Source organism: Staurois parvus, unplaced genomic scaffold (genome assembly GCF_062004578.1).
Source record: "Staurois parvus isolate SC_StPar_1 unplaced genomic scaffold, SC_StPar_1.0 ptg000303l, whole genome shotgun sequence".
Taxonomy (NCBI): Eukaryota; Metazoa; Chordata; class Amphibia; order Anura; family Ranidae; genus Staurois; species Staurois parvus.
In genome coordinates, this window is record NW_028318099.1 from 13223669 (window position 1) to 13482287 (window position 258619).

Here is a 258619-nt window from a genome sequence, read left to right on the forward strand (position 1 = left end):
AGTGCCAGTCAGTGCCGCCTATCAGTGCCACCTACCAGTGTCATGTATCAGTGCTGCCTTTTAGTGCCCATCAGTGATGCCTGTCAATGCCCATCAGTGCACTCTACCAGTGCCTCATCAGTGCCACCTATCAGTTTCCATCAGTGCAGCCTATCAGTGCCCATCACTGCAGCCTCATTAGCGCACATCAGTGAAGGAGAAAAATCACTTATTTACAAAATTGTATAAAAAAAACTAAGAAAAAACTTTTTTTTTTTTCAAAATTTTCAGTGGTTTTTGGTTTAAGAAAAAATAAAAATCCCAGAGGTGATTAAATACCACCAAAAGAAAGCTCTGTCTCAAAAAAATTATAAAAATTTCATATGGGTACAGTGTTGCATGACCGCACAATTGTCATTCAAAGTGTGACAGCGCTGAAAGCTGGAAATTGGCCTGGGTGGGAAGGGGGTATAAGTGCCCTGTAGGCTAGTGGTTAAAGTGTGGTAGGATTTACTGGGATTAAAATCAAAATGAATGCAACTGCAATGCACCGCCCTGTTAATTTTGCAGTACCGTACATAGCTGTAACACATTACCCCAACACATAGCTGCAAAGCCATGAGCCTGTGCCAAGCAGCTGCCCCACTGTATACTGACAACAGAGCACTGCACCCTCAACAGTTGCCATTCACAGACTATCTTATATTTTTTTCAATAAATTAAAGCAGTTCTCTGGTTGGATGCAGTGTAAATAAGTGCAGTAACATCACAATCTCCACCTTGTCTAATTAGGAAACATCTTCATTCATTGAAAAAAATACAAAGCATTCTGTGAATGGCAGCCATGCCGAGTGAGCAAGCCCCTGTACTCAATGAGCAGAGAGGAAGACACTCGGCACAGGACCTGAAAGATTATTGTGATCACTGTAGTAGCACTGACTACTACAGTGCTAGCCAGCTTCTCCAGCGGTCCCTCAGGCTTGAAATATGCATACGGTACTTACATTGGTCAAAGCTGGACCCATTTAAATATGCAATTAAGATTATACCTGTGGTACAGCTTTAAAGTATAGCCAGAACTTGTTTGTTTTAAATAGAATGGGGAAGTGTTTTTTTTTTTGCAGTGTCTTCACTGGAAGAATCCCTCTCTATTTGCTCTGCTGGCTTTTGTCACCTGGATTGAAAGTAATGGGAAAGTCAAAATTGTACAGTTGTCACTGGACCAAGAACAGAGGGAACATTTTCCAATGGGGACACCTTTTCCATTGATTTAGCCATGCTTTGGAATGATAAACTCTTGTATTCTATTGTATTGTATTCTTGTATTGTCTTGGGACAGAAACAAAGGAGATAAAAAACTGAACAGCTTTTAAATATTTCCTGCCTTATTCAAAATGAAAGAAAAAAAAAAAGTTTTGGCTTTAGATATACTTTAGTTGTATGTACAGGCATTATAGGGACCAAGAAGCAGGTTAGAAATTATATTTACCATAATTTGAATCTTTTCCCTAAAAACAAAGTTCTGTTATAGACAAAGATTTTTTTCCATTATTTATTTATTTTTAGCAATAAAAAAAAAAAAAAAAAAAAGGAAATCCTTCATACCCATGTGGTAAAAGCATACATGTCTGACTCACTAAGGTTGATTTACTAAAGCCAATTAGGCTGTTCACATTGCAAGATAATTTTCCCCAGAGCTTAGTGAATGATGCAAAAATTCAGTCCACAAAGAATACCCAGTCATGTGCAAAGAAAATAAAAACACAAACAGTATTTAGGCTTGCACGACTGGATGGAAGGTTAGCAGAGCTTCACCTCATTCACTAAGCTCTGGGGAAAATCCCTTGCAAAGTGAGCAGCCTATTTTCTTTTAGTAAATCAACCCCCCTGCAGCTATTGGGCCCGATGAGCAATCAAGAATATTAATACGAACCCAGTGCAGATTAAAAGGAATGTTGAGTTATTTATGGATTGCTGGGTGTTCATGAATAGGGCTGGTCCAATGGAGGTGCATACACATATGAAATAGCGACTTTCTGTCATCATTATCACACCTAACAATATTTCTGGAAACGGATGTTGGTAAGGCTTTATTCACTCTGTTAAACACAGTTTCTTACTACTCTGGTCTGGTAAGGCTATGATCAAGAACACTTGTTTCTGGCTACACTGCTCTGGCTTAGTGGTAATCACTAACACTAGACTTTGGGCATACTACAGCGCATGCCCGTTTATCTGCACAGGGATGCAGAGGTGTTCCATGAATCCCCATGCAGGCAGTCCTACTCATGTCAGCTGGACCACAGCCACTGCTCCCAATTTACAATCCGTGTAGGTGCACAGTCCCAATAGCACATTGTCTACACTTGGGGCCGTGCATCCGCACAGATTTAAAATTGGGAACAGTGACTGTGTCCATGTAGCTGCTGCGTCCCAATTGACATGAATGGGACTGCCTGCAGACGGATGCACAGAACACCTGGGTTTCCCATGTGGGTAAACATGGCCCTTGCAGGGTCGCACACTGTACCAACACCTGTTTGAACAGGGCCTAACTGACACAGAGTGGACCCTTTACACCACTAGTGGTAACACTGGGCTCATACCAAAGTGCAGAGTCTAAGCCCTGGTTCACATATGTGCGTTCCTGCGGGCCGCGTTTTGTGTGGGCACGATAGCCCATTCATTTTAATGCACTCCCGTGCCCCGGGACACACAGGGAATAAGTCACTGCACTTCTTTGCAAACTGCAGACTGCATGGGAACCTCGGTTACAGTGCGGGCGGTCTGCCATTAGAATAGCACCAGCCCGCGGGTCTGCATTCTTCTGTGTGGGTGGTGCAGCTGCATGAATTTTTGTGCGGATCCGCAGTGGCACCACCCGCACATATGTGAACCTAGCCTAAAGAGGGACAGCTCTACTATGTTTGAACTAGGTAGAGATCAGAGTAGGCATCACTCATTAAAGGCTGCATTACAAGAAGGATTGAGGCTAGCAGGAAACAGAAAAACACAGCAAATAAGAGATCAGGTTAATGTAATTTCTGGGGGAGCAGACATGTTCACAGCAGCCCGGGAACTTTTCTTAGTATGTTGCTCTTATGCACTGAATAAAGTTTGTGTTTGTTACAGTAACTTTGAAATGTGTCCAGAATGTAGTTTCCTCTTCAGATTTGCAGGTGGCATAGGTGCACACTTATATTAATTACCCCAAAGAAAAAATATCACTGGGATGACTAGGGACATCAAAGCCAGATGAAGAAGGATGTTTCCACCACTGACCAAGGCATGAGCACCTGGGAGGGATTCATTATTGCAGCATAAAATATCAAACGAATGTCAATATTTTATCCGTTAATACTGATAAAACTTTTTCATGTACAATTCCAACATTACTGTACAAGACATGGAGGTAAAGGACACATCTGTGCCACACTCTCTTTATGCAGAACATGAAAAGTTAAAGCGGTAGCAATCCACAAAAAAACAAATCCCCTGAAAGGTAATGTCATAATAATGCATTGCATACTAGCACATTATGAAGGACTTACCTTAAAACGAAGCCCTCCAGCGGCGTGCTGTCACCGCTGACAGGGCTTCCATCTTCATCCGCGATGATATCACTCCCATGCATGCGCACGCAAGTCCCAGAGCACGATCCAGTGCTCTGAAGGAATGGCACAGGTATGCAGTTCCTTCAGAGTGCATGTGCCGGCTCTCAAAAAGAGCAAATATCTCATAAACTGTACACGTTTAGAAGATATTCATTTTACCTACGGGTAAGCTTTATTATACGCTTACCCAAAGGTAAAAGTATAAAAAAAAAAAAAGAAGGGTTAACTACCACTTTAAACTGGTATTAAATCCAAAAACAAAACTGTAATATATTAAAGCTAACCAGTCTTAGATGTGGTGGATTCATTACATTTTCTTTTTAGACTTATTACTTTACTTTCACCTAGTGCTCCAGTCAGTAAGTCTGTTATTTTATAGTTTCCTTTGACAGTACAAGGTGCTGTCCAAAGGTGTCTCCACTGCTCCTCCATCCAGTATGAAGACAACCTATGCCTCCATGCACACTATATGCATTTGCAGTTTAGTGGGGGGGGGGGGGGGTTCTGCCTCTAAAGTCATGTTTAGGAGAGAAGCTTTTGAGCATACAAAACCCCAAAAAGCACCTGAGCACGTGTTTTTTCACTTTGTGTGCATGGTGTCTCCGGGTCTTTTGAGCGTTTTTTCATTTCAATAGCCAGAAAAAAAAAAAACAAACGCTTTACCCACTAAATGTGTTTGCAAAAACGCAGCTCATGTGAGTTTTTGAAGCTTCTTGTCTTCTCTCAGGAGAACAGCACTTATGAAAGCCCCAGTGTGCAGAAAGTCTAAGATAGGAAGTGTGTTACTGGCCAGATCACCAGGTGAAAATAAAGGAAAGAATCCTAAAGAAAGAAAAAATGCAGCCACCTCATGAAGAATGGTCAACTGCAATATAATAAATGTTTGCTTTTGGGGTTAATACTGCTTTAAACTGTATATAAACCCAAGAATCATGATCATTGCCTATTGATATCAGCAGAATTGTGAAATTAGTTTGAAATGTCTGTGGGCACCATCGCATAAGATGCCCCTGTGCTGGTGATCTTGAGGGGAACTCTACTGGTTGGGTTGCACAGCTCTGCTCCAGTTCGGTATTGTTGTTCCTCAAATATAGAAGATATATCTACTGAGCATGTACCCACATGTGCTCCAATATCATACCAGGATCTGTAGAGATCATTAGTTGGGTCACTTACAAATGTCACTGTGCTGCCTAATGCCTTTTGCCAGTTTTAAACCTTTCCATACGGAGGCAATGTCAGCTTATTAAAAATGTCAAAAGCACAGACCGATTGCTTCTCTTGTTACCCATTGTCATATGAAGCTCACATTTAACAAAATGATCATGTCTGACATTCTTATTTCTGTGTTTTGTCCTTTCCAGTTACCTAGGGATCGCTTTTCTCTCTACCACTTAGGATTAATGTTACAGATCAGTAAAATGGAATACTGCATGTCAAGCGTGAAGCATATGCCTTTTGTGTTAATCGTGCTGTAAATTTTACTGTTGTAAAAAGTAAACCAGTAAAAAATAATAATGTGTAATAATCATCATGGTCTTCTATTGACTTAGACAGCCAAATGCAACCCTGTTGTGTTTTATGGAACCTTTGGAGGGTATTCATTTTATAATTTAGGACTGTATTCAGTGACAGGAGTAGCACACAAGGACATGTAGATCATAACAAAGGAATGCAGACTATAAAACATGCAAATTCCAATGGCTGTGATATTTCTTAAGGGACTGAACACTGTACTTTTTGTCTATTTATGTTTAGGGAGCAGTTTATTAAAAGTGTGCATGCTGTAAATATTATATTATAACAGTAAAATATATGAAAAGTTAACATTGCTGTCATTTTAATTATTTTAGTTTGAAATATTATTTTCATACAAACATTGTAGTTGAAAAGTGAAACTCTATTAAATCTACTAAGTCTCCCTAACGTAGACCTATCACAATACAAAACAGTTCGTATGAATGGTAAGGACACCTAAGAATTGCCAAAAAATTTGCTTTTGGTAAAAATGTACCTTTTTTTTGTTACTGCTTTGAGTTCAATCATAGAATGACTGGAAGTGAAGATGACAGGCTTATTCTGGATATATGGCATATTTAATTTATTTCTTAGTCACTGACCTGGGATATGTATGAAGATCAGGAAAGTCATAAGCCTTTATATACATTATTAAATCTGAGAGACCTGATCAGTTTGATTAAAGAATCAGTAGGAAGCAAAGCCTGCCTATGTAATAAGTACATACAGCATGGCTGTTTATAGGCACATATTTTTTTTATGAATCACGTAGCTCCCAATTTTCTCTCGTCTGGAGGCACTGCCCCTATTTTGGAACCAAGTTCTTCTTTCCCTCATTCTTTTCTCAGAAAATCTCTTTTTGGTCTGATGTATAAAAGCCTATAAAAATGTATCCTTGAACTTGTCAAAAGTGTTTTATGCACGACGCCTTTAGGGCTTGTTCACACTGCCCGCACACTAAAGCACTTCAACAGCTGTGAGTTTTGGTGAAGATTCTGCATATTAATGTGTTCACCTTTATATGGCCTGCACATTAAAACGTATTTATAGTGCCTTAAAATTTTCCACATTTTGTCATGTTACAACCAAAAACGTAAATTTATTTTATTGGTATTTTATGTGATGGACCAACACAAAGTGGCACATAATTGTGAAAGGAAAGTGGAAGAAAATTTTTTTACAAATAAATATCTGAAAATTTTGCATGCATTTGTATTCAGCCCCCTTTACTCTGATACCCCTAACTAAAATCTAGTGGAACCAATTGCCTTCAGAAGTCAGCTAATTAGTAAATAGAGTCCACTTGTGTGTAATTTAATGTCAGTTTAAATACAGCTGTTCTGTGAAGCCCTCAGAGGTTTGTTAGAGAACATTAGTGAACAAACAGCATCATGAAGGCCAAAGAACACACCAGACAGATCAGGGATAAAGTTGTGGAGAACTTTAAAGTAGGGTTAGGTTATAAACAAATATCCCAAGCTTTGAACATTTCATGGAACACTGTTCAATCTATCATCCAAAAATGGAGAGTCACCTAAACTGACAGGCCAAGGAGAGCATTAATCAGAGAAGCAGCCAAGAGGTCCATGGTAACTCTGGAGGAGCTACAGAGATCCACAGCTCAGGTGGGAGAATCTGTCCACAGCTCAACTATTAGTCGTGCACTCCACAAATCTGGCCTTTATGGAAGAGTGGCAAGAAGAAAGCCATTGTTGAAATAAAGCCATAGGAAGTCCCATTTGCAGTTTGCGAGAAGCCATGTGGGGACACAGCAAACATGTGGAAGAAGGTGCTCGGATAAGAGGAGACCCAAATTGAACTTTTTGGCCTAACAGCAAAACGCTATGTGTGGCAGAAAACTAACACTGCACATCCCCACTGTGAAACATGGTAATGGCAGCATCATGCTGTGGGGATGCTTTTCTTCTGCGGGGACAGGGAAGCTGGTCAGAGTTGATGGGAAGACGGATGGAGCCAATTACAGGGAAATCTCAAAAAGAAAACCTTGAGACTGGGGTGGAGGTTCACCTTCCAGCAAGACAACGACCCTAAACATACAGCCAGAGCTACAATAGAATGGTTTACATCAAAACATATTCATGTGTTAGAATGACCCAGTCAAAGTCCAGACCTAAATTCAATTGAGAATCTGTGGCATAACTTGAAAATTGCTGTTCACTGACGCTCTGCAACCAATCTGCCAGAGCTTGAGCTATTTTGCAAAGAAGAATGGCAAACATTTTACTCTCCAGATGTGCAAAGATGGTAGAGACATCCCCAAAAAGACTTGCAGCTGTAATTGCAGCCAAAGGTGGTTCTACAAAGTATTGACTGGGGCTGAATACAAAAGCACCCAACATTTTTCAGATATTTGAAAAACTTTTTGAAAACCATTTATCATTTTCCTTCCACTTCACAATTATGTGCCACTTTGTGTTGGTCTATCACATAAAATCCCAATAAAATACATTTAAGTTTTTGGTTGTAACATGACAAAATGTGGAAACTTTTAACGGATATGAATACTTTTTCAAGGCATTGTATTTCCACGTTGTATTTCAATTATTTCTAGTCTACTCCCATTAATCTGAAAAACCTTGAAGTCTGTAAACTTACTTTGTGAACATCCCTATTTATTACTTCTTTGATTTCTGTTATATGTATTCACTATGCACTGAGAGAGGGCACTGCTGTGTCAAACATTTCACAGAGCCTGCCTTCTGTACTACAGAAGAGCTGAGAGGAGGAGTTTCAAGAGGCGGAAGTCAGTACAGGAATAACAGAGCAAAAGCTGCAAAGCGTGCTGGAAATACAGGAAGTTGTGGAAAAAGATAACTAGCAGACAGGTAGAACTCATAACATGGAAGGAGACTTTTCTCAAGTAAGCTTATATTGGATTGTCATAAGCTATTGTTTGTATTGCTATTTCAATACAGATGTTATAAAATGAAAGTGTCTGCTGTGACCTTAGACTTCCTTTAATACACTGTATCTAGTGCACCATTACCAACCTCCATATTTTAAGCACAGTTGCTCATAATTCCTGAATGCTTTCAATTTGTTGCCTAGAATCGCGCTTAGTTGTACTTTGGCTAACACAGTCTTTTCTGATGGGGTCTTTTTTTTTTCTGTTCCTGCAGTTCAGCTGTAATACAAATGAGTTCCTGTTCAACCACTTATTTTCTCATATCAACCCTCTTACCTTTAGTTATTCTTTGTTGACTCATTTATTTTTGTATATAAACTTTTTGGTTTTTGGCCCCTTTCAAATGGGGATTATCTGTCAGTGTCATCCACCGCTCAGCAGGGGATATCTCCGCTGATCCCCGCTGAGCAGGCGGATGACGGGTCTCTGTCCGCTCTGCTACTACAGAGCTGACACAGACACTGCCCACGGATTTCAATGGGACAGTCAGATGGAAATGGACTGCTTAACGGATTGTCTTCCGTTCCGATCGACGGATGGGGAACAGATCCCCATCCGTCTGTTTTTGGCATACAGGATTGGTTCAGATATCCGCTGACACTTGTTTGCCGACACCCGTCAGTCCATAAAAGTCTATGGATGGACTGATCGGGTCCATCTGAAAAAAAAAACCAGACAGGCGGACCCCATTGGTCCGCTTGTGTAAAAGGGGCCTTTGTATGTCTTGTTTGCTTTTCTATTGCAAAAAAAATAAAAAAACTCATAAGATTTAAAACGCCTTTTTTTGTAAATAACTACTATTTAGATAGAAATCTTCATTAATCTGACATGGAGGAGAGTTCTATCAGATTATGGCTGCAACTTACCTTAGGATGGCCTTCAAAATAGGCAGAATTAAAACTGACCTGATGAGTGTGTAATGCCTGAAGCAGTCCTATGCGCCAATACTGGCCTTCATGGAGGAGCCTATATGGTGAAACTAAGATATGAACTCTACTCTCTAATGATCAGATGCTATCTGGAGCAACAGATAAAACAGTGTCTGGGAACCATGGGAAAAATCAGCCAAAAAGCAGTAAACAAAACTGAAGCACTGAATAAGGATGCAAAAATAATCACAGCAATTTGCCTGCTTCTGTCACTTCCTACTGCTGGCGGCTTGCTGCCTGACAGCAAAAACAGAACAGCACCTAGGCCTGAAACCCCACTTTACACCATGATAGAAAGGGTTAAACATGTCTTCTAGTTCTTTCCTGTGAGGTCTAGTTCACACTAGTGTGGGCACAGCAGCCCATTAATTTGAATGGGCTGCTGTGTCTGCATTTTATGCAAGAAAAAGTTGCATGCACCTTTTTAAAAACGCATCGGCAGGGAAATCGCATAGTCTTTTTGACCATGTAGTTTCCCTGCGGTGTGCTGCAGGCTGAGATGCATTGGAACCACCTCACGTGTCTCACAGGTGGTTGCAGGTGTGGGAACAGATACCACTCCTGGACCCACAACCAGACTGCAGATTGTGCAGCTGAAAATTACCATCTGAGCATTCTGGTTCCATTCACACTTGTGATTAGGGTTGTCATCTGATTCCTATGGCATCTCAGCCTGTGAAAAGAAATGACAGTCTTACAGGAGCCTCAGCTGTCCACATGCACGGGGCCCGTTACTATGGGCCCTGTGTGAATGGACCCTAAATATGCAGATACAGGTGAAACGTGGCAGATCCTGTCAGCCTATCATTGTGCAACAGTTGTGCAAATATGGTGTGAAAACGAAAAAAAAAATTGCAACTTCCACCATTTTATTCTACAGGGCCTCTGTGTTCAGAAAATATAAAATTGTTCGGGGGGTTTTGAGTAATTTCATTAAAGTATTTGTGAACGCACGAATAGAGAAGCCAATTGTATTATAGGAAATAGCAATATCTGACAGTAATCACATACACTTTGTTAATGATACTTATGTACCTGGTTTTCATGAATCATTTGGCAGTTTCTACCCCTCATATTGGGGTTGCAGGGGGAGAGGGGGGGGGAGTCTGTGTAGCTGCTGCCAGTTATAGTTGGGAGGACGTAGCACCTATACAGAAGGTGTGATGGCACTTTAGTACATCACACTGTTTATTCTCTAGGGAGCACCTGTAAATCAGGGGCAGGGGGCGTGGTGACTATTAGGGGGCGGGCAGTGTATTACAACACACATCTGGGAAGTACATTTTCTGATTCTGTACTCCTGCAGTAAAGAAAGGTGCTTTCTTGCAATGCTGCGACCTGCTGTCAATCATAGGTGGGTGGCGTGGTTGCTAAAAAGACTACAGACGTTAATGCCAAAAAGAAATAAGTGGTATGCAGACTGACTACACTAGCATGGATCTGCTTCCTTGCCTGGCAGGTCAATTGGCAAAACAGAAGGAAAGGGACTGGCAGGATCACCAGGTATTTGACAGTGAACTAAGGAAAAAAAAGACAACAAACTACAGTTACAAAAATCTACGCACAGACACATATATGAAATAGTACATTTTAGGGTAACACACTTTAAATCAACTGGGGAATACTTAGCAAATGTTTGAACAATGAATACCTTGATCAGCAGTATGTAATGAACAGCACAGCTTACAGTACAACAGTCAGGAGTATGTAACATACAGCATAGTCCACGAGAGGCAAGAGTCAGGAAGGTGGAAGGATGAAGATCCATGTCCATGGAAGGAAGAACACTCCAGCATTTGTATGTGTGAGAAAAAAACTGCCCATAAGGCCATGTCCGTGGAGGAGATAGGTCTCCTGTGTTGGTGATGGCAGGAGGAAAGAAGGAAAGAAGGAAAGCTCTGAATCTGTGTTCAAGAACACACAGCTTTGTCTATGGGAAGAACACTCCAGCATCAAAGGAGACAATGCCCTTGTGTCCCTGTCCACAGGAGGGAAAAAAAGCAAGCACCCATGTCCATGGAAAGAAGAATGTCCCGGCATCTATGAGGAAATATATCCTTACATTCATGGAAGGAAAAACCCCTCTGTGCCCGTCTCCTCTCTGTTCCTGGAAATCAGGCCCATGTGTCAGACATGTCTACGCTCTGTCCTGTCAGTGGAAATGGGGCCTATATATCAGACACACCTCCTCACTATCCTTGGAAATCAGGACCACGTGTCAGATACCTCTCTTCTCTGTCCTTGGAAATAAGGCCCATGTGTCAAGTGTGTCTCCTTTTTGTCCCTGGAAATCAAGCCCATGGGTCAGACACACACCAATCAGCCATAACATTATGACCACCCCACCATAACTCGCCTGGGCATGGACTCCGCTAGAAAGTATGCAGTGGTATTTGAACCGAGCTGTCAGAAGCAGATCCTTTAAGTCCTGTAAGGTGCGAGGTGGGGCTTCCATGGATCAGAATTGTTTCTCCAGCACATCCTACAGATGCTCGATTGGATTGGGATCTGGGAGAATGTTGGAGTTCAGGCCAGCACATCAAACCATTCCTGAATTCATCAGACCAGACCACCTTCTTCCATTGCTCCATGGTCCAGTTCTGATACTCACCTGCCCATTGTAGATGTGGACAGAGGTCAGCATGGGCACCCTGACCGATCTGCAGCTACACAGTTCCATATTTCACAGACCGAGATATACTGAGTGTTGACACCTTTCACCTTTACCGCCATGAACTTTTCCAGCAATTTCAGTTGCGGTAAGTCTTCTATTGAATCGGACTATACAAGCCAGTCCTCACTCCCCACAAACATCAATGAGCCCTGGCTGCCCATGACCCTGTAGCCACTTCACCGGTTTTCCTTCCCTGTATCACCTTTGGTCGGTCCTGACCACTGCACACCGGGAACATCGCTCTGACCAGTCATTACAATTTGGCTCTTGTCAAAGTCCCTCAAATCCTTACTCTTGCCCATTATTTTCCTGTTTTCAACACAACTTCAGGGACAACATGTTCACTTGCTGCCTAATATATCCCACCCATTTTCAGATGCCATTGTAACAGTGTTATGTACTGTACCTGTCTGTGGTCATAATGTTATAGCTGATGGGAGTATCTCCTCTCTGTCCTTGGAAATTACAGTCCTACCACTTCTCTATCGCTACCAACCAAGCCCCTGTGTCACACATACCTCCTCTGTCCCTGGAAGCATCAGCGGTGTCTCCTCTCTGTCCCCGGAAGGGTCAGTGGTGTCTCCTCTCTGTCCCCGGAAGGGTCAGTGGTGTCTCCTCTCTGTCCCCGGAAGGGTCAGTGGTGTCTCTCCTCTGTCCCTGGAAGTGTCAGTGGTGTGTCAACTCTGTCCCTGGAAGGGTCAGTGGTGTCCCCTCTCCCTGGAAGGGTCAGTGGTGTCTTCTCTCTGTCTCGGGAAGTCTGAGTGGTGTATCCTCTCTGTCCCTGGAAGGGTCAGTGGTGTCTCCACTCTGTCCCCGGAAGTCTCAGTGGTGTCACCTCTGTCCCGGGAAGTCTCAGTGGTGTCCCCTCTGTCCCTGGAAGTCTCAGTGGTGTCTCCTCCCTGTCCCTGGAAGTTTCTCCTCCCTGTCCCTGGAAGTCTCAGTGGTGTCCCCTCTGTCCCTGGAAGTCTCAGTGGTGTCCTCTCTGTCCCTGGAAGTCTCAGTGGTGTCCTCTCTGTCCCTGGAAGTCTCAGTGGTGTCCTCTCTGTCCCTGGAAGTCTCAGTGGTGTCCTCTCTGTCCCTGGAAGTCTCAGTGGTGTCCCCACTGTCCCTGGAAGTCTCATTGGTGTCTCCTCCCTGTCCCTGGAAGTCTCAGTGGTGCCCCCTCTGTCCCTGGAAGTCTCAGTGGTGTCTCCTCCCTGTCCATGGATGTTTCTCCTCCCTGTCCCTGGAAGTCTTAGTGGTGTCCCCACTGTCCCTGGAAGTCTCATTGGTGTCTCCTTTCTGTCCCTGGAAGTCTCAGTGGTGTCCTCTCTGTCCTTGGAAGTCTCATTGGTGTCTCCTCCCTGTCCCTGGAAGTCTCAGTGGTGTCCCCTCTGTCCCTGGAAGTCTCATTGGTGTCTCCTCCCTGTCCCTGGAAGTCTCATTGGTGTCTCCTCCCTGTCCCTGGAAGTCTCATTGGTGTCTCCTCCCTGTCCCTGGAAGTCTCATTGGTGTCTCCTCCCTGTCCCTGGAAGGGTCAGTGGTGTCACCTCTGTCCCTGGAAGTCTCAGTGGTGTCTCCTCCCTGTCCCTGGAAGTGTCTGTAGTTTCTCCTCCCTGTCCCTGGAAGTCTCAGTGGTGTCTCCTTTCTGTCCCTGGAAGTCTCATTGGTGTCCCCTCTGTCCCTGGAAGTCTCAGTGGTGTCTCCTCCCTGTCCCTGGAAGCCTCAGTGGTGTCCCATCTGTCCCTGGAAGTCTCATTGGTGTCCCCTCTGTCCCTGGAAGTCTCAATGGTGTCTCCTGTGCACAGACTGGCTCTCCCCGGTCACATGACTCCGGCCCTGCCATGGCTCCTAGTCTCAGCTCCTAGCAGTGACCCGGGCAGCAGCCATGGGAGAGCGGCCAGTGCAGAGCTCACCTCACCTCCAGAGCCGCCCATGGGTCCCGTCCTTCTCCTCTCCCTGCCCGAGGAGGTCCTTCTCCTCCTCCTCTCCTACCTAGACCGCCAGGCCTTGGGGCGGCTCGGGCAGGTGTGCAGGAAGCTCCGTCACTTCACCGGCCGGGACTCGGTGTGGAGGAGGATAGCCCGGCGCAGCCTGAACACCGGCTTCCTACAGCACGGCGCAGACACGTAAGTCCCCCCACTTCCCTCTTCACCCGCCCCGCACTCACCGTACAGGCTTCGGCCTACCCAGCCGATACATTTACGTCAGTTGCGTTGTTGCTAAGGCGGAGCGGTAGCCGCATTCTGAGAGGTTTACGTACGTAATGAGCGTAAGGGGGCTATTCTCGAAGGCGTCTCTTCTCAATGTGCCCAGGAAGTGTTGTGGAACCACAGATGGCTACCCTGACCTTATTTATTATTATTATTTGTTTACGTTCCCCCTGAACCTTACTGTGTATAACAAACATAGAGAAACATTTAACAAAGTTACAGTCTAAAGAGTCTGTGAAGGCAAAACATTTCATTCTAGGTAGTATGAGAAACATTGAGGCCCCAGTCCCACCTTCGCCAGTTATAGGACAGCCAATTCCCTGCAATGGACTCCCCTACACACCACAAACTCAGCAAAGTAGCTCATGAGCCTTTTTTTTTTTTTTAGTGAACCTCGCGTGTTTTTACACGGTGCCCTTCCTAATTAATGGCGCTGCCAGCACAAAGCATATTTTTTTCAAGTTTCCAGGAACACCAAGGTGTAACTAGGGCTTTAAAGTTGATCTAAAAGCAAAACTTTTTCATTTTGGATAGAATAAGGGAGATTTATAACCCCTCTCATCATCTGTGTTCCATTGGAGAAATTTCCCTTCACTTCCTGTCCAACAGCCAAAACAGGAAATGGGTGGGAATTCCTTCAACGTACGGGGATCCCTAGTTGTCGCCAGAACTGGTGTCCCCCATTGGAAGAATTTCCCTTCGTTCCTGTTCTGGTGACAACCCGATATTTGGGATTTTCTTTCACTTTCATTTTCAATGATAACAGTAAACAGTAGGGATGCACCGAAATTTCAGTGGCCAAAATGCTTTGGCCAAAAGCACCCCTATCGGCCTTTGGCCAATGTGAAAATAAGCACCAATACAGGTGCAAAAAAAAAAACCCCGCCACCTTTCGGAGGTTCTCAGGCTTAGCTGACAAACCACCGAATGATCCTGGTGCTGGGCATAGAGATAGGTAAAGGAAAGATGGCCTCCACTCATCTCTATGTCCATGGAGGACCGGAGTGACCTCACTTCCAGTTCCTGCGCCTTTTAAACAAGGCCATTTTATTTAAAGCACTAGATCATAGTGACCCAATATCTCTCCATAAAGAAGACCTATCACTACTTATTTCTATTGCATGCATTCCTTGTGATAGGAATAAAAGTGATAACATTTTTTTTTTAAAAGGACAGTGTAAAAAATATTAAATAAATTTTAAAATGTTTACAGTGCTCTGTCTCCCCCGTGCTTGCACGTAGTGGTGAACGCATACGTAGGCCACGCCCACATATGTAAACAGTGTTCTATCCACACATGTGAGGTATCGCCACGAACATCGGATCAAGAGCAATAATTCTAGCACTAGACCTCCTCTGTAACTGTACACTGGTAACCTGTAGAAATTTTTGCATCATCACCCATGGAGATTTTAGAGTACCGTAGTTTGACGCCATTCCACGAGTGTGCGCTATTTTAAAGCATGACATGTTGGGAATCTAGTTACTTTGTGTAACATTGTCTGTCATATTTTACAAACAAATTTAGTGTATAGTGTTTTTTTTAATAATTAAAGTATATTTGTTTCCCAAAAAAATGCATTTGAAAAATATATTGATTTTTAAAAACTGTCCATTTCGGTTTTTGGCCAAGTGCATCCTGAATTTTCTGTTTCGGCACCAGAATTTTGATTTCGGTACACCACTAGTAGACAGGACAAATAGAGAGGGTGAATCTCCCTAACTGGTATAGACAGCAATAAAAATCTGACCGGTGTCCTAATCCCTCTCCACTCTGTCCAAAACTAATAAAGAAAAGGTTTGCCTATAGTCATACTTTAAGCACTTCTTGCCTGTAGGACGTCATATAAGGTGCTCAGGTTGATGCACCTGCAGGCATCATCACGTTATGAACATTTTCTGCTAACTATTCTCTTTCCAACAGAAGTGAACAGTCACTCCATCACTTTTGCATAAGGCACTATGTAGAACGCCCCTTTGCCACCGACTTTCCCAGACTCTTCCATCCGATTGCAGAGCCCAGGACTGCAGCAACGGTGGCAGCCCTGACGTCATTCCTCCCTCTCTGACCCCTGAAACCGGAAGCCACATAAATTTTGTCACTTACATTAGCAGCCATGTAAACAGCTGATCAGACCGATCTGTGTCTGATAGCTGCATTGGAGATCTATTAGACCCCAGATATCTTCATAAAGAGGACCTGTCACAGCCCATGGTTTCACAAGGGATGTTGTTTGTCCCTTGTGAAAGCAATAAAGTTTATAAAAAAAAGACAGTGTAAAAAAAAGTTTCAAAGTAAATAATAGTAATAAAAAACGCCAATAACAGTGTTTTTGTGCCAGCTTGTAGCAACATTTAAGAGCATTAGCGTTTTTACAGTACAGATAGAAAAAAAACCTAGGAAAAAGCTGTTAGGAATGTTTTAGGAGCATTCAGCGTTTTTTTCTTCCGAAAAAACTCTTCTAAGAACTCTACAAAAACAATATTTTTTTCTGCTTCTAAACTCTGAAGCTTGAAAAACGCTATTGGCTTAAAATAGTGTGTGTGGACACATAGGATAACACTATTTAGCTTCCAGGGGCAGAAAGAAATGCTGATAACAGCCTCTAGGAGCTTAACAAAATGCTAGTGTGCATGGAGCCTTGCAGAGAGGGAGAGGAAGGTGTGTTTGTAGTCCAAATCACGTGAGCATGCTATGGTGAGAACCTGGCCTTCATACATAGAGTGAAGTGAATGTAGCCACCCTAGGACAGCAAGTCTGGTATTTACATAATGGCCAGGTGGAAACTGAAAAAAAAAAAAGCCTGGGGAAAAAAAAAAAAAAACCTAATGCAGGCACCACATCTATGGACTGTTGAGCTGTAATGAATTGTGTTTTTATTTTGACGTTTAGATACACTTTAAAAGTGAATGGAATTCCCACGTGCAGTTTAGAAAGAATGGAGAATTTTCCCTCACTTGTTCCTCTGATGACCTCAAAACGTTTGGCTTTCCCCACACTTTCTGTCCTGGTGACAGTGGTTCCCAGGATAAGTTAGAATGGGTGCATCTCTATACACAGCTTAACCCTTTGAGGACCAAGGGACATATTTGTCCCATCTTTTTAATTGCCCTTATCATGAACTTAAAATACTTATTTTTTTTTTTGGTTTGAGTCAAAATATTAGTTCTTATCAACAAATGGATCTAGAATTTTGCCAATTATTTCATGAAATGGCTTAGTTACAGCAACTGAAGTGTACGAACTTTAAAAACAAAAAATTGATTCTTTTGGCGTTCCGTAATCTTATGGTCCTCAAAGGGTTATAACATTTGGCAACGAATCCAACCTTTTTCTATGCCACCTTTGGTCTCCTTCACACCACATCCATTGACCTGCGCTGATCTGCATAGATTAAGGGCTCGCTCACACTTGACTGTTTTACCAGCGCTTGCCAAACGCCCCTATAGCGTTTGGCAAGCGTTGGTCCGGCGTTTGCGGAGCGTTTTTTAACGCTCGGTAAATGCTCCACAAACGGTTTCTAGGCATTTGCTGAGCGTTAACAACGCCCCACAAATGCCTATAATGAAGTTTAAATGGTGTTACCGCTCCGCAAACGCCACTCAACCGCCGGTCAGGCGCTTGCGGAGCGGCACCATAGACTAGAATAGGAGGCTTCATTGCCTCCTGACTCGACCAGAGGCGTCTGTTTTGCCACGACGCTGATGACACCACCCTCTTGCCCCAGCAAATATGGATGAAAGCAATTATTGAAACATCAATGCACCTCTCTATAAAAATAACTAAAATATGGACTACCTCTTTACTCTTCCCAGATGTTGTAGCAGTAAGCTACATATTGCAGTGTACTTCTTGGCAGCAGGAAGATCTAACAATGTCCACCTTGCTGGGATTGGTTCAGTTCTTCTAGTTCTGTGCTCTTTTATCACATTACTGTCTGGTACATGCACTGAGCCAAGGATTAGGCCTGACTATAGATCGTCATGGAAGTCTGTCTGCGGTGTATGCCAAGGTGAAGATGGTGGTGGGACATTCTTATGCAATGGCAAAGCCTTCAGCTTGTTGCATAGGCCAAACTGGAGCACGGAGAAGGACCACTGAACTAGTAGATACCGTAGTAGCAAAAGAGTAGTTACCGTAGTAGCAAAAGACAGGCAGGTAGTATGTTATCATATTTATATTATTGCTATAGGGCAAGGGGGGAAGATACTTTATTGTGAATTGGAATTATACTTTAAATGTAGGGCATAGCAACAGGTTCACTTGATAACTCGATTCTTTGCCAATATTTATCCACTTTGTGCTCCTCTACTTACCCCATTCATCTGCTAGAGCCCAGTGAAATACCCTTAATTTTTAGTGTGGGGGAACATATGACCTTTCTCCCCTCCTTCGTCCCATCATGATTCTTTGCTGGATGGCTGAGCAGCCAATTACCTAGCTTAAGTAATGTCACATGTAGGTTTGTCTTTAGGCCTGTGTAAGCTTCAACCAAGCTGACTTGGATTTTACACAGGACGTCTTTACTTGGCTCCAGCAGGTATGGGGAGAAGATTAGTATCAGAAATAGAAGGGATGAGGGTAGGCTATCAAGTGGGCCTGTCACTTTTCCCTGAATAGGCCTGCTACTCCCCCAACCCTTCTGACCACCAATATATATAATAAGTTATAACCTTCATCTCATATCAGATGCTGAAAGGGGACAAAAGCTGCAGCCCTAAGCTGGCCCTACTTTTGTGTTTCAGAGCCCCTATGCTGGGTACATGTGGCTTTTTATCATTGACTTCACAGGGTCTCCACAGGTCCTATAATTACGTTGTATGTAGAATGAAAACATTTTTTGTTTTGGATAGAGTAGGGAAGGGTTACAAACAATGTCAGGTTATTTTATTCTTGTTCTGTCGACAATTTTAAAATATTGGATTTTCTCTCACGTTCTGTTTTGGTGACATTGGTCACCAGGACAAATGAAGAGGGTGAAGCTCACCAGTTAGGACAGCAATGAAAATCTGACAAAGGACTAACCCTTCCGCCATTCATTCCAAAACTAAAACTGAGTTTTGCCTTTATATACACTTTAACTCCTAGTTACAAATCTTTGGTTTGCAGCACAAATAAATTATTGGGTTTTAAGGGGTAGAAACTATTCACTTCGCAAATGTTAACTTTGCAAAGTGAATGTTAGTGAATAAGGCTGCTTTCACACTGATCAGTTTTACTTTTACTTTTGCAGTAAAAAAGCGGAAGAAAACCGTGACTATGTATTCCTGTGGAACTCTTCACACTGATCTGTTGCAGGTCCGGTGCGTTTTTAAAACCCTGCTTGCTGCATTTTTGGTGCAGTAAAAAATGCACCAAGAACACAGTTCCCCACTGAAATTAATGGAATCACGTAAAAACACACCCACACTGTGTTTTCAGTGCGGTGTTTGAGTCACATGCATATGTGTTTTTGCCGCGTTTTAGCTATGGATCACTGTGAAAGTAGCCTAAGGTAAATCTATGTCCACTTTGATTGCGTAAAGTTTTTGTAAAGCTAAGGGAATGGAGACCCCTGTCATATTTTCTTTTTTTTTTGCCTACTGAGTCCCATGGTGGAGATGGCCCTTCCTGGCATAGAGACACAGCCAGACCTAAGAAGTGATTTTGCCAAAGTGAAGAGCTAGTTGTCATCAGAACAGATTTCCATATTGAAACATTTTCCCTCACCTCCTGTTCATACAGTGACTTGAAAGTGTATTCATACCCCTTGAAATTTTCCACATTTTGTCTTGTTACAACCAAAAGCGTAAATGTATTTTATTTGGATTTTATGTGATAGACCAACACAAAGTGGCACATAATTGTGAAGTGGAAGGAAAATGATAAATAGTTTTCAAATGTTTTTACAATAAATATCTGAAAAGTGTGCGTGCATTTGTATTCAGCCCCCTTTACTCTGATACCCCTAACTAAAATCTAGTGGAACTAATTGCCTTTAGGAGTCACCTAATTAGTAAATGAAACATGGTGGTGGCAGCATCATGTTGTGGGGATGCTTTTCTTCAGCAGGGACAGGGAAGCTGGCCAGAGTTTCTGGGAAGATGGATGGAGACAAATGCAGGGCAATCTTAGAAGAAAACCTGTTAGAATCTGCAAAAGACTTGAGACTGGGGCAGAGGTTCACCTTCCAGCAGGATGACCCTAAACATATAGCCAGAGCTACAATGGAATGGTTTAGATCAAAGCATATTCATGTTGTGGAATGGCCCAGTCAAAGTCCAGACCTAAATCCAATTGAGAATCTGTGGCAAAACTTGAAAATTGCTGTTCACAGACACTGTCCATCCAATCTGACAAAGCTTGAGCTATTTTGCAAAGAAGAATGGGCAAACATTTCACTCTCTAGATGTGCAAAGCTGGTAGAGACATATCCAACAAGACTTGCAGCTTTAATTGCAGTGAAAGGTGGTTCTACAAAGTATTGACTCAGGGGGGGCTGAATACAAATGCACGCCACACTTTTCACATATTTATTTGTAAAGAATGTTGAAAACCATTTCTCATTTTCCTTCTATTTTACAATTATGTTCCACTTTGTGTTGGTCGATCACATAAAATCCTAATAAAATAAATTTATGTTTTTGGATGTAACATGACAAATCTGAAAAATTTCAAGGGGTATACTTTTTCAAGGCACTGTATATCAACTCAAAAAAATCGGGATTTTCCATTACTTTCTTCAGCAGTGATTGTGGTCACCTGGACCAATAGCTCTTTAGTGAGATCTCATTTAGAATACTGTGTCCAGTTCTGGACACCTCACTTACAAAAAGATACTGATGAGATAGAACAAGTCCAAAGATAGGTAACAAAAATGGTGAAAGGTTTAGTGGATAAAACATAACAAGAGCAACTTCAGGAACGTAAAGCTCTTTTGGCTGTACTTTTGTGGATTACGGGAGTTCAGTTCGTTCTGCACTCTTGTGACCCATTTTCAGCTGACAGCAGGCTGACATCACTCAGCCGGTCCAGGCCAGAGTAAGATCCCGACTCTAAAGTGGGAGCCACCCCAGAGTCTGGAGCGGCACCTGGCTTAGCTTCTCATCTAGCCGCTGAGAGCTTGAGCCAGCCGCTACCTCCCCCTCCACAGCCCAGCGCTCCAGTGAGTGCGGAATGGGGGGACAGAGCAGACAACGGTGACTGACAGTCATAACTCTCTGCTCTTAGCGGCTGTGAGAAGTCAGCGATCAGCAGTCATGTGCTCGCTGAGTTCTCACACTTAGAGCCGGCGGGGGACAGATGCAGCAGTAGTCCACCTAGGTAAGTATATTTTGGGGGGGAAAAAAGGCCATACTTTTCTTCTAATATGTATAGTCTGGAGGAAAGAAGGAAAAGGGGAGACATGGATGAAACCTTTGAACACATCAAGGGCGTGAATTAGGTTTAGGAGGACAGTATTTTCAATACGAACAATACATACATAAATAGTGCAGCGCTATATAATAAATAAACTTATATATAAATAAAATAAAAAATATTCAAATCAATAAATGTCTGTGCAACAGTGCAAAAAGTATAATTCGTGTGTTCCACCAGGAACCATCAAAAGTGACCATGTGACAAATAAATAAATTAATATACTAATCAATATATATCATACACATGTGCAAAATTGCAAATAAAGTGTAACACGTGTATTACACCAAAATATAAAGTGATAATGTGACAAAATATTGCTTAATAAAGTGCAATCAATGTGTTCCCTATACGGGAATATTCAAAGTGACCAAGTGACCTAATAACCTATATACCACAAATGATCTAAAAACCAACACTCTGTGTAAACATGTCCATACATATATATATATATATATATATATATATAGTGTCTTCCATACACAATCTTCATGCAGGGGCCATTCAGTGTCCACACTGTGTATTTCCAATACTAGCTGCAATGGCCCCTCACCTCCTTACATTGACCCCACAGGGCCAGCTCGCTTTGGGACACAAACCCCACTCCGGTTTATTACAGGATCCTCCTCAGCGATGAATGCTCTATACCCAGCTGCTCCTCCGGTTCCTCTTTATATAGAACTTAAAGGGTACTTTGCCTCAAGGATCAACCACCACTATGTTGTATTTCCAGATCTCTCCAACCGCTGTACACTCTAAACTCCTCTCCGGTACATACATAAACAGAAGACTCCCATAGTGTAAAACCGCATTTAATAATTGGTTTATACAGAAAGAAAATTACTCACATTTTATTTCCTCTTTCTTACAACATATATATGGCTCCTTCACCTCATGCTATGCCTGCCTTGCATGGGTTTGATATAGGGTTGGTTTTTAGATCATTTGTGGTATATAGGTTATTAGGTCACTTGGTCACTTTGAATATTCCCGTATAGGGAACACATTGATTGCACTTTATTAAGCAATATTTTGTCACGTTATCACTTTATATTTTGGTGTAATACACGTGTTACACTTTATTTGCAATTTTGCACATGTGTATGATATATATTGATTAGTATATTAATTTATTTATTTGTCACATGGTCACTTTTGATGGTTCCTGGTGGAACACACGAATTATACTTTTTGCACTGTTGCACAGACATTTATTGATTTGAATATTTTTTATTTTATTTATATATATGTTTATTTATTATATAGCGCTGCACTATTTATGTATGTATTGATTTAACTCACATTGGTAGGAGGGCAAGTGTCAGCAGCTATAGAGAGAGGGCCCATTCTGAGCGCAGGAAATTGTCAATTTTAAATTTTCAATACGAAGCCAAGATCAAGAACACAGGGACATGACCTCAAAATAACTGGAGCGAAGTTCAAAACTAATTTTAGAAAGTATTATTTCACTGAAAGGGTAGTTGATGCTTGGAATACAGTAGACTTCCAGCAGAGGTATAGAGCCAGTCAACAGTATGTGGCTTCAAACATGCTTGGGATAAGCATAGACCTATACTCAGACAAAAAGTTAAGGAAAAAAAAATACAAAACATGTAAAAAAAAAACAACCACACACACACCCGGCAGACTCAATGGACCACTCTGTCTTTTTTCTGCCATCACTTTTCTATGTTTTCTGTGTTTCTAATTGTAAAGTTGATTCTCCCCAGCACCCACACAGACAGCAGTAAATACCTGACAGTGGTCCGGACCATAATCCATTCCAGCCAAAACAAAAAAGTACTTACTTCCACTTTTATCATATGGTGGAAAAATCCTGTTTTTACATGGGGCCCATAACAGCAAGAGCTTATGTAAAATCATTTTCATTCACTGTACAGATATTATTATTATACATGATTTATATAGCGCCAACAGTTTCCAGAGCACTTTACAAAATGAAGGTAGAGATTACAATTACAATACAATTTGGTACAAGAGGAAACAGAGGGCCCTGCTCGTTAGAACTTACAATCTAGGAGGAAGAGTTGAGTGATACAAAAGGTAATAGCTGTGGGGGGGGTGAGCTAATGGAGGAAATAAATGGCGGTTTACTAGGTAGAAGCAGACTTCTTTAAAGAGAAAGGTTTTCAGGGATCATCTAAAGGTGGATAGATTAGGAGACAGCCAGACAGATTGGGGTAGGGAGTTCCATAGGATGGGAGAAGCTTGGGAGAAGTCCTGGAGGCGAGCATGGGAGGAGGTAACATGGGAACTAGAGAGCAGAAGGTCTTAGGAGGATCGAAGAGAGCAGTTTGCTTGATATTTTGAGACCAGGTTGGTGATGTAGCTGGTGGCAGAGTTGTGGATGGCTTTGTAAATTGTTAGTATTTTGAAGTTTATTCGTTGAGCGAATAAGGTTTGTGTAGATTTTTACATGCATACATATAATTGTTAGGATGCAGGCAGCTTCTGCCGCCTAGCTTTCTTGGTTGCTAGGACATAGGTGGCCATTCAGGACCGACCTGTAAACATCTATAGTGTGATATCAGCAGCACAGGTGTCGCTGATTACATTTTGTTGATATTTACATGGTGGCCCTGGGCAGCGACAGTGGCCAGTAGAAAATATCTGCACTGCACATATTTAAATGTTAGCACAAACATACATATAAAATGTGCTTCATACGCAGGTCCCCGAATGCAAATTTATCCATTTTTGGTTTCCACAGCTAATTACGTTGAACCAGTATGGACCAGTGTATGTGGGCCCATAGAATACAGTTCTGCTGCATTCAGATCTATATAAATTCTGAATCTCAGTGCAGAGTATTGTACACCTGTGTGCATGACCCTTAAATAAGGTATTCAAAGTAAACCCAGATTAACCTTTTATACTAACATTCACTTTGCTGGGTGAACAACCTCTATTTCTTTAGTAAAGCAACCCTTTTGTGTTGAAAATGAGGGCACTCTCTCCAAGTTTTTATCTCATGATTTGAAGTGATCAAAAGTCATGTGATCTACATTGGCACATATGGTAGTCCTAAAAGAAAATTCAACGTGCATTATAAAAAGAAAACTGGATGAAATACTCAGAGTGCAAAAAATTGCCTTTAGGTAGACTTGAAATTGTCTTGGATAGTGTCGTTTTACTCTTCTGTTATATATATATATTTATTTATTTTTCAAGCTTTTACCTATATTTGCGGAATCTATTTATAGTGACATTATTAATGTCTGCCAGTGGAGTTGAGTTCAATAAACTATTAAAAAAAGTTCTTTCAACAAGTGATAGCGACCTAGGGTGGGATTAGTGTATAGAAAACAGTTTGTGACACCCGTTAAAATGCGTCATTGTTTTGACAAGAGGGTCACAAGGTCACGATATGTATGTTGATGGCGTCTCTGAAAGAGCGGGTGAAGTAAATCTTTTTCCTAACAATTATCTTGAATTTTTTGCAGCCATAATAACATTGTTATAGTACAAATGTACACAGTAACAATATTCTGCTCTAAAAATATATGGATGATGTGTGTCTGCTAAAAATTATGTGTTAGATCGTCTAAACATGTAATTGTTATACATAATAACAAATGATTCTAATATGTAAAAGAGAACATTGGGTCATTTTAGCGATTTGAGAACCATTTAAAAAGGGCTGTTGCATACTAAGCTTTTTTTGGGGGTGGAGGCAACTGTTCATTTTTGTATGGTAGTGACAGTAAATAATACTTTGTAATGTTATTTTATGCAATATATAATACTGTTGTAAAAGAAAACTAAGCTCACTCCTCTGAAAAGAAATACAATTCTTATATGTAGAAAAACCAAAAGTAAACACCAAGGGTGGCCATAGATAACCAAATAATTAGTGCTGCTCTAATTTAACACATCACTTGTATTAATGGGCCATTTCTGAACCCCTAGGGGGTGATGAGAAGCTACTCAGGGGGTTGGAGGTGCTCGTTATCACACAGGGAGATTTTCTAATTTGTTGTGAAATACTCTTACCACCATCAACATCAGGCAAGAATCACACTGGGCCCCAAAGCTGAAACGACTTGTTGAATTATGCGCAGATATTTACCCACCATTCTCAAAAAGATACCTGCCTGCCTGGGTCTATTCACAGCAAAATACAAATGCATCTGTGCTATATAGCATACTATATTGGACAGAGATGAGTGCTCTGTGCATTGCAGTTGTGCAGGTGTGTTCAGGGCCTATTCAGATTTTATGGGCTGCCCTAATGCAACACATGCCAATTTTAGTACAGTGATGTGAACAAGCCCATTTGGCCAGCTCAGCTGCATTAAAAATTTGGGTCCATTCACACCATATGTATTAGGAAATATTTCCCAAAGCAAGTCCTAGTGCATAGAGAAGGCAGTCTGATTTATGTTCTAATGTTTTAATTCATTCCAAAGTGCTGCAGTGGTGTATGCTGAAAAAATGTAGGACAGGATGCATTTTTTTACACAGTGCAGCCCATTGTGAAACTCTACTTCATATTGTAATGTGCTTCTGTGCATACAATTGACATTTTATGACATTCCAATGATACATTTTTTTTGCATGAGGTACTGGTTAAAATGAATACTAGACTCAAGGGGCTGGTATGCATTTGGGGGGACTCTATGGGAAAAAAAATAATTTTTGCTGTACGTTTTTTTACAGCAAAAATGAAATTACCAAAGAAAAACAGCACACAGACACTTTTCTGAGTTTCTCCACAATACATAACTGTTCCTAAGGGGTCTGCTATGGCTTTGGGGGACTTTTGGGCTTGGGCTTCAGTTTTTATAAGAGCAGTGTGAAAGCAAGCTTTTAGAAAGCATTTGCAGAGCTTTGAGCAAGCTTTGTTTTAAAGTGCCATTCAACTCCAGTTTATAAATGTTTAATAAAGATCCTAATAGCAGTGCTGATTGCCACTTTAAACAAGCTGCTAGCAGGCTTCAGCACTACTTGAAACTTGTCAAATGCTTTCTAAAACCTCCATACAAACATTTAAATTCGACTGTATGTGGCCAGCTTAACAATACACAGATCTTTCTCTTCAAATGCAATGGGGGAGCGAAAGGAAGGTAAGTATGTAGGTCTATGAAGGGCTGCTTGGACAAAGTACAGATTGACTTTAAAGCTGAGTTAAAAATAAGTTTGGTGTTTTTGCCTAGTGCAATTTTCTTTGCCGACAGATGAAATATGAATGTTAGAGTTTTTTCTCAGTCTGCAAAGGGTGTCTGATTTGTCAGTCAATAGTCATTGTGACCAATGCAGTCAGTTTCAGTGACATAGCATTTATTTTACCATACGTACTACCAGCACAGAATTAGTTGTTAGTTCAGTCCATATTTCTGCGATGTTTTTGTTACCTTGCACAGGACAAAAAACAGTATTATAATTTTGCATCATTTGTGGCCCAGTCTAGATAACTGTTATAATGCTTTCCACATGAGTTAATAAAAAGAGGTTTATTTTATATTTAAAATAGTCTTGCACAGCAGGAAATATCCCATCTTAGCAAGCACTTAAAACAGTTTACAGGGGGAAACTTATCTACATCCCACCTTCTCCAGTATGGTAAGTGCAAATCCTCCTTTTCTCTCCTTAAAACTTGTAAAGCAGAAATCTCCTGTTTTTCATATCAAAATTAACCAGACTCCAAAAGTTGTTATTTAAATTCCATAATGTGACCTCCAGTAGATTTAGAACAGGCGCACCAATAACTAGGACTGTTTATGAACTTGTTTCAGGAAACGTCTGCACGCATTCATATAGGTTTGAATATATGGCCTTCATTGAAGCTGACATATAGTTTGCAGAAAAAAAGAACTTTGTGCATTATAAACATGTACACAGGTATGCTACCATTTAAAGGGGTTGTCATTCTTCTAGTTGCTTTACTACCTACTGAACAAGCATGTGCGTGTTAGTTGTTGGGTTACCTCATATTCACATACTTCTTACAAGACCAGTGACCAGGGGCGGACTGACCATTTTGAAACTCAGGCACTGCCCGAGTGCCTGGTGTCAGTAGGGGGCCCCATGAGATGCCCCTGGTACCTTTTTCATAGGCTTTTTTGAGTTTGGGCAAGGACACAGGGGCCCCATGATCCCCTATTGCCCGGGGGCCCCATGAGTTGTCAGTCCACCCCTGCCAGTGACTTTCTGTGTATTATAGCCAGGATAAGGATGATGGCCTTGGAAACTACACCTCTAAATCCCAAATCTAGGTTGGGGTACACTCCTCTATCGGTTTCAAGAAAATTTCCTTAGACATTCCTTTCTCTTATGTTCATTGACAAACACAGCGTCTCCTATTCTCGACCATTGGAAGCGTCACCCTCTATTCACGCTGGATTGGTAAGTAGTAATGTCCTCCCCTCCTTTGATGTGGGGTAGGGTGCCAATGCAGGTGCTCCCTGGGGTGGTTGGCCCTATGAGGCTTTCCTCCTCCCCTACTGGCCTGGGCTTCCTGTTTCCTCCCCCCCTTTTGTGGGTGATGGGCTTCAAGTGTAATATGGGGATAAGGATAAGGCCTTGGAAACTACACCTTTAAATCCCAACTCTGGGTTAGAGTACACCCTTCTCAGTCCGTTTCAAGAAAATTTCCTTATACATTCCTTTTGTATGTCTTCTATCAGGTCAAGTGAGTATGATCCTCTTTTTCTGTCTTATGGTGGTGGTTGATCCTGAATGCTGCAGAGAACATTGCTGATGTAGGGACATAGGTGGTGTCATGTGCAGCAATCTCTTGTGGATCTTGACCAGTGTGCCCATGACTCCTGAGCTGCTTAGGTGGTCAAATTGAAAACAGACCCTCCAATAATGTAGCAAGGTTTACATAAGTTTCTTAACTGCTTGAGGTGGTAACAACCAACAATAACATTTGCAAAAATGCTTTCAGTGTATGTTTGTCATTGGGGGTGGGGCAAAATAGGAGCTTCTGTTAGAACTATAGAAGGTAGATTCATTTTTCTCCAAAGTGGGTTTGAGTCTTTGAATGACTAATGTTTAAGTGCATGACCCTTTTACTATGCATGATTATTGGAATATTATGTAAGTGGAAACCCTCCTGATATGCAAAAACAGAATCACCATTTCACCGCAGATGGCACCCAATAAAAATGTTAGGGAGTTATGACTTGCAGAGAAATATCGCTAACTGTATGCCAGAATAGATTGTCTACAGGGTTTTTTTTGCGACTTCCTACCAGCATGCAATCAGTTTAATCAGTTTTTTACTCTTACAAAAGATTTGGGAAGGGACAGATTTTGAATTCTGTACTTACAACCAATATACCACTTAAAGAAATAGTGTTATCAAGAAACACTTTTAAGACTGCTTATATAAATACAAAAAATGATGGTGCCCTTGCTATAACAATTTATCATATCTTCTGTTGGTAACTGCAACATAGTTTCAACCTTGACACTTCTTTAAAGCTGCCCTCCCGCTCTACGTTCCTGCTTCTTGCCCATCAGAGTGTCTGCTTACTGCTTGTAAAACCTCCAGTGCTTTTTGAGTGGTAAGTGGGGACAGGCTAAGTTTTTCTACCTATCCCATGCATTAGAACTGATTGCCATCACTGATAATGTGTAAGCACTCTCCCACACACAGCTCCAGGCATTAGAAGCTTCATAAAGTTGTAGACCGGCACACGCTGGTGGAATCACGATACTCCTTTATTTAAAAAAAAATGTGTCCTTCCTTGCTTACATGTTTCAGCCCTGTGAGGACCTTAGTCATAGCCAGCCACAGAGGGCTGAAATGGAAGCAAAGAAGGACACTTGGTCTTTAATCCTGTGCTAAATAAAGGAGTGTTGTGATTCAACCAGCGTGTGACGGTCTACAACTTTATATTGCCATTGTGGTTGTCAGGAACCTCCCGAGCACTTGCACTGGACCTACATGGACTTTCAGGTTTAACAGCTGCTGCTATTTGGTTGTATTGAATGCTTCATAGGAAACAGCCAGTCGCCTTGGTGACATCAGGGCCAGTATAGGGTCTGTAAAGCCTCTGACAATCTTAAAAGTATCAGAATGTGAAGAAAAATACAGGGCTATAACTGACAAATGCATAATAAATTGCTGTAGCAAGATCAGCTAATTTCAATGTGTATGAGCAGCCTGAAAGGTATTACCTGATGATGGTGGATCTTTAAGATCACAGTTGCATAGGTTGCAGTGTTAACATACATTTTGAAATCTGCTATGAATCATATATTGAGTTTATCCTTACGTCAAAAACAAATGCATGGCATCAGTTCTGTATGATTTTCCTTGGTGACTTTCAAAACCTCATTTGACATTTCTGAATTAAAAGATATACAATAGAACTTAGAGTTAGCATCCACCCATTTCCTAGTTTCCTCTTTTTGGTTCCAACAGCCTTTCCTTTTATATAATTTCTATCTGTAAATTAGTTTTTTTTGTACAGCCTTCTTTAAAGCAGTAGTAAACCACAGCAAAAAAAAAAAAAAAAAAAGGGCCACGGACAGTTTAAGTCATAATGTGCTAGTATACATTGCATACTAGCACAATATGACAGACATACCTCGGCAGCGCACTGTCACCCGTGTAGGCGTCTCCATCTTCACCCGGTCTTCCTTCTGGGTTTTGTGGACTTCAGCAGTATGAATGGAATGTGCGCAGGAGCCACTCTTTACGGCACAGGGCTCTAAAGCAGGAGTCCCATCATGTCTCTGCCTCTGGGAGTCTTGCCTGTGGCTATCAGAGTCTTGCAAGGCCTCATGGGACTTGCAGTTCCTCAACACCTGAAGGGCCATAGTTTGGAGACCCCTGCTCTAAAGGAACAGCATGGGTATGCCGTTCCTTCAGAGCACATGCGCCGGTGACGTCAGAGTAAATATCTCCTAAACAGTGCACGTATATGAGATATTTACCGCACCTATAGGTAAGCCTTATTATAGGCTTACCTATTGGCAAAATTCAACCAAGAGAGTTTACTTTTGTTAATTATTAATTAATATATTCTGTTATATAGGCACTTAAATAATTCCAAGGGCAGGAAATACATATCAAGGAGCAGTTTTGGCTGACTCTTTTTATGCTGATGGTCATGCATATTGTTGATAGCAGCGTCGACAAACAAAGTACCGTAATAAAATAAATGGAAAGTTTGTAAATTTTTGGGAATGCAAAATCTTCACAGGGATGTAATAGTGGTCATGATTTAAGCATTCTTCTTGACTGAGGTCAGTGCACCCAGGGGCGTATTATGAAAACACTGGGCCTGTGTGCAAGATAATAAGTTGGATCTCATTGCTTGATTAAAAAAAAAAACAAAAACAAAACATGTAGTGTGCTGTGAAAAAGAGTGAAAATGTGAGGTGAGGGGGAGCGGACGCCGGTTTAAACCAGCCCCGGGAGTCAAGGGTGTTAAGGATATGGCGTGCCCTCAGTAATGCGCTAGCCATGCTCTCTGATGCGTTACGTCCCACCCATCAGGGCTTGGTAGGTTTCCTTTCTCCTGAGCTCCTAATCGTTCAGGTTACATCTGCAGCCCCCCACCCCACCTGGTAATGCCAAAACAGACATCCAGCAACAGCTGTGACAGGCCGCAGCAGCTCAGACTTGTCTCCTCCATGGGTGCAGTGTGGGTAAAAGCGCAGTGGGCCGCACCCCCTTAGGGCCCATGTGCACCGCACACATTTCACCCATGGATGATACACCACTGAGAGCACCTGGTCCAGTCAGACTCACTGATCTTGTCCTCTCATGTGAACTATTAGTCGGGACAGCAGTCATTGTAATTCAAGATATAATTCTAAGCATTTTATTTCTGTGGTGCCCCATTTACAGAAATTACATAGGTATACAGTTTTAGCCTACATCAGGGAAAGGCAACCTTGGAACTCTGGTAGCTGTGGTGAAACTACAAATCCCATCGTATCTTTGCCTCTATAAGTCATGACTTTTCAAGGGAATCTTCCCCAGAGCTTAGTGAATGTGGTGCACTTTCACTTTGCAAGGCATAGCCAATCATGTGCAAGGAAAATTTAAAAAAAACAGCATTTTTACTTGCACATGATTGGATGTTGGAAGTTAGCAGAGCTTCACCATTATCAATAAGCTCTGGGGAAAAGCCCCTCACAAAGTGCAACCTCCCTTCTAAAGTGAACAACCCATTTGTCTTTAGTAAATAAACCCCAATGCCCCTTGGGATTTGTAGTTTCACCAAGGCTAGGGTGCCGAGGTTGCCTATCCCTGCCTTACATGATTGCGCCGACCATCATGAACCCATTTATCAAGCGGAGAACCTCAAATTAGTTTGGAAAATCTCTGCTATGCCAGTCAAATTGTTCTAAATTTTGAAAATTGAAGTGTTCGTGTCCAAACACATAGTCGAGCCTGGGCAAATTGCAGCTGATAGGTAGCCAGTGGGCTTAAAGGAACATATGTCTATAATTGCCAAAGTTATAATATACTCCTTGGCTTCTTAAAAGTGAACCTGTTTGGATAGCTGTTAACTTCAATCTAGTTCTGAGGTTGCAGTCTCATGACTCCTGAAAGTAGTGATATTTTTGGACAGCTGGCCCCAGGATTAGTGCTTCTACTGGGAGTTGGACTGCAGTGATGGTGGCCATTCATATGGGAATGCTGTCTACAAGACTGGACTTGAGGTCTACTATCCATGTTGGTTTTTTTTTAATTAGCTGCCTTAGCAGTGAATTGGAAAATGAAACTCCTCTTTTTTTCTTATCAAGAGATAAACTGTTTTAACAGCTTTCTCTTTGTTCTGTTGACAGCTAGGTAGAGCTGGTAAAGTTGATCTCTGTCAACAGACTTTGGTTCTGTGATTACCATACCAAAAACATTTTACAAATTCCATATTGTGCTACAAAATCTTGTCTACTTTTTAAAATGGCGTATATCAATGTTGAACAGCAGCTGGAATATTCCTTTTCTTTGAACTTACTGCAAGAGAACTGCTTTAGCAGAGAAATGCAGATGATAATGACAAGGTGTTTCCAGTTTTATGAAATTAAATATATATCATACTCCTTAGCCCCTCCAAGTTATTTTCAACTATTTTTGTGCTCTGCAGATCCCATTCATCATGGATTTTTTCTGTTATATTGTACCTGAGTTTCTTTATTTTTATCAACTCTCTTCTCCCAGCTGCACTTGACAAGCTTTGGGACCAGCCAAATTCCATTATTAATGATGCGATCTTCTTCTTAATACAGAGGAAAAGTTTCCTTTTTTTAATTTGTATTTCCTTTTGGAAGATGAGATGTATGATGAAGAGGTCTCTTGTTTGCTGGGGCCAAGTCTTCCTGGAAAGTGTTTTCTTCAGTTAGACAGTAAGCAGGACATATCATAGATAAAAACAATAGTTTCCCAACAACAATGGATGTATTGTCTCTGAAATTTACTGCTAATACAGATGGCGTCTGCGGTTTTGCACCCCAAGTGCTCTACAGAGTTTTGGCGCACCTTACTCCCAGGATGAGCACTGTAGTGTAGGTTCCAAATGAACTCATTTCGCTTATCTTTGCCAAATTTTATACCAGTCTGGACTGACAAAGCAACTTCACATATAATGTTCTGGCAGCAGGAAGGGCTAAAGAATTAATGGGGCAAAAGAGGGGAAGGGGTGGTTACTGCAAAATTTATAGCTGAATTCACACTCAAGGGTTTTGCTTGCCGACATAGCATTAGTCTCATAATTCAAAAAGTGTTAACGATGACTCTGTACTGTCTGCCATCTCTCAAAGCAGTTTTGCTGACAGACATGTACTTGCTATTTGGTTGGCTTCTTTTCTGCTGCAAAATGTTGTGCCTAATACAAAATTTTAAAGCAACTCCAGGCAATTGCATTAAAATAGATGAAATATTAATATTAACTAGGATACATTGTCAGTGTGCTTATTTTCCTATTCTTAGTATTGACTTTCTCTGAACAATATGTGTAGCCTCGCCTACCACTTTTGCCAAGTACACCGCCAGGGCTGGATATATGCTAACACTAGAACTGGACAATTTGTGGTCACCCTATCATCTGAAAAATGCTCTCTGGTGACTGAGCCATTGAGAACTATACTAGTGGGGAGACAGACACTGAAGTGCCATGGTTATTTTTAAGTAAAGCTGGCACTGCATGTGAACTTAGCAACTATTGTGACTCTTTTGACAGCCAGTATTGCACTAGTTAGACTCAGCTAAGTGCTGCTGGCGCATACAAAAGAAAAACTTAGCTCAGTCTCCCATGCAATGCCGGCTGTCAACAAATTTACACACTAGTTGCTATAGTATATTCTCATGCAGTCCAGGCTTTACCCAGCAATAACCCCAGCATTTCAGCAGTTGCTTCCCCATTGACAATAGATATATCAGAATGTTGGGGAAAATCTAATGGCCAAATGTTCCCTTCTTCTACAGAACTGTGACTTGTCTGTGCTTTGAGAGATAGACAGAGCTACCACAATGCAGGCAAGCCATGCTATGTGTGTATGGAGGAGCAAAGGCTCCCCCTCCCGCTGACTGTCTTTCTGTAAGTAACCCCATTTATTTTCTTCAGGGTTCAGCGCTAGATTCATTCTTTTAGGCAGAATAAAGCAAATGTTGAGTACTGTTATTGCTGTTCTTGATGCCAGAACAACAAATTGACAAATCTGGCACTAAGAGTAGCAAGCATTTTTTTAGTAATTATTTTGTGGCATGACTACAGGGGCACAGTATAATGTATTGTGGTCCTGTTTTAACTTTAACTGTTGCTTAACTATATATCTTTCAGCTACCTGTATAGTCATATACAGGTTGCTTTGTGATGGCTCCTAGGTCTTTAAAGCTAGCTCACAGTTCCAGGTCAGATTTGTCCAAACAGTCATATATAATATATTACCTCGGTTTTCAGATGGATACAATTTGACATATGGAAACAGTGCTGCCGAATCAGGCTACATGCTGGCTCTTGTCTGTGTACTGTAAGTGGAAGGTGGTAAGGCTTTGCATATTGCATAGCACTTGTGTACTCCCATTTCCCATTGCCAACATTTCCAACCCCAGTACAATGTCTCTGACATCTTTTTTCTGATGGACATGTGTTCAAACACATTAATATTTTGCTTGTCTGTTGGAAATTCATGCAGAAAAAGTATGCTTCATCATAGTTGTGTTCATGTATCAATAAATTGTTAGTGAACCATCCACCATATAGAACAACAGTCACAGTTGTAAGGGTACCATCAAATTTGTCCATGTGTGTATGTGTGTCTTAGACTGAATCATGCTTAGTTTCTCTAGATCTATCTGTCTACAGTCCTAGCCAAAAATATTGGCACCCCTGCATTTCTGTCAAATAATGCACCACTTTGCCCAGAAAATTGTTGCAATTACAAATGTTTAGGCATTCTCATGTTTATTTCTTTTGTTTGTATTGGCATGACACAAAAAAGTGGAGAAACAAAAAGCCAAATCTGACACATTCCACGCAAAACTCCAGAAATGGACTGGACAAAATTATTGGCACCCTCAATTTAACATTTGGTAGCACGCCCCTTGGAGAAAATAAGTGAAATCAATTGATTCCTGTAACCATCAATTACACCTCTCTACTGGCATTTTGGGCCACTCTTCTTTCGCCAACTGCTCCAGGTCTCTCAGATTGGAAGGGTTTCTTTTCCCAACTGCTGTTTTGAGATCTCTCCACAGGTGCTCTATGGGATTGAGATTTGAACTAATTGCTGGCCAGTTCAATACTCTCCAGTGCTTTGTCTGAAACCATTTCTGGGTGCTTTTGACATGTGCCTCAGTCTCCTGCTGTAAGACCCATGACCTCCGACAGAGACCCTGCTTTCTGACACTGGGCTTTACATTGCACCCCAGAATTCTTTAGTAGTCTTCAGATTTCATAGTAAAAAATGAGGAAGTGCTAACAATACAGTACAAAACACAGGAAATATAAAATGAGCATACACATGACAAGTAAAATGAAATAAAAAAAAGTGACAAAGCAAAGTGATTGCAAAAAATATCTATCTATCTATCTATCTATCTATCTATCTATCTATCTATCTATCTATCTATCTATCTATCCATTAATACTTTAGGAAGTCTGCTTCCAAAATATGTTTATTGTTCTGTTGTGAGCCCAGGTTTGAATGTTTAGAAGGAAGAATGATGCAGATGCGTATGTACAGTGTATCAACAAATATGATTTCCTTCCCGTGGTCCACACACTTTCCGTAATATTCATTCAGAGCCTGCATTGCCTAAATGCAAAAAGCTAACAAATTACATATGAGTGGTGCTTCTGGTTTAAACAGCTTAACTACTCAAGCAGATTACTTCTGAAACAATTTGTAAGTCCCCTAGGGCTTTTCTTTTTTAAATGGATCAATTAGACATGTTCTAAGTAGTGCTACAGTGAAAGAGAGATCAGTGTAGAACTTAATCTTTTTTTTCACTTTAAAATGGGGCCATTACCTACACAACAGTGGAAACTTCAAGTAATAGAGATCAAGGATATTTCCCCTTTATCACATAGCTCACTTCTTCCTAGAGTTGGGGACTCCAAGGCTGATTTCACATGTTTTTGACTGTGAGTCTGAAATACTGTATTTTGAGGTATCTCATGTAAAGTGTATGTATAGCCAAAACTTTTTTTTTTTTTTTTTAAAGCGTGGGTAAGGGTGAAAACCCCTATTAGTTGATTTTTTGCTGTCTGTGTCCCATTGGGGAGATTTACTTTCATCGTTGGCCCCAAAGATGCAAAATCTTTGCGGATGTGAAAGGAATTCTGTACAATGTCAGGAGAATTTCAACATTAGACAATTGTCATTGGAACAGATATACCCTTTAGGATATTTACCCTTACTTCTTGTTTTGGTGACAACTGTATCCTTTTGGATGCTGGTGGGTGGGGCTAAAGATGTAGCCTTAGAAATTAGGCCAATTCCAGTCTCTAACAAAATGGCAGCTTCCTATACTAGGGACACCCTCTCATATGGAACTTCCTGTTTGTATGCTGCATAACATCCTGTTTGTGTATCCTCTTTTCTATTCTCCTCCAGTTGTACTTCAAAGTCAGGGAGGGAGAAACATGCTACAGTATGGCCAAAAATGCCAGGGCTGTGTGACTCTCCTTTAAAGGGTCACCAACCAGGGCTTCAGATGCTGCAAACTTTTACCAGGATTATTTCTTGTATTTAGACATACTCTACGTGGGAAAATCTGATCTGTTCATCAGTAAATAAGTCTCAAAGAGCTTATTTCCCAACATGTACATATATTGTTATTTGCATATTGGGTGATCTCCCATTTCTGCTTATGAGATGGTATTCAGAAATGCCATGCACACCATTCCATCTATTTGGGACCACTGAAAAATAATTATATTGTGTGATGATGTCTGTCTTTTTATGGCTGACTTTAAAGTATCTATGGGCATGTGATGATTCTCTCCCAACCCAGGGTTTGTTGGCCTGATGAGAGAACAATCCTTGTCTGTGGCTAGGGAAAAGATCCTCAATCAATCGTTCTGGGGAGCTAATCTTTTTTTTAAGCTGAACATTGTTGTTTTCTCCCATATAAGGCCAATATAGGGGGGTGTCAGGCTGCACTCCCTCATCTGTAGGTATATTATAGTATGTACATAAATACATAGGTATGTACATTAGTACAGTATATGATTTAACATTACCTTGGTTTTCAGAATGCTGTCATCTGATATCTATGGAAAAAGTGCATGAATTAAAAAATCTCATTTTTTTTCTTTCTGTAAAGAGAAATACACACAGCTCTAAATTGGAGGGAAAAGGACTATGACTGTGAGTTTGAGTTTCCACCAGGGGGAGTGCTCACTGTTGTTCCCAAGATGTGCTTGCTCTTTTTGTTTTAGGCCACTAGAGGGAGTGCGACCGGAGATGGAAGTTGGCCATATTTTGTTCATCTGGAGGCCAGGACACACGTGGCTGATTTGTATGGCTCCTCCTGTCAGGTTGCCTTTGTGTCATTTGGACCTGAGCTTGGTTTAGGAGGTTTTACAAAAGCCACCATTTGAACCTGTTGGAGAGATTCCACTGGTTCTGTTGACTCGTAAGGTGTTGTTTCTAGTTCTGCCTTGATTCTTTCTTAGGCCTACCTTCATTCTTTCCTAGGCCTCAGTCAGCAAGAGAAAGATCTCTGCATACCTTGGATGTGGTTCGTGCTGTAAGGGTCTTCTTGAAGGCGACAGCACAGGTCAGATGCTCTATTTGTGCTGCCAGAGGGGCCTAGGAAGGGGCAGACGGCATCTAAGGTGACTATTTCTCATTGGATCCGCCAATTGATCATTCAAGCCTATGCTTTGAAAGGTAAAGTCTTACCCTTTCGGGTGAAGGCACATTCTACCAGGAGTGCGTAGGCATCTTGGGCAGTCTGCCATCAGGCATCAGTGGCTCAGGTTTGCAAGGCGACTACCAGGGGTGGACTGACCATTTGGAAACTCGGGCACTGCCCGAGGGCCTGGGGTCAGTAGGGGGCCCCATGAGATGCCCCTGATACCTTTTTTCATAGAGTATTTTGAATTTGGGCAAGGACACATGATCCCCGATTGCTCGGGGGCCCCATGAGTTGTCAGTCCGCCCCTGGCCACTACATGGTCTTCGGTTCACACATTCACAAGGTTCTATCAGGAGGATGTCAGAGCCACAGAGGATTCTGTCTTTGGCCGCCGTGTTTTATGGACAGCTGAATAGGTCCTGTGGGATTATTGACGGTGGCTATCATGGTGTCACCCTCCTCTCAAATTTCTTATTGCTTTGGAACATCCCACATAGTCATGAATAACCTGCTCTGTGTCCCGTGATGTAGGATAAAGAAAACTGGATTTTTTCTACATACAGTACTTACCTATGAAGTTAATTTCTTGGAGTACATCACGGGACACAGAGGTCCCACCCCTCTTTCTAGCATGTCATTGCGTGCTATAAAAACTGAGGTACTTCCTGTATCGGAGGGGTTATATAGGGGAGGACCTCCTCTCTGGTCAGCCAGTGTCCATTCACCTATAGGTGTCCTATAACCCACATAGTCATGAATAGCCTGCTCTGTGTCCCGTGATGTACTTCAAGAAATGGATTTTACAAGTAGGTATGTAGGAATACAAATTTCTAAAACACCCAAATCCTTGCTTCCATTTTCTACACTGCTCCCACGAAGACAGAAAAGTAATGTTGGTTGCTTGTTATGGGCTCTGCTTTCTTTTTTCCAACAATGCTACAAAAAGGAGATGGGCCTCATGTATTAAAGTGAAAGGTATGTTGGTTCATACAGCAGCCAATCTGTTTTGAGCAGTTATGTTTCTGAAATTAAAAGGTAGGCTTAGCTTCACAATGTATATATAAGATGGTTGACAGGAAACTGTGGTTTTGTGTTTTTTTTTTTCCAAAGCCACCAAAAATTGAATGTCTGTTTTTGTTAGGTTTTTTATACATGCCTTATTTACTGCTCATCTTATGCTGGCAGTCACTGTTGTGTTAAATCATTTGTAAATATTGGGCATTTAGGCTGACATCCATCCTTTCAAGAAATTTGTGATTTTGAAAACTATGGGGGTGATTTACTAAAACTGGAGAGTGCAAAATCTGGTGCACCTCTGCATAGAAACCAATCATATTTTATTCTAGGTTTTATTGCCAAAACCTAAAGTGGAGTTCCACTCACCCTGTCAAAAACTAAAAGCAGCTACAAAAACTGTAGCTGCTGGCTTTTAAAAAACAGCCACTTACCTGTCCCTCGGTCCTGTGGTGTGTCCCCCGCAGTCCATTTCACCAGCCGTCCTGTATTCCAGGAGGCTGGCATCTTCAGTGTGGGCATCCGGCTGTGACTGCTGGCGGCTTCAGAGCCGGGTACCCACTGCTCATGTGCGAGAACCGCTGTGCCTTGTGAATGGTCCTGTAGTCTTCTGGGACCTGTCATGTGTCCCAAAAGACTACAGGGAGGGAGGGAAGCTCTATAATAAATTGTTGAAACATATCATACAGGTAACCACAGACTTTTTTTCTGCAGATATACCTCTTCAAAAATGTGTTGTTCATAGCACACAAGACACAATAAAAATAAAAGCTTTGACCTACATGACTGCTTTTACTAGATAGTAGAAAATAATAATATGTATGGCTTTTCTTGTATGCAGTATTGGTGACTAGTGAAATCTTCCAGCTCAGGTGCAACAGTTCAGTATTAATGGCAGCATATGGTGTTCATCAAAGTTTAGAACAAATCACTTTAAAATTGATACAGGTAGAATTTTCTTCCTTTTGATTGTTGTATTTTTTTTTCCACAAAGTTATTTCAGTTTGGTCATGATCAACAGATGCCATAGCAATTTTCAGCAAGTCCAAGCAGATTATTAAAGAATTACCTAATTGTGTTTCTGTTGGAGGGCTCTACAGCAGATTGCAGCAGGGTAACTTTATTAGGCAGTGCATGCTAGATGAATGGATATGTTGGCCTGTTATTTCGCAAGCCACAAAACTTTATTTTTCTCCTGAGAGTATGTTGCCTGTGACGGACTTTGTTGATAATCCCCCTAGAGACTCATTCACTAAACAACACCAGCGGTCTAGTGTATGTTATTACCATTCAGTTGATAATGCAGTGCTTGGAAGATGTATTAAAGGTAAACCGACCCTAGTTCTATTCTCTGTTTTAATGCAGTGAAAATTGTAAGAGATGTATAATTTGCATTTAGCCTCTACAAGTGTTACAAGCTGGGCACAAGAAAAAGCTAACCATTCAAATTAAAATTGCTGTACAATTCAGGCAAAATCATTCACCAACCTCATGATATATGGGGCACAGGAGCATCGCCTTAAAGCTAAACCAAATAATTAGCCTTTAACACAAACTATAGACAAAAAAACTGCCATTTGGATATATTCCTCAAGATATAAATCCTTTTCGAATGCAGAAAATGCATTCACAAACTTAGATATTACCCTGAAAAGGTAGTGTTGACATCATCCCTGTGCTGTACATATCCTGTGTACAGAACAGAGCTGTGGGTGGGATCCAGCAGGTTCCACCTGCTGCAAGCTGCTTGAAAAAATGACAGGAAGGGGAGGATACAAGACCAGTCACCCTGCACATGGAGAGAGAGCAGCAGTGACTTGTCTTAATACAGGAAGCTCCTACCGGGAAGCAAATGTAATATTGTGTCAGTTTTCTATGGTATTGAGCCCTTGTAGAAACCCAACTTGGGGTTCCTCAGCCCAAGCCTGCTTCTTCACCAGGGCCCCTGTTGGTGCAGCAAACTGAAACCAGGTGACAGCCCCAGGTACACCCGGCAGACAATGTTGCAACCACTCGTGTGTGCAGAGCACAGATGGCAGGAGACAGAAGAAGATTCAGGAAACAAGCCGAAGTCAGGGCGGGCAGCAGGAGAAGCTGGGATTGTTACATGGGTAGTCAAACACAGAATACAAGTAATACAAAACCAAACAGGAGCACAGAGAAACTAGGAAGTTGCTCAGGCAACACCAAATGCGCTACGCATGTCTATACATAGGAAATTGCACTGCAAAGAATTGCATATTATTTGAAGAGGAATGCAGAGCGATTCCGGCCTGAATCACATGAGGTTTCCCTTACCACTCCTGTGTGAACCCAGGCTTGTCATAGTGACTTCAGGCTGGGTTCACACAGGAATGGTGTGGGAAACCGCATGTGATTCACACAGGAATCGCACTGCATTCCTATTCAAATCACATGCAATTCTTTGCGGTGGAGAGAGGGAGGGGGGAGAAAGAGGCGCCAAGCTGCCAATACTACAGTGGAGTTTTTATTGTAAAAATAAAAAAAGAAACAGATAATATGCACTCACAAACATCTCAGTGACTGAGACATGAAGACAGATGGTCAGATGAAAACCAAACCACGCTTTCTTCATCAACCTGAATGATGCAGCAGTAGTAGCTTGGCTTTTCTCTTTCTCCCCCCTCTCTCTTCTCCATTGCAAAGAATCGCATGTGATCCACAAATGCGGTCCACACTACACGCAAAGGTGTGAACATAGGCTAAGAAGCATATATATAAATTACGGTGTCACCTACAAAAAAAATAAATAATATATAAAACCCTTCACATACTAGAGAAATCACTCTCATCCTTGAAAGTGCAAATTATTATATCACAAAACTAATATGTAAAAAACCCACTATAACAGTAATTCTAAACCTCAATTCCCAAACCTAAATGCACAACCCAATCCAAAAATTAAACATTATCCTCAAGTTAACATGTAAAGTCACTCAAAATTTTCAGTCAAATAATAAAGTCACTTCAATCAATAAAGTGTCCAAAAATCCAGCTTGTTACTTTATTTGGTGCTGAGCCCCTCCACTGGCTCGTAAGTGACAAAAATTACCTCAAAAGGAAAAAGAAACACTACATAGTGTATTACCTTAAAACACCAAAATATATCAAAAACTTTTGAACAAATTTGTAAAACTTCCAAAAGGGTGCTCATATAATAAATGTATAAATATATGCATATAGTGTGATTCTGTTTTTATAATATAACAAATTTATTACATCTGCTTACATTAAAACATAGAAAATCGCCTATTCCCATGCCACAGAACCCTCCTGGGTTGCCGAGCAGCTTATTATTCACTTGCCATGGACCAGGCCAGTCAAGTTTCTCCACCCCAAATTCGCTCATCTATGTCTTTATGGACCTTGCTTTGTGCACTGGTGCGCAGTCATGTTGGAACAGGAAGGGGTCATCCCCAAACTGTTCCCACAAAGTTGGGAGCATGAAATTGTCCAAAATGTCTTGGTATGCTGACGCGTTAAGAGTTCTTTCACTGGAACTAAGGGGCCAAGCCCAACCCCTGAAAAACAACCCCACACCATAATCCCCCCCTCCACCAAACTTTACACTTGGCACAATGCTGTCAGGCAGGTACTGTTCTCCTGGTATCCGCAAAACCCAGACACGTCCATCGGATTGTCAGACAGAGAATCATGATTCCTCACTCCAGAGAACATGTCTCCACTGCTCTAGAGTCCAGTGGCGGCATGCTTTACACCACTGCATCTTAGTGATATAAGGCTTGGATGCAGCTTCTTGGCCATGGAAACCCATTCCATGAAGCGCTCTGTCATTGTGCTAATCTGAAGGCCACACAAAGTTTGAAGGTCTTTAGCTATTGACTGCAGACAGTTGGCGACTTCTGTGCATTGTGCGCTTCAGCATGCTCTGACCCCTCTGTCATTTTTCGTGGCAGAGTTGCTGTTGTTCCAAGTTGCTTCCACTTTGTTATATTACCACTAACAGTTGACCGTGGAATATTTAGTAGCAAGGAAATGTCACGGATGGACTTATTGCACAGGTGGCAACCTATCACGGTACCACGCTTGAATTCACTGAGCTCCTGAGAGCGACCCATTCTTTTACAAATGTTTGTACAAGCGGTCTGCATGCCTAGGTGCTTGATTTTATACACCTGTGGCCATGGAGGTGATTGGAACACCTGAATCCAATGATTTGGAGGGGTGTTCCATTACTTTTGGCAATATAGTGTAGAATTATAAATCCTTTGAAATATAAACCTTACTTATTCTAACGTTAATTGTATGGTAAGGTTGTACCTAGTATGGTGAGCCTAAAAAAGATCACAAATATGCATGTATTGAGGACATTTGGAGTTCATCCAGTCAATGTTGCAGTCCTTTAGCAAGGTAAGGTCTTGGTTACCCAGCATGAAACCCTTCCAGCACTTGCTTTGTGGAAGAGCATCTGATGGGGACAAGACAAGGGGGGCAAGTAACATTTAGGATAGTACACAGCATGTGCTTTTGCATAGGAAGCCATTCATCTTAGTATACCTTTTTACCTCCAGTGTCTATTGGTATTCATAAATATTGTGTGCTGGGTGCCCTCCTTTTAATGCCTCTGTCAACTTAGCATAAGATGGTTTTGCATAAGATTCTTGTCATTGCGACACTCAGTCAGTTGCTTTCTGAAGCTGTGAGCCTTCATTACAATTCCTTCCTGCAGCTGGAACCTTGATCTCGCAAGGGATATTGCATTTCTTCATCTACAGCGGCCAAGTTGCACAGGAAATCCTAAATTTGAAGACTCCCCTCACCTCTTGTTTAGTTCAATATTTGTTTAATATAAGGAAGTTGCCTACCTAGGGAGAAAAGTATACCACTTGTCGTCTAGCTATCAGAAACAAAACAAAAATACAAGCATAAACCATCTTTAACAGCTTTAGCTAGTGCTATTTAGCTTTACAGCAAGTAACCACTTATTAATTAGAGGGCATAACTCCCATCATGTGCCAGCCATCAAAAACATATAGTATAATTTTACCCAGATTTTACTTTGCTGACGATTTTTTGTTAAGGGGATGTCACTCAGAATTGATGTATCAGCTATGCTGGAAAAGAGTTTAGGTCTTTGAGTGACTGCAAAAAAAATAAATAAATAAAATCACTCTGTTAAAAAAGGAATAATTTTTTTAACAGTCCTACAGTATGTGCTAGTGATTCCAGTCTTTGTTCTCTTGTAGAGCTACAGTTGCAAGAAAAAGTATGTGAACCCCTTGGGATTACGTGGAGTTTTGCATGAATTGGGCATAAAATGTGCTCTGAATGTCATCTAAGTCACAACAATAGAAGAACACAGTCTGCTGAACATAATACTACACAAATGTTAGATGTTGCCATGGTTTAATTGCACATAACATGTAAACATTCACAGTGCAGGGAGGAAAAAGTATGTGAGGCCCTAGCTTAATGTCTTCTCCCAGAGCTAATTGGAGCCAGGAGTGAGCCAACCTTGACTCCAATCAGTGTGATGATATTGGATTTGTTGCTGACAGCTGTCCTGCCCTTAAAAAACACACACCTGTTTTGGGTTTACTGGTTTCAAGAAGCACTGTCTGATGTGAACCATGCCTCGCAGAAAAGAGCTCTCAGAAGACCTACGATCAAGAATTGTTGACTTGCATGAAGCTGGAAAGGGTTACAAAAGTATCTCCAAAAGCCTTGATGTTCATGTGTCCACGATAAGACAGACTGTCTACAAATGGAGAAAGTTTAGCACTGTTGCTCAGGGCCTAGACGGATTGTTGTCATTGATGGGAAAATTAATTATAGAGTTTATCAAGACATTTTGCAGGAAAACATATGACCATCTGTCTGCCAACTGAAGCTCCGCATTGGATGGGTGATGCAACAGGACAATGACCCAAAGCATACAAGTAATTCAACAAAACAATGGCTGCAACAGCACAGAATACGCCTTCTGGAGTGGCCCAGTCAGAGTCCTGACCTCAACCCGATTGAAATGCTGTGGCATGACCTTAAGAGAGTGATTCACACCAGACATCCCAAGAATATTGCTACACTGAAACAGTTTTGTGAAGAGGAGTGGTCCAAAATGACTCCAGATCGTTGTGCAGGTCTGATCTGCAACTACAGGAAATGTTTGGTTGAGGTTATTGCTGCCAAAGGAGGGTCAACCAGTTATTAAGTTCAAAGGTTCACATACTTTTTCCTCCCTGCACTGTGAATTTTTACATGTTATGTGCAATTAAACCATGACAACATCTAATGTTTGTGTAGTATTATGTTCAGCAGACTGTGTTCTTCTATTGTTGTGACTTAGATGACGTTCAGAGCACATTTTATGCCCAATTCATGCAAAACTCCACGTAATCCCAAGGGGTTCACATACTTTTTCTTGCAACTGTACACTGGCCAAATAATATACAGCACTATGACAGTAATGTTAATCTGTGTGCTTATTTTGGGTCCGTAAAAAATTGGAGCCACAAACAACCAAGCAGCTAATATTTTAGGTAGCAGGTCATCAGTGGAAGACTTCCTATTTCACTTGTTACAGGTTTTCATTAAAGTAAGCCTGTGATGCAGTCTGATTTGTTTTTACTAATAAAAAAGCACCTTTTTTCCCATGACTGTCTATTGGTCAAAGTTTGTCAAAGTAATGGACATCTTCATTAGAGAGGGAAGAAGGAGCACGCTCTTGACTTTCCCAGAAAGTCAATTTTGGCATAAGTGGAGAAAAAAAATCACAAGGTATGAATGACATCTCTAGTTGCCTGTCTTTAACTTATATTTTCTGAGTAGACCACATTGACTGATGGCAGGTTTGTTGTAAAACGTCTGTGCACTTGCAGGTCTGGCTACTTGGGGGTCAGATTTAGTTTGTCCTTCAATTTATACTGCTAAATCTGAAACTTTTCCATACATCATACACATACAGTATCCATCAACAGGTGTAGATTCACCCTCCCCCCCTTCCCGACTACACACACTTTGATCAGATTAAGATTTCAGTGTATTTATCTAGCAAATGAATTGCCTCTATGTGGACTACTGACGCTTTAAAAAAAAAAAAAAAAAGGCAAATTAACTGATGAGCTTTGGGCTTATCTTGATGTCTGTTTCAGATGCTTCTAAGATCATTTGCAGTTTATTGATGGGTACATTTGACCTGCAGTTGATCCCTTTCAGACCTACATTTGACCTGCTTCAGGGAAGTTTTATATTCCCATAGGCTCATACTGGGATTGTAGATCCTGTTTGAAGCAAACAAAAACCCACTGGTACAGACACTTAAAAAAGCACAGCAGTGCTTGAAACGTCAATAATTCATTTCAAAAAGTGTCAGGAATAGGAAGAGCTCTCCTTTAATCATGCAGTGTTCTACAAATCATTTTGCATAGAACACTCCATAAGCCACTCCTGACTCCATACCATGGACCGTGTGCTTCCATTGCATAGAGACCATCACTGCACTGGTGACACTCACCCAATACTGTCACTTGCCTGAAACAGGTAAGCAGATGGGAAAATTATAGTCAGACATCCTTACCTACATACTTGTTCTGGTTTAGTAACTCCAAGGCCGGCCACAGACGAGTCAAAAACCAAACATAAATTCTCGGTAGTTTGTCTTTCACATCACTAGTGTGCCAGCTGCAATATGTGATTTCGTGTTGCAATCAAAAGCACCTGATCCAACATGCTGGATTTTGTTTAGAAAAAAAAAACAAATGATGGCAACATCTTACACAACATTTGTTTTTTCTGATCAACAGAACGTTCAGTTTTGGAATTGTCTGTGGTCTACCTAATGCAGGCCATAGATGGGTCGAACATCGGCCGATTTTTTAAAACAAAAAAGAAAAATCGGTCGTTCGATCGGCCGACGTTGCCACCAACGTTAAAAAAATCAGCCGATTTTCGTCCCGTCTATGGCCGGCATTAGCCCCATAACTTCTGTTCCTTGCAGAGACAGCGGAGCACACCATACAATGTGACAGCAATACAAATACATTATTTGGATTACAATGTTTTTATTTGGATACAGATGTTTTATTTGGATACAAATGGATACATTTGTTGCAACCGCAAGACTTTTGCATATAAAATATAATAGCGGACTTCTCCTCCTCCTCCTCTTCCTTTCTCCTCCTCCCTCCTTCCTCCTCCTCCAGCCTTCCTCCCTCTTTCCTCCCTCCTTCCTCCTTCCTTCCTCCCTTCCTCCCTCCTCCTTCTCCTCCTTCCTTCTTTCTTCTTCTTCTCCTCCCGTCTATGGCCGGCATTAGTATTAAAGCTGAAGATTAGGGTTTTTGAGGGAAGCAGCACACCTACACACAATGCTGAAGTTTAAAGTGGAACTATACTCACCTTCTCTCTAGCACTGTGATGTCCCGGACTTCTTCTGGGTATCAATCCTTGGCTGTTATCATTGGCCAGGTTGAGATGACATTGCTCCTGTGCATGTGCTCAGCTCAGTGTACAATGTAGATTGGCAGGTAAGTAACTTTAATGCAGAGGAGACATAGTGGGGTTTATTTACCAAAGCTATAGAGTGCAAAATCAGGTTCACTTCTACATAGAAACCAACCAGGTTCCAAGTTTTATTGCCAGGGCTTAATTGAACAAGCTGAAGTTAGAAGCTGATTGGTTTGTATGCAGAAGTGAGCCTTATTTTTCACTTTCCAGCTTTAGTAAATAAACCCCAGTATGTCTCTCCTGCATTAAAAAGGCATCCTGTTCACATTTTTGTTATGTCTAAGTTCCACTTTAACAGTAGCTGCTACTGAGAAAAGTTGTGCCACTCACCCCCCCCCTTTCCATATCCACCAATCACAGAACTTCTATTCTCCCACAAAACGTAGCATTCTGTGAATGGGTAGGGGGATTCCTGTTATTCAAGTGCTCCTCCTCCATTCACAGAATGCAGTGCATTATGGGACAATAGTATGTGTTCTGTGGGTGGTGGACAGGGCAGAAGGCAAGAGGCACAACTTTACTCAGTAGCAGCAGCAGCTGTTAATCTTTACAGTGCTGGAAGACAGTTTAGGACAGTATCTGACGGCTGTGAAGGAGGTACAACAGGGAAGATTTGTTGATGAAGCAGTAGCCTACAAGTAATGGGATATACTGTATGCAATTACACACAAATAACATGTTTGGTGCCATACTAAATTCAGCTTTAACACCAGAGGGTCATCATAACAGCCAGTCAGCTTGCATTTGCAGAATGAAATCAGCAACCTCAGGGCTCGTTCACACTTGGCTGTTTTACCAACGCTTGCCAAACACCCCTATAGCGTTTGACAAGTGTTGGTCAGGCATTTGCGGAGCGTTTTTTAACGCTCAGCAAACGCCGCATGCGCGGTTTAGCGGCGATTGCTAGGTGTTTGCCGAGCGTTAAAAACGCCCCACAAATGGCTATAATGCAGTTTGAATGGTGTTACCGCTCCGCAAACGCCCCGCAACCTTGTCGCAACCGCACCAATGGACGGAATGGCACCATAGACTAGAATAGGAGGCTTCAACGCCTCCTGGCTCGACCAGAGGCATCCGTTTTGCCGTGACGCAGTGCAACGTGATGCAAACGCTCCTGTTAGAACAGCACCATGTGCTGTAATGTGCAGAATTGGCAGAGGCGTTTGGGAAGCGGTAAAAAGGCTTCCCAAATGCCTCTCTGCCGCCTGCACACAACGCTAGTGTGAACGTAGCCTCAATCTCCATATTTCTTTCATGAAACGTTTACTTAAAGTGCCTACTCTTTCATCCACTTATTGGTATTTCACTTTTGGATATAGAGGCTACATTAGATTGCAGCAAGAAGACTGAAACTCTATGGCAGGTACTCTAAATTGTGTAGGAAACTGATTCTTCAACAGTCTATGTACTGTAAGTAAAAAAAAAAAAAGAATCATCTCCTTTTGGCATGTGTACTGTGCAAGAAATGGGCAATAAGTGATCTGCTCCTGTATGGCAAAAATAAGTTCACTCTGGGTTTGTGTCATTCGGATATTGCTATAAAAAGGAAGAATAAGCATAAATGTTGCAGTGCTCCATGGCTGGGCTGTGAAGAGGAGATTAGCATGATGTGTGGTCTGTTTCTGTGCTATGGCATGTTCTGTTTGGGTAACCAATTTGCATGAATGCTGAAAGCATTTTTTCCCCAATTACTTCTTCAGCCTGCAATTGTTACTTTCTGATACATTTTGGCATTGATATGCCATTGGGGACATTACGCTCCATTGACTTTGTTTTTTCGCTGTGTTTCCAGAGTACTAGCCATAAAGTTCAGCACAAGTGTAGTTATTGATATATAGGTGGGGAACATATTGCACATATATTGTATTTAATGTCACAAGGGAACTGAACTATTCTTTGGGACAACATGTCTGTCTGTTTCTGCTGGGAACCAGCACAATTATTACTTTTTTTTTCTTCTTTTTAATTTCTGGAATCCTTTCTCAGTAGAGCAGTTGCAAGACCTCTAAATTATTCTCTGGTCTAGCTTTGCTGATCATAGGCCAACTGCCGACGAAGATTTAAATGATCGAAAAGCTCGCTTTTTTGTTTTGTTTAAAACAGGTCAGATGCCCAGGAATGCAGTCAAATTATAATGGTCTCCAAGTGCCGGAAGATGTAAAGAGAGAGAGAGAGGAGAGAAAAATGAGCCCTGAGCTTTGAAAGAGGGCTGGGAAAATGGAGATTTAGGCAGGCCCTGAGGCCAGGTTAGAGATTCCTACATGTATTAACAGCTAGGTGTGATGTTTATATACACGAGACTAATCATTTCTTGCGTGGCCTCTCCTTTTAAAACAATAACTAATGGGCTGGGAGCCAGTCTTACCCAAGGATCTACCATTTTCTCATTTTTTCCCACATCAGATTCTTCGTATTGTAATAATTTATTGATATTCTAACTGATTCTTCGTTTTATTACGTATATGATTGGATCTAGAACCAGCTAGGTTATTGTTTGGTTGTAATATAGATTTACCATTCTCAAATGTATAAATTAGGGTGCAGTGAACCACACAGCTGCTACGGAATAAGGGATAAAGAATGTAAGAAGACCCATTTTTGATGAAAAAAAATCAGATAGTAGCAAGTGTTGTGCACTGCATGGCACCGATAGTGATCGCTATTATACCTTCTGATAGGTGCTTGCAGGACCCTTCTTACTTTGCTTTTCCCATGACATATACCTGTATGCTCAGTGGACGTGCTCAGTTGAGGTTTTAGCCTAATGGAAGTCATATCTCACCTGCACATTTTCACCAATGACCTCTCTCAGCGTTACACTATGCAGTCTGTTTTTTCTTTTTTGTAGCCAGTAGTTTTTGGCTTTGGTCCTCATTAGAACTGTACACAATTGCTCTGTCTGCTGGAGAATTAGGAAGTATAGAGGACCCTGGCTATGGGGAAATATTACCTGCACTGGATTTATTGAGAAGGGCCAATTAAGAGGAAATATGATAAATTTGTATAAATACTTAAATTGTCCATATAATGAACTTGATACAAAGTTTTTCACTTGAACGCTAACTCCAGCTTTAGCAGCATGTTCTATGTTACACCTGTATTTAAGGTGTAATATGTAACATGTTGCTAAACAACCCTGTCTTCTACCCCCCATGTGACAGCTGGAAGGGATTCTTCTCCCCCAAAGCAGCTGTCACTTTTGAAATGGGCAAGACAGAGATCTGTGAATGAATGAACTACAATTCCCATCTACTACCATGGCCAATGAACTTGGGTAGTTTTCAATGGAACACTAGTGCATTGATCACCACACTCGTAGTCCACTGACACTTGCTCCAGCCCTATAGCTGAAAGCACGTACAGAGATATGGACAGTGAGTTGGTGGAAAAACTTGCAGGATCCTGGCATTGCACCCATGATCCACTGATCATGGTTGCAATGCTTTACAGTGGGGGTCTGCAAGCAGTAGATCTTGGCCAGGTGACTGGTAGATCACGGTCTGGGCTTGCTGACCCGCCACCCCAGAGCATCAAACAGAGGGCAATGCAGAGGGACTACTTGGAAAGTTGGAGCTGTAGTAGGAAGCAAGAGCCACATAAGCCAATGCCTCCTCTGTAGGGCTGGCTCCTGTCCCATGCGTAGTGATACCATCTGTACTCCACCTCTTATCCTGGCTAGTGGTCCCCAGAGTGGTGCCAGCAGCAGGAAAGAAGAGATCTTCAGGTCAGTGTGAAGCAATACACTGGGCATAGTAGTATAGGGCTGCTTTCACACTGATGCGTTGTGATTTATCAACACCGCGGGTGCAGTGCAGTGTACCTGCACTGGTTTGCTGTGCTTAGCCATAGACTTCTGTTATATCCTGTGGGTTTGGTGTACTTTCTGAAAGCACACCAAAAACTGAATGCAGGAGTTTTGGTGTTCTTTTAGAAAGTGCACCACACATGCAGGATATAAAAGAAGTCTATGGTAAAACTAACCCAGGAAAGTTACAGGTGCACTGTGCTGCACCCCCAGTGCATGTAAACCGCAGCACATCAGTGTAAAAGCAGCCTTATAGGGGGCTCAGAACAGTTTCATTTACATTTGCAGTTTGGGGGTGGTAAAACCCCATATTTAAGACATGTTTTTACCACCCTTGCCCCAACCACACCCTTTTAGTTGCAGTGGCCACTGGTGTACACATGTTGCAGCCGCAGCAGGAGTTATACACCCTGTCATGGTTGGTTATTCAAGTGAATAAGGCCACCCTGCAAGTGCCCTGCAACTTTGTGCAGTACAGCAAACAAGGGGTTAAAGCAGACAGTGATGTGTTGCTTTTTCACCACCTGCTTTAACCCCTTGGACCCCGTAGAAGCATGCAGTTGTGGGGTACTTGCAGAGTGGCCCTGATTACTTGAATGGGTCTCGATTGGCAAGCAGCTTGGGGTTTAATTCCATCTGTGGCATATTTAAACCTTTGGTTGCTAAAGGGGGGGGGGGGTAGGGATTGGGGGCGGTAAAACCATGACTCAACCACAGAGTTTTACATCCCCCCAATTTTATGTGTGAACGAACCCTAAGGGTGCCACTGCCAAATGCAACAAACGGCTCATTCATATGCAGAGCAGGCACTGCTGCTCCTCTAAAAAGCGATCCAAGTGTGTTTGACAAGTGGTGAGGAGGCAATATGTTGCCTCCTCCCCATCTGATTTAAACCCATTATTGTCGTACTAATGCATGCGATTGCTACATGATTGTGACATGAAAGTAGGACAATTAGAGGTTTAAATCAGGTGTGAGGAGACAACACTGTGCCCGGTGATCTTTGACTTCTCTCATGTTCAGGTAGATCTCCACCTCTTTAAGGTTACCTACCCCTGCTTTACAGGCTCCTGTGAAAAGCATAATAATGCATATATTTTTCCTGCAAAAATGTGTACATTTATTATTTTTTAAAAAGTGGACTTTGCCTTTAAAAGTAATTGGACACAAAAAAGGGGCAATCTTTGGGCCTGGAGAAAAAGAAGAAAAAAAGGTTTAATGCTTGGTTCATACCTGTGCATGTTGCGATTGATACATTTTTCTGGCTGGTTTTCCAGTGTGTATTGCGTTTTTTGAACATGCATTTTTGATGCTTTTTGCCAATAGGAAATTATTGGGTGTGACTTCGATGCGACTTTACACTTTCTGGCACCTAAAATTGCATCAAAGTCAGATCAAAGTAGGTCAGGACCCATTTCAAAGTCACTGCAACTTACGACAAGTGCCAGAGAGTGTAAAGCCGCATCAAAGTTATACTCTGGGTGGCACAGTGGCTTAGTTGTTAGCACATCTGCCTTGCAGTAAATGGGTCATGGGTTCGACTCCCGACCATGGTGCCTCCTGCATGGAGTTTGCATGTTCTCCCTGTGCTTGCATGGGTTTCCTCCGGGTGCTCCGGTTTCCTCCCACACTCCAAAGACATGCTGGTAGGTTAATAGGATCCTGTCTAAATTGGCCCTAATATGTGTATGTATGAATGTGAGTTAGGGACCTTAGATTGTAAGCCCCTTGAGGGTTAGGGACTGATGTGAATGTTCAATATATATATGTGTAAAGCGCTGCGTAAATTGACAGCGCTATATAAGTACCTGAAATAAATACTCAATACTTTCCTATTGGCAAAAAAATACAAAGCTCATGAAAAACGCTTAAAAAATGCATCAACATTTTTGTTTTTGGTGCGGTTCCATTGAAGTCTGATGCACAAAAAATGCAATCTGGGAAAAAAAAGTCCCTGACCCTTTAGATGTGAGTGTGTCCCATGGCAAACCTGTAAAGCGTTGTGCAAAACACAAAATGCACTAAAAAACCCATAGGTGTGAACCAGGCCTCATTTCTGCAACCTGAAAGGCACCTTACAGTAAGAGCAGTCCTGTCCAACCCTGTAGTTTGAGTCAAAAACAAGTGCTTATGTTTCTAAATCCACAGAATATAAGCGGCTCTCAACTAGCTCTGGACACTGGGTGTTCTACACATCCCCCCCAAAAAAACAATGGAAGTACACAGGGTGTACTGTAGTATGTCCTGTCCTTCAGCTCCGCAGCACTGCTAGCCCCCCCTCACATGCTAGCAATTCCAAACTGTCAAAATGATAGCTGGAATTCGCTGTATAAATACACCAGGTGTAGAAGCTGCTGCTGTCAAAAAGGGACTGTCTGAGTCAGTGTTTGTGAACACTGTTTAGATAGAAGTAGGATAGAGAGATACAAAGTAACAACAGCAAGTTACTTTTGTATTTACTGTTTCATTCATCTACAGATCAAAGGGATGAGGTTCAGCCTACAAAAGATATCCATTGAAGCAACAGGTAATAAAAAAACTGTTTAATTTATCAACCCTTATTTTACCCTATTTAGCCCTAATGGACTCCTCCTTCTCCTCCTTAACAGTTATTTTCTTGTTTTTTTTTCTGTTTTACATTTTTATTCTGTTTTCCTAACCATCAATACTACTCATTTTGTTCATTACTTTATTTAGTATTGCAATTATAAAAAAGTGCAAAAAACCCCAAAATAAAACATTTATCTCACTTGTAAATGCTTTGTACCAGAATCATCATTTTAGTATAATTTTAAAGGGGACAAATTTAAAACATTTTCTACAATAACAGTACTTTCAAGCTAACTGATCAAAATATGTTTTTTTTTTCATTTTGGTACATAATTTGTCTATATTGTAGAATGCATAAAATCTAAAATCATTCCTACAAGGCTACAGTATATCACAGAAAGAAAGCCCCGTTTTCTGTAAAAAAAGATATTATCTTAAAGTGTTTGTAAAGATTTAAGGTTTTTTTTATCTTCAGGTATTCTACACTCACCGGCCACTTTATTAGGTACACCTTGCTAGTGCCAAGAAAATATCCCCCACACCATTACACCACCACCACGAACCATTGATCCATGCTTTCATGTTGTTTAAGTCAAATTCTGACCCTATCATTTGAATGTCAGAGCAACCAGTCTGCCTATTCTCCTCTGACCTCTGACATGAATAAGGCATTTTTGTGCACACAACTGACGTTCACTGGATATTTGATCTTTTTCAGACCATTCTCTGTAAATCCTAGAGATGGTGGTGCATGAAAATTCCAGTAGAGCAACAGTTTTTGAAATACTCAGACCAGCCATCTGACACCAACAACCATGCCACATTCAAATTTACCTAAATCCTCTTTCTTCCCCAGTCTGATGCTCGGTTTGAACTTCAGCAAGTTGTCTTCACCATGTCTAAATGCCTAAATGCATTGAATTGCTGCCATGTAATTGGCTGATTAGCAATTCGTGTTACCAAGCAATTGAACAGGTGTACCTAATAAAGTGAATGTATGCATGAAGGTAAAAAAACCTGTGTGCAGCGGCACCCCCAGCCCCCCTCCAATCCTTTCCTGAGCCCTCTCCAATCCAGTGACATTCTTGACAGCCTCTGCTGTCCGGAGACTCTTCCTTTTTATTGGCTGAGACAACAGTGGGAGCCCATTGGCTCCCGTTGCAGTCAATCACAGTCAGTGAGCCAATGAGGAGAGAGCGGGGGGGGCTAGGCAAGCCATGGCTCTATGTATTTTATGGACGCATAGAGCAGTGCTCAGGGACGAGCACGCAGAGGTGCCCCCAGGATGAGCATCTTTCCTTGGGTTCTCTGCTTGAGGGGGAGGAGCCAGGAGTGACAGGGGGGACCCAGAAAGAAGAGGATCAGGGCTTCTCTGTGCAAAATCACTGCACAGAGCAGGTAAGTATAGACATGTTTGTTATTAAAAAAAATCCCCAAAAAACAAAGCTTTAATGTCACTTTAAGTTATTGCCATATGATTTGGCCCATAACCAAAATGTAAAAATCACTCTGATCCCTTTGGTCTCTAAGGGGTATACAGGTACGAAAGCTTAAGTGGTTAATATTTATTAGAAATAACATTGTAAGTTGTTTGTCTGGAAAGTATCCAATTACTCTTGGGGACAAGCAAGAATTATTGAACTTTTAGAGCTAGCTTTAAAAGGGTTTTTTTGTCTTCTTCTGGATTAACTGTGAGTTTAGGTTTCTGCTCATGTTGGTTTTTAAATTCATTATTTTTGTCTTTTGGTTGAATTCAATGTATTTTTTAACCTGATCAACTTTGTAAGAATTACAAACGGCACATTTGTTTTAATGAATTTCTGCTGAAACTAAAAACGTGGAAGGAATGTTTTACTCTTGTTCCTTTAGTATTTACCTCAGGTGTGCATAGTTTACAATAACAAGTGTGCAGTTATTGCAAATTATGTGCATAAATTTCATGTTTTACATGGCATAATGCAAATGTCTCTGTAAATCTCAAAACCTGCTTCCTGTATCAATGGCATATCTTGTTCTTCTTTTCTTGAAAAAGCACAGAGGTAATATGTAACATTTAAAAAAATATATTAATTCTGTGAAGAGATCTGGAGAACATGCTTAATAATTTGCAAACAGCACAGCCTAAAATATAAAACTATTGAATTTATTGCAGAATCCCATCAGTAAAAACTGTACACTTCTGTATTGATTAGTACATTGTGCAATCATTATCTGCTATTTATTGTGAATGTTCATGCACAGTATTGACATCGTCTCTGATGCATTATTTATTACAGGTATTATATAGCACCATCAATTTACGCAGTGCTTTACATATATTAAATACATTAACATCAGTCCCTAACCCTCAAGGTGTGTACAATTTATGGTACCTAACTCACATTCATACATACACATACAGGGCCAATTTGTCTATCAGCATGACTTTGGAGTGTGGGAGGAAACTCACGCAGGCACATAGAGAACATACAAACTCCATGCAGGTAGTGCGGTGGTTGGGATTCAAACCAATGACTAGTGCTGCTAGGCAGAAGTGCTAACCACTTAGCCACTGTGCTACACCATTATGCTATTATCTAGTGATCACTGAGCTTTAGCCAGTGATCCTAAGAAGCCACATAATTGTATTTACTCAATTGTATTTCAGCCTAGTTAACTGGGATGTGTAGGTAGAAATGTAATCCAAAGTTCTAGTACAATTTGTACAGTCTGTAAGGTAGCCATATGTGAAACATCTTCCATGATCCTAGTGAAACCATGTGAGATGTTGCATGTGATCTACAGCATTACCATCGATAACCAAAAAAATGGTAACGCATAAAATAATGAAGGTTGTAATGTGTGTCCATTTGTCATTGATTTACCAGATTATATTTCAGTTACTTCTGTTTTCTGATTGGCCTTTTTTTCAATAATGGACCTCTGTATAAAAAGTTACTAGTGCAAGAATACTATTTATAACCGTTGACCTCCATGCAACAATAAATATATGAGCTTGTAACGTAAGACAGGGCAAAGTATAACTGTATGTAGCGCTAATAGAACTTGGATGCTTTCATTCCTAATGCAAATCAGCACTCTTGTTGTTGGAATTGGTGAACTGATAAGGGGGATGTTAGGTATGAATAAGCAATATTCTATACTTTTTGTGACGTGTATTATGCCTGAATATTTTTTGCTATAATTTGAGGATTAATTCAGCTTTTTTGTCTGCAGGATTTCTGGAATCCCTGTGAAGGAAAGAGTACGCGTTTCTCAAAACTGGAAATATGGATGTTGCCAGTGCCATACAATACTCAAATGGAAACGCAAGCAAGTGTTTCTACTTTTTTTATCTTAACATTTAAAGCCATATTTAATAAAGTGTTCTTAATGTGATACTAAACAAACATGTTATTCTTACCTGCTCTATGGAATCGTTTTGCACAGAACAGCCTGGAACCTACTCTTCTCGGGTCCCCCTCTGGCGCTCCTTGATCTCCCCCCCCTGCTGAATGCCCCCAGAGCAAGTGTAAGACACTTTGGTTCTATAGACTTCAATGGAAGCTCTGCAGAAAAGCATGAATTGCGTTTTTGCTGCTTTTTTGATGCGTTTTGCATTTTAAATCTGCCTAGCAACAAGAAAAAGAAAGAAAATGCATCAAAAACAGATAAAAAAGTGTCAAAAACGCAGGTGCAATAAACACAAAACGCGACACAAAATTCAATGCAGAAATGGCTCAAACACAACCTGCATAGGTGTAAACCTAGCCTTATGGTGTAACATACAGAAATAAGACCCTTAAGAAATTTTATATTTTTACTGCTTTAAGAACTTTCCTGGACTTGGACTTTAATTTTAACCCCAAACATTATTAAGCCCCCGGTCACATCAGAGCTGATTTTGAAATCGTGTCACTTACAGTGAAGTGACCAATTTCAGTTGCGATTTGCAAGACATCTGACAGAGATGTTGTCACGGTCCCCCCTCTCACTCCCTCGCTTCCCCCCTCCCTTCCTCATTACATGTCCCTGCACCCACACATAGCCCACACAAAGTGGTGTGCCGGATGCCAGGGATCTGCCCCCTGCGGTGCGGTTCGCACCTCTCCTCAGTCAGACTCTGAGGAGTCTGACACCCTGTTGTGCCTGCACCTGGATTTTCCACATGGTGGCCACCTGGGTGTCTCTGCGCGCCCCCTCCCCTTGTCTCGGCGAGCACAGCGTGGCCCTGAGGTTCCCGCGCTCTGCGCCCGCTGGAGACAAAGGCCGCGCTCCCTGTGCACAGCCGGAGTGAGGGGGCGGGGCTTGTTGCCCCGGAAACCTGACGCCGGCTGGCCGTTGCCGGGGCAACCAGGATGTGTCCTGCTCGGGCGATAAAAAGACTGGAGCAGGAACCGAGGAGATAGTTCGTCCCCTGCTCGGGGCAGAGTGCTGTGAGGGGTCTGAGTTGAGGTCAGACCCCACAGCCAAGACCCTGCCAGACCCTGCAAGCCTGTCCACTGAGCACCCCTGCACCCTGCCTGCTGCTGAGTGTCCCTGGAAGCTGCTGAGTGTCCCTGCATGCTGTCCGCTGCTGAGTGCCCCTTAAATCTGCCGCTGAGTGTCCCTGCAAGCTGCCTGCTGCCGAGTGTCCCTGGAAGCCACCTGCCGCTGAGTGTCTGCAAGCCACCTACCGTGAGTGTCCCTGGAAGCTGCTTGCTGCTGAGTGTCCTCGCACGCTGCCCGCTGTGAGGGTCCCTGGAAGCCGCCTGCTACTGAGTATCCCTGCAAGCCGCCTGCCATGAGTGTCCCTGCAAACCATCTGCTGCTGAATGTCTGCAAGCCACCTACTGTGAGTGTCCCTGGAAGCTGCCTGCTGCTGAGTGTCTCTGGAAGCTGCCTGCTGCTGAATGTCTGCAAGCTGCCTACCGTGAGTGTCTGCAAGCCACCTACCGTGAGTGTCCCTGGAAGCTGCTTGCTGCTGAGTGTCCTCGCACGCTGCCTGCTGTGAGGGTCCCTGGAAGCCGCCTGCTACTGAGTATCCCTGCAAGCCGCCTGCCATGAGTGTCCCTGCAAACCATCTGCTGCTGAATGTCTGCAAGCCACCTACTGTGAGTGTCCCTGGAAGCTGCCTGCTGCTGAGTGTCTCTGGAAGCTGCCTGCTGCTGAATGTCTGCAAGCTGCCTACCGTGAGTGTCCATGGAAGCTGCCTGCTGCTGAGTGTCTGCAAGCCGCCTACCGTGAGTGTCCCTGGAAGCTGCCTGCTGCTGAGTGTCCCCGCACGCTGCCCGATGTGAGGGTCCCTGGAAGCCGCCTACTACTGAGTGTCCCTGGAAGCCGCCTGCTGCTGAGTGTCTGCAAGCCGCCTATCGTGAGTGTCCCTGGAAGCTGCTTGCTGCTGAGTGTCCTCGCACGCTGCCTGCTGTGAGGGTCCCTGGAAGCCGCCTGCTACTGAGTATCCCTGCAAGCCGCCTGCCATGAGTGTCCCTGCAAACCATCTGCTGCTGAATGTCTGCAAGCCACCTACTGTGAGTGTCCCTGGAAGCTGCCTGCTGCTGAGTGTCTCTGGAAGCTGCCTGCTGCTGAATGTCTGCAAGCTGCCTACCGTGAGTGTCCATGGAAGCTGCCTGCTGCTGAGTGTCTGCAAGCCGCCTACCGTGAGTGTCCCTGGAAGCTGCCTGCTGCTGAGTGTCCCCGCACGCTGCCCGATGTGAGGGTCCCTGGAAGCCGCCTACTACTGAGTGTCCCTGGAAGCCGCCTGCTGCTGAGTGTCTGCAAGCCGCCTATCGTGAGTGTCCCTGGAAGCTGCCTGCTGCTGAGTGTCTGCAAGCCGCCTACCGTGAGTGTCCCTGGAAGCTGCCTGCTGCTGAGTGTCCCCACATGCAGTCTGCAAGCCGCCTGCCGCTGAGTGTCCCTGGAAGCCGCCTGCTGCCGAGTGTCCCTGGAAGCTGCCTGCTGCTGAGTGTCCCTGGAAGCTGCCTGCTGCTGAGTGTCCCTGGAAGCCGCCTGCTGCTGAGTGTCTTCAAGCTGCCTACCGTGAGTGTCCCTGGAAGCTGCCTGCTGCTGAGTGTCTGCAAACCGCCTATCGTGAGTGTTCCTGGAAGCTGCCTGCTGCTGAGTGTCCCCGCACGCTGCCCGCTGTGAGGATCCCTGGAAGCCGCCTGCTACTGAGTGTCCCTGGAAGCCGCCTGCTGCTGAGTGTCTACAAGCCGATTTTTAAAAAATATAAATAAAGGATTTTATTACTAGTCGTTACTTTTGCACACTTTGCATCCTTGCATGGTTAGTCTGTAAGGCCTGTTATTTGTTAGAAGGCTTGGTCTGTCTTATTGTATGTTGGACTGATGAATCTGTGTAAATCCTAGTTTAAAAGAAAAATGGGGCTGCCATTGCTGCCCTCCTGAAGATGCTAACCATCACACTGAGCCACTTCCAATACTTTCAGAGTCACTGACCTAAACAAGTTTTCAGATCAGGAGAGTCAAACAAATTCCTTTTGTCTGCATTTGTCCAGGTCAGTATCTTCATTTTAGTTAGCATAAGAGAGTGTTATAATACCACCAGGTTTGTTTTTCTCATCTGTGTCCCATTGGGGTGATTTCCCTTCACTTCCTGTCCAACAACCAAAACAGAATGTTGGAGGAAAGTCCTTCAAAGTGGTATTAACAGATCTAGTGGTCCCATTGGAAGATTTTCCACTACTTACTGGTCTGGAAACCACCGAAAATGTGGATTTTTTAACTTTCACTTTCATCTCTCTAACGGGGCGCAATAATAACCTGACAGGTGTTCTAATCCCTCTTCACTCTGTTCAAAACGAAAAACAAGTTTTGAAGCCATATGTTCAGTGGGACAGCCAAGCAGTTTACAGAGTAAGAAATTGAAATGGTAGCCTCCTGCTCTTTAATGAAATGTTTCCTTAAAGTGGTTTTAAAGGCTAAAGGTTTTTACCTTAGTGTTATTTCTGCATTAAGGTAAAAAACTTTCCATGTTCAGCTCTTTCTCCTCAGCCCCCCCAAATACTTACCTGAGCCTGATCTTGATCCAGCTCTGCTCTCTCTCTCTCCCCTCAGAGCCAGTGGCACCTGCCGCTGCTGTCAGTCAAATCTTATGAGGAGGGAGTGGGGGGCCAGGCCGGGTCCGGTTGAGCTGTGCTATGTGTGCCAATAGATGCACACATGCCAGCTTAGGATTGAGTCTACACGAGTGCCCCTATAGCAAGCAACTTGATATGGGGGCACTCGGAAGGGAGGAGGAGCCAAGAGTGCCAGCGGGGGACCCCAGAAGAGGAGGTTTGAGGCTGCTCTGTGCAAAAACATTGCACAGAGCAGATAAGCATAACATATCTAATATTTTAATTAAAAAATAACCTTTACAATCACTTTAAAAGAGAATCTGGAATAAAGTAAAGAACTCAAACTCCTCTTATGAGAACTGCAGCTCTGTGAGTCTTAGACCACTTGCTAGTTCCAGGGAAGTGAAGTTGGCATTGTAACTGAAGTTGCTGACCAAGAACTAGTAAACACTGTTACTCCTCCTGCCCAGCCCTGACATCATTCATGCTGCTATGTAAAATTCCAATGATCTCAACTCTGGGTTCTTTCCCTGTTCCTAGAGGTGGAGTGCTGCCGAACCAGAGCCAGTGTGCCCAGTTACAATTTTGGTGACCCTTAGAAAATCTGAACCCAGTGCCCCATTTGTTCTTGTGTTTGATCACTCATGTTCCTGGCAGCAGTTCTGTTGGAGGTGGGTTAAAATATCAGGGCTGTTTGCAGAATTACAGAAAATTGAAATGACAAAAGAAAGAAGGCATATGTTACTGCAATGTGAGTACATTTACAGTTGCAAGAAAAAGTATGTGAACCCCTTGGGATTACGTGGAGTTTTGCATGAATTGGGCATAAAATGTGCTCTGAATGTCATCTAAGTCACAACAATAGAAGAACACAGTCTGCTGAACATAATACTACACAAACATTAGATGTTGCCATGGTTTAATTGCACATAACATGTAAGCATTCACAGTGCAGGGAGGAAAAAGTATGTGAACCTTTGGACTTAATAACTAGTTGACCCTCCTTTGGCAGCAATAACCTCAACCAAACGTTTCCTGTAGTTGCAGATCAGACCTGCACAACGATCTGGAGTCATTTTGGACCACTCCTCTTCACAAAACTGTTTCAGTGTAGCAATATTCTTGGGATGTCTGGTGTGAATCGCTCTCTTAAGGTCATGCCACAGCATTTCAATCGGGTTGAGGTCAGGACTCTGACTGGGCCACTCCAGAAGGCGTATTCTGTGCTGTTGCAGCCATTGTTTTGTTGAATTATTTGTATGCTTTGGGTCATTGTCCTGTTGCATCACCCATCCTCTGCGGAGCTTCAGTTGGCGGACAGATGGTCGTATGTTTTCCTGCAAAATGTCTTGATAAACTCTGGAATTCATTTTCCCATCAATGACAACAATCTGTCCAGGCCCTGAGGCAGCAGAGCAGCCCCAAACCATGATGCTCCCTCCGCCATGTTTTACAGTGGGGATGAGGTTTTGATGTTGGTGTGCTGTGCCTTTTTTTCTCCACACATAGTGTTGTGTGTTCTTCCCAAACAACTCAATCTTGGTTTCATCTGTCCACAGTATATTTTGCCAGTAGTGCTGTGGAACATCCAGGTGCTCTTTTGCAAACTTCAAACGTGCTGCTTTATTTTTTTTGGACAGCAATGGCTTCCTCTGTGGTGTCCTCCCATGTACTCCATTCTTGTTTCATGTTTTCCTTATTGTAGATGTGTCAACAAAAATGTTAGCATGTTGCAGAGATTTCTGTAGGTCTTTAGCTGACACTCTGGGATTCTTCTTTACCTCATGCAGCATTCTGCGCTGTGATCTTGCAGTCATTTTTACAGGACGACCACGCCTAGGGAGAGTAGCAACAGTGCTAAACTTTCTCCATTTGTAGACAGTCTGTCTTACCGTGGACACATGAACATCAAGGCTTTTGGAGATACTTTTGTAACCAGCTTCCAGCTTCATGCAAGTCAACAATTCTTGATCTTCTGAGAGCTCTTTTCTGCGAGGCATGGTGCACATCAGACAGTGTTTCTTGAAACCAGTAAACCCAAAACAGGTGTGTGTTTTTTAAGGGCAGGACAGCTGTCAGCAACACATCCAATATCATCACAGTGATTGGAGTCAAGGTTGGCTCACTCCTGGCTCCAATTAGCTCTGGGAGAAGTCATTAAGCTAGGGCCTCACATACCTTTTCCTCCCTGCACTGTAGTATGTGTAGTATTATGTTCAGCAGACTGTGTTCTTCTATTGTTGTGACTTAGATGACGTTCAGAGCACATTTTATGCCCAATTAATGCAAAACTCCACGTAATCCCAAGGGGTTCACATACTTTTTCTTGCAACTGTATGTGATATGTTAAGCCTTATATGTATAGGGTAGTGACTGGGTCAGTTTAAAGGGCTTTACTGCTTTAATATAGAAATTAACTTGAAGCAATATCTTCCCATCTAACACTTATCTACATGGTAAAAAGAAATGATGTGTCATATCCCTTATGTAGCTGTGAGAATTATTGCCAGATTTTTTGTAAGGTATGTGATAAAGTGAGACAGTTATGGCTTAGCTATTAATTTTCTCTCAGCAAATATTTGCTTACTCCTTTGATATACAGCTAAATTATACCATTTATATGATCCGACCTCCTCTGAAAATAACAGAGGCTTTTGTACTTTACCCCTTTAAAGTACTTACAGGTGCTGAGGAGGTGGAGGCTTCATTAGGATGTATAATACCAATGGGGAAATAAGAAATACACTAAAGTATAAGGCGGCACTTATTACAAGCTATTCTTTCATTTATCGTTCTTAAAGATATATGATGCAGTGTTAAGATATATGATCCAATTAAGAGCACTGAAAAAGAAGGTTCAGAGAGCAGGCCTCTTTGTAGCTGCCATTCTGCAGCACACTCTCTAAGATAAATAGATCAGAGCAGGATCTCTTGTCCCATAAAACATCTTCTGCTTCTGCCACTGACGCTTCATAATCATCTGTTTGTGATGACAGAGTTCGCCGGGAAATGACTCCACTGTCATTGAGAATCATTACGCTTTGCTTTGACTGTATAAATACTTGCAGGATGAGCAATGCTTTGCTTCTGCCATGCTGGGGACGTTACAATAACTCGTTTCTTGCTCTCAGGCAGAAACATTTTATTGAATGATCTTTAAGAAAACTGAATTGTATTTGAAATAAAATGATGGCAAGTAATGAAAAGCAACACTTTAAATAATAACAATAAAAACATGATTTGTTAGATGACCTTCTTAGAGCCCTGTTCCATGTACCAGCAAAGCTTCTTGGGTGATCCACTACTTTGAAGGGGTGCTGGCTTCAGAAATGCTTATCCAAACAGCACACCGAAGTGTGCAATGTGAAGGCGCCGCACGCAGTTTAACTCACACTGAGCAGTTGGTGAGCAGCTCCATTAAATTTCAAACTCAGTGATACTCATCACTCATTTCTGGTCCTATGTTGGGTATGTTTGTAAAGCTTGAGGTGCCTGTTGTCATGTGAAGACTGTTGCATCAACCAGACCATTTTGATTAGAATACGCAGTGGTGGGTCCACTATATGGACAAAATTTTGTAGACATACCTTTTATTCCTTTTTATTGATTTTTAATGAAGGGTACTGTTAATGCTACTGCATACAAATATATTTTAGACAATTGTGTGCTTTCAGCACACAATTGTGGCAGTAGTTTGGGGAAGGCCCTTCTCTATTCCAGTATAACTATGCCCCTGTGCACAAAGCTAGGTCCATAAAGACATTGTTTTTATGGTTTTGGTATGGTGTAGAGAACTCATGTGACTTGCACAAAGCCCTCACCTCAACGCTACTGAACACCTTCAAGATGAACTGGAACACCAATTACAAGCCAAGCCTTGCTTTGACTTAAAGGTAACAGATTTCCACAGACTCAAAATGTCGTAGAATGCCTTCCTGGAAGAATGGAGGTTAGTATAGTTGCAAAAAGGGGGTACAACACCATACTTACTGTATGCTTGTAGTTTTAGAATGGGATGCCTAAGAAGCTCATATAGGTGTGAAAGCCAAGTGTCCATAATATTTGGTTCGTACATTGTATGTCTTTGCCAACCAGAAAACAACCCCAGCTGATCATTTGGATGAATTTTATGATCACTCTGAGTTTATTGAGGTTTTATAAACTTTAACAGAAAAAAGCAAAATTCATCTACATAGACATTAACAATAGTAAAATACAAAACAAAATACAGAATTAGGGTCAGGGGGAAAAAAGTAAAAAAGGGGGAACACAATAATAAAAGGGGAGGGGGGGAAGATAATAAATAACACACACAAAAAAAGGTGGGGGGGTAAACAGACGTATAAATAAACAATAGTAAACAACAACATCCTGGATCTAGACGACAGCAGTGATTTACAGCAAGTACAATCTATAGATCTGGTAACCTGTACAATATAGGCGAATCTAGGCCCCAAGGGGTACAGATAGCAGAGGCAAGGAGAGCAACAAATTAATAGTAAACCTATACATGACAATAGAGATCAGCGCGGGGGGAAAAAGAATGGGGTGTACTAGCGATATCCATTGCCTTATCATCCTATCCAGTCTAGTGCCAAGGGAAAAAAAAAAGGAGGGGGGGATTAAAAAAGACGGGGGGATATAAGGGGTGGGAGAACAAGAATAGGCTCGCCCGAGGGAAGGTGCCCGGGGGGGTTGATAGACCAGTAGGGACCAGAGGGAAAGGAAACTCCAGTTCAAGCAGCCAAGAGCTTGCGAAGTACAGAGGACTCTCTGTATATATTCCATGGTGACAGCGTTCGTGAGTGTCCAGTTCCTGTACCAGGAGTCAATCCATACATTCAAGATCCATCTTCTCGACCCACTCTAAAAGGGTCGGAACACAGTGCGTTCTCCAATGGCGAGGGATGATCAGTCTGGCAGCCGTCAAACAATGACACAGAAGTCCACGTTTAATGTTTGAAAGAGAAAGGTAGAGTAGAAAGCAGAACAACCTGTGGCATATTTGGGACTGTCCGATCTGTAACTGCAGTGTAGACACGCAAGATAAGATCCCAGTAGGCATGGATAGGGGGACATTCCCACCAGACATGGAGCAAGGATCCATGGGCAGCGTGACAGCACCAGCAGAGATCAGGGGTAGAAGGGTAAATCCTGTGGAGTAGGGTGGGGCATCTATACCACCAAGTGAGCAGTTTAAAATTTGTTTCCTGTGCTTTTCTGGTCAGGGACAAACAATGGGTGAGAACAAATGACTTCAGCCAGTCATTGTCTGATATCTGAGCATCAAGATCAGCTGCCCATCTAGATGTGTATGATGGGAGGTCTGGATGAATCCTAGAGAGGAGGATCTGATAGACTACAGAAATAGGATGCAGGGGAGGAAGATCTTGATGGAGCAAGGATTCAAGAGATGTAAGATCTCTGGTCAGTAAGTCTACATTAGAAAACGTATGTAGAAAAGATCAAAGTTGCCTATATTCCATCCAGTGGGCAAAAGAGGTCTGTCCCAGGGCGCAAGAAGGTTGGATGAGTTTTAAAAGGTCCAGGCTGGCTGTTTTAAATCTAGTTACTCACTAATATTTTCCCCACAATATGACAAGTACACTTTCAGCCCATGATACAGTTATACACACTTGAATGATATGAACATTCATGTTCATGCAATAACTGTTTAAAACACAATCTGTTCACCTCATATTTATAGCAAGCTTTTTTCTTTTGTTTTGGGTAAAGGGGACAGCTTTTGGAACTTTGTAACATAAAATAGCTCAGCTTCCCATTTCAACCCATGCTGTTTTCATCATTCTCTTGATGACTCATAAAAGTATTTTGGATATTTAAAAAATGACTCCAATTGTGTGTTAGAATGACAAATTTGTATTTTTACAATAGGTTCTTTATGTACTGAATACGTCATTTTATAGTTTTGCAGTAATTTTATGTGCCGAATTGGTGAAATAGGCACACAAGGTCCTGGTGCACTGCTCTGTTCAGCTGTTCTCTCAAGTGTCCATCACAGAACCTATAATTAAAACTTGTCCACTTGTGAGAGTTTTAAAATAAGAGGAAATCCACATGCAAAAGCCCCAAACCACCTTGAAATCAAGTGTGCCAGTTCCCTTACCAAATGGTAGTGATCTCCAAATTATAGGAGATCAACAGTACGGAAACCATCCAATCAAGGGTCACTAAACTAAATACCACAGACTCCAGAGTCTCCACGGTCCTCCACTGGTTATCCAAAGATCACTCCTCAGAACAGGGATAAATGGAGGAAAGAGCAAAGGACCTTGGCAAGAAGCACAGGAATTAAACCCAAAAAGAATTTTGCACTTAGTGCAAAGTCCATCCCCCTATGTCACTGTGGGTACCTCAAGTGGTATAACCGCAATGCACATCTGGGAAAATATGAGATATGATTATGACAGTTTGCAGATACAGTATGTATTTCACATCTAAGAAGCTTGTCATAGATATATGAGCATTTCTACAGATAAAGATGCTCATAGCTAGGATAGTGAGACATAAAAACAGCATGTAAAAGAGGAAACCGCTACCCAGGTAAGAAACATGCAGCTGGAAATATGCAAGTTTCCATTGTGACTTGTTTTGGAAGGTGCATACACCGAGGCTATCATCCTTATCCTTGATTTATGATTGTGTAAGTCACTGACACAAAACAAACTTGGAAGTATCAAGTGTCTAACATCTGATAAGCAAATACTTGTCCCTGGTTGGTAACTAAAGCCAGCCATAGTCTGTTCGAATCTTGGCCATTTCAACAGGGCCTGGCTGAGATTTGAACCATGTATGGGCAGGCTGAATGTACCCAAGTTGATAGATCGATCAACTAGGGTACAACCAACCTGTTGGATTTTACATGCGATTACTGCTAGTGGCTAATCACTGTTTTTTCCTGGCGGGGGGAGTCATCCACACTGGCTCACCAGGAGGGATTCCCTCTTTCCACACTGGCTCACTAGGAGGGATTCCCCCATCAAAACTGACTGTGTTGATGGGGGAATTAAGCAATTTTCTTTCCTGCAACCTGTGGTTACAATAAAGAAAATCGCTCTATCTATGACCAGCTTAGGCACACTGTAAAGAAAAGATAAGGACTGATAGCTTCATGGTATGCACCTTCAAAACTGAACTCAATTCTTATATTTTTGTCCTGACAGGTTCATCTTTGTAGCAATGCCTCTGTAAACCAATGATTACACAAAAAATGATAACTGTAGTATAGTAACAGAGGCCAGCGTGAGCCTAGCCAGGGGCGGACTGACAACTCACAGGGCCCCCGGGCAATAGGGGATCATGGGGCCCCTGTGTCCTTGCCCAAACAAAAAAGCCTATGAAAAAGGTAGCAGGGGCATCTCATGGGGCCCCCTACTGACCCCGGGCCCTCGGGCAGTGCCCGAGTTTCCAAATGGTCAGTCCGCCCCTGGGGCCTGCATATGTCCAAATTGAAAGTCAACGGCTACAAATAATGTAGCTGCAGACAGCTTTTAGAAATTAGGTACTAACCACTGCATAGGATTCGAGTGATGTCTTTCTGCAGCCGATTCTTCTCACCATTGCATGTCCCAGATGTTGCCATCATGGATTTGGAAGCTGGCTGTGACTTCCTGATGCATCACAGCCGGTTCCTTACTTCGCATACCCAAGATCCCGTGATGCAGATAGTCTGGTTGTACATCCTTCTGGGACAAGTGATGTGTCTCAGGAGGCTGTGGGTGGAGAGGGGGTGGGGTGAGCAAACCCATCCTCACCTAGGTGAAGATTGTGAAAGTCAGAGTGGGTACTAAAAAAAACAACACTATTCCCCCCAGAAAACCTGCTACTCAGTTACAGGCTGGAGGAAGGGATTGAACCAGCAGTGCTTCACCTTTTGAGTTATATTCTGATTTAAAGCATATCTAAACCCAAGACTTTAATAAATTTAAGCTTAGTAGGTCTTAGATGAGTTGGCTGCATTAGTTTTCATTTTTTCCAGGGTTGTTCCTTTATTTTCCCTTGATGATCCTGCAATTGTATCTATAGCAGCAGCCATGGTTGTCAAACAGGCTGAACTTCAAACATGTCTGCCTTTGTTCTCCATTACATTGATGGGACTAGGCATTTATACAATAAAGTTAAGATTGTTTGCGGGTTCTTTTTCAGCACACAGGAAATTACAATGACACTGTATTTCTAGCAAGATCAACAGGTATATTATACCTATGTATGTATAAGTATATTATAGTCTGAAAAATGAAAACTAATACAGCTACATCATCTAAGGACTGAAAATCTGCAATATATTAAATGTTTTTATAAGATTTAGATAAAGTTTGTTGGGGACTAAACGTTGCACTTCACCAGCTGGGTGACAGGACAGTAGTTGTATTTTTTTCCACGTATTTGGTACCTGAATTATACTTCTGTGTTTGTATGTTAAAAGTTTGTCAGCTGTTGTTTGTCATACATTTATGTACTTAATCTGCTTTATTTTACTGTCTTTCTTAATCATCTCTTCTGTTATACCTGGAAGCATAAATTAGTATCTTGGAAGTTTAGGGAAGCAATAAATTACTTCTTAAGTAGGAGGATTAAAGAATCCTTGTGGTTTGTGGTATTTTTTTCACCTGTGCTTAGTTACCCCACTCATTGTCCTGCATGATAGAAATCGGATTTGTGGTTTTACAAATCTTAGGATTCAAGACTAATTTCAAGCCAGCAGTCAGCCTGGTTGAAATCTGAGGTGATGATACGCAAAGCTGCAGTTCTAGACTGTATGCACACATATTTATTTCATCCATGTGTTAATGAAATCCTTAAAGAAGAATTCCAGGTATGGGTACTTTAAATTCAGTCACATTGGTCCAGCTTGGACCAGTATACAGTGGATATAAAGTCTACACACCCCTGTTAAAATGTCAGGTTTCTGTGATGAAAAAAAATGAGACAAAGATAAATCATTTCAGAACGTTTTCCACCTTTAATGTAGCCTATAAACAGAATTAACCAATCACATTCAGAATCATGTTAAATAGGAGTCAGTACACACCTGCCATCATTTAAAGTGCCTCTGATTAACCCCAAATAAAGTTCAGCTGTTCTAGTAGGTCTTTTCTGATATTTTCTTAGTCGCATCCTACAGCAAAAGCCATGGTCCACAGAGAGCTTCCAAACCATCAGAGTGATCTCATTATTCAAAGGTATCAGTGAGGAGAAGGGTACGAAAGAATTTCCAAGGCATTAGATACGTATACCATGGAACACAGTGAACACAGTCATCATCAAGTGAAGAAAATATGTCGCAACAGTGACATTACTAAGAACTGGACATCCCTCCAAAATGGATGAAAAGATGAGAGGAAAACTGGTCTGGGAGGCTGCCAAGAGGCCTACAGCAACATTAAAGGAGCTGCAGGAATATCTGGCAAGTACTGGCTGTGTGGTACATGTGACAACAGTCTCCCGTATTCTTCATATGTCTGGGCTATGGGGTAGAGTGGCAAGATGGAAACCTTTTCTTATGAAGAAAAACATCCAAGCCCAGCTAAATTTTGTAAAAACCTTTTCTTCAGCTGGAACAGGGTCATTAGTCAAGGTAGAGGGAATTATGAACAGTTCCAAATACCAGTCAATATTGGCACAAAACCTTTAGGCTTCTGCTAGGAAGCTGAACATGAAGAGGAACTTCATCTGACAATGACCCAAAACATACATCCAAATCAACAAAGGAATGGTTCACCAGAAGAAGATGAAAGATTTGGAATGGCCCAGCCAGAGCCCAGACCTGAATCTAATGGAAAATCTGTGGGGTGATCTGAAGAGGGGTGTGCACAGGAGATGCCCTCACAATCTGACAGATTTGGAGTGTTTTTGCAAGGAAGAGTGGGCAAATATTGCCAAGTCAAGATGTGCCATGCTGATAGACTCATCCCCAAAAAGACTGAGTGCTGGAATCAAATCAAAAGGTGCTTTAACAAAGGATTAGTGTATGCATGTGCATACTTATGCAACCATATTATTTTAGTTTTTTATTTTTACTTTCCTCCACCTAAAAGATTTCAGTTTGTTGGTTAACTGAGTTGTACAGTTTATAGGTTACATTAAAGGTGGAAAAAGGTCTGAAATTATTTATCTTTGTCTCATTTTTTTACATCAGAGAAACCTGACATTTTAACAGGGGTGTGTAGACTTTTTATATCCACTGTATGTATCAATATACCATCCTATAAGAAGTTAAAAACAGCACTACTATTAGGTGTTCGGAAATATAAAGTGAGATTAATGGAAAAAACTTTTATGTGCCAAATAAAGTGCCTGATAAGTACTTGTCATACAGATCAAATTCTATTACAAGAGTTTTGTTTTGTTGCGTTTTGTCACATCTGGATGTCGTCAGGAAGCAGTACTGCTCCCTGACAATGTCAGATGTGCCGAAACATGTAGGGAAAGGCTTTCAGCAAGTATCGTCATTTCCACTCTTGGGTGGAATGCACACTGGCTCTTATGGATAGCAGAGCAGCAGCGCTCCCTCATCACACAGTAGGCTGGTCATTCCAGGTGCCAGACACGCACTTTCTATGTGAGTGTATTTTATTGTATGTTGAATATAGTGTATGATAAAGTTGGTAAATTATGAGGTTCTTCTCCTGGTCTTTGTCTCCACTTGGGGTATAACTGATTACCATAAGAGGTTGTGGTTGTTTCTTCTGAGAGGTTTTGGAGGTCAAAGGGAGGTGAAGAGTCACTGGTGGAGACAAGAGGGTGGCCTAAATATATCAAAATGGATGTGGAGAGTGTCTTCTTAAGGTGCGTCTACACCATCTTATTTATAAGTGGTTAGTTTAGTCTGTTGAGTGAGCACTTTGAAGGAGCACTTCCGGGCACATGTGTTTTAATTCTGTGTTGGAGAAGGGTTGGCACTGAAGATATATGAACACATGTGGAGAACTTGCTCACACTAGGATATGTTTATGAATTTTTTTTCACACGGTGTGGCACTATTGCACTTTAAAACCAATTTTTGCACATACAGTAATTGTTGTCATATAACATATAAGGTTTATACTAATGCACTTTCATGAGAGTTGAGTCACATATCATTTTTTTTGCTGCAAAAGGTATATGTATTTATGTTAAACTTTTATATGTTTTATTGCATTGTAAAAGTTTTTTTTTTTTTAAGATTGATTATACTCGTGTAGTAGAATTTGATATGTAAGACAATAGGTGTTTATTTGGCACTTTATTCGGCATGTAACACATTTAATAAGTTAATCTCACTTTATATTTCTGAACACCTAATGGTAAAGCTGTTCTTCAGTTCTTATAACATTGGCAATTGAATGTATTGGTTGCACTCCACTTTTTGGGAATTGAGGTATTGTTTGGGATCTCTACTTTAAATAGTCCCCACTCTCATCCTATCCCTCAGTGTACTTTTTGATTCACCTGAATTAGAGAATCTGGGTTTTGGGTAATGCATAAAACTGGTCTTTCGGACCAGCAGATCCTGCTATTTGGCGAATTGTGGCCAGGGTGGGAATTAGGCTTTTTTTCTTCCCCCCCCCCCCTTGTGCCAACTATATCCTTCATAGTCTCAAATATTTGCTTCCAGATTCCCTCATCTGATAATCCTCATTTTAAACAGTAAAAGCCCTGCATGTGTGTGTGGCTCTTTTCCTCCTTGTACAAAAGTACCAATTTTAATAAGTCCTGCACTTCCCTGAAAGGCCTGCATGCAGGACACTCTGTTAACCAGCTGCAGAGTTCCCCTTAGTGGATAGTGTAGATCTGGAGACCTTTGTGGGACCTAATTACTGGAGGATAGATCCCCTTCCTAGTCTGTATGAGATTAATTAATGCTAGTGCTAGTACATTGATTCCTACCCCTAGCTCTTAGGCAGGTGATTTTGCCTTGGCTAAGTTTAATGATTCCTAAAATCATATATATCAAGTTTGATCAGGTAGATTGCAATGGGGCTACCATACTCCTAAAACACCTTTGGTGTGAGATGGAAGGACTCTTTCTTCTCACCCTTTTGGTCACAAAGTCCTTGTAAGTCAGTTTGCATTACATTATATTTTTGCCCTGCCTTCTCTTTTTATAGGTGTTGTGGCTCACATTTTATTAAAGGGATTTAGGATGCTACCCTTCCTTTTTCAGCTTAAGGATTTTTCTTCCCTCTTTCCATTTAAATTTGCTGCTGAGAAGGCTATCTTATCCTAAGGTAATATCCTTGATATTTATCCCTCGCCCTGAAGTCAGCGATTAGGGGTGTACTACTAAAGCCCCCAGCTGTTAACTGGTCGGTCCTATGGCCTGGACATACCAGATTTGTCATAGGCTTTGGCCTTTACCATAGTAAACATTATTGTGCCCACCTTAGCTGTCGATCTAAGTTTTTTCTTCTGTTCAGGTAGATTGCTGTTCTGCTTGTTTTATTTCTGGTGGATGATTGGCTCTTCTCCACAATATTAGATGACATTCGTCATTCTTTTAGGTAGCAGTTTCTGTCTAGTGGTAATCACATGTCCTGGTTTGGAGCACCAGGGTCATCCTCTGTGTCTTTCCTTGGCCGTGGCAATTTCCAAATTTGCTTTGGTTCTTCTTCATTTAGCCTTTGTTCAGGTATTGATTCCTTCACATACTTTTATAGTAAGGATTTCTTTATCTGTTGGCTGTCTCAGTGACTGTTGCCCACCCTTCAGTTAGACTGTTTTGGACATGCCAAATGTCTAAGAATTGACATTCCTGTGTCCTTCAATGGATGATAAACAAAATAAGATTTTTGTACTTACCTTTTTGCTAAAGACCCTCTGTGTTATTGCTGGCCAGATGTACTACTTACACACAAAACTGAAGCATGTTGATTGAAGGCGCCGTTATACCAGGGCTTGCTTAAGATTTTTTATTTTCAAGTGTCTAAACCTCCTGTGTATAACCCAGTGTCTAGTAATTACACAGTTCCTATGTCTTTCAATGAAAATTAAAGAAAGTACAAAAATTTAATTTTTTGCTTATGGTTACTGCTTGTTAACATCAAAAGAAGTTGTTTTAAGTAGAAATAAGTGAATAAAATAAGATATTGACATATCTTAGGATCACAGGAGTTTAAATGAAACGTGTCCATACAAAGATATGGACAACGTCATCTCTGTTCTCTGAGGATATCTTGGCTTTGCTATCTAGTGTGGGGTCACTGAACTGAACCTGGTATATATTTCAATTTCAATTTTCACAGAAATGTTTCAAAATTTAAGAACGGCCATAAGGACATAGCAGAGTGAATAGTCATACAAAGTGAGTAGAAGGTTTATTATATAAGTGATGGAATTTAGAGAATACATCAAATTGGTTACATTCAGAAAATTGTGTAAATGTCAGCATGAGATTTAAAGAAAAATTATAGTGTATTTTCGTTGATCTCATATTTTGAATTATTATTGCTGTATTTATCATGAAGCTAAACTCCAGACAGATTCAGAACACAAATTACTGCATCTTTGTATTTAATGAACTATCAATAAAATTGTTTGTAAATGTAAGCAGTGTAAGTACCTGTGACCTGGAAGCAGCCTCTTGCAATCCACTGTACAACAGAGCTCAGACTGTGAGAGGGAGAATCAGCAAAAGGAGTCAGTTATGCTGCAGTACTCATATACTATTAAAGAACATGCTTAAGAAGAACAGTGAGCAGAGTGACAGAGAGATGAGCTTATTGGTGCAGGCTTAATCATCACCCCTGCTTAACAGCTGCTTAGGTAAGACATCAGCTATACAGGTAGTGCATTATTCTCTACCTGAGTCACCTGAATCATAAGCAGCCCATAGATTATTCTTTTTCTTTTTCATTCAACTAGGGCAGGAGTGTCAAACTGTCGGCTCTACAGCTGTTGTGAAACTACAAGTCCCATCATGCCTCTGCCTTTGGGAGTCATGCTTGTAACTGTCAATCTTGCAATCTTGTCAGACTTGTAGTTTGGCAACAGCTGGAGGGCCACCAGTTTGACACCCGTGAACTAGGAGGTTGAATGAAAACCAAATGACCAGATTCCCCCATCCCATCCACACATTCAAGGTGAATGGGGGAATCCTCCCCACAGTGCCTTTGTATTCTGACAGTGGGGAGACTTCCCCACTGTCAAAATAAGCTGATCGGGGCTGCCAGCTACAGCTGGCAGTGCTGACTGAGTGGGAAAAAATCCAGCAGGGTGGTGGTACAGAAGTCGATCTGTAGATTGACTTCCGTAAACCACCCTGCCCATACATGGAACAAAATTTGCCCCGTCCCTGCCGAACTGGATGAATTCAATCTATGCATGGGCGGCTTTAGACTTGCATTGTGGAACAGGAATTCACAACCATTGTGTAGATCTGTGAAGGAAGACATGCCAGATGGGTAATGTGGAAATATGGCTGACCCAGTTAACACCAGGTAATATAATGACAAATGTTTCACAAAAAGAAGTGTTTTTTTTTTCACTCAGTTTATCTAAATATTAATTGAAAAATCTGTGCAATCCCTTTAAATGAGTCAAATAGGATTTCACATGGAAGTGTAATAGCTAAAGTGGCATTTTGTTTTATAGTAATAATGCTGAATAATATTATGTCTGCTAGACTCCACAGATAAGAGGGAAAAGACTGTACAAGTAGAAAAAAATGATTGTTGAATTCTATTAAGATCATTTTATGAACAACAAAACACCACAATTTGGAACAACTTTGTATAAAGTTAAAATACCATTAATTGTTAGACATGCTAATTAAATCATCCATGGGATAACAAGTAAAATGAAATTTGCCTGCCCTATCAAGCAGTTCCAAGTATACTTTACATTCCTCTTGTACAGAAGTGACCACACCCTTCCTATTTTAATTAGATCAAAAACCAGCTTTATCCAAAATCTCCCAAGCCTCAATGATGTAATGCATGCTTGTCTTGGAACCAATATTTTCCTGTTGTCTTTCTTTTATGACTTTAACATTGTTTTGCCCTTACTCATTCTTCTTGGCATTTAATTAAAGCTCCTTCTTTTCATTCTTTCAGTTTAATGCCCTGGTTGCAAGTAGATGGCGACTTGTTATATCTTACTCAGGCTGAAGAAATCCGAGCTTACCAGCTGCGTGCCAATGGCAATGGACTTCACAGACGACCCTACGCTGTGTTTCTGGGTCATCAGGAGGATGTGTGTCGCTTTGTAGTCACCAATTCTCACATAGTCAGTGGAGGAGGGTAGGTTGACATACCCTGTATGTTTGACATAATGGGATGTACTGAAATATTTTTCTACACTGCATGTTTCTCAGCTTGTAGAAATAGTAAGGGTATCATTTAAATTTTTTTGCAGATCCCACTCTGGAGTTGGCATTAGTTTGTGGATCAACTCATAATTCTCCAGGTTCTCTTATGCATGTCCAGTTTTCTCCCATAAAAGAAAACCTTAATGTCAAGAGTATATATATGCTCTTTGAAGCAGTAACATGTTTTGGTTTTGTCCACAGGGTGATTGTCATGACTCCCACACACCTACCATTCTATTACAGAATTCTGTCTCATTTGGTGTTGACACTGAACAGTATAATTTCCCCTTTCTCTGCTGCATTTTACATAGACATTTTGTGACAAATAAAGAACATAATGACAGAGGCACAAAATGCATATAATATTTGAGCCTAGATAGTAGAGTTCCTGGTTCTGTTTATATTGCACTAATACAGTGCATCTTGAAAGTGTTCACAGCGCATAACGTTTTACACATTTTGTTATGTTACAGCCTTATTCCAAAATGGATTAAATTTATTTTTTTTCTCAACATTCTACAAACAATACCCCATGATGACAACGTGAAAGAAGTTTGTTTTGAAATCTTTGCAATTTATTAAAAAAAAAAAAAAAAAAACCACATGTACATAAGTATTCACAGCCTTTGCCACGACACTCAAAATTGAGTGCTGGTGCATCCTGTTCCCACTGATCATCCTTGAGATGTTTCCACAACTTGATTGGAGTCCACCTGTGGGAAATTCAGTTGATTGGACATGATTAGAAAAGGCATAAACCTGTCTATATAAGGTCCCACAGTTCACAGTGCATGTCAGAGCACAAACCAAGCCATGAAGTCCAAGGAATTGTCCGTAGACCTCCGAGACAGGATTGTATCAAGGCACAGATCTGTGGAAGGGTACAGAAATATGTCTGCAGCATTGAAGGTCCCAATGAGCACAGTGACCTCCATCATCCATAAATGGAAGAAGTTTGGAACCACCAGGAATCTTTCTAGAATGGGCTGCCCGGCCAAAATGAGCGATCATGGGAGAAGGGCCTTAGCCAGGGAGGTAACCAAGCACCTGATGGTCACTCTGAAAGATCTTCCAAAAGAACAACCATCTCTGTAGCACTCCACCAATCAAGCCTGTATGGTAAAGTGGCCAGACAGAAGCCACCCCTGAGTAAAAGGCAAATGGCAGCCCACCTGGAGTTAGCTAAAGAAAAGATTGAACTCTTTGGCCTAAATGGCAAGCGTCATGTCTGGAAGAAACCAGGCACCACTCACCACCTGGCCAATACCATCCCTACAGTGAAGCATGGTGGTGAAAGCATCATGCTGTAGGGATGTTTTTCAGGAGCAGGAACTGGGAGACTAGTCAGGATTGAAGGAAAGATGAATGCAGCAATGTACAGAGACATCCTTGATGAAAACCTGTTCCAGAGCGCTCTGGACCTTAGACTGGGGCAACGGTTCATCTTTCAACAGGACAACGACCCTAAGCAGACATCCCACATAACAAAGGAGTGGCTACGGGCCAACTCTGTGAATGTCCTGGAGTGGCCCAGCCAGAGCCCAGACTTGAACCCGATTGAACATCTCTGGAGAGATCTGAAAATGGCTGTGCACTGACGCTCCCCATCCAACCTGATGGAGCTTGAGAGGTACAGCAAAGAAGAATAGGAGAAATTGCCCAAAAATAGGTGTGCCAAGCTTGTAGCATCATACTCAGAACGACTTGAGGCTGTAATTGGTGCTAAAGGTGCTTCAACAAAATATTGAGCAAAGGCTGTGAATACTTATGTACCTGTGTTTTTTTATTTTTTTTTATTTTTAATAAATTGCAAAGATTTCAAAATGAACTTCTTTCACATTATCATTATGGGGTATTGTATGTAGAATGTTGAGGGAAAAAAATGAATTTAATCCATTTTGGAATAAGGCTGTAACATAACAAAATGTGGCAAAAGTTAAGCACTGTGAATACTGTCTGGATGCACTGTATTTACCATAATACTGTGCCAGTTCTTTCAGCAAATTGTGCATGCACCTGAAAAGTTTTAGTATATATGGCTTGCTATTGTAAGGCTTATCTACTGGTGCTCATGACAAAATTCTATATGGCAATCATGAATATAATGCTTTTGGGCTCTGTCTACAAAGTTATAATTCTGTAGAGTTATTTTAGTTTTTATATGCAGCATTTGTTAAATATGTTTGATATTTACATTATAGCTGGTAGACCTTGTTCAATGTTAAAAAAAAAAAAACACAGGAAAAGAGCTCTGTAGTTTAGCAGGTCCTTTACATGGCTCTTGGTGATAAAATTCTCCCATTAATAGCATCCAAGGTGCTATTGTTTGTCATTCTTCTGTCATGGCATTTGTAGAGGTTTTTTGATCTTTTCTGTGTAGTTTCCATTCGTCATGGAAGGTTAGCACTTTTGCCCTGACACGTAGAAATAAGACAATGTAGTTCTTCAAAGGTACAGTGTATCCAAAGCCTAAACCTAGACTGAGGTCATGGCTTTTTGAAGATCCACACTAAAATGTCAGGGTGAGCACAGGAGAGTTAGGAGATAATCCTCTTCATAAAGGAGATAAATGGTCTGACTCTTTGTAAGCCAAGCTCTGTTGCAGTGCTTAAAGGTGAGTTCAGTGATTGAGCTTGCCGAGGCAGGTAAGAAGTGCAGCATTGCTGCATCCACTTGCGCTTTTTATAGTCAGATGCATAGGAAAAAAAGTTGAGATTTTGGCCTTTGAGTCTTTTGCTATCCTTAAAATGGCATAAAAAGTTATTTGGGATTCTTTATTAGATTCTTAATTGTCTTAAGTTGAAAGAAGTATTCCCAGGCATGCTGGAGAATTAGATCAGTCACATCTTCCTTAACAGAATTGTTAAAAACGTACTATTGATTATCTTTATTCCTTTTGATTTAAATTTCTAGTCCTTTGACATCACTTTTTTTTATTGAAGATTGAGGAAATTTGGCAGTCAGTGTACAGTGTGTGTAAAAAAAAAAGTGAAAAATAAAGACTGAGATTGAGCTCTGCAGTCATTTTGCAGCATTTTTATTATTCCGGGTCACAATCCTGCACAATTTCCTTTTGTCTCTTTCATTCAGTTTTCAGTCAGTTGACCATGTCGATCATGCTTATGCTTATCAGATAATGTTTTCCCGGAAAATGTATATGCCATCATAACCTTTGATACTGTACCTCGCGACACGGCAAATACATTGGCAACTTCAGTCACAGAGGCACCTGCTAAGCGTCCAACAATTTGCCCTCTTTGAAGCTCGTTGTCTCATCACACAGCGGAAGCAAAGAATATTACATCACTTCCGCTGTCAATGCAAAACTTGTCGTCACTTTCACACCTGCAAATTATATATCCATATTTTTATCTAACACACATATATATATATATATATATATATATATATATATATACATTTCCTTAGTCTTCAAATTTCTAAATCTGGAGTTCAGCTGTGCCAAATAGCCATCAGCTTCAAGCATCCCGGTCTTCTCGAAGTTGGTAAGACAGCTGATTAGTGAAGAGCCAGGTTAGGGTAGGTGTAGACATGTCTTCGTCAGGTGCTTACACAGCATTGCACTTAGCAGCCCAGTCCCTATTGTAGAATTTGGAAGCACTGCTGGTAAAGTTCAGCTGACCCTAAAAATAGCGTGAGGGATGGCTGCTTTAATTCCCGTATGGACTGTGCTGGGATAGCCAGAAGGAGGCAACCAGCTGTAAACATTAAATGTTTCTTTTAATTTACACACATGCAATGGAAGAGCAAAAGTTGGAAGCTTTCCCTTACCTCATTGAAAAACTAAAATGCAATAGCTATTCAGTTCTTCTGTCTATACATATTCCCTGATTACACATCCCATTATGTGATAAGTTGACCATTCAATATTTTAGTCAAACCTGTCAAACATAGATAACTGACTTATGGAAGAGTTTGCTGTCAGGTTTTTCATTGTTCAAATTCTGGAGATTTTTTTCTCACTTTCTGTTCTGATGCCAGTTGTCACTATATAAAGATATACCATTAACACTTATCACCAGAGTAGGAAGAAAGGGAAAATCTCCCAACAATGATAAGAGTCCTGGTGTTAACTAACAAAGTTGTGATTTCCCCTCGCTTCAGGAAGGGTTGGAACAGTTTTGCCACTTACATTATGCTTATGTCATGTCTGTGATTTGGTGAGTACTGATGTCAGACACAGGCAGGCATCTAGCATTTTCAGAAGGCCAACAATGGCAGCTGGTACTTCTCTTATACCATTTTTACTTTTACATGCTTTTTTAAGGTCAGCCATAGCCATAACAGAGTGGTAGGATGGTCAGGAACTGAAATATATGATGGCCATCCCTTCTATAAATCATAACATTTGATTTGGCTAACCATTTATGCATGTGCTATGTTGAGGGGACGATGGAGGTGTGTTGAGATGCTGGCAGATTATCAGGGGGGAAAATCAAGCCAAGAACATATTTTATGAAATGTATGATTGTTCCTCCCTCCAGGGGTTCTTGGCTGTTGGGCATCTCACTGCCCCATAGGCAAAAATGTCATATGTATGGGTAAACTAAAGGAAGCCTGAAGTAAAAGAGATGTATGGGCTGTTGACCATGAAATGTAGAAAACCTTAAGTAGTTATGAGAATATTTAAAAAAGACCTATATTATCATCCTTATTCTATTAGCGAGTTCTTATTCATAGAGGCTACTTTTTTAAGGTGCCCCTGATAGAAATACAGGGCCTAACCATTGCTAACCATTTTCTGAAAATGCAAGTTTCCTGGCTGTCTGTGGCTTCAGTACATTCTGAGTCATTGACCATGATCAAGTATGCAGCAAGTGAAGTGAAAAGACCTGACCTGCATGCTTGTTCTGGGTCATTGATGCAAAAGTACTGAAGCCATGGGATCAGTGTAACGAACAAACAATCAGCTTTTTTAACAAGGGGAAGCCAGAAGAAACAGCCTACCTATCTCGCTCATGACTGGCTCCTTTCAATTTTTACGTATACCTAAACTCACCATATAAAATAACCCTGATGCAATTACACACATATAGAAGAGGAAAAAAATAGAGCACGGTTGTATCCCCTGTTCCTCCTCAGATACTCCGTTCACAAACTCCCTAGCATGTCATATATGCACAGACTTGAATTAGAACCTTCTGCATCTTGTTTGTCAGTCATAGGGATGCAATGGTTGGGACGGGTGCAGACACAACATGGCTCCCATCGACCCCTAGTCATCTTAGAGCAGGGCGGGCACAGACAATACGTTATTCTGGGTGTCTGGTTTAGTAGATCAAGCCGTTTGCATATTGGCAGCCCTCCCAGCTTTAGAAACTGAAACTAAATTAGTAGGTTATGTTTGGAGGTCAGAACAGCTCTGCCATTAGCAACTTTAGAAAAGTAGATCAGAAAAAAAGACTTCAAATGCTATATTATAAATAATGTTCTGTTAAAATCTAATGTGGTGTTTAATGTTTGTACTTTTGTGTTTTGTATTTTTAGTTTGGACAGGCTTTTTATTCCTTTTTTTGTGAATAACAGAAAGAAAGTCAAGACAATTCTGCCTTTGATTCAGTTAATAAGTCTCTGACTCTAATCTTACTGCAGGGATGGAAAGATCGCCCTTCATAAAGTTCACAGCTCTGTCAGTATCCAGTTCAGTGCACATGAGCAGGATGTGAACTGCGTGGATTGTCATGGAGGAATTATTGTCAGCGGCTCCAGAGACAGGACTGCAAGGGTAAGTCGTCTTGAAGCTGTCACTCCATCATTCCATGTGACTGCAGAGTTCCACATTTCCAGCGCATGAGAGAGATGCCTCTACTGTAAAGTACATTACTCACAACTCATGTTGAAAGTTGATTAGTTGAAAAGGTATGCATGGTGGGGAGAGCTGCCGGACATGACCGCTGCTGCAATTCTCCTGGCTATTCTTTTTTTTTCCTTTCACAGAGGTAAGGCTACTGTGATCTGGATATTATTGGCAAGAAGTGAGCACTTTTTGTCAGCAGCCAAAAGTGAATTGTAGTAAAGTGAAACATTACCTTTAACATACAGTATAGCTTAGTTTAAAACTGTTTTAGCTTTTTCTAATATTTTCTTACCAAATTCTCTGTGTACATTTTGCTTTATCAGCTGTTACATGGTCCGGTTTAAATATAACAAATCCACATTTAGCTCCATGCATTGCTGACTGGTGGCTACAATAGTATATGTAACATCATTACATGTTTGGTGGCTACAATATGATGCAACAACACGTGAATTAAGAAAACATTGAGAAGAAAGTGTTTAAATGCAATTACAGATCTGAAGAATGTACAATAAACGTATTACGGTAAGAAAATGTGAAAGCATAACCATGAAGGTAATGGTGAGAAGGGATTTACCAAACCAAACCAAACAGCTCTTCACAGAAACATTGTGTGGCACAGTACAGTATTTTTATTACAAAAGTAATTCCCATGTCACATTCAATTACATATTCCACAAATAAGAGGATTATTTCACATTTCAGGACAAGCAAATCATCTCTTTTTGCTCCAACGGCCAACTGTACATCTAAAACTGCAGGAGAATAATATAGATACAGCCTGTAAATTGGTTGCATGTTAATTTTAAAAAACAATGGATCTGCTTTATTATAAAATGGATCGAAGAGCAGTTGCCTATATTGGCTAATCGCGTTTAATCTTCAATTCTTCTGTTGCAGCTTAGAAAGTGACATCTAGCACCTGGTTGGTTGGTATAGAGAACAGTTTCATAATTTTCTGCTTCTCCGCTATGACTCAGTTATTATAAAACTAGAATCTAAAACACATACAAAAGCATAACCCATTATATATAGTTTTTTCCTGATACCAATATTCAAACATAATCAATGTCTGTATCAGTACATATTACAATATGTACAAAAAGTATTACCGAGCACCACATTCCACAGCAGCTGTTGATAAATCTTTATAGTGTGATGCATAATTATTCATTACAACATGAAAAAATACCATGTTAAGAAGAAAAAAATTATTGTCTCCAATTAAATGCCCAAACATACTGCTTCATGAAAGCTAGACCAAAGTTGAAGTATGAAGTAACAACTCTTTTTTTCCTTAGCAAGTATGGCATAGACAAGACTGCCAGACTGGTAGCCTCCACCCAGTCTCCTTTTTGGTCTTACTAAACTGTCTTTCAGGGAGGCATTATACTCTTATTAAATGTATTTTTTTCTTTATTTGACCCTGCCTCTTCCTTCTCTTCCCATTCTCTGTGACCTGGGGAGCGTTACGGGACAACCTTGTATATGTCACCACAGCATGTGCAACAGTGTTCTGCTGACAGTATATACAAGGCACTCTGCCCCAGCCAGCTGGTCATGTTCTGCTTGTACGGTTTGTACTTGGTGGGGCATTTGTCTATGACACAGCCAGATTTAAGAGAGGTGTGCTCCTAGGTTACTTTTTCAAAGTACTTTTGCTTTGACCTCAAATATTTGTGGCTGCAGTTTATAACTCTACTTAATGTATGGTAAATATATGGTATATACAGTATGTTTGGAGGTTAAAAAAATGCTTTATACTGTCATAATTACAAATGTGTTAAAATAAAGAATAAAGGGGATGAAACCTGGTTCATATGACCTTTTCTCCGATCCAAGCCTAAATTTGGGCTGTTAGCCTACTTGTGTCAGGGTAAACATCAATACAGAGATATAGAAAATGTGGAGAATAGTTCACTTTTGTAAGCAGGTATTATTATTATTATACAGGATTTTTGTAGCGCCAACATTTTTGAGCTTCACAACATGAGGGCAAATAGCACAGGTACAATACAATTTATTGCAGAAAAACTAACCTAATAGCTAAAGTAAAGTTAAAGAGAAAGCGTTTTTAATTTCAGTAAAAAAAAAGAAAATATATATATATATAATTTATTTATTTTAAGCTTTGGATGAGTTTTTTCTTTTATAGCTGGCTACCCCATTGGGTAGTTTTTCCCATTTCCTCTCTTCCAATAAAAAACAGCCTTATCTCCTCCCATTCTCTCTTCTCATTGGCTGCCTTCTCAGGAACAGGATGTAAGGAAGATGCTTCCCAACAACAATGACCTTGACAGAGGTTTAACCCTTCCTGAAGCTATCCAAACTAAAATAAAGGTTTGGACCATTATCCATAATCGTGGTTCCCAACTGTTCCCCTTTTGGAATCAAAATAATTTGGGTTTTTTTCCACATTTTTAAATTTGACAATGAAATAAAGACTTAGAATTATGTGGGCCTCGAAATGATGCATTTGCTTACAGTATATTGGTACGACAAAAATGATAATATTGTTCAGTTATACATGTCCAGTTTTCTAACTTCCTGCTTGTACAGTATGAGTAGTGCAGAGTCTCCTCTTTTCATCAGGTAGTGCTACTGGTTTTATACAACAGCGATACGATTTTGTAATCCTCACTGGAAAGCAGAAGAGGTTCCCATCTTGGCCTCCATACTACATACAGCTATGACAGTATTCTCTTTTTCCTCTACACCACCCAGGACCAAGCTGTCATATGTGGCTCTCCCTGTGTAATCATCGGAGCTGAGCTGTCATTGTGACAGCTGCCCACTCTGTATCAGGAGCTTTCTATGCTCCGAATAAACAGAAAACATCTGTAAGAGTGGCAGCAGAGCATTGCTGATTACACAGGGCGAGTTGGTTTGACAGCTTTGTCCTACATGATGCAGAGATAGCCAGGCAATGCGGCTTACAGTGCAGCTCCCCATGAAGCCTGGGATGGGTTCCCCTTCTGCCATGCATTTCTAGTGCTTTCTGAAGGACTGAGCTATTAGCATGACAAACTGTCCTGCTCTGCATTCATTTATAAGTGAAAGCTACTGATGTAATCTTCATTTGTAAATGACTATTATGTTTAAAAGAAAAAATTACCCCTGTACTAGTTGTATTATCTCTTTTTTGCTGATATTGGCCATTCTAAATAATAATAATATGTGGAGACATGTATTTTGTACATAATTAAACGGGAAGTATAGCCAAAGACTATACTTCTCCTGGGGATCTCAGGAGTGCAGTTACGTCTGTATTCCTGTGGTCCGCTAAAGGCTGATGTCACAGAGCCAGTCCAGGCTCTGAAAATGGTTGGGATCCACCCAGAACCTGGACCAGCATCTGGCTCAGCCTCTCAGCGATCCACCTGAGCCAGCCACTAATGCCCCCTCTACAGCCTGGCGCTCCAGTGAGCTCTGGAGGGGCAGAGCAGAGAGATGGTGACTGACAGTCCTCAGCTTTCTGCTCACAGAATGCTAAGAACTGAAAGATCAGTGGTGTTTGATGGCTCAGTTCTCAGTGTAGAGCCAGCAGGGGACACACCTAGGGACACACCTAGGTGATTATAAATGTTTTTTTTTTTCTAAATCCAGAATTTCTCTTTTAATAATAGTCTGGATACTTTAACATTACAGACACTAGATGGTGGGGGGTATGGGAGTCTTATCTTCCCATCCTGTTTAAAGATTTTTTTTTTTGTACCATTTTCATTTCTATATATACCTTTATTCTTTACATATCCAACTTTATTTTTAAAGTGATGTTAAAGCCAAAACTAAAAATGTAACATATTGCAGCTTACTACTCATTAGGTGTAGTGACTGCATTGGTTTTCCTTTTTTAGGATTTCTTGCCTCTGTTTTGGTGATCTGGCCAGTAGCACACCTCCTGTATTACATAGACACCATTCTGTATGAATGAGCACATTGGGCAGATTTGGACAACATCATTGTCAGTCTTTGGGGAAGGGTGTGTTAGACGTACTAGCTGATTTAAATACTGTAACAAATTGAAGCTAAACTCCAGCTAATACTTTATATTCAGTTACAGCAAACAGTTTTTTTTAGGAGAGAGAGCTTTTTTGTTGAAAAACAACAGACTTTCTGGCTGGATCACCATATAAAAGTAGAAGAAAGAAAGCCTAAAAAAAAAAACTAATACAGCCATCACATCTAAGAATTGGTAAGCCGCAATGCAATAAGTGTTTGGATTGGAGTTTAATACTGCTTTAAGCTGTGATTTAAAAAAAAAAAAAGAAGTGTATTAAGTATTACAGAGCAGTGATGGTTTGAAGATGAGACTTGTATTGTTACAACAGACACTGGTCTTGGATAGATCATTCGTTTTTTTTCTACAAGCTGTTGTACAACTTAGCAAAACACTTCCAGGCGTTGTCTGCTGGGAGCAATATATGATTGCAGTTAAAATGCTCAAACTGGCTTCTCCAGAACGATTTCATGTCCCGCTCTTTATTCCATGCAGAAATCTTGTTTCCAGCTGGTACATGCTACTGTTGCTCTCTTGGGAATTTTTGCTCTTGATTTAAACTGGGTTAATAATTATTAATTCTTTTTATAAATAAACTATAAATACACTTTGTTGTTTTGTTTAACCGCTATGTGGCTGATGTATGAAATGCAAGACAAATTCAGCATTTTCCTAGAAAACCAAAATCAAAATATTCCATACCTGCATTGTGAAAATAAAGGTGGTGCTTTTGGCAACAGATCAACTTTATTGGCTCACTTTTGGCTCACTTTTTTTAGAATTTAGCCTGGGGTCTTTAGAACCTGTATTTAAGTTACAATGACAATGATGAGACCTAAAGATGGAAAACTGCTTAAATACAACTAAGTAAAGTGGACATATAGGGGTTAATTTACTAAAACCGGAGAGTGCAAAATCTGGTGCAGCTGTGCATGGTAGCCAATCAGCTTCTAACTTCAAATTGTTCAGTTAAGTATTCACAATAAAATCTGAAAGGAAGCACACAGGTGGTGCAAAAACCTAGTGCAGGGGTAGGCAACCTGCAGCTCTCTAGCTGTTGTGGAACTACATTTCCCATGAGGCATTGCAACCTTACAAAACTGACAGTTACAGCTATGACTTGCAGAGACATGATGGAACTTGTAGTCCTGCAACAGCTGGAGAGCTGCAGGTTGCCTACCCCTGACCTAGTGCATTAACCAAGGTTTATTATAAAAGAAAAAAGACAAAAAACATACTTACAAAATGAAGTGAATGTAAAAGCCTAAACGCCACAATGATGGCAAAGTGTCCGACTGGTGGTACGGTCGGCCTGCTGATGGATTTCGGGGTTGTATCCCCTTCCTCAGAGCTTCAGCTGGTTGTGTTTCAGCTGTTATAGCTTTAATAGACCTTGTACTCTTAAGTTGGTCATAAACAACCCCAAATTAGTGGAAATTCTATCCATGTGTGAGCCTGTTGGTATCACCCGCATCAACTATAGTCAATTTTAAAATCAACTATGATCACTATGCAGGTGTTCAGGCAGCCACAGGTACAGTGGCTGCCTGAATGCAATAGCCAGCAGTGGACATTCATGCTCCTTGGTATGGATGGGGATATCATCTGATTTTCTGATGTTCAACTTGCAGGCTGCACAAGAGAAATCTAGCTGTGTATGGAGAGCATTGATCAAATATGTTGTTGTAGTATAACTTCTATTTGTTCTGTCTGAGCTCTGTTATAACATGCCTTATAGTATTTTTTGGGCCCCTACACATAACCCGATTTCCCACTGCCTTATAAAAGCCTGCTCTGTTATAATTTAGTGCAGGTAAATACGAGGGGCATTCCAGTGAAACTGGGACATTTGAGTTTATATAATAAATAATTTCAAGGAGTGCAAACTGTATTTATTTTAACATACTCCCCTGCTACATTCATACACTTATCCCAGCATTTAACTAATGCCTGGAAAGCTTTCGCATACAAAGATTTGTCAGTATGCCTGAACCATCCTAGGACACCCTACTTTGTTTCAGCATAATTGTGTTCACTGTTCCCACACAAAGTTTTTTCCCTTGTGCAATTTCACAACAGGTTATGTGTCAATTATAATCCAAGTTACCTTATCCAAGATCAGGTGTTCCACGAGCTGAATGTTCACAGGAATGACTGCTATGGGCTGGAAGCCACCATGGCCGGGATCCTCACTCACAGACATACGGCCATCTTTGAAACATTTACACTATTCAAATATCTTAAATGTCTCATCACCGTACTATGCTTGAAGTCTTCTGTAGATACCTGCCAGTTTTACGCCTTTGTTCGCAAGAAACTTCATCACCACACGCTGTTCAATGCACACACTAACACTATTGTCTGCCATCATGATTAACGGTCTCTGGACTGGCGCGTGACATGTGCGCTGCCTGTCAGTAATAGGACACACTTGCCACTTACTACTGCGAGCAGTACCACCACGCTAGCTAGACTTTTTATATCTGTAAAATTAAAAGTCTTGGTTTGACTTGAACGCCCCTCATAATTGTAACCAGACCTAGCATTCCAGTCTGTATTTATTATTCATTTATACTTGAAGTGTTTCCTCGGTCACAAGAGAGGAGTTATAAGTTAATGGGAGTGCTGAATGCATAACGTGTGGCCAGTTTTGAGGACCCTGTAGAGTGTTGATTACAGTTAAGCCCAGAGAAGCTGCTAATGTACATTCCTCAGTGATAGTCAAGAGATAGGCTGCTCCCAGCAATATTTTTAACCTGTGGGAGATATGGAAGCTTAGGCTAGTTAAGCTCAGCACCTTTATTTGGTTATTCTTGGTGTGATACTAAATTCCTGTTGACATAAGTAACACACAGTCCCTGTTTTCTAATTAACAAACGCGTGTGTACAAAGAATTTTGAAGCTCTGGAGATTTTTCGTGCACAAATAACCAGCTTAAAAGATATCACAACCCAAGAACAAAAAGTTAGTATACTGCAGCTTACCAGTCCTTTGATGCGGTGGCTGCATTAGGTTATTTTACCAAGCTATGTACTTTTTCTGCAAGTACAAAACAATGCTTGTTATTCTTGTCAACATTCCAGTGTCCTTCTAACTTCCATGGCTTTGATATCTCAGGCATCAACAGATATCCCAGCTATCTTCAGTGAACTACAGAACACCTAGTATCTAAGATATGGAGACAAGGAGAGGGGAAAGGGTTTGTATTCTAAATCTGGTGACCAGCCTTGAGTAGCTCTTGGAGTGTGTTTAGTGCAGGATCACCTGGTGAAAATAAACTAAAAATAAAAAAAAAAGAAAACAAATGCAGCCACCACATCTAAAGAGTGATCAGCTGCAATATATTACACTTTTGTTTTGGAATTTAGATATACAAGACAGTTATCAATAGTGTTCATGGATTAGAAAGAAAAGAAATCTCCAGCTATGGTGGATGAATGAATGTGCATGTATAGCCCCAACTTTTTTTTTGGGTACAATGGGAGGAAGACATAAACCCCCTGTCAAAATTTTATTTTTGCATGTGTTCCAAAATGCAGATTCATACCTTTATATTTGTCCTGTTGGCTACTGCCACCTAAACAGAAAATAATGGGAAATCCGAAGTATTACAGTTGTCTCCTAAAAGGGGAATTCACCTCACTTTGTAGAGATATAGGAGTTGATTTACTAAAGGCAAATAGACTGTGCACTGTGAAAGTGCAGTTCCACCCATTTTCCCCAGAGCTTAGTGAAGGTAGTGAGGCTATGCTGATTTCCATCATCCATTTATGTGTAAGCAAAAATGCTGGAAACAAATGAATAAAGGTAGGCGCTACTCCTTAAGCGTGGCTTCACCACATTCACTGTGGAAAATGGGTGCAACTGCCCTTGCAAAGTGCACAGTCTGTTTGTCTTTAATAAATCAATCTCATAGTCTTGGTTGCATATCTATGACAGGAAGTTATGGAAACTACCCCCATCGTGACAAAGACAACAAAAAAATAACCCGACGGCTTTTAACTCTTCCCTACTCGTATTCAAAACTGAAAAAATAATATACTGCTTTCTATATTGAATGTTCAAAAATACTTTTCTAACTAAAATATTGAAGTTAGATAAGAAAATGAACCCTTAACTATTGTGCATTGTTGTAATTTGTGTCTTAATGGTAATTGTTTAGGTCTGGTCCCTCTCCTCTGGTGCAGATGCACAATGCCTTCATACTATTCAGACAGATGACAGAGTGTGGTCTATTGCCATAAACCCTTTGTTAAGGTAAGAACAGTATTTCTTTGTTTAAAATAAGTTTGTTTTTCTGTTTGTAGCCTGGAGCAAAGAAAATACTATGAGGGCGTGTATACCATATAGCATGTAGGCATTAAATACCTATGGAATGATCCCTGAAATTTATGTAGGTGGCAACTGAATTGTTTCAAGTTGATACGTCCTGTTACAATCTCATTGTACAATATCCTTTAGGTTTACTAACAACCATTTACTGCAGGATTTATCTACTCAATGCATTCAATTTATATCCAAACAGTGAGCACCACATAGTGGCTAGTAAAATCTAAGAGTATAAAATCTGATTGTTGTATGGAGTGGCCATACATAAAGGATTCAGGGTCAATAAGATCATAAGTAAGTGAAAGTATATCGGAGCATTGGTTTAAGCGCAAGTACAAAAATCCATACAGATAGTTCTATATGAGAATTGGACTCAAAGTGTCAGCGCTTTAAGGTTACAGCACAAAATAAAATGTTGCCTAATATATCTCTTCAGGAATTAATTTTTATGTATTTATTTATTTTATTATTTATTACAGGTACTTATATAGCGCCGTCAATTTATGCAGCACTTTAAATATATTGTACATCCACATCAGTCCCTAACCCTCAAGGAGCATGCAATCTAAGGTCACTAACTCACATTCATACATACACATACTAGGGACAATTTAGACATGAGCCAATTAGCCTACCAGCATGTTTTGGAATGTGGGAGGAAAATGGAGTACCTGGAGGAAACCTGTGCAGGCACAGGGACAACATGCAGTCTCCATGCAAGTGGTGTCAATTTGTAACCTTCACTCAGGAGCAGGCCAAGGCAGAGCCAGAAGAGGCAGCCACCTTGGGCACCATACTGTGGAGGGCTCAGATGAGGTGGGAGTCTCTCCTGTCTACATCACCCAGCCATGTTATGCATTGTGTAGGACTGAGCTGTCAAACTGATGGTTCAGTTTTGTAGATTACATTGGGAAATTAGGACTCTCCCTGTGTAAACAGCAGCGCTCTGCTTTGCTGTCTGTGTGCTTCCTATAAACAGTGCACAGTGCTCCACTGTCATGAAACTCTGATTGTTAAGTTGGGAGTGCTGTGTTCTCTCTGTGTTATATGCAGGACTGTCTATCAATCTGACAGTGTGGGTCATGCTCTGCATTCATTTCTGAATAAAAACTACTATTGTAACTTCCTTTCACAAATTGATGTTCTCTGTGCATTTTTTAAAACAACAGTTAACATATAATAATGCCTATCAAACCCCAATTTGTTTTATTAACTCCTATATTCCCTTTTTCCCTTAATATTGTTGAATGATTTGTTTTGTTAATCATTTGTATGTAAACTATTTAAATTTGGGTTTGCTAATTTTTTGTAGTGCCACATTTTAAAAAATGCTTTGTACCAGAAACATGATTTTAGTGTGTTTATAAAAGAGACAAATAGCAGAATAAAATTTGTAGCTAACCCTAATTATTTTTTTAACTGTAAAATTTGTAGCTATTATTATTTTGATTAAACCCTTCACTCCTTCCCCTTACATTTTTACTATTTTAAAATCCACATTTAGTTTTTATAATGTTCAATTGTAGAGCTTATATGGGGGGGATGCACACTTTGGCCTTCCTGCCTTGGGTGCCACAGGACCTTGACCTGGCACTGCCTTCACTTTCTTTTTCCTGTCATTTTTGCTTTTAGTTTTTTTTTTCACATCATGTATGTGTTGCTTGGAGTATATTTTACTGTACTTAGGATTTATTTCTTCACGAGACTAAAGAATTTATGGAAAAGCAATTTTCTGTACTGCTTTTCCAAAACTTATTTGAAAAAAAAAAATGTATTCCCTAAACTCCAGCACAGGAGAAATTAAGCAATATATTTTCTGCATGTGTATCTTCTTTGAAATCACAATTGGGACAGAGGGAGGAATCACGCAATGGCTGAGGTTAACTTTAGTACACAATTCCCTTTGATCGTTGGGGTGCTCTTTTTGCTTAAAGTCCAGGTTGTCAGAGCAACTGTGCAAATGATGGCTACTTTACTGAGCACATAGGGCATTGTCTGGAAGGAAGGAAAAATGACTGTTTTGTTTTATGTTAAAGTACAATTATATGCTAAAGCACAATTTTTGTTGCTCCAGTGTTCCACGGATCTTTCCTTCGTCTAAACCACTATCTTCTTTTTTATATTTTTATATTGGCCTCAGTGGTTTACTGTAGTAAACTGGGAATATACAGTATGTTGAATATATGCTTAAGAGTACCCTGCTTCATATAGAAAAAAAAATCTTCTTTCTTACAGTCTTTAGGAAAAAGTGAATAGACATTTCCATGTTATAGATGTTTTGTCATGCCCTGTCTTTGTCAAAAACAAAACTGTAAGTAAAAAAAGACTACCTATTATATAAATTTACTTAACCGCAGATGTTGACTCTTGTTGGAATATTAAAAGGTACAGATCCAGGGAAGGACTGGGGTAGAAAGGTATTTCCCCCTTGGGTCAGTACTAATAGGATATGTTGGGCTATTGTCTCTGATTAGAGGTATTTCACCATAAATCAGAATGAGACCTGCAGTAAGTGACACATGGTAGGCATTTTATAGATCGCTGCTCCCAGTTTAAACTTGCCAACTAGGCATCTGGCAGAGGAAAGTCTTCCAGCATTGTCTTCCTTTCTATTTCTAAGATTGAGTGTTATGAATTGCAAAGGAAGATGATGCTGCAAAATGTGAAAAGGTGTGACATGATAAACCATGTTCTTGAGGAAGAATTCACCAAATCTTGTTCCTGCCTTAAAAGGGTTAGTCAGTTGTGTTTGGATGTAGAACAAATGGATTTTTTTTTTCTTTTTTTAAGATATGTCTTATTGTATTTTAAAAGTTTTGTATAAAAAAAACCACACCACACAAAAACCAAAAAAGTACAATAAACAAAATCAAACAAGCCTCATAAAAAGATAAAAAAGGCAATTGCATGAATTCACAGTAGAATTGCATAGATAGTCTGGGCACTCCAGTACAGAGATTCACAGTAGTTCACTATGGAAAGGCAAGATTATATTTTTCGTATCCTGGATCTAGAGAGGTTAAGGTGAAGGGGTTAGAAATCCACTTGCCCCAAATCTTACCAAATAGTTTAGTTTTTTTTCCTGAGCTTGAAAGTAAGTCTATACAAAGAAACAGATTCACGAAAAGAGTTTAAGCCAGGAAGCCAGCTTGATTAAGATAATATTTTTTTAGCAGAAAAGTATAAGATGCGTAAAGGATAAATTCACCTTTGGGAACATGTTACATGTTCCAGCCATTTTTAGGGTGGAACATGTAACATGTTCCCATTGCCGCAGCTGCCGTCCACTGCCTTCCCCCCGACAGATAGACTCCTGCCCATATTATCTGTCAAATTTGAAAACCATGTGACCCACACAGTCGCATCATTCATTCATTCATGGACTTCTGTGAATGAATGAACTGTAAGTCCCATCAACCTTAGTAGCTGTCGGCTTCTAGTTTTCAATGAACTACAATGGCGCCAAGGAGCGACGTGATAATTGAAGCATCCTGTAAGAATATCTGCTTGCTCGTACATCCCATACTGCAAGCAGATATTCTGAAAAAAACAGCCAGGGCAGCGCGCTCAAATGCAATGATTGGCCAGTCTCGCTGCCACTCACATCCTGATAGCCAGTGATTGGCTGTCAGGATGTGTGTAGGCGGGGCAGCGTGACGAACGTGAGAGGAGCTAGGCTCCTCTCACAGTCCGCCCTGAAGACCGGAACGGCGCGGGAATACGGCGAGAGGAACGTGCGGAGCAAAGGTAAGTGAATTGACACAGGGGGGACTTGGCTTACTACTTGCTACTTACTTACTACTACTATATAAGGGATGAATTAATATGGGGGATGAATTACTATAGGGGGGATGAATTACTATATGGGGGATGAATTACTATATGGGGGATGAATTACTATGGGGGATGAATTACTATGGGGGATGAATTACTATATGGGGGATGAATTACTATATGGGGGATGAATTACTATGGGGGATGAATTACTATATGGGGGATGAATTACTATATGGGGGATGAATTACTATGGGGGATGAATTACTATATGGGGGATGAATTACTATATGGGGGATGAATTACTATGGGGGATGAATTACTATATGGGGGATAAATTACTATGGGGGATGAATTACTATATGGGGGATGAATTACTATATGGGGGATGAATTACTATGGGGGATGAATTACTATATGGGGGATGAATTACTATATGGGGGATGAATTACTATGGGGGATGAATTACTATAGGGGGGATGAATTACTATAGGGGGGATGAATTACTATATGGGGGATGAATTACTATATGGGGGATGAATTACTATGGGGGATGAATTACTATAAAACAGTGGTTCTTAACCTGGGTTCGATCGAACCCCAGGGGTTCAGTGAGTCAGTCTCGCGGGTTCGGCAGAGGTGAAGACCCACACCCGACTCATATGATTCGTGCAGTAAATATTCATTATTATGTTTTGTTTTTGTGTGAAAATCATGTTTTAATGGTTTTGTTCTTTGTTCTTAACGGTTTTGTTCATTTTGTGCACCTATGTATAAATATATACCTATGTTTTGAATTTTAAAAATCATATTTTATTTTTCCAATTAAGAAGGGTTTGGTGAATGCGCATATGAAACTGGTGGGGTTCAGTACCTCCAACAAGGTTAAGAACCACTGGTGTAGCTAGTAGTAATAGAATAGATAATTAGGTGGAAAACCAAATTTTTCCTGCAGTAGTAGGAACGATTGAAATCCCAAAACTGTAAAAAGATGGCAGAGATATTTAACCCTTCAAGATGGCCGTTGCAGGTAAGGTAAGGAGCATAGCTCTCCTAGGGTGGAGTTAGACCAGAGAGGGTTGTAACAGCATATACCCAGAGATGGACGCTGTTCAACCATTTTGGCTTCAACCTCCATCTTGGCAAAGGGGTTAACCATCTTGACAAACATATTTCTCCCTCATTCTTCCCCCCCTCCCTCTCTGAGAGGCCCAGCGACATTTGGCCAGTATGTGTGTGAGTTAGGAATGTCACAGGAGGGTCATAGGAGCTATAAAGCCCCCCAAGGGAGCTGGGGCCTAGCTGTCCAAAGAACCTGTAAAATGTAACACCTTGTATAAGATAAGGCAAGCTTTCCCAGGAGTTGAAAGAGATTCCAACCTAATAAACCTAACTCAGCGTATGTGACAGAATCAGATAACCACTTTTCAAAATCCATTTTCCCCCTATGTCTCATATCTTGGAATATGAGAGACTTGCATCTCGTGAACCGTTTAGTGTATAATTTCATAATTCATATCTAATCAATCCTCAGACGTGTCTGCCTAATAATCTACCCGCGGGTGGAATGTCACTTGTGCATAGGAAAAGTTATGGGCCAAAATATGAGTTATGGGAGATTTTGGCTCTAGTTGAGGTATCTGCCCATACTTACACGCCCTAGACGGGGTATTGGTCCTTGACTTCAGAGACACCCCCTGCTGGGGACTACAAAATAGGATGTCAGGCCTAAGAGTGTGAGTTGAAGACGTCTCCCATTTTAACATCAATACCACCTGGGGAGACCTGTGCCCTTTTGCTCTGAAACTTGGATCTGCTAACCCAGGACTTTGGCAAGTACCTTAACCCTTTCACCTCTCTCTGATATTTCTTTGCTGTGCTGTTAGTCTCTGTATATTTATATATATATCTTAGTTACATCTTTTTCTGTAAATATTTTTATTGCACCCGTTTGACCTTTTAGTAATAAATCTTTCCTTCTGAAAGTGTTGAACTGTTTCTATAGCGCTTTATTGCAATTTACGAATTCCTGCCTCTAAAGAGAACGCTACTGTGTTTGTTTAACTCTCTGCATAATCAGCTTGCGGTGACCATATTATGCAGACGATTATCTCAACCATTATAGTGTTTTAGCTGATATTGCCGAGTTTCCTCTTTCTCTGTACAAAAAGGAGGTGGTAGCAGTGTGAAGGGTTAATTGCGTAATTAACCTGACCCAGTAACAATCGCTCAGGCTGCCGGTACATAGAATGTGGTCCAATTAGCTGGAAAATCGTTGTGCAGGGTGCAGCTGGGTGTGCCATTGTTATGCACGTGACAGCGCGGTTTTAGATCAGCTAGTCCTTCAGTCACAAATTTGGTGAGAAGGGCTGGGGTCTGACGCCGCGATCGTGACAAGGGTTGTTGAGAGATGTCGAATATGAGGCCTTGAAGACACGAGCCACAACAGTGAGAAACAGGGAAAGGGAGGTTCAACGTTGTATTGATAGAACAGGGGGGTACTTGACATCTGTAAACAATATTGTGAAGATTCTCCATTGATGGTTGCCTCAGTAGTTGTACAAGCATTAGTTGAAGGGGAATGCAACCAGTCATGAATGTGTATCGGTTGGGATGCCAGAAATTACAGGGAGAAGTTAGGAAAGGCAAGCCTCGCTAGGTGAGATGGTAGTTTTAGTACCTCCAATGCTATTCTGAGTAGTTTATGTTGCCAAAGAAAGGCTGTACAAATAGTATGAATCTGTTTAAAGATTGATTATGGTATTCTACAAGGGGAGTTGGCCAAAACATACAACAGTTTAGGTAAATACAATGTTTTAGGAATATTGACCCTGCCTATGAGGTCCAATGGAAGGTTTATCTACTACTTGGTTTGCTGCTGCAGCTGGGAGATCAAGGGGCACACATTGTTGACTATGTAGGAATGTACAGGTAATTGTACCCTAATGCCCAAATACCTAAACAAGTCAAAAACCTGCAGTTTGGAAACCAGGTGGATTGTCAATGTGGCAGACTGGTCTAAAGAGAAAAGGCTAGATTTGTCTCAATTCACCCAGAAGCCAGAATAATTACCAAATTCAGTAATTTCTTGTAGTTGAGAATATAAAGATGCATTGGGATCAGCTAGATAGACAAGGGTGTCATCAGCATAAAGAGAGACATGTTTATCTATCATACCAATGGGGAGAGCTTCATTTCTAGGGGAGCTACGAATATAGATAGCAAGAGGCTCTATAGCTAGGGCGAATAAGAGGGAAGACTGTGGACACCCCTGATGAGTGCCACAGTGTATTGGAAAAGCATCGAGGATGTGAGAGTTTACAAATATGATTTTGGGCATCCTCTGCAACAAACATTTCAGTTTTGTTGAGATATTCCCAAAGGGTTAATCACAACTAAAGGGATTCAGACCCTGACACTTTCCTCATTAGAACCCTGCAAGTGCAGCAGCTGATCAATAATGAAAAAGTAATTCCCATTCACATTCGCTTTGCACATGGACACAGAAAAAGAAACAGCCATTTCCAAAATAACAATTAGTAGGGATCTGAAAAAGTTTGTTAAACTTTCTGCAATGTACATAGATCATCCAGAGGACTGTTTTTGTCTTGTTTGCAGCATATTTTGTTCAAAACTATTGGCATTCTTTTTGAAGGCATTATTGATGGATATATTGTACAGTCATCCTAAATTCCTAACCATATATTTCAATGAATGTGCTTTGGGGCATTTTATATTCTAAATGGTTTCAGATTAAAGCCACAGTAGTGATATTTTAGCTGTTTTATTCTTTGTGTTCAACGGGTTGGAATTGGATGTAACTATTGCACAGCAGCATGTTATGTAGTTTAAGTGATGACCTCTTGATCTCATGTTGGGTCTTGTCACTTTTCACTGTGCTTCAGTTTTCAGCAGGACGCAGACTTGCCCTCTCTTGGTGTCACAATATTTACCTGGAGTGTTTTCTTTGTAAGTGTAAATGATGGTTTCTTTTGTAAAAGTATTGGTGAAGGGATAGCCGTCTCTACTGCCAGGTTTAAATCAGTCACCCATTTTAAGCAAAAGCAGCAAGCCCATGAGGTTCTCCTTCCACCCCAATTATCACTTCTGTCTATACTCCATGCAAATTCTTCTTGCATTAGAGACAATTATCCACGTCATTAATTCTTCAATTTGATGGCTGGCATAGCCGGGCACTGCAACACACTACTGACCTCGGATAATGGAAACTGCTCTTTACCATATTGATGATGAGAGAAGTTAATTAAAATTCCTTGGAGCAAAGGTGTCAGCTAACCTATAAACCTGTCGCTTGACAACAGATCACAGCGATCTCCAATAAGAGACAAGAACAAAGGGGAAACTAGGTGTTCAGGAGAGTGGAGAGAGATCAGAAGAAGATACATTTCCTAAAATAATAATCGGCACACACTTGGCATGGCTGAGCGGCTTTAGAGATTCAAATGTTCTTACCTTTTCAAAGCTGTGTAGTTGCAACCAAGGCAATTTATTATTGCGACCATAAAGTTCTTTGACATAAGCCACATGTACAATATGTGTGTGCTCCATATGGAACCTGGGGGCTTCACAGATAATGTTATTTGTTCATGCTTCATCATGATAACATAGCGTAACACATTCTACTTTTAAAAATATACCCTGTGGGACAATAATTTATATACTAATTAAATGATCATCACAGGGATCAGACACTTTCTGCCACTCTGCTATATATAACTGATTAACAACCACGCTTTAAAAGGCTGTAAATCCAGTTGTGTGGTAGTCCAGTAAAATGTGTGTTGAGGACCTTGTCATCAAATATGGCTGTTCTCTCTGCATATATTAAGGCTTTGTTGTAACTCACTGAATTTGGCTCATGATATACAGTTGTAGTTCTTACACATATAAGAAGTTTGTGTAATAAAAAAAACCTTAAATAACGTAGATGTAGTTTCTCAGGGTATGTGCTTTAGACAGTGGGGTCACCCATCGGTACATTCTTTTGCATAGTTCCTGTGTTGTGAAGGCAGGCACTTCTTTCTTAAGTTATGTCCTATTGGCTGGAAACATAACCTCTACACGTTAATTTATTATTGTATGCAAAGGGACAGGAAGTGACTGAAATAAATTGAAGATCATTAGTACTGAGATGCAAAAAGTTAGGGTTGAATCTACTTTTAGCTAATAAGCTATGATTTACTCACTCATGTGGAAGTTTTGTGCTACATAGCAACCAGTTTTCTTGGGCCAGAAATTCTGCTTCAAGGATTAGGAATGTGAGCAAGTATACAATGAGTAGGAGATTTCACATTGCTGCTTGTATTACAGATGGAATTAACTGTAATAGAAGTCCAGAGAGATCTTGTGTTGGAATAGAGATGTTCTGTGTTGTATGACTTTCTTAATTGATGTTTTTTGTGGGTGTGAGTAAAGATTTGGTGAGTGTCTGGTGACACTCGGGACAGAGTACTGGAGAAATTGAGTACTAAGGGAGGTATCCTGAACACATAATTCAGAAGTGAGGATTGAGGAGGAAAAGGAAAGTTTGTGAGTCATGTAAAGGTTTTACATGAAGGTATTGCTGAAGAATAAAGACAAGATATAGGTTATTGGAAGGTACTAGGATGTTTAGGGTTTACAAAGGTTAACAGTTGGGCTTATTATTATTATTATTATACAGGATTTATATAGCGCCAACAGTTTGTTCAGGGCTTTACAATACAACGGGAGGCAATACAGCAACAATACAGTTCAATACAAGAGGGTTAGGAGGGCCCTGCTCCTTGGAGCTTACAATCTAAGACTTATATTAAGATGGGCTTTTGTTTATTCATAATATCTCTTCAGGAAGGAAAAAAATGAAAAATCCTACCATGTATATAGTACAAAACTGATATTTAGAAATTGTGATAATGTTTTACTTACTTTGTTTCCCTTTTCTGGCTACCTCTGAAGTTCCAGGGATGTTAAAAAGGAGTCATAGGATCAGAGGCGGACTGACAACTCATGGGGCCCCGGGCAATAGGGGATCATGGGGCCCCGTGTCCTTGCCCAAACTCAAAAAAGCCTATGAAAAGGGTACCAGGGGCATCTCATGGGGCCCCCTACTGACCCCGGGCCCTCGGGCAGTGCCCAAGTTTCCAAATGGTCAGTCCGCCCCTGCATAGGATACTTTGTAGTTCAGGAAACCTAAAATCACCTTTCCTTTCTATTGTTTGGTGGTGTTTAACATTTAAAAGGTAAGAATACTTTCCCACAATGTTTCCATATCCTTTTACCCCACCCTATTAAGTAGGTCTAGAATACCCCAACCCCCAAATAGCTATATTCTCTTAGACCTCAGTCCAAGGCCCAGGGCATTATTTACATCCCTCCCTTGGCTCCTTGAACAAATATTCATGCCTGTGCAGTTCTGTCTGCCTCTCAAGTTTTTAGGGGGTTAGCAGATGGATTGGCTTCTATCTATCCACCAGCCCCAAAAAAGCATATGCAGCTTAACTGCACAGGGGGGTAAGTGATGGTGTGGACCTTGGAGCAAGATCTACTAAGTGAATGTAGCAAATTAAAGTGGTGCTTTTTGTTTTGTTTTTAGGCAAAAGGGTGAAGACATTTTGAGGACATTCCCCTTACTCTTCCTTGCATATAAATCCAAACTCGACTTGGACTATACAGATAAATATTCAAAATGGTTACCACCCCCATGCATTTAGTTTTCTACTGTGACAATAATGCTACCATTATTGACACTATCGTCAGACTTGCAAAGCGTCCCTCTGCATGTCCCAGTGCTCTTCTCTTTATAGAAAACACAGAAGCAGTTTTCAGTGATGTTTGTTGTAGTCATATAAAGTTGTTTCTCTTTTTATTGTTTTCTTGTTGATTGCGCTGTCTGTGCCGTATTTATTTTGTGTGGCATATCTTTTACACAAATGATGAATTGCTTGTGTTTAACTTTGCAACGCTGAGCAGTGTGCTTTTTGTTTTTCTACCTTTGATCAGTGCCCTCAAGAAAGATAATTCAACAATCGCATCCCAGGGTGGAAGTGTGGAGTTAATGTTAAAATTACTTTCTTTTTCACTGGGTGGTGAAGCAGAGCTAAAGAAAAGAAGAGCTGTAAATCCTTCTACCATGATATGTTCACATTGGAAAAATTAAGCTATATCCCCAGTCAATTTTTTTTTTGTGCTTTGGTTAGAGTCAGGAAACATCACATTTTCTGCCAGATTTTTATTCTTGTCTGTAAACCCATTAAGGTGAGATTTATCTTTACTTCCTGTTGCTGTAACTCCCATACAAGAAATAAGGGGTTTGCAAGACAGGAAACATAGTTTGTAGTACTAACCATTCCCTGATTTTCTGAAGTTGTGTTTTTTATTTCTCATTAATTCCTGTCTTGACAGAAAGTGAGGCTAAATCTCCCCAATATAGACACAGACAGTAACAAAATCCTGACAGAGGCTCTAAGTCTTATTCAAAACTAAATAAAAAGTCTTGACTTTAGTTGGGCTTTAATACCGTATTCTTAGTTTTTTTTAACCTTTTATTCATAAGACATGAACATTAGATTATTCGTGAACGTTTTGATTTTTAAGGTATTATTTGCAATGTTACTGTTATCCTAGAAAGTATAAATTGGTCAGGTACATTATTATTATTATTGTAATACAGGATTTATGTAGTGCCAACAGTTTGCACAGCGCTTTGCAAAATTAATTCACGAACACACTCTCTTCCTTTTTTCTCCCTCTTGTTTTTGTCTTTCTTATTCTACTCATGTTTCCATTTTTTTTTCTTTAACTTGGTCCCAAAATGCTTTGCCATATAGTTTTTATTTACGGACCGTCTGATACTGAATCACAGTCTCAATCTCTAGGTCAGGCACAGCTGCCAGGAGCTGTACAGCAAAACTTCCAACATCTAAATTGTTCCTTTTGCTCACCTGACTGAGACAATGTTTCATTCTTATTAAGAACAGCATGTCATCTGCAAATATCAGATCCAGATGCTAAGCAATTCTCAAAACAGCAGTAATTTTGTCTATTACATGACCAGTGTAATATCTTGATCCATCATGTTCAGTTTTTGGATTAACCTCACATAGAGAAATGTTGGTTTTGTGGGTGTCAGTTTGTGCTGTAAATGTCAGCATGTTCACACTAATGAGTTCTTTAAAAGGCACGTGTTTTATGTGCAGTGTTTATGTGGTAAATTCTTGCCTATTAAAAATTTTTTAGATGTGTTTTAGATTATTTATTGCATTTTTTTTACTAAGCATAAAGATTTTATATTTTCAATCACTCACAAGTTGGGATGAGTGAACCAGGCGTGTTTGGTCCACAGGAGATTCAGTAAACCTATTCAGTAGTCTGTAAACCCTAAGCATAGAGCTGAACCTTACTGAAGTCTATGGAAGCTGAATCTTGATATTTTTAATTTGTTCTGGCCTTTTAAAAGGCTCATTTGCAAGCTTTTGCTAATGCTTTTTTTCCCCAGAATGTGCAGGCATGTAAACAGGCTACTGGCCACTATAGCAGCAAAGAATTTGTTTAGGTTTTTACTCACAGCATTCTAGTAGAACTGATTTACAGTCACTTGATCATTTCTACATATACAATAATGTGCTTGATCAGCTTTAACAAAGTGCAAAGATGACAATAGGCATCTAATAGATCCCTAATATCTTCTTAAAGAGAACTCTTCATTGGACAATCCAATTTTGATAGCAATAAAATTAAGTTTGAATTAAAAAAAAATAATAATGTTTAAAAAATTAGTTATATAAACTTAAATAATGTTTTTTTTTTAGAAGCACCCCTTCCCCCACACACCTACGTATGATTGTATTATACATATTCAGTTTCGCTGCACATGCTGAAATGAGTGTAATCATTCTAGGGCCTTTGTTTGTGGTTACCTTGAAAATGATAAGCTATAAAGGCTTTAAAAGCATTGCCTGTGGACAATTTCATGGGCACACACAGTTTTAAGGCTTGACATATTTAGTATCTATTTATTCACTGCAACCACCTGCAATCCTCCTTGCAAAGTATCCTCCCAAAGTTAAAAGGCATGTGTGGTCTGGTCTGGTTAACCTCCCTAGCAGTATTCCCGAGTGTAGCTCGGGGTAAAGTTTCAGTACCAAAAGTGGTAACCCTGAGCTACACTCGGGCTTACTATGCGGCGTTGCTCAGGGATTCCCTGCAGCGCTTACCTTGACCTTCACTCCCGCGATGCGTCCCCTGCAGCATCCCCGGCCATCTCCTCCGGCCGATGCCGGCATCCGGCTTCCGTGTTCCGGTCCCTGCGAGCGTCGGGATGCACAGGACGTACGGGGGCCGGAACCGGCGGCAAATTTAAAAATTTTTATAAACTGTCATTTTTCTAATAAATGAATTTGACATAGTAAAACATTACTGTATCAAACCATTTCACATACATTTTCCATTTCACATACTGCTTTGTCCTGTGTCCTGCCTGCATTTTGACTGTTCTTTCTGCCTGGAAACTTAGAAAAGTCCATGGCGTCAAAAAAGCATCCCTTTAGGTCAAAAGCTGTTTTAGACCGGCTAGAGAACAGTGATAGTAAATCAGAGCCACTTGCAGAATTGAGCGATAATGATTCGTGGGGAAATTTGTCATCAGACACTGAAAACGATTTTGCGACTTTGCTCAGCGATGTGAGAACTTGGCGCTATATTTCAAATTTCAGTGTTTTTGGTTTGATTATATTATTGAATTAAATTTATTATTATTATATTATTACTTTTATGATTATTTATTAAATTATAATTTATGATTTTGTGTTTCAAGTTTTATCCTACCCGGAATGTTTACTAGACTCTTGTTCGGACAGATTTCAGTGAGTTATTCCTAAAAATTACAGGCCTACAATAAAAAAAATACATATTTCCATGCAAAAAAATGTACCGCTTTCAGCACAGAAATATGGACATAATCAGACCGCTAGGGAGGTTAAGGAAGAGGGAAGCCACATGCTCATTGCCCTCTCTTTCCTGGTTACACAAGCTGCATGTCTGGATAAGTTTCTGGCATGAATTTTAAAGAAGGCCCCACCCACTTTGAAAATGATCGACAATGTTGTCCTGCTGTTGCAATAACTCTGCTGCTCAACAATGTCATCCAGCCACACTACCAGTGTTAAATGACAGATCCCCAGCTGGCTTCTGTTTGTAAACAATGAGACCATATTTGGGCAATGATGTCACCCAGGATGCTTGGTAGAAAGGATAAGGGCCTTCTTGAAGAATCCCCTTGGAAGCACCTTTTTATTAAATGGGCACTTCTTCTGAACACAGACTGGTTCCATTTTGGGGTCTTAACCTTTCTACCATTGATATGATTGCAACCTAGCGTGGTGCAAACATTTTTGGAAAACTCTGACGAACATCGAGTGCAAACACCCAAACTCTACGTTCATATGGTCATATCCTCTACAATAGGTTCCTTGACCCTAGGACAAGTATCTACCAACCTTATGAATGTGAGTATATGATTACAACACTTTTTGACATACTTTTCCCATACATACAACTCAATACTACCCTTAGAAAGACACCCCTTGTGGCTTTTTATCCCTCTTTTCACTTCTTGTCTTTGCTCATCTGGAACACCACTGACTCACCCAGGATGCGTGGCTGGTTTGTTTACAGAAGCTAGCTGTGGATCTGTCGGTGTCAGTAGTGCTACCACTACTAAGTGGGAGATTCCCCGACAATATGTTTACAAACAGCAGCCAAGGATTTGTGCCAGGTAATTGGCCATATTTGTCCAACCCAAGCTTATCTATACCTACAAGTATATATCTTAGCCCTACTCCATGCTACAGTGCCAACCCACTCTGTAATAAAAAATAATTCTAAGCTAAAAAAAACACCCAAATGAACTAAATAATAATGAAGTAAATGATGACCTCATCCAGCCCAGCAGTGAGTTTCTCATTATCTCCTAATAGTGATAAATAATACTCCTAACCCAATACACATGCATAGATGAAATATGTGAAGTATATATACAGTATCTCACAGAAGTGAGTATACCCCTCACATTTTTGTAAATAGTTGATTCTGTCTTTTCATGTGACAACACTGAAGAAATGTAACTTTGCTACAATGTAAATTAGTGAGTGTACAGCTTGTATAACAGTGTAAATTTACTGTCCCCTCAAAATAACTCAACACACAGCCATTAATGTCTAAACCGCTGGCAACAAAAGTGAGTACACCCCTAAGTGAAAATGTCCAAATTGGGCCCAATTAGCCAATTTCCCTCCCCGTTGTCATGTGAAGGTCTCAGGTGTGAATAATGAGTGGGTGTGTTAAATTTGGTGTTATCGCTCTCACTCTCTCATACTGGTCACTGGAAGTTCAACATGGCACTTCATGGCAAAGAACTCTGAGGATCTGAAAAAAAGAATTGTTGCTCTACATAAATTGTTGCACTACATAACCTAGGCTATAAGAAGATTGCCAAGACCCTGAAACTGAGCTGCAGCATGGTGGCCAAGACCATACAGCGGTTTAAGAGAACAGGTTCCACTCAGAACAGGCCTCGTCATGGTCTATCAAGGAGATTGAGTGCACATAGTCAGCGTCATATCCAGAGGTTGTCTTTGGAAAATAGATGTATGAGTGCTGCCAGCATTGCTGCAGAGGTTGAAGGGGTGGGGGGGGAAGCCTGTCAGTGCTCAGACCATACGCTGCACACTGCATGAATTGGACTGTCGTCCCAGAAGGAAGCCTCTTCTAAAGATGATGCACAAGAAAGCCCGCAAACAGTTTGCTGAAGACAAGCAGACTCAGGACATGGATTACTGGAACCGTGTCCTGTGGTCTGATGAGAGCAAGATAAACATATTTGGTTCAGATGGTGTCAAGCGTGTGTGGTGGCAACCAGGTGAGGAGTACAAAAACAAGTGTGTCTTACCTACAGTCAAGCATTTTGGTGGGAGCGTCATGGTCTGGGGCTGCATGAATGCTTCCGGCACTGAGGAGCTACAGTTCAGTGAGGGAACAATGAATGCCAACATGTACTGTGACATACTGAAGCAGAGCATGATCCCCTCCCTTCAGAGACTGGGCCACAGGGCAGTATTCCAACATGATAACGACCCCAAACACACCTCCAAGACAACCACTGCCTTGCTAAAGAAGCTGAGGGTAAAGATGATGGACTGGCCAAGCATGTCTCCAGGCCTAAACCCTATTGAGCATCTGTGGAGCATCCTCGAAGGGAAGGTGGAGGAGCGCAAGGTTTCTAACTTCCACCAGCTCCGTGATGTCGTCATGGCGGTGTGGAAGAGGACTCCAGTGGCAGCCTGTAAAGCTCTGGTGAACTCCATGCCCAAGAGGGTTAGGGCAGTGCTAGAAAATAATGGTGGCCACACAAAATATTGACACTTTGGGCCCAGTTTGGACATTTTCACTTAGGAGTGGATTCACTTTGTTGCCAGCAGTTTAGGTTTTAATGGCTGTGTGTTGAGTTATTTTGAAGGGACAGCAAATTTACACTGTTATACAAGCTGTACACTCACTACTTTACATTGTAGCAAAATGTCATTTCTTCAGTGTTATCACATGAAAACATAGAATAAAATATTTACAAAAATGTGAGGAGTGTACTCACTTCTGGGAGATACTGTGTATATGTCAAAAACAATTCAATATCTGTAAAAATGCATAGTGTCCATCTGTATTCCTAAATTTTAACTGCACACAGTGACTTTTTCTCTAGATTGGGTCATGCTTGATGACAAGAAAACCTGAATTATGAAGATGTGGGGGTATGGGCACACAAAGCCTATGTGAATATCTGAACTAGACAAAAAATTAAACATCTTGCAAAGAAATGTAAAATTTGTTTACCACATTTTGCAATAACAATAATGAATTCTTGGCAAAAATAGCAGTCTTTAGTGTTGACTGACAAAATCTTCCAGCATGCTGTGAAATTCTGGATATGCTTCTAAAAATATTGTTTGTAAGAAACATGGATCTCATCACAAACATAAATCTCATCCTTGGAGATGTTATAGTCAGTTCCTAGAACTTGTATCTGATAAACATATTTCCCATGTGTGGCTAGCTTGCCTGCTTTCTAAACATAATTCACAAGCTGTTTTCATTTAGAGTCCAGCGTTATAGATATACCCAGAATGTGTACCTCCATATACAATTCCGGCATGTGCTGGGTGCCAGGATGGATTAACTCCCATGCTCAGGCTTAAGAGTTACATCATCATGCACCAGCCAATCAAGGCAGCCAAAGATCTGGCTATAGTTCAGCTTTAAAATTTCTGCCTGTTGTTTTAGATCACCTCATTTAGGAGATTTTCCTTCATTTCCTGTCCAGTATGAAAACTGGGGGAAGAATGTCTCACCAGGTCATGAATCCATAGACAGCAAATATAAAAATACTTGTCAGATGTTTTAACTCTTCCTCACTGTACTCGCTGTTTTTATTTGTGTCCTTATCCCTGTTGGAGAGATTTCCCACTACTTCTTGACCTGGGAAGAATTGAAGGGAGAATCCCCAAAATGGTCCTAACCCTTCCCCGCTCTACAGTATTTAAAATTAATAGTTTTGACTTGAGTTAGATGTTAATGGCATCCATGAATGAATAAAAAACAATTCAGGAGATTATCAGAATGGAAAATGAGAATGAAATTGGTATAGTGAGAAGTAGTGTTGATAGGTTTGTTTACCGCCTAATCTTTTCCATAACTCAGTAAAAGCAAAAATATGACAGCTCAGAATTTTCCTTTGCATTATAGTGTATATTGGTCAATAGTCAAATGACAATAAATACTCCTGAGCTGAGCTTACGAAGTGCTTGTTGTCTCATTCATAAATTTTCCAGTTCAATTGTGAATCTTTGCATGTCGTTCCCATGCCCATGGAAAAAGACTTCGAACCTCACACCTTTCATGTAACACATTGGTTAGGCCAAGGTGGGTATCACTGAAGTGAGTCATATGTATTCCAAGCAAAGACAGATTTCCTTCAGCCTTATTAACAAATCTGCTGAACTATTGCATCACAAGTTTCAAAGTATTTGATGAGAATAAAAGGAAATTGTTTCAATGCTGTAATTTTTAAATACCTTTTAATTCTGCCTGTGAATAATAGCTTGTTGCAGGTGGCTTGTAAGATGTTGCACAAAGTACAATTAAAAGTGTTTTATCTGACAAGAGATGAGGGGGTGGTAGAATTACTGAGTACTATTCGGGTAACATGGCATAAAGTTGTTTTATCTTTAGAGAATTGATTTATTTAGGAATCATAGGCTTTTAGATGTAATCCGTATAAAAGCAGGGTAAAAGCCAGTGGGAGTTTGCCGTTTCTTTTTACTTAAAAATTCTGTATATTTCTACATTTTGGTTAGCCTTAAGTCATCTCCTCTACTTTGCTCAGCAATGTGCTGCTGCTACCAAGAGTAATAAATAGAATTTGAGTTATTATCTCAACACCTACCATGTAATACCATCCTTTAATACCAGATAAATTCCAGTTACATAATGAGATAAAATCTGGTAGCAAGCTGACTTTCAGAATAAATTACTCAGCTCTGTATGCAAAGATGTTGTATAAATCGTAATGTCGGCTAATGGATTTATACATTTAGTAGAGACTTAAAAGGAACTCAGGAGTTCTGGAAAAACTATTTTTTTTAACAGCCTTCCCTTTCACCACCCTCTAACAGTCTTTTTTTCCCCCACTTAACGTGTGAACTCCGATATATTCCCCTAAGTCCCCCATGCAGGTCCCACACTGTCACTGTTTTCCAGGTGGGGGACTGCTGGTCCCCTCTGCTGTTATCCACATCCTGAGAGGACCCCATCACAGCTCATCCAATAGGAAGTGTCCATGTCAGGCAGGTACTGACTTGGACACTTGAAGAAGGGCCAAAACCAGGAAGTAAATAGAAGAGGAGGAGAATACTTGGGCCAGAGTCTCAAATGACTGTGGCAACGGGTAAGTAAAAAAGAGTTTTAGATGTATTTTTTTCATATAGTGATTAGTATAAATATGTATTTAAAATACAGATCTCATGTAAATGATCTTAATGGAACATTTAGAGGTAAAGGTCTTTAGAGTCTTTAGCCATTAGTAGAATATCAGAAAATCACCCCTCAAGAGACACTTGGCATGGAGGGCCACTACAAGAGAGAGAAAAGGGTATAATAACTTCCAAAAGCTACAATGCATAGGCCAGGTCCCAAACTTTACTTGTACCTTGGCTTTCTGAAGTTATTATGTAAAAGTTGAAACCTCAAATAACTTAGTAGAAAGAAATAGATTGTTTGAATTGTGCTTTTTTTGCAGGAATATGTAATACATAAAGAGAAAACATTTTAGGCCCCTTGCACCTGGGCCCATCTAGCTGCAGTGCATTCCTCCCAGCACTTTAGTGTGCCTGGGTGTGAGAGGTGCTGCATCCAGCCCCCTCTGCTTGCAGCCTGTCAAAATGTATGGTGAGCTGTAGCTGGACAAGACTGATCACTGTACTGAGTGGTACCTGCATTTAGGACCCTATGCATTCAAGAATTAATGCCCTCCAATGTAAACCCTCTCAGTCTTCTCTGTCCTATGGTTTAATATTTTGTCCATACAATCTCTTTAAAATGACACTAGTAACCGATGGTAACTGCTGTTGCTGCCCCCCATTTAAAAATACTAATTGCCTGGCTGTTTGTTTAAAGTCATAGATCCAGACCAGGCATACTGTAACAGAGTGTCAGAGAAGTTTTCAAAATTCCTCTCTATTTGTGTCTAGATATGACACTCAAAAAGCATTGAATGCAGAGCATCAGAATGTTGAATGTTAAGGAACTAACATTTGCATAAGAGAAGTCAGTAATGGCAGCCTCTATACTTTCTTCAGGACAGAACCACTCTTATACAAACCTATGGCTACATCCATATAACAAAGATAAAGCATCATCGGGTAGCTGACAGTAGAAGCTGTCTGTACATGCTTGCTGCTGCAAAAAGTTCCAGTTTCAGTCTATTAGAGTTTACCATCCTACAGAATAATCGCAGATGCCCAAACTGCCTATTAGCAGACCAGACATCTTTGCATGGTGAAGGGTGCCCATTCACGTATACATTGCAGTTTAGAGCAAGTTGCTTTTTGCTTACTAATGTCAGGATGAGCTGGGGGGGATCTGAGGTGAGACATTCTGCAGCAATAGGTATGTGCATTTCTTCTAAGTGGACAAGAAGTCAAATGTGTGAGAAAAAATAGTTGTTTTATTTAATAGACACTGAATGTGAAATACACCCCTCACAGTGGCTCTGTAGTTTATATAGATCCAGAAAATGTGCAAAATATAAATATCATTATGTGAAAAAAGTTCTTCGTATCATTAGTCCATAGTTCCAAATCAGTGCAAATAAAGTGCTCCGTTTGCGCAGGCACTGCAGCCCATTCATTTGAATTTACTGCTGTGCCTGTATTTTCTGCAAAAAAAGGTGCCTGCGCCATTTCAAAAATGCAACCACAGGGAAATCACATGGTATTTTTGCACCATGCGATTTCCCCATGGTTCTCACACCTGCAAACGCGCTGCAGGCTGAGATTTGGGGGTGCCATTAATAATGAATGAGCACCACAATTTGGCTGTGGATGATTGCGGTTGTGGGAACAGCTGCAATTCCCACAACCACCCACTAAAGTGTGAACCTAGCCTAAAACAAGTCCTTATTTACTTCTGTAGTTATAAGCTTTGTTAAGGAATTAGTTTTTAAATTTCACTGAATTCTTAGCTTATTTTTTCTATAAAAACAGATATTGGCAGCCTGCCAGCCTTGTAAAGTAGACAACCAGCAGGTGTTTCTAGAACCCCTTTCACAAGGGTGGCATTCTCTTCCACTCCCTGAAAAGCAACCAGCGGTGGCTCACTTTTCAGAGAGTTGTAAAGCATCAACTTCAGCCATTCAGGAGACCGCCTCACCTTGTCCACCTCATGGTGAATTTTGTGCTGGCATACCATGGCAAGATCCTGTTGACCACAGTGGGTGAGTTTAAGAGTGGTTCATCTTATCAAACTCAACAAGCCAAGCCTAATTTGTGGCACCGCCATGATAGGCTTTTGGTGGGTGTTAGGGTGAGGTAAAGTAAAAGTACAGATCAGTCACCTTTTCCTCCCATGTGAAGGGGTCTAAGATGTTTGAAACAGACTGAAAGTGGAAATCAACTGTTTCTGAGCACCACAAACTGAAAATGCTATTTAATTAATTTTTAATATTCACAGCAAACTCACCCATCCAACCATGTCTACATGCTTTATTTTGTTGAGAAATCATTTTGAAACCCAACCCCATCATCCAGCATTTTTAGCTGTGGCCATCTTAAGTAAGGGTAGATGATTCATGTAGCATTTGCTTCCTGGAATCCATCTGCCCTTCAGGTATGTACAGTGGATATAAAGTCTACACACCCCTGTTAAAATGCTAGGTTTCTGTGATGTAAAAAAATTAGACAAAGATAAATCATTTCAGAACTTTTTCCACCTTTATTGTAACCTATAAATTGTACAACTCAATTGAAAAACAAACTGAAATCTTTAAGAAGGGGAAGTAAACATAAAATACTAAAATAATGTTGTTGCATAAGTGTGCAAAAACTGTAGCTGCTGAATTTTAAAAAACAGCCACTTACCTGTCCCTCGGTCCCGTGGTGTGTCCCTTGCAGCTCGTTTCACCGGCCGTCCTGTATTCCAGGAGGCCGGCATCCTCACTGTGGGCACCCAACTGTGATAGCTTGCGGCTTCAAAGTCGGGTACCCACTGCACATGCACGAGTAGCGCTGCGCTTCGTGAATGGTCCTGTAGTTTTCTGGGACCTGTCGTGTCCCAAAAGACTACGAGGAGGGAGGGAGGACACCGTAAGTGAGAGCGGGTACCTGTCAAATTTGGGAACCCCCCCGCCCCCAAAGGTGCCAATCCTTAATGGGGAGCGTGGGAGCAGTCCTTAAAGCGGAACTTCCCCTTTTGGGTGGAGCTCTGCTTTAAACTAATACTTTGTTGAAGCACCTTTTGATTTTATTACAGCACTCATTTTGGGTATGAGTCTATCAGTGTGGCACATCTTGACTTGGCAATATTTGCCCACTCTTCCTGGGGGTATGTAGACTTTTTATATCCACTGTAGGTAGGAAGGTGTGCTTTTTTGATCCAGATGAAAGGAAAAAATTTAAAACTCCTGGGATGTATGGCATCATTTTGGCCTAGGTCAGAAACCAGGAGGCATCTGAAAACATGTAAAAAAAATAAAAAAAAAATTGTGTATTGAAAACAGCTACTTGTAGTCTCTATTAAAAGCCAATGTGAGAAGGTGACGATGCAGGAGAATAGTTGGGAGACTGGGACAGAGTTGGCAATGAAGAAAAAAAGACATCTAAGTGGTGCTTGGACTTTGGTGTAAGTTCATACAAAGTAGTAAAAGGACAAAAACATTCGGAGAGCTCACTGACTCAGATTAGGCTGCTCGCAACAGACAACGGTACCCTCCAATGGGTACCCCACCAACTTGCCAGAAAAAATATGCACTAATGGAAGGAGTGCCAGACCAAAGGACAACAGAGTCCAAATTTATTTATTAGTTTATACTGAATAAACTGCCAGTGTGTTTCAGGGGGTCTAAAAAAAACTCTCCCCTCAGGGCTTCAAGATATCAATTGCTCATGCAGATGATGCTGGCCAGTAACTCTCCCCATCCAGCAATTAGTTTCTCTACATAGATTCGTGCAGGATAGCTCAATTATGTGTCAATTCAAGGTTCTTATATCAACTAAAGCATTAATGCAGGGGTGGGGCTGACTCCTGAAACACATTGGCTGTTTTTTAGTATAAACTAATAAATTAATTTGTACTCTTTTGTCCTTTGGACTGCCACTCCTTCCATTAGTGCATGTTTTGTTCTAGGTACAGAGCTTTGCCACCTTATCACAGGAGGTGCCTGAACAAGGACGTTCATGGCAGGATCACCAAGTATTATTTTAACTACTTTAATACTGTGCACTTTACCCCCTTCCTGCCCAGGCTAATTTTCAGCTTTCAGCGCTCTCGCACTTTGAATGACAATTGTGCGGTCATGCAACACTACCCATAAAATGTTTTATCATTTTTTCACACAAATAGAGATTTATTTTGGTGGTATTTATTCACTACTGAGTTTTTTTATTTTTTGCTAAATAAAAAAAAAACGCAAAACTTTTTAAAATAAAAACGTTTTTCTTTGTTTCTGTTATAAAATTTAGCATATAAATAACCTTTCGTCATAAAATTAGGTTAAATGTGTTCTGCTACATTTCCTTGGTGAAAATACCCCAAATTAGTGTATGTTATTTAGTCTGTAGGAAAGCCCAAGTGAGGGGAAAATAATAAATATATATATATATATATATATATATATATATATATATATATATATATATATATATATACAGTATATATGTGTGTACTGGCAGCCAATCTCATTCTTGAGGCTCCAAAATGCCAGGATAGTACAAATACCCCCCAAATTACAAATTTTTGGAAAATAGACAGTCCAAGGTATTTAGTAAGAGTCATGGTGAGTTTTTTTGAAGTTGTATTTTTTTTGTTAAGATTTTTGGGAAAAAAATTGGGAAAATAAAGAAATGTAAAAAAAAAAAATTTTTTTTTTTACGTATTGTCACCAGTCCACTATTATATAACTGGTGTGGCGGTGATCAGGGACACTAACTGGTGATAGTATGTAAAAAAAAAATAATTTAATTTTTATTTATTTTTTTTTCTGTTAATTTTTTTTTTATTGTTACATTTTTTTCTTTTTTTTAATATGTTTGTTCAACACACTGTGACCAGAGCAGTACAATGTTACCATAGTAACATTGAACTACTCTGGGCAAGTGATCAGGATTTTTTTTTTACACATTATGATTGTTACTACCAATGTATTTCATTGATATTTTCTACCATTGTTACTAAATGAAACGGATTCATTTAGTCTTTTGTTGTGATTAGCTGTGATTAGGCAGAACTCATCACATAATACAGATGGGCTGTGATTGGCCCTGTCTTGTACCATGTGAGTGCTTTGACCAATCACACTTAACAACACAATTGTATACAATGGATGGCATGAAAGGAAGCCATCCATTGTGTACAATTGTCATGTGATCTGCTGTGATTGGTCACAGCGGTCACATGATACTGGCAACAGGCCGGTGTAGTAATCTGTCATTGGCAGGGGCGGACTGACAACTCATGGGGCCCCCGGGCAATAGGGGATCAGGGGGCCCCTGTATCCTTGCCCAAACTCAAAAAAGCCTATGAAAAAGGCATCAGAGCATCTCATGGGGCCCCCTACTGACCCCGGGCCCTCGGGCTGTGCCCGAGTTTCCAAATAGTCAGTCCGCCCCTGGTCATTGGCTGTGTCCCATGGACACAGACGGTGACAGATCGTGCCGCTGCGTGGTCCTGATGCCGTGTGAACGGCACCTTCTGACAGGACATCATATGATTCCCACTCAGAAGGAGTGTTCCACTCAGCCGTCAATCTGCTATAGGCTGGGCAGGAAGTATTAAGGAAAGCTGCAGTTTTACGATGACTAAATATTACTTTTAAAATATCACTACCATGTTAAAGCTTATATGAAATTTTAGTGATTGGGTTTACCTATATTTAAACTTACAGCTGTCATGAGAGAAATATGTGGTCCGTCATTGCTAAACGTTTCTTCTGAAAATAGTAGTAGCCTGGCTGCCATGCTGATACTTTGGTGCTTTCTGTGTCTTTGACTGATAGCAAGTATAGAGATAAGATTCCCACTTTTCTGACTTTAAAGTATAAGCCAAAACTTTTCTTTTGTTGTCTTGGATAAAGTGCAGGAGGATAAGAACGCTTGTCAGTTTTTATTGCTGTCTGTGCCCCCGTTTAGGAGATTCACCCTCTCTATTGTCCTGTTTACTATTATCATTGAAAGTAAAAGCAAATCCCAAATTTTGAGTTGTCCCCAGAAAATTAATAGAGGGGAAATCTTCCAATGGGGACACTAGTTCTGGTGACCTGGGGGTCCCCATGGAATTCCCTTAATTTGAAGGGATTTAGCCTCACTTCCTGTTTGGCTATGGTACAGGAAGTGAAGGGGAATCTCCTGTCAGGTGTTATAACCCTCCCTTAGTCTATCCCGAATGAAAAAAAAAGTTTTGCTTATAGTTCTACTTTAATTTGCTGCGTGCCTATGCTGAGTCTTTGTAGGTATTGAAATCAGACACAGCCAGGCAATTAGGATTTTAAGAGGGAGGTTAACAATGGCAAGTGTTTAAAAATTAGCTATTATGAATAAGGACTCTTTACTGAATACTAGTGGTAAAGTTAATCCATGTGATACAGTATATTTTCACATGGTTACTTCAGAAGTCTTTGTGCACTCCCAGTTGATTCAGAACCCTTGTAATTTATGCCTTTCCAGCAAGAAGTGATCTGCTCACGTCCTGCAGATTGACTGTGTCTTGAGCCTTTATGAGTAGCTCCCTAGCTGCATTTAAGAGATTTTGGAGGTCAGAGATGCAGTAAACCAAAATGAGGGCCAATGGATCAGAAGGGTATTTACATGGTGCACTTCTCATATAACATGTCCTAAATGTTGGGATTTTCCATTTAACTGGGGGAAAAGTAGAAAAAAAAAAACATTTACTACGTTATGCTATCAACATGTAATTGTAATATTTAAAATGAGCAATCGAAGTATATGATGGATAACAAATAAGTGAGTCTTTTCTTTAGTAAGAGGACTGTGGCTTCCCAGGCTGAATGCGCTGTTGCACTTGTAAGTAGAGCAATGTATTTGAGAACAAATACCTAATAATATGTTCTCTGCGGCATAGAGCATCTTTGATTAGGTGTAGGTCAAAAGAATTGGCACATTGTGCCCTTTTACTTAGTTGGTGTGATTGGCAGGCTGTCGTTTCAAGGGAGTGCGGCCTCTCCCTTTCATCTCACATAGTGTTGCACAGGGACAATAGGAAGCAGATTTTCCTTGTTGATTCTCATTTGAAAAGGTCTGGTGTCTTTACTAGGTACCTGTAACACGGGGGTCTTGATTGGGGTCTCTGTCAGTATGTCCAAAGGCCAAGAATACAAAAGCTATCAGTGGGTGGGGGTCTCAGCTGACCACTGAAGAAGGGAGGGGAGGATCTGAGAGGCAGTGGAGGGAGAAGCGACCCCCGATGAGCGCCTTAAAGAGAGAGCCATTTTTGTCTAAAACCCATCAAGCACATCTGCAGAATTGTCCCAGTTGCTGCCTCCTAGTTTCAAAAGAAAATGATCGTTTGATAAACCGTCCTGATTCACCACTTTCTCACAAGAGCAAGAGGCTCACCTTTGACCTTTGTATGATTTCACATTAGGCTGGCTTTTCTTTCTGCCTTAAATTGCTATAGAAACTTTGAAATGCATCTCTTGCTTTCTGTTTTCCCTCCTCACCCCTCCCTTTCTCCCTCTCTCTCTCTCCTTTCTCTCTCTCCCTCTCTACCTCTATCTCCCTCTGTTACTCCATTGGCATTTCTTTTTCCCTCCTTATTATTTTCCCCTCACTTGGGCTTTATAAAGCCAACACTTTTTTTTTTTTTTTTTGGAGAGTCGGGCAAGTAATTAGTGTTAAAAAAAAAACAAAAAAAAGTTACAACGGTCAGTCTATCCCATTCCCACAATTTAGTCACAGGGGTGATGCGGAAAAAACAGGTGGCATATGACAACCATGTAGTAGCTAGCTATTATTTATCAGCTTGTGACAGATTCATAATTTACATGCACAACATGTATTTTACAGAAAAAATAACTGTCATGAGTACAAAAGAGTCAAACCAGATTAATTATATTTAGAATCAAAAGTTGTTCACTCTACAGATAGTATTACAGTCTTGCAAAAAATACAATAAGTACACATTTTAACCAGATTCAGTAACTGTGACCAGAAAGACACAAGTGGAAATTTAAAACAAATTTATAAAGTTTTACCTTGTTTGTTTTTGTTTTTTTTCTTCAAAATTGGTTTATTTTTGTGTGACACATACAGAACTGACATATATGCTTCATTTATTTCTTGGTTTATCATTGTTAGGACAGTTTTTTTAGGGTAAATATAAAATTAGTTATTATTTAATTATTAGAATTATTAAATTCACTTAATAATATTTTGTTCTTTTCAGCTGTGCTAAAAGAAGCCCATTACAGAACTCCAGTGGGCCATTAGTTCTGTAACTCATATTTTCTAATACAACTATCAGATGAGGGGAGCTGCAAAGCAAGCTGCTTTGCTGTGCTGTCTATTTAGATACCACATAGTACAATAGAAAATGTTTGTCAAGCATTAAATCTTGAGAAATCTTGTGAAACAAAAATTGTAGATAGATAGTAAAAACAACTGCGGTAAAACTGTCCTCATACCATCATAGTTTCTCTCTAAAAGGTCAGTTCATGCAGAACTATATCTTATTAACGGGTTCATGCTGAAGGGTTGAAGTTTTTTTGCTTCTATTAAGAACTCCAATGGCATAATCTCCCAACAAGATAAAATTCTCATTTGTTGGCAAAATAAAATCTATCAATATTCCACCAAGGATAGTGATAATCCCATGAAATATCATTGGCAGGCATTGCCAATGTGAACATTGAACCTACCTGAGGAGTCTCTAGGGCAGAGGTGTCAAACTCAATTTCATTGCGGGGTACATCAACATTACGGATGCCGTCAAAGAGCCAGCTGTATCTGTAAGACTGTATAAATTTATCCAGGGCTTTTTTTTCCAGAGTATAGGTGCAGGAACTCAACAAAATCCCCCCCCCCCACTTCCTGCTCAACCGCATGGAACATTGGGTGTGGCCAAATTGCACTAACAGTGGGGGGATCTTAAAGGGACAATAACTACCAGGAGTGTATTATGTGAGGAGTTCATGGATGCACTATGTACAAAGTGCAGAGTTCAGGGGTGAATTACTTACAGAGTGTAGGGTTTTGGAGTGCTCTATGTACAGAGTGCAGGGTTTAGGAGTGTGTTATGCACAAAGTGCAGTTTCAGGGGTGTGTTATGTACAGAGTTCTGAGGCGTGCTGTGTACAGAGTGCAGGATTGAGGAGTGCACTACATATAGTGTGCAGGGTTCTACTGTCTTTCACAGGCTGTCCACATCTCACTTCCACCCCTCTTCCTCTCTTACCTGTGCACCACAACCCCCATTCCTCACCTCTGCACACAGCTTCCTCCACTGCCCTCATCTCTTGCCCCCCCCCCCCCCCAAAAAAGCTTTCTTGCATCTCATCTACCCAGCCCAGCTTGACATTGCAGGCAGCTCTGCCTCTTTCTCTCACTTGCAGGGAGATCATTGGTTTGGCTTCTGTGCAACAGGGGATCACAGTGCAGCTTACCACGTGATGCCCCATCCCACACTGCACTTGCATGTGCATCTTCCTTGTCCCACCGTAAGTGCAGGGTAGGCAGGAATCTGTGAGAAGAAGGCTATCCTTGTAAACAAGGAAGGCTTCGTTTAGAAGTGAGAGTGGTGAATGGGGATCAGAGGACAAGAGCTGGAGGTGGCGGAATTGACCTCTGCCACGTTTTGACTGGAAAGACGCCCTGGATGCGAGGGCCACATGAGGTGGCCTAAGGGGCCGGATTCAGCCCATGGTCCTTGTGTTTGACATGTGCTCTAGGGCCTCTGACACAATACATGAAAAACTTTTTTCTCTTAATATATTAAAAGAATATACATTCATAATGATTTTGTACTCTCTAATTTTAGTAAATCTTCTCCATAGTGCCAAGTCATATCAGTATAACTCAGACCTCAAAACAGGTTCATTTGATATAAAGTGGAGTCAGTGAGTGATTCAACTTACCAGTTTGCTATCAAATACAAAATATCTGTTTTCAATGTACTAAGCTTTCAAAGAGGAAATTAGACACACCATATATGTTTATACACAAAATTATCAACTTAAATTTTAATCCCCTCACAAGGTGCTGCACCTGATGCAGGTGGGAAACCTGCTGTGTTTGTTTTAAAACCTTGTTCCCTAACTAATGTTTAAAACCTTATAAAATAGAAGCTAACAAAGCTAATAAAACCAGAGACAACCAGGCAACCAGCATTTTTATAAGAAGGTGACGGGGAAGGTAAGAAATAACAGCCTCTGTGTTTCTTTTGCTACCAGGTTTCTTTAAGGCTCTCATTGGTAAGCATTGTTTTTACTCTATTAACATGCATTTAAAATGCCTGCTGGCAGATATCAATTATCTTCACTGGTACCATGTGGATGAGGGTTCTGCGCATGCTTTTGGCCCTCTTTGCTTTTATGTTGTGTTTCTTTGGGCGTAGCTGGTCCAGATGCATTTGCAATTTAGGCAGTTCATACATGTCATACATTTTTATTATATCTTGACACATTTAAAAAGAAAAATTTATACATAAACAATGTTAAGTAATCATTACAGAATTATTTAGGTGAAGATTATTAACACATTACATTTTCATCAATCAGAGCTTGTAGTTTCCTTTTTTGTAATGGTTTTCTGTGGGGTTTTTTTGGACTAAACTTTCCAATCTGGCATGTATATGGGTAGACAAATTGAAAACTTTTGCTCAGCTGTTATGAAGCCCAAGTGCCATAATTATGACTCTAAAGCATCCTGGTGTTATAAGAGTATGACAACCTGTAACAATTAATTTCAATTCATCTTTTCGAGATCTGGTTGATGTGAATTACTGCATTTTGCAAGTCTTTACTACTGTTAGCAGTGCTACTAAAATGCAGTTTCGAAAGCTAAATACTGACAGTGAAGGCATTAAAAAACAAATCATGTTAGTTTGAGCTAAATCAAATTTTGGTTATTATGAGTTTGGTTATGGTCCAAATTTAGCATAAAATCTTGTGTCAATAAAAACATAATACTGTATAATCAAGAGATGACAATTTGACTTGTGTGAGCAGATCATTCCCATCTGTATGTCGGCTCCATGCATGTGTTTCACTTGTCCTTGGAATCCAAAACTAAACAGAATCATATTTGAGAAGACCCATCATCATAAATCTTTAAGAAAAACTTTTCTGACAAGGGTAGTCATAAAACTCACACTAATGAGAACAACCGTTTGTGTATTCCCAGTAGTTCTGTCATTACACACTGTATATAATTTAGTGAAAGGTTAAGAAGTAATTGTATTCCTGTGATATAATTTAGTTGTATGTAGTAGTGTCTTAAAAATGTCAACTTGCATTTCATTGGTTTGCAGAGTAAGGGGCTAAAGATTTTTTAATACAGTGGTTGTATTTTAAGCTGGCCATACAATAAGCATTTCATCAGGAACTGGTCAAAATTTGCTAAGAAGGATGTTCCTGATGCCACTTTCTCTTCAGGCATCCTTTGATTAAAAAAATCAAAAGAGCTGGATGGAAAATTTTTAACCAAAGAGTGACTGCATCCAATCAGATGCAGCTGCTGTTTAAGTATTCTGACAGCTGCTGGTGCCGGGTGTTAGGATACAGTAGCTGCAGCAAGAGATTAATCAATCCATACTATATAGTGTGTTTGGAGGAATCTGATTTTTTTCAATTTTCCAGTTTAAAATAAAACTAAAGGAAGTTAAAAACTTGAATATGCCATCCTAAAGCCACTATATTATTTCCTTCATTTCCAGTTCCATACACAAAATCAAACATATGACTACATCAAATAAACTACATTTCCCAGCGTCCTGATCAGTGTTCTGTAACTGCAAAAGGACTGATCTGATAAATGAAATATTAGAAAATCCAGCCTCTTGTCCCTCGTGTCCCGTGCCCTCTATGCCAATTAGAGAATGATGCAATTCAGACATGCATCAGAACACACTGAATTGTAGTTTTTCTTGAGGATGAGCATCTCCGGGTGACAACTGCAGTCCATATTAAAGGGCTAGCATCGGCCGGGGAAAGGAAGCAGATCTGGGCCAAACAAATCATTATAAATTCAGGAAAGCAGAAATCATGGAGTCTAACTGGAAAGAAGTGATGTGAAGAGCACATGATAGGCTATAAAAATTAGCCTTTAGATACACCTTAAAAAATTGAACTGCTAAATTATATCTTGTCCAACCAAGATCCACATAGGCATGCACACCTTTCCTATTAATTTATATACATGTGTTCTTCTCAAACCAGGAGTGCAAGCCTTATGTTAATAATATTGTGCCAACCCCTAGAGATTTGTAAGCCAAAGAGTTCCTGCAATATAGACAAAAGTGATTGTCACTCTATCATTTGTATCAAGCAGCATCCTTTTCACCCCTTACATATTAAATAGCAACTGTACTTTTAAAACAGATGAGCTATTTTAAAATATCCAGTGAAAACTTGCAGTTGTGAAAATTTAGTGCATTCTTTCTGCCTTTTTTCCTCCTGTGCTTTGTGAGCTGTCATCACAGACTAGTGTAAATTTTGCTTTGTTTACATCTAGCCTGTTTGCACTGTCCAGTGTGGAGAACAACATGTCTAAGACCAGAACTGAGAACAGAAAAATTATCTCAACATAGCTTTATAGCTTACTCTCCAGTTGCTGTAAGCGGAATAAACACATAAATAGAATGATCATTGTTCTTAGTCCTGGACTAAAATAAACTGCATCTGTACTATACAGTGCAAAGACCTCAGACCAGCTGAAGGTAAACAAAGCAATGTTTATGCCTGGGTCTACGATAACTTTTCTCAAAACACAGGGAAAGAAATAGAAAATGTTATAAGTTATCTCTACAATTGGAACCCATTGATATATTAAAAGGCTAGTGCATTATTAGTGCTTCTTGGTTGAGAATAATAATTGTGAAATATACTATATGAAATAATTAACATTTAATTGACAATGAGATTTTAGAATTTGTATTTTGCTCTTGAACATAACAAAATGCAAACAAAATCACTATACATTCATTTTAAAGTTATAATGTATCTCTTCTAGAAGTACATTAAGGCAGGGGGCTTAGTCCTAATTTCAATACAGAGGCTGGAGACATCAGATTATTCCCTTGGGGAAAAATGGGAAGTACTAGTACTAGACATAGCAAATTTTACAAGGTTCATTAGAGCTGAACTCTCAGCAAAGGCTAATTACACAGTTCAAATACATATGGGAGCTATAAAAAAAAGGGATTGTGGTTGAGGCAATGCGGACTTTCATGGTATCTCCATTGACCACCATACATATGGGAGCTGTTTTACCTGCCAAACTATTTGTATTCCAATCTTGAAATTTACACAACCCCATCAGACTGCACAGTCAGGATGGTGACCTGAGTCAGGTACTTACAGTAGATGCATTTAAAATACATTTAGTATTTTTTCAGTAAATACATAACTGCATTAATTTGTGATTCATAATTGACTGGAGTTCAGGTTTAGGAGCTATGAGTGATTTCAACAAACATCCTACATTCCACCCTTGCTCTACTCACCAAATTTTAAATTTATGTTCAGGAGCAGATATGGCAGACTTCATACTGTGGCTTCTCAGGGCTGGGCAATGTTCACTCTTCACAGTGCTCTGGCATTCTGAAAAATGTTGCATGTATGCTGAGCCCAACCATTAGGAGTAATGGATGTCCTCCTCTTCAGCCAGTCTAATGTGCTGGAGATGCATGTTATTTCCTGTTCTTTACACATTCTGCACATGTTTCGGGGGCAACGAATTCCCTCCATCCACTGATAACTTACTTTCACTGTCTTCCCCACCATTCCTCTGTCAGAGCCCATGGAATTAAATTATGTTTCTATGTATGGAGGAGCGTGTGATCTTCTCCCCTACCCCCTAGAATGCAGTAGTTTGGGTTTTACATGAGGTAGGGAAACAAGTCATTAACTTTGTGTAGGTTTATCCCAGACCTTGAACAGTGTTTAACCCAAAAGTTGTAATAATGAAATGGAGAGAGAGAGAGAGAGAGAGAGAGAGGGAAGCCCAGTGAGGGTAAATATCTGTGGTTGTAGGGTGATTTTTTAAAAGAACCTATCATTTTGCCTTGAGTGACAAAATAAAGTGATGTTTCGATACAAATATTCTATGACAAAGGCTGTAGCATCCCCACTAGTTGATTGCTTGGTCAGAACTGATAAAACCCTCACATAATGCTCTCTCTACTCGGCTTGCTCTTTTATGTTTTAGGGCATCTTGGCAGACCTCCAGGTGTTGTCCGTGAGGCAGAAGCCCATACTTGTTATATAGCAGTGTCCATGTAGAGTAAAGAAAATTAGATTAAGCCTTTTTTCTCTTGAAGCACAGAGGCTTGTCTTCCATTATGATGATTGCTATATGCAGTTCTTCACATGAACATGTGATGATAATTTAGCATGTTCAGTTACTTTTAGTAGGTCTTTATCTGAGATATTTGAGATGTTCTTTCAGACTTCTTGATGGTTGTACATGGGATCAGTATGTTAAAGGATCAACTGTGTACCTGTTTTTCAAACAACACCAGACATATTGTATTGGCATGTAGTAGTACTAGACAAATTTCAGCCTGTGCCTTCTTTGTTTTTAATCTTCTGTGTTGTGAAATGGTTTTTGACCTTACTGGTCTCTAGTTAATACTATGGTTTTAACAGTTTTGGGGGCCAGAAAAATATCTCCAATATGGTAGGAGAAATGTTATCATTAATTATAGTTCTTGACATAAAGATTGGTTACTTTCTACCTACTGACCTGTTTGTAGTCAGAATTAGGTTACATCAGGCCTTTCTGTGCAAATTGGTCCTGATTAAGTGGACCAAGGCTGGTTGTGAAGTTGTGGCATTGCTTAATTGAGAGAGTGGCCACCATTAAGTGCAAAGTGCACTATTCCAGGGGAAAGGGTATTTCTAGATCACATAGTGGCTGTACTGGGAAATAAAAAAAAAAGATGATCAGCACTTCCTAAGTGCAATCACCACCTCCAAAGGAAAGATCCAAATCTACCCTGCACAAAGTGAAAGAGGGACACATGGGGGAAATATTTACTAAAACTGGTGCACTCAGAATCTGGTGCAACTGTGTATGGTAGCCAATCAGCATCTAACTTCAGGATGTTCAATTCAGCTTTGACATTAAAACCTGGAAACTGGTTTCTGTGCAGAGCTGCACCAGATTTTGCACCTTGCAGTTTTAGTAAATAATCCTCATGTTCTTTATAAAGAACCTGTCATACCTAACTGCAGTAGACCACATTGGAAATCTGCTGCATTCCGCCACTCTTGTGGTCAGCGTTCTCACAGTCCCAGGATTGTTTGTAGACCTCAGCTATGCAAAAAAGGGTAGGCTGTAATAGAATTCATTCCCTTCATTTGCTGCATACTAGGTTTTGGGCAGGAAAGCTGAATCTGTTTTCTAAGTTTTTTAGGCTTTATATTTTTTAGCGAATGTTTCAAGGGTCAAAGGTCAACTAGTCTTACCATTGCAACCTGTTAATTATGGACCTAACACACTGCACACTCAGAAGATGATAGACAGTGTGATAGGTCAAGCAGTTCACAGGCTATATCAGACTTCATTTGACCTCTCACCCTCTGACTTTTCCAGGTTCTGACAGGTTCCTTTAAAATGAGAGCATAATTGACCTAATATAGTTATGCTATGTATCAGTTTTCCTTGCAATAGAATGAGAGAACATATAATATGCAAAGCAGGATATCTTAATAGCGTGGAAAATTGTGTGTTTTTTCCAACCTACAGTCAGGTCCATAAATATTGGGACATCAACACAAATCTAACATTTTTGGCTCTATACACCACCACAATGGATTTGAAATGAAACAAACAAGATGTGCTTTAACTGCAGACTGTCAGCTTTAATTTGAGGGTATTTACATCCAAATCAGGTGAACAGTGTAGGAATTACAACAGTTTGCATATGTGCCTCCCACTTGTTAAGGGACCAAAAGTAATGGGACAATTGGCTTCTCAGCTGTTCCATGGCCAGGGGTGTGTTATTCCCTCATTATCCCAATTACAATGAGCAGATAAAAGGTCCAGAGTTCATTTCAAGTGTGCTATTTGCATTTGGAATCTGTTGCTGTCAACTCTTAAGATGAGATCCAAAGAGCTGTCACTGTCGGTGAAGCAAGCCATCATTAGGCTGAAAAAACAAAACAAACCCATCAGAGAGATAGCAAAAACATTAGGCGTGGCCAAAACAACTGTTTGGAACATTCTTAAAAAGAAGGAACGCACCGGTGAGCTCAGCAACACCAAAAGACCCGGAAGACCACGGAAAACAACTGTGGCGGATGACCGAAGAATTCTTTCCCTGGTGAAGAAAACACCCTTCACAACAGCTGGCCAGATCAAGAACACTCTCCAGGAGGTAGGTGTATGTGTGTCAAAGTCACCAATCAAGAGAAGACTTCACCAGAGTGAATACAGAGGGTTCACCACAAGATGTAAACCATTGGTGAGCCTCAAAAACAGGAAGGCCAGATTAGAGTTTGCCAAACGACATCTAAAAAAGCCTTCACAGTTCTGGAACAACATCCTATGGACAGATGAGACCGAGATCAACTTGTACCAGAGTGATGGGAAGAGAAGAGTATGGAGAAGGAAAGGAACTGCTCATGATCCTAAGCATACCACCTCATCAGTGAAGCATGGTGGTGGTAGTGTCATGGCGTGGGCATGTATGGCTGCCAATGGAACTGCTTCTCTTGTATTTATTGATGATGTGACTGCTGACAAAAGCAGCAGGATGAATTCTGAAGTGTTTCGGGCAATATTATCTGCTCATATTCAGCCAAATGCTTCAGAACTCATTGGATGCCGCTTCACAGTGCAGATGGACAATGAACCAAAGCATACTGCGAAAGCAACCAAAGAGTTTTTTAAGGGAAAGAAGTGGAATGTTATGCAATGGCCAAGTCAATCACCTGACCTGAATCCGATTGAGCATGCATTTCACTTGCTGAAGACAAAACTGAAGGGAAAATGCCCCAAGAACAAGCAGGAACTGAAGACAGTTGCAGTAGAGGCCTGGCAGAGCATCACCAGGGATGAAACCCAGCGTCTGGTGATGTCTATGCGTTCCACACTTCAGGCTGTCATTGACTGCAAAGGATTTGCCACCAAGTATTAGAAAGTGAAAGTTTGATTTATGATTGTTATTCTGTCCCATTACTTTTGGTTCCTTTACAAGCGGGGGGCACATATGCAAACTGTTGTCATTCCTACACCGCTCACCTGATTTGGATGTAAATACCCTCAAATTAAAGCTGACAGTCTGCAGTTAAAGTACATCTTGTTGGTTTCATTTCAAATCCATTGTGGTGGTGTATAGAGCCAAAAATGTTAGATTTGTGTCGATGTCCCAATATTTATGGACCTGACTGTATACACTGCATTCCGCTGTAAAGCTAGCTCAGCTTTCCTTGCCAAAATATGGAAAGTTCGCTATCATAGTAGACTTATTAAGCCGAGGGGTGGGGGGTGGGGGTTCAGGGAGGGGTGAAAGGAAGGAAGGGGTTGGTGGAAGGAAGGGAGGGGTGAGAGGTAGGGAGGGGTGAATGGAAGGAAGGCAGGGGATTGGTGGAAGGAAGGAGTGGATGGAAGGTAGGGAGGGGGGAAAGGAAGGCAGGGGTGGGTGGAAGGAAGGAAGGGGTGGATGGAAGGTTGGGTAGATGGAAGGAAGGGAAGGGTGGAGGGAAGGGAGGGAGGGGTGGGTGAGTGGAAGGAAAGGAGGGAGTTGTGGGTGGAAGGAAGGGAGGGAGGGTTGGGTAGAAGGAAGGAATGGTGGGAGGAAGGGAGGGGTGGGTGGAAGGAAGGGGTGGGTAGAAAGAAGGAAGGGAGGCATGGGAGGAAGGGAGGGTGGGTGGAAGGGAGGAAAGGAGGGTTGGGTGGAAGGAAGGGGTATGTGGAAGGAAGGGGTGGATGGAAGGAAGGGAGGGGTCGGTGGAAGACAGGAAAGAAGGGGGGGATGGGTGGAAGGAAGGGTGGGTGGAAGGAAGAGAGGGGTGGGTGGAAGGGAGGGAGGGGTGGGTGGAAGGAAGGAAGAGGTGGGTGGAAATAAGAAAGGAAGGGAGGGATGCATGGAAGGAAGGGAGTGGTGGGTGGAAGGAAGAAAGGAAGGGAGGAATGGTTGGAAAGAAGGAAGGGTGGGTGGAAGGAAGGGAGGGGTGGGTGGAAGGAAGGAAGAGGTGGGAGGAAGAAACGGAGGGGTGGGTGGAAGTAAGAGGTGGGTGGAAGGAAGGGGTGGGTGGGTGGAAGTAAGAGGTGGGTGGAAGGAAGGGGTGGGTGGGTGGAAGGAGGGGGTGGGTAGAAGGAAGGATGGGAGGTGTGGGAGGAGGGGTGGAAGGTAGGAAGGGAGGGGTGGGTGGAAGGAAGGAAGAAGTGAGTGGAAAGAAGAAAGGCAGGGATGGTTGGAAGGAAGGAAGAGAGGGGTGGGTAGATGGAAGGGTGGGTGGAAGGAAGGAAGGAAGGAAGGGAGGCGTGGGAGGAAGGAAGGATTGGGTGGAAGGGAGGGGTATATGGAAGGAAGAGGTGGATGGAAGGAAGGGAGGGGTAGAAGGAAGGGGTGGGAGGGAGGGTAGGTGGAAGGAAGGAAAGAAGGGAGGGGTGGGTGGAGGGAAGGAAAGAAGGGAGGGGTGGGTGGAAGGAAGGGGTGGAAGGAAAGAAGGGAGGAGTGGGTGGAAGGAAGGGAGGGGTTGAAGGAAGGAAAGAAGGAAGGAAGGGAGGTGTTGGTGGGTGTAGGGAAGGGAGGTTGGGTTCACCATGACTCATTCAGATGCATCAGAGCTGTCTGCTGCTGTGTTCAGTTTCCCACCCACACCTCCTCTGAAGCTGCACAGACTGGAGTGTGGGCAGGCAGAGCAAATCCAGCCTCTCTCCCCTCTTCTCCTATTGGTGCAGAGGTTGGAAGGAGGGGCTGGGCATTGAGAAGAACTCAGCGGCGGTAGGAGGGAGAGGGGGTGGGGCAGAAAGAAAATTGAGCTGTCAGGTATGTTCTTTGCAGCGGTGGGGGCGGTGACGAGCAGCGATCTCCTGTATGGATTTCAGTGAAGCAGCTGGAAGCCGTTTTTGTTAATTGCACTATAACTTTGATAGCTGCTCTGCAGTAGGAAAACAGTAGCTACACTGCATGGAATAATTAAAATGTATATTATTACAATTACTTGTATGTCCTCACACAGTTTAGCTGTTTGCAGTATAGCAAGGCACTCTTTTCTTCTTTAAATTTATTATTGGAATTTGTTTTTAAAAAAATTGATAAAGTGACCACCCAGGATACAAAATAAAAGGGTTGCACTCCACAAATAAAGAAATTATAACAGGTCCACACTATTGGCTCTCTTTCAACTTTAAGATTTTGAAAGTGGATTAATGGAAATGCTCAGTCAATGAGGTCAAGTGTGTGCGGATACTATTGGTGCTAAGCACATGCCATTTTGAGAATATACTTCTCATGGGAGATAGTCATTTCTTTACAGTTTTAAAAAGCCAAGATAATTTGCTTGACCAGTCTAGTGTATGAAAGTGTTTTGTAGACAACCAGAGTGTCCTGCTGATAATTGGAACTCCCTGTTTACATGGGAATCCTGGGATTAACAAGAGTCAAATTTTTTTTTAGGTTGTAGTTATATTGGTTGCCCAAAGACTATACTGTAGGAGATGTTAAAACATGTTAATTAGGTTATAAAGTCCTGTCCTAAAGGTGATACAGTATTTAGTTGGTAAAATCTCCCATTCAGTTGACGTTGGATAGGTCTAAAAGTTGGAACTTTTTATTTAACTGAGAATAGCAGTTTAATATTAAATAATAATCACAGTTTTAAAGATAAATTACATTATCAAAATAATAACATTTTATAATAATACTGACAATTATAATCGAATTCCATTTTTTATCATTATAGAACAAAAAGTATTCTGTTTATTAATTTTGGATAGAGTGGAAGATGTTGAGAACCCTTTACATGAAGCTGCTCTTTAAAAGAGAATGCCAGTCCAAATGTACAGTGGATATAAAAAGTCTACACACAGCTGTTAAAATGTCAGGTTTCTGTGATGTGAATAAATGAGACAAAGATAAATCATCCCATAACCTTTTTCCACCTTTAATGTGAACTATAAACTGTACAACTCAATTGAAAAACAAACTGAAATCTTTTGGGGGGGGGGGGGGAGTAAACATGAAAAACTAAAATAATGTGGTTGCATAAGTGTGCACACCCTCTTATAACTGGGGATGTAGCTGTGTTCAGAATTAAGCAGTAACATTCAAAATTATGTTAAATAGGAGTCAGTACACACCTGGCATCATTTAAAGTGCCTCTGATTAACGCCAAATAAAGTTCAGCTGTTCTAGTAGGTCTTTCTTGACATTTTATTAGTCGCATCCTACAGCAATAGCCATGGTCCGCAGAGAGCTTCCAAAGCATCAGAGGGATCTCACTGTTAAAAGGTATCAGTGAGAAGAAGGGTACAAAAGAATTTCCAAGGCATTAGATATAGCATGGAACACAGTGAAGACAGTCATCATCAAGTGGAGAAAATATGGCACAACAGTGCCATCAAAATTTCATCAAAATTGATGAAAAGACGAGAAGAAAACTGGTCTGGGAGGCTGCCAAGAGGTCTACAGCAACATTAAAGGAGCTGCAGGAATATCTGGCAAGTACTGGCTGTGTAGTAAATGTTTCAACAATCTCCCATATTCTTCATATGTCTGGGCTATGGGGTAGAGTGGCAAGACGGAAGTCTTTTCTTACGAAGAAGAACATCCAAGCCCAGCTAAATTTAGTAAAAACACATCTGAAGTCTCCCAAAAGCATTTGGGAAAATGTGGTATGGTCTGATGAAACCAAGGTTGAACTTTTTGGGTATAATTCCAAAAAATATGTTTTGCTCAAAAACAACACTGCACATCACCAAAAGAACACCATACCCACAGTGAAGAATGGTGTTGGCAGCATCATGCTTTGGGGCTGTTTTTCTTCAGCTGGAACTGGGGCCTCAGTCAAGGTAGGGGGAATTATGAACAATAATTTTGTGTCAGTATTGTGTCAATACTGACACAAAATCTTCAGGCTTCTGCTAGAAAGCTGAACATGAAGAGGAATTTCTTTCGGCATTACAATGACCGAAAGCATGCATTCAATCAACAAAGGAATGTCTTCACCTGAAGAAGATTAAAGTTTTGGAATGGCCCTGCCAGAGCCCAGACCTGAATCCGATTGAAAATCTGTGGGGTGATCTGAAGAGGGCTGTGCACAGGAGATGTCCTCACAATCTGACAGACTTGGAGTGTTTTTGCAAGGAATAGTGGGATAATATTATCAAGTCAAAATGTGCCATGCTGATAGACTCATCCCCAAAAAGACTGAGTGCTGGAATAAAATCAAAAGGTGCTTCAACTAAGTATTAGTTTTAGGACGTGCACACTTATGCAACCATAGTATTTTAGTTTTTTATTTTTACTTCCCTCCACCTAAACGATTTCAGTTTGTTGTTTAACTAAGTTGTACAGTTTATAGGTTACAATAAAGGTGGAAAAAGGTCTGAAATTATTTATCTTTGTCTAATTTTTTTACATCACAGAAACCTGACATTTTAACAGGGGTGTGTAGACTTTTTATATCCACTGTATTTGTTTTGGCTAAAGTTGGAAAGGGTTAAATACTCTGTGTCCCCCAAAAGGATATTTACATTTTTCCTGTTTGAGAGATATCCATGGTATAACTGTGAAATGTGTTTTACTTTTTCTGAACTATATTCTGCATCTACTTCTGAGAAAATAATTTTAGGTAGACCTTGACAACTAGAGGGGAAAAAAGAAACTAAAACACAAAGGTAAAGAATATTCAAAGGCAGTAAAAACACAACAGAGAATCTAACCCATATTAAAATCTCTATTTTATTTGATAAGTAACTTATATTTCAGTTTTGTGAATGGTGGTTGTCACCTCCTGACTTTTAATATATTATGGAAATACAATACTAAATTATTGTACCTGAGTTTTAATCACCAGCCACCTGTCATAGCCTTTACACAGCTGTCCCCCCTTATATATACATTGAAGAATGCATCACGAGGAGTGAGACTTTTGTCCTGACTTATATGCGTTTACAGTGTGGAGAGTTTTCTGTTGCTGTCTTGGATTGACCAGTTAATAGATAATACAACCCACCTGTTCGAACATTAAACAAAAATATCTACTGTGGTTGTTTAAACTCGAAATAATGGATTTTTTAAATATTCTGGTTACTTTTTGGCATTAAACTTTTTTTAAATCAAACTAAATTGTTTTCAAATTAATTACCTGCTATTTGTCAAAAAAATTATGGATCTTAGTCTGATAATGTCATAGTTGTAATATTCAATCAAAATCAAAGAGTATAGTAGTAAAATTCAGCTATCTTTGGGAATATTGGCTTAACTGCCTGTTTTTTAGGAATGTGGTTTTTACTCTTGAGAAGTATTAATGACTTTTGCCTTGAAAAGATTTTGGACAAATCTGTTTCTGTTGTGTGAGTAACATTATATAAATGGTGGATTTTGTTTCACATGGAATAATTCACAGAAAGTATTACCTTTTGTTGTGAAAAGGGACAGACAAGTCACCTAGCATAAAGTCAAAGCAATGTTTTGGCTGTAAGATGCATTACAGGCAGACTTGTAGATTTTCCAAAGAAAAGAGGGAGCAAAGGCTTTATTGGAGTTCTTTGTAATTTAGGAAACCCAACCCAAACTGGATGAAGAAGGGAGGGGAAAAAAAGCCAGCCTTAAAGGATCTGTCTGTATTGTGTGTCACCACGTCAAGAAAGAGATGTTCTTAGCATGAGATTTCTTTAGTAACTTTTGGAATGTCCTCAGTGAATGGAGATTTATTTTTGGTTATGAAAAAGTAGGCACTCACCTGGTGTGTAATGACACACTGTTCATCAGTTAGTTATTTGTCCAGCCATCCCCCACTTTCATCTCATACTACCTCATTAACAGAGTCACTACCTCATTTGTTTTTTTCCTGCTGAGCCCAGGTCCAGAGTTCCATGTGCTTACAAGGATGGTTGGCATGCACAGCTTGCCTATGAAAGAGCCTCCACTAATTGCATTGTCTTAAAATTACAACTTTCCATCAAATCTCCCTCTTCTTTTTCTTTCTCCTGCTGGGAAACATTTTGAGTTTGTATTGTATTTGAGCAAACAAAGCCCACCCATTGGTGCAAAGCTCTCATGCAAATCTTCAGGTTCCTACCTAGAATAAGGAAGGTAATTACACGTTACTCCAGGTGAAAGCAATGTTAAACGTCCAGAAGAAAATTAAGTAGAATTGGAAGAGTAAAGGAAACCTATCCCCAGGCATAGGATTAGATAATGGTAATTGTTGACAAAAATAAAGAACCAAAAAGAAAAAACAAATCTGTCGTGTTTAAATAGATAGATATTTTTCTGTTCTTGTGCACGATAAATCATGCGGAAAGGAAAGTATTCTATTCCAAAGTGTTTAGTACTTTTAGAAGTAATTTCAGTTGTGAAAATTGTTTTTTTTTTCCATACTTCTAGATATGGGATGATTGAGATTTGACAAGCGAAATCTTTGTACCAACCTTAATCCCTTCAAATCCCCACACAGAATCCATGTACTAGCAATTAGCAGCTTATGTAGAAATCAGAGAATCCATCTTCTTAACAGGTTTTTGTGCCAGACATTATATATCATTGTAATGTCCTCTCAACTTTGCTTGAAAACATTAAAACTGTTTTTTAAGATAAATAAAAGGTGGGTAATCCATATATGCAAGAAACATTTACAATCTTATGTTGTCATTATAACTTGCTGAGTTAACCACTTCAAGTCCGGACACTTTCACCCCCTTCCTGTCCAGGCCAATATTCAGTTTTCAGTGCTATCACACTTTGAATGACAATTGCGCGGTCAAACAACACTGTACCCATATGAATTTTTTAGCATTTTTTTGAGACAGATAAAGCTTTATTTTGAAGGTATTTATTCACCACAGGGATTTTTATTTTTTTTGCTATATAAATGAAAATGTCCAAATATTTTGAAAAAAAGTGTTTTTCTTATAAAATTTTGCAAATAAATAATATTTCATCATAAATCTTGGTCAAAATTTATTCAGTTATCTTTTTAGTAAAAAAAATAACCCAAATTAGTTTGTAACCAAAAATTCTAATTCTTTTATTTTTTTTACATTTCTATTTTATTTTTTTACATTATTATTTATGTCTTGGTTTTTTGGGGGTTTTTTTTACATACTGTCACCATGGTGACACTTTACTACTTGTGGGGGGTGATGAAGATTATATTTTTTTTTACACTGATTGCTTTCACACCCATAAAGGCTGTAAAAGCAATCATTTCTCCTCTCTGGTTGCATTCTTGCAGCCATTGAGAAATACTGTGTGAGCTGTGATTGGTCACAGCTTGTCACATGGTACAAGGCTGTTGTGAATAGCCTTGTACCATGTGATCTCTGTGATCATTTATAGATTCCACACATAGTAAGCAATGATGTCAGAAGCGACATCTTGCTTACTACTCTGCATGTGATCACTGATTGGCCAATCAGTGATCACATGATCGGGACCTCGCACAGAGGTCCCATACGGCGATCGGTGTTCCACTGTGTCCAGAAGACTTAGCGGGCACCAGATCTCTGTGCTGTGCACTCCCAGGGAGCGCGCACAGTCCAAAATGGCGGGCGCCATTTATGAACGGCAACCCGCCCCTGGACTGACGCCGTCTGGCCGTTTATATACAGCGGCCGGACGGTAAGTGGTTAACTAAATTAAACCTCTGAGGTGAATTCAAGATTTTTTACCAAATCCATAAAGAAGAGATGGCATGGACAGGTAACTCCTTACCAGCTATATTATCTTGTTGGTTGCATATTATCACTACCTTGGGGAAATTTTGTGCCCATGCAGGACAATGCAGCAACTTTAATTAAATGCCCGGTCCCCCTCCTGCATGTTCTCACCTTCTTGATGTTCCTTCACCAATCTTTTAGCCACCAGGAGCTACAGGCTTGTAGGAGTATGTGACTCACTCTCCTTTCCCTCATGTGACAGCACTGGTGCTTGGCCAAGTGCTGTGATATGATGGCGGGGAGAGAGTCTTCCTCCTTGTGTAAGCCCTAACTGCTTTCTCGTCTGCCACCCTGTTTTTCAATGCATTATGCTGTACTCTTATAACTGCCATTTTTTTTTTTATTAAAATATTCCTTTTTATCCTTTGTGCTGTTGATCTCCTGTGGCCTCTTTGCAGCCATTTCCTGTTTTCATGGATGTCTTCCTAAATTCTCATGGTAGGTTTCCTGGCCTGGTGACGAGAGCGGATTATGGTGCTTTTAGTCTGCATTAAATGTCCACTTTATAGGTTGACAACCAGAAGCACAAATGTGAGACAGCATTAGCATTCTTTAACAGGAAGTGCTTGAAAAAGAACCTTCATGGCAGGATCACTAGTTATTATCTTATTGAAATGTATATATTTAAAAATATTGAAAATTATTTTTTAAATAACAGTAAAATTGTAATGCTTATAGAAATTTTCATATACTTTAAGTTATAACAAGTCTTGATATTTTTTGGTTTACTTGCTGGAAAAGACATAACTTGCAGTTGTTTAGAGCATTTGTCATTCTTGTGGCATGCTCCATTATATTGCATAATCTCTGCTTAAAAAGTACACTTTCTGGAAAGCTTCTGTGTTCATCTGATGTATTAGAACCACAAAGCTCATACTCATAATATGCTGTTGAAAACTTCCAACAGTGTGTTTTAATTGCCATGCGCAAAAGGTGAAAGTGGCCTGCAGACATCAAGTTAATTGAAGAAAAGGCACACAGGGATCTTTTTGAAGGTTAGACTTGTATAAAAAAAATAAGGACACTTCCAGCGACAAACCTCACTAGTGATCTATGTACTGTAGATATGGGAAAGGTTTGCAACTACTACAGCTACGCAGTCTGATTTATCGGTTTCACTGATTTCTGCACACCATATTTTCCAAAAGAATGAATAGAAGTCTTCATTTTGTTGGACTGTGTCCTGTTAAGATACTGCATCATTGTCACCTGTCTATACCACGTTCCAAGACTCTTGAAGGCAGCTCTGCACTTTTCCTGACACTCTGAGATCCTTCAAATTCCAGCTTGTGAACACACCAAGTATAGAAATTAAGCAACAATCTTGATGATTTTTTGTGTGCATCAACAACTGTCACGTCTCATAAATGGATTTCACTAACACAGACAGGCTTTTAAGATTTCCAAGTCAGGGAGATAATACATCCTCAAGTGTCATGGCAGCTTCCAGAATGGTATTTGAAATGTACTGGTTATCTAATCGCATGCATTATCTATTCATGTTAACCACTGACAGTTGCTATTCAGTGCAACGCTATTGGTCAAACCGCTTTTGTGTTTCTTAAATTGTAGATGATTATGTGAATTTTAAAAGTACTGTGCTATAGGACTTGTTTCATTGTATAATTTTTATTATAACACCACCCACTAAGAACTACGGGACTTTAAATACACCCCTGAGAAAGAAAATCTTGTGTCGCAACAAGGGTACATATAAAATCCCGTAGTTCTTGGGGGGTGGTATTATATGGTTCTCACAATTTTTGGATAGTACCCAGTTTTTCTTTGAATATCATTTTTATATTGAGAAATTTCTTGGCTTCATAATACAAGTGCTGCTTGTGTTATGACCCTGATGCTGCTTGACTATCTTGTTTGTGCCTACATGTTTGCTGTACAGACCAAGTTACATTTAGAACATCTTCGTGTAACTTATTCTGGGTGTACTTTCTCTGTGGTACTTATTTTCCCCTCTACTCATGATTATTCTCTTCAGGGCTTAGGTATAAAAAGTGTGCTAACAAGAATATTTCTTGTTGCTCACAGCAAGCATTCAATGTCCTTGTTTCATTTTCAAATCAGCAGTGCCTAAATGAGACTTATTATTTGCTTACTTTTGGGTATGCATAGAGAAAGGTACCAAACACTGCATAATGCTCATTACATTGGTAGTCAGGAAAGAATTCCCCTTACTTTGGTGGTCAGCATGTAGAATGCTCTCACTGCAAGTCAGAAATTGACTGTTGCTCAAAGAACGCCTAGCAACCTCTGGAGGAACTCTAGTTGAGAAAAGCATGTTTACAACATTCACCTTCTTGTATATCTATTTAGCCAGCTACATACAATTGGGCAGTTTAACCTGAGTAAGCATGTGGCAACCATTAAATATTGTCTTGATTGGTTTTTAAAGGCCAGCTTCCCAGATTATGTGTTCATTTGTAGCATTACAGGAATTCAGAACCTTGTTTCATTACCTCACTTTACAATATTTTAGTCAGCTTCAAAGATTACAAGTAGCTTGTTATCCTTTTTTTTTTAATTTGTGATGGTTATGTTTTTTTTTCTTTTGCTTGGTATGTGTGATGGCACACTGACCTGACACCGCGGCACTGGGAGCAACTGCATGCAGGATGGTACCTTTTCAGTGCTAATGACAGCTGATTAGGTCACCAAGACTGTAGCACTCGCAGTTGGAATGCAGAACGTTCTAATGAATCATTCTTGCAGCTTGAGAGGTTATGAACAAAATGGACGAATTCAGGTGCTGACAAAGGCTGTGACCTTTGCTGCTATAATATCACTGTTTCACAGGCTGGTTAGTTCTCTAACCAACTTTCAGCCCATCAAAAATTGATTTAATTGCAATTCCAACCCCCCCATTAGAAGCATTGGAGTATAACTAATTGTAGTAATAGAGAGTAATAAGGCTCGGATAAAAAGCTTTCCTTAGCCTCCTTTGTATCTTGTGTCACTGCCTGTCAGAGGTCAGAGAGCTTGCATATTCTATTAGTTGCCTTCATTTGGACAAATTAGTTTACCCAACAGTAATTAAAATGCCAGTACGGGTCGGGAAGAGCTGAAAGCACTTGATGGGCACAAAGATGAAGGACTTGACAGCTATGGTGGCCTTCCTTGCCAAAGCGTGTCACTGCTGAATCAGAGGATACACAAACCACAAACGTATATGGTTAGCGGCTTTGGGGTCATGTCATTCTTCACCTGCTTTAGTGTATTGTCTTTCCACTCTCATCCAATTTGTCTTTTGTCACCTGCTTGAAGGTCGTGGACGTTATTTTTAGCCATTGTTGCTAAAACAGTGTATTACAAAAAATCCAAGTGCTGAAATCAATACCTGTTATCTAGTTTCTCTAAAGTTCATGAGCTCTGTTTAAATTACTTGAGACAAAAACTTAAATAGAATGACATTTGCATAAGAACACAGGTGTCAGTGGGAAGAGTATCATAAAAACAAAACTCCAATGATATCTAGAACCCCAATTCCTAAAAAGTTGAGACGCTGTGTAAAATCTGCATAAAAACAGAATGCCCCGATTAGCAAATCTCATAAATTCATATTTTATTCACAATGGAAAATAGAGAATGTATCAATTATTTAAACTGAGAAAATGTACCAGTTCAAGAAAAAAAATAAGGTAAGTTTGAAACTGATGACAGCAACATGTCTCAAAAAAGTTGTGAAAGTGCCATGTTTACCATGGTATAGCATCCCCTCTTCTTTTATCAACACTCTGTAAATGTCTGGGAACTGAGGATACCATTTTCTGCAGTTTTGGAGAGGAATATTGTCTCATTCTTACCTGCTTTAGGATTCAAAGTACTTGACAGTCCTGGGTCTCCTTTGACGTATTTTTAATTTTAAGATGCGGCAAATATTTTCAATTGGTGAAAGATCTTCTAATACGAAGCCATGCTGCTGTCATAGATGCTGTATGGGGTTTAGCATTGTCCTGCTAAAATATACAAGGACTTCCCTGAAAAAGACACCATCTGTATGGCAGTGTATGCTGTTGTAAAACCTGGATATATCTTTCAGTATTGATGGTGCCTTTCCAGATGTGCAAACTGTCCATTCCATATGCACTAATGCACCCCCATACCATCAGAGATGCAGGTTTTTGAACTCAGTGCTAACAAGCCGGAAGGTGCTTCCCCTCTAGTCTGGAGGACACAGCGCCCATGGTTGTCAAAAATAATGTTACATTTCGATTCGTCTGACCACAGAACAGATTTTCACTTTGCAACAGACCATTTTAAATGAGCTTTGACCCAGAGAAGACAATTGCTTTTCTGCATAGTGTTCAGCTATAGCTTCTTTGCATGATAGAACTTTAACTTGCATTTTTGAATGGCATGGCAAGCTGTGTTCACAGACAGTGATTTTTAGAAATATTCCTGAGCCTATGCAGTGATGTCCATGTCTGTTTTTAAAACATTTCTATCTGAAGGCCCGAAGTTCACGGGCATCCAATATTGGGTTTCAGCCTTGTCCCTTTTGCACAGAGATTTCTCCAGATTCTCAGAATTTTTTTATATTATGTACTATAGATGATTTTTTTTATTTTTTTTTTTTTTTAAAGGCAAATTTGTCTTTATTTGGTTTTGCAATAAATCAAACAATGCATAGTATAAAATAAGGAATTAAGAGAACATCAACAGGGATAAGGGTGAGTAGATACATTCAGATGGGAATTAGCGTAGTCTATGTATTCGGTAGATATGGGACCCTTCGTGATTAAAGAGGGGGCATCCCCCAAGAGATGATATTCAAGGATGATACAATAATTCCTTAATGTCTAAATGAGAAACCCTTGTAGATAATAGTGGAAACGCTCGAGAGAGAGGCAGGGAGAAAGATGTAGGTAGGGCAAGAGGGAAAGAGGTAAGGGGGGTGAAGAGAATCAAGAGTGTGAAAGGGGCACAGAGAGGGGGCGGGAGAGGGGAGGGGGGAAAGGAAGAGGGGGAGAAAAAAAAAGGGGAAAAAAAAAGGAAGGGGGCAGGGGGAAAAGAGAAAATCTAGGGTAGGGAGGATGGCCGGAGCAGGCTTGCTAGGTGGCCCACCGCTAGTATTCCCCTGGAATGGTCCCCAGGTCACATTTTCAGGGTGTGTCAGATAGTCGGATCGGGGTGTATGTCTGGGGGCGTTGAGTATGACTCCATCAAATCCCATCAGGGGCGCACATATTTCGCAGGCGTGAGGAAGAGGAGAAGTGGAGCCAGACCGACCACAACAGCTTGTGTTTATCAAAAGTGTTGTCAAATTCCAGCATTTACTCCATGCGCATGGTATCGTTAAGCACCGAGACCCACATGGGGAGGGGCGGAGGGGTCGACGATCTCCAGAAGAGGGGTATCAGTTGGAGGGTCGCGGATAGGAAGAAGAGCAGCAAGCTTTTCGTCTGGGAAGCTAACGAGCCTGGGGGGATCGAGAGGAGGGCAATTTCCAGAGTGGGGGTCGGAGCTTCACCATAAATCTCCTCATATATGGCAAAGACCTGTCTCCAGTATGGCTGTATTAGGTGGCATTCCCACCAGATGTGGAGCTGAGTACCGACTGCTTCAGAACAGCGCCAGCACAGGTTCGGTGTGGAGGGAAATATTTTGTGCAGAGAGAGCGGGTCCCTGTACCAACGGGCGAGGATCTTAAAGTTCTTCTCTCGTGAATAACAGGAAATGGACGACTTATGGGTGAAGTGATAGGACTTGGACCAATCTGCATCCGATATGTCCCTGCCGAGTTCCCGGGCCCACGCCTTGGTGTAGGGGGTTCGGGGTGGTGAGCATCGTGTAGAGCTTTATATAGGGTGGCTAGGGCATGGTGGACTGGGGAGAGAGCATAGTCGCTCAAACTCAGTGAGCGGTCGGTGAATGTCGGGGGAGGAATGTAGGTGGTTGCAGAATGTGGATAGGCGTAGAGTCGTCAACCAATCCCGAGATCCACCCTGGAGGAGCGGGAGACCTGATTGGGAGCAGATGAAGTCACGGGCGATGGGCTAAGAGGTGCGCGTGAAGGGGCCGATGGCCGCAGCGCCTACACGCTGGGGTAGGGCCGGGTTGTCGAACAAGAGAGATAGAGGGGAGGGATCGGAAGACACTAGAGCAACCATGCCCCGTCTGTACCACAGACACAGAGAGATCAAGGTCAGCGGGGATAGGCCAGAGAGGTGCCGGTGTTCTCGGCTGTAACCCCACAGAAGGGCTCGGAGGTCGACCGGGGACAGATCCTGTTCAACCATGCAGGAGGCCTTAAGGGGTGGCCAGGATATTTTGTGGTGCGCGGAGGGAGTGTGGATTCCCGCGATTGAGTCGTTCGCTCGTATGGCTCTTGCGAGGTGTTCCATTGTCAATACGAAGAGAAGGGGTGAGAGTAGACAGCCTTGTCTAGTCCCATTCGAGATAGGGAAGGATGGAGAAGTTGTACCGTTGACCAATACTGTTGCTGAGGGGCGGGAGTAGAGCGACATAATCTGAGCTAGGCACCGAGAGCCCATGCCTATCTGTTCCAGGGTAAGGCGTAGAAAATGCCAGTCCACGCAATCGAACGCCTTCTTAGCGTCAAATGATAGTAGGCATGCCTTTAAGCCATGGCGCTTGATGTAAGAGATGAGGTGGATCGTTTTAGACGTTTTATCTCTGGCCTCGTGGCCTGGGACAAACCCCACCTGATCGAGGTGGACTAAAGTGGGAAGGAGAGGTGACAGGCGGTTCGCTAGAAGCTTTGCGAAGAGCTTAGCGTCTAGGTTGAGAAGGGAGATTGGGCGGTAGCTACCGCAGAGAGATGGGTCTTTATTTGGTTTCGGGATGACCGAGATGTTGGCCGACAGAAAGGCCGGGGAGGGTACATTTTGATCGTCGATGACGTTGAAAGCTTGGGATAAAAGTGGAGCTAGAGGGGCGGAAAACGTTTTGTAGAAGCGAGGGGTGAACCCATCTGGGCCCAGGCATTTACCAGATTTCAAGGCCTTGATCGCCCCAAGGATTTCCATAGTTGGGAAGGGCCCTTCCAGGGCAAGGGTGTCCTGAGTGTCAAGGACCGGCAGTGCCGTCTCCTCGATGTATTGGGCCATATCCAAAGGGGTGTAGGTGGAGGGAGTAATGGGCTGCGCCGGGTGTAGGTTATAAAGGTGAGCGTAATAACATTCAAATGCGGATGAGATACCCTGATTATTGTAGATTTTGGTGTTGTCAGGTGCCTTTATGTGCTGGATCGGTCGGCAGTAAGGGCAAAGATGGAGGACGCGTAACAGGTGTTGCCCGCATTTATTTGCTAAAGTGTAGTGTGTGTTGCCTTCTTTGTCTCAGGCCTCCAGCGAGGAAGAGTCCAACAGCTGGAGTAAGTCCACTGCGGTCTTTGGGTCTAGCGTACTCTTTTGGGTGGATTCCAGCCTGTGATAAGCAAGAACAAGCAACGTGTCTAAGCCGAACGGGCTTTTTTTAAGCGCGTGCCATGCTTAATGAGAACCCCGCTGATGACACACTTAAGCACCTCCCATTGGTTCAGGGAACCGGTCGTGTCTGAGGAGTGATCCAGGAGATGATGATATATTTTACGTCTTTGCAATTTTACATTGAGGATCATTATTCTGAAATTGTTTCTAGCAACTTTGGTTTTTAATTGTCCTATATAGTATTTGCCTCTAAACTACTGTGCAGGTTTAGAACCATTGTTCATTGCATTGCAAATATTTCATGTGTTTTATTTATAATGCATATCTTCATCTCCTGTTTGGATCTTTACAAGAGTATGAGCATTTCCACATATCTTCTAAGCACTGTTAAACCAGTGCTTTTCTATGCTCTTTGTGTTTTTTGAGTTTTAGCCCTGGAAACATACCAAGATTGTTCTGCACTGTGTACATAGGCTGATCAAAGTCTGCCTTGTGAAGAACCTATGGGGATCAAACACGTATTAATATAATAATTAGACTGTATTATTGGTGTGACCCAACAGCTAGATATGTATTAAAAAAAAAAACACACCACCAAACAATAATGAAAAAAATTTGATTCTGTCCCACCAAGAGATTTCAGGACAGTGAGTGGAGCCATGCAAATCATTCTTCTATGCCCCTTTAGCCAGATGCACATCCAGAACCACTGGTTGAAATGCAAATATAGCTTAAAACGATGGAGTCATTTATTCCAAACTAGATACAGCTTTTTAGGCTATTTTGCCATCATCAGTGCAGTGTTTGGAAATCATATGGAGTAGAGCTTGGAACCCAAGTCATGGTTTCCATATACTTCAGATGGCCATGTACACTGCCTAATTGCAGAATTTAATAACTCTACAAACATAACATTTTGGGCTTGGTACACAAAATAACCCTTTGCTAATTGAATACTGATGCAGGGAAAGAGTCCATGTTCACATCGCAAACAGTAAACCTCTCTACCTCCCTAGGTTAGTTTAAATTTCTTTATACTTTTATCGAGATTTGCATTCTACTATAGCTGCAGTCTGCACTTTTGAAATGTTGGCAATATAATACTCTATTCAATTTATAAAACGTTTATTTAAACTCATTTAATGTTTCTTTGAAAAATCCACTTGAATTAAAAGCATTGAGGTTTCCTGGCTGTTTTATTCTGTGCCACACAAACTCATGTAAGGCCAATTTTAAATAAGAATAAAGACTCAAGCTTGTTCTATGAAAGAAGAGGAGCACTGAAGTGGAAAGATCAAGGTGGTGGGAAAGCCACAGGTATCTTGCTGAGACAGAATGCCTTTACTAAATCAGCGTCTCAGTATGCACCTGGAAAAATGTCTTAGTACAATATAGGGAGGGAAACTCATTTGGTTTTAGTCTACTAACGGCAGTCTGGATCAAGTCAGCAGAGGCCAAAGAAAGAGGGGGGGTCTAGGGGGTGAACGTCCAGTGGGGTAGAGATATTAATCCCTACCACAGGCCTACTGGGAGGTCAGATTTGCTGGAGTGGCAGGGATTAGAAGTGGTTTCCTCCCCTCTGTCTTCGCTATTGACTTACCTTGATGCTAATTTAGACCCGTGGCAACAATCAAGGAGTGTTACTGCATACCTTCTCTGAAAAAAAATGCTCTTCTTTCCTTTGTTTACATTTTTTAAAGAATCTTAAGAAGCAAATTGCTCACTAGAATGATTTGAGTGAGGCTGGTATGTTACTCACCCCAGTAATTGGCTTTGGTAGTTATTAATGGATTATGGGAAAGAAAAAGAGAAAAAATAAGTATTACTTTGTAGTTGCATGCTTCATTGACAAAATACTTTTCTCAGGTTTTTTGAAGGCCAATTGCTACTGAAAGAACTGCTCTCAGAGCTGAAAGAAAAACATTTAGAAGTGTTATTTTTTCCATTGCATCCAAATGCCGTAATACTAGGACTTGTATCTAGCTTTTTGCTGTATTTCACTTCAGAGATTTTATGCAATTTTGGTGTGAATTAATTTTTATGAACAATCTCTTGATTTATTGAGCTTAACAAAACGTCAATGTTATTATTTGATATGTTTACAAAACTCTGTATTTATACTGATACATTAAAATGTGATTAGGTTTGCCAAACAACACTGTTGAGATATTTTATTACTTAAAGTAATACGAAACCTAAAAACGTTGCTTGCATTAAGGTAAAAAACATTTTCTATTTGTCTGTGCTCCCCCTTTCCTGTGTGAAGGGGAAGAGAGAGGAGAAGAGATCAGTGCTGTGCACAGCTGCATCTCTTCTCCCATCTCTTCCTCTTCACATAGGGACTCGAACAGCAGCAGGAACCATTGGCTCTTGCTGTTGTCAGTCAAATGTAGTGAAGAGGAAGTGGGGGCACAGGGCCAAGTTCCGCTGTATATGTCTATGGATCACGGCTCATTTGTCCCCATATCAAAACACTTTAAAAAGGTTCTTCAGTCATTTTTTTAAACAGTTTTTTAGAACAATTAAAAGTCAGCAGCTACAAATACTGTAGCTGCTGACTTTCAATAGAGACACTTACCTGTCCAGGGATCCAGCACTGTCCTCACCGAGAACGGTTCTTTGCTGGTATTCAAGTCCCTGGTGCCGCCATGTTGTGACTCCTTGCTGCTTCACAGATGGATCCCCACTGCTCATGTGCGAGCTGTGCTTCTCCCCACAGCCTCCGGGGACCTGTGACATGTCCCCAGAGGTTTCCCACAGGGGCTAAGGGTAGGAACCTAGGCGATTCCAGCAGAAGTGGGAGTACCCACTCTCCCCCAAAAAAGTGCCAATAGTTTTAGAGGAGCTTAATTCCAGACAAACATCTAAATCCACAGTTGAGATACATATATGGGTGCTTCCAGAAGAATTGTATTTCTGTCTATCCAGTCCTAAAATTGATCTTGTCCTGGCAGTCTGAACAGCCTGGCTTTCCTTTGCTGCTCTTAGGCAATAAAGCTAGGTAATCTTCCTGCCCCCAGTCTGTGACTGGATAGTGAAGGAGCAGAAACAGGCTGAAAGGTCATCTCTCTCTCTCTCTCTCTCTCTCTGTCCTCTCCTCCTGCCAGCATGTTCTATCTTAGCACATGTTCATGTAGCATACCTGAATGGCTACAAGTGCTTTCCCTCCCTCTCCCAATCTGAGTCCTGCTGTACAAGATATAAAGAGAGGCCAAATGCACGTCAAATTGGGGTATTTATGCTAGTTGCTTATAAAAATAAATGTCATTATTTTTAATGAATTGCAGTAATTTGTGTTTTTGTATGGCTGCTTAATGTTCAGAGTAAGTTGTTCAGTTCTTTTTTCAAGAATTAAAAAAAGCAAAATTCTGGATTAACACCTCAACCCATGTAACAAAGTGGAGTGACCCCTTCCTACTTGAGACAGTATACTATTATAAAAGCACTACAGGAGAGCTCTGGATCCCTCCCCAACTGACATAGGTAACAATTATACAAACAACACTACAGGTGGGATCTGGAAGAGCAAGCAGAGTAGCAAGCCTGTTCATGCTACCAAAGGCTATGTGTCACGTACCTGATTGGAGACTGAAATGACAAGGTCAGCCTCACTTGTGTCACTAGCCCTGACCCCACTAGAAGTGGAACAAAGGGTGTCTAGGGACCAGGGGGATGAGAGCGCCAGCAGATGTTGTTTGCATCTCTTGCAGCTGGAGACTTTGGAAGACTGATGAACCTCCGATTCAGGAACAGTAGTGATTTGCAGAGCTGGTATGGTAGGTCACCAGGTGTGCACCAGAGTAAGACAGGAAGCTGGGATGAGAGATAGGAGCAATGTCATAGGAATAGCCGGGGTCATCAACGGGCGGACAGCGAGGTACCAAATCATAAGAAAGCCAAAGTCAGGAGCGGAGCCGAGGTTAGGAACAAGTATCAAGCAGAAGAGTAATCAAGAGTCAGGTCAGGAACAAGCCGGGCCAGCAACAAGGGAATCACACAGAAACGAGCAGGAAATGGGGAGCAGCTGAAGACCAGTCAGCACTTAGCAAAGGCCGAGGCACCCTTTAAATAGTCCATCTGGTGCCAATCTTCGCCGTGTGTGTGCGCGCATTTCTGTGCACATGCGCACGACCGATCACTCTTCTCCGGACATTTCTATGCGCATGCGCCAGTCATCTCACCGGGATTCCCTTACACTATGAGTCTGATGCTGCCCCCAGTAATGATAAGAGCAAGCTCCAGATTTACAACTCAGAGGCAAGAAGGATGCTTTTTCCTATATAGGTTCTACTTATTTTTTACTGTTATCTCATAGCAGCTTAACAATACACCGGAATGTTTTTTTTAAGTCAAATCTGCTGTTCACTTCAATGGAATTGGGGAGGCTTGCATGTGATTGGATATTCTTTGTACAATTAATTTTAAACACATTCACTATGTTAAGGGATAATTCCCTGACAAAGTGAACAGCCCATTTTCCTTTTCATACAGTAAATCAACGCATTGTCACATCATTCTACAGGTATTACTATTAAAACAAGAACATTTTAGGTGATGCTAACAGAGAAGGGTTGTTTTAGGTGTCAAAGTTTGTGATGCTGTTGGCTCTGGTGGTGGAAATCCAGCCCTGCCTAAAAGGCATGCCAGCCTCATTACATCTGCTGCCTGCCTCTGTATCACTGGGGAACAGAGGAAACATTTGTATACTTTATTTTAGAGCAATGGTCTCCAAAATTTCTAAAGAAAGGGCCAGTTTACTGTCCTTCGGACTTTAGAGGGCTGTACTATGCACAGTGGGAGTAAGCAATGCCCCATCTTTGGTATTAGGGGGAGAAACAGTTGGTGTCAGTGGGAGGAATAGTGCCCCATTTTTGTTGTCAGTGGAAGGAATTGCACCCTATTGTTGGTGTCAGTGGAAGGAGTAGTGCCCATTGTTGGTGTCAGTGGCAGGAATTATGCCCCATTGTTGGTGTCAGTGGCAGAAATAATGCCTCAAGGGCCAGATATAGGCAAGCAAAAGGCCACAGTTTGGAGACCACTGTTCTAGAGTATTTCCAATTTTACGTTGAATGAGGCACAGTATCTCATTATCAAAAGTCAGAAGAATTATTCCTGGTGACTGTGCCATCCAGTCAAATGCTCCCTTTCATTCTACTATGTTGCACTGGAAACCAGAATGGAAAAATTTCATTGGTTGGTATGGATGGCAAAATCAATTCTTCCTTCAGACACTTTAATCTTTTGAAAGTAAATAATATTTGGGGTTTACCAGGCAGTGTGTTAGGTGAGCACAGCAAGGTAATTACTTGATACATTGATTCACCCTATTGTCTGCACTGTCAACAGAACAGATGAACCCCATGATCTCTGCATCGCTGGTTAATCTCCCCTTCCTCCCACTTATGTTTTGCAGCTCCTTTGTTACTGGGACAGCTTGCTGCCACCATACATCACCACTCAGGATTTGGGACCTTCAGAGGTAACGTCTATCTGTTATATCGAACATCTGTTTTCTGCCAGAACATAAATGATTTGGCTGGTCATAGAGACTGTTTTGTACCTTTGTAAGATCACAGGAAACGTTTGTTCTCATGTATCCAGCAAACTGTTCAGTAGACTTATAGTGACCTAGACAGAACTAACACTGCACAATGGAGTCTTGCAGATCATTAAACTGGAATGATGTCATAATGGAGTATGAGAAAAGGAGACACTTATTTACTTCTCTGATCATCACATTATAAAGTAACTTACTGTACAACACTCAAATTGTCATTATACTGTGGGAAAAAAGGTCAGATGCAAGATGGTTTGGGGGCTGGTGTTAATGTCTATAGGATGCTCATAATTAGGTGCACCCTGGTTTAATTAAATAGCAGTCAGTTCACAGTTTGCACTTAGCTTCTAACACTGCGTAGCATGCCTTCATACTGATGATGCATATGCCATGTGTCTACGTGGGTTTTCTCCTGGTACTCTGGTTTCCTCCCACACTCCAAAGACATGCTGGGAGGTTAATTGGCTCCTGTCTAAACTGGCCCTAGTATGTGTATGTATGAATGTGAGTTAGGCACCTTAGTCTGTAAGCTTCTTAAAGGCAGGGACTGGTGTGAGCATACAATATATACACTCACTGACCACTATTACGTACACCTTGTTAGTACCTAGAAAATATCCCCCACACCATTACACCACCATCCTGAACCGTTGATACAAGGTTGGATGGATCCATGCTTTCATATTGTTTACACCAAATTCTGACCCTACCATTGGAATGTTGCAGCTGAAATCGAGACTCATCAGACCAGGCAGCGTTTTTCCAATCTTCCATTGTTCAATTTTGGTGAGCCTGTGCGATTTGTAGCCTCCTGTTTTCTGTTCTTAGCTGACAAGAGTGACACCCGGTGTGGTTTTCTGCTGCTGTAACCCATCTGCTTCAAGGTTCGATGTGTTGTGTGTTCAGAGATGGTATTCTTCAAACCTTGGTTGTAACGAGTGGTTATTTGAGTTATTGTTACCTTTATATCATCTCGAACCAGTCTGCTCATTCTCCTCTGACATCAGCAAGGCATTTTCGTCCACACAACTGCTGCTCACAGGATATTTTACCTTTTTCAGACCAATCTCTGTAAACCGTAGAGATGGTTTTGCATGAAAATCCCAGTAGATGAGCTTTTTTTGAAATACTCAGACCAGCCTGTCTGGCACCAACAGTCATGCCACGTTCAAACAACAACAAACAAAACAGAGGGCGCACTGGCCTAGTACAGTATCCATAAATTATGGCTTTATTATGTAGAAAGGTAAGTATTATACTTACAAAGTAGACTAAAAGTACAAACTCATCACATGGAAACAGTGCAGTCCAATCCACAGTGCATCATAAAATAACAAAACGATGGAGTCTCAACAGGCTGACGCATTTCGAGGACTTAGCCTCTTCCTCAAAGCCAACAAGGCTGTTGTCTGCTCCCAGGCTAATATATTGTCTGGTGTCATGACCACCAATTAGTCCCGGGGTGTTTCCAATCCGCCCATGGGTGGGGACTAGCACTGTGTATCCCATAAAACTCTATGGCATCAACCTATACATGTCTTGTTCTCAATGACCGTAAAATGCATATATGACCCAGATGATGATAATGAAACTGTTTGGGGTGTTTCCAATCCACCCATGGGTGGGGACTAGCACTATGTATCCCATAAAACTATACAGCATCAACCTATACATATCTTGTTCTCACTGACTGTAAAATGCATATATGACCCAGATGATGATAATGAAACTGTTTGGGGTGTTTCCAATCTGCCCATGGGTGGGGACTAGCACTATGTATCCCATAAAACTATACGGCATCAACCTATACATGTCTTGTTCTCACTGACTGTAAAATGCATATATGACCCAGATGATGATAATGAAACTGTATGGTGTTGAATAGACAATTGATATAACATAACGTAATGATAATAATAGAAAACTAATGAACAAATCATGAAGAAATAAAGAATACTAAATCAGAAGTTATTTGCCATTAGCACCAATAGTTGACACTATAGGATAATTGTTCGTTTGGGGTGAGTGGGTTTGCTTACCCGTTGTTCTGATGCAGGAGTAATTTGTGCAGTGTCCATATTTGGGTTCTGTCTGAAATGCCACGTTCAAAGTCACTTAAATCCCCTTTCTTCCCCATGCTCGGTTTGAACTCAAGCAAGTTGTCTTCACCACATCTAGGTGCCTAAGTGCATTGAGTTGCTGCCATGTGATTGACTGATTAGCAATTTGTGTTACCAAGCAAATGAACAGATGTACCTAATAAAGTGGTCGGTGAGTGTATGTAAAGTGCTGCGTAAATTGACAGTGCTATATAAGTACCTGTAATATGCAAATCTATAATTTGTTATCCACTGGGCATTGTAATGTTTGGTCTTCTGCATAACAATATCTGGTATTTGTAGCCAGAGCTGAATTTAAGCCCTGTCCCAAACCTATAACATGCAGAAGGGTATGTGGACACAACGGGGTTTATTTACTAAAGCTGGAGAGTGCAAAATCAGACTCACTTCTGCATAGAAACCAATCAGCTTCCAGGTTTCATTGCCAAAGCTTCATTGAACAAGCTGAGGTTAGAAGCTGATTGGTTTCTATGCAGAAGGGAGTCTGATTTTGGACTGTCCAGCTTTAGTAAATAAACCCCAACTTGTCTATATCAACATCCCATTGTTCTACTACAGGGAATACTCCTGTGTGCACAGATGTTTAGTGCTGAATCAAATGTAATAGGACAATTTACCTTCTGTCCAGAACTGCCTTTGAATATTCATTTAGTCTTTGAGGTTCACCCTGCTGTATACAAGTATTGGCCGTACGCATTACACGTGGGTATTTTAATTTGTACTAAGTATAATAGTTTTCTGAAGATCTGTAAAAAATAACCAATCCTAACCAGCTACCACAAAGTAGTGGTTGCGTACATAATATACGTGGACTTTGCAAATTTCTTTGACACCAATTCCTAAACACAGTTAATGTGTAAGTTAAAGTCTATAGGCTTAGAAAAGTCTGTTTGTAAATGGATAGAAAACTTACTAAAAGACCGTATTCAGAGAGTAGTGATAAATGAGTCATAGGCTCTTCTCAATGCATTTCTTGTGACAGGAGGAAATTAGTATTAAAAACATGCCTAAAGGCACATTTTCAAACTTGTTTAGATGCATTAAGGCACATCAATCTTTTGGGCGTTCATTAATTTTATTGGCCACAATATTATTTATTCTGGCCATTGAAAGGCTAAATGCGTCTAGCGTTTAGGCACATTAAAGGCGTTTAGGCGTGCCAGGCCTTTTTTTCTACCAAAGCGGTCCTCTCCTGAACGGGGTTTTGGTACATTCAGATTTCTGCCCCAATATTCACTGTTCATTATAAATAAGCTGCTAAATCAGTTGGAAGGGCTTTTTTGCTGGCTAATGCAGTCAACAGTTGATATCGCATCTTATCTCGTCTTATCAGGCAAGACATTTACTTTTAAAAGTTTTGTGTACAGTTTCACTTTAAAATATAATCTGAATCATTCTAAACATTTTTGGACAAATTAATATTTGTTTTATATTAAATGCTTTTAGATTTAGAGACATTTTTCTGCTTGGATCTGAAATATGATGCACTGCAGCCCCATTAACTTAAAGAGATTGGGTTCGGTGGCAGTGCTGTCCTCCAAACATGATAGGAGGTTCAAGCATTGCAGCTGCAGCATGTGTACAGCTCTGTGTGGCTGCATCTCCTCTTTGGCAACATGTCAAGTTAATGGGGTTGCAGAGCGGGGATTTGGCTTTTTGAGGGATAAAACAAGTGGTGAGGAACAGGACACATCATTATCCAGTCAGCCGCCTTCTAAAAAGCGATCCATTGCAGATTGCTTTTCAGAGGGGCAACGAGGACTGCTGCACATCTGAAGGAACACTCAGTGACCAATTTAATTGCTTTATTCTTTTAAACTGCTGTTTATCAGTAACTACAGTTTTAAGTTAATGAAATACATGTAAATATAATTATATTGCTGTTGACAGAGTAGGTAGCTGGGCACAAGTGCAAGTAAAGAAATTGAACCATGGTAATACCACCCGTGTGGGCCTTTAGGTGTCCAGTTCTATGAGATTAGCTCCACATAGGTCTAGGATTTCCCATACCATGGGAATAGGTCTCTGATGTGCAGACTGCATAGTATATCTAAAAGAGAACATAAAAAAACCACAATAAAGAGCTAGAGCTGCAGAATGAAGTGTAGCAGTAAGCAGCATAATCTGCAAAAAAGGCCCTTATGGGCCTGTAACTACTTAACCAAAAGACTTACAAAGGAAGTATGCAGCATAGTGTGTGGGCATCTGTTTCTTCAAGTTAAGATGAATTCTACTTCAAGTATGTAATAAACTGACATTTTAAGAAGATGAATCTGGAGTCACTTCTGACAGTCCTGAGCAGGTGGGTTATGGGTACAGTGACTTCACAGACCAACGCAGTTTTTTAGACCCTAAAGGGTATATGGTTTCTCCGTGTAGTGAAGGAAAATCCCAGACATAATTTCTTATTTTGCTTTCAGTCAGAAATATTCAGACGATTGAACTTTAAATGCTTCTCTGGCAGATATAAGGGAAGCGAGAATAAAAGATTAACAGAGACATTCTGTAAGAGTGGAAGTTAGGAAAAAGAATGTTTAACCCACAGCAACTGGTGAGTTGTTAGCTTTTCCTTTTAAAGCTGCACTTCAGAAATGACTACTGGAATATGGTGGGTTGCTACAGGCAACACACATACTTTTCCTTTATTCTTTTTTTTTTCTTCTAAAAGTATTATTTTCTTTTTTTATATATACTATCTTTAACAAGTTGGAATATGCTGTAGGGTTCATAGGATTTTTTGAGCAATCTGAATTTTTCTGTGTTGCATGGCGATTAGCAAACAAGCTATAAGCATGCAGTTATGAGAGAGGTCTCTGACATCTTTTGTAAATCTTTTAAGACTAGCTTTACAAAAAAGGTAACACCTGAAGATTTTATCTTTTGGACTGCAAAACAGCGCCATATTGGGACCAGATTGTAACCTACATCTAGGATACTCTTATTAATAATAAATGATCCTAGTGAAGATATATTGACTATAGTCAAACTATAAAATGACGTATATGATATAGGCTGCCCATACCAGCAAAACAATGCTCTCTGTTTCTCTAACGACCCTCTCAAACATTTTGTGTATACCTGTTGACCCACATTTAGAACCAATGCATAGACCCTTCCTTTGATAGTACAGTATAACAAAGACATGTGCTTTCGCCCCCCCAACTGCAAAAACATCAAACGGCACACTTAAGGTTCCATGTACATGATCCTACCCTGACCACCAGCTGCATTTTGCGTTTTCCCACTGTCAGCGATCAAAACGCAATTCTTTCGTGTTCAGGAGAGGGAGGTTTAACCTCACCTAAACGTGACAGCTCCTAAACTCTGCTAAAAGCCTATGTGCACATGGACACATAGCCTTTGATGGAGTTTAGTTTAGGAGCTTTGGCAAAAAAATGCTTGTGTACATGAAGCTTAAAAATGACATACACATCCATATAGAAAATCAATTAAAAGTGAGTGGTCCTGTACACAGTTCATGAAAGTTCTACAGATACAGCAAAGTTAAGTAAGGAACCATTTAATCTTCCTCAGAATTTCTTCTAATCCAATCAACAACAACCAGCACCTTCACTAAACAGTAGAGAAAGCAGCTTATCAAAAGATTAGACCACTATATTACAGAAGGCCAGGCTAGGCTTCTCCCCTTGAGGAGAAGAATGAGCCCAGAGAAGCTGCTGCAGTCTGCCTCAGAGTAACCAGAATAATGCAAAAACTGAGGAGAAGTGTAATGCAATTATTTCATCCTAAATGTAGAAAAATCCCCTGTGTAAGAGCATGGATCTCATCACTCTCCTATCACTTTACACAAGCCTAGCCCAAAGCCCCATATCTCAGAAGTCTTCTCATTTGGTAAGCTGCTCTCTGTATTTGTAGTGAAGGTGCTGATCACTGTCAATATGATCTGAAGAAATATTGAGGAAAGTTGAATGATTCCTAACTTCACTATACTATAATGTACCTATAACACTTTTTGAACTGTGTACAGCATCACTTACTTTTTTTTTTACTTAGTTCCTGTGATGACAGTGCTTTTCCTTCCTGAGCAAAATTACTGCAGTGTTGTCACCCTTGCCGTTCCTACAGTTGGCACCATTGACAGTCTTATCAGTAAATAGTCACCTCTAGCTCTGCCCACAGCCCTCTTGATTGACGGCACATTGCTGTATCTTCAGGAACTGAGGAAAATAATGTAAAGGTTTTGCCCAGTCCTTTCCACCCCTCTAACACTGGCTAGCAGCCTGCCAAAGAAATCCACCTTTCTAGTTGCATTGACCATTAACCTCTTGCGGATCAGCTACTGTACATATGAGGCTGGTTCACTCCCCTGTTGTTCCAGTAGGACATACCAGTGTGTCTGGGAACTGTGCTCCTGGTTTCTGGGATTGCACTGTGGGTGGGCACAGCGGATCACAGGCAAAACTTACAGAGCCAATGGAAGTGGCTGTGTACTATGTGATCGTTGTTATGACTCATAGCATTAAAATCCACTCCTTTACTGTAATTAAGACTTCTACAGTATTTGGGTTGATTTACTAAAGGCAAATAGACAGTTTACTTTGCAAGGGAAGTTTCACTTTGCAAAGAATAATCAATTAGATGCAAAGAAAATGCAAAAAAAAAACAAATTTCTGCTTGGACATGATTGGATGATGGAAGTCTGCAGAGCTTCACTTCATTCACTGAGCTCTGGGGCAAATCCATTTGCAAAATGCAACTTTTCTTGTAGAATGAACAGTCTATTTGTCTGTAGTAAACCAACCCCGTATATGTCAACCCCATCCTGTCTTTGATATTACCTGTATATTAATTCCTTGCTTCACTTATTCTGTACATTAACCCCTTCATCTCCATCCTTCCCCTGTATGTGACCTGTACATTAGCCCTTTCACCCCCTGATCCCTCTGTGTATGACCTGTACAACTAGTGTATTTAGTGAAAAATGACCTAGTAATAAAGAGGGTGAAACATGCTGGTACTGAGGTGGTTAAAAATGAGGTTAACTGCATTTCATTTAAGACATTTTTATGAGAGCTTAGAAATGCTTGTTTATTTTACTAAGAGGAAAAATGGACTTTAAGGAGAATAATGACCTAAATCAAGCACCGCCTGTGCTGAGTTAAATTACAATACTAGGACCACAACTTATATCATGCAACATCCCCAAGGGCACCGGGAAGTGCAAATGATGGTGATGTGTGCAATGGATGAAAATCTTCAAATTACCACAGCAGTAGCAGTTCCAGGCCAATAGAATAGCCAAAAACAAATTTTTATTGTGATGTTGTAGAGATCCTTTTAATGTCCGTTCACATATATGCGGATTGGATGCAGTTTGAACTGCATCCAATCTGCATGTTATGTGAAAAAACATTGCTCACTATGATGCCTGTTCATGTATGTCCGGTGCACTGCTGGTGTGGATTCAGTGCGGTTTTTACAAGAGTCATGTCTGATTTTTGAGCAGTGCGGTTCGGTTCAGGTGCAGATTAAAGGCTACTGACTTCTATGGGAACCGTTTCTAAACTGCATTTGTGTGAACAAGATAAGATCCTGAGCTAATCCTGTCCTAAACCTGATGTAAACCTGAAGTGAACCTGTGAACAACTACTGTGTCAATTAGCTGTGAAACCTGAGCTTCAATCCGCACGGCACATGTGTGAATCAGCTCTTAACCTGGATGTACATGTGCAGAGACTATCCTACATCACAGATTATTTTAATGTCATCCTGTACAGGGCACTGGAATACACATGAGAATGCTGATGGCAAATTGCTGTTCTTTGCTGATTATGTCGATACCTCATGATTGCACCATCTATAGAATGTAATAGAGAGAATGCTCGACATGCACTGTCCATTGAAAGGGGGTTTCTGTAGAATACAGGAAATGTGCAATTATGTCCCACACATATTGCCAGGTTCAGCTTGTGGTTAAATTTTTTTTTTATTATTTTAAATATCAAACACTTTTACATTTCAGATTATTTCTACAATTTGGTTCTTTTTAATCAGCCCTTGGCTTTATCTGGGTTTACTTTTTTAGAGATATAGTGAAATTAAAGAGTTAGTCCTGTATTTTTCCTTGACACACCATATGGTAATGCTATTCAGTGCAATATAATCTACAACGTATGCCAGTAGTTGCTTCCCTAGGTAATCCTAGCCTCTGACCTATGACTAACTGCATTTCAATGCACTATAATGTGCATGTGAATGTACAGCTTGCTCGTAGGTGAGTGGGTGTTTTGTCAAGTTACTGGGAAGTGTACTCTACGAAGTCTACCCCGCAAAAAATAAATAACAAACACCAAAAAACAACACAGAGAAAATGGCTTAATCACATAACCATATGAAATGTTCTCTTAAAGGTAAAACAATATTTTACAATCAAGGTCCCATAGTTTGATGTTCTTGTTGTAAATTGGCAAATATAAAATTTGCATCCCTTTCGTTTCACTGCAATGTGTCTGTTTTTGTAAACCATAAACTATATAAAATATACTAAAATTATATATAAAAATGATTATGTAGTTGCAACACATTCAGTCAAGCAGTCAATTTTTTCCAAAGCATTCCTTGTTTGTAAGTGTGGTGAATACCAGCATATGTATATACAATTACACTGTTAGGGGGTCTTTAAAGGATTTAATTACTCTCCCTAAGGAGTTCCCTGTGTGGGCTGCACTTGCTGAACCTGGTGGATTTCTCCAGTTAAAGCGGTTGTAAACTGTTACATATACCCAGTGAAATGACTGGCCTCAGGTGATACACAGAAATGAAACAAATCCTATTACATGGGATGTACCAGTTTATCTACAACCATCTTCCCTGTACAGCACTTTACAACACAGATGAAAGGATTTAGAAAGTAGAGGGCAGGGATCTGATGTAACACATACTGCAGAGCTAGAGCACAGAGCTGAGTGTGATCTGTGAGCAGATTGGAGGAAAGATACACCCCCATTCCTCTTCACAGGCACAGAGAAACATAGAGCTGAGGGTATGAGTCATCTGCTGTGTGCTGGTTGGGGGCAGGCCATTTCTCGGGAGGCTGTGGTATCAGCTTACTGTATTAGCAGTGAGTCATGCAGTTAGCAGAGAAAGGAGAGATAAGGGAGGGGCCAAACTCAGTGCTTTGGATTCATGTTAGTACACATTATAATGGAATGTGCTTTGTTAATTTGTCATGTCTCAGGTTTACCACCACTTTTAAGGAGAGAGCATCAGCAGGTATGGGGCAGTTCAGCAGGGCCCCGAAGGGTAAAAGGTCATAATTTTGATTACTTGAAGGAGTTGCTGGATAAGAATTTGCAATGCCATTTAATTTTCATTTCATAATTACCTGAAACTTTTTATGAGGTTATTCCTCTGCTCACTATGCTCTCCTCCTATGAATATGTCCCTTGTCACTACACTTGGAATTCTGAAACAGTCAGGTCATACTGCTACTTACAGATGGTTGGGACACCAGGAAACTGAGAAAGTGTTTTATTTATTTATTTTTTCCCATTATATTTTTATTGATATTAATATTATAAATACAACAATTTTCCATACAATAAAACTGTACAATTTGCATAAACAAAATTTACATGATCCCATCCTGTATATAGACTCCAATCTACTTATCCAAGCTTTAATTTTTGGGGTTTCCTGAACCTGCCAAAATTTCGGGATCAAACCTTTCGCTGTGTTTATCAAGTGAAATGTCATGGTGTTCTTATATTGTTTCACCTTGAGATCAGTATTATGAAATAGGCAAACCCAGGTATCCTTAAATATACTAATCCCCATTATCTCCTGTATTTGTTGTATAATTCTCTGTCAAAATTGCTGTATTTTGGGACACTCCCACCATATATGTGCCATTGTTCCCTTCTTCCCAAACCTCCTCCAACATAAAGGTGAATTCCCTGATCGTTGATTGTGTGCCACACTGGGTGTAACATACTACCTCACTAAACATTTGTAATTCATTTCTACTGTATTCATATATACCGCCCGTGTATTAATTTAAATATTTTCTTTCTTTCTTGTTCCTTTAATTTTGTTCCTAATTCCTTTTCCCATTTTTCCAAAAACGATGGAGAAACAGATCCAGATGAACCAGTAAGTATCTTATATATGCGAGAAGTAACATGTTTTCGCATTGTATCTGTACTAAACAATTGTTCAAATGGATACATGTCTTCCATCGTCCTTGGTGGCTACGTGAGTGCTGTAACAAAATGTCTTAATTGGTAATATTTATTCAAGAATTCCACACCACTGCTCGAGCAAGTCTCTACAGTAGCTATCCATATTACCATGTTCTCAGCAACGGCTTTGGAGGCCATATGCAGTCCTTGCTGGATTGGAATTATGCAAGACTAGCTTTGAAGTTGAGATTCAGAGTCTGGGTTCTGTATTGCAAAACATTTTTGACCAGTGTACTGTGTCAGTTAGCCTCAGGACACTTTCTGAATCGAGAGTTGTGACACAGCCTCTGGCTTGACCTTGTCTCTGAAAACTTACATAATGGGAAATGCCAGTTTGGCTGAAGCACCAAAACTAACTCACAGTTGGCACCGTTGGGCATCTTTTCAGATATCTTGTCACTGCAGTATTCTCTGCAGGTTAATGTCAGGTAGGTGGGGGGCTGCATAAATGTGTGCTGCACTCCTTTTCCATCCCTTTTGGTCTAGAGCACGGGTGTCAAACTGGCAGCCCTCCAGCTGTTGCCAAACTACAAGTCCCATGAGGCATTGCAAGATTGACAGTTACAAGCATGACTCCCAAAGGCAGATGCATAATGGGACTTGTAGTTTCGCAACAGCTGGAGGGCCACCAGTTTGACACCCCTGGTCTGGGGGCAGCACAACACTACACCTGCTTCTGAAGTAACACATGGATCATCTGGTATTTGGAATTGTGCCACTTCCCCCCTACAGTGACTTGGTCACTTCTGGCACTTCCAAAACCCTTGATGTGCCCATTGATCCTTACCTTACTGTAAGTAAGATATTGTTCTTCTTCCATTAAAATGCAATTTTGACACAGCATCTGTGCCCTTTATTCTTGTGTTCTTTTGTATTAGCATGGATCACCTGTCTTGAGAGGAGCTGTAAGATTGATATGTGTGGTTCCCTGGATGTTTGTAAGGACTTTCATGGACTATGAGCAGATTATGTTACAGATGTTTTGTACGGTACTCATTTGCTCTATATTTACTTTGATTTGTAAACCTGTCTCACTTTGGTTTCAATCCCTTAACCGCTTGAGGACTGGCTTGTTAAACCTCCTTCCTGTCCAGGCCATATTTCCATTTTCAGTGCTGTGATACATTTACTGACAATTACCCAGTCATGCAAAACTGTACCCAAATTAATTGTATATTTTTTTTTTTTAGACAGAGGTTTCTTATGATGTTTATGTATACTATATAAAAAAAGATAAATCTGAAAAAAGCAGTTTTCCTTACTTTGTGTTGACAACAAGACAAGACATGCCAAGACAGTACACACTCCCCCAAAATGACTTTTTTTGACAAATAAATACTCCAAGGTGGCTTGATATTTTTTCACAATTTTTTAGAAATTAGGAAACATGCTGGTATTTAGGGGGTTATAACATAAATCTTGGTAATGGTGTGCTCGTGATCGAGGTGTGAGATGACCTCAGCCAGTGTAGACATTGTGTGATCTCTGTGATTCATTACAGTAATCATATGGTACAGAGCTACTGTCATTGGCTCTGTATGTTTATTCACTAAGCTGCACTGTCCAATGGACAATGGGCTCACATTGCAGTGCTTAGTGCTTGTATGCACACACTAGAGGGCATGCACAAGCACAAGGAGAGGCTCTCTTAAGATGGCCCTCACCTGTTTAGCTGCACTGTCTGACCATTTATGTACCACAAACAGAGAGCAGATGGGTAAAGAGGACCTCGCGGTCACCAAGGTGGGCCCTCATTTCATTGAGTATTTGGAACAAGTGCTTGGAACTTTGTACTTTAGCTGTGGCAGCCTATTTGAAGCGCCTAGCTTTGTTTCTTGCAAGGTTCTAATATCTGTTCACATTCATAGGGCAGTTTGGCTATGCACCTGGGACATCAATTATACATCTGAGAACAGCAGCCTCAGTTGTCAGGAAGTCTCCTCTTCATACCTCTTTAGTAATGGCACTGGAGTTCTGGAACATAATCCTGCATCAGTGCAGGAGGTCAGTGGAAGGGGCAGAACTACCCCCTTCTCCTTTAGCTGTCATAACTTGTAAACAGTCAGAGCCTCCCCCACTGAAGTTGTAGGGCTCAAAGCCAGATGTGCTCTAACCGCCAGTCTCCTGCATGAAGATACACCCCTACTTCCACAAGTGGGTAGCTGTTTGTCCTGCTTTGTCCTTTGGTTGTTGAGCTCCCTGATATTTGGGTGGTAAGGTAATATCTATCCCTTGTCGTTCTTCTGGTTTTACTGCACCCCATTGTTCATTTTCTCAGGTTTGTCTTGGTTCTCTGCATTCTGAGGCCACTGATTCCTACCTTACTAAGAGCCTGTCCTTGCAACGATCAGAAAACAAATTCCTCATTTGTGTAGCATGTCTTTTTCAGCATCACCTCAGCCCCTCCAGTCATAAATTTAAACAGTGAAAGTATCTGAATTTTACCTATCAGTCTGTTGAAAACTATGTGTAGCAAAGATTAGACTGGGAAATGTAAAAACAGTACAAGGAGCCAGTTAGCTGTGCTGCAGTACTCATGTGCAAGCAAGTAGCATGTTGAAAGGAATAGATAGCAGAGTGACAAAGAAATGAGGTCATCATTCTGCTGTTTCTCCTTTCACTGTCCAGTCGTGGGCTGGGGGAGGTACAAGACTTGCGTGTGTTACATAACTGTAGCAGAGAAAAATTAGGTCTCCTGCCCTGCTGGACAGGTATGTAGCGTGTGGCAGAGATGTGTAAATCTCAGGATGGAATGGACAAAAATACAAATCCTTTTGGCAAGTTTTCTTATATGTATTTCATTTGTGTGACCAAAACAAAGAAAAATTGTGGCGCCACTTATAAGGAGGAGGAAAACTCTTTTCTGAAATCCTCAGGAAGCCAGGGTGCCAATATCCATATACTAATCCAAAAAGTGAAGCCTAGTGTGTGTAAGATGGATCGTCGCTCTCCACCCATGCAGCTTGAAAGTTTGGAGCGGCCTCAGCCCACGTGTCTCCACTAAACCACACCCTTTGATGTACTTCCCCCCCCCATGGATAGGGTGAAACACTTAGGGGGGCGTGGTTTGGTGGAGACATGTAAGCTGAGGCCACTCGCACACATTATTTTTTTTTTTATTTGTGTATTCTGCAGTTTTCCTTTTGTTCAGATAATGTTGTGTTGTTAAAGTAAACATAAGAAGTAGCAAGCTTTTCATTCATTTATTTATTTATATTAGAATCATCAGGGAGATGTGATAAATAAATGACTGTCCAATTTTCTGCTTTTATTTTTTGACTTTGGTTAGTTTCCAATTATTCTTATACTCTGTGGTATTACATTCTTGGCTTGGAAAAGCACTGTTCCTAGCAGACCTACAATCCAAGAAGTTTTCTTTATCTACAGCAATGATTAGGAAATGTCTGTAGACTTACAGGGTGAATTATATCAGACAGTCCGCAAGTAAGGATAGACTCAATGTTTCCACTTAGCATTTGTCAGTAAATACAAAAAGGTGTTTATTGAGCTTTAAACCAAATGGAAGTCACACGTATTTATTTGGCACGTTTGTTAAATGTCTCTTTGGTAATGAATGTATGAATGAATGCTCCTTACCTTAAAAAGAAGAGAAAAAAAAGAAAACGTGCCATCCCTAACTGCTTTTCAGAGAGAACCTGAAACAGATAATAAAGATGTAGAAAATAGGATTAAGGTATTGAACATGCAGGATTTAGCCTGATCTTTCCATAATACCAAAGCCTGATTGAAGAGCAAATCAAGGGCCAGAAACCATGCAGCCAACACAAGACTTGACTCTGTCTGCCAGCTAAACATCCAACTTGTCACAGTTGAAAAGTGGTGTTCTATTTTTCTTTTATGTTTTTCTTTCTAACATATAAGCGTATGCATGAAGTTTATCCCTTTCATGCTTTTTTTTTTTTTTAAAGAGAGAATGGCTAAAGGCAGGTTCTTTCTATAAAAATAAAATATACATTTTAAATTAAATTTGCACATGTATGTGTATTTTTTTTATTATATCCTGTATTTCATTTATAAGTGTTTTGAATGCATACTGTATGTGACATTGATCTTTTAATTTATTTTTAGCAAATTATTATATTTTTGAATGGCCAAGAGAGATTCAAGCTTGCCTACTATGCAAATCAAGTATGGTTTAAGTGCAAATAGAATTCAGTTTTTTAACCACTTCAATACCCCGGGCACTTTTCAGGTTTAAGTGCTCTCACACTTTGAATGACAATTGCGCGGTCATGTAACACTGTACACAAACTAAAATTTTATCATTTTGTTCACACTAGAGCTTTCGGTGGTATTTAATCACCGCTGGGGTTTTTATTTTTTGCTAAATTAACAAAAAAAGACTGAAACTGTTGAAAAAAAACCACTTGTTTTGTTTCTGTTATAAACGTTTGCAAATAAATAATTGTTCTTCATATATTTAGGTCAAGATGTATTCTGCTACATTTCTTTGGTAAAAATAACCAAAATGTATTTATTTATTTATTTATCGAGTTTATATAGCGCCAAAGGGTTTGCTCAGCGCTGTGGAATTATGGAATATATCTGAAAATTGATCAGTCCTGAAGTACTGACAGCCAATCTAATTTCTTGAGGCCCAAAAATGTCAGAACAGTACAGATATCCCCCAAATGACCCCTTTTTGCAAAGTAGACAGTCCGACGTATTTCATAAGAGGCATGGAGAGTTTTTTGAAGTTGTAATTTTTTTGTCATAATTTTTTGGAAAATGAAGAAATTAAAAAAATTATTTTCACAATTTTTTTTTTTACATACTGCGTCATCATATAACTGGTATGATGATGATCAGGGACACTGGTGACAGTAGGAAAAAAAATCTATTTTTTTTATTTGTTTATTTTTTATTAAATTTTTTCTCTTTTTTTAAGATTTTTTTTTTCATATTGCACTATGACCAAAGTAGTATAATGTTACCATAGTAACATTGTACTACTTTGGGGAAGTGATCAGTATTTTTTTTTTACACAATTTGATTGCTTATAGCAAAGAATTTCTTTGCTATAACCAAGCATTTAACTGAATTACAGTCAGGTCCATAAATATTGGGACATCGACACAATTCTAACATTTTTGGCTCTATACACCACCACAATGGATTTGAAATTAAACGAACAATATGTGCTTTAACTGCACACTGTCAGCTTTAATTTGAGGGTGTTTACATCCAAATCAGGTGAACAGTGTAGGAATTACAACAGTTTGCATATGTGCCTCCCACTTCTTAAGGGACCAAAAGTAATGGGACAATTGGCTTCTCAGCTGTTCCATGGCCAGGTGTGTGTTATTCCCTCATTATCCCAATTACAATGAGCAGATAAAAGATCCAGAGTTCATTTCAAGTGTGCTATTTGCATTTGGAATCTGTTGCTGTCAACTCTCAAGATGAGATCCAAAGAGCTGTCACTATCAGTGAAGCAAGCCATCATTAGGCTGAAAAAACAAAACAAACCCATCAGAGAGATAGCAAAAACATTAGGCGTGGCCAAAACAACTGTTTGGAACATTTTTAAAAAGAAGGAACGCACCGGTGAGCTCAGCAACACCAAAAGACCCGGAAGACCACGGAAAACAACTGTGGAGGATGACTGAAGTATTCTTTCCCTGGTGAAGAAAACACCCTTCACAACAGTTGGCCAGATCAAGAACACTCTCCAGGAGGTAGGTGTATGTGTGTCAAAGTCAACAATCAAGAGAAGACTTCACCAGAGTGAATACAGAGGGTTCACCACAAGATGTATACAATTGGTGAGCCTCAAAAACAGGAAGGCCAGATTAGAGTTTGCCAAACGACATCTAAAAAAGCCTTCACAGTTCTGGAACAACATCCTATGGACAGATGAGACCAAGATCAACTTGTACCAGAGTGATGGGAAGAGAATAAAATGGAGAAGGAAAGGAACTGCTCATGATCCTAAGCACACCACCTCATCAGTGAAGCATGGTGGTGGTAGTGTCATGGCATGGGCATGTATGGCTGCCAATGGAACTGGTTCTCTTGTATTTATTGATGATGTGACTACTGACAAAAGCAGCAGGATGAATTCTGAAGTGTTTCGGGCAATATTATCTGCTCATATTCAGCCAAATGCTTCACAACTCATTGGACGCCGCTTCACAGTGCAGATGGACAATGACCCAAAGAATACTGCAAAAGCAACCAAAGAGTTTTTGAAGGGAAAGAAGTGGAATGTTATGCAATGGCTAAGTCAATCACCTGACCTGAATCCGATTGAGCATGCATTTCACTTGCTGAAGACAAAACCGAAGGCAAAATGCCCCAAGAACAAGCAGGAACTGAAGACAGTTGCAGTAGAGGCCTGGCAGAGCATCACCAGGGATGAAACCCAGCGTCTGGTGATGTCTATGCGTTCCAGACTTCAGGCTGTCATTGACTGCAAAGGATTTGCAACCAAGTATTAAAAAGTGAAAGTTTGATTTATGTTTATTATTCTGTCCCATTACTTTTGGTCCCCTAAGAAGTGGGAGGCACATATGCAAACTGTTGTAATTCCTGCACCGTTCACCTGATTTGGATGTAAATACCCTCAAATTAAAGCTGACAGTCTGCAGTTAAAGCACATCTTGTTCGTTTCATTTTAAATCCATTGTGGTGGTGTATAGAGCCAAAAATGTTAGAATTGTGTCGATGTCCCAATATTTATGGACCTGACTGTAAATTGATTCATTCAGGTTTTTTTTTGTTGTTGTTATGATTAGCTGTGATTGGCCACAGCTAATCACATGACACAGATGGGCTGTGATTGGCCCAGCCTGTGCATGTGATCGTTGTGACCATTCACAGCTAGACACAGTTGTATACAATGGATGGCATAAAAAGGAAGCCATCCATTGTATACAACTATCATGTGACCTGCTGTTGCCAGTACCATGTGACAGCAGGTCACATGGTACTGGCAACAGGGCCGGTACTTAGATCTGTCATCGGCCGTGTCCGAGGTGCACGGCGGTGACAGATCTTGCCACAGCGCAGCCCTGTGGGCACACGCAAAGCGCGATCCAGGAAGGATGTCATATGACGCCCTCCCGCAGGGACGAAGTGTTCGCCCGGCCATCATTTGACCATAGGCTGGGCGGGAAGTGGTTAAAAAGTCTTCCCCATGTCAGTATTTTTGCATTTCTAATTAATAACAAATCCTCTTATTAAAGTGAATTAGTAATAATTTGCATTTATTTAAGATTGTGCACACAAGTACTCCATTGTGGTTGTTTCTTGGCCCTTTATTTAAATCATTATATGCATCATCATGTACATTTTTTACTCCTTCTTCATGCAAGAATCTGAGAATAATTTTTGCATTATGGTGCTTTTGTTAAATAAATGAATAATTCTATTATAGTACCTATTCCCTGAAATTCAAGACTGGTGCAGACAGATTTTGTGAAAGTGTCTCACATGCATTAAAAAAGTGGTGCAACTTAAACCAAATTTATGTACCTTTCTAGAACTTGTTCCTGAATTTGCTCATGCGCCACATTTAGAACATATGAGAGACACTTTGTGTTTCTGTACGACAGAAGAAAGTTGGTCCTAATTAGCTCCACTTTTCTAAGATACGAACTGTCTAGATTTTATTTGGAATTGGATTCAGGTGTTGCTCCACAATGTAGAAGTAGAACAAATTAGAACTACCTGAATTTGGCATACAAGTCGCTGTCAGAAGCAAAACTGACGCATATGTTTTTTTAGTTAGGCACAACACATTAACAAGAGCAATAAATGCCAGAAAAGTAGGCACAGCAGCTTATTAAATCCCCCCTCTCCCCCTTTTGTCTTTTCCACATTGCTATCTTTACAGTTTTTTCTTTTTAAATTTAAAGTGAGTTAAAACCCTCAAGCAAAATTAAGCATTTACTAGATTACCCCCTGAAGGGGTGAAATACATCGGAGAGGAGGAGCAGACTCATGTGGTGAAGTGTCATGCTCCTACAGTCAATAAAGTTGTTTGCAAGAAAAAGGAGTTATGTTGGATATTTCCATTTCTCTTCTAGCAAGTGTAGATATTCAGGGAATATGCAGGCCCAGCTGAGCCTTCTTTATCCATGGCTGGTGGTGGGTAGCTGAAAGTCCACCTTTGAGAGGTATCATTTCATTGAATAATGTGTAAGAGCCAGTTATAGCAGTCACAACTATGTATACACAATTGTCTACACCTGAGCAAAAGATGAGGTTCATGACATTTGTGTTGTTGGGTTAGACATAAAGAGGCAAACGATTCACAGCTGTGGGATAAGAAGTCGGCCCCACTGACTTTAAATTAGAAAGGATAGGAAATCAGCCCCAGAACTTTAATTTTAAATTATTTTCTATTCTGATCATTTGCTGAAACTGTTCACGCTCGTTAATAAATGTTCAACCAATTTTTTTGAACGATGTAGTCTATATTAATGACACTAAGGGGTGGATTTTTTGTGTGTGTTTTTAACTAATAAATGAGTGGGGAGTAGATCTAGTAAATAAAACTGTTTAGAGATTTTAAGAATGAGCTCCATCATTATCTTTAGTTTTACATGGTTGTACAGGCTCCTCTTCTGTGCTGAAATTACTAACTCTAATTTCACTGCACTCTGTGAGCTTCTCACACTGTGCATTAGAAGCTGTAGCAAGTCAGGTAGAGCCCACCCCATTTTCTGGATGGAACATAAGCTAGCCTTTTCCTTCCTAAGCCAACTGTCCATGGTGTGCTCTTCTCATTTATTAGGTTTCAATTCTTTCAATAATGGAAGCTCAGCATCACATGCGGGCGTTAACTGGAGCAATCCTAGGGCAGTCGACCTAGGAATGTCTACTTCTCCAGACTGAAATCCACCCATCAAGGCATTTTGATATTTGCATAACTTCCCTTAAGAGCCAGCCCTTTGCTTTCCTCAGATCTCATGGCTCTTGAAAGAAGTACTGAAGCAGGGCACTCTGTTGTTTTCGGGAAGCTGTGTACAGTACCCTGGCAGACCCCACCACCACCAACAGCTATGATCTGCCTGAATTGTATAGAGAAGCATAGAGTCCTAGTGATAACATCACTGGGACTAAAAGATAGGTACATAGGTATGTAATGAAAGGTCTTCAGAATGTAATTGGCATGTTAATGAGGGGGGAAAAGAAGAACCAGGGAAGGCCAAATATACACAGATTATGCTCAGCTTTAAGAGTACCTCAATAGGCAGTGCACAATCTGTTTTGGAAAAAAATCAGAGGTCTTCACAGTTAAATATTAAGCCTTTCAAAAGTTATGTTTCAACTACAAATACGATATGGTGATGTGAATCCTTTGCTGGCTTCTATTTCATGGGGACTCCATTGGACAGATCTTCCTCCCATAATTCCTAGCCTTTTGGGCACCAACCTACAGGTGTTGAGGTGTTCCTGCTTTTCTGTGTGGTCACACTCCTTCCCTTGTTCCAAGTAGACAGTAGGTGGTTTTATATGCCAACAACTTGCCAATATACAGTAATGTGTTTAATGTTTGTTTATATGTAAATGCTCACATGAAAAAGTGACAATGCCATAAATTGTGTTTTAATTATTTTACTTATAACCCAGAGACAGAGACAGCAAACAGAAAAACTCTGTGAATTTAATCAAAGCTCATAAATGCAATTGTTAAAATGTATCTCTACACATATGGAAAAAGGCGGTGGGAAAATTTACTTTACATCTTGAATCTAAGACTCAGAATGAACAGTGTGCATATTGTATATAACCCTTGAAACCTGCACAAAAACTATTGCATGGCTTGGCAAGAAACTGAAAAATATGTACTCCACCATACCAGACACTTTATTAGGTACACCTTGCTAGTAACGGGTTAGACATCTTTTTGCCTTCAGAACTGCCTTAATTCTTCATGGCATAGATTCAACAAGGTGTTGGAAACATTTCTCAGAGATTTTGGTCCATATTGATATGAGTTACTGTTGCCTTTCTATCATCTCGAACCAGTCTGCCGATTCTCCTCTGACCTCTGACATCAACAAGGCATTTTCATCCACACAACTGCTGCTCACTGGATATTTTCACATTTTCGGACCATCGTCTGTAAACCCTAGAGATGGTTGTGTATGAAAATCCCAGTAGATCAGCAGTGTTTGAGATATTCAGTCCAACCTTTCTGGCACCAACAACCATGCCATGTTCAATGCTGAAAGCAAAAAAAAAAGTAATATTAGTTTTCCCCTGATAAAATGTAAATGCCATTTTCATTTGTATGTTTATAATCTTGATCTTTACCTTTTGAACTCCAGTTTCCATATGATAATGTTTTAACTTTCAAGTTGATATCAATAAATATGACAAATGCAGGTTAACACTTTTTAAGCAGTAATTTTACTATTGGCAACCATTTATGTTTAGTACAAAGTAGTGGTTGACTTGCAGGAAGCTGTACTTGTTCTATTTATTTGTTTAACATTATAAACTGTATAATAAAGTTTACTGTAGATAGCTGTTCTTCCTAGGTGTTGTATAGGAGAGCCTTTACTGAAGCTGAATCTTCACACCAGTTACAGGGTGTGCTCTTATTTGATCACATGACATCTTGTTATGACTAGAACTTGTAATGTTTGTGGATACATTACACACTCAGGAAATGTCATATTTTGTTCTTGAAGTTTTTCAGATAGAGCATTGTGATATGAGGTCTTTGAATTCCAACCTTGTGTTGCTTGCTCTGACCTAAAGTAATACATTATATGAGCATAGATCCAGACATTCTGTAGACCAGAGTTGTCTCAACATTTTGTGATTGGGCATCAAGCATCATTGAGCCTTCTTTTTTTTTGCTGGAACATATGCTCTTTGATATTATTTTGGGTGCCCACAAAGATAAATTTACCAGTAAGGCCAAGTGTCAAAGGTTATTGTATGAGACCTCCAAATGTGAACTACAGATCCCAACAGACGATGTGCATAATACACGATAAATACATGCATAACCAATGTGAAAATCATGGTTTCATTTAGGAAAAAAAACAAGGATTGTTAACTACTTCATGCACAGCCTATAGTAAAATGATGGCCAGGCGAACCTCTCGTTTCTCCGGTAGGGCATCATATGGCGTCCTTCCCGGATCGCTCTTTGCATGTGCCCGCAGGGCTGCTCTGTGGCGAGATCTGTCACTGGCTGTTTACTTTGGACACAGCTGATGACAGATCTGTGTACCGGCCCTGTTGCCAATACCATGTGACCTGCTGTGACCAATCACAGCAGGTCACATGACAGTTGTATACAATAGATGGCTTCCTTTCATGCCATCCAGTGTATACAAGTGTATCTAGCTGTGAATGGTCACAGTGATCACATGCACAGGCTGGGCCAATCACAGCTCATCTGTGTCATGTGATTAGTCATACCCAATCACAGCTAACCACAACAAAAAAACCTGAATGAATTGATTTCATTCAGTTAAATGATTGCTTATAGCAAATAAATTATTTAATTATTTTTATTAAATACTACATCCACCCCAAAATGGTATTTTAGGTTTGGATAGTCATTGGAAAGTTTCCTATATCTGTCAGATACACTGGTGGTAAAAACAGCTAGACTTCAAGCTTTGCCCACCCGATGTCATTAACATAAGGTCTTCCTCTAAATGTTGGCTTTTAGGTTGGGAAAATGGATCAAAAATAGACAGATTAATAGCTACATTATTGGGAGTGAATCTGTAGAAAGGTGGAGCAGAGCCAGTAACTCAACCATTAAGACCACTGGAGTCCCTTAGGCCATACCAGATTATTACAGTTTACCAGTTGTCCACTCATGGCTGAAATCATAATTTTATATGGTGTGACAGTTCACACAAGCCTAAATGTGGTCATCTGGAAAGCTATTAATACTGCATTCAACAATTTGATTTTATTTATCCTAAAGTATTATTTTGTACAAATTTGTATCACTGTTGCTTTCCTCCTCTTTAATATGCTGGAAAAGATTACTTAACTTCTCCCTGGTAATGTCAGCCATCTGTTTACATAAGGAATAAAGCAAACATCCAGCTTGCCTGGTGTTAGCTCAGCAAACAATACTTACATCCCTCTCTTCTCATGGCAAGCACCACACTAGCCTGTGCTCAGCTCTGTTCAGGAAATGAGTACAAGTGCTAAAGTGCCTCTTCACCAGATCGGAGGATCATGACAGATTTTCTCCTTTCACCCCCCTCATATTTACTGAGGGATTTACCCGTTTAAGTGGAGTGTTCCTAAGGAGACTTCTCTTTAAAGTTATGCACAGCGGTGTAATACAATACTTAAAATATTACCATTGTGCAGATCAGAGAAGTTGTCTCAGAAAGGAGAACTTTGCCTGGCAGGGGTCAATGGCAAACTCTTGTACACACCATTACGAGACAATTCTGTGATATCTGTTGCACTTCTGTTCATCTGCAAAGAAAATACAGACAATAAAGGAATCCTTCTCCTTAAGAGGCTTGTCTGAAATATTGGCCATCTCTGTATGTTTTGACAGGTTTTTAAGCTAGCCCTAAGCTACATTTAACAAAGAAGGGATATCGAAGCCTTAACTGTAAACGTACAAAAAAATTTTCTTATTATAAGCCAAATTTGTACGGTTTCCATCTTGAAAAACCTAACACACACAATGTCAAATAACCATAAGATATAATAGATTTTAAACCTACACATATGTTCACCTAAATTGTTATTTGATTATCTATAAATACATTTTTAATAGTGAGCAATAAAATGTATAGTTTTCTTTTTTAGGATATAAAGGTTTAAATTAAAAATGTGTGCTTATGGTAAATATAATATGGAACATTGATCAGCACTAATAATTAATACATTGTAAGCAGTATGTTAGCACAATGTAGCACACGTCATATTTTAGATCAGATACTTTTATACTGCGTGGAAAGATATCTTAAATTCAGAAGTATAAATGGAGTTGGACTTTGAGTTCAGACATTGATTGGAAAGTGTCTTGTAAGGTGTTACTTTATATCAATGGAAAGGTGAAATACAAATAAATAAAAGCGAGATTAAAAATAATTTACAAAAAATACTAAAATAATATATTTTTTGTTTTGCCCAGCTGAAAGACCACATATTTTCAGCTGTCTGTCTTCAGGCCACCAGTTCTCAAGTGAGTGAGAATCACTGTCCTTATTCATTAATTTTTTTTCTAATAGAATATCTACTATACATATTACGACATTAAGAATGCAATATTTTCAGTTTAGTTACCAAAAAACCCCAGAACCCTAAAGTCTGGGTATTTGGTTTATGTATAGATGTGATAATTGAAATACTTTAAACCTTGCATGCTGCGAACACTCTTGTCCATTTTTCTGAAAGCAGCCAGAAGAAAAGAGCTATTTTAAGAATAGATTCTGGGGTAAATGATTTGTCTTTTTATTTAGTTAAATTAATCACCACTTTGTGTTTATTTGCCCACTGAGCAGACCCCACAGATGCCTTTTCTCCCTATTGTAACTCCATTCCCACACAAGAGGGGCAAACTCTGGGTTTTGTACACAGTGCTACCTTTACCAATTTACCCTGAATACCACCATTTGAGAAAATTGCCATACTACAAAGACAAGGGAATTCTTGACATTTTTTGTACATAAAGGGGGTTAAATGTCTGAATTTGGGGGTCAACGTGTTATACAAACTGCAATCTAATCATTTTTACAAGAACACACGTGCAATAAGAAAAGAAAAAAGACAAGAAAAGGAGACGGACAACTTGTGTTTTTGTCCTTTCTCCCAAAAGTTTTGGCCAATTGTCATATCCTGCAAGAAAGAGAGAGAGCATTGGTTCATCATTAAATTGCTCTATAAGCGAAGGAGCTCAGTGCCATTTCTGTTTGTTTTCCTAAATAAAAGACCCAGTGGGGTATCTCTTGTACCATCCTGGCTTTATTTGATGAAGGCGGCTGTTTCCCATAGCCCAGCAGGTCCGTTTATACACTGAACTTAACCTTAAGGGAACCTGGACAACAAAACATAGTAGGGTATCTTAGCAGGGATGTTAAAGAAATTGTATCTTTTTATTGGCCCATTTAAAATGTGTGTGGGCCAATTCAGTCAAAGGAGGCGTACCTCTATTATGAGTACTCATATAATAAATGTTTTGATTTCTTCAAAATCTGTGAAACGGTGGAATGCTTGTAGTCAAATGAGCTTTTTTTATCACTTATTTGAATAGGGTACTAGATCTGTTTGTGTCTTAAATGTCTGTCCATTCTGTGAAAGCATGTTTATTAGATTTTTTTTAATGCAATTTTAATTTAAAAAATTATGTTTTTTATTAGTTCATTTACGGCAACACACTAAAATGTGCCACAATATCAGAATATTGGCATACGCTTTATTACAGTTGCAATATTTAATTAGGTCTCTACATTTTTTTAATGCTTGTGACCATTTGGGTTATGTTAAATACAACCTGTGTATGGAGGTTTTTGTTTAAACTATTATCAAACAATAAAACCACATATGTGATGTAGGTAATACTGCTCTAAACCATTGGATATAAACTTCCTTTCATATGATGACAATGCTTTTTCCTTTGCACTAAAATCACTGCAGTATAGTCACCCTTGCTGCTGCTGTAGCTGCGTATTTGTTGGCACCATTGATACCCTTTCCGTGAATAGCCATGCATAGCTCCACCTACAGCCGATCTGTTACTCCTGGCTGGTGGCATTGTTATTGGTACGCTCTATCTGTTGGTTCTGGCTACTTACACTGTTCCTGATATACTCCACCTATCCCTCCTGGCTGTTGACATTGTTCCTAGTACGCTCCAAATGGCACTACTGGCTGCTGGGATTGTTTCTGATTCACTCCATCTGCCACTCCTGCCATTGTTCCTGGTATGCTCCATTTGCCAAACTCTGCTCCTCCAAACCCTTACTGCTGGGCACATCTGAGTGCTCCTGCCAGTTCCACATTTCCTCACTAGTTGCTTGGCTCAGTGGTCCTATTGCATCTTCCTGCTACATCTGCCTGTATCTGTGGGGTGACCTGCAGGTGGGAGTCTGAACCACCCTAAGGGCGTCCCTGCTGAATACCAACCATCTCTTGAACTACCCTCCTCAGCAAACCCAGTCAAAGTCAGGTTAGGATCTAAAGACCTTGCTATTCCAAAAAAAAAAATATAAAAAAAAAATATATGTATATACAGTAAGGTCCATAAATATTGGGACATCGACACAATTCTAACATTTTTGGCTCTATACACCACCACAATGGATTTGAAATGAAACTAACAAGATGTGCTTTAACTGCAGACTGTCAGCTTTAATTTGAGGGTATTTACATCCAAATCAGGTGAACGGTGTAGGAATTACAACAGTTTGCATATGTGCCTCCCACTTCTTAAGGGACCAAAAGTAATGGGACAATTGGCTTCTCAGCTGTTGCATGGCCAGGTGTGTGTTATTCCCTCATTATCCCAATTACAATGAGCAGATAAAAGGTCCAGAGTTCATTTAAAATGTGCTATTTGCATTTGGAATCTGTTGCTGTCAACTCTCAAGATGAGATCCAAAGAGCTGTCACTATCAGTGAAGCAAGCCATCATTAGGCTGAAAAAACAAAACAAACCCATCAGACAGATAGCAAAAACATTAGGCGTGGCCAAAACAACTGTTTGGAACATTCTTAAAAAGAAGGAACGCACCGGTGAGCTCAGCAACACCAAAAGACCCGGAAGACCACAGAAAACAACTGTGGTGGATGACCGAAGAATTCTTTCCCTGGTGAAGAAAACACCCTTCACAACAGTTGGCCAGATCAAGAACACTCTCCAGGAGGTAGGTGTATGTGTGTCAAAGTCAACAATCAAGAGAAGATTTCACCAGAGTGAATACAGAGGGTTCACCGCAAGATGTAAACCATTGGTGAGCCTCAAAAACAGGAAGGCCAGATTAGAGTTTGCCAAACGACATCTAAAAAAGCCTTCACAGTTCTGGAACAACATCCTATGGACAGATGAGACCAAGATCAACTTGTACCAGAGTGATGGGAAGAGAAGAGTATGAAGAAGGAAAGGAACTGCTCATGATCCTAAGCACACCACCTCATCAGTGAAGCATGGTGGTGGTAGTGTCATGGCATGGGCATGTATGGCTGCCAATGGAACTGGTTCTCTTGTATTTAACCTCCCTGGCGGTATGATTATTTCAGATTTTTGGTGCTGAAAGCGGTACCATTATTTTGCATGGAAATATGTAGTTTTTTTATTGTAGGCTGTAATTTTTAGGAATAACTCACTGAAATCTGTCCGAACAAGAGTCTATTAAACATCCCGGGTATGATAAAATTTGAAACACGAAATCATAAATTATAATTTAATAAATAATCATAAAAAATAATAATATAATAATAATACATTTAATTCAATAATATAATCAAACCGAAAACACTGAAATTTGAAATAGAGCGCCAAGTTCGTACATTGCTGAGCAAAGTCGCAAAATCGTTTTCAGTGTCTGATGACGAATTTCCCCCACAAATCATTATCACTCAATTCTGCAAGTGGTTCTGATTTACTATCGCTGTTCTCTAGCTGGTCTAAAACCGCTTTTGACCTAAAGGGACATTTTTTGGACGCCATGGATTTTTCTAAGTTTCCAGGCAGAAAGACAGACAAAATGTAGGCAGGGCACAGGACAAAGCACTAGGGACAATATGTATGTGAAATGGGTTGAAACAGCAATGTTTTACTGTGAAAAATGTGTTTTGAAAAAAATGACATTTTTTAACATTTTCAAATTTGCCGCCGCCGCCGCCCGTACGTCCCGACGTCACGGGGACCGGAACACAGAAGCCGGATGCCGGCATCAGCCGGAGGAGATAGCCGGGGACGCTTCATGGGACACATCGTGGGAGCGAAGGACAAGGTAAGTGCTGCAGGGTCTCCCTATGCAGCGCCGCATGGTAAGCCCGAGTGTAGCTCGGGGTTACCGCTTTTGGTACTAAAACTCTACCCCGAGCTACACTCGGGAATACCGCCAGGGAGGTTAATGATGATGTGACTGCTGACAAAAGCAGCAGGATGAATTCTGAAGTGTTTCAGGCAATAGTATCTGCTCATATTCAGCCAAATGCTTCAGAACTCATTGGACGCCGCTTCACAGTGCAGATGGACAATGACCCAAAGCATACTGCAAAAGCAACCAAAGAGTTTTTTAAGGGAAAGAAGTGGAATGTTATACAATGGCCAAGTCAATCACCTGACCTGAATCCGATTGAGCATGCATTTCACTTGCTGAAGACAAAACTGAAGGGAAAATGCCCCAAGAACAAGCACGAACTGAAGACAGTTGCAGTAGAGGCCTGGCAGAGCATCACCAGGGATGAAACCCAGCGTCTGGGGATGTCTATGCGTTCCAGACTTCAGGCTGTAATTTACTGCAAAGGATTTGCAACCAAGTATTAAAAAGTGAAAGTTTGATTTATGATTATTATTCTGTCCCATTACTTTTGGTCCCTTAAGAAGTGGGAGGCACATATGCAAACTGTTGTAATTCCTACACCGTTCACCTGATTTGGATGTAAATACCCTCAAATTAAAGCCGACAGTCTGCAGTTAAAGCACATCTTGTTCGTTTCATTTCAAATCCATTGTGGTGGTGTATAGAGCCAAAAATGTTAGAATTGTGTCGATGTCCCAATATTTATGAACCTGACTGTATATATATATATATATATATATATATATTTGTGGGTCCTGTGCGTAACCTTGTAATCGGATAATTTCCCATGCCCTCTGCCTGTGCTGCACTGTTATCAGTTACTTTATCCCTAGCTATCCCTGAAGACTACAGAACCCCTTCCTACTGTGTTGGGGAGAAGGGGAGTTCTCTGCAGTCCTGACCTAGGTTCAAAACATAGCTTCTCCATTGTTACAGCACAGTGAGTTAGCAGTGTCACTCTAAGACAGGAAGTGTTACTGGCAAGTTTAGCAGGTAAAAATAACGGAAAAAATCCTGAAAAAGAAAGCTCATTCATCCACTACAACTTAGGACCTGTGAGCTGCAATAAATCATGTTTTGTTCTTGGGTTAGCATACATTTGTCAGGTCTCAAGATTTCTAATAAGGCACCACACAAGACCTATCCTATGAGGAAAGGTAGGGGTGTCTTGAGAATAAGGTGAATATAAAACAAATTAAAAAGTCGATAATGTTTTTCGTTGCACAGGTTTTCTTCAGATGGGTTATAGTCATTTAAATACAGGTTACCATTTCAGTGAATTTTATTTAAATTGTTGCAAGTATAGGTCACTGAGATTTTTATAGAGAAAAAATAAATGTGTTTGATTTTGCCTTTTCTGTTTCCCTCTTCGCAATATTTAATTGTTTTGTGTCTATGGAGACTTACAAGGATGTTGAAAGAAACATCCAGCTCCAGGGAAGGCTCTGCCAGCTTTAGCTGCCTACAATAGGTCCCCTGCTGGCTAATTAAGGAGAGCTGCTGAGACAAGGCTATGTACTGCTGGATGGTTCTACCGATGTGTTTATCTGACAGGGGGATGGGAGATGCTTTTGACCTACTGTAAAAGATCTCATTTTTAGCTTTTAAAATATGCACTTTATTTACTTACTTTATTGGCGTAGGCTCCTTAGTTTTTCAGGGATTTACATTTTTTTCATTTATTTAGCAACTGCTCCTAGTTTATGCTGCAAAGGTTTGAGTCCTTTGTTCTTACGATACCTCATGCAGCCTTAAGAGGGCTGTATTGAATGCAGTTGAAATATGGTGTCATGATATCAAAACCTAGCCTTAACTTGTGGTTCCTTCTTCTGGCCACACATATTTTTCACTGTATAATTACCTGCACTTTGTATAATAAAGTGTATAAGCTAAAGCGCAACTCCAGGATGAAAACTCCTTTAGCCCCCCCCCCAGTATTGATTAATTTTTTATTTAATTTGGGCCTCTTTATACCTTTTAATATCAACTTAAAGTTGTAGTAATATGATTGCTTTAGTGCACTGTTTGTGATTGATTCACTAAAGGGAAGTTGCACCTTACAAGAGAGGTTTACCCAGAGCTTGGTGAGTGAGGTGACTCACTATGCTGACTTCCATCATCCTATCATATGTAAGTAAAATGCTGCTTTTTATATTTTCCTCGCACACTATTGTGAATTCTTTGCAAAGTAAAATTTCACCATATTCAGTAAGCTCTGTGTAAAATTCCCTTCAAAGTGCAACTTCCCTGACAAGTGAACATCTCAAGATGCAGAGTGGTTTTAAAATGTATGGGGTAGAAAGAGATGAACTGTCTTGGGCAGAACGCCAAGAGGTTCTGCTATTCGTAGCAACATCACGACTTCACCTCTCGACCACAGTGGGTGCATTTGTGACAGGTGATCAGAGAGTAAGGGGTTGATTGGTCCTGGACATTCGCACAACCCAGTAATAAGAGGCTGGCTTATATTTCCTGATTTATGAAAACTTGAGATTGAAATAAAGTCTGTGCAACAGGCTTTCAAGGAAGAAGAGGGAAATAAAGCCCCTGGACAACAGGCAATGACAAAAGGCAAGCCTGGAGCTGGGCTTTAAGGTATAGTCAGTATATTTTGGGAATACTTTAACTCTTTCATGCTTAAAACGAGCAGTTTGCTTCCCCTGAAAACTTTGCCTTCCTAGACTGGGGCCTGTATGGCCTTCTTAAAATTTAAAACTCAGAAAAAAACTGTACAATTTATAAATGTAGTAATAAAATGACAGAAAGTTGGTTTGCGAGTTAATTTTTTAATAATTTTACCAATCTACCTGAAAATTGGGCTTCTTTGGCCTGGAGACCAAACAAGTCCTTTTCAGGCATGTTGATAAAATTATTTAAAATGTTTTTTGTGTGTATTTTGTATTCATTGTGTTTTGCTAATTTCTCCACTTTATTGGTACAATATCAATTTTTTACTTAAGTGTCATTGAACACATACCTTGCTTCAGCAAAATATATTTAAATCCATAATAATTTTTTCAGTTAACTGTCATAGCCCACTATAGTACCAGTTATCTGTAAATGTTACTTTACAGCCACAGGGAATAGTGACAGGAGGAGAGGGGAGGGGCAGGGCAGAAATCGGCTCTCACACACAGAAATGACAGACAGGGAGGGAGGGGAGTACACAGTGGGATGATGCATGTAAACTGACCAAAGTATAATGGATCATCAGCCATGATTACCTTGATCAGTACACACGGGGACACAGGAGCAGGCAAGATCAACCAGGTATTTTACAACATTGAATGAGGCAAAGTACACCGCTCTAAGGGTTTACACCAACCAAACTTACATTGTAAACTTCGTAAACTAAAATGTTGATTTTTTGGGGGAAATTTTTTGTAAAAATATGTTTACACTTAGCGAAGCCGAAGTTGAAAGATTTGACAGTGGCTCTTTACTGGACTTTTGTAAGTCTTATCTTCCCAAAGAAAAATATCCCACTCTTCACACTCACATCACAGTCACATCATGTCAAAGTTTTATTACTCAGATAGGTACATCTATATTATCTATATTAGTGATCGTTAACTTGTGATCTGTCTGAGTTTTTCTGCTCATCAGCTATCCTTATTGTTAGTGTATTTTATGTGTGGCCCAAGATTTCTTCCAGTGTTGCCCAGGAAAGTCAAAAGGTTGCACACCCCTGGTTTACACCAACTTTTAAAAAAATGTGTCCCCTTCTTCTCTTTTTATTTGTCAATCAAAACACAATTTTTTACAGTATACTTATACCATTTGCCTCAGTCTGTGACTCCTAAGAGGTGTATAGTCTAATGCCCATACCACATGTATACACATAGAAAGAATTAGTTTTGGATGTAAGTCAATTAACTTATAAGTATGTTTTGAATTGTGAAAGAAAGCTGGAGCACATGAAAACCTAGGCAGAATGTACTGTTCAACTCCCTACAACATGCTGTCTTCATAAGACACCAGAAGACTGGCATCTGAATTTATCTAGAGCAGACTACACTGCAAGGACACCTTACCTCATGAACAAATCAATTTTCTTTGATTTGTATAATAATAATACATTATTAATAAGTATTATTATTAATAATAATTGGGCAGCACAGTGGCTAAGTGGTTAGCGCTTCTGCCTAGCAATACTAGGGTCGTTGGTTCGAATCCAAGCCACGGCACCACCTGAGTGGAGTTTGCATGTTCTCCCTGTGCCTGCGTGGGTTTCCTCCGGGTACTCCGGTTTCCTCCCACGCTCCAAAGACATGCTGGTAGGTGAATTGGCTCTGGTCTAAATTGGCCCTAGTATGTGTATGTATGAATGTAAGTTAGGGACCTTAGATTGTACGCCCCTTGAGGGTTAGGGACTGATGTGAATGTACAATAAATATGTAAAGCGCTGCGTAAAATTGACGGCACTATATAAGTACCTGAAATAAATTAAATAAATAATTCATTATTAAATGTTTATTTTAAAAGCGACACTGTGTTTTTTGTTTTGTGGACAGAATTGAAAGCAAAGGAGCCTGCATTTTTTCCATTTGGGGGGGTTTATCATGAGACTGGAGTTCCACTTTAATTACTTCTGAATTTGCTATGAAAAGATGCTGCACTGGGTGATCCGAGCAACACTGAAATAATTGGAAATTGGTGCACTCTTAAGCTGGAGGCATACTGAGCATAGATCCTTTGAAAGAGCACATTCTCATTTTGTTGTTCTATGTTCGATGGCAGATACTGAAAGAAAACAGGCTTCACTATTCCAGAATAAATTGCTTTACGTTGTATGTCTTTTCTACAGACCTGCCTCTCCCTTTGTCACCTTCAATTCACCCTACACTCACAAGACACCCTAAGCCTTCTTTCACTACAGGTTTCTTCATGCTTGTGTCCCAAAGCTGTGTAAGGTGGGTGGGCAGGCCATAAAAAGCTGGGTTCCCACCCTCTGTAAATGGCAAGCTATTGCCTTGCTTTGAAGTGCACAATGCAGCCAGATAATAACAAATTTAGTACTCAGGTGCTCAGAGTGGAAGGAACCGAATGATATTTTTGTATTCTAATGGTAATGAAAATGATGCTTACTTGTATGCTCTGAAACTGTGCTTTCTTCTTTTTAATATTCTGTGATTTTTTTTTTTTTTTAGAATTTTATTTACAGTTAATTGAATGATTTCTGACAAAAATGTCCATGGTTTGTGTAATTATCACAAATATACTATACTAAATTGCAGCATTCTATGGGGTTGATTTACTTAAGGAGTAAAGACTATTCACTCAGCAAAGTGAATGTTCGTTAATGAGGTGAAGCTGTATTTACGTTAAATAACCAATCACACAGGTAAAATTTTAAATTGATTTTTGTTAGCATGTGATTGGTTGTTTAAAGTGAACACAACTTCAAATCACCTATTGCATTGGTTGTTTGAAGCTCAGTGAACATTCACTTTTCAAAGTAAACAGCTTCTACTCTCTCTAAATCATCCACCAAGTCTTTTTCAGCACACTTATTTCACATTTTACTTAATCATCCTCTTTTTACTTGCAGTTATTTCACAATATTGGTTGCTGGGTCACATCGTAAAAGTAAACTATATTGTAGTTTATGTAAACCCTTACAATGAATATCTTATATTTTAATCCTTTATTGTATGTTCAATATATCATTAAATGTGTTTTCTTATATAATCATTCCAAACAATACCCAAAGTCTTACATTTCCTCAGCTTTCTCTATGGACTACAGAGAATCTCTTCCTTTGGTATGAATTTTATGGAGAAGAGATGAGGAGGAGGTGATCTGTAGTCCTATCCTCTGGAGACCATGCTGCTTCTTCATAGATACAGTATGGTAAGTGAGCATTGCTACCCTAGGACAGGAAGTGTGTCACTGAGAGGCTCTTTGGGAGAAAATAAAGCCTAAAAAAATGGAAAATGTATGCAGCCACTATATCTAAGGAATGGGAATCTGCAGTACATTACATTTTTCTTCTTGGGTTTTGATACGCCTTTAAGAAAGACTTCAGCAAAACTTAGGGTACATTGTGGTTGTTGGTTGTTCTCAAATTACATGCTTATTATTACATCTCTAGTGGTGAAATGCCCCCACCAAAATTTCTCCAAGCTGCCTTTATTGTTGCAAAGCTAAACAATGTTGTCATGCAACCCTGATGGAAGTAACGTAAAAAAAAAAAAAAGCTAACAACAGTTTTATAGCCTTGTTGGAAGGAGTCTAGGCAACAATGAATAAGTAATAATGTTGTCGGTGTATAAATTAGGTGGAACAAGCTGATGGACGATTCTATTCAATAGTGCCTTTTCAAACCTAAATTATCCCATTTTTAGGTTTTCTGCCACCTGTGCCTTATTGGGGAGTGATCTCTTCACTTCCTGTCCGTAAACACAACAAATGTGAGGGAAATGCCCTCTTGGACAGTTGTCAAGTGTCCTCATTGGAAAATTTTCACTCTTCTGTTATTTTGAATTTTGCCCTACTTTTTGTCTTGCTGACTGATTATTAAGAGGATATATCTCCTTAAAGGGGACACATCAGAAAAAACTGCAAGGTATTTTATCTTTCCTTACTCTATTCAAACTAAAAACAAAAAGGTTTGGGGTTTAGAAGCATGTTTACTAAGCAATAATGTAGGACACTGACACTGGAATAACTAAATAAAAAACATCATAGGGCTACATCATCAACAGGAACATATTTAGTTTCCCCACTTAGCTTATTGAGGGTTTCTGAATAGGTTTCTTTGTTTGGGGTCCACTTTTTATATAAAGTAGAAAGATTCTTTACAGCAAGATGTATGTGAGAAAAATAAACGTTGAAATATGAGCTTATAAATTGTTAGTATATTAGACAGTTTTCTACTTTGGCTGTTTACATAAATTTGTGCTTTTTTCCCCAAAAACATTGCAAAATATGAACAGCACTTTGAAATCAAGTACATGTGTTTTATTTTTAATTATTGGAAGCTGGGGATTGAGCTCTCCTCAAGGTCTTCTAATAGTTTTTTTTTCTTTATCTCAGTATACCTGCATTTTGACAGCTTTTCGCTGACATTCCTTAGCCAGAGTGTTTACTGTTGATTTATTTTTTATCACACTAAGATTAAAACTTCCCCACATAATCATTCCCTGCTGTATCAAAATGTTTTGCCTTGGATATACTTTACGTGCTTCCCCTTCACCCTATAGCAGAAGCACTGCTACAGGACAGTAGGGTTGTGCAAAATCATGTATATATACGTGACTTACATTTCTGGGTAGGGGGCGCACACGCATGCCGCCCTACCAAAGCCACCATTGGCGGCTACGGATGTCAATCACCGGGTCCCATCCGGAGGTTCCCTGCCAGCACCCAGCATTTGCTGAGTAACACTGACAGGGGAGAGATCTGTGCGTAAACAACATAGGTCTCTCTCCTGCCAGCAGTAACATGCTGCTGTGTATTTCTCTGCACTGCAGTGAAATACACAACAGCATGCTTCCCTAGTAAACCACACACAGCACACTTAGTAAAACAGCACACAGTTAACTGTTTGATCGCCCCAGATGTTAACCCCTTCCTGCTCAGTACAGTGTCAGTGCTTTTTATTAGTACTGATCACTGTATTAGTGTCACTGGGGATGTCAGTGGCAGTTAGTCAGTTCCCACCCAGTGTCAGAATGCCCGCTGCAGTCCCGCTATAAGTCGCTGATTGCTGCGATTACTAGTATAATAAAAAATTCCAGTATCTATACCACCATTTGTAGATGCTATAATTTTCACGTAAACCAGTTTGTTGCACGTATTGGAATTTTGTTTTAGCAAAGACATGTAGCAGAATACATTTTGGCTGAAATTCATGGCAAAATTTGATATTTTTAATTTTTTTATTGGACATGTTTAATAGCAGAAAGTCAAAAATAATGTTTTTTTTTTCCAAAATTGTTGTTCTTTTTTGTTTATAGCGCAAAAAATTAAAAAACCACAGAGGTGATCACATACCACTGAAAGAAAGCTCTATTTGTGGGGAAAAAGGACATAAATGAGTTGCATGACCACGCAATTGTCAGGTAGCCTCCCTAGCGGTATGATTATGTCAGTATTTCTGTGCTCAAAGCGGTACATTTTTTTGCATGGAAATATGTCGTTTTTGTATTGTAGGCCTGTGATTCTTAGAAATAACTCACTGAAATCTGTCCAAACAAGAGTCTAGTAAACATCCTGGGTATGATAAAACTTGAAACACGAAATCATAAATTATAATTTAATAAATAATCATAAAAAATAATAATATAATATATTTAACTCAATAATGTAATCAAACAAAAAAACACTGAAATTGGAAATAGAGCGCCAAGTTCGCACATCACTGATCTTAGTCGCAAAATTGTTTTCAGTGTCTGATGACGAATTTCCCCACAAATCATTATCACTCAATTATGCAAGTGGTTCTAATTTACTATCGCTATTCTTTAGCTGCTCTAAAATCGCTTTTGACCTAAAGGGACGCTTTTTGGACGCCATGGACATTTTTCAGTTTCTGGGCAGAAAGAACAGTAAAAATGCAGGCAGGGCACAGGACAAAGCACTAGAGATAAAATGTATGTGAAATGGTTTGATACAGTAATGTTTTACTATGTGATTTTAGTGTATTGAGTGAATGTCACTTTTTAAAATTTTTTAATTTCCCGCCGGTTACGTCCCCATACGTTGCAGGGAACGGAACCTGGAAGACGGATGCCGGCATCGGCCGGGACGCTGCAGGGAGGACATCGCGGGAGCGAAGGACAAGGTGAGTGCAGAAGGGATCCCGGAGCAACGCTGCATGGTAAGCACGAGTGTAGCTCGGGGTTACCGCTTGTGGTGCTGAAACTTTACCCCGAGCTACACTCGGGAATACCGCCAGGGAGGTTAAAGTAATGCAGCGCCGTATCACAAAAAATGGCCTGGTCAGGAAGGTGGGTAAATCCTCTGGAGAACAAGGTTAAAAGTAACCTATAAAGATTTGAATCAATTGTTTTTTCAAGTTTTACATTATTGTTTTCAGTATCAGTTTTTCACTGTCTAAAACAGCCTTTCTCAACCTTTTCAACACAGAGGAACCCTTGAAATGACTTTTTGGTCTCGGGGAACCCCTGCTAAAAATTATTGTATCTGCAGCTCATGATACATTCGTGTGATGGTCAGTGGGAAGAATGTCCCTTACACTTGTGGTCATTGAAAAGAATTACCCCCTTATAGATAGCTAGATGGTGTCAGTGGGAACCTATCTGAGAGGCAGATATTGCTTGTTGCTCGAGGAACCCTAGTTGAGAAACCCTGGTCTAAAGCATAAATATAATCTGTTTTACAAATAAACATTTTGTACATGACAAATAGTCTCCAGAACAACTTTGTGCTATATAAAGAGACAGCACAGCATAGAAACATGCTTTGCAGCTCCCTTCTTCTTAGAAACTGCAGACAGAAGTCATGTGAGAAGGGATGAGTACCCTGATGACTTCTGCCAACAATTGGCTTCTTTCAGCACAGCTGAAAATTAAATAATTCTCATGTTGTGTAAAGAAGCCTAGCGTTCCAACTGTTGGCTACTTAGAAAACTACATGATATTAATGTGCAATATTTCATGTTTACCTTATGCATTTTTAACTTTAAAACTAATTTCTTTAATCCTTAGCATGATCTAAAAAGGCCACTCACTTTTTTGCTGAACACTTGAATGGTTGCCTAACAGAGATATTTTGATTGATTGTAAAACTAGTAGGAGCCATTAAAGGCTTTGCACCAGTTTGCAGGTAATAGGATTATCTATCTAAAGCTGAATTTTATTTTGCTTTTTTTGGATAGGTTGGGAATGATTATAACTACTTCTATCTGATTTTTTTATTTTTTATCCCACTTGGGATATTTACCCTCATTGCCTACCCTTCTAGCAAGTGTCCTAGCAACAGGAAGTGAAGGTAAATCACCCCATTGAAGTCACAAACAGCAAAATTACCCTGAAAGTTTCTAACTCCAAAATAATTTGGGCTGGTATACCATTTTAAAGAGTAGATCTACAAGTATAAAATGAGGGTATAATGCATCACAATTAACAAGCTAGAAAGTCCATTTTATTTACTTTAATCTTATTATGGTAACCAGGGTTAGGTTGCTTCATAGGCTGCTTTTCAGAAGTACTATATCCTTTTGTCTAAAAAGTCTATGATATGCTGCCTTCCGGAATGTACCTTTAATTACAGCATTTGTTCTCCCTCTCTCTCTGCTCCCATCTTACTTTTTTTCTGTCCCTTTAGTTCATAAATTGTAGTGAACTGTAAATATTAAATACTTTGGAAAATATTTAGAATAGTTATCACAAGTCGGTATTCAATATTTTCATCTAAGTAGGTCACCAGTGCTTTTGTGATAATGTTTATTTTCTTTATTTCAATAGATATAATGATCACATCACTGAAATATCATGTTGGCACATATTATGGCAGCAGAGAGGGCTTCTGAATGAATAATGTTGGCACTGTGCACTCATACCACCTTCAGACTTCTTGTTGGCATGCCAGTACCAAACAAGTGCCAAGCAAATTTCACTCCTCCCCTTCGCTCCCACCATCCGTTTTATCTGCCATAATGTAAAATAAACAAACAAACAAAACTTGCATTACTTCTCCAGATTAAACCAGACAAGAGCTTTTTAATGCTTTTGGCCAGTGCACATTATACTCATTAGTGAATGCTCAGTAAAGAAAAATGGGAAAGAGAGAGAAGCAAAGAAAGCTAGAATCCAAACAATGAATTTGGTAATATTGGAGAGCCTAGCAGATGTTCTTGTAATGAATGGAGTGGTACAATAACAAATCTGTGGAAGTAGCTCTTTTCATTATTTGGGTAATGAATATACCACTTGAAAGTGTCTTGGGTGTTATTAAAGCAGAGGGCTTCACAAGACAAGTCCTCTTCTTGAAACACCCGATTGTCTGATAGAGGCAGCAATTCAGCGGGGTAAATTAACTCTTAGCTGCTTAGATTAAGGAGGCCTCTTGTAGAAAGAGAAGGTGTAATGTGAGCCTTTGCCCTTTCTCCCCAATTACATCCACACAAGTGGGTTTTTATGGAACATCCCTACAAGAATGTTCCATTTTCGAAATGCTGTTAGCCAAACCAAAAACTTAAACCCTCTAGCTCTTACTCTAACAGTCCTAACAGTCTTTAATAATATACTGCCAATATTTTACTCAGTGCTTTAGTTGTTTAATTTTCTCTGCTTTATTTCATTTACTGTTTTCACATTGTCCTGTTTTTATATATTTTTGTGTAATTTAAGATACCAGCACTACATTATTTAGGTTAATAATTAAAAGAGTGCACCACAATTTAAAAAGAAGTATTCTTATACAAATAAAACATAGTAAAATGTAATTATAATTGAATTATTATTTTCCATCAATACAAATTAAAGTCTAAATAACTTTTTTAAGTATTCATAGTTAGCTTTTGTTTTTAGTATTTTATATGTATTTTCTGCATTATCAAATTGACTTCACAGTTCAGAATAAAACTAAATGACAGATGTGAATTAGAGTATTGCCTTAAAGAGCACATTCATTTTGAGGGAAACGCCAAACCATAAGAACTGATTAAACAAAAAAGTGATAGCAAGAAAGAAATAGATTGTTATTATGTAACCTGTATTTCATATTCTTAAAAGTACAATTTTATGAAAATATATTTTTTAGTAATTTTTACACTATTGGTAAATAGCTTGTTTGCTACAGTACGCTTTGTTATGAAAATGTAATTCATTGTCATCATACATAAAATTTAAAGAAGATTGTTATGTCCTGTTATGACGCATGAAGAGCATTTAGGCTAGGAACAAAAAATAAAATTGCTTTAATGGTCCCTGTGAGCTGACAGTGATGGAAAAAGACTGGCATGCTTTAATAGTGGCTTTGCTTAATTTTTTCTTTATGGAAAGGATACACCTGTATTGGTGCATAGTTTGTAAGTATTTGAAAAGTTTTGTAATACCATGAAATAACTTATATTATCTAGGTCTACCTTTAAACCAAAAGTGCTAAGTGTACATGAAAAACAGAAGTTGTCAAACAAATCTGATTTCTTTTTATGAGGATCTGAGCAAAACCTTGGACAGAGGGGTGGCAGTGGACGTGGTATATTGGATTTTGCAAAAGCATTTGGCAAAGTTCCCCACACACAGCTAATGTGTAAGGTAAAGTCTACGGGCTTGGAAAAATCTGTATGTAAATGGCTAGAAAACTCGCTAAAAGATCGTATTGAGAGAGTAGTGAATGGTCTAGGGTTGTCTGTGGTGTACCCCAAGGTTCAGTGTTGGGACCCTTACTTTTTAATACATTTATAAACGATATAGGGTCTGGGATTAAAAATCCCATTTCAGTCTTTGCAGATGACACCAAGCTGTGCAGTGGAATAACGTCCTTACAGGACGTCTCCAACTTACAGGCCGACCTCAATGCACTGTTTAATTGGGCAATTATGTGGCAAATGAGGTTTGATGTTGATAAATGTAAGGTTATGCACGTGGGGGCTAAGAATATGCATGCATCATACATACTAGGGGGGCACAACTGGGAGAATCAATGATGGAGAAGGATCTGGGAAGTAAGACATTTTTTACCATGCAGGAGCAAATTGGATCACGATTTTCTGTACAGCTGAGAAATACACAGCAGTATGTTTCCCTAGTAAAATACACACAGCACACTTCGTAAAACAGCATACAACACACAGTTAACCCTTTGATCGCCCCAGATGTTAACCCCTTCCTGCCCAGTGTCATTAGTACAGTGTCAGTGCTTTTTATTAGCACTGATAACTGTATTGGTGTCATTGGGATGTCAGTGGCAGTTCCCGCCCAGTATCAGAATGCCAGCCGCAGTCCTGCAGTCCCACTATAAGTCACTGATTGCCGCCATTACTAGTATATAAAAAATTCAAGTATATATACCAACATTTGTAAACGCTATAACTTTCACGTAAACCAATGAATTTACATGTATTGGGACTTTTTTTTAGCAAAGACATGTAGCGGAATACATTTTGGCCTAAATCTATGAAGAAATTAGATTTTAAAATTTTTTTTACTGGATATGTTTTATAGCAAAAAGTCAAAAATATGTTTTCTTTTCTTTTTTTGTTTATAGCGCATAAAATAAAAACCGCAGAGGTGATCAAATACCACCAAATGAAAGCTCTATTTGTGGGAAAAAAAGGACATAAATTTAATTTGGGTGCAGCATTGCATGACTGCAATTGTCAGTTAACCACTTGCCAACCGCGCTATAGCCGAATGATGGCTACAGCGCTATTGTCCAGTTCTGGGAGGGCATCATATGACGTCCTCCCGGAACCCACCCTCCCACACCCCCCCCAAGTGGCGTGCACCCAGAACTCTCTGTGTTCGTTGTGTCCTACGGACACAGTTGATCACATGAATCACAGTGGCCTATTACCACGTGATCAGCTGTGTCCAATGACACATCAGATCACAATGTAAATACAGTTGCTGGCTATCAGCAGCACTTTCCTCACGCTGTCACAGCATGAGGAAAGTACTGTCGATAACCAGCAAATGACACAGAGGACATCTGCACCAATGATCAGGGCACTGATCATCAGTGCCCAGCAGTGTTACCCATTAGTGCTGCCCAGAAGTGCCACCCAACAGTGCCGCCAGTCAGCGCTGCCCAGCAGTGCTGCCTATCAGTACCCATCAGTTCCGCCTGTCAATGCCCATCAGTGCTGCATATCAGTGCAGCATCATCAGTGCCTCCTCATCAATGCCCACCAGTGCCACCTCATCAGTGCATAACATTTACTTGACTCCTGTATCGATCCAGCTCTCTGCCCGACTGCAGGTCTTCTCTCTCTCTCTTTTTGGTCTCCCAGTCTTTGCTGAGAACAATGGGAGCCATTGGCTTCTGCTGCTGTCAGTCAAATCCAGTAAGCAGGGGGCAGGGCAGAGCTTCACCATCTGTGTCTATGAATACACAGAACCTGGTCTGAAAGCACACCCAAACATCTGCCCCCATAGCAAGTGGCTTGCTATGGGGGCAGACACAGAAGAGGAGAAGCAGACAGCACCAGCAGGGGACCCCAGAAGAGGAGGTAAGGGGCGACTCTGTGCAATAGCATTGCACAGAGCAGGTAAGTATAAACCTGGTTATTATTTTATTACAAAAATAGACTTTACAATCACTTAGGTAGGAAGTTCTCTTCAGTGGCATGGACACAAGGAGAAGTTAGCATTTACCCTGTTGCTTTGCAGTGATATCTTTTTGCAAATTAAAATATTGGAGCAGGGTTGCTTTTATCGTTCTTGTTGTGTTCTTTGTCTTGTGTTCATTTGTGTGTCATTTTATATCAGTTGATATTCAGTAAGAGAGCATTAACTTCATACCACAGTTCCAGCATCTACTCTTCCTCTGGATAACCAGAATCTCCCAACAACTGAAAAACCCATACTAAGGTTGATTGGCCAGACCTCTGTGCCGTGCTGGGACATTTTGGGCTTACTTGTATCCTGAAATGTCTTCCCACCACAGCATTACGCAATACATTTAACTACAATGTCGGTATTGAGGGTGGACATATTTTTGTGGTTAGATAAATACATACCTTGTGGTTGTTAAAGCGGGGCTCAACCTACCAATGTAACTGTTCAAGACATAGCTTGGATGGTAACTGTTACAGGTACTGGTGTGCTTTTGTTAGCCCTCAACCGAACTGTCCAGCCATCAAATGACTGGTATCATAGCAGATCATATGTGCAACACCATGGCAACTGCAGATCAAACAGAGGCTAAGATGGCAGCTTTCTTGGCTATTAAAGAGAGGAGGGTTTAGTTCTGTTTTAAATAGAGTGAAATGTGATACTACATTTTATGTGCATTTGTATCAAATTTACTTTTATCTGTTGATGTAGATTGATTGAACAGCTTATTCTGCTTTCTCCTTCTAAATTTAAAGTAAACCTACACAAAAAGCTAAATTCAGGTAAATTATATAATAATTTTATGTTGGCAGTGACTTAGTATAAAGACTTTGGTAAGGTGATGGGGCTGCTGAAGCAAGTTCTTGGTACATCATATGTATGCACTTGCATGGTATGTGGGTATCTACATGAACTGTATTTGTGCTTCCAGGCCCATGCTCACTCATTACCAACTCCAACCCCTGCAGGACTACTGGGCCAGGTTGTATGATCAGCTCTGGGGGGGTTCAGCTACTTAGATCAGAATCACTAAAAAGTAGCATGGTACTAAAGAATAGTCTTTAGCAGCAATAGTTGTAGTTGCTGCTGATTTTTAGCTTTTAGCTCTCATTCATATGGACCACGTGCATTTATTTTATTTAAATGCAGGAGAAATTGATCTAGAAAGTATAAACAAATGCTTCCAAGAACAATTTCTTCTGAGTTTAAAAGTACGTACATTTACATGTGATTACACATGTTTAGACGTGTTCAGAGTATCTAAGCTGCCCTTGGATGCACAGGTTTTTATTTTTCTAAATGTAATTAAGCTTAATATACCTGAATGCAAGAAAACACACAGTGTTCATTATACCATTTAACATCTATGGGTGTTTAGAAATGTCCTGTAAATGCATATATAATAGTATGCCTGTGTGAATGATGCCTTAGGTATTGTCAATGTTGCCATACCTTTATATGTAAATTTTCTATATTGTCATTCTTGTGAGAGCTCTCCCATGTCCCCGAGATTTTATCACATGAAGAGAATATGCATCTTCTCTAGTAGCCTGTATGTAGTGTGCACGTATATGACGATCACAAGTAGGGAACACATTTTTGTCTGTTTTGAGCTCAGTGAAGGAATGACAGAAATGTTATTATAGGCCTGGCTTTATTGTTGTCTTTGTGGTGGTCTCTTACCTTTAGGAGATGTCTCAAGCAAGGAATGATGGTGAGGGCTTTCTTTTGAAGTTTAACACAAGACAAATTTGGCTTTTAATCCACTATCATGTTTCATCTGCTTCTCTGTAAGATACAGGAAGACTAGTAGAGATAAGGGGCTTTGTTAGAGAATTACGCTAGTACACCTTTCATATAGTTGGAAATCTCAAATCATCGGTTCACACACATCTTGGATCAGACGCTACTACTGCTCACAATAGCCAGTGCAAAAACCATGTATACTCTGAAAGCATTGGAAAGGCCTATGCAGCTGTAGGCATTATACTTGGGAATTTGAGTTTACAACTACTGTTCACATTTGGCAATAGGGCTATGCACATCTAAGCTATGGTGCTGCAGTGCATTCAGTAATGTGCTCCCAATTGCATTTAAAATTGCATTTTTAAAGATACTGTTTCTTGTTCATGCATGTAGTAGTACATACAGTTGCAAAGTTGCAAAAAAAACAGCCTTCCTATAAGCAAGGAACTAGTACAGTCACATGTCCTTACATATACATAATAGCAACAGTACATATTTTACATAGCAGAGACATTACATACCAATAAATGTGTAAAACAAGAAAGGAGAGACAGGAGCTCACACCCCACAGTGTAGCATAGATAAGAAGGTTTAATTGACACAATAAAATCAATACTTGCATTCACAAACAACGGTGGGGTATAGAGGATTGTCAGGTGGCTTGAAGGATAAGGCCAGAGTCAGTGTATGAATTATCCCAGATCCTCGCCTTGGCCACCAGTTAGGAAAAGAATGGGCTGAAGTTGGAATGCCACTACTGGCAGAGATGGACAGAGCCACTGCAAGGTCTGGAGTCTAAGAGACAAAAGGATCCCGCTGTCACCGCTGTGTACCCCAAAATACAGGGATGCGTTTCAAAGCAATCCTGCTCCTTTATCAACCTTTAAGAAACTGGGCTAGCTAAAGCCTTATGAAAATAGGTTGTAGAGTTGTGGCCATAAAAAAAAATGTAAAAGTATAAACCAAGAGCACTATTCCTCTTATGTGCTACTATAGTTAATTATTTCCTAATATGCCTTATTTTTATCTTGTAGAATAATTTTCTTTAATATAAACACATTAATTCAGTTACTTTTAAACAATATTTATTATTTAGCAATTTTACAATCTTTAGCTTGAAGGCAAAACAAATGAGGCTGCAAGCAAAATCTCTACTCCCTACACGCCCAATGCCCTGAGAAAGTCTTAAGTCCAATAACCAGCACCCCTGGGCTCAGATTTTGGGGATTAGTCTATGCACTTGATGTTAAAACTTGCCCATGATGATCTCATGGGGGGCTGTCGCTAAGGTTGTCAAGCCTGTCTAAATGGTTGCTATGGACTAGGCATTAAGGGTCGATGTTGTAGCCCACAGTCACGGTCACGGAGGGAATTACACAGTGACAATGAAATTGTTATTCTACATAATCTGCTCTTTGGAGAGCCACTGGGGGAAACGGGCTTGCCCCAGCATGCAGCCAGAGCTGTGATCACAGAAGCGTGCTGGCTACAAAGATCGTACAGGGCTTCGCCTTCTGATCTGGGAACTCCAGTGCACCAGCCGCTAATCTGCTTTATCAGCTATTTCGCTGACACAAAGGTGTTTACTTATTTTAACATCTCCCAGGACTCTATTTCTCCTTTTGTGTGGTCTTTATCCCCCAACAAGGTTTTAGCCCAGATTACAGATGGTGCCTCAGATCTGTGACACTAGATCAAGGAGCAGAGAGTGGCAAAATAATGGAGTCCAATGCATGAATCTCATGTCAGATTCCATTCTTTTGATTTAATGTATATCATTTGTAACTTACTTAAAGAGCAGGTGCTGTTTACCCATTGTGAGACATACAAGGGGAGCAGTTAAATTAATGAGCAGATCAGAAGAATATAATATATAGTTATTTGGTTTCATTTTCTCCTAAGTAGCTCTGCATTGGAGTAAAAGGGGTCATTTAGATGCTGTTTCCAGGGATTACCAAGCAATGATTAGTTTTTCCCAGTAACTATGCAGTGCTAATCATGGGCAGATGAGATTACCCATTTGATACATTCCAGCATATTGTCACAAATGTTAACTCACTCCTAAATAATAGTCTTTACAAGTAAGACTTGTAAGAAGCCAGTCAGCTACATTTTATTAAAGCATTGCAAATTATTCAAGCTTTGACATTGCATACTACATGATATGTATTGGGTCTGTAATTATAAGACCTGTTTTTTTGTTTTTGCCACTTTATTTTTCAGAGTAGGCTGCCATTTTAAACCAGTGTTCATGTGACTGGTAACCATGCTGTGATATAGGTTGAAAAACTACAATGATACAACAGCTAGTATATTTTGGGCATTATAAGGAAAAGTAATGCACATTAATGCAGTTATACTACACTTCTCTGACAATCCACATCATCATAGGTTATAAACTGATGAGTTATAGCATTTAGATGATTTACAGAATGGAATCTTTCATCAACTTCAACTTTGCCCAAATTAATATCAGTGGTTTACTCACCAGTACTGAACTTGTAATAAGGTTCTTGTACTAGTAACAAGTATTAACATATTCTTAACAATTAGGAAATAATCATTAAATAAGCCATCACTAACCTCTGTAGCTGCAAACACCATGGAGCGATTCTCACAGAATTCTCACAGCCTCTGATTAACTCCAAATAAAGTTCAGCTGTTCTAGTAGATCTTTCCTGGCATTTTCTTAGTCCTATCCTACGGCAAAAGCCATGGTCTGCAGAGAGCTTCCAAAGCATCAGAGGGATCTCCTTGTTAAAAGGTATCAGTGAGGGGAAGGGTACAAAAGAATTTCCAAGGCATTAGATATACCATGGAACACAGTGAAGACAGTCATCATCAAGTGGAGAAAATATGGTGCAACAGTAACATTACCAAGAACTGGACGTTCCTCCAAAATTGATGAAAAGAAGAGACGAAAACTGGTCTGGAAGGCTGCCAAGAACCTACAGCAACATTAAAGGAACTGCAGGAATATTTGGCAAGTACTGGCTGTGTGGTACATGTGACAACAAACACTCTTATTCTTCATATGTCTGAGCTATGGGGTAGAGAGGCAAGATGGAAGCCTTTTCTTATGAAGAAAAACATCCAAGCGCGGATAAATTAAGCAAAAACACATCTGAAGTCTCCCAAAAGCATGTGGGAAAATATGGTATGGTCTGATGAAACCAAAGTTGAACGTTTTGGCCATAATTACAAAAGATTTGGGGCTGTTTTTCTTCTGCTGGAATTGGGGCCTTAGTCAAGGTAGAGGGAATTATGAACAGTTCCAAATACAAGTCAATATTGGCACAGAACATTCAGGCTTCTGCTAGAAAGCTAAACGTGAAGAGGAACTTCATCTTTCAGCATGAGAACGACCCAAAGCATACATTCAAATCAACAAAGGAATGACTTCACCAGAAGAAGATTAAAGTTTTGTAATGGCCCAGCCTGAGCCCAGACCTGAATCCGATCGAAAATCTGTGCGGTGATCTGAAGAGGGCTGTGCACAGGAGATGCCCTCACAATCTGACAGATTTGGATTGTTTATGCACGGAAAAGTGGGCAAATATTGCCAAGTCAAGATGTGCCATGCTGATAGACTCATACCCAAAACAACTGAGTGCCGGAATAAAATCAAAAGGTGTTTCAACAAAGTATTATTTTAAGCGTGTGCACACTTATGCAACCATATTATTTTAGTTTTTTATTTTTACTTCCCTCCACCTAAAAGATGTTAGTTTGTTGTTCACCTAGTTGAACAGTTTATAGGTTACATTAAAGGTGGAAAAAGTTCTGGAATGATTTATCTTTGTCTAATTTTTATACATCACTGAAACCTGACATGTTAACAGGGGTGTGTAGACTTTTTATATCCACTGTATATGCATATATCAATGATTATAATTCCATTTTATTCACATGGATATGCATGGATAGCAAATGCTCATTCCAGCATTCACATTCCTCTCCAACTTCACACAGCTCATGTACACCATATTGCCAAATGTATTGGGACGCCTGCCTTTACACTCACATGATCTTTAATGGCATCCCAGTCTTATTCCATAGGGTTCAATATTGAGTTGACCCATCCTTTGCAGCTATAAAAGCTTCAACTCTTCTGGGAAGACTGTTCACAAGGTTTAGGAGTGTGTCTATGAGAATGTTTGACTATTCTTCTAGAAGTGCATTTGTGAGGTCAGGCACTGATGTTGGACGAAAAGGCCTGGCTCGTTGTGTCCACTCTAATTCATCCCAAAGGAGTTCTATTGGGTTGAAGTGCAGGCCAGTCAAGTTCCTCCACCCCAAACTCCTCATCCATGTCTTTATGGACCTTGCTTTGTGCACTGATGCGCAGTCATGTTGGAACAGGAAGGGGCTATCCCTAAACTGTTCCCACAAAGTTGGGAGCATGTTGGGAGTCCAAAATGTCTTGGTATGCTGACGCCTTAAGAGTTCCCTTCACTGGAAATAAGAAGCCAAGCACAATCCCTGAAAAACAACCCCACACCATAATCCCCCTCCACCAAACTTTACACTTGGCACAATGAAGTCAGGCAAGTACAGTTCTCCTAACAACCGCCAAACCCAGACATGTCTGTCGGATTGCCAGACAGAGAAGCATGATTCGTCACTCCAGAGAATATGTCTCCACTGCTCTAGAGTCTAAAGGCGGCATGCTTTACACCATTGCATTCGACGCTTTGCATTGCACTTGGTGATGTAAGGCTTGGATGCAGCTGCTCGGCCATGGAAACCCATTCCATGAAGCTCTCTATGCACTGTTGTTGTACTAATCTGAAGGCCATGCGAAGTTTGGAGGTTTTTAGCTATTGACTCTGTAGACAGTTGGCGACTTCTACGCTCTGTCATTTTATGTGGCCTACCACTTCTTTGGTGAATTGCTGCTGTTCCCAGTTGCTTCCACTTTGTTATAATACCGCTAACAGTTGACCGTGGAATATTTAGTAGCAAGGAAATTTCACAGATGGACTTATTGCACAGGTGGCAACCTTTCAAGGTACCATGCTTGATTTCACTGAGCTTCTGAGAATAACCCATTCTTTCACAAATGTTTGTAGAAGCAGTCTACATGCCTGGGTGCTTGATTTTATACACCTGTGGCCATGGAGGTGATTGGAACACCCGAGACCAATGATTTGGAGAGGTGTCCCAATACTTTTGGCAATATACTGTATCTGAGCATCAAGCAAAAGCAAAAACTCACCGCTAAAGCTATAACCAGATTGCAGTACCTCTTGAGGATGTATTTCTACACACTGGCTACAGCTACATGAATACTTGAGTGTGGTCACAGGTTCACTTTAAATTACTTCTCTGAACACGGTTTACATCTAAACCGATCATATGATAGTGCTTATAAATGTTTTAAAGGGGAAGCAGTGCATTATCTGCTTTCATTTACTTTTGTTTTTATAGCGATTTATTGAATGCAGCAGTATTTTAACAGAATAGGTGTAGGAGGAGCATGAATGGCACATATAGCAATGGTCAACACACTTTTTCTGGCATAAGGTATTCCAAAAGTTTTAAGGTAATTTTGAGGTGCTGATTCCAAATCTGGCATCAGTTGTTGTCTATCACATCAGGTTTTTGAGATATCAAATATTGCATTTTCAATACAAACAGCAAATTTATGCTCATAAACAAATAGCTATACAGGCATTCATATAAGAATAAGATACAATATACAATAATAATGAAACAAACATTTAATGTGCCGTAGCACAAAGTTGTGAGTGACTGCATATCAATGTGAGTGAATGCATATTACCATGTAAGAATTGAATTGTGAAGATAAGAAAAATATGTACAAAAAGGTCATTCTCAATAGCGATGTTACATCTGCATAAACGACCTCTTCTTTGACGATCTCCGATGTACAGCTTATGGAATGTCTCTCATCAAGGACCAGCAGTAATCTGCCATCATGTTTGAGTCCCATCGGCCTTGGTAACTTTCTTCCATAACTTTAATGTCTTGACGAAAGCGTTCACCTTGCTCTTCGCTCACATGACCCATGTTCTCTGGAAACTGGGCCAAGTGACTATTTAAGTAGTGAACCTTGATGCTCATTCTACATCCAAGTGCTTAGAAACTCAAGAGCAGCTGCTCCACAATCTCTCGATAGTTGTCCGCTTTCCTGTTCCCAAGGAAATTCCGCACCACATTAGAGAATGCATTCCAAGCTCTACCCTCTGCCGCAGTCATTGTTGTAACAAAGTGTGGATCCCTGATAAGTGTTCTTATTTGAGGGCCATCAAATATTCCTGCCTTTTTCTTCTCGGCACTGAGACTTGAAAGGTTGAACATATATAGCTGAAGCAGTCTCCAGTGTGATCAAGAGCTTTGACGAATTGCTTCATTAACCCAAGTTTTATGTGCAATGGGGGAAATACAATTTTATTCCTATCAACCAGAGGCTCATTCTTGATGTTCTTGTCACCAGGCATCAAACTGATTCTTGGTAGCCAGTTCTTTTTAACCCAGTGTTCTAATGTAGCCCTACTGTCCCAGTAGCACAGGAAACAAGGGTATTTGGTGTGACCTCCTTGCTGGCCTAGCAGAAAATTAACATTTTCAAATCAACACAAATTACCCATCCATGAACATGGTATTCCAATCTATCCAGAACAATCTGACTCGCAACAACTTGCAAACATAAGTGACAAAGAGTTAATTTTGGGTAAAAACAATGAAAATGGGGTATGCCAATAGCATAAAGATTAGATATGTTAGAGCAAATCTGAGATCAGATTTTGAATCAGCACCCTGAAATTAGTCTAAAACAGCTGCAAAAGTCCAGGCCAGAATTTTTTAATTTTTTTTTGTTGACCAGTGTAATAATATAAACTGGCCAGGTAACATTACCTGATGGATTTTTATGGTTCTAACAGTCTGTGCAAGAAAAAAAAAAAAAAAGTGACATTTCTTGCCACATACATCAGTTGAGTATATTTGGTCAAGAGTAAAATAAAGTTTCTTGCATGAGCCATTGGGGGGGGTCTCTTTCCTGTGTTCCATGTGGGAATCATGATGTGCAACGGTGGGGGCAGGCACAGCTGCAGCACTGCTCATGCTGGTTTTCAGTGATATTAAGACAGCATGGGGCAGATATATTATTCTGGGGCTCTGGTTTAGGAAATCAGATTATTAGCTTCAAATATTGGAAGATTAGAAAAAAATGGTAATAGGCTGTAATTGGTGATCTTAGCTACGGAGTTAAAAACTCTAGAATTGTTTTTTTTTGTTTAGTTAGAAGTCCTTATACAAATGTAGTGACGTTAATATACAATGTTAGTGAAGAGGTGACAATTTCTGCTTTGAGTCCTGTGTTCTGTGATGTTTGTGGCTGTTGTAGAAAAGATAAAGATTACTGCTTAGCACCCATTACTAAAACAAAAGAAAGGATCTCACTGTGTGCATTTATAGATAACTTTCAGACACGGAAATCAGAAATTAAGATAAATATCGCTGCATGAACAAAATCTAATCCAGATACAACCAGATGTTACCTAGCTTTGAGTTCAAGCAAGTCCTGTATGCTTACCCTAAAATTGATAATATCTGACTTTAGAAATGGGATTTGATATGCAAGAGGTTTGGCATCTAATGTAACTGGAGAAGGAAACCTGGCATTGTTTGGATGGTTCATTTCTTGAATTGCACCAATTTGTAGGTTAGATTGATGAAAAGTACACATTGTGGGAGTAATGAGAAAGAGCATCTTGTTCACTTAAGCATTACAAAAAATACTTATTTCACGTGTAATAAAACAATGGTCCAATTCTTCTTGGGGAGTCCATGTGTCAGCAGGTTCTACAGTGAATTGGAGCAAATACACATTTTAATATGCAATGTCACTGCTTAAGAACATGAAGTTGGATGTGTGCCTCAGACACCTGCTTCAGGGACCAGACTGGAGGATTGAGACAGCATTTCAGTAAAAAAACAGCATATGTTCCAAAAAGAGACATATATGCATCTGGTTTAATAAATATTATTGGTCTTTACTGTATCTGAGCATTGAAAATGTATTCTCCTGTGATAGAAGATGTCTGTTCTTACATAATGATTTATGATCCGTGCTGAGATTAGAGGGGGCTGACTAGAGTATCATCTTTGCTAACTCGTTCAAAGCAAAGTTTAACATGTAAAGATTTACATGTATCCTGGCATAGTAATGGGTAACAGCCATGCCTGGATTTGGAGTCTGAGAATGCTGGCATTTTCCATAGGGGCTGTTGTGCCAGAGAATATTTGTGGAATAGTGTCAGCTCCCTGGTGCTTGTAAATCTCAATTCATTTTATTAATGAATAAAAATGTTCAAATTGGGTAAATACATAAAAAAGGTTGATGTTTATGTAGTCCCTGTCTACACATAAATATACACCTGTAGTACATGTTTAGTAAGTAGTTCTTTCTGTTGAGGTCTATCTTTAACTCTTCATTGGCCTTCAAACATTCCTAGATGAATCAACCACAAGACAACCTAGTCAGGAGCTCCGAACTCAGTAGATGTCCAGGTGGGCCAGCTACAACCTTTGTGCTCCTGCAGTTAATTAGGGGAATAGTCCAGTAGTCCAAGCTGTGCACTTGCCTGTCACTTACCAAGGACTGATGTAGGCAGTTGGTATTTGATGGGACAATTTCAGAACACACAGTGCAAATGGGAGCAGCTTCCCTGTGCCTGTTGCAATCGTTATCAGTCAAAGGGACCAGGGAGGTTGGGGCCAGAGCTGCTTCTTTACCTAGGTTCCGATTGTACCTTAATCTGCAATCCAGCAGCAGCCCAGTCCTTCAAATTGCAGGGCCAGATGAGTTTTCTATTGTCTTATGTTGATGTTTACTGTAAACTCAATGATATTTTGTGGCTGTTTTCATAGCAATTTCTCCTTCCAAACTGTAATATTTTTGGTTTTCATAATGAATGGGTGTGTGTTCAGCTAGCACACACAAAAGGCAACCTGTATATAAAAGACTATGGTTACTCATTATTACCAGTGAAAAAGAAATTTCTTGTCATTGCAGTGGCCAGCTGATGGACTGCCTTGGAACTGAATTTAAACGAGGTGCTGGTGTTCTGGATGTCTGCTATGAAACACCTTCCATTTTGTTATCCTGTGGCTATGATACGTACATAAGGTACTGGGACTTGAGAGCAAGCACCAGGTAAGGATCTTTTAGTACTTATGGATGATATTCATTCTTAAAGAGACTCTAGGTTGCTTACATACATAAAATGTTACTGATGCTACCCTTGCATAGCAGGTTATTATGCCTTTTGTCAGTAATAGCAACAATAGCAAAACTACTGCTGTAGCAGCCCATGCAGTGGCTATAGGGCCCAGGTTTGGGGGTTTAGAAATGAGGTGATGTGAGCTGAAGGAAGCTTTCCTTTGTGTGTCCTAGGATCCATGACACTCTGCAGAGTGGCACAGGGTGCACTGATGCTGAAATGCTGAGTGTAGCACAGTGCACTGCTCCATGAGGCATTACAGGGAGGCATTGTAAATCAATGTTTCCCCAAGTACTACAGACCTCTTGTCAGTGTGGGTGTCTGCTAATAAATGAAATCCTGTTCTTCCTTTCTGTAATGTAGTTCTTCAAGTGCCCCTACAATGTAGTTTTTCCCTTACTTCCTCTACAGCCCCCTATAGTACTGTGCTCCCAGCCTTCCTCCAGAGCCCCACTCCATCTACAAAGCCTCAGAGCCCTCTTCATGCCCCTCATCCTTCTGCAGAACCCTTGGCCTCTACATTTCTCCAGAGTGTCTGCTAGCCTGCTGCAAAGTTCCCAGCTCCCCACTGTACCCCCAGCCATCTGCAGGTCCCCTACAGTGCCCCCAACCCCAGAGCTCTCCAGCTATCTTCAGAGTTCCTAATATTTTTCCTCTCACTGACACTGGGGGTATTTCTTTCTCCTAATGATACTGGGGTATCCTTCCTCCCACTCACTACCAACACAGAGCAATTTTTACTGCAATAATTACTGGCCATTGACGCCAGGACATTTTTCCTCCTACTGGCCACTGATGCCAGGATATTTTTTATCTTCTACTGCCCACTGATGAGGCATTTATTTTACCCTTGCTGACCACTGGTGAAACATTTTTCACTCTTATTGACAATTAACACCAGGGCATTTTTTCACTTACTGATATTAGGGTGTTTTTTCCCTCTCTTTTGATCATGAAGGCAGGGCACATTCTCTCAATACCAATGGAGGAAAAGGTTTTCTTTCTTTTCACTGGCAGTTGTTTTTCTCACTGACCACTGACTCTGGAACATTTTTCCCACCTATTGACCCTTGCCTTTCAACCTTACCTCTTGGTTTAAGAATATGAACTATGACTGCCGGGTTCTGCATCAGGAGTGCATGTTGCTGGGGGGGGGGGGCGGGTTGGTAGGGGAAGTGAGGTCATTAAAAATTTTGCCGTTGGGCCCTGTGTTTTTTTATTAGGCCCTTCAAAAGCAATATAACTTTTCTTTACCCTCTGACACTTGTAAACAGCTGCACTGCTTCCTCCCTCACCCTCCTGGCAAAAAGTGTATAGAAAACTACTTTTCCATCTAAGACTAACCTCTCCACAGGGTGACAACATTGCTGTGCAATTACACCAGAGAACAAACAGTGTTATCACCTACTTAACAGAAGTAGAAAAATACCAGATCCACTGTCATGACCAACAAGTAATAAGCCTATATTACAGAAAAATTGCAGTGTTAATGCTAGCTATAGGCTACAGTATAAATAGAATTTCTTATGTTGCCTATAGTTTCATTTTAATTGTGTTTTTATGTGTTCGTTAATTTACCAAAGTTTATACCGAAGGATATTGTTTTATTGCGAAGGGGATTGCTTTATTCCTAATTTGAACTTTGATGACTTGTTATTGTCTCAACCAAAAATTATTTGTTTTGCCCTACAGCAGCCAATTGGATTTGGTCTTTCTTTGTTCAATTCCAGTCAAATTGGGCTTCTGACTATATGCATTGGGGCAATAGCAACAGTTCTTATTTTGAGCACTTATATTAAAAATATTGTGTAGCAACATGAATGAGTTCTTCTTTTGTAGGCTACTCAAATTTTCTGGGGCTGAAGATATCCAATTTCTGCAAAACCAGTGTTGTAGGGCAGTGATGCTAATTACCGGCCCAGATGATCACTAGTATGATCTGTCTGAACTTACCCCTCTGCCTTGAAGAACAGAGCAACCAAAATGCAGCTAGTTGTTTGAAGTTATTTCCATGAATACCAGTAGTGTGGTCCAAATTCAGATTTGTTGATTAGTATTTGGAGGAAGTGGCTAGCTAAAAATCTATCCCAGCTGTTGGATCTCCCAGACAGAAAGTATTTTCAGAGTGTGTTTAACTTAACATTATCCCAGAATCCCAAGGTAATCTGAGATTATCCAGATTATTTGGACAGTATCCATATTTATGACATAATGAACAACCAAAACTATCAAGAGCAAAAAATATCCCAAAACCATACTGTAGCAGGGCCTTATCCTTCGGTGCATGATAGTAAACAATTTTCTGATACATCGGATACTACAAAAGCAGAATGGTAGCATAACTGTTTTTTTGTATATATGGTGTTTTTTTTATTTATTTTGTAGAATTTCACATTTGTTTTAAAATAGATGTAGTAGGGCATAGTTAGAACCTCTATCAGGTATTTTTTGCTATCTGTGTTACGTTGGTGTAGCGTTCCCTTCACTTCCTGTTCCGGAGACAAAATAGGAAATCAGATGGGATGTATCAAATATAAAGAGAAACCCACTACTGGAAAGTTTTCATAGAGAACAGGTGTCTCCATTGGAAGATGTCCCCACTTTTCCTGTTCAGGTGACAGCTGTATTACTGTTTTACCATTGGTTAGTTCTGGTACATTGTTTCTCTTTTCCAGATCAGATAAAGGGGGTGTTTTTTTGGATCCCTGAAATGCGTTGAATTTCCCTTTCTGATCTTCTGTTTGACCCGATTTTGAAATAAAATTGTTAATGGACTATTAATCTGTGGTGTGGCACTTAAATCTTAAAGTCATTGTTCTGCACTACAAATCAAGGAATCCTCTTGAGTGTAGAAACTGCCAGTCTGGTAACTAGACAACCTATTTCAACACCATTATAATACTGGTGAATAGTAATACCAATAGGACAACCCTAGGGTCCAGCGGTATCTATTCACTTTTCCAAGCAATGAAACCTGGCAGAGATTTTAAAATTTCCACAATAAAAGCTAAAAATAATGTTTTTGGTTTAGATACACATTAAAGGCCCTCATCTTTCATTTGAAGTTTTGCAGGCCTGCTCTTGCAGCTTGGGCCTGGTGACATAATAATTTTATAAGTAATTTCTCTCAACCTCTATTAGTGATGAGCTAAGGTTTGGGCCAAACCCAGAGGAAATTGATAGTATGCTGCTGGCCCAGTGAGCTGCAGCTGCGGAATTCTCTGCTCAGCAGCCCCATGCAACAAAGGGCAAGGGTTGCTGGTGATATCATTGACCTAATATAGCCATATAGTCATGTTTGGTCAATGATGTGACTAGCATCTCCACCGTTTGTTACATGCATGGCATGAAATTCCCTGGCCATAGTGGATTGGGCCAGGGGACCTGCTATCATGTGACAGTTTTTCGTGGGTTTGGGCTGAACCTTCATTAATCACTATAACGGTAGTATGGAAATGGATTGAAGGACTGGAACCTAATACAGGATATTATAGATAATGCTTGAGACATCCAAGACCCTAGGATACGCACATTTTTCCTGTTCTTGCAGTTACCTTTTCACTAAAATCCCCTTCTGACTGGCCCATGGTTAATTGGGTTACACAAAATGTGTGCTCAATGCCAGGTTAATGTTATATATTGATGGTGTAAACATGCAAATAGCTGTAAAAAAAATGCAGTTTGAGTAAGGAGTAACAGGGTATTACGGATTATTTGTACTGTTGATATTATTTTATTACTGGGCATTAGAACTGTTCATTCTTTATAGTGAGGAATTAATGTCACTGACTTTGTACTTTTTCACCCTTGCTAAAGTAAAATTTAAGTAATAATATGAGGCCATTCAGAGAGGCTGGGTGTTCAAGTGCCAGGCTGCCTAATATTTCTGCTGACGTATCACTAGTCTGTAGAATATTTGTACAGTATTTCCAGTTTTTTCGTTGTGTCTGTTTCCATGGTTCTTCAATGGCAACAAGTAACAGTAAGTTATTTGATACTTTAAAGTGGACCCATTATTAACTCTACAAGTATGGATGGATACCGTACATTCCTGGAATGTAACAATAATAATCTAAAATATTATTTAAAAGAATATATTAATTATCATTAAAAAAGCAGTCCTTGCGCTTTACATAAGTGATTTTGGCTAGGTGTTATCAATCTGCCTTCAGTCAAATGGAAAGATATGGAAGCTCCACTGGGTTTTTTAATCCAAGTTTAGTTTAGATAAAGTTTATTTGTCGCAGGGTTCTAAGGAACTACCTTATAATAGTACATTTTATATGGACTATCAAAAACTTAGGTGCACTCTCATCTCTCTATTGAAAGCCTAGGACCATAGTGCATGAGCTGCATGTATCCAACAGAAAAAACATTTCTACTCCCATTTTAGGATATTCACCTGTGGCAAACTCCAGCACTCCATCACATCATTCATCTATCAGCCACTGCAGGCAGTAGGAAACATTTCTACTCCCCCAGTTATCAGACTGCAGCATTGCATATTCAGAAGCTAAAGCCTGCAGCAGGGGTTGATCTGTGTAAAAGATTTGTGAACATAACCAGGACCTGCGCAGTCACCTGGGTTTTACGTAAGTATTTCACCTGTTAGCCCAGCATCTCAGATCAGTAAGTAGATGCTGGCCTTGAATAGCATCTAACTAAAGATGGTACTGTCCTTATGGAGAGAAGTGCACGATCTCTCTAAGAGATAGTAAGTTTCTGTAGGTGTTACTTACATATTACTTAGCATGCATGCACTTAACTTGAAAAAATATATCCAATGCTAGGTTCATGTTAAAAACATGAATATGCATCATAAATCAAGATGGATAAAAACTATTACGTTGAATTTGGAAAGCTGATAGCTTGCTTGGTCGGTCTTACAGTATCATGTTTGGCAGAAGGTTGGGGTTATTCTTTAAAACTTTTTAAAAAAGATGCCCAATTAAATGCAAAACCTCATAACAGGCTAGCCATCGGTTATCTGGAATTTGTAGCTATCAGACAATCCCAAAGTCTCTCTCAGAAGATCAGGACAAGCAGTACGCGTATATTATCACACCATGCCGAGGTCTGAGAAATAACGAGTTGAGGGAGTCAAAGGCATCAGAAGAACGTGGAATCACACTCCCACTGCAATTATAAAATAATTTTAAAATAACTTTTAATTACAGGCACTGGCTGGGCTCCACAGCTGATCTGCTTTGTTGGTGCCTAAATGTGCTTGACACATCCAGATCGGAAGCTGGTACAAACTGAACACATTTGTTCTTTATTTTACCGATTTTGATGATATCGAATGAGGTCTAGTTTTCCTTTCATTACATTTACATATTGGGGACAGCAGAGTTGTAGAAGCTTAGATCAGAAATGTATTAGTTTGAAAGTTTGTTGTTCTTTGAAAAACTTGATCGCCAATTGTCTTGTGTGGTGACCAGTAGTGCTGTGTCAGTGGTATGACTGTTATCTCAAACTTCATCTAAATGCTGAAAAAACAATCTTGCACATCGGACAGATATGCTTTATACCTAAAAAAAAAATAAAAAAAAAATGCACATATCATATAATGGATAATACTTAGCAACGTAAAGTGAACATGAACTTTAAAAAGTACCAGTTTGATGACTTAAAGGGAACATCCTTAAATGTTAATTAACAAGTACTTGGAAGATTTACCCTTTGTCTTGAATTCTTTCTGAAATAGCAGTGACAGCGCAATTACTGTTCCTAGGCACCCTGTGTCTTGAGCCTCATAGTATGTCTGTAGTACAAGATGATCTAAGAAAATCTTCTTTTGACTGCTGTTTCATGAGGTTTGGAGAGGGAAATTTTGTGCTGTCATCCCTGTACTGGTCACTGTTCTCCTCGCTGGAGAAGAGTCTGTACCTGAGGATCTTTCAAGCATCTCCCTGCATCTGCTTCATCTATCCAGTGGATCTTTGCTTCAAGTGCCTCTCCTGCTGCTTCTTGAATATTTCCCCATCAGTCATCAGATCTGACATGAGGACTCTAAGCCCTACCTATTCCGATATTGCTGCCTCCACACAGAAACACCCTGTGATAAGTCTGTAATGGAAAAGAGAGATATAGGCAAAAATGGTGATTTGTCCAAAAACATGCTGGTAGTTAATTGACTGCTAAATTGGCCCTAGTATGTGTGAATGTGAGTTAGGAACCTTAGATTCTGAGCTCCTTGAGGGCAGGGACTGATGTGAATGTACAATATATAGTATATGTAAAGCACTGCATAAATTGATGATGCTATAGTGCAGGGGTGTCCAAACTTTTTTCAAAGAGGGCCAGATTGGATGAAGTGAACATGGTGGAGGGCCGAACATTTTTCCAAACATTCTTTGAACCATTACAATTAAATGCAAATAAATTATTTTATGCCAAGTTAATTGCAAACGACATACTTTTCATTTCATAACATTAAGATCAACTGACAGCTGAGTTCTCACAATGTATTGAAAATAAATTTAAAAAAAACTTACCTGCACTAATGTGAAGGGTGAAAAAGGTAGCTGAGCTGAAGTCTCTGCTCGGCAGCCGGGAGGGGAAGAGAAACACACTTCATGCTGGAAGCCCGGCCCTGACGTCACCGCCCTCTGTCGCTCCCAGCGCGGCACAGTCACGCATGTGCACTGCTCTCAAGCAGAAGACTGTCTGCCACAGAAGGGAGGGCCGTGCGACAGCCGCATTTACACACACCAGGGAGAACGCGCCGCAGTCAGGCTTACGCACTGCCCTCTGCTCTCAAACAGAAGACTGTCTGCCATAGAAGGGAGGGCCGTGGGAGGGCCACATTACACAGAGCAGGGAGGGCTGTTGGAGGGCCGTATTAAACCGACCCCCAGGCCGTAAATGGCCCGCGGGCCAGACTTTGGACATGCCTGCTATAGTGTATAAGTACCTGTAATAAATAAACAAATTAGTCATTTGCTTGTTTTTGTGGCACAGCTTTCACAGTTCAACTCCTTTTTAGAACAACAGAGTAAATAAGCCCACTACAGGTTTCATTGCCTAGTTGCCAACATCCAAAAGGTATAGACCAAAAGGTTTTACCCACCTAAGTAATGGGACTTTAAAGGAAACATACATGCATATAAAATATAAATACATTTTATCACAAAAAAATGTTAATCTTATTACATCAACACACTTTGTACACGCAGCTGGAATATAGATCAACATTTATAGGAGGTTGCAAGAGAACATGCTGACTTGCTGTGGAAATAGAACCTCTTTCTTCAAAATGATAGAGATGGAAGGGAGGCGAATGTTTCTTCAGCTGGAAGACCCAATACATTTCAGAACTAAGTCTTTCATCGGGGGTGAGCTGGAGAAAGAGGATGGCTAGAAAACATTCTGTAGAACACAATAAAGAACAATAAGATTCCAAACATATATCTGTGTTACATACCATCTAATTCTTTTTTGTTCCATTTATCGCCAAAACATGTATATATAAAAGTAGGGGGTTCTTTTGCCTGTATTTCCACCACTTGCACCCTAAGGCGTCCGGGACTGAATGTGGCTAAAAGATGGAAGGGAGTGGGGAAGAACGCCCTCGGAGTTCTCACACTGAGGTCACCCCAATGCACATCAAAACTAGATCAAAAGCTATGTTACCAAAAGGATGTCTATGGAGAGAAGAAGTTGTTTACTAGGGAACATCTGTTCCATCAAAAGGGGGGGGGGTACAAGCCAGATTTAAAACATTGTTTCTGGTCAAAAGGGGTCCATATAAGAGGAAAAAGAAATCTATATATAATGAAATAATCATCCATATTGATTCATTAGTATGCCCCATATGGATGGAACTCTCAAAAATAAATTATTAGACACTAACCCACCAGCGCAGAAGTCAAAAGACAAACCGCATGGAATCCATGTTATGTATATCCCATGGCCCCCCACTATATTAAGACATCCAAGCATATAAACCCAGTAAAGTGGGGCACAGTTTATCGAATAGGTAGGGGATACCTCATACCTTTTGGGGTAACCAAAAGCAGATGTCTCAAAGGACTCAAGCATTGGTATATAGCTAAAGTTAAAAAGGGGAACCATTTGATACCCAAAAGCAAGGCCAGATAGGAAATCATATGGATTCATACCCATCTATCCGACATTGCACAGGAAAAGAAAAAAATCTAAATATACTCTATACTAAAACATAATGTAACTTGGTTCCCAATATCTTAAAGGTCCATTTGATAGTACGAATTAAAGCAAAATAGTCTTCACCTGAAGGTGCCAGGATGTCTTCCAGCTGAAGAAAAATCTGCCTCCCTTCCCTTTCTATCATTTTTTTTTTAAATGAAATCTTTATTCAAACAAAGGTTTTCATATACAAAAACGAAGAAGCAAGAACAAGGAAAAACATGCATAGGGGTTTGAGTTACAGTTGTATCAAACATCATGGCTAACACTGACTTCCATATAGGTGAAAAAAGAAGAATCTCCATGTGTCTAAGCGCCATGTGCAATAATGTGTAGATGTGACAATACAAATAACAATAATAAAAATAATAAAAGGGAAAACACAAAACTCCCGTCAACCAATCTGGTAGGTAAGGGATCTATCACAGGGGCTAGCTTGCAGGTCCGACTCAAACGCAGACACACTAGGGTTTAGGATCAGATAGCATATGGCTTCAAGTAGTTGAAGCGCACATTAAAAGTGCTCTGAGAGCGAGTGGCTTTTGGAGGTCCCGAAACTCCTACCCTTTAGTATCAGGAAGGCCCTGAAGGAGGAGGTTGCAACATCCCCAAGGTCCCTGAAGTCCCAGAAGTGTATCCCAAATGGAGAAAAATTTGCTATAGAGGTCTTTGCATGTGACCATCTATTCCTCTGCCTCCATTACGATGTTAACCAGTTTAATCCACTCAGCATGAGTAACATCGTAATGGAGGCAGAGGAATAGATGGTCACATGCAAAGACCTCTATAGCAAATTTTTCTCAATTTGGGCTACACTTCTGGGACTTCAGGAGCTTTTTCCAATATATTGGGATCAATCGGCATGCTGCATTCAGAAGATGTGGAAGAACACTTTTCTTATAGTGAATAAAAGGGAAGGAAGGCACATGGAGCAAGAATTGCAGAGGGGAGTCAGGAACATCAATATTGAGAATTGTTTTAATTTGTGCTCTGATGTCTTGCCAAAAGGGGTGCAACTTGGGGCATTTACACCATATATGGAGGTAGGTACCATGGCAGCCACAATCTCACCAACACAGGCCGGATGTAGAGGGGTAAATCTTGGCAAGTTTGGAAGGGACTCGATACCAGCGAGTGAGCAGTTTGAACCCATTTTCTTGCATTTTGGTATCAACCAAGCTGGCATGAGTCAAGTGGTATAGGTATAAATTGTGTGTCAGAGAAGCAGTGCTGCAAGGTTCTCTCCCATTCTAGTATAAACAATAGTTTCCCAGCCGGACCATCTGACTGGAGCAGCCTGTACAGCATCGAGCGGGAGTGATAGACCGGGGTGCTCCCAATGCAGAGTTTCTCAAACTGCATCATGGAGGAAGGAGGGCAAATTTTGGGGGACTGCCTATAAACAGAATTGTGAAGCTGTCTGTTACGCCAGCTATCCATAGGGAAACTTCCATAATGGTCCCTTAGTTCGTCCAGAGGAAGCAATCCCCATTCCTGCACAAACCTGCCACATTGCATCACGCCACCTGCCGCCCATGTCCTGAAGAAGGAAAGCTGCTCTCCTGGTTCAAATCAGGGGAGACCCTGTAATGGGGCAAGAGGGGAGACTGGAGGCGACAACTGGCTATGTCTGTTCAGCACATCCCAAACAGTCAGGACATGGGCATCGGTGGGAGAGTTAGAAGCAGCCAACCCTCTAAATGAGTGGGGTCATCATGAAGCATAGGACAAGTTATGTCCGTCAAGCACTTCTGCAGAGGAACCAAAGTTTATCCTTAACGTGGTGGTGCCAATCCAAAATCCTCTGTAATGCTATGGCTGCGTACTAGCAGCGAATGGCAAGGATTCCCAGACCACCCATTTGCTTAGGGCACTTCAAAATGTGTAATGCCAAATGGGGGCGAAGCTTGTTCCAGACAAAGGGTATAAAAAGACTATTGAGACTCGAGAAGAAGGACCAGGGTAACATTATAGGGACCATTTGTAAGTAAAAGAGGATCCTAGGCAGGATGTTCATTTCAAAATGTTTACACAACCCATCCAGGAGAATGAGTCCAAGTCCCAATTGATAAGGTCTGCTCTGATAGTGGTGAGTAACGGGGCATAGTTACAAGAGTACAGTTGTGAACAATGAATTGGAAGATGGATATCCAAATATTTGAGGGAATGCTGGCACCAGGTGAATGAAAATGAAGCTTGCAACTGCGTTTGCATGCCATCGGGGATGGAAAGTGGCAGTATTTCAGATTTGCTATAGTTTATTTTGAAGTTAGAGAGTTGATGAAACTCCTGTAGTTCAGCCAAGATGTTGGGGAGAGACGTGGGTTCAGTCCCATACAACAATACATCATCTGCATATGCAGAGAGCTTATGCTCCACAGTGCCAATACGAACTTCCTAAATGTTAGGGTTCAGGTGGATTCTGTTAAGGAGAGGTTCAAGGGTGATAGCAAATATGAGCGGGGATAGGGAGCACCCCTGTCGTGTCTCGTTTTTAAGGGGAAATGGCCACGAGAGCCCTGTCCACCCTTACCTGTGCCTCCGGGGAGTTATAGAGGGCCGCAACCCAAAGGAGCATGTGTGGGCCTAGCCCAAGCCTATTAAGAACTATATGGAGGTATGCCCAGTTTACCCTGGCGTCAGTAGAGAGCAATAGACAGGGTGGGCGATCAGCACTCTGTTGTGCCCAATGTATAATCTGAATGGTCCTATTCAAATTGTCACTGGCCTCCCTGCCAAAGGTAAACCTCATCTGGTCATGATGAATCACCGCCACAGGAACAGGTTTTGAACAGTTTGCCAAAATCCTGGCCAAGATTTTAATGTCAGTGTTCAGGATGGAAATAGGTTGGTAGTTGTTTGGGAGGGTATGATCTTTTCCTTCCTTCGGTACAGTAACATAAGCCAACAAGGCTTTCCTGAGTGTGCTGGTGCCTGTGACCATGGCATTGAAGTAGGAGCACATGGGAGTGGAAAGCAGAGACAAAAATTTAACATAATTGGTAAAGCCATCTGGTCCCGAACTACCACTATCAATTCTGCTGGTGTCATGGGTTCATCAAGCTTATGGGAAACTTGTGGGGTGTGAGTTTCGAGAAATGTGCTTCCTCTAAATATTGGAAGATGCGCACCACCTTCTGCAGAGAGGTAGTCTCAGGGAGTGTGTCTGGCAGATTGTAAAGTCGGGCATAGTAGTCCCGGAACACGTCCGCGATTTTTGAGGGATGCAGGATCATGGCGCCTGAAGTAGATTGTAACCTGTGTACATGCAAGGACGTTTGCTGATGTCAGAGGGCTCTAGCCAGCAATCTCCCACTCTTATTTCCAAATTCGTAAAACATGTGGGACACGTGCTGCAGGCAAGGTCGAATACGTACCTTTAGAAGTGTAAAGAGTTCCTCGCGAAGGGATTTGAGTTCAAACAGGACATCGGGGGCAGTGTGACGTTCGTGCCTCAGTTCTACATGGTGGATCTTAGCAATAAAAGACTGAAGCTCCCCATTGTGTTCCCTCTTCAGATGAGCGCCCCGAGAAATACGTTTGCCCCTAACAACCGGCTTGTGACCCTTCCATATGAAGGCAGCTCCCACCTCCCCTGACATGTGTTGGTGGAAATAATGCGAAATAGTGTTTGAGACCCATTGATAAACCACTGCGTCATATAACAAATTTTCATTCAGGCACCAGGTCCATTGTTTAGCCTCTGAGGGCAGGAGGGTCAGGGACAGAGAGATGGGGGCATGGACAGAGAGCGTAAGGGAGCCGATGGATGCACCAGAGAGGGATTCTAGAAAGATTTGGTCCATAACAACAGGCAAAGCGAGTATACACATTGTGGGTGGCCGAATAATAGCTAACATCTTTGACAATGGGGTGCAGGGCTCTTCAGTAGTCTGTCAGAAGATGGGTATGTAGGGTTTTCTGGAAATGTAGAAAGGCAAAGGAGTGGGAGGAACAGCCTGAAGAGGTATGCCGACGAGGGTCGGGGCACACATTTTTGTTTCCCATCACTATCAGTTGGCCCTCCTGAAAGGAAGAAAGCACTGAGTCCAAGAAGATTAGTTGATGAGTATTCGGGGCAGACACAGTTGCAAAAGTAAACCTGCAATCATAAATGATACCTTTAAGGAACACAAACCTACCTATGGGATCCACGCATTGAACTAATGGGACAAATGGGCAAGACTTATGGATCGCAATAGCAACCCCCCCCGATTTAGCTCGTGGGTAGTGGCTAAGGAACCACTGGTTATAAAGATGGGGGGTAAGCGGGGGGCAGACTTCTGCCGGAAATGAGTTTCATGCAATTGGAGAACATGTGCCCCCCATCTCTTCGACTCGAGCCACAAATTACTACGCTTACAGCCCTCTCTATCATTTTGATAAGCATTTTCCACAGCAAGTCAGCATGTTCTTTTGCAACTGCCTAGAAATATTGATCTATTTTCCAGCTACATGTACAAAGTGTGTTGATCTAATAAGATTTTAATCTTTTTGTAATAAAATGTATTTTCATTTTATACGCGTATATGTTGCCTGTAAAATTCCATTATATAGGTGGGGAAAACTTTTTGGTCTCTTTAAAACAACAGAATTAGTAGGAGAAAAGCGGAGCTTCTAAATTCTAGCAATTTTTATGGCTAAGAATCATACTGTTCCAACACAACAATGTAGCCAGGGAGCCGTGGCACCCTTGTGTGATGTTTCAACTCGTCAGGGGTGCCATGCTGCATCTGATATTTTCTAACAGCATCATGCGTTTCTATGGTATAGGTGGGCAGGCTACTAACCATATGAAAATAACTCTAATCCAGGGTGGGCAGCATTCAGGGTAGCCCCAGAATTCAGAGGGGGATGGAATTCTGCTGCACTTCCTGCCCATTGTAATGCTGCCACAGCCACGCTGTGATGAAGATTAGAAGGCAGGACCCTCTTGTGAAAAAGAGGGGGGAAACGAGGATCCTGATGTGAAGGGGGTGGGGGGTTGGACTATAGACTCTGAAAGGGGATCCCATTTTGCGGAAAAACACAGTATTATGCCTAAATCCAAAAATGTAATATATTGCAGTTTACAAATCATTAGATGTGCTGGATGTATTAGTGTTCTGTTTTAGACTTTTTTTCATCTGCTTTCACCTAGTAATCTGGCCAGTAGCACACCTCCTGTATTGGAGTGCCCCCAGTCTAGATGAAGGAGAACAGGGGACACAGCAGACAGCAGCATTGTCAATCTGGTGGGGAGGGTGTGTTAATTGTACTAGCAGATTTAAATACATTAACAAATTGAAACCAAACTCCAGCTCATACTTTATAACCCGTTACAGTTTGTTTCCTTTTGGGATAAAGGTTTTACAGAATAAATACAAGCTGACCATAGTCAGCAGCTTTGTCTGTGGTAAATGGTTTGTCTCATCCCTGTAAACTGATACATCAGAAAATGAACTTGTTTTTTTGGAAAACAACAGAATTACTGTCTGAATCACCAGATGAAAATAGATGAAGGAAAGCCTAAAAAAATTAATGCAACCATCATATCTAAGAATTGATAAGCTGCAATATAATAAATGATTGCTTTTGGGTTTAATACCACTTTAAGTACTTTAAAGAGGTCCAGGTCCAAAAGCCGAGTGGTACATTTGCTCTACGTACGCATTTGTATGGCAAGTTCCTTGGAAGGTATTACTGGAAACATAAAAAGTTAGTACGTATTTAAAGTAGAACTAAAACTTTTTCTTTTTCATTTTGGATAGATTAAGGGATTAATGGATTAATTTAGATAGATTATAGATTTATATAACCCCTTAGATTTTTGTTTGCCATCTTTGTCCCATTGCAGAGATTTCCCTTCACTTTCTGTCCCATAGCCAAACAGGAGGTGGAAAGAGGAAATCTCTGCAAATTAAGGGAATTCCTTGGGGACCCCAGGTCACCAGAAGTAGTGTCTCCATTGGACGATTTCCCCTCTTTTACTTTTCTGGGGACAACCCAAAATTTGGGATTTTCTTTTACTTTCACTTTCAATGATAATGGTAAACAGGACAAATAGAGAGTATCTTCCTAACATGGGCACAGACAGCAATAACAACTGGCTGTCCATCTTAAGGAAAAATTTTGAGTAAGGGCAAGTGCTAATGGGAGGGTTTTCTGCTGGGGCCACAGCCTTATTTTTTTTCTTTTCCATTTTTTTAGCATTTGGACTGAGACCTTGGTTGGGTTTTATCGTTCACAAATGTGTTCATGCACAAATACAGGTGAACTAGTGCAAGGCAGTTTTTTTCTAATTCTTTCAGAATATGCAATCTGATTCATCTATTGGAACTATAATCTTTAAAGTTTCTATTATACTGAGCTTTTTTTTCTGTGCCTTTTTTAAGAGAAAAATAAAAATCAAAATTTTGTTGGTAAGACCCTCTGAAGTCTGGATTGTGTAATAATTTAATCATTTTATTTGCCATTCATGCTCTATTGAATATGATGTAATGTTAGTGCCCTACATAGAAGAAATAACAAGGCTGCAGTTTATTACAACAGCACTGCGTCCTCACACTGCATAGCATCTAGTGGCTCAGAGGAATCGATTGGGTACATTACCACTTAGCATAGAGTCAGTGTGACTGCACATAAGGTCAAGGGGAACACCATGTTTACTGTCAGCCTCCTACATTAATGGGAGAAGGACAGGTCGGCTCTCCTTAGAATTGATTATCTTTCAGCCATGGGTCTTTCTGCCAGATACTAATTGGTCTTCCTGCTTTTCACTTATTGGGATAGACAAGATGTCAGACATTTGAAAGTGATGCCATCCTATTATAATTTATTAATGCATGTCTTGATAGGACACTAAACAATTCTAAAGGATTTCAGATGGCAACTTGCCACCATAACCAGTTATGTCAGCTATTATAAATGGTTGTTTCAGGGGCCTTCTCTACAAAAATTTATAAAATTAAGAAAAGTAAGTTTGATTTATTATCTTCAGCAATCTGTCAAATGGCACCTCCTACATAGTTGAATAATAGAAATATCTGTAACTACTTGTTATGTGGCTACATAACAAAACCATTAGGGCCTCCCTCTTCTTAGTCTATATCTCAAATACACTCACTGGCCATTTTATTAGGTACACCTGTTCAACTGCTTGGTAACACAAATTTATAATTAGTCAATCACATGGCAGCAACTCAGTGCATTTAGGCGTGTAGACATGGTGAAGACGACATGCTGAAGTTCAAATCAAGAATCAGAATGGGGAAGAAAGGGGATTTAAGTGACTTTGAACATGGCATGGTCGTTGGTGCCAGACAGGCTGGTTTGAGTATTTCAAAAACTGCTTATCTACTGGGATTTTCATGCACAACCATCTCTAGGGTTTACAGAGAATGATCCTGAAAAAGAGAAAATATCCAGTGAGCAGCAGTTGTGTGGAAAATGCCTTGTCAGAGGTCAGAGGAGAATGGGCAGACTGGTTACTGTGACATTCAGATGGTAGTGTCAGAATTTGGCGTAAACAACATGAAATCATGGATCCACCCTGCCTTGTATCAACGGTTTAGGCTGGTGGTGGTGGTGTAATGGTGTGGGGGATATTTTCTTGGCACTAGCAAGGTGTACCTAATAAAGTGGCCGGTGAGTGTAAAATTCCCCTAATATTATAGCATACAAACTGCTTTCAATAGCAATCATATGGCAGTTTTCATATACACTTTTATCTATGATGTGCTTGCAAAATGCTATTGCTACCTGTTTAGCTGTAGCTAAAAAGCTCTGGGCCCTATTGCAGTTATATAGTGTGCTATGGATATAGTTAAGCCCTTGGGTGTGTTCTCACTAGTACTTGGTCCATAATTAGTTTTAAGAAAAGACATCATATCATAAGTTGATAACAAAAATAAAGACTGTAGTTTACCCTGTGTACACACCTAATCATCATCAAATTCTTAGATATAACATTCTGCAAAATAATAACTTCGGTGGACTCATTACTTCTGCAGCTCCACTAATACTGCAGATAAAATAGGAGTCCATCAAGATGGTGCAGCAAGGGCCTAATGTAAACCAAAATGGATATAATAAATGAGGGCTTTCCCTTTCACTGCTTTTAACCTGATTATCCTATGTTGAAGGATCTGATTCCCAGTAATTATACCCAGTAAATATATTCTTTGTTAGAACTTTATTTTATACAAAAAGGTTGGTTGGTTGACTATTGAGAGCTGAAATTTTCTTTCTCTGGCCAGCACTGAAAAAGGAATAGTGCAGATGTCACTGCAACATAACATAGAGAAATGAGCCAGGACTAAGTTTCCAGGCATTGATTTTATGCATAGGAAAAGATGCGGAGCAAATGTTGCCTCCTGAAGAGTTCAATGCACAGAGGCCAGTGTTGTAGTATAGTTCTGTATGCATGCTGCTGATGCCACTGGGAAGGAGAGAAGGTGCAGTAAATTGTGATGCACAATGAATATTACAGAAGGAGTGGGTAGCTGAAAGAAATGCAGTGAGTAGATTTCACTGCTAGAATCAATACTTGATATAAGAAGTCAATTGCTGATCCAGTCTAATAGAACCCATCCATAGCTTCTGATTATCAATTTTGAGTGAGTACAATACTTCAGATTTGCATATAGGAAACTGAACAATTGGGATGGGGTTATATTTGCATAGTAGATACTTATGTTTAATTTAACCTTTTGTCCTGTACAATGTAGAGAAAGCTTTTTTGCAGTGGATCCTTGTGACACTGACCTCATACAATAATTCAGAACTGTGGTCCAATATTGAGATTTTAAAAGCGGGAAGGTCTGAAGACAGAGTGCAGTGCCTATTTACCTTTTGATGATCTCACCTCCATCAATACTCATCAATGTTTTTTTTTTTTTTGCTTATATATTAGACTGCATTATATCGTCTTTGATGGGAGATAATTTTCTTTGCAATTAAATACAGCATCACAAAACCACTATTGCCAGTATGAATTATTTATTTTCATCTTATTTTGGTCATTGTTAATGTCTATTTCCTACGGGCTTTTTATGTTAAAGTGTAGGTAAACCATAACAATGAACTTTTCTTTTTTGGTCAGTTGAATATACCATTTGAAGCATTTTATCATATCTGTTCAATAAGTGCAAACAAATACCTGTTGATCTTGTCAGAATTTCTGAGCTGTCCTGTGTGCACTCCCTTATCTCAAACAGCCCTCCTAGTTCTTATTTTGAACTGCAAAATTATTAGCATTTATGTTGTAAAGATCTGAAAGTGGGAGTGGCTGAGTAGTTTAGTCAAAAACAGCTGTGATTGCTGACAACACTCCAGAAAGATGTGTATTGTCAACCCAGGAAAAGTACTTAAGAGTTTAGTGCATTTCTTGCAAACCAATAGGTATTTCTTTCTTATCCATTGAGTGGCACAGAAGGGCTAAGGACACTGGCAAACAGAAACATTGTGAATAAGGCCCTGTAATGGCTGTGGGATTGAGCACTGATGTCATACACTGGGTGGAACTATGTGCACACTTTCAGCCTGGAGGAAGCATCATTGCGCTGCTGTCTGTGCATCTGAAGCACCACATAGATCAGTGGTCTCCGGTCTGTGTTCACTGTTTACCTACAGTGACCTGGTCACCTCCGACCACCTAAGCCCTTCATCAGTAAGGTGTTGCCTCATATTGGGCCTAATTTCATTACCTCTACATAAAAGCAACATTTCTCGGCTGAGACATTAATAGGATAATCCCACTGCTAAAGGTGACACCTATAATCTGGAAGCTAGAATTGTTTTTATAGGGATCGTCTTCAGCTCAGTCGGGTGAGACTGGGCATTCAGTTCAGAGAGATGGTAAACGAACCCTGCCGCCATCCCCTGCAGAGTTTGTCTCTGACCCTCCTGAGCACTAAATCAAACTAGGCTTGCACCCAGGGGCAGACTGACAACTCATGGGGCCCCTGGGCAATAGGGGATCATGGGGCCCCTCTGTCCTTGCCCAAACTCAAAAACGCCTATGAAAAAGGTACCAGGGGCATCTCATGGGGCCCCCTACTGACCCTGGGCCCTCAGGCAGTGCCAGAGTTTCCAAATGGTTAGTCCTCCCCTGCTTGCACCCCATGTCACCGTCTCTGAGTCAGATTCAACACAGCAGACTAAGTGTAGTGAGTATTGAAAATGTATTAAGCCAACGAAGATTGGCAGCTCACGTAGAGATAAATATGAAATGCTTATCGTCAAAGTCAGGAAGGAGTCTAATTCAGGCAGTGCATCAATTGGCTGTCTGAGTGGAACACTGGTAGTAGCAGGGAAGACACCTGTAGTGAGTGAGTAAACGCCAAACTAAGTGTAGAAAAAAGGTAAAGTACAATAGCACAAGATCATAGCAACTCAAACACACTGTAAATGTCCTATATTGGTCTGCTGATGCAGTCACTCCGGATCCAGGAGATGTAACCGTATTGCTCAGTTGTTGTGTGGTATCCAGAGAGGGGAAGCTGGAAGCAACACACTGAGGTCAGTGGAGTGCAGACAAAACCAGAAATAATGAAATTGGACGTGACATCCCGGAACTCTAGTGGGTAAGTGGAGGTCGAGATGACTAGAAACAGATTTCAAGCATCTAAACTTGTGTCTTGCATTAAACTGATACATGGTTGGGAATACTGATGACATCATCTGTTTGGACCTGCTCTTGACACTGTCCCAGCAACACCAAGGGTGGTCAGTGTGTTTTCTTGCATTAATATGAGAAGGGCTGAGGGAATCCCACCCTTCTTTTTCATCCACTATGGCAGTAGATGCTGTAGGCCTGTAGAGCCTAACTCTGACTCAGGTGGTTTGTCTCTTCAGCACTTGGGTGCTCAAGACACCCCTTTCAACCCAAAGGAAAACCCTTTTGCATCTGGCATCTCCTTCAGCTGCTTCTCACTAATACTATTGTGCTACTGCAGAAATCAGTGTGTCTTCCCAGTTTTTTCTGGTTTTATCTGCACCCTGAGAGCCCTTCTTCCTGTTCAAGTGAGAACGTGGCTTCTAGAATTGTACCCCATTCAGACTTAACACTCCCTTCTTCAAAAGCATTCTGTATCCTCTGATTCAAGTGAACCTCTAGTGGTATCTGGTACCCTGCAGCATCCCCTTTTGCAGAGGAAATTCTGGCCTGCTAAGTCTGCTCGGGATCAGTTCCAACCACTCCCAGGGGGACCCAGATTGCCAGGGTGTCCCATACCTGATACTCTAGTCTGGTTCTGTAAAACCAATGGTCCTGGGTATCCCTCTGAATCGGCCCGCTGAGTTGCATTCTGATGGAAGTCACCCAAGTATTGTAGGATGTTACCCAGGAATTGTAGGATGTTAATCTCTGGGAAGGTTTGTAAGTCCTCGCTGTGACAGGACAGGTGGCCTGGTCCCTGTGTTGGTTGATGAGTTTTGCTCTTAACTGTACTGACTTCCTTATAGACAATGCATGGGCTTTTGGCTTTCTTCAACCAATGGCCTCCTGACCAAATGAAGAGCTTTGTGCACTTGGGTGCTCCTCATCTCCTGCATGGTAGATAGAAACCATCTGGGTTCTGGGATCCCTTGTATTGCTAACAGGCAGAACATGCAGACAGAAACCTGCTGAAGGTACCACAATTTGGAGTAGGGTATGCCCAGAGGCCCTTGTGGGACCTGATCATCTGGAGATTGGTTCTCCTTCTGTGGCTGATACTGCAGTCTCTGGGGAAGTCTCTCCAAATTCCTTCCTCAGTCATGCAGTTAATCAGGTGGCTGTTTTTAGTGGCGTGGCTAAGGTTCCTGCCCCTCACTCAATGACTATGGATGTTTTGCTGAATTTGGACAGGTCAGTAGAATCCTAGAACCATGTCCTGTTTGCAAGGTTAGGCAGGGCCTGCAGAATTCCTGTCAGACTCCAGTGCCAATTCCGAATGGTAATGTGGATAATTTTGCCCTTCCACTCGTTTTTTTTTTCTTGTGTCCCCTGGTACTGCAATGGGTTTGTGATATAGCTTTAACCCCCCACCCCTTCTTAGAAGTCACATACCCTTATAGGATAATATGCGTCGATGGTTTCCAAGTTATTCAGATATCGTGTTTGACAGACTGGTTGCATGACTGAGCAATCTCATTCTTATCACAGTAGATAAGAATAACTGTTTCTGTATTCCAGTGTCCCTCAGTGGATGCCAAGAAAAAGATTTTGACGGTAACCAATTTCTGTACTTGCAAGATCTTTAAAGGGCTAAAAACAGGGAAATGTGCATGTATTGCAGGGATGTACTGCATATACTGTACATATATACATGTTGCCTTGATATAAGCTTCAAAGTATTCTATTACTCTATGCCTGTGTAGGCTTTATAAATTGGAAGATTCTGCTTTTTGGGCTCTTATGAATCAGTTATAATTGATTACAGTTATCTATCGCCAATATGTATAGTAAGTCACCTATCAAAGAAGCACAAAACAGATGGAGGACTCCTGACCCTAGTGTCCCAGAGACCTTCAATATTGGGTAGGAGAAATAAGAGAAGCAAAATTAAAAAAGACACCATTCCTCCCATTCTGTAGGTTCCCTTTATATCAATAAGTTGGAGCCTCAGTTTACTCTTTAATGTGACACCTGTAAGTAAAACCAAAAACCTCATCAGTTGAGCCATAACTGCTCTTTGATGGTACCTTTTTTGTTTTCAAACCCGTAGAAATATGTAGAGGTGAGAAACAAATAATGAATCCCCAGTATGGCTGAAGTATCCAAAGTCAAAAGTTTTTGTTTATAGTGGATAAAGTAGGGGAGGGTTAAAACCTATGCAGGTTTTTTTTGCCATCCGTGTGTGAGCACTTTTCGCCATGCACGCACTCACCAATACCCTACACCAGGAGGGGCCGTGTTCATGTGTGGTCATGTGACATGAACATTATGGCAGTACCCCAGCTTAGCGTTGAGCCATACACGGTGTGCAGTAATGTAACATACAGAACTCCTCTGTGAAACATGTCCTGTGCAACTACACACCTTGTCTGTGAGATGTTGCATTTAGGAGGGACACTGCTGAGCCTATGCCCTCTCCACCTGTCCAGCGTACCTCATGACCTCATGCTTGCTCTCCCTTAACTCCTTCAGCTCTCCCATACTATGCAGGTAGGCTATGGGTGTCCGTGACAGGGATTCAGCCCTGATACTTTCGGGGAACTGACTGCTGGAGAGGAAGCCAGATCACCTACTCCCTCACAAGCAGAGGACCCTCCATCTTGCCAGGTACCACACCTCATGACAGGCTGCTATACACCTTCCACCAGTCTTTGATTAAACATAGCGACTGCATTCCTACTCCACTTGTTTTGCCACGTTAACCCTTTTGTAGTGGTCTTGCTTCATACCCCATGTTTGCTTTACTGACCCTGTTCTTTTATATACCAGAAACAATCATGTACCCTTTAGAATAACTTCAGGCCAGGCTTGAAACAGTTTGGTAAATTTACTGCAACGTCTCATGGCAGGACAGACAACAAAGTCCCGACCCTAAACTGACTAACAGAGGTGGCTGCCCAGGCATACCTTTACAGTTGTAAGTTCATAGTTGGCAAACTCCAGTGGCTGGTAGTGTCCATTGGAACACTGGTATCTTGTGCGGATCACATGCTTGTTCTTGGGCTTTCAAGTTCAGTGTGCTGAAGTGTTCCTTCTTTCTCAAGCTCCTGTCTGAGCCTCTCCATCGAACCGGACGTTCCCCATATTTATGTATCACACCAGATGGAAGGCCAGCCCAAGACAAAAAGCCTGGGAAGTGAGGTGCTGGAAGTTAACCTTTACCCCAGCCTGGGCAAGCCAAAAACAACATGGCTAATACAAAAACCCACACTGTAGGGAGATTTCCCTTACCTTTCTGTTCATAGGTGAGAGGCTGTTTTTTCAATGTGAGTGATATCCTCCTTTAGACTGTTATCATGAAAAATGAAAACAAGTGTTCCCATTGGACAATTCTATTCTTGTTCTCGTGGCGATTCAAATTTTTCGATTTACCCTCAGTTTCATTTCTTGTTAAATTGATGATCAGGACACAGACAAAAATACGAACCTAGCAGTAATAACAAACTCTCACCAATTTATGCAAATCTGAAAAAAAAGAGTTTCACTTTTTGTTATATACAGTACAGTACAGTACTGTTCTTATTTTTATGGATGAAATGAAATAGTTGGAAATAAACTATTTGGAAGGAGCATACCAGATTGAGAGGAATAAGCAGTAAGGTTATACCTATGGTGTAGACTTCACTACACTGGCTGCTGATATCACAGAGGAAGTGAAAGTCATTGAGCAGTGAGAAGCTGGCTGAATGTTATTGATCCATATGTAAAGCGTTACTTAGGGATTTCCTGTTGCTCAGCTGTTCTTGACCTATGAATGTGGGAAATATAATCATAAATACAGTAAGTAACCTTACACACAAACACACACATATATGGGTTTATTTCTCTACACATATTGTTTGTCCTATGTCTGCTTTGAAGAAACAACATGTATTTTACAATCCTAGTTTATCTTCAATAACATATTTCAAGCTTATTATTATTATAATACAGGATTTATACAGCATCAGCAGTTTGTGCAGCACTTTAAAAAAAATGGAGGGAGACAGTACAGTTGAAGAACAATTTAATACAGAATTTAATTTAATTTAATTGAGAATTCAGATGGCCTTGTATGTCATAGAAAACATCAAGTAGTGGCAAATTGAGCATCATCTGTAATGATCAAAGTACATTTATTTATTTCAGGTACTTATATAGCGTCGTCAGTTTACACAGTGCTTTACACATATATATTGTACATTCACATCGGTCCCTAACCCTCATGGGGTGTACAATCTAAGGTCCCTAACTCACATTCATACATACACATAGAAACTAGGACAATTTAGACAGGAGCCAATTAACCTACCAGCATGTCTTTGGAGTGTGGGAGGAAACAGGAGTTCCCGGAGTAAACCCACGCAAGCATAGGGAGAACATGCAAACTCCATGCAGGAGGCACCATGGTCGGGAATCGACCCCATGACCCATTTACTGCAAGGCAGATGTGCTAACCACTAAGCCACTGTGCCGCCCGTACATAGAAGCTATATGATACTTTTGGTTTAGTTTTGGATAGAATAGCCACTTGATGACCAGCAACGTACCCGTACGACACTGGACTTCAAGTGGTTATACCGGGATGATGTATGCTGCAGGCATCGTCCCACTATTGTTTTTTTCAGCTGGTGGATGGCTTCATTGTAATCAGCTGCTGGATTTGGGGGGGGGGGGTTTCACCCCAACCCCCTTCCCCCTTGCCTTCTGCAGCTCTCTCAGGCATTCCCATCCCAGCAGGAGACCTGAGCGTCCAGTTCTGCCAGCTGACCAATCAGAGACCAGAATGGCTCCGATCATCTCTATGGTATAGGAAACCAGAAGCGATGAGCATTCATCACTTCCAGTTTCCCTGGATGTAAACAGCACAATTTTTAAATTGTGAAAACATCTGATCACACTGATCTTGGTGTGATTAGATGCTGTGAAGGGCAGAGGAGAGATCTGGGGTCTAATAGACTCCAGATCTTTCAGTAAAGAGTCCCTGTCACTGCCTATTGCTATTACAGGGGATATTTATATTCCTTGTGATAGCAATAAAAGTAAAAGAAAATAAAGCAACAGTGTCAAAATAAATGATAATAAAAACATTTTTTAAAGCGCTCCAATCCCCGTTAGTCGATCCTACATGTGTGACGTGTTTGTTATCTATTTACTCAGCGTAACATATTCTTATATTTTACCAAATAATTGGATATTATATTGTGTTTTTGTGCATTAAAATTCAAAAAAGTGTATTTTTTAATAGGAAATTGCATTTGAAAAACCGCTGTGCAAATACCATGTAACATAAATAATTGCAACATCCATCATTTTATTCTCTAGGGCCTCTGCTTTAAAAAAAAAAATAATGTTTGGGGTTTCTAAGTAATTTTCCAGCAAAAAACTGATTTTTACATGTAAATAAAAAGTGTCCGAAAAGGCTTAATCTTCAAGTGGAGAAGGAAAAATTAGAACCCATCACATTTTTACTGCTGTCTTTTTCCCAACTGAAATGATTTACACTCTGCATTTGTCCTGGTGAGCATTGGGACAAAAAATTATGGGAAAACCAAACTTTTGAACACAGGTCAGGGGAAGTCATTTGATTGGGACACCTGTTTTGGTGACAATTGTTCCCCCTATTTATTTTTTGCATCTGTTTACATGAAGTTAGTGTGCAGCAGGATATTAAATTAACAGTATTGTTCATGGTTAAAAATGTCTGAAAGAAGAACTCTCTGTGCTGCCCATAACAATCAAGTTTCCTCCATTCCATGTTTCTAAGGAGATAATTAAATTAAACAGGGACATTTTGAATTTTGTCCGATTCCTGCTGAATTGGATGAAATTCAAGCCAGGGGTGGCCTTACAAGAAGCACCCAAAAGTCAATTTAAAAATCATCTTAACTGAATGGAAAGTTATCAGCTGAACAGTGGCTGCATCCTCTCAGATGCATTCACTGTTTGACAGTTCCACTGTATCCAGACAACCGTGGGTGCCACAGCTGCTGAATACAACAGCTGGCAGTGCAGTTTTCTCCATTCACACTGTTTAGTGTGTCTGGGGAATCTACTGATTTTCTAGCTGTGTAAGGCTAACATAAGCTGTTGCCATTTCTTTAAAGCTGAGCTTTCAGTCCAACAGCTAAATACACAGATAAAATGCACATAAGGTAGATATCTACCTGTCAAAGAGTTTGTATTTTTATCCATCCAGTCCTGACATTTAAACAAACCTGCTGCACAGCATAGTACTGCCTACAAGGGCAGAAGTTCTGATTTTTTTCTGCTGCAGTTAGGTAACACGAGTCTTGTCTGTCCCCCAGCCTGTGAGTGCACAGTGAAGAAGAAACAGCATACTTTTGAGCTCTCTGCTCTGCTCTCTCCTCCTATCAGCGTCCTTGTTAGCACATAGGCACTACAGTATAACTGACTGGCTCCTTCCAGTCTGAACTCTGCTGTACAGCCTGCATGGCACTAGTGATCTGCTGATCGCTGGTGCATTGCTTTACAGGTTCATAACACAAAAAATAATAAATGCACATTTTTTTCTTACCTGCAAAAAAATGTGCTTTTATTTTTTTTTTGGAAAGGTGAACTCAACATTGATAAATTGATCGTTCTAGAGCTGGATTAATTTCTGTATTTTTTATTAGCCTGAAGTTCAGGTTTAAAGATGTATCATCCATCCTACTAGACTTTTTCTAAATACCTTTTTATCATTGAACTGCACTACCTATTATTGCAGCATTTCGACCAAAATTACACATCCTTTTATTGTGTTAGCAAGGAAAAACAGTGATGCCATTTGTTTGCTTTTTAGGAGGTGTGTGAAGGAATGGGAGGAGCCTCATGACAGCGTTCTCTACTGCATGCAGAGTGATGGGAATCACATGATAGCCACTGGATCGTCTTACTATGGAGTTGTGAGATTGTGGGACAAGAGAATGAACCAATGTTTACAGGTATGTTTAGAAGTCCATGCCAGACATAGTGACCTATACACATGGGATTGATTTGCTAAAGGCAATTAGACTATGCACTTTGCACTTACAATTGCACTCATTTCCCCCAGAGCTTAGTGAATGTGATGAAGCTCTGCTGATTTCCATAATCCAATCACATGCAAGCAAAAATGCTGTTTTTTTTCATCCTTTCCTTCTGATTGGGTATCCTTTACAAAGTGAAGTTTCACCACTTTCTCTAAGCTCTGGGGAAAATTAGCGCAAAAGCACTTGTGAAGTGCACAGTCTATTTACTTTTAGTAAAATAACCCACTGTGTTTTATTCATTTATGTTATCCCCAGCTTTCTGTACTTTATGCAATGCATAATGCAGTTAATTTGAATTATTGTATCTTCAAATAGTTTAATACAGGCAGTAGAAATATGATTTTTGGGTGGAGCTGGTGAGCTTCATAAAGTGGATCTTCATCCTCAAATCAAAACTCCACTTCACTACACAAATAACTTTTGTTAATTAACCTTTTGTTAATTAACCTTTCTATGAAAAAAGTTTGGTCCCACACCCCATGCATGCCACTCGCCTGGGCAAATGACATGCACTGTGCTCTCTGTGCATCCCAAGATATGCATGTCACATATCCCAGGAGGCATAGTCTTTCATTCACAAAAGGAGGAGGGGATGGGCCTAGCAATGTGTCATCGGGAAGATCACCGACTGACCCGGAGGAGCCGGCAGCCTCCCAATGACATCATACAAGAACTTGGTGGTGCAAGACCCGAGTGGTGGCAGAAGAGAAGATCTCAACAGGGTGGGTGAGTATCTGAACTTTGCAGAACCCACAATCCGGGGTTTAAACAAATGGGGGGAGAGGGTGAAGATCCGCTTTACTGCATTGAGAACTTCAGTTTCATATGTGTTCTTCACAAGTATATTTGCTGCTCTTTCAAATGCAGAAGCATCAGATCATACATGTTTGGCTCCCATTAGAGCTACAGTATATCAGGTGCATATTTCTGGATGGAGGTCCTGAGGATGACTCAAAATGTTAAGGATGGATCTGGAATACCCCTTAGGCACCCAGTTCGAATTTTGGTTTGTAGTGGGACGAAGAAACCTGCTGTGCCCCAATAGCCTGCTGTTCATTCATTTCTTCTAAGACAGATGAATAAAAGATATGTTTTATTATTTTTAGATATTATTTAAGCATCTCTTCTTATAACTGCATAATTTTTTTTATTTCAGTCGTTCTCCCTGTCATGTCCAACAAGCAGCCCAGTGTATAGTCTCCGATTTACTACATCCCGCTTGTACGTTGCCTTGGCGACCACACTTCAGGTTTTGGACTTCACTGTCTCCAGTCCCCAGTTCACATCCTTGTAGATGTCAGTGTATTCCCCAACATTTGCTGGGACTTGTGTATAATGCACAAGACGTCTCTTCATCGAAAAAGAAGCCAAAAATAAAATTCCACATGTCCCAACATGAAAGACTTCTTTGTAATGTAAAAATCACCATATGCTTGCAAAAAATACAATTAAAGCTATTTTCCAATGTAATTACTTATGGCAAGTGCTAAATGTGTATATACATATGTGCAGGAGTTTTCTGTGTAAATTCTGGTTAGAACCTCGTCTTATATATCAGCTGTGTTTCATATTTTTTTAATATATTTACGAAACTTGCCTATACATATGAATATCAGGTACTCATCACAATTTTACATTAAAGTGCAACTAAACTTTAGGTTTAAATCAGGTAAATGCATCCCCAGGTGCATCACAACAGAGGTTGAGCATAAATGTCTGCCCTCTGATAAAATTCTGTAGAGAAGCATGTGTGGAAGCAGGGGTCTTTCTGCAGAGGTCCAGCACACCCCCTGCTGAGTCGGACCCATAGCTCAGCAAAGGTCATACTACTTGCTGATTGCTCTAGCTCTAATCGGCAGGAGGGGGTTGTCAATCCTCTTCAGAGAGGCCACTGCTTCCACACAGAGAAAAAGCAAGGGTCCACAAATAATTATGAGGTAGAGAAGTTTGTTTGACTCTGTACGCTTAATGATCACTCTAGCAAAATATTTTTGTTACTTTTGAGTAGAGGAGAAAAGGATTAGAACCTCTGTCAGGTTTCATTGTTCTCTGTGTCCCTGTTGGAGAGATTTTGCCTCACTTTTTGAGTAGCCACGAGGACAGGACACAACTAATTTCTCCAACAGGGAAAACAGCCTTTAAAGTGGAACTAAAGTTCTGCTGTTTTTTGCTGCAAGCAGGTAGTTTTCTTATTCAGAAGAGGCATGCAATGTCTCTTCTGCAAAGAATTGCACTTACCTGCCTGTTTTCCACATTCCCTGGCATGTACTGGCATGCACAGCTCAGCTTACAGCAGCCAGCCTGATCTCTGTGCACCAGAATGACAACCTACTGCGCATGCGCAGGAGTGCTGTCATCCCACGTTGGCCAATGAAGATGGCCAAAAACCAGCACACAGGAGAAGGCACCATGAAGAACATGACTTTTGGAGGAAAGGTAAGACTGCTTTTAGTTCCCCTTTAATAAATGACATGGGTTCCAACCCTTTACCACTCCAAACCAAACACAGAAAAAAGGATTATTAAGAATTTCACTTTAATTCAATCCATAATCATCTTGTATATGACACCCCAAAGATGGCATCTTGCCCATGGAGGTCAAAGTAACAGAGTCTTTGAAGAGGCTCCCCCATCCCAGTTATATTTGACTTACCAGCACTCACCTAGTGCTGATGACACTACCGTGTGACCTCCTCCTCTGTGACAGTGCTCAGCTTAGCAGCCATACGCTAGACCCAAGGGAGTGATGTCACAACTCCCTCTGGTCGCCAACATCTGTGATTTCAGTGCTGGCTGTGATAGAGGAAGGAGTAACACAGTAGGGCACGTAAAGTGAGTATAGGAAGGTCAGAGACACTATCACTTTTGCCCTGCATGGGGAAGATGGCTTTTTAATCTATAAAATGCATCCACATAAATGGTTTTCTTTATGTGTTGCAACTTTTTTAAAATATATTTCTATTCTGTCTTTTCATGGACATTACATTTTCTAGAAAAATCTGTAATTTATAGCAGGATTTACTTATTTTCATATACTTTAAAACAGAAGTGGCCTTGCACAAAAAGATGCAGACCTATTTTTAACATATAATACCGTGGCTAAATTATTCAAGAATTAAATCACATATATGTAAATGTTTTACAAATTTTGTGAAAGCAGTTTGTCCTGAGATGTAGACGATAGCCATCTAAATGTAGAAAGCAGAAAAATAATATTATGCTTTTTTATGGGGTACAAAAACAGAAAGATTCAGTGAAACATAGCAGCAATCATATGCTGTACAGAGTTGCATTTTAAAGCAAAACGTTAGTAAAATAGCTAAATACACAGTCAAGCCACATATATGGAGCTATGAAAGCTGCCAATTGGTTTTTATTTCAATCCATTCAGTCATTAGATTAACACAACACAGCTAGATTGATGACCCAACTCCTCTTTACTGCCATAAGGCAATACAGCTAGGTCACCTCTCTGCCCCCAGCCTGTGATTGAACAGTGGCTGACCCATGAGCTCATCCTCCTTCTGTGTCCTCCTGTCAAAATTTTCTTTATCAGTATGGTTGCATGTAGCACATCTGATTGGCTCATAGAAAACCCCACTGTCTACCGTACAGGGGAATACAAGAGACTGATATTAAGACAAATCTAGGTAGTTACACTGGTTTTATTCAAAATTAATTTAATTGTTTTAATGAATACTCAACTGCATTAATTGGTGGTGTTCCTATATCTGCCTTGAGTTCAGCTGTAAGAATCTTGTTTTCCATGATAACCACCCATACATTTTCAGGAACATCCACTTTTAAAATATTCATCTTCACTGTGCTTATGACCAGACTCCTATGCTGCAGGAGAAAGCCAAGAGAGCTACAAGATAAAGGTAAAGGGACTACAAGTGACCACCTGTTGATCAATGGATCTGTATATTTAAAGCAGGCATTTAATATAAAACATCAACCACATTAGTTATGTGCAATAGTCTGTATTACATTACCTGTATGATGCTGCTCTTGTTAAAATATCCTTCCTTCCATGTTGAAATACTTCTTTAGTGCCTCCTTCATAGCCATCCAATATTGCCTTGAGTGGTTATGATCCAGTGCTGTGAAAATTAACAGCCACCACTGCTAGTCTAAAATTTGCCAATTATCCACCCCCTGTTGTCCTCTCCACCATTCAGAGAGCACATACTATTATTCTCCTACAATCCAAGGCTGTCTGTGAATGAAGGAGGGGCAGTTTATTGACAAGATCTCTACTGCCCATTCACTGAATCCAGTGCATTGTGGGAGAATAGTATTACAAGTATTGTGGATATTAGAAGGGGACAGGTGAGTGGCACAACATTTCAGACTAGAAGTAGCTGCTATCTCTCCCAGCAGGAGAAGACAGCCACCCAGGGCAGTATCTGGCAGCTATGAAGGAGGCACTGAAGGAAAGAGTTTAAGAAGCAGCAGCCTGCAGGTAATGGGATACACAACATTACACATAACCATTGTGTTTTGGTTCTGTATCCCCCTCAAAAAATACTAAATTTCAGCTTTCACAATTACAATTGTAAAACCTGCTCAGGCAGTATTTTGCAAAAAAAAAAAATAAAATTGGTAATTTATTTCTTAAGATGCTAAAAGGTGCTACTCAACTGTGAGCTGTAAATTATACGCATGTCAGAACAAGCTTGCAGAGTGAAGAAATTGTCAAGCTTACAGCTTGTGTGAGTTTTATATTTGGTTGGGTCACTGGGATTGATTTACTATAGGAATACAGTATGTTGATTTTGCAAAGTAAATTCCACTTATCCTAGTGAATGAGGTGATGCCTTGCTGGCTTCAATCACCTGTAATCATGTATGAGCAAAAATCCTGTAGGTTTTTTTTTCTTCTTGCACGCAATGACCTTATTCATTAAACTAAGTGAAAATTTCGGTAAAGTGAACAGGCTCTACTTGTTTAGTAAATTCACCCCATTGGGTATATGAATGTGTGGGAGATGCCCAAAGAAAAAAATCAAAGGTACGATTTCATTTTATAATCTGCTCTACAAAATTGATAGCTTAAATCTTTTTACTACAGGAAGAATTCTCTTTCTTTTTTCTCATTATTTTATATCTCTTCTATGACATTATTAGGGCTAGGGTTTATTTTTGTATCTGTGTTACCTGTTTTCAGGTTTGGTTTTTGTGTTAGGCTTTTTTGTTGTTTTTCTATGACTATATTGCATCTACACTGGATATTTTGCTATTCCCCCTTTTGTTTCTTTCATTAAAATCATGTGAAGGTATAACCGCAGATATGTCTCTTTATAAATATCCTCTGTGACTCACCGTTCCATTAATCTGTCCATTTGGTTTAATATGACTGACATACTGAAAGATGATTGTGACATGCAGAAAATATGCAAAGGTCATGACTACTACACTGTGATTTCTCCATCTTGGTTATTTATAGCTAATGGTATAGAGAGATTAAAAATTAGTCAAGTACTTTTCTTTGGAGCAGAATCAGATATTTCCAGGCCCTGCAGGAGTGGACATCTCACCCCACAACTGAAAAGAGCAACTACAGTGGTTCCATTGAGACTGTACTAGTAGTTTTTGTACAAATGGTGGTGCCTGCTCCACTGCTGGGACAAGTTCCTTAAACATTCAAATGCAAAGGTCCTAAAATGTGGCCCCCCGCCTTGAGCTGAGGTACATCTGAGAGGTGTAGTGTAAAGATCAGTTGGGAAACCTTGTCCAATCACTACTTCTCCCCTAATAGCTGTTTGGTGTTTGTAACAAGTCTGCTCCCTATAGGCTTAAATGTGAATAGCTGCTTGAGGAGAACACTTGTGTTTTCAGATGTACTGCACAGCAAACATGCCAGAGATTGCAAAGATAAAGAAATACACGGCTGAGGGTACTGGCACATCCAGTGGCCGGGATTGACACCTTTAGGTTACAGATAACATATCTGGGGAGAAGGAAAGTGTGGCAGCATGCATAACTTATCTAAAGAGGGCATGACTTGGTAGATGGGGTTAAACCAGTGTGATTTATGACATATTTAGACCTATGCTTTATGGTAACTCATGTTTTACTGCAGTGAGCAAAGTGCAGTGCTTTGCAGTGAAATTTATTTAGAATGGCACTTAATACACAAGTACAGTAGGTGCCTGCAAGGCAAATGCATGATGTGCTGTGTTAAAAATGTTAATTGCTGCAGATCCAGTTTTTAGTATGTTGCCATTCTTTGGCAGCCCAATAAAAATTATTGCGATGCCCTGACATAACATACATTAAGTGTCCATGCACACTGGGCTTAAAAAAGTTCACATGGAAGAAAAAAAACACTCATATAGAACGTTTTTGTATGCACATTTAGTGTTTTTTCTGCCAGAAAACTTCTCTCAAATACACAATCCAGAAGGTTTTTTTTTTCTACGTCTATGTCTAAATACCGAGCTTAAAATATGCCTCTAAATGTTCTAATGTGCATGGACGCATAGGGGTGGATTACTAAAACTGTGGCACTCTGAATCTGATGTAGCTGTGCATGGCAACCAATCAACTTCTAACTTCAGCTTGTTCAATTAAGCTTTAACAAGAAAAACCTGGAAGCTGATTGGTTACTATGCAGAACTGCACATGAATTTGCACTTTTTAGGTTTAGTAAATCAAACCCATAGGATAACACTGAGCTACTTGTACAGGTAGAAAAAAAACCCTCAAATTCTCCTGAAGAAGAAGTGTTTTTTAAGACCAGTGTGCATGGACCCTAAGATGAAATACCACATATTAATGCATGTGCAATAACAAACCACAACGGGCCACAAAGGTCTGAAGGGGCCCTAATTCATATTGACCAAGGTAACTGATAACTGTTTTGTCTTCTCTTGCTGAGGTTCACATTTTTTTTGCAAACAATGAACATAAGGGACTTTCAAATATGCATCTTATGAAATGATGAAATCACCATAGCATCCATATATACAAAATTGATAAATGTTATTACAAATTTTATTAAAATTCATCATACATAAGCATTAAAACCATTGGATCTATACAGTTCCATATATGAAAAAACTCAAAACCACTTCATTATCATATTAGTCATAAATAGTCTACTTGTTTTGTGGGCATTTCACATCTTCAAGACTCAGGATGTGTTCTCATATGGATCCTCACAGTAGTATCAATCCATCTTCAAAAATAAAAATATACATAAGAATAGGCAAATATACTGTACATATATATACAAATGTAATCATCTGTAAAACATAGAAGCAAAATGTGACCAAGCACAATATGCATTACATACTGCCATCTTGTCTAAACATACATGCCTACAACAGGGCCAACAGATAGGTTGTGGGGAGACTTGGAATGCAGAGCAAAGAGGTAATTAAACCTAATCCATATACATTTGTTTGCAGGTTTGTTGATGTTTTAAATTTGTATATATATGTCTATTCTTATGTACAGTGCCTTGAAAAAGTATTCATACCCTTTTAAATTTTCCACATTTTGTCATGTTACAACCAAAAACGTAAATGTATTTTATTGCCATTTTATGTGATAGATCAACACAAAGTGGCACGTAATTGTGAAATGGAAGGAAAATGATAAATGGTTTTCAAAATTTTTTACAAATAAATATCTGAAAAGTGTGGTGTGCATTTGTATTCAGTCCCCTTTACTCTGATACCTCTAACTAAAGTCTAGTGGAACCAATTGCCTTCAGAAGTCACCTAATTAGTAAATAGTCAACCTGTGTAATTTAATCTCAGTATAAATACAGCTGTTCTGTGAAGCCCTCAGAGGTTTGTTAGAGAACATTAGTGAACAAACAGCATCATGAAGGTTAAGGAACACACCAGGCAGGTCAGGGATAAAGTTGTGGAAAAGTTTAAAGCAGGATAAGGTTATAAAAAAAAATAATTATTATATTATTATACAAAAATATCCCAAGCTTTGAACATCTCACGGAGCACTTTTCAATCCATCGTTTGAAAATGGAAAGAGCATAGTACAACTGCAAACCTACCAAGACACGGCTGAGGATCAATATAAGAACACATCCTGAGTCCCAAAGAAGAAGAATACCTGCGAAACGCATTCACTATTCACTTCTAATATCATGATGGGATGGTTTTGAGTTTTCTCATATATACAACAGTATGATCCAATGGTTTTAATGCTTATATATGGTGAACTTTTATATAAATTGTAGTAAAATCTACAGATTTTATGTATATGTACTCTATAGTGATTTAATAATTTCATGAGGTGCATTTTTGAAAGTCCCTTATGCCCAATGTTTGCAATATTGTTCCATTTACATGGGATGATGTCCTCATGCATTTATTGATTTGTATTTGGTAATTCCACAAAGATTTTGATTGCTTATATATTTGACAATTTGTCCATTTCATAAAGGTACCAAAAAATATGTTTCTAATTCAAATAATATTAATTATTTACAAGTGAAATAAAGTTTTTTTTTTCCAATTTTGTGTATTTTTTTAACGTGACACTATGAAATGATAGAACTATTTTTTTTTTAAATGCTTACAAAATGTAAAGAAAAAACGCAAATGGATAAAGGGAGTTCACAACTAATTGGGTTAAACTAGGGGTTAATTAGATTCAACTTAAAAAAAAGTTACTACAGCAGGTTTGCACCTATACCTCACTATTGATTAGTGAGCCTGCACATAATTGTAATAGATCAATAGAGGGCAGATCCAAATCCAACTTCAGAGCTGGAGTCCGTTTATGCATAATTTAGTGCCCTGATTTTTGGAACTCCATAATGTTAAAAGTAGGTTATTGTACCTGTAAGAGCTTGCTACACAATCCTGCTCATAATGTAAGCCTGTATGTAGGCATAATTTTCCTCAAATGATAAGGATTCTTTTCTAACCTATTCCACATGAATCCAACTTGTCACTTAGCAAATTATTGCCCCTGTTTTAGTCATATGTTCCCGGAGCAAATAGGCATGGTAATTTTCTGATGGAATTTGAAGGGGGAATAATGATGAGATTACCTGTGTTTAGTTCGCCTACCTCTGTGTCCCCATTGCACTGATTTAAAGAGACTGTCACTTTGCCTATTCAAGGCAAAGTAACAGTCTCTTTAAAGTAAACATTACATGAAGGGAAGATTAATTATAATGCTGAAAAAAAACTTTCAAAATAAAGAGGTTACAAAACAAATATTTAAATATACTTACCTGGGTTCCAGCTTGCAATGCTTTCGAAAGTAGCAGGTGACATCACCGTGAATCACCATTGCCTCCTGTGATAGCTAGCTACTTCAAATCCCATGAGAATGTGTCCATTCCTCTGAAGAAGTGTATTCTCATAGGATTCCAAGTGCTCAGGAGGCAGCAGTGAGACCCGATGATGTCATGTACACTTGCCAAAGGTGCAGAAGCCAAGACTGAGGTACGTTTTTTTTTTTTTTACATTTTTATTTTTAAAACTTGCATGGAAAGTTTGTTTTAAATGATACTCCTGATCCACATATACTAACCTTCCCTGCACAAGTGGGCTGGAGCTGGGCAAAGTGACAGATACATTCTACACTTAAAACATCTACAATGAAGAAAATAATTATTTGATCCCCTGCAGATTTTGTAAGTTTGCCCACTTACAAAGAAATTAAGGGTCTACAATTTTATCATAGGTGTATTTTAAATGATACAGAATATCAACCAAAAATCCAGAAAAAACACGATACAAATGTAATGTAACTATTTGATCCCATACCAACCAACAATAATTCTGGCTCCCACAGACTGGCTATGTGCTCATGTGGTACACAGATATTTCCCATCAATTTAAGAAGGTGCTCCTGACGGCAACTAGTTATGTGTATAAAAGACACCTGTCCACAGAATCTCTTCCAATCCAATCTCACCATCATGGGCAAAGGAAACCAAAGAGCTCTCAAAGGATGTCAGGGACAAGATTATGGACCTGCACAAGGCTGGAATGGGCTACAAGACCAACAGCAAGAAGCTTGGTGAGGAGGAGACAACTGTTGGATTGATTTTTCTCAAATGGAAGAAATACAAAATAACCATCAATCACCCTTGGTCTGGAGCTCCATGCAAGATTTCATGTGATATGGGGTAAGGATGATCATGAGAAAAGTGAGGGATCAGCCCAAAACTGCACAGGAGGAGCGTGTGAATGATCTCAAGGCAGTTTTGGACCACAGTCACCAAGCAAACCATTGGTAACCTAATACATCGCCATGGATTCAATCCTGCAGCGCCCGCAAGGTCTCCCTCCTCAGGAAGACACATGTACAGGCCCATCTGAAGTTTGCCAGTGAACATATAAATGATTCAGAGAAGGATTGGGAGAAAGTGCTGTGGTCAGATAAGACCAAAATTGAGCTCTTCGGCATTAAAACAACTCGCCGTGTTTGGAGAAGACAAATGCTGACTATGACCCTAAGAACACCATCCCTAAAGTCAGGCATGGAGGTGGAAACATTATGCTTTGGCGCTCTTTCTCTGCTGACGGTATAGGTCACCTTTGCCGAATTGAGGGGCCAGTGGACGGGGCCATGTATTGTAAAATCTTGGATGAGAACTTTCTTCCCTCAGCCAGAACAATGAAGATGGGTCGTGGATGGGTCTTCCAGCATACCACCGAGACAAAGGAGTGGCTCAAGAAGACGCACATTAAGATCATGGAGTGGCCTAGCCAGTCTCCAAACCTTAATCCTATAGAAAATTTATCGAGGGAGCTGAAACTTCAAGTAGCCAAAAAACCTTAAGGATTTAGAGAAGATCTGTATACAAAGAATGGACCACATTTCCTCCTGAGATGTGTGCAAACCTGGTAACCAACTACAAGAAACGTCTTATCTCTGTGCTTGCCAACAAGGGTTTTTCCACCAAATACTAAGTCATGTTTTGCTTGGGGATCAAATACACTGCAGAAAAAAAATTAAAGGGACACTTTGAAAACACATCAGATCTCAATAGCGAAAAGTATCATGCTGGATATCTACTGATATGGACTGGGTAATGTGTTAGGAATGTAAGGATGCCCCATCCTTTGATTAAAATTATCAACCTACAGAGGACTGAATTCAAAGACACCCTGAAAAGCTAGGTGAAAAAATTATGCAGCAGGCTAGTCCATTTTGCTGAAAATTCATTGCAGCAACTCAGAATGTTACTTAGTAGTTTGTATGGCCCCCACGTGCTTGTATGCATGCCAAACACAGTCGGGGCATGCTCCTAATGAGATGTCAGATGGTTTCCTGGGGTATTTCCTCCCAGATCTGTACCAGGGCATCACTGAGTTCCTGGACAGTCTGAGGTGCAACCTGGCAGCGTCAGATGGACCAAAACATGATATGCCAGAGGTGTTCTATTGGATTTTGGTCAGGCGAGCGTGTGTGCCATTCAATGGTATCAATTCCTTCATCCTCCAGGAACTGCCTGCATACTCTCGCCACATGAGGCTGGGCAGTGTCATGCATCAGAAAGAACCCAGGACTCACTACACCAGCGTAGGGTCTGACAATGGGTCCAAGGATTTCATCTCGATACCTAATGGCAGTCAGGGTGCCATTGTCTAGCCCAGGATGTGGATCCTGCACAGGGTTCATTATCCAGTTGCCAGCATCTCAAAGGCTAATGTACCATAGGTATGTTCCTCTGCAATTTGTACTAGGAGCTTTCAAGGCAACTCAAAACAAGTGGTATAAACAAATTAATAGTTTTATTACAACATTATTGTGAAACATAGTTTAACACATTGTGCAGACATTAAAATCATACATATGAAAATGGCGGAAGTGCCTGTAAACTTGCTGTAGGCTGAGAATTGTTGTTCACCCTCTTCTGTGAGCGAAGAGAGAAAGAGGGGCGAGTAAACTTCAGCTGAAAAGACCCGATGCATTTCAGGACAAAGTCTTTCTTCGGGGGCAAGCTGAAGAAGAAGGATGGCCGAGAAACATTCTATAGAATATACTGAACATTGATAAGGATTTACAATAGCATCATTAGAAACAACATCAGAAAAATATATTCTAAATAACATCTAATTTTCTTTTGTAATTTGACTCGCCACAATTGTAGGAAAGGAAAAAAGGAAGTCTCCTATTAATGTGCTCACCATCGACACCTCGATACACCAGGGCTCGATGGATATTGGCTCAGGGGAAAGGAGGAAGACCAACACCCCAGAAATGAGACAGCAGAACCACTTAGGCTATAAAGCCAGGAATAGATCTATAAAAGACCATGTAGGCATTTACTACACCATGTGCCCTCAAAGCTAAAAGCGAAAAATATCAAACGAATCAATATCATATTATCAAAAAAATTTAAAAATTCCTATATATGGGCAAAAGCAAAAAGAGTACATTTGCTAAACTGGAATGGCATGTCAGTGCAAAAAACTTACAATGATAAAGATATGTATATAAACGCTACAGCTGCTACAAATCCCATCATAATTAGGACAGAATACTAAATGGGCTAAATGCAGGTCTAGGTATATATAGGGATTTTTTTTTGAGATAGTAATGTTTCAAAAAACTGTATGTCAATAATGGCCGAATGCACAATTTAGTGCCAGCGGTACACCGCATAAGGCCAATAAATCAATTGCACCCGGGGGCTTCTTTACTAACCCATCAATCCCTCCCAGGCAGACTGGTTGTTCATAGTGTAAAAATGGAAGACAATGGGAAAGCAGCTGTTTCGAGTTGCCTTAAAATTCCCAGTACAAATTGCAGGGGAACATACCTATGGTACTTTGTCTAGCCCAGGGTTCTCCAAACCTTCTAAACAAAGGGCCACTTTACTATCCTTCAGATTTTATAGGGACCAGAAAAAATGTCCTGTCAGCAGGAGGAATAATGTCCCATCATTGGGGTCAGTGGGAGAAATAGTGTCCCATTATTGGGGTCAGTGGGAATAGTGTCCCATCATTGGTGTATGTAGGAGGAATTGTGCCCCAACTTTGGTGTCAGTGGCAGGAATTATGCCCTATTTTTATTGTCGGGGGAAGGAATAGTGGCCCAAGTATCGGATTAAGGCAAGGAAAGGGCCACATCTGGCCCCCAGGCCACAGTTTGGACAACCTGCGGATCTCCAGATGTTGCAGGACTACAAGTTCCATCATGCCTCTGCAAGTCATAGATGTTACTGGCAGTTTTGCAATGTCTCATGGGACCTGTAGAGTCATGCTTGTAACTTCCGGTCTTTGCAATGCCTCATGGGAAATGTAGTTCCACAACAGCTGGAGAGCCGCAGGTTGTCCACACCTGGTTTAGCCTGAAGAGGTTTGTGCATCTCTCCATGGATATGCCTCCCCAGACCATTGCTGACTCCCCCACCAAAACGGTCATGCTGAACGATGTTACAGGCAGCATAACGTTCTCCATGGCTTCTCCAGACCCTTTCAAGTCTGTCACAGGTGCTCAGGGTGAACCTGCCCTCATCTGTGAGAAGCACAGGGACCAATGGAGGACCTGCCATTTCTGGTGTTCAATGGTAAATGCCAATCAAGCTCTATAGTGCCAGGCAGTGAGTACAGTCTGTTTCTGATTGGTCAGAGACATTCACATCAGTGGCCTGCTGGAGGTCATTTTGTAGGCCTCTGGCAGTGCTCAACCTGTTCCTCCTTGCACAAAGGAGCAGATATCGGTCCTGCTGATGGGTTAAGGACCTTCTATGGCCCTGTCTAGCTTTCCTAGAGTAACTGCCTGTCTCCTGGAATCTCCTCCATGCTGAGAGATACAGCAAAGCTTCTGGCAATGGCACATATTGATGTACCATCCTGGAGGAGTTGGACTGCCTGTGCAACCTCTGTAGGGTCCAGGTATCGCCTCATGCTACCAGTAGTGACACTGACCCTAGCCAAATGGAAAACTAGTGAAAAACAGTCAGAAAAGATGAGTAGGGAAAAAAATGTCCACCTGTAAAACCATTCCTGTTTTTGGGATCGTCTCGTTGTTGCCCATCTAGTGCACCTGTTGCTAATTTCATTAACACCAAAGCAGCTAAAACTGATTAACAACCCCCTCTGTGGCTGGCCATACATTATACAATTTTCTTGAGAATTTTGCTTTAAATTTACCAAAAACCATATAATATAAGGTCAAACCTAAACAACACTTTGAATTGTATCTAATTCGGCAGGCCCTTGCACTATATACAGTCATGGCCGAAATTGTTGGCACCCTTGATATTTTTCCTGAAAATCAAGTATTTCACACAAAAAAGGTATTGCATTAACACATGTTTTGCTATACACATGTTTATTCCCTTTGTATGTATTGGAACAAATATAAAACAGAGGCAGAAAAGCAAATATGACATAATGTCACACAAAACCCCAAAAATGGGCTGGACAAAAGTATTGGCACCCTTAACTTAATATTTGGTTGCACACCCTTTGGAAAACATAACTGAAATCAGTCGCTTCCTATAACCATCAATAAGCTTCTGACACCTCTCACCCGGAATTTTGGACCACTCTTCCTTTGCAAACAGCTCCAGGTCTCTCTTATTGGAAGGACACCTTTTCCCAACAGCAATTTTAAGATCTCTCCACAGGTGTTCAATGGGATTTAGATCTGGGCTCATTGCTGGCCACTTCAGAACTCTCCAGCGCTTCTTTGCCATCCATTTCTGAGTGCTTTTTGACGTATGTTTGGGGTCATTGTCCTGCTGGAAGACCCAGGATCTTGGACGCAAACCCAGCTTTCTGACACTGGGCCCTACAGTGCGACCCAAAATCCTTTGGTAATCCTCAGATTTCATGATGCCTTGCACACAGTCAAGGCACCCAGTGCCAGAGGCAGCAAAACAACCCCAAAACATCATTGAACCTCCACCATATTTTACCGTAGGTACTGTGTTTTGTTCTTTGTAGGCCTCATTCCGTTTTCGGTAAACAGTAGAATGATGTGCTTTACCGAAAAGCTCTATCTTGGTCTCATCTGTCCACAAGACGTTTTCCCAGAAGGCTTTTGGCTTACTCAAGTACATTTTGGCAAACTGTAGTCTTGCTTTTTTATGTCTCTGTGTCAGCAGTGGGGTCCTCCTGGGTCTCCTGCCATAGCGTTTCATTTCATTTAAATGTCGACGGATAGTTCGCGCTGACACTGATGCTCCCTGAGCCTGCAGGACAGCTTGAATGTCTTTGGAACATGTTTGGGGCTGCTTATCCACCATCCGGACTATTCTGCGTTGCAATCTTTCATCAATTTTCCTCATCCGTCCACGACCAGGGAGATTAGCTACAGTGCCATGGGTTGCAAACTTCTTGATAATGTTGCGCACTGTGGACAAAGGCAAATCTAGTTCTCTGGAGATGGACTTGTAACCTTGAGATTGTTGATATTTTGCCACAATTTTGGTTCTCAGGTCCTCAGACAGTTCTCGTCTCCTCTTTCTGTTGTCCATGCTTAGTGTGGCACAGACAGACACACAATGCAAAGGTTAAGTGAACGTCTCTCCTTTTTATCTGCTTTCAGGTGTGATTTCTATATTGCCCACACCTGTTACTTGCCCCAGGTGAGTTTACAGGAGCATCACATGCTTGTAACATTCTTATTTATCTGCAGTTGTGAAAGGGTGCCAATACTTTTGTCCAGCCCATTTTTGGAGGTTTGTGTGACATTATGTCGAATTTGCTTTCTTTCCTCCCTTTTTTTGTTTTGTCCCAATACACACAAAGGGAATAAACATGTGTATAGCAAAACATGTGTTAATGCAATACGTTTCGTGAGAAATACATGATTTCCTGGAGAAATATCAAGGGTGCCAACAATTTCGGCCATGACTGTAGCTGAAGGTAAATCTAAAGGAAATTGGGCAGAAATTGAACAGAAAATTGTATAATGTATGACCAGCCTTAACTGACCAGATCAATATCCTAGGAGTTTAAGTGACTTGATGCTATACTCTGATTAAAAAGTGTTCCTTTAATTTTTTGAGCAGTGTACTTATTTTACTCAGTGAACTGCAACTCAATTTATAACATTTGTATCGTGTTTTTTTGGCTGATATCCTGTCTGTCATTTAATATATATGTGAAAAGGGAGGTGCAGCGCTGTATAACTAAACAAATAATGAATGATTACACAATAGTAAACAGTGACTGTAAGTTAATAATGCCACTAGATGGTGGCTATAAGGTGAAGAGAGTGAAAACAGTCCAATGAAGGGGTGCTCTTAAGATCCGGGGTGATCTTCAGACGTCCAATGTACAGGACCATCAGGTGATAAAATATAAAGACTGCGCACTCACCAGATACGCAATCTTTATGCGCATTTGTATGAAAATATCACTAGACCTCCTGTGTCATCATCCTGGTCTGGTCAGATCTGGTCAGCATATCCCTCATGGCCTGGTACCTGGATGGATGCAGCTGTTCTGTAGATTTGGCCGGTTCCCACCAGAACTCAAATAAATAGAAAGGGCCACATAGTGTAATATCCTCAGGTATCTTTATTGGAGGCACAGGATAGCAGAAAATCCAACATACAAAAAAATACTGACCCAGGTATGAATCAAAGATGGCCGCCGGGGCCCCTCGTGGTGCCGGCGGTGAAGCGTCCAACCTGCTGTAGCTATCCTGATGCGTTTCGAGCGAAGGCTCGTAGTCATAGGGGTGCACCCCTATGACTACGAGCCTTCGCTCGAAACGCGTCAGTGATAGCTACAGCAGGTTGGACGCTTCACCGTCGGCGCCACGAGGGGCCCTGGCGGCCATCTTTGATTCATACCTGGGTCAGTATTTTTTTGTATGTTGGATTTTCTGCTATCCTGTGCCTCCAATAAAGATACCTGAGGATATTACACTATGTGGCCCTTTCTATTTATTTGAGTTCTGGTGGGAACCGGCCAAATCTACAGAACAGCTGCATCCATCCAGGTACCAGGCCATGAGGGATATGCTGACCAGATCTGACCAGACCAGGATGATGACACAGGAGGTCTAGTGATATTTTCATACAAATGCGCATAAAGATTGCGTATCTGGTGAGTGCGCAGTCTTTATATTTTATCACCTGATGGTCCTGTACATTGGACGTCTGAAGATCACCCCGGATCTTAAGAGCACCCCTTCATTGGACTGTTTTCACTCTCTTCACCTTATAGCCACCATCTAGTGGCATTATTAACTTACAGTCACTGTTTACTATTGTGTAATCATTCATTATTTGTTTAGTTATACAGCGCTGCACCTCCCTTTTCACATATATGCTATTGAAGGTTTGATACGGTGCCTTTTCTGGTGTACAGCCGCTGCTTATTATACAGTATCACATAAGCGCTCACTTATCTTTTGTTTTTCCTGTCATTTAATATACACATGATAAAAATGATAGACCCTTAATTTCTTTTTAAGTGGGCAAACTTACAAAATCTGCAGGGGATCAAATATTTATTTTCCCCGCCGTATAGTTTCAGTACTCAGAGAAGGCATAGGACAGAGCTGGGCAGAGAGCTTGAGGTTGGTTTATTAACACCAAATAGGATGTTAACATTGCAAGGGAATTTTCCCCAGAGCTGAGAGAATGAGACAAAGCTCTGCTGACTTCCATCATCCAATCATGCACAAGCAAAACTGTTGTTTTTGTGTTACTTTCCTTGCATGTGATTGGGGATTCTTTGCAAAGTGAAACTTATCCACATTCACTAGGCTCTAGGGCAAATTCCTTTGCAAAGTGAACAGCCTATTTGCTTTTACTAAATCAACCCCTCTGAGTTCAGTATGGGGCTTTAAATTGATACAAATATTAACCGCTTTCCTGCCGCCTTCTAGTAGAACTACTGCTACAGGGTGGCAGGACTGTGCAAAATCACGTACATATAGGTAATTTGCATTTCCGGGTAGGGAGTGAGCGCCGCCCTACCTGCGCCACCATTGGCGCCTAGGGATGTCAATCATCGGGTCCCGGCCGGAGATTCCCCGCTGGCACCCAGTGATCGCCGTGTAAAACTGACAGGGGAGAGACCTGTGTGTAAACAACACAGGTCTCTCTCCTGCCAGTAAGGACATGCTGCTTTGTATTTCTCTGCTGAGCAGCATGTCCCCTTAGTAAAACACACACAGCACACAGTTAACTCTTTGATCGCCACCAGATGTTAACCCCTTCTTGCCTAGTGTCATTATACAGTATCAGTGCATTTTATTAGCACTGATCACTGTATTAGTGTCATTGGGATGTCAGTGGCAGTTAGTCAGTTCCCCCCAGTGTCAGAATGCCCACCACAGTGCTGCTATAAGTCGTTGATCGCCACCATTACTACTATAAAAAAATAATAATAAACATTCCAGTATACAGTTAGGTCCATATATATTTAGGCACAATTTTAGATTTTTCAGGTATTTACCAAAACATATTCAAGCTATAGTTATATAATGTATATGGGCTGGAAGTGCACTCTCAGGTTTAATTTGAGGGTATGTACATCCAAATTAGAGGAAGGGTTTAGGAATTACAGCTCTTAAGAGTAGCCATCCCCCCTTTTTCAAGAGACCAAAAGTAATTGGACAATTGAATCAAAAGCTGTTTCATGGCCAGGTGTGGGATACTCCATTATTTCTTAATCAATTAAGCAGGTAAAAGGTCTGGAATTGATTCTAAGTGTGGTATTTGCATGTGGAAACTATTGCTGTGAACCTACATCATGTGTTCAAAGGATGCATTGGGCCATTGTAAGGCTTCAAAAATGAAACAAATTCATCAGAGAGATAGCAGCAACATTAGGAGTGGCCAAATCAACAGTTTGGTGCATTCTGAGGAAAGAAGAATGCACTGGTGAGCTCAGCAACATAAAAAGGCATGGATGTCCATGGAAGACAACATTGGTGGATGATCGCAGGATTCTCTTTGTGGTAAAGAAAAACCCATTCACAGCAACCAGACAAGTGAAGGACACTCTCCAGGAGGTGGGCACATAAAGTCTGCAATCAAGAGAAAACTTTATGAGAGCAAATACAGAGGGTTCACCACAAGGTGCAAACCATTCATAAGGCTGAAGAATAGAAAAGTCAGATTAGACTTTACCAAAAAAAATCTAAAAAAGCCAGACTAGTTCTGGAAAAACATTCTTTGGACAGATGAAGCTAAGAATAATATGTACCAGAATGACAGGAAGAAAAAAGTATGGAGAAGGTTTGGAACAGCTCATGATCCAAAGTACAGAACATCATCTGTAAAACATGGCAGTGTGATGGCATGGGCATGCATGGCTTCCAGTGGCACTGGGTCATTGGTGTTTATTGATGATGTGACAGAAGACAGAAGCAGCCGGATGAATTCTGCAGTGTTTAGAGATATACTGTCAGCCGAGATTTAGCCAAATGCAGCAAAGTTGATTGGACGCACTTCACAGTACAGATGGACAATGATCCAAAACACACTGCAAAAGCAACCCAGGGGCTTGTGAAGGAAAAGAAGTGGAATATTCTGCAATGGCTGAGTCAATCACCTGATCTCAAACCAAATGAGCATGCATTTCACTTGCTGAAGGCAAAACTAAAGGCAGAAAAACCCACAAACAAAGAACAACTGAAGACAGCTGCAGTTAGAGCCTGGCAAAGCATCAGTCTTTGGTAATGTCCATGGGTTCCAGATGGTTGCAATTCCTGAAATTTGTACATCATATTTATGTTCAACCCCTTCAATAAAAGCTGAAAGTCTGCACTTCAAATTCATTTGGATTGTTTCGTTTTAATTTATTCTGGGGGCACACAGAGCCAAAGTGTGAAAATTGTCCAAATATATATGGACCTAACTGTATATAACACCATTTGTAGACCCTATAACTTTCACGTAAACCAATTAATTTACATGTATTGGGATTTTATTTTATCAAAGACATATAACAGAATACATTTTGGCCTAAATTTATAATGACATTTGATTTTTTACATTTTATTACTGCATATGTTTTATAGCAAAAAGTCAAAAATATTGTTGTTTTTTTTCAAAATTGTTGGTCTTTTTTTTTTTATAGCACAAAAAATAAAAAAACAGCAGAGGTGATCAAATACCATCAAAAGAAAGCTCTATTTGTTTGAAAAAAGGAAATGAAGTTCATTTATGTACAGTATTGCACGACCGTGAAATTGTCAGTTAAAGTAACGCAGCACCATATTGCAAAAAATGGCCTAGTTAGGAAGGGGAGTAAATCCTCTGGAGGACAAGTGGTTAAAGTGATTATAATGGAAAAATATTTTTTAATAACAAAAAATGTTATATTTACCTGTATGTTTACCGCTGCTCAAGGTAGAGAGACTCCCAATATCCAAGCACAACTCCTACTGTAGGTGTTAGCCCAGCTTGTGTGCTGCATAGATGAGAACTAAGGACGTCCGATCAGCTGCACTCCAAACAATCCACTTCATTGAACCAAGATAAAACCAATACAGGCAGTGGAAATACAGTGGGGACTGGCAGATAAATGTGTTTCACGCTAAAGACAGCGCTTATTCAGCATTATATTTACCTGCTGTGTGCAATGGTTTTGCAAAGAGTTGCCCAGATCCTCCTCTTCTGGGGGTCCTGCCCACTTTTAACTGCCCCCATAGCAAGCTGCTTTCTTTGGGGGTCTACAGTCAGGTCCATAAATATTGGGACATCGACACAATTCTAACATTTTTGGCTCTATACACCACCACAATGGATTTGAAATGAAACAAACAAGATGTGCTTTAACTGCAGACTGTCAGCTTTAATTTGAGGGTATTTACATCCAAATCAGGTGAACGGTGTAGGAATTACAACAGTTTGCATATGTACCTCACACTTGTTAAGGGACCAAAAGTAATGGGACAAAATAATAATCATAAATACAACTTTCACTTTTTAATACTTGGTTGCAAATCCTTTGCAGTCAATTACAGCCTGAAGTCTGGAACGCATAGACATCACCAGACGCTGGGTTTCATCCCTGGTGATGCTCTGCCAGGCCTCTACTGCAACTGTCTTCAGTTCCTGCTTGTTCTTGAGGCATTTTCCCTTCAGTTTTGTCTTCAGCAAGTAAAATGCATGCTCAATCGGATTCAGGTCAGGTGATTGACTTGGCCATTGCATAACATTCCACTTCTTTCCCTTAAAAAACTCTTTGGTTGCTTTTGCAGTATGCTTTGGGTTATTGTCCATCTGCACTGTGAAGCGGCGTCCAATGAGTTCTGAAGCATTTGGCTGAATGTGAGCAGATAATATTGCCTGAAACACTTCAGAATTCATCCTGCTGCTTTTGTCAGCAGTCACATCATCAATAAATACAAGAGAACCAGTTCCATTGGCAGCCATCCATGCCCACGCCATGACACTACCACCACCATGCTTCACTGATGAGGTGGTATGCTTAGGATCATGAGCAGTTCCTTTCCTTCTCCATAGTCTTCTCTTCCCATCACTCTGGTACAAGTTGATCTTGGTCTCATCTGTCCATAGGATGTTGTTCCAGAACTGTGAAGGCTTTTTTAGATGTCGTTTGGCAAACTCTAATCTGGCCTTCCTGTTTTTGAGGCTCACCAATGGTTTACATTTTGTGGTGAACCCTCTGTATTCACTCTGGTGAAGTCTTCTCTTGATTGTTGACTTTGACACACATACACCTACCTCCTGGAGAGTGTTCTTGATCTGGCCAACTGTTGTGAAGGGTGTTTTCTTCACCAGGGAAAGAATTCTTCGGTCATCCACCACAGTTGTTTTCCGTGGTCTTCCAGGTCTTTTGGTGTTGCTGAGCTCACCGGTGTGTTCCTTCTTTTTAAAAATGTTCCAAACAGTTGTTTTGGCCACGCCTAATGTTTTTGCTATCTCTCTGATGGGTTTGTTTTGTTTTTTCAGCCTAATGATGGCTTGCTTCAATGATAGTGACAGCTCTTTGGATCTCATCTTAAGAGTTGACAGCAACAGATTCCAAATGCAAATAGCACACTTGAAATGAACTCTGGACTTTTTATCTGCTCATTGTAATTGGGATAATGAGGGCATAACACACGCCTGGCCATGGAACAGCTGAGAAGCCAATTGTCCCATTACTTTTGGTCCCTTAACAAGTGGGAGGCACATATGCAAACTGTTGAAATTCCTACACCGTTCACCTGATTTGGATGTAAATACCCTCAAATTAAAGCTGACTGTCTGCAGTTAAAGAACATCTTGTTTGTTTCATTTCAAATCCATTGTGGTGGTGTATAGAGCCAAAAATGTTAGAATTGTGTCGATGTCCCAATATTTATGGACCTGACTGTATGTGCGGGCTCTAACCCTAGCCGGGCTCTGTGTGTCCATTGATTCACACAGAGCAACTCAACCCCAACCCCTACTCACAGGCCATGATTGACAGCAGTAGGAGCCAATGGTTCCCGCTGCTGTCTCCATGTCCAATGAGGAGGGAGATAGCTGCTGCTGTTGGGCACAACGCTAGATCAAGACTGGGCTCAAGTAAGTATTTAAAGGGTTGGGGGAATAGCTGAACACAGAGGGTTTCTTTTTTTAACTTAATGCATAGAATGCATTAAGGTAAAAAAAACCTTTTGCCTTTAGAACCACTTTAAGTAATCACACCTCGATCTTACCTCCATCTTCACTGAACTCCTATATTTGCTGCCATTTTTTAAGCATTCACCTTTGAAAGCCTTACATTTTTTATTGCAGGGATTATATATCAAAACAATTATCTTTTATGTTTTTAAAATGTATTTATTTCCAAAAGATACCAATACCATTCGCTCTCTACCTGTTCTTTTGCAGACCGTTTCTAATCTCTAATATCATATCATCTGCTTGTAAAAGTGGGTGAAATTTAAACAAATCCAGAGACGAGCTGTCTAAAAACAGGATACACTGACAGGGCCAAATTGTGTGGGGCTTGAGATCCATCATGTAAGGTTGTATGCTTTGTCAGAAAGGTCAGTGATATAGGAGCAAGCAGTCACCTGAAACAGGAGCTAATCAGATCACCTTTGAATAAAGACAGTTTGCCTAACTTAAAAAAGAAAAAAAAAGTTCCACCTTTATTTCATTCGAGAGTGGTGTAATGTGACTCTTAAACCTTCCAGTCCTGCCTGGTTTCTCTGCTTTGGGGCAACATAAACATTTGTAAAGAAAAAGAAAATACAAATAAGCCAACTCCATTCCAATATTTTTGTGTTTTTTTTTCCCAAGGTGTTTATAATGCATTAGGACCAGCGCGTTGCCATTGTGTGAGCTAAAACTTTGGTGTAGACTAAAACCTTTGTGCATTGAGTCCAGGGTTGGTCACCCATCCCATCATTTGTCAATCAGACTTGCCATCAAGATATCTGAGGAGGATTTTGTTCCTTGTGAATGTGGAAGCATTGCTTAATGGTCTACTGATCACTAGAGGATTTTTTTGAACATGTAAAATAGAAAGAATATAGTGGGGCAGCCCTGAATGGAAATCAAAGAAAGGCATGGAGCTCATACAAGGAAGAGATATTGGCATTGGTAAAAAAAAAAAGCTTCTCTCAAACATTCTTTAGAGTTGAGCAACGGGAAACTGCAAATAAATCCAAAACAATTCCAATCTGGTAAATCATATAGAGTCTTTATACTGTATCAATTTAGGCATAAGGCCCTTTTGTGCTGCGTTATTAGATAAACATATGGGTTTCTATAGGAGATCTATTGATCCTTGTCACAACCACCTTTCATCATGTAAACGCTGCAACAATTTTGGCAACATCTGACTTTGGAGGGATTGCTCCCTTCCCATTGAAGAAATAGATTGTGATCACTTGGTTGGAGGTGTTTTCAGACATGTTAAATATCTCGCAAGCAACAGTTAGCTTATTCATGTACATCTGTTCTAGCCTTGTTTTACCCATGAAGGCTCATATCAATAGCATGTCTAGTGTAAAGAGGTAGGAACTCAACTGTCAATAGCATTTATAGTTTTCTCACCTTTTGACCATCCTCATAGGTGGTACATACACAGCTTACAAAACAATGTCCAGTTCTGTCCCTCGATTTCAAGTCTATGAGAACTTCAATGCAAACTTGTCAGCCTTTTAAATGTATAGCACTTCAATAGACGGCCCGTATAGTAACATTATGTCCATTGAGCATTCATTTAAATGCCCCATACAAACGTTATGTGAGATTAAACATTATGTCCTACCTTATCTATTATGTGACTTGGGTTCCGGGACAGGAGATGCTAGCTCATATCTGCATATTGTGTCTTAAATACATGTAGTGCACCCATTATGAGATGTTTATTGAAACTACTTCCAAAAATAAAAAAAAACCAATAGGATTCGCGGTCATTAAGTGGTCTGAGCTTGTATCCAGGTCTTTCATTCATAGGAGGGATACCTTTTAAAGATCATTCTTTGGTCGAATACAATAAAAGTCCATAGATTCACATCCGTCAGTTACCTCCTGAAGGGTGAGGACTGTCACTCTTCGATTGTGGTCCATTGGAAGATAAGATCTACCAAGTCCTGATACAGTAAGTGGAGTTGACATACAATAGAGTAAGAGCACTATATTCAGGTAATATTAAACATAGTTAATGATCTGGCATATTTATGTTGAAGAGTTATGATTGGTTGTTAATCAGTGAATGTTTATTATTAACTACCCATGGTAGCATGTTAATGAAAGATTGATGTAGGGAATAGACATGGTCTAATTCATAGAAGGTAGATGAGGCCTGATATTGCACCCTGGATCCACTGATCATGGGTGCAATGCTTTCCAGGTTCCTGCAGGAAAAAATAATAAATGCATATTTTCATTTCTTCAAAAATATGTGCATTTATTATTTTTTCAGGAAAGGTGAACATGTCCTTTAACAGGAGCAGACTGAACTATGAAAGGTTTGTGATAGCTGCAGTGTGGAGTCTTTGCTGCAGATCATCAGTTATCCTGCAGTCCTCCATGTATTCTTTACACCAGGGCACCCAGATCACCAGTATAGCTTCTGCTAACTTCATAGATAACAGTTTATATATTTACTTTGCTTATTTTTTGTCTAGAAAAGTATATGACACAAATATGACAAATTTCGGTGAGTCATCTAAAGTGGTGTTTCAAAACATTTTTCTTGCATTCTACATGTCCATGGATCATCATTAATCTACTGCCGCCTTTAATGTTGGTCTGTAAAATGTTACCATAATCTGCCATCCATTTCTTATTTAAATTGTGAGTCGTTAATAGTTTTTTTCTTTTTTTTTTTTGGCAGAAGCTCTACAAACACTTAATCCAATCCCATAAAACCATCCCACAGCCCACCACCTTTTAGCAGTGCCTCGCATCTCTTAAACATACACAATGATACTCGGGTTCTCTGTTTAACACGGTCATGTCCAGGCCTCTATGTGTTCTTGACCAACGCAATTGTGCTCACCTGTACTGAGAAAATATGGAGGCTGACAAATCCTGAAAATGCTTGCTGCCTGTTTGTCGTGCTGATTAAATAATTTAAACATGCTGTCATTAACCTGCAACAAGCATGCAAATGAGAGGTTCTTCACTTGTTGTATGCTTGTTTCAGGTCAGTTAGTACTAAAAGCAGTGACAGGTGACTGGGATTTCAGAAGGTAGTCAGCAATTATTATTATTATACAGGATTTATATAGCGCCAACAGTTTGCTCAGCACTTTACAATATAACAGGAGACAATACAGTTCAATACAAGAGGGAAAGGAGGGCCCTGCTCCTTGGAGCTTACAATCAATGACAGCATCTGCTTTCAATCAGTACAGGGTTCTTTATATCTCATTCACATAGGCATTAAAACCACTGCATACAGAATCCAGTTTTGTATATAGTATGAACAGTGTATTCCTAAAGTTTTCAGACCCTGAAAGTCCTTCAGGTGCTTTTTTGCAAACTGCAAGCGGACTTTCATGTGTTTTGCAATGAGAGGGCTGCAGTGATGGTTATCCTATCTCCACACAAGATCACTGGAGCTCTATCAAAGTGACCATCGGGTTTTCGGTCACTTCTACTAAATCCCTTCTCCCCCAATTGCTCAGTTTGGCCAGGCGACCAGCTCTTGGAAGAGTCTTGGCTGTGCCAAACGTCTTCCATTTGAGAATTATGGAGGCCACTGTGCCCTTATGAACCTTCAGTGCAGCAGAAATTCTTTACAGCCTTCCCCAGATTTGTGCCTTGCAATAATTGTGTCTCTGAGCTCTGCAGGCAGTTCCTTTGACCTCATGGCTTTTATTCTGATACAGTATGTATTGTCAGCTGTGAGGTCTTCTACAGAGAGCTCTGTGACTTTCCAAATCATGTCCAATCAATTTAAAGAAGTACAGCTGTACTTCTCCTGTGGATCACAGGAGTGCAATTCGTTCTGTACTCCTGTGACCCATTTTCAGCCGACAGCAGGCTAAAGTCCACTGTCAGTTGATGTCACTCAGCGGGTCCAGGCTGGGGAAAGATCAGTCTTTAAAATCAGGATCCATCCAGATCCCTGGACCGTCAGCTGGCTCAGCCTCTTAGCGATCTGCCAAGAGCCAGAGCCTGAGCCTGAGGCAGCCACTCCCTCCCCCCCCCCATAGCCCAGTGCTCCAGTGAGTGCAGGGAGCCGGAGGCTGACAAAACTGAGCAATCAGTGGTGTGTTTAATTTACACAGGTAGACTCCAGTCACAGTGTAAAAACATCTCAGCAACGGCCACGAGAAACGGGAGGTACCTGAGCTAATTTTCAAGTATTGTTGCAAAGGGCTTGAATACTTATGCCAATGTGATATCAGTTTTTCCTTTTTCATAAAATCACACATTTCTAAAACTCTGTTTTCACTTTGCCATTTTAGGGTACAGAGTGTAGACCAATAAGAAAAAAAATGAATGTAACCAGTTCCTGACCGGCGGGACTTTCGTAGATCCGGGTGGACGTCTTATGATGTCCTCCTGGTTCGCATGGAGTCGCGCTGCGGTGAGATCTGTCACCGGCTGTGTCCATCGCACATAGTGAGTGCAGGGAGCCGGAGGCTGACAAAACTGAGCAATCAGTGGTGTGTTAAGTTTAATTTACACAGGTAGACTCCAGTCACAGTGTAGAAACATCTCAGCAACGGCCACGAGAAATGGGAGGTACCTGAGCTAATTTTCAAGTGTTGTTGCAAAGGGCTTGAATACTTATGCCAATGTGATATCAGTTTCTCCTTTTAATATGTTGCCAGTGTAGCACAATGCAGCTAAAATGGACATTCATGTCATGCATTGTGGTACACTGCAGTGCAAGTGCAACGGGATGCAAGTCAATAGGATTGGAACCTCAATGCAATGCAGTATGCTTTCCTATAATGTATATGTATGAATGGCTCCTTTAACCACTTCATCTCTCACACCTGTTCACCCTCTATGGACCAGAGCAATTTTTACATTTATATAATAGAAATATAGCGAGCGCTCATAAATTCAGCTGCTAGAATACTCAAAGGAATCACCAAAACCTTGTAACATAAATCGTATAAGTATAGTGCAGCCCTGCGATTTGAGTGAATATAAAAATAAAATGAATATGCAAAGTTCATGGAATCTTCATAAATATTCAGAATCTGAAAAGGACTTGGAGTGAAAGTCTTCCTTAAATTAAATAGGTGACTGGAACTGTGTCGAAAAAATGCGCACTCACCGACCGTGTATATGATCATCAATCCAGGTAATCAGCAAAACACACCATACATCTCTCGCAGGTAGATCATCAGCCTTGCGTGTAGTGCGGGTGTCGGCAACCCGCGGCTCTTTTTCACCTTGGCTGCGGCTCTGGAGCACACTGCCCACCAGGTGACAGGCAATAGGGCAGCAATGGGCAAACTACGGCCCGGCGGACCTTTTAATCCGGCCCGCGGAGCTAGGCTCCTCTCACAGTCCGCCCTGAAGACCGGTGTAGCATGAAAATCTGTCTCCTATGAGGATATGTCCCCCTCGACGTATCTGCGCATGTGCCGGAGATCGCCGATCGGCTACTAATGCCTGAAACTGGCACATGCGCAGATACGTCGAGGGGGACAGATCCTCATAGGAGACAGATTTTCATGCTACACCGGAACGGCGCGGGAACACGGTGAGAGGAACGCGCGGAGCAAAGGTAAGTGAATTGACACAGGGGGGACTTGGGGACTTAATATGGGGGATGAATTAATATGGGGGATGAATTACAATATGGGGGATGAATTACTATGGGGGATGAATTTTCAGTTTTAAAAATGTGGCTCTCAAAATAAATTTCAATCGTGGTTTTGGCGAGATTTGGCTCAGTTGAAAAAAAAGGTTGCCCACCAGGCTATGATTGTGATTATGACGATACACTGTGGCCCTGATTAACCCTTTGCTTACTGGGCCCTTAAACCCCCTTCATGACCAGAGCGCTTTTTGCAATATATGCAGTGTCGGATTTGTTTTAAATGTTGCAATGGTTTTGCGGCTCCCAGTCTTTTTTTCCCTCTCGGAAACGGGTCCAAGTGGCTCTTTATGTCTTAAAGGTTGCAGACCCCTGGTGTAGTGATATACAGCAGGACTCAGAAAGCACACTGAACCAGTGGATGGGCAGCTTAGGGCTCCCTCCACTGGATGCAAAGTATACTGGAAACCAGCTGCTGTAAATTCTGAATCCTAAGGGGTTCATCCTCTGCAATGTGTAAAAATGTTGTTCGAGCCTTTCTTCTCTGATCCTCCCCTTCTTCTAGTGTCCCCTTCTTATCTTCTGATCTCCATGCTCAGTTTGATGTGTATTGCTAGAGAGGTTTTGTTTTCTTGGGAGAATGTATGTGATCAACACAGGGCCAATCAGCACTGTCCAGACAGAGGTCAGGAGTCCTGCATCCTCCTGCTCTCTGCAGTGGTTTTGCACAGAGCAGCCCTGATCCTCCTCCTGAGCCAAAGTCCCTTGTTACACAGGTCTTTTGACAGTTCTTTTCTGCTCCCCGTGGCCAAGGATCTATGTCAGTTAGCCTGCAACAAAACCAAATGGGCCCTGTCTAACAGTTCATTTTACAAACAAAGGGTTTAGTCACACACATTTGCAAATACTGTATATGTATAAGCCACAATGGCCATGTTAAGGCAGCCCAGTGTACTGCGGTCCTAACTCTACATTTTTACATTTATGACAGGGGCCTGTTTATTCAGTGATAACTTTGTCTTACTTAAGATAAAAAAAAAAACAATAGATGTATTACGTTTTTAAAGACAAGCACGGCTATCTTTTTATGATCGTCTTGCAACAATGATTTTTTTTCTTCTCGTAATCCTTAAACAATTAAATGTAACAAAATTCACTCTTATTTTGAGGAGTGTTTGAAAATAGTTTTGCTGCACATAAAAGTGCACTTTTTTTCTGTAATTTGTCATGTTAAAAATGACACTAAAATTATGACTCTGATACATAGCAGTGCAAAATTATTTTATGTGTGAAATTATTTACAAATTAAGTTTTTTTTTCCCAATTTACCGCTTTTCTAAATGTGAAATCTGTAAATATGTTAAAAGGTGTAAAAATATTCACGACTAAAACAAACAAAAAATTTTTTTTTTTAAATTCGTTAATAAAATAGAAATGAAAAAATAAAAATCAGCAGGAAAACAATTGAATGAAGGAGAGTAAGGAGTTAATCAGGACTGATAAGAGTAAATTAAGGGTTAATAAGGGGTTAAAATTAAGGAACATTTAATTAAAAAAAAACAAAAAAAAACTTTTTTTGTACTTGTCAGGTTGCTTTAACTGACTTCATCTGCAGATGGTAGTTCATCCCTTTGATCTGTAGATGGATAAACAGAATGATACAAAATGAAACAATGTTTTTTGTATGTTTCTGTATTCATGGTTGGGCAATGTTGTTGATAAACATTGACAGACTGCTTTAGTTTGACAGCTCCAGCTGTCAGAACTTTCTCTGTGTACTCCACAATGCCATTTTGATGAACTGGTTCTGTGCTGACTTATAGCAGAAATACTGCTACAGGGTAGCATGGGGTGCGCAATATCACACACGCACGCGCACGCACACACACGTGATTTTACAGTTCCGAGTAGGGGAGAGTATGCGCGCCCTACCCGCGCCACCTTTCGCGGCCTCGACTGTCAATCACTGGGTACCAGCCAGTGAACGCCGAATATCTTGGACTGAGGAGAGACCTGTGCATAAACAAACATAGATCTCTCCTCTGTCAGCTCCTGCATAGCAGAGCCATACAAAGCAAAGTGTTTACAGTGAAGCACACACACAGCCAACATAGTGAAACAGCACACAGTTAACCCTTTGATTGCCCCACGTTAACCCCTTCCTGCCCCGTGCCATTAGTACAATGTCAGTGCTTTTTATTAGCAATGATCACTGTATTGGTGTCACTGTGGAGGTCAGTGGCAGCAAGTCAGTTACCCCCCAGTGTCAGAATGTCCGCTGCAGTCCCACTATAAGTCGCTAATCACCGCCAATACTAGTAATAAAAAAAAAAAAATATTCCAGTATATATACCGCCATTTGTAGACGCTATAACTTTATATTTATTTACACATAAAGTTGTGTTCAAAATAATGGCAGTCAGACATCACTAACCTGATCAATCACCGTTTTTGGTAGAAATGATATTTCTACATGGCAAATAATTTACTAGCAGGTGTAGTAGAGTAATAGAAATCCAACAGACCCAACAGTCATGACATGCATGCTGCTGATTCTGTGTAATTGAATCACTAATTGAAAGGGGCATGTTCAATATAATAGCAGTGTGGAGTTCTGTTAGTGAGGTCATTCATTCTTTAAATAAGGGCAATAATTGCCACCTGTGTTTCAAAGAAGGAAGGAAGCAAATGTTGTACATGCTGGTTACAGTGCATTTCTCTCTGAAATTCTGAGGAAAATGGGTCGTTCCAGACAATGTTCAGAAGAACAGCGTACCTTGATTAAAAAGTTGATTGGAGAGGGGAAAACATATAAAGAAGTGCAGAAAATGATAGACTGCTCAGCTAAAATGATCGCAAATGCTTTAAAATGGCAACCAAAACCTGAAAGACGTGGAAGAAAGCGAAAAACTACCATTCGAATGGATAGAAGAATAGCCAAAATGGCAAGAACTCAGCCAACAATCAGCTCCAGGAAGATCAAAGAAGGTCTAAAGTTACCTGTGAGTACTGTTACAATTAGAAGATGCCTATGTGAAGCCAAGCTATCTGCAAGAAACCCCCGCAAAGTCCCACTGTTGAAAAAAAAGACGTGCTGAAGAGGTTACAATTCGCCAAAGAGCACAGTGACTGACCTAAAGAGAAATGGCGCAACATTTTGTGGACTGATGAAAGTAAGATTGTTCTTTTTGGGTCTAGTGGCCGGAGACAGTTTGTCAGACGACCTCGAAACACTGAATTCAAGCCACAGTACACTGTGAAGACAGTGAAGCATGGTGGTGCAAGCATCATGATATGGGGATGTTTCTCATACTACGGTGTTTGGCCTATTTATCGCATACCAGGGATCATGGATCAGTTTGAATACATCAGAATACTTGAAGAGGTCATGCTGCCTTATGCTGAAGAGAAAATGCCCTTGAAATGGGTGTTCCAACAAGACAACGACCCCAAACACACCAGTAAACGTGCAACATCTTGGTTCCAGACCAACATGATTGACGTTATGGAGTGGCCAGCCCAATCCCCGGATCTTAATCCAATAGAAAACTTGTGGGGTGACATCAAAAATGCAGTTTCTGAGGCAAAACCAAGAAATAGAGAAGAACTGTGGAATGTAGTCCAATCATCCTGGGCTGGAATACCTGTTCACAGGTGCCAGAAGTTGGTTGACTCCATGCAACACAGATGTACAGCAGTTCTCAGAAACAGTGCTTATACAACTAAATATTAATTAACCATTAGCCGCCCGGCCAATGGCCGTTTGGCGGCTTCAGATGTGCCTCTTCATTCCAGGTGCACGCCATTTGGCGTGCTCCCGCACATGCGCCGTTTGCGGTAATGCAGAGCGGCGCAGCACCGGGATCTGTCACGGGCCGTGCACCTCGGACACGGCCGATGACAGATCCGAGTACCGGCTCCCGTTGCTGGTACCATGTGACCTGCTGTGACCAATCACAGCAGGTCACATGACAGTTGTATACAATGGATGGCTTCATTCATGATGACATCCATTGTATACTAGTGCCTGGCAGTGAATGGTCACAGCTAATCACATGACCAAATCACAGCTAAGCACAAAAAAAAAAAAAAAAAAAAAAAGCTGAATGAATCGATTTCATTCAGGTAAATGCTTGCTTATAGCAAAGTAATTCTTTGCTATAAGCAAATTGTGTAAAAAAAAAAAAAAAAAAATACTGATCACTTCCCCAAAGTAGCACAGTGTTACTATGGTAACATTGTACTACTTTGGTCATAGTAAAATATGAAAAAAAATCTTAAAAAAAATAAAAAAAAGTAATAAAAAATTAAATATAATAAAAAAAAAAAAAAAAAATATATATATATATTTTTTTTCCATACTGTCACCAGTCAGTGTCCCTGTTAACCGCCATGCCAGTTATATGATGACGCTGTACTGCACTGGTGACATTATGTAAAAAAAAAAAATAGTGAAAATAATTTTTTTAATTTTCCGAAAAATTGTGACATAAAAATACAACTTCAAAAAACTCGCCATGCCTCTTATGAAGTACGTCGGACTGTCTACTCTGCAAAAAGGGGTCATTTGTGGGATATCTGTACTGTTCTGACATTCTTGGACTTCAAGAAATTAGCTGTCAGTACTTCAGGATTGATCAATATTCAGATCTATACCATAGTTTGTGAACTCTATAACTTTCCTACAAACTAAAAAATACATCCTAATTTGGGTTATTTTCACCAAAGACATGTAGCAGAATACATCTCGGCCTAAATTTATGAAGAACAATTATTTATTTGTAAACTTTTATAACAGAAACAAAGAAAAATGTGTTTTTTTTTCAAAATTTTTGGTCTTTTTTTGTTAATTTAGCAAAAAATAAAAACCCCAGCGGTGATTAAATACCACCAAAAGAAAGCTCTAGTTGTGTGAAGAAAATGATAAAATTTTAGTTTGGGTACAGTGTTGTATGACCGCGCAATTGTCATTCAAAGTGTGAGAGCGCTGAAACCTGAAAAATGGCCTGGGCAGGAAGGTGTAAAATTGCCCGGTATTGAAACGGTTAAGTGATTCAAAGGAAAGCAAAATCTTCAAACATTTTTCAGTTTATATAGTGAATGTTTGAGTTTGTAAAGAAGAATACAAACACTGCTATTTTTTTGAACAGTCTAATATTCACTTTTCTTCATTTTTTTTTAGAGGAACAACACAAATTTGATCTATTTTTCTTCATGTTTTGATTTGGAATAGAATGTGTAGTGTTCCCAATGCATTTGTGTGTATGGAAATAAAAGCTATTAGAAGGATTTTGAGCTTTATTCACTTTTTTCAACACACTGCTATTATTTTGAACACAACTGTATATATAATTTACACATATTGGGATTTTTTTTTAGCAAAGACGTAGCAGAATACATTTTGGTCTAAATTTCTGACAAAATTTTTACTGGACATGTTTAATAGCAAAAAAGTCAAAAATATTGTTTTTTTCCTCAATTGTCAGTCTTGTTTGTTTATAGTGCAAAAAAACAAAAACAAAAAAAACCGCACAGGCGATCAAATACCACCAAAAGAAAGCAATTTGTGTGGGCGGGTGGGGGACACATTTCAGTATTCAATGTGAATGCATATATTGAGCATTTAAATAAA

General features: G+C 40.4%; 1 protein-coding gene across 2 annotated transcripts; it reads left to right on the forward strand.

Annotated features, from left to right (window-relative positions):
* Nucleotides 1-13431: 13431 nt before the first annotated feature.
* On the forward strand, nt 13432-230171 carry FBXW4 (F-box and WD repeat domain containing 4). Of its 2 annotated transcripts, XM_089683267.1 has the most exons (9): nt 13432-13748; nt 56595-56690; nt 75468-75653; nt 81335-81467; nt 89702-89796; nt 146349-146414; nt 198855-198995; nt 224655-224796; nt 226040-226353. In XM_089683267.1, exons 1-9 carry the CDS (start codon nt 13447-13449, stop codon nt 226175-226177), a joined length of 1299 nt encoding a protein of 432 aa, XP_089539393.1. In that variant the 5' UTR covers nt 13432-13446; the 3' UTR covers nt 226178-226353. The 2 variants fall into 2 exon arrangements, with proteins under 2 accessions (XP_089539393.1, XP_089539395.1); XM_089683269.1 differs by lacking the exon at nt 146349-146414 and having other exon boundaries at nt 226040-230171.
* Nucleotides 230172-258619: the final 28448 nt, after the last annotated feature.

Coding starts and splice junctions, on each gene's coding strand:
- FBXW4 (XM_089683267.1), top strand. CDS start 13,447: ATGACTCCGGCCCTGCCATGGCTCCTAGTCTCAGCTCCTAGCAGTGAC. Junction 89,797..146,348: donor GCCATAAACCCTTTGTTAAG/GTAAGAACAGTA, acceptor TATGTTTTGCAG/CTCCTTTGTTACTGGGACAG. Junction 198,996..224,654: donor GACTTGAGAGCAAGCACCAG/GTAAGGATCTTT, acceptor TTTGCTTTTTAG/GAGGTGTGTGAAGGAATGGG.